The sequence below is a fragment of the Strix aluco genome, chromosome 2, assembly GCF_031877795.1.
Source record: "Strix aluco isolate bStrAlu1 chromosome 2, bStrAlu1.hap1, whole genome shotgun sequence".
Taxonomy (NCBI): domain Eukaryota; kingdom Metazoa; phylum Chordata; class Aves; order Strigiformes; family Strigidae; genus Strix; species Strix aluco.
Window position 1 is genome coordinate 23,406,032 of NC_133932.1, and position 288,358 is coordinate 23,694,389.

Sequence of the window (288,358 nt, forward strand, 5' to 3'; positions counted from 1 at the left end):
TTTTCTTATAATTAAAAAACAAAAACAAAACACAAAAAAAATACCCCCCTCAAACCCTCAACAACAGTAAAGGAGCACACATAGAAATCATAAATAAAAAAATAATCTTCATTTAAATATTACATTTCAAATTATTTCTGGCTCCAAAATCACTCCAGAAGTAAAATCTGGTGAAGTAGATTTAACTTTTTAATTTAAATAGCGAAAAGCAGTAGCAATTTTTCCCCCAAGCTTCCTGAACCAGAGGTTTCCATTCATATTTTAACATAGTAATTTGGAAAGCATTCACTTACTCTGTTTTTAATCTAGCTAGCTATGTATTACTGATCTGAAGGGGTTCACTCAATCTACACATTTATTTTATTATGAAAGTCTCAAGAACATTATAAATTTTAAAATAAGTCTAAGAGTTTGGTTTTATAAGATTTTGCAAAATCGAAGTGAAATAATTCTGTAACTTTTTAGAATTTAATGTTTCAAAATATGTTATTGGTAATAAAGCTTCAAGGCAAAAATTGCAGCTACAGCATAGCCTAGCAGAGGGATATTTCAGTCATTTCTGCTTATTATGTCAGCAGACAGGTGAATCACACCCAAAGATCTCTGTAAAGGCTACTCATACAGTGGATCTGGGCCTTAATTCTGCGAGGACCTTGCCAAACTATACATGCTGTGTTTTTTACATTCCTACAGGACATCCCATATGTATTGCTTTTTTCTAATTTCCCCAGGAGCAGCTGCACCATCCCACTATGGTTCTTAACTAGGAAAACAGCATCCAGCACGTGTCTGTCCTGGCAGAGAGCTACAGCCTGCTCACTGACTCCTCCTGGGCAGATTTTAGGACAAGGACAGAGCGTTGCTATGTATGTTGAATGATTTGCTCTAAGATGGAACTGATACTCCTAGGGGCTGGAACATAAGTGTAAGCTCAGTGACCAGGTGATGTGACAGAAAAAAAAAATAAAATGCTGCAGGTCTGCCTTATTGTCTGCACGCTGTCAGACGTTGTGAGAATTTTGGATTAAATTTGCTGCCTGAATTTTTGCTAGTAGCTGGAGGGTACAGTATCAGGCAGTTTTACAACTGTGGCTGCTGCACTGAAACATTAAAAAGATTTTTTTTCCTTGTACTTTTGACCTGTGAGACAGGAAACTCCCTGTTCTGAGAATTAAAGCAGCGAGTTTAGTTTAGGTTTCAGTTGCAAGAAATGGAGAATTCTTGATAAGACATTTGCTGAGTTAAGTATTTGTTTAAGATTGAAAACAACTCGTGAGTAACATAGGCAGCTAAATTGCACCATCTGGAGCAAGAGGCAGATGTAAGCATCTTTATTTAAAAATCAGTTTATAAATAATAATAAAAGATGTGTGGAATTTATTTGCTCCTTTTCTGCAGGTAGCAACATTCATGGGAAATAGCTTTGTTAGTTTGTGATTATATCTAGCACATGAAGCTTTGTGTAGACATCTGGAATAGATATTTCTTAATCATTTTATATAATAAATCCAGAACAACTGCTAATGATTAATAGGAAACATTGCTTAAGGACTTCAGACTACCCGACAGCCTGAACAAAGCACAGGCAGATGCTTTAGACAGGCTGTAAGGAAGACACAGAATTATAAGCAAGGCAGGGAAGTGACCTTTTAGTGTGGCAGGGACTGAAAGTGTCATTATACACCTCAACAGCACATGTTGCACAACTTAGACTGATCCACTGAATACATCTAGACAATCTTGTTTTCCCTCTGGTATTCCGGGCCTTTCAACTTTTAAGTTGGGCATTCAGAAACTGAGGCACATAAATTTATCAGTCATCTTCTAAATTTTATAGAGAAAGTGGTATTTTTCATAAGAATACAGCAGTTTTGTTTTCACAATACTGATTTGTTGTCAGTAATTAATGAAATGGTAATCGTTTTTGTTACTGAAAATTGCTGGACTTGATTCACAAAATGACTGTTATTCATTCAATATTTACAGATGGAAGAAAAGAAGCATATGAAAAACAATTTATACATGATCCTCAAAAATTTTTTCAGCTTCATCTAAGTTCATTCAAAGTGAATATATAAATATAAAGATACAATAAGGTAGTAATCTATGTATATCCAGGCAGAAACAGGCTAAGATTTCGAGCCTCTTAGGATAAAAACTAATGAAAGAAAAAGACTGCTTAATTAAAGCTTAACATTAAGTTGTGTACTTTTAAAAAGGTCCATCTAATTCAGAGCAATTTATTTCCAGATGGAAGGCATGCATAAGAAAGATTATACTCACAATAAAAAGAAAAAAACTTTAGCGAGACCAAGACAACCATTAGTAAAGCAACCATTAACACATTTGTAGAGCTTTGATAGATCTATGAACAGAGTGTTTCAAAGAAGCTGCCCACCGAAGTAGCATAGAAAAGTTTAGGTTTTGAATATATGGCTATTTTCTCATGTCAAGAACTCTGATTTAGTTCCAAAGATATTTTATGGTCTGTACAATTAAAATGTGTGCATAAATATAAATGTGCATTGTACTGCTTATCTAAAGAAGTCTACTAGCTTAATTCTTGTGACATGAGCTAACATACCAAGAAAGGACAAAGTTACTTGTTCTTCAGTACATCTTTGTCTCTAGTGTTAGTTGCTAGTCAGCATCAGGAAGTGGGATTTATCACAGAGTCTAAAAATTAGGCCCTGGTAATTTTGCTTGGAGAAATTTAATTTAGATTTAATTAGAGATGGACTGGAGGCAAGATACAGGTCTTCCATAACCTGTTGTTAATACTGAAGGGGTAAAAGTTACCTTTGTTTTATTGGACCTCCCAGTTGATTGTGACCCATAAAAATCTGCCTTTTGGGTTAGCTGGCTGTGGCCACAATGGGCTCTCAAACCAGTGCCTGGGGCAGAACTAGTGCCCCTATCAGCAGGGTGACAGGCGTTTGCGTATGCCTGAGAAATAGGGGCTGGCATTCTATCAGTGCCAACACTGCTTATAAGAACCCTGTGCTTGGGTTTGTTTCTCACAGGCGGGGATGAAACTGTGGGCAAATAGCATCTTGCTGGCTCACAGCCCTTGCGCAGCTCTTCTCTTTTTTGGACCAGGTGCTCCTGGCCAGGCAGCCTCCCGAGCCCCATCACAAGAGTTTATAACTCCTCCTTGTAGTGGTGCCCCCACATCAGGGCACCACCCGGCCATGGCTGCCCTCTGCATCGGCCCCAGCACACCTGAGGTCTGTGTCCTGCAACACACTACTTAGGAGTGGATCCCCACATGCTTGCGCAAGGGTTTTTAGTTATCGGTGATACCTCTACCTTGGACACAGGGTTGTATGTATACAGAGCTCCTTTCAGGACTAGCGTCTCCATCTAACTTTAGGAATTAAAGTTTTAGCACCAGTACTGAGTTGCTAGAACTGTCCCTCTGGTCCTGTTTCTAAACTTGGTTTGTTACTTAATACAGCTGCATTTCACGTTGGTTCATGGTAACTACCTTTGCATGTCTGAGGACAGAACCTGACTAACCTCTTTTTCTACTATTAATCAGCCCTAACTCTTTTATCTTTGTTTTATAATAGTTATTTTTCATTAAATTATCATTCTTTAAAAAGTATTTGTGTTCTTCCTATTGTCAGGAAAAAAGCTAAAATACCATCATGAATCAAAACCAATCAAAATCTGCAGAAAACAAAAGCTAATCAGCAGGTTTAAGGAGAAGGCTTAATATTCTCAAAATATTTTCAGAATACTTTAACTTTTAAATTAGTATTTTTGAAAACATAAAGTGTCCAGTGCAGCATATCAATAATTTGAAACTTTCAGTTAAAAAGCAGAAGTTAGAAGTTGATCTTTCCCCTGTGCATTGACATGGCATTGTCTGGTGATCTGAGAATCCTGTAATGGCACTGAGCACCTCAGGAATGACTGAAGAGCACCTCCAAGCCCAGTACTTTTTTCCTGCCAGACGACGATGCTAGAAGTTTTAAAAGGATTGCTCTTGCAGTATAGGGTCTTTCAGCAGTGTCGTGCGGAAGTTGAATACCTGTAGGCTGCTGGTCGACAGTTGCTTTCTCATTTGTGATTATACCTCTTTCATTACATTTAAGAGCTTTGCTACAGATGAGTAGCATATGGTATTGGCTACAGAGATGAGACTTTAATGAGATATAGAACACACCAACAAAATGCATGTTAAATTGCAATGACATGCTTGTGTTGGTAGCATGTGATGTTGTGAAATTAAATTCCTGACAAAACAATACAAACAAATGCACTTCAGCAAGCATGCAGTCACCAGACTTGTTCGCAAGTTGGTCCAGGAGACAGGGCAAGTGGGGGGCCACTGGGAGGGAGGAGGGGTTGGGTTCTTTCCTCGTTCTGCTACTGATTTGCTGTGTAATTTCGTAAATGTCATTTCACCTTTTTTCTCTCATTTTGCACATGGACATAATGAGGCATGGTATTACTTACTTGAAGATGTAGAGATAAAGTGGTAAGTGTGACTGCTGACACAGAAGGGTCTTCCAAAAATTGTTGCATCTATCTTACACATACACGATTTCAAAGAGATAGCTAAACAATAAAAATTACAATCAACAATAGACCAAGTGATACTTGCTGTAACCTGGAGCCATGCACACTATTTAATTAGCGCCACTGAAAATTTTCCATCAGGGAATACAAGAGCCAGTCTTCTATTCAGCTCAAGGAGCAACTATTGAGCCTGCAGAAGGAAACAGACAGCAGTAGCTCTGAGTACTTCTGACACTTCGGTTTTCATGCCTGGCCTCCCAAATCACCCATTTTTTGCAAGGAAGAGTAAAAGTAATAACGCTAATAATATTGTTGCAAGTAGTTCAGAAGGTTTGGAAGGGCTTGGTAACATCATTACTCTGTCTTGGGAGAGATTGAAGAAATTAAATGTTAGGTTCCTAGCCAAGGAATACAGATCCAACAGATATAACCTTGGTTGCACCATTTGGAGGATAAAATAAAGCTATAAGTATTCCATTAAGACTGCTCCACTTGGGTCCTTCTACTACTCTCTAAGCTTCCTCTTGCCTTTCCCCAGATGTGGAGAAATACATGTCAGAAAAGTATGTAAACATCTCCTTTTCCTACCATGCTTAGGGAGAAACAGCCAGCTAATTAAAAATAGCAGCTTCCATCCACTCAGCCTTCCCAAGGCATCCCGAGCCTTGTGGTGGAAATGTATTTTTAAGAAAAAAAATACATTTTGTCTCTTTATGAAGAGTTTATTCATGTCTGTTTCACCTTAACAAAGTTTGGAAAGCTAAAAGTAAAGAAAGCTTGCAGTGCAAGTTATCGAGAAATTGCATTTTTCAGGTACAAGAATTTTCTAGGAAGTACCACTAGATTTGAACTAGAAATAGTCTCAAACCAAAAGATTCAATCATTTGCAAACTTTAATGAAATCCAGATCTCTCTGTGAACTTAATGGGTCGTCTTTTATATCTGTTGTAGAATTTAAACTAAAATCTAATTCTGGATGCAATTTTACCTATTTAGAACATGTTTGAAACAGAGCCAGTTCTAGTATTCTTGGGGAAAACCCCCCTGAAGAATAGTAGTTGCCTCATCCGTAAAATAGCTCTAAGATACATGAACTGCAGGTGAGTACAGACACTCTTAGGATAGCTTTAAAGTAGGTAACTCTGGAAATTTAGCTTCAGGAGCTCAACATTAGCTAGCCCTGGTTACCAAACCAGATGCCAAGGTGAGTTTTGCACCATGCTGATCTTCATGACACCTTTATCAGTCAGACAGCAGTGGCCACACGAGGGAATTAAAAGCCATCTTCAATATGCAACATGCTGGCCATGTGCACATATTTGTGGACTATGCTGTATCTTTTACTACTGATGTACTCTGTTCGCTGCTTTTTGAAAGATGGAAATCTCTGTCTTAATGCTACTAACAGAAAGTATTTTCTTGTCCTTTGCAGAGCAAAAGGACAATAATAACATCTTCTTTCAGCAGTCACGGAGCAGAAGGAAAAATCAGTTTAATTTGTGGTGAGGATTTTCAGGATATGCTTTGGTTTATTTCATTATGTTTACCGAGCAATATGAGCGTACTTTCCATGCCAAGGCTCCACCACGGTTGCATTGCCGTGGAAAGGCCAGGTAAGAAGTAGGGTAGGTAGTCTGAGCCCCAGGAGCTGTTGAATTGAGATTACCCTCAACCCAGCTCACGTTATCTCCTAGTGAAGAGGTAAGGCCCAGAGAACACCTTTTATTCCCTACGTGTAAGTCATTTTAAGAACTTCAGACTTCCAGCGCCTATGGTATGTGCATTTCTGGCAGAGAGCTTTAGGATCAATAAAAATTTGTGGACACTTTTTCTTATGGTTTCTATGCCAGCTAGTTTCTACAAAATAATATTGTCCAATCTTAAGGAAAAAATAAAAAAGTGTCTTTGAAATCATTCAGACAGAGACCAAGGGTCTGAGACACTGTCTGTGTGGATCTGACAGTGTGGAAAGATGATTGGAGAGGGAGCTGAAATATCTAGCTCAGCATTTTCATTTGTACTTGCTCCCTCATTCATGCTTCTCTCCCTGCCAGCGCATCCTTGTTTATCTCTTACCTTGAGTCAAATGTATTGTGCTATTCTGAGAGATATTTTCCAAAGGAGCTGCAGCATCTCCTTGGGATGATGGCTCCTGGTAAAAAGATTCTTTGTTCACTTGGTTACGCACAAAGCATCATCTGTTTCCTCCTAATAGGTTTTTCTTCTAGGTAAATGTCTTTTAACAACTGGAATTAGAAACAAATTATATTCAGCTATTCAGACCTTGCAAAAAAGGAGCTAAGACTGTCAGCCTTATGCCTTTGTATTTTTCCATTTGAAAAGTGGGCTAAAGTACAAATGCTGTACCGTGCCCACTGCTCTCAAGAGTACATGAATAGTATTTATATACGTACATATTTTTTAAAATATATCCTGTAATTGGTATAATACATATATCATGTTTGCAGATGTTCCAGTGATAGCAAGTTAGAAAAGTATATGATAACAGGTTTTTTCAGTCCATTTAGCCATTGTATTGCATGAAGGGAAAGATTATATACCTAGCTGATTTTTTTCAACAGTGAACGGTAGCTCTTCAATTATATTCTCACTACCTTTATCAGGGCTATTATCATCAGTAAAAATTCTCACATGTTTTTGCAGGATGGGGATTGTGCATCTATACTACGGAAACACAATAATCAATGAGTGTGGTACCTGGACAGCTATGTGCTTAGAAATTAATTTTGTTTTTTTATTATAGAGAAAGACGAAGAACGAAACTTTGGGAAAGAGAGTTTCCCTTATTAAATATTTACCATTTCAGCTCCAGAGTCAGGAAAGGTAAGCTCTGAGTCATTACTTTTTATTTTTAGTATCCAATCTATTTGGAAATGAATGGAATGCAATAACCTTCAAATCCCTTTAGAAGTTGTGAGTTACATGAAATCATTTATTTGAAAAGCACCATGAGATAATGGAGGGCTTGGCTGGGAAATATAAGGTACCTTCTTCCTGCAAATACCCATTTTCTGACTCTGCTTTTTCCATATTTAAAATTGGAACTCTGGAGATAAGAATATGAATTGATTTTTTGAAATTGTTTTGTGTTATGTTAATTTAAAATGATCAGCTAATGCAGCACTAATGATCACAGAGAATTGTTCTTTTGAAACAAAGATAACATATCATTGATCTGATGCTGCAATCACAAGCTTCAAAATACATCAGAGATTTTCAAGGCCACAAGGGAGTGTTTTGATCAGCTAGACTGACTTCTTGCACATGAGAAGCAAAGAGAATTTCACCCATAGTTCCTGCACAAACTGTGTTTCTGGACAAACACAAATACTTTTGTTTGTAAGGGCTTCTGAAAGTGAAACTAGGGCTTTATGCACCAGACTCTATGTTCACTAGGTAATTTTAAATTCTTCTGAAAGCACAGCTGAATATTTCATTTCATTATATGCTCTGACTTGAGATATTTATTAAAATCATGAGTGGATTCTGGAAGTGAATGAAAGAGAGGAGTTACCAGTGAACATCTGAGTAAGAAAAGTGAATCAAAAAGCACGATAAAATGCTGAAGTATCATTGACCTACTACCATTTTAAGAAGCTAGGTCTTAGACATAAGTGCAAAGAAAGGAAAAATGACTAACGTCTTAATCCAGTGAAACACTAAAGCATGCCTGTGACTCTCATGATGTGAGAAGTTTCATCAAAGGCAATGAGACTGTTAAAAGTTTCAGAAGACAGGCATAGGCATGCCTCAAGTTCTTTAATAGATTGGAATCCAAGTGTCTAGTCAAAATCATTAATTCCTTTTAGCAAGGAGGTAGTAGAGAGTTTATGAGAAGCTCAGTAAAATAAATTACTATGCAGAAAGAACTGTAAGAAAACTTATTTTCAACTGTCACGTGCATGGTATTTCCTAAGGATCAACCACAAAGTTCCCACTGTGCAGTGTAATGCACCTCAGAAAACCCTAGATGCTACTTGCTCCACAGAACATGTGAGCTAAAGAGAAGAAAACACGTCATTTTATGCAACGCTGTCTTCCATTATTATATTGTCTTTCTTATTAATTCCTCTTGTTTTATTCTTGATTCAGTTATGTTGGTTATGTTTTTTTCCCGATGCAGAAGCCTTTGGTTTGCTTTTCTTAGCACCTAAAACTACCACTGAAGACAACAGGGCATACCCCAAATATTGGAGCAGCCCTGCAGGTGAGATATACCACAATATCATTTTAAAGACTGAAGTGCTTTTTTTTGAAGAAGCCAGAGTACATAATTGAACAGAGCTGCTGTCATTAAAACGCAATTAAGGTTGTGAAGCCTTTGAGCATCTTAAATTGTGGCGTGATACAATATTTATCAGGCTTCAGAACACATAATCACATCTATGACCATCCAGCCATGTTTTGCTTTTTCACTAGGCAAGATTAACCCTCTATCACAGTTTAATGCAGCTAAACTTACCACTTCTGTATATGACACCTTAGTAATTCTGAGGTGGAAGAGTAAGGAATAGAGTTACACAGAAGACCAAGCCAATGAAGCGCCAAGAAAACACAGAAGCTTAAGCATTCGTTTAGAAAGATGCTTTGTTTTTTTACTGTTAATGAATAATGGAGCTAATATAAAATTCTGACAGGCGTAAACCTATTGAATAATTCTGATACTGCAATCTACAGGTGACTCGCAAGCAATGAATTGAATTATGTTAGTTTTATGCAAGAAATAATCTTTTAAAAGCCAGAAAAAAAGGCACATGTATAATTCATAGGGCTAATATTTGAGGTATTTTTCAGGTAAGCTCACACATTTCCTGTGAGTGTCTACATGTGCATGGGTTAAAAAAAAAAAGTACAAATGACCTTCAGTTAAAAACTTGGCAACTATTTCAAATTCTACTTCTAAATTTAACTTTGTCATGTATGCTTATTAAGAATATAATTCATCGCCTGGGAGTCTGGTCTGAAATACCAGTATCTATCATAAATGCTGGACAATTTTTCAATGTATCTGCTTTCAGACACTGGCACAGTATCAGCTTCAATGACTAGGTCAAATTCAGGTGTTGGCAGATGACACCATGGGCTTTAATGACAGATTTGTGAACCTGCTGACCAACTATACTACTGTGGTTCAAAAGATTTATGAATATTTTGATTTTCTGTCACATTTAGAAATCGAGTCAGATCTTGTGAACTGTACCTAAATCAGAACAAAACATTGTCACCCTGTCCCGTGGATGGCCTTAATTAGCTGTTAAAAGTGCTGTCCTGAGTTTCTCCATTTTGTTTGTTTTTCCAGGTAGGGAAGACTTGTTCTGGAGGGGAAACAGATAGAGCCACCATCATATTTTTCCTTAGAAATAACTGCCTGTAAACAGAGCAGGTTGTTAACATTAGAAACTCAGTATTGTTTAACAGATTTTTGTGTGCTATGATGTTACTTGTTATACTTTCACTTGTCATACATAGCATACGCATGCAGTAAGGTCTGTGTTGCTCATCAATCAGTTAAGAGATCAACACAGACACAATCTGTCTGTCTAAACCAGACAATGGAGATCAAATGCAAATTCCTTCCAAATTTAAAAGCAGGAGCTTTAAAAGGGAGCAATTTACCCAGTAGCTCAACAGATGGGGGACCAGAGATGCTACTGCATTTTAGAGCTGAAGACTCAACTTCCAATGTTATCAGTGCAACTACCACAATTTCCAAACAGTAGCTACAGCAGCAATAGAAAAGAAAATTGCACCTGTTGTACACAACCTAAAAATTGAAAATTTGCTCAGACAGGCAAAAAAGTATCTTAAAATGGTGGAAGACCTTCCTAATTTCTTGCTAATCTTGTCACTATTGCTTTCTCAGACCATTGCTCATCTTCACGTTGCTCCTCAGTGAGCAGCACAAGCCCTTCTTTCTTCCCTCGCCCTCTGCCTCCACAAGCTCAGACACCAATGTAGGAGTTTCACAGGTTCTCCAGGCAGGGATTTCCAGCCCGTAGGCTGAAATCAGGAGGTAGATAGAAAAGCTTCCCATGTTAGAGACATACTGAGAACCATTTTGAGCCATCCTCAAGGAGCAGCTTAACAGGTGGACAAAGCATAAGGGCACAGGGGGATGTGAAGCGGGTAAATGTTATCTAGACTACACATCTGAGAAGCGACTGCTTGTTTGTGAGGGGGGCAATGGACTTCATAATACAGATCACTTTTTTCTGTGACTGCAATGCAGAAGTTTCTCTGTGCTAATCTTGGCACTGACATTGAAATTGATGCGTGGCCTTTAGGCAAGTCACTTAATCAATGTGTTTATAAAATGAGGGTAATAACATTTATTTGCCTGCCTGAAAGGGATGTGGTGAGGACAGACTAGTTAATGCTGTAAAATGCTATTTACTACTAATTGCAAATATTATTATACTGCAGCCTTAAAACCCTCCTTGACTGGTAATTGAAATAGAACCAAACAGTAAGCCTGAAATGTAAAGGTGATAGAGGTCTTAGCTAAAGTGGAGGTGGTTAATCCCCTTCCTTTTCATGGAGGTAATTATGCTTTCACTGAGGCAATAAGTATAAAAAAAAGTCTCAAGCATATACCTGCTCTTACTCAGAAACAGAATGAGGAGAAATATTGTGGGATTTACATTTGATTCATTGTGTAATGTGCCACTGATAACAGGTCAAGTGAGGAGCTGGGTGCAGCACAAACATGTGGTCAAGCCTCTATTCTGGGATGCAGGTGCACTCAGGTGTCCTAAGTGCAGGAAGAGCACCACAGATAAGACAGAATTAGATGCATCATTACCATTTTCAACCCAATTAACATCCTTGCTCCTCAGGATTAAATAAGGTCTGTAACTTGCCTTTAGGTATGGCAGGTTAAAAAAAAAAAAAAGTCCTGCAGGTGAGAAGGATGAATATAATACTGTAGAGCAGCATGAAGTAGATTAGGAAATGAACTACGGTAAACTGGCTTATCTGTGAGCGGTGCCTTGAGACCTCTTCTGAGGCCTCAGACTGCCACCACTTCTCCCACAGATGTTTCTGTGAGCAGGGAGGAACATAAGCTGGCTCCCTGGGGTGGCTAAAGGATCAGGTCCTCCACAAAAATTCCTTTTTGTCATCTGTAATGCTACCAAGAAACATCCCATTAAAACCAATCATGTTTAGTTAACGTAGTAAAAATAAACAGCCTTAGGTTTCTCTAACAACTGTAGTAAAGGGTTGTAATTTGATCCTTCCTTACTCTGAGTGAAAGTTAACCAGCAAGAAAGTGTCTCTGACTTTATTAGAACTTGGGGGGATATCTGCTTCATGAATATTACATGTAACTCAATTTAACTGCTTGATATTTTCATGATGAATTTGCTTGAAATTAATCAAAGAGTCAAGGAACCGGGAAAACAGACTGTGATTAGTGATATTTCCAAGAACGTATCAAGAGTTATGAAAAGAGAAATAGTGGAATTGTTAACTGAGGAATGACCTGCTTTGCCTATCTCCAGGTTACAGCCCTGCTTTCACATTTTTAAGTTGTACAATCAAAACGCAGGGCAGACCCAGCCCGGGAAGGAGATAGGCGGCTAGCATCTCCAGAGCAGCACTGAAAAACACGACAGGTGCCAAGCAGGAGACCTGTGACGCCGGCAATACTGCTTGGCATATGGTGGCAAGTCGACTTCATGCATTGGAGTGGATAAGCTTTACAGCAAGATAGAGATGGAGAAACATTTTGCCATTTTCTGTAAAACAGTTCTAGGAGAAGTTGCAAGTCACTGTATGCTAGTCTACTAACCCCAGAGAAGTGTCATGCAGAAGCAACTTGTTGTTTGGCTTACCGTGTTAATAAGGCTAGAAATAAAGAGATGCCTCTTTGGGGCATGGACAAAAAGTGGTAGCTGTAGGACATTCAAATTAGAAAGAATCAAATGTACTGAAATCCAGTCAGTTAAGGGATGCACTTCTGAGAAGCAGATTTAAATGAAGAAATAAAGAATATGGTATGCTGTAGGCTTATCAGGTTTAAAGGAGAGCATCTCAGGGGGGTTCTGCTACGGTAATATGCGGGCAGAGCCCTGTCACTCAGAAAGACTGTGCACTGAAGAGATTAGGTAGAGGCAAGATCCAGCAACTGTTCTTGTCTCACGGGAGACAGTACTACTGGATATAAAGGCACTTCTATCTGCCAGTCAGTGAATGCTTAAAAATATTTCAGGGAATATTTGGTCAAATTGGTAAAAGAACGTGCTCAGTAATTTACTGTTCCTTTTGGGTTTTGATAATCACAGCCTTATAGAAACAACAAATTTTAAATGATCATCAGAGCAAAGTCACTCAAACCAGCATTTGAGTGTGTCAAAACATCTAGCACCAGCAATGTGCTAAGTATCCACAGCTAACAGGAATATAATGTAAATCCAGTCAAAACAAGCCAAAGGAACACAAATTTCCAGTTATGAATGCTAGTCCCAGATTATCTGTGGATTACCTACAGACCAAAAATAATTTACAGACAAGATTTCAAATTCATAGAAAAGATTTTAAACAACTGGAAAAAGTTTCTAAAAGAATTAATGCTTTGTATTTCCCTTCAATACCAGAGTGTGTCACAGTTAAGTGTTTAAATAATTATGTCATGTTTTTGGTAAGATTTTTGTTGAAAAATTGGCCAAGTTCCAATAAGATGCTGTGAATTTTTATTAAAAGCATGAAAATAACGCATTATTTTTTTTTTTTTTTTAACTTTTCTTCACCTCTGCAGCAGCAGTGGTGGCCATTTTCTTTGAATAATAGACTCCTTAGCTAATTAACTTTTCCCTAATTATGCTGAAATAATTTATTCAGCATTTTTTTCCCCTAGCACCATGTCCTTTGAAGGTATACTGAAATCTTTCTTCTATACTTTGTCACTTTGTGATGATGATGATGATGATGATGATGACCTGGAGGTGCCCATTCTATTGTAAAAACTCTACAGATGGATTACGCTTCTTACTGGGAACAGTGGATCCTTAACTGGATTTTAGACAAGTACTGTCACTATCCAGTGCTCAGCAGCTTCTTGTTTGCCTTGCAACTCTGGCAGTTATGCCCAAGTCACACATTTGGCAGTTCATAAACTCTAGACTTCCATCTACATACACTTTAGAGAAAACGAGTATCTTATTTCAGCACCTGAAAGGAAAGTCAAGTAAGGCTGCATATATTACTCATTTCTTAGGGATATATTTTACTTGCAGTGCACAGTACTCTGGGAGGTGGGTCAAAAAAATTCTTTTAGATTAAATAGAAGAAAGCATTGTAGCATACATCTTAAACTGTGGTTACACAGTGATTCTCTCTGTGCTGGGGCAGAGAATATGGGAAAGGTGCTCCTGTGGAAACAAAGAGACACAGATCAGGCGATGAACATACAGATCGGGTGATGTACATATTCTCTAGCCCTTTGTCCTTACCAAGAGTTTTCCATGTGTATTGTAGGAAGAAAGGAGTGGTTTGCCTACGCCTTCAGGCCGCAGATGTCTCTGCCACTGCTCACAGCAAGTTCTAAGGTTTAAGCGCATTGGTAAGTTTTCTTACTAACGTGTTTTCTGCCATCGGTGACATTGCTGCAAAGCCAGTAATTCAGCAGAGGGTCATATGAGGTCCAGAACAACAGTGGATCAGATCATCTGAGCTTACTGACTCAAAAGTCCTGTGTTCAATTCAAATACTCTCTAAAAAGAAATAGGTGCTGTTTTGCTTAGAACAGAACCATGTATTTTTACAAAATCTCGCTCCACTTTCTGTGGTTTTACTTCACTGGACCTAGTTATTCCAGGCAAGTGACAGTTTTAATCAACAAGAAACTCTGTTTTCATTGATACAGCAGCAAGGTATGTTATTCTGCCAGCAAAGACAAATTCACTGAGTGTTATGGTAATTAATATGTACATTGGAAAAGGAGACTTTCCATCCGTCTTTAATGAGCTATTCTTAGCACCAAAAGTATTTCCTAACCCGTGATAGGAGGAGGAGATTAACCTTACCCTGTCAAACTTAACAGATAGATCAAAAGTGTTACAAGAGGGGGAATTCCAAGTCATCCCAATTATACAGCACCACATGAAATAATTGTATTTGGTTACCCTTTAGAAGGGTATGTTCTTGAGGGACAACTTTTATGTACTGCTCCTCCAAACATGACTACATTCTGACTGTGCTGGTTTTGATTTTTAAATAGCTCACACAGCTATAACCTCTGCATATTATCTCTAACTATGAATGACAGTATTATATTTACATGCAGATACCGTAGTCTTGGAAGATTTTTTTTTTCTTAAGTATCCAGGTTTACAACGTAAGACAAAAGAAATTAAGGGCTTTGTTGAATCTTCTCAACATAATAGAAAGTTATCATGGAAGATTTTATACTTTTTAGTAATACAGCTAATATACAATGCAAAAGACTCTTTTGAAAAGAATGAAGAGAATAAAACTAATAAACCTCTTTCAGTTAATATGCAAACTTGCACTCAAAGCAGTATGTAAAATACATTAACCTGAAAGGCACAATGTACCCGATTCAAATTTATAAAAAGGCTTGTTTTTGTATTTATGAGTCTTGAATAGTTTATAAAATGAATGTAATTTATTACAGAAATACAACAGAACCCACCTCAGTTCCCCACTATTGTGTCAGTGTTGAAAGAGGTCTTGATGTTTACGAAAAATTGGTCCCCAACATACAGATGAAATCACGTGAACAAGCAGGACAGATATTAAAAGCTGAAATACTTCAGTTTATTCTAAATCTGAAAAACTGGGGCAAGGCATCTGACTAATGTTTTAAGTTAAATTTGCAAAACATTTCTAGATTTAAGAAAAACAGTAGACAACAGGTGATAGTTTTTCTTACTGTTGGCTTTATTTTTTTTTAATATGAATATACTTCATTCTCTAGAAAGGAAATGAGAAAAACAAGAAACAACATATGGCAGTTACTTTTCTGTTGTTGGCAGTGTTGGGTTTTTTTTACAGTTATGAATACCCATGCTTCATTTTACAAAGGAATGACTCCTTGTGCAACTCCTTACAAAACCAGGGAAGTATTTTGATGACACTTGTATCTCGTATTCCACAGTCCTGTCCCTTTACCAACATGCAATGAGATCATGGAGAAACCATAAAGCCTATCTCATCTGTCAGCATGGGGTTCAATTTTCTTCTGTGTAACTTTAAATTCCTTAAGGATATCAATGCCACATGACTTACTGCAAAAAAGAAAAGAGGGAAAAAATTCACATTAAAACAAAAAAGAACTAGACAAGTGATAGGGATAAGAAAAATATGCAAGCAAATAAACCAAGGAAAAAACCTAAAAAAATAGTATTAATTTGGGAGATTGCAAATTTAATAGAGGCAGTATTTATAAAAACAGAGCTTGCATGAAAATTCCTAAAACATAAAAAGAATTATACTGGAGAAATCAGCTGATAAGTTTTATTTCAAGCAATGTAATATAACTCAAACACAGGGCTCTTCAGAAGTCTTCATGTATATCTTATTTAGAGCTGCAAGTAACCCAGCAATTTGGACATAAACAGGAAAAATCATAAGTGTTAATAACTTGTAGTAGTGCTAGAGTGGTTTCAACCTACCAGAGTATAAGTTTTTGGCAAGCACAGAGACAAGATTAAAACCAAGTCCATTAATTTAAAAATAGAAAGAATGTGTGTGGTATTTTATAGTGCTAAGAAAAGGAAAAGAAATAAACAGTTGGTCTTCCCTTTTCCTCGCTTTCAGGATGTCTAATATATGTCCTCATTAGTCAGCCCTTTTAAATGTTAAGTATATCGGATAACTTGAACCAGATTGATATTCACTGTGAACGTCTTTTAATGGTATAATTGGAATAACAATTTGATTGTACAGGAGGTTATGTTCCTTGAGCACTCAAGGTTTCCTGGATGACAGGAAAGTAGTCACAGTTCACAGAAATTAGATGTATGTACAAAAACCAAAGCAGTGATGAGTATATTTTGAAATGACAATTAATTAAAAAATAGAGGAAATAGAACACAGAACTGAGAAGGATAAGTTTTTGGCATTAAGTAATACATATGATGCGAATACAAAGAAAATTTTGGTGGATACTGCTAAATTATGTTTTCCAGTCAGACACACAAGGAATTTAAAGTAAGAGAATCTAAAACATCCTATGTAAATTCACATAGGTAATACTTGCCCTCAAGTTCCGCAGAGGAAGATTTTGTGTTCAGAGGATGATGGTCCTGATTTAGAGAATGACTCAGCTCCCAGGATGGAAACCTTTGTGAGTTTTTCTTGTGCATGTGTTGAAAGAGATGACAACATAGGAGTTACTGAGGAGACAGCTGAAGGAGTGCATAGGTCAAGAAGCAACAGACAATTCATGAACCATAAGAGCAATTCAGTATTTGTGTGCAGCTGAAACAACAGAAGGAAGAAACAGAACAAATAATTCTAACAATTTGGACAACGATCTTATGAATGAAGAAATGTCTTCATTTGCCTAAATTAATGCTTTAACCGCAAACGGTAAAAGAACCAGATGATGACCAACAGAAAAATGTCAGGAGAGGACTTAGTGTGGTTTGTGAGTAATGGGGGTAAGACATGAAAGACTTTTGAAATTATTCCTTCTTTATAGTGTACTAATATGGCTGGTATTTGACTACTACTGACCTGACTGACCAAAGACAGTGAACTATATCACTGATAAAAAAAAAGTTAAATTTATAGAAGGTTGATATTAAGACAAAAATATATATCTATAACAATAATTTTGCCTAGAACACTGTGTTATGTCACAGTGATGACACAAAGTAAATGGCAGATGGGTTCCAGACACTCAGTAAACCTACTGGTCCATGTATTGTCATTTATCCTACCGCAGTTATTCGTATTTCAGATTATTTGAGGAAAAAGAGCTGGATTAAAACAGCACATAAAAATGTTTGTAATTTTTCACCAGGACAGTGCATTTTGAATACTTAAGTATTTCTACAGCATATTTATCTAAGACCAGTCGGTTAATGTAACAGAGTAGTGCACAATCAGCTGATTTGCTCGTGGCCCCAACAGTCATGGATATAAGGCTTTTCATAACCTGTGTCAGAATTTTAACATAAATTTGGCAAATTCTGCAAAATAAGAACAAACTGGAAGAGATACTGGACTCAAGTTTTTTATGTTCTATATTGACAAACTACTAAATTGCAGGCAGACTGTAAAATGGGCCTTTATACTGCAACATTATAAATGTTCGTGTTGTCTTCCATTTATAGATACTTTACTCAAGTAGCTAAATGACAAATTTGAACTTAACAATGCAACAACCTCCAGTTTTATACAGCTCTGCTGACTGTGTATTTCAGCAAAACTACTGTGAATTTGAAAAATCAACTACTGCTCTCTAACCTATCTCTTGGATTCTCCACTAAGGAATTACAGTTTTATATTGCTGCAACTACTGATTTTAATAGAGTTAACATTTATAATAGTGGAATAAACTTGCAGATGATGGCAGATATCTGCTGAAGCCCTGGAATAAAGATATTGTGGAATACTCAAACTAGTTGGGATTCAATGAGAGGGAAGCAGATGGTATAAGGAAGAGGTTTAAAAGTAAAACCAAACATACCCAAGACTGAGGAATTAGAACCCCCTAACACAAACATCATTGTTCTTCTTGTGAAGACCACAGGGGCTGATGACTTGTTGTAAAGCAAGCCCCCTCTCTCATCTGCATCAGCAAGACTTAAACAGCCAACCTCAGGACGTAGAGGCACACTGGAAAAGTGACCATAACATCAGAAAAGTGAGGCTTTTCTATATTAATCAGATAATTTGGACTGTTAAAATATTTTCTGGACTAACAGTAAATTCTTAGCGCTATGTATATGGTGTAGTACACAAGATTTTGAATGCTAACAAATCAGTGGAGAATGTGAGCAAATCCTCTGTGAGACCTTCCAGTATGTTGGTGAGCAACCAACCCTCCACAAAAACTTTTGTAGGCGGACGCCTACTGTCATCACAGAAGACCAGGAATGCATCGGGTGTGTATTCCTGTGTCCTGGCACATATCTCATTTACAGTAAAACAAATGAATTTTGGGCAGCCCAGGTGATTCAGGATCACTAACGATCCAAGGAAAGCAGAGAAACAGTAGTTACATCGGTCTATGATCTGGCTGTGACTCACTCCAGGCAAACCCTGCCTGGGTAAGTGGCAGTCTCTGTGATGGAAGATAACAGTTTGCTGAAAATCTGAGAAAAAGAGGAGAAAATAGATGGCAGCCAGAGCAAGCTGATGATAGGTGGAGACTGGAGGGAAGCCCTAAGTTTGCTGATACTTGTTTTAAAAGCCTCTGATCATAGTCCTAGATGATCAGAGATCTCTGTCTCTTCTCCCTTCTCTTGACTCAGCTGAGTACAGACTGTTTCTATTATGGCTTACCTGTAAAGGACAAAATCAGGTGGACTGACAGGGGAATCAAGGAAGGAGAAAACCAAATCCAACCCCTTACTAGACATACCCACTCTGCTCCTGGGAACATCTATCCTCCTCCCCTTTTTAGAGGAAATGGCTGAGATGCGGGAATGGCATATTCAGCAGGGACTAAGTCTTTGAGGTACAGATTCTTGCAAATCAGTCAGTTCCTGCACTAGCAACTGCCTACTATGAGTGCATGCATAACACTGTATGAGCTTTAAAAGGAAGATCAGAATTTGAAAGATTGTATCATCTGGATGATCACAAACCAAAAAAAAGGCAGAGATGTATTAGAAGCAGAAAAAGTTGTCAGACTCTGTTCAAAGTTTTGCACACAGTCGAGATGGACAAGCCTTGAAGTAGGATCAGAGTGCATTTAAAGAGCTGTAGTGGATGTCCTGCACACAAAAATGCATTTAGTTTTATATAAATACTGGCACAGTATGGAAAGAGCTAGCAACCCATATGAGGGAAGAAGTGATCTAGGGGACACTAAATAATAGTAAACAAGAAAGCAAAGAAAAAGTCCACCAGAGTGTATGAGTTTCAAGGTGTAAAAACTGTTATTTTTGTCAGCCATTAGTCTCAGATATTCTTCTTTGGTAAAAGTGGTAAAAGGGGGACAACAAAGTAAAAAGCAGCAGAAAAGTAGTCCATGCACGTATGCAGTGGTAGGAAATAGTGTAGTAAGAAAACAGGCCTAGCACAAACACGCACATGGAAACAACGTGAGAAAACCAGGGAAGAGTATTTCCAACAAATCCCCTACCTGAACTGAAACTGAACAAATCCCCTTCACTAACTGAAGATTTGCATAAGGGAAAAGGCAATTAATTGCTTACGCCTCACCTGTACAGACACCAAAGTGCAACCTGATCACTGGTGATGGCCTTCTGGTAGGCCGTCCTGGTAGAACTATGGGACAAACGGAAAATGAAGAGCCTGGTTTTTGCCTGAGAAGGTGATATAATGCAAAAGGATTGAATACCTGGGCGGCTATTCTCATTAAGCAGGCAGAGGAAGAGAATGAAGTTCTAACAAAGAAGCTGAATATTCAAGCAGGAGAAACCAGAACTGCCTGAGAAGTGTGACTGCTGGTGCATGATGCCCTGCTGCAGGAGCTGATGCACAAACGTAAGAAATATCTGCACCGAGTGGCTGGTTAAACTAAAATCAGATCAGGCAGTGATATCAACCATTTCTTGAGTAGGATTAGGCAACTGAATCCAACATTCAGGGAGACTTCTGAGATAAACAAAAGGCTCAAAGAGATATCAAAAAGGAAGGGTGTTTGAAACTTAGGAACACTGACTGAGAGCCATCAGCCCTTAACTATTCTAATGGAATTGGGATCACATTAACTTGGAAAACCAAAAGTTACCTGTATAATACATGATTGTAATTACTATCTTAAGGTGAAAAATTAAATATAATTGTAAAGATTACAATTTGATTTAAAACATAAATGTTCAGCTGTTTGTTACAAAGAAGAGATGGACCAAAGCAAAATAAAAACAGATGGAGGATTACTAAGGTTATCTAATAACACAACATGAATTTTCTACTATGTAGTAATGAAGTAGTTGTTTCATTACTATGTGCTTCAACATAAAGTATTCAGGAGACAGGAATGCAGATAATTAACCTGGATATCCTCAGAAACTCATACTGAGGGAGGTGCTTTATCCTGGATAACTGAGATTACTACTACTACTATTTGGTTATTTTATCTTCTACAGATAACACAGTATAAGCAATCCCTTCCAAATGTATGCACACTGTAAGCTGAATATCGCTTAGTTCTCTTTACTGTGTATTTTCATTATGATACATGCATATAGGAAAAGTGAGAGCCATACTACTTTTAACTCAAATGTCATGGCAGATTAAAAAGAAGAGCAAAATATGAACCTAGGTAATAAGAGACAAAGGATCCAACCTAAAAGATTCATCCCCAAGCAAGAGAAAACCTGTTTCTCTGTGTGAAGACAGATGTAATTCTTACTAATCTATGAATATCTGTTTCTAACAAAAATAAGTGTGTGTGTGTGTGTTTGTCTTGGATGAAGCTTTCTATATTTATAAAACATACCATTTTGAGTGCTGTAAGAAGAAAAGGTGTGTATCACTGAGGTACAAAAATACTTCCAATGGAAAACTGTATTGTATAAAATACAATCACTTACAGCAATGGATTGCATACCTGTAAATATAGCTCTGTGTCATCGGGATTGTGAAGACTGCACCTTCATTTAATGTACTGGGATATTTTAAGACATGTAGAAAATGGTGGAGATCAGGGGTCCTGAAGCTGATACGGTATCAAAACATTACTCATGTTTATAATACATAACCTTGCATGATTATTCAACCAGAGATAATCAGGTAACTCTGGAGATCTATTGCTACAGCATTTCTGAGATGAGAGATGTGCATTTATGAAGATGGATTATTGAACATGATAGATGTTCTTCATAGGCTCTTTAGACAGATTCCAGAAAAAAAACAGCTCAAGACGTGCATTACATATGTAAGGATATTAGTTTTCAGTGTTCTGACAATTACTTACATCAGAATTTGACCAAGATGTGATTATGAAATTGCTCCAGTCATTGTGCCATTATCTATGTAGGATTCAGTTATGGTCATATACATCCAGAAATCACTGCGAACTATCTCATAGTGTGTCATATGCCCAACAATAGGCACACGTGCAATGTAGAGATACAAATTACTTCATTACCTTAAAAGTAAGACTATGGTCTCTGACATCTACAGAAACCTGAACTTAGCTTGACACCCTACAGTTGTAATTTTAGTTGTTATACTAGCTTTGGTGAGTGTACAATGGTTATACATTATTATACCCTCAGACCCTTAAGTGCTATCATCACGCAAGACTATAAGGAAAAAAATGATTGTTTTCAAGAGCCATCACTCAGTCCTGTTAAGAAACCCTGAGTCATAGGAGAGTTTGCAATATCTCTGCTGGGCTCGTGTATTGATTAGCCTGTGTTCAGCAGACCATCTATCAAAACCGGGAATTTTAGCCAGGTACATGTGGTTTTTTGCCATTGCTTGCCTAGTGCCTGAGTGACTATTGCTAAACTCATGTGAGCTTGTGTCTGTGAGTGCTGCTGGGGGAAAGGATTTGACCACCCCCGGCAGTCGCTGCGTGACCAACAGCGTCCTTAATGTCAACTGCATCTGCGAGAGGCTGTTGTGCAGTTGTCAGACTTCAGCTGGGAACCTCAAAATTGAGGAGACACTCACCCCTCCCATGAACGTCAGGCTGTGTGTGGCAAAGACCTCAGGAGGCCAATGCCCTGTATAGCACATATGTCCCCATCTGACTGAGGAAGGCTTAAACTGTCAACCTTAGGACCTAGAGGCATACTGGGAAGCGGGGCATAAAATTACAGGAAAATGCACAGTTGATAGAAAGTTTTCTGTATAACAAGTTAAACTGGACTATTAATGAGGGTGGGTTTTTTTCCCATATTAACCAGATAATTTAGACAATTATACTGTTAAAATATTACTGGACTAACAGTAAGTTCTTAGTTCCATATATGGTGTTCTGTTCTGCTCATAGCAAGATTTTGAGTGTAGCACTAAGGAACTTGTCCCTGTCCCATCTTTCTGTTCATTCAAAACACTACTGGTTGCAGCTGAGAGCCAATGTGGTCAAATGCCACCAACTGCCATTAAAAACTAAATGACAACTAATACTGACAAGATCTAAGAGCCTGTCTGCAAAAACCATTTTAGACTTTCTACACTTCACACAATTTCCACTGGATTCATCAGTTTTTATTGTGGTGAACTCAGTACACACTTAAATTCATGAATGCAACTTAGGTGCTATTCTGCTTTCTGAAAACTAAAATAGTTCTTCACATACTAATGAATTTATACTGACAGAGCTGTCAGAGCATTAGCAATATGCATCTCCTCCTTTCTTCTCACCTCACTTGACCTCCCCCAGGATTAGATGTGTTACCCTCTGAACAACTATCTGGCAACCTCACTTTCTTTTCTGAGTAAAAGGCCAGACAGCCTGAATGCCCATAGTGTTTCAGGGAGGAATGTAAGATTATGCAACCATCCTTCAAGAGACCTCCTAGGTAAGATTATTTCTCAGGGATTTTAGGAAAGACCTAGCAATGAACAGCAAGAAAGCAAAACTGCTGCTGAAGCTGTGTGGTTTCATTCTTAATTCTAAGTGTATTGGATATAAACCATACAATATTTGGTTAGCATTAATAAATTGCTTGTTTAGTAGCAATATATTGTTACAGAAGCTCGCTGTAATAATAGCAGGAATGTTCCTCTGGAACAACTATCCTGGAGAGCTCAAGCTACTTATTTCCTAAGTGTTAAGAGATTGGTAAGACAGAGGTGACAGTTATCAAGTATTGTGAGTATGGAATTAAGGAGAGAGTCCCAAATATTTTATGTTCCTCCCCCAACACATAAACACATATGCAAATACCAGGAAATGTAAGTGTTGACAGTTGTAGAAGGTTGTTACTGTTGGCAGTAATTACTCTGGAGAAATACATATAAAAAGCATAAATACAACAGAGTATATACAAGGTTCAAAAATGTTATGATATTCCTAAAGTTCTTCTGTATTTTGTATCTGTGATGTGTTTCACAAATTCTTACTTGAAACCAAAGACTTTCTGCTAAATTAAATCCTTTTTTTTGGTGAGACTTATAGGCATTTTCACAACAAATATTGTTCTACATCTGCTGATATTTTTTAATTGGTATCACACTTTGAAGTGTCTTGACACAACAATAAAAGATATTTACATTTTTTGATACTCTGTTTTACAAAATAAGAACACCAAATCATAACAATACTGCAATATTGTGAAAGCAAGAAGCAGCCATTATCTAGGACTTTCAGGTTGTTGGAACGTGTTTTCATTTTGCTCTGCATGGTAAGTGCAAATGGCATTCCCCTCAACTGCGCTTACTGGAATGTGACAACCCTGAAACTGGCTTTTTAGTATTTCAGACTGTACATTAGTTTTGATCGTTAAAGACGTGTTTGTATTTAAAGCTCTTGATACCATGACAGGGCAGATGTAAGACCTTAAAAGACAGTCTCGATGAATACTCTACATTTCTTAAAAAACCCAAATGCAAAACCAAAAATGAAACCCCCAAACCTAGAAACTGATTAATGGATATACTAACAGATTCTTGGAATGTTTGCTGCAATTTTCAAGGGTATGTGCTTTGTTCTTCATATGTAATCAAACAGCTGAATCCTTGCTAGAAGTGCAGTTTTAATTATGAAACTGTGACATGCTGTTGAGGTCTAGCTTTGGCAGCAACTGTGCAACCCTGACCATTTCTCTTTTATGCGTTTCACCTTGGAGAATCAGAAGATAGGGATAAGTAGCTTGTTTAATCTCCATTCCCAATCTTTGACCTGTCTGAGAAGGCTACCAAGATAAATGATGATTTTTTTTTTAAGGGGGGGCACTTGTATTGGGTCTGGATGGCAACTGTGCAATTAATTTCTTATGGATTCTTGAATAAATGATAGGGGTAAGTATGGCTCGCCAATGTGGCAAAGTAAGCAAGTTTTCTTTTGAATTTTGAACTCCATTTTGTGTTATGTACTGAATGTGCAGAAACCAGTCCAAAGGTGAGAAGCTGCAATGTGTACCGTAACACACTCAGATGTCTGATACTCTATAAAGGACACAAGGAATCCTTCAAGAATCAATTCTTCTGGAATAATGAAACACCAGTCTTTCTGAACAGCTGCCTCTGTTGATGGGAACACCTTTTCTTGATAGTGCCCATTGTGGGATCTACTATAGGCACAGGGGAGAGCTCATGTGTTCCTGTGTTTCCCAGTCCTTGGCCATGGACAACTTCTCATCTTTAAGATGTCAAATGGTGCAATGGCAATAAAAAATGCATACATCTCCTCACACGCAAGCAAGCAAAGTAAGCCAACCATACCTAGATGTAAAAAGGCTTTAAGGAAAAGGAACTGGGAAAACCTCTGCCCAGACTGAAATGATGACAAATCTTGGTTACAGCTTTTAAGTACTGAATTTAAACATACAAAGGACACGCCTTGTGACTTGTCACTTTGAGAGATCAGTAATTCTTAAATGTTCTCAACAGCAGAATTAAAAAATATCTTGCTGTCTTTGGTACCTCCCATCTCTTCTAGGTCAGAATAAACTAGGAGTCTGTAGACTGCCCATGGCTAAAATGGAGCACAGCTGATGGAACAGGCTAATGAGGGCATTTGGGACCATGCTAGAGCATCCAGATATGAATGTTTGCAATGCCCCATTTATTTCTATACTGGAATAAAAACCAGGCACACATCATCCTTGGCCATCATCCTCTTTCTCTCCCTGCAGGCTAGAAGGTAACTGCAGCAAACCCTCATCGTGTTCTTGCTCTGGGCAATCTGAGAACCAGCATGGCAGGAACCACACTGTAACTCTTGTATGAGTTTATCTATCTATCTATCTATCTATCTATCTATCTATCTATCTATCTATCTATCTGTCTCACAGCTGTGAGATTGGGCAGTCTAGAAATCAGCAGTAGTGCACAACAACTGTAGTGCAGAATCCTGTACCCCAAAGATGACTCTGACAGGTCTAGAAGCATCTTACAGAGCCAGGCCCAGACCAGGGACCAGGTCTGCTCTGAGACACTTGGTTTAGAAACACCTTGAGCTCAGGAACTGGGTCTGCAAGAGCCAGTCAAGACCAGAGACCACACAGATCTGTTCTGGCTGATACGAACAGATGTATTGATGAGAATCTAAACCACTGCCTTAATGAAAAAATACTTTTTCCTAACCCAGTTCCTACAGTTTAGCATCTCTTTCATCTTTTGCAGAATAAGGGGAAAATATTAGGGAATCAAAATGGAGGTAATGCATGACAAGAGTAGCCATTTTTCTCTTGCTTCAATGCTTTCCAGATCTTGAATGTTCTTTAATCCAAAACTGATTTCTATTTGAACTTTGCATATTACAAAAAAATCTAAATTTATAATAATTGTAACTATACAGTTACTGCTCAGCATTGCTATGCACCATTTTAAAGTATACCTAACTTAAGCATAAGCATCCTTTGAAAGACGAGTTTAGCGTGGATTGATGTATTCCAGCCTCAGTGGTTAACCAGGTACCAGACAGATGCCTTAGAGAGCACTCCTATATGATCCACTGCTGTCCCCTCAAAAGAGCAGTTATTACAAACAGTCCTCTTCCTATTTCCACTGGCAGCAGCAGCTGCCAGCTTTGTATCAATCTCTGACAATTGCACAAAGATGCATTCAGCTGTTGGGACAATATTCATTGTTTGAACTGCCATTTTTGCCTCCAGGTAGAGGACTAAATGGGAGTCTGCCGAGAGCCAACCTCAGCCTCTGAATCTCAGCTAGATATAATAGATGATCACAGTAATATACGCCTTAGTATCTTTGAGTTACTTGTGACAAAGCAGGCAGATAAAATCATGCCCAAGTTGTAAACTGGAACATGAGTAGATACAAATGCTATGGTTATCAATCTCCCAGTTCACAGAGTATTAAATATAGCATTTGGGCTTTGTCTATTATAGGGACAGGGGCTATTTGCAGAATTTAACTTCCTGAAGTTCAAGGTTACTTGGATGTGAGGCTGCACACTGTATCATTTCTACGTAAAATCTTCAAATGAAGGTTAAGAAGGAGTCCCTGTCTTTAGGGAGCCAAAAGTCACAGCTGTATTTCTACTGTTTACAGAAATTGCTAATGCTGATTTATAAATCTCTCTCTTGTGTTTATGCCAAAGAGCTAATAATGGTGCTGTGAACTTGCTTGAGTTTCCTGACAATGAAGAAAATCAAAGAGACTGTGCTAAGAGTGAAGCTCCTGTTTCCTATGCTTGTGAATTCAAAGGCTGCAGGAATTGCTCTCCTACCTCCACTTCAAGAGCAGGTGACCCCTCCAGCACCAAACACCTGGAAGCCCCAAAGCAGCAGCACAGGAAACACCTAACACCTAACTATTGTAAAAAAATAATCTCATCATTCTGGATAATCAGTTGAAATTTCTCTCTTTTTAGATTGCCAAACTAGTTAACTGTGAGAATAAGAGCGACACATTCGCAAAAGAAAATGATGCAGATGCTTCTTGAAAGAAGCAAGAAGATGGTAAGAGTTGTTAAACTTTGGTTTGGCACAGGCACTGAAATCGTTCCACGCAGAAAGTTTTAAGAAGCACAGGAAATTTTAAAAACAGTTTCTCTGTCTCCAGTGAGACTGAAGAAATGGTGGACACTGGAAAAAAAAAATAAATCCTGATCTAGGAGAGCTGGATATGATAGGTTATTCTGCTACAGCATAGATGCTGCTTCTTTCAAAAAACAAACAAAAACTGCTTGGTCCTTCTGCTGGGGCAACTTCTACAGTGAACAGTACTTCCTCCTCATTCTTAGGACAGAGAATACTTGCTGCACTCTATAAGGAAAAAAGGACAAAAGTACTTGGATATATGTAGTTAGAAACTGCTGCAAGGGAGGAAATATAGTGTAGTTAAGCATACACTGCTGATGAAACAAATCATTACGGAAACTTTCACTGTAGCCAATTTTGTGTAAAGTAATAAATGAATTGCCAGTGTTCATTACGTGCTGTGCTGTTAGTTATCTGGCAGACAGGAAGGGGAAGCAGCACCAAAATTCAGAAGAAGCCAGGATAGGGGAGATGAGTTACAAACTGAGGATTACAATTTAGGAGATGGTTGTGGAAAGGAGATAAGGTATCTAGGAGCTGAAGGGTTTACAAACCGTGGCCGAAAAGCATTCAAAAGAGGCCTCTAAATAAACGTTCTCACTACGTGTCTAAACAAAGCAAAATTGCTGGACCTTAAATAAAAGTGCTAAATGCTGGCCTAGAGGCATGGTCAGGCTAGTGATTAGTTGCCTTGGATATTTGGTGGCCTATCCAAAAACGAGACATGCTGATATTAGGTCAAAAACTTCCACAGCAATCTACCTGTGCTATTCAGCATTTAGAGCTGCATTAGGATCAGCTGAATTAATCTTACTTTGTTTAGGATTCTCTATGTGTCCAGTACAGCGACATTTTGCTGTACAGACGCGGTGTTTATGAGAACTCATGGATGCCCCCGGAGTCTTGTTTTGCTGAGCTTGTCTGTGAGCACGCCAGCACCCTATCAAACAGTCGAGAAATTTATTCCAGCACTCACGATGCCACCAAATCTGTTTGGGGAGGGGGGGTGGCTGTTGGTGTTGGTGTGGGGGTTTTTTTGTGTGTGGGAACGCAGAGTTCACCCGGCAGCAGACACGCTGAAAAAGACATCAAAGAGGCACTAAGAAAACAAAGTGAGGACCGCCGCGACCACAGACCCCCCCCCTCCTGCCGGCTCGGCCCTGCCCTGCCCTGCCGGGGAGGTCGGCTCCCACAGCCCTTTGTTATTTCCCTTCCCGACGGGGCGCAGCTCGCCCCCCCGCCCAGCCCCTCGGCAGCGGCATTTCGGGTGGCCGCCCGGAGCTCCGGCCGCGCTCCCTCGCCTCAGGGGGGGTGGTGGCTCCGGCAGCGCCGCGGCCCAGGCCCGGTCCGCGCCCGCCCCGACACCCCGCACCGTTTTGAGGAGATCGGCTCTTTTTACACTCCCCCCGCCCCCCCTCCCGCTATCACCCCCCTGCGGGCAGAGAGACGGGGCTGCGAAGCCGGACCCCGGGCTCGCCCGCGCCAAAGGGAGGCAGGGACAGGAGCCCCCCCCAACGCACCCTCCCCTGAGGCGCCCGCGGCCCCCACATCGCCGCACCGGGCACCGAGGGGGTGGGGATGAGGGGGGTGAGCGCGGCGCGGGCCGGGCGGCTGGCACGGCGGGCGGGGAGGGGCGGCGGAGGCGGCCGCCTCCCGGCCCCGGCGGGCTGCCCCGGCCGGTGGGCGGCGCCGGGCGGTGAGAGGCAGGGGGCGCCTCGCCCGCCCGCCCCGGCCCCCCTCCCCGGGTGTATATAGCGGCGGCGCGGCGCGGCGCGGCTCCCGCGGCGGGCAAGATGGCGGCCGCCGCCAGCACGCAGCCCCCGCGGCCGCCGAAGCTGGCGCAGCTGCTGGAGCGGGACCCCTACCTGGCCCCCTTCGAGACGGACTTCCAGCGCAGGTACCGCCCCGGCCCGCCTGCCGGCGGCCTAGGCCTCCGCCGCGGGGAGGGCAGCGTCGCGGCGCGTCGCCTCGGCAGGGCGAGGGGCGGCGGGCGAGCAGGCGACGACCGCCCGCCTGCCTCTGGGGGCGCCGGGGCGGGCGGGGGGAGCGGCGGGGCGGGCGGTGTCCCCTCCCCCTCCCTCCTCTCCCCTCCCCGTCGCGGCGGGGGCTGTCCCTCAGCCAGCGCCGGGGCGGCTCTGCTTCCCGCCCCGGCGGCGGCGGCGGGGGGGGGACGGGCCCGGAGCTGGGAGTTTCGCGCCGGCCCTGCCGACGGAGGCGCTTCCACTGCGGGCGGAGCCGCCGCCGGGGGCCCGGCAGGGCCTCCCGAGCCGAACGTGGCGCGCCGCTGCAGGGAGGCCTCGGCCGCGGGCCTCTCCCCGGCCTTGTGGGAGGCCGTCCCGTCCCCCGCAGGCTCTCCGCCGCCCCGGGCGTCTTCCTCGTCCCCCTTGGGCCCGCCTGAAAGCGGCATCGCTTCGTCACGGCGGGGGCGGGGGGGGGGGGGCTGGCTCACGGGCGAGCGCAGGCAGGTGTGTCGCGGGGGGATGCGCCGTGGGCAGCTTGTGAGGGCGGTTAGCCGAGCCGTTGTCCCTAATAAAAATGTTTTCTAGCCCAGCTGTGGTAACCTGTAAATAAACTGTTCTGAATCTCCTTTTTCTGGAGAATTTTACTTTAGGTGCGGTTTTGGAGATGCCCCTGAATCCCCAGCTCAGCGGTTCCTCAGACCTCCAATCGATAAAGTAGCAGAGTGTGCTACTTTAGGTTGGTTTCAGGGTGCCAGTCCGAGCATCCTTTTTTTTTTTTTTTTTTGCCTCTCGCCGGGAACTGCGACACCAGCCTCTGACTGGGACGGGCAGCAGGCCTGGGTGAGAGCCTGCCAGCAGCAGCAGCAGCTCGGGCAGAGGTGACCTGCGTCCTGCAGAGCTGGTCTACCGGCCTTGAAAGAATGCTAAAACCTCACTGGCAGTTTGAAAACACGAACTCTGGGAGTTTTATGGTGCAGCTCTGTGTGTTGCATTTCATTAGTGGTCCTCTGATAATCGAAATTGTAGTACAGACCAGTGCTCTATGTCCCAGAAGTCTGGAAAAATCTATGTATGTGGGAGGGAAGTAAGAGGGAATTTGCTTTTTTTTTTTTAAAGTATTTGGCTTTTTTCCTATACTGTATTACACATGGTGCTTTTGGCTCACCATTGCCAGGTGTTCTGTTGGGTTCTGGCAGAGAACAGGGGTAAGGCTAGATCTTGTAAAATGAGATTCAGGAGTGAGTGAGCTATTAGGCTGATTTACAGAGCAGTTTTTCAAACGGTAATCTTAATGATAGAATAGCTGAGTTTTTTAAACCATGATTCCTGGAATGCTTCTGGTAATGTAGGCAGTGCTGTAAAACACATAATTCTTCTGGTGGAATGCTGGGGTATAGGAAGTAGTAAGTGGGTAGATCTGTCTCTTAATAAAACCATTCACTGAACCACTTGGGCTTCCCAATGTGCCTGCCATCAAAATGGACACATTGTGGATGACGGTGTCTGTATTTCTGAGGATGGTATGGCTGTGCTGAACACGGTGAGTTCTCAGAACTTGCGTACTTCCCAGGTTCATCCATCTGAAGCACAGAAATTCAGATGGTCCTGCCTGTATCTTACCCTTTCCTGGCTTCTGAACCTCAAACTGGTCACTTACTATATAATTATTGTGGAAACATATATACTCTTAATTAGTTTAAAAAAATAAATGAAAACTTCGGTGACAACCTGTGATAAACCCAGTGTCTTATTCCAAGCCCAAACAAGCCCATGCTGTCTTTCATCCTGTGGATGGTAGAGTGCCAGGGAGGAACAGGGTAAGCACAGGGAGATGCCTGTTGGTGTCTCCATGCAATGCCAATCCCAGCTTCCACGAATTGTGATTCAGTCTGTATTTAATGGCTCCAGGTGTGTTTTTACCTAGAGCTCTTGCATCAGGAGTATCCAGGAGAAAAGGGTTTTGCAGCCTAATGGCTGCTTGTGTGAAGAAACAGTTCTTGGGCGTGTTTTGAGCCTCCAGTATGTGGGCTTCCGCTTACTCTTCTCCAATTCTTGTACTGGAAGAGGTGGTGAATGGCCCTGCACAACTCTGTTCACTGTGTCCATGAAATCCTGAGCAGTGCAGAGCTATAGGATCCTTGTTCCAGGCTGAAGGGTCCTGATGTGTTTTAACTGGTTGTTGTGTGAAGGTGGTCCACATGTCTGATCCTTTACTGTGTTGTGTGTCTTTCCTGGCCCCTTTTGGGAGGACGATTAGAACTGAAAACAGTCTTTGAGTTGAATACTGTGTGAATTCATACAGTTACATAATGATAGGGTGCTTCCATAACTAATCCTTCAAGTAAAGGTGTAAAGCAAAATAAACCTGAAGAAGCAGAAATGTGCTTAAATGTATTTACCTTTGAAGCTCCAAGCATACATACAAAGTTGCTCATATTAATATTCTACTGGCAGTAAGTTCTTATGCCTCTAGAAGGGTAGCAATTATTTTAGATAGTGACTTAAGTGTTGGTTAAGTAACTCAATGGATCTGATGTGTCCCACACATAGCGGGAAAGGCTGTGGTGAAGCAACCAAGAATAAGTGCTGCTGTTCAGCTGTCAAATGCTTGCCATAGCCTCATCACAGGTAGGGCAGGGGGACTAATTTTTAATATGTATTTGGTATTAGCAATTCCTTTACACTTGTAGAGTAGGAAAACTGGATAGAAATGATACCACTCAACTTCTGAACAAGTAACAATCTGTTCATTATTCCTTCTGATACTACTGGCTGGCTTTGTCTACCTATACTCCTGATAGTCTCAGCCAGCAGTGTTTTTTGACGCTTGAAGAGTTTAAACAGCGAAGGTACAGGTAGTCTCTTGGTTCAGAAGGTTGAGTTCTGATGAAGGGGACAGGAGACAGTTGTTGTGCCTGGCACCCCGTAGCACCAAAAGTAATTTACTGGCTTTGGAGTAGGAAGCTTTGGGAAAGAATAGAAGTTAAACAGACTTGAGAAAATACAATATGTGTGGGTACTTTTACTGTAGTAGTCTAAATTTATTCTTAAAGCTTGCAATGATGTTGACTTTACTTAATATTAAACAAAATAATTAAGGACTGATGGGAATTTTGTAGCTTATAGCTATTGTACTGTGTATCGCTTAGAGAAATAAAAATTGGGGATTTTGAGAGAGGATTAAGGATGCTTGAGAAACAAAGCTTTTCAAACATTTGTCTGTGGAGATCTTTATACTATGCCTTGTGCAAAAATATATAAAAATAGTCCTCCCTTTGTCTTGCGTGGTAACAGTATGTTCTTCTACAGAGGGGAGAGGAAGTAAAAGATTTGGGGTCTATTCTTGGCAGTGACATCAGCAAGTTGTTGACTCACCCTTTGGGATTGAGTCTGTCTGCTGTTTTATCCGTAACACCATATTAGCATACCCATATTATTGCTAGTGGAAAATTTTATAACTGTTTATGCATGACTGTTGTAGGATGCACAGTTAACTTGATTATGATGGTTTATTCTCACACTCAAAGCAGGGCCATTTTTGCTGTTGGATTGTGTTTCACAGGACCTTGTTGGGTTGTGCTGAATCTCTGAAGAGGTACTTCCACAGCCCCTTTTGGCAGCCTTTCCCAGTGTTTTGGCTACCCTTGTTGTGAAAATTTCTTTCTTAATACTATAACTGTGCTTGCTGCAACTTCGTCCGTTGCCTTTGGTTGTCTTTTCCTGCGTACCTTGGAGGAGAACCTGTCTCATTCTTTGCTCTAGGCACATCCCCCGCCCCCACCTTTCCCTTTAGGTAGCTTAAGACTAAGTGGACATCAGCAAGCCATGCCTCCCCAAGTTAGCTTTTTGATGTGTAGTGTGAAGAAACCCAGCTCTCTTCAGCTCTACCTGTGTGCCATAAGTAGCAGAAGACAGACCAGGACCAAGAAGCTAGCTTTCTACAGAGGCTTTAACTTGTCCTTGCTCACCTGTGCCTTGAGCAGGTGCAGGTCTGTCTTGCTGGAGTTCACATCCACTGCTCCTACCCTGTGCTTTGCCCCTTCACCCACAGGAGGGTGACCATGGCACCATGCCCAATCCTGAGATCTTTGCACATTCTTTTATTTTTCCCTTTTTTTGGGAGGGAAATGTTGAACGATAGGCAGGATTTACTTATATCAGCCTGGATTCTACAGTGTAATATTATACTGATTGACTTTGAGGCTTGCTGGATTCACGATAAAATGAATCATGATGTTGCCTCAAGTTCTGAAAATTTTCCTTTTGGTTTCAAGGACTATCTCCTTTAACCTATCAAAGTATAACTTCCTGCTTTAGACAGCTGACTTTTTTCCTTTATTTAATAAAGCCTTGAAAAACCTTGAATGAGTGCTTTGATGGGAACAAAGTGCTTCTTGGTAAGTGCTGCCTAAAGTGTGATGCTAGAACCTAGTTGAGTCCTAAGCATTATGGACTACCATAGTTAAGTGAGTGACTAGCAGGAGGAAATGGACTTCTGGTCACATTCCCTCCTCAGTTCTTTGTCATGATGGACATGTTACAAATAGTGTTTGTGTTGAAAAATAGAAATCTTTAATATTTACTTTCTCTGAATGTCTGAATTTGAGCCTGAGTTGGGGAGAGAGTATTTTCTTTGGAAAGGGGGGAAATACTTTTAGTATATATAGTGAACCATTCAGCCTTGACCACCACACACACTGTTCAGAGCTTGAAACAAGAATCTGCTTAAAAAAACAAAAAAACCCCACAAAGTGATAGTGTTTGCATAGGATATCACTGTGCTACATTGTTTGACCATCTGTGATATATTTTCCCACAAGTATTTTGTTAACTCCCAAGTGTTATTTAGGCTAAAGACTTTGTATAATTTAGTATGTATTTTTAGTCTTTTACCTCTTAGAACATAATTGGTTCAATTAAAACCATTAATGCCTGTGGTGTAATTGCATTTTATGGAGTTACAAACTGGTGTTAGAAAGTGCTGCCTGTTAGAATTTTCTGCTATAGCAACGTGCATGGCTTAGTATATTTTACCAGCCCCTGCAACTACCTCTGTAATCTACTGACTATGTAGTCCTCAGTGAAAGCTTTTTTTTGAATCGTTCAATTTATAGAGTAAAAAAGTGAAAATGTTCCACTGCACAGCTTCAGTCTTTATCTTGATGAAAGCATCAAACAGTACACTGATTTGTTCAGCTAGACAAAATACAGGCTATAGTGCTTGGTCATACGTATGGGTTGAGAGAGAGGGAAAGTCCCATTTCTTCTGAAATGTTGGTGAGTTTTTGGTTGAGAAGACTGAAACACCTGCTCAGTGTCTTTTGTAGCTGCATCAATTAACAAGATGTCTGTTAACAGGTTCATAGATTTCTAGTAATGTTCTTAGACCTCTGCACTCTTACCAAAGGGAAATGCTTGCCATTCTCCTGTTTGTATCTACCTAATATCAGATTACTGCTGCTTTATGATGGTTCTGTCATTTTTTTCTATTTTAAGAGGTGCACAGTGGTGGGTACTTGACTGAGGTATTGAAAAGATGTGGAACTGGGTACAATAGAATTGAGTAGGAAGGTAGCTGTTGGAGTCTAGCAAGTTTGGGAATGTAAATTGAAGAGTAATCCAAATGGAATTCTAGTTTTAGGTGATGGTGATGAGTGGGAAAGGCTGGAGTGAGATCTGTGTTGGGAGCCATGATGCTAATTTAGGAAAGCTGGATTTGCCATTTCTGTTTTGTCTTGTATAGGCTGCTGTATTGGGTGCAAACAAAAAACCATGTCATACATTTCTGTCTTTTTTTTTTGGTGGCAACCTGTAAGTTCAGTTGACTTCTGCTGAACTACTCAGATTCCAGACCCCTATAGAAACCAATGCCTGTCAATTTAATGGAATATATGCTTCTGCATTATGGTAGTCTTCAGAATGTTCTTGTGGGTAAGAATTACTAACCCTGATAAGCACAGCTGACTGGATCGCTAATGACCTGAAGTCTGTGAGGAAATAGCTACATAGGCCAATGTACATCTAATATGCATATCTGATGGTAGTCCTCATCAAAGGACTCAGTTGGCAATTGTCTTAATAGCTGCTAGTTTTACAAAAAGACATGAAAGGATTAGGAGCTAGGTATTGTATTTTGTTAGCAAGGCAGTTGCCTCTATATGTGAATTAAAGCTAAGTACTCTCTGAAAAGCTGAGTGGAAGGCTTCTAAGCTCTGTTACGTAGTGTTCGCGTGTCTGAGGACACTGGATGGGTTCTGAGAATTTGCTGAGAATTTTAAAACAATAGATTATGTGACCAGGAATCTAATTACTGTCTCATTGTAATAGTGAAGAAAAGCTCTGTATTGCTGAATACTTTAAATTCAAGTATTTATGCATGTTTCTCTACTACTTCCAAGCTGTAAAGCAGGCATTCTTATTATAGAAGACTTTCTTAAATTGACATCCTATCTTATGAAGATGCTTTTCTCTGCCTGTTCAATTTCAGTATTTATGTATACACACTTATCTTTGTCTCCCTATTACCTTCTATTTACTCCCACTATGCCTTCTAATCCTAGCTGCTCCTTCATCTTCTGTCTTTCACAAAAGAAGTTCCTTTTCACTTGTGCAGTGTCAGGATCTAAAACCTCTCACTCCTGCTTCAGTTTACTTTGTACTTCTGAAACACTGCTTCATACAGTTACTCATTACCTTAAAAAGAAAACAGTGTCTTAAGGCAATGTGTCAAGTGCAACAAGATCAGGGTTTTGTGTTTAAAATGTTTAAAACATGAGTTTTCCTCTGGAAAAAGAAAATACTCTGCCAGAATGTTTTCAGCTGTAATACAGCTGCCTCTTCCCCAAGTATCTGACAATTTATTTGACATTCTTATAGCACCTCATGTAAGCAAGTTTAAGGCCAGTTATTAGTGATGATGCCTGGCCATGCTGTGAAGAATAGGTCTCCAAGCTGCTTAGAACAACAACAAAGTCTGCTTTGCCATGTTGCTATCGGAAGCACCTTACCAATTAATGTTATCTGGACATTACTTGTGTTTAAAATCTAGTGTAGGCCCTTGATCTAATGCTTAGAATAGATGTCTGAAGACCTGTCTAATGGTCCAGGTCAGCTAGTTCACTTACATGAACATCTTGAAACTGTTCCTTAATCTGAATATTTCTAATGCTAAACTTATTTTAACCTGCTGTCTTGGTATGCATAAAAAAAAGCCTTACTGACAGTTTCTTTAAACATGCAGCTTCAATTCTGTTGACTACTTGAAGGTAGTGGTAGCTATGATGCTTTCTATTTGATACCCTCCTCCTTTCTTTGGCGCTGTTGCTCAGATACAGTATATTTATAGTTCCTGCCTGTCTGTGCTGTGTTGCTGGACTTCATGGTAGCATGTCTGCTGTTGTGTTTAGTGTTAGAGAATAATTTCAGTGGGGCATGAAGTTCCAGTAAGGGTGCACCTACTTTCCCCAAAGTAGGAGTACTGCTGAGTTCAAAAAATGTAGCCTAGATCTGCAAAAGGAATTGTATGATACTCAGTAACACAGAATTAACTTCTAAGTGTATAGTTCATGGAATAGAAAATGTGAGTTTCGGACCTTGTTACGTCAACTAGTCTTGCATTCATTGAGCAATTGGGCTCCCATTTGTGTGTTCTAGAGTCCTTAAAGGGAGGTTGGGATCTGGGTCTTCCCACTTCTGGGTGACACTGGTGTGAGGCACCAAAGTAAAGGTTATGTGCTTTGTGGTAGGAGTAGAAAAGTGGAGAAACTCTGCTAAAGTAATACTTTAGAAGAGTGGGGACTTCGTATATCAGTATTTCTTTAATTCCTCCCACTCAAAACCAAAACAAACCCCCATCTTTCTGGTCAAGGAAAGGCTTATAGGAATGTGTATAAGTTAACATATGCAAACAGGCTTTGTTGGTTGTGGAGGGTGGTTAAATGCCATTGCAAAGATGTGCAGCTGGAAGAGACTTGTTTTTCTATTTCTGGGTAGTGTTTAGGGTTTGATCTTCATTGGCACTCATCTTTGAGGAGGGAGCTGATGGAGAAGGCTCTTTAGGAGACATTGTATTGGGACAACTGGAAAATAAACTTTTAGTGCTGATCACAAACGTATGTAGGTAGTTTAATGCATTCAGTGTGGGGATTTTTTTTTGACAAAACAATGCATTAGATGGTGGTTAAACTCTGTGCCAACTGTGTGTGTGGGGCCAGACTTCTGTTTTGAGGGCACTCTCTTTTTCCTACTATGTCACTGGTAGGCAGGCTACATGCATGTGCAGGATATGTGCCTCCAGGCAATCCCCGTGGTCACACGTGAATGTGGTGTTGTCATCAGATCTTATTGGATGTATAAGCATTTGTTGGAGGAAAGGCAGGAGGGCCAGGGGGGATTGTCTAAAAGACTCCTGTCGAAATCATGCTGAGTTACTGTATGTTTTAAATGGAAACATGCTGCTCTGCCACAACTGTTTGGAAATTGCCTGTCTAGAATGAATTCATTGCATAAACATAGGAGTCAGCAGCTCATTTTAGCAGCTTTAGGGGGTACCCTGATTGTACTGTACCTGCTATCCCAGAAAAAAAATAGAAGTTTTAATAAATTCTGTTGTATGTGCCAGGCTTAAGTAGATACCATGGGTATTTTAGGCTAAAATGCCCTTGGACATCCCTGTTTATGCAAGTCTTGCTGTTAACGCTGTTTGATACCTGTTGTGGTAGATACTGACAGTATAAATGTTCCTGGTTTGACAGGGTTTGGTAAGCCATAAGTTAATGCTTTCCATTTTAAGATAAAAGCAGCTCATTTTGAAAATATAAATCTTTGATAGCCTTCAGCAAGACTTAATCAGTCCTGCATAAACAGTTCGTCCTGCATAAACAGTTCTTCCTGCCAAATGCCACTCCTAGGAAATTATTAAAGTTTTTAGTAGAAATATGAAGTGTTGTATACTGCTTTGGTGTACCAGCTTTTTTGAGAAAATTTGGGCAGCATGCCGGTTGTAAATACTTGCACAATAGCTTTGTATTGTTAGTCAAACAGTAGCAATGACTCCACATAGAAGCATTTGTGAAATAGTAGATGTGATGGTTTGGGACAGGAGCTGGTGCAGGAGCTCTCCAGAGGTTAGAGCTAAAATCCACCTTTTTTGAGGAGAAATTAGAGAGAACTACTGGAAGTATCACAATCTGTATACTTTGTATGTAAAGCTAAGAACACAAGGCAAATAAATGCTTTGTCAGTTCTGAAATCCTTTGGAGATTGTAGTTTGATTGGACTTGTCATCTGATGTTACTTCCTCACTCTCCCACCCTTCTGCAGTTGCCATCAGCCTTCAAAATCCTTAACATCCCTAGGAGAGATATAGGAGAAATGGGGGAAAATCCCTCCTTTGTAAGAGAGGAGGGAACAGTTGAAAAAAGACATGCTTTACAACTTCAGGGTCTGTTTAGACTACAGGTTTTTTTGAGAATGTTAAAGTAGTGGAGAACAAGGTAAAACTTCTGCATGCTGAATGAGCCAGGTGACTCAAATCTGCTGTCTCAACAAACAAATCCTCTCTCTCCATTGACATAAACTCCCAAGCTTTAAATTTAAATTTGGTGTGCTCATGGATTATCATATATTTTAAGTTCAATACATGGATATAGTTTGTACTAAGATATTTCAGTTTTGGGGAGTAGACAGTATGTGTCCAGTACTGCCAATGGCATGGGCTTTGTGAACATGTATGTGAGGTTTACCCGTGAAGCACAGTCTCTTGGAAAAGGTTCTTCATTTCCCTTTCTTTCAAGAGGGATCAGATGTGTTCTGTAAATTTTTCAGTCTCGCTTAGAGGAAGTGATTTAGAAAAATATACCTTAAAAAATAACCAGTGTAGCAATAACTTGAAATTTTTCATCTTGTAAGTAGTATGGTGGCCGTACTATCTTCTGCCTTTGGTCTAGTCTTCAGGAGGCTAAATAGTTGTATCTACTTCCCTCATTTTTTTCAGTTAGGAGGATGCTACCCTCTTTGCCCCTGGGCTTCCTTCTTTGTTTAGCTCTTTGCTGCTTTCTTGCCACTGGGTAGCAGTTGTTTTGAACAGCAGCACATACTTGTGGGATACTGAACTAATTTCAGCATGTAGCACCAGTAGAAAAATAATCTTTTCATTGTCTAACTCCAAAGGGATGGGAGAGAGACTGCAGCAAAGCATAGCATTTAGGTCAGCTACTTCGGTCAGTATCCATTGTGTAAGCACTTTTTCCCCTTTCTTAAGGAAAGCAAATTAAAATAAGCATTACTGTCTGTTTTGTCAGGCAGTAAGGGAGAAAGCCTAAAGTGATAAAGGGTTTTAAAAAAAGGAGCATCTAAGGTAGCAGTTTAGTACTGGTGACAGTATCAGAAAGGTTTGTGTTTTTTCCTTTCCTCCTTGCCCCCCCAATAAAAAAAGGGGCAGGGGGGAGGGGATCCCTGAAACTCTTCAAAGAAGAGCCTGTGCCTGGGCTGTGTGGAGATGCCCCTTGATCTGCTGGTAGCTGTTTCTTAATCTGTGCAAAATTCAAGGTAGTTGGTTATTTTAGCTTTCAGTGGTGTGAGGATTTTGGTTTGTGTGAAAGCTGGCTTTTCCTTTGTTTGCTGTACAGCTTCCTTTACAGCTTTTTGGGGAAATACATGAAAATATCTTTAATTGCACTTGATGTACAAGTGTATACACACAGAGAGAGCTTTTTTGGAGTAGTTTCTAACTAGCATGTGTATGTATCTAGCCTCCATTGGGGTTCATTGATGAGTTTAACTGGTTTATGGAATTCATTGACTTAATCTATGGCATATTTGGTATGAGTTTTCTAGTAAGAGTAAGTTCTTTAATGCTTAATTTTATAAATACCTGAAAGGCTTTTTCAAAATACTGCTGTTTTAGTTTAATCCTGTTTACAACAATTGTAAGGTATTAAACAAACAAACAAATCAGGCTCCTAACAGTCTTTTTTAGATAGCAGCAAACAGATTTTTAGTAGTAATGCTATTGCAGTGTAATTTGAACATGATTATAGTGATTAGTTCTTTCAGACAGAAAATTATAAATAATATTTTTTAGCATTTAGATTTATTTGCTGAACTTGTTTGGATTTTCTTCATATCATCAAAAAATTCTGGACAGAAAAATCTTTTTCTAATTGTTTCTTACTTGTTATCCCAGAATAAATAAATGTACGAGTTCATGAATCTGACTACTTGCTACTTCACTTGAACACTGTAAATTAATGTAAATAAAAATGCTTCAAAACTGAGGACCCCCTCCCCTGCCCTCACAGTTTGATGCCACAATTTTGATGGTAGGTATATGTAGAACTTTCCTCAAAAGTTGAAAGTGCTAATTCTATTAGCTTGTGTGACACAGTTTGGGATTTTGGCAATGTTTTTTGAGAAAGGGGCCATATTGTCATATTGTCAGTATGTCTGATCATATTGTCAGTATGTGAGAGTGTAATGTATGAAATGTGTATTTTTTTCACGTTGCTAAGACAGACTATGGATAAAAAGCTCAAGTTTGCAGAAGGAGGGCAAGACTGGGGGAAGTTAGAGATGTTAACTACCAGTCTTAATCTGTAGAGTGATAATGCCAGGTACTGACATTACGTGGGAAATTTTAGCTATGTCACTTTCATATAAATTCCACCCCTCTATCCCTAGAATTTGCCATGAAATGAATGCTGATTCAGTATGAGCTGTCTTTTCTCTGATTTTAAGATTTTTTAAATGTTCTTTTTTCAGAGGCAGGCCTGAGCATATTTTAAGGCTGAAGATGCCACATAATCTAATTTCAAATTCACTTGTCCTCCTCACAGACAGCACTTGTGCTGGTTCCCATGCAGTCACTGGCTACTCAAGCCCTAAGTACAAGGCCCAACAGCAAATAAGGCCTGTTCAATGTCACCACTTCCTCAAATACAGTGTCTTCTGCAAGGCTCCCAGTACAGTGTGTTTCAACAGGCTTCATCCATGTATTCTTTAAACTGCTTAACTTTTTTTCAGTCAGATAATAAAAATGCAAATTCCTTAATGCTGTTCTTAATGGCAGCAGAAGACTGAATCTGATTGTTCAAAAATAATTTTTTTCTTCTGAGGAAAGGAATCTGCCAGTCTTTCCATGAACTGATAACAGGATGAGAAAGTAGTGTTCATAGTACAGAAGTTAACCTGGTCCTTGATACCTTTAACTGGTAGAAGTTGTCTCTAGGTTCCACAGTTGGTAAAATTAAGAACACAGTCAATTTGTGTATAGAGATACATATTTCGGCTACAAAATGTGAATTCTGGGAATGACGTGAAAACCTTTACTGAAAGATTAGGTACCTAAATAGACCTAATAATTATTCTCACTTTAAAATTTAGCAAATTTGGACCTAAATAGCGCTTGGATGTCAACTGTTTTAGCACAGCCAGTAAACCAGGAATGTTGTTACTGCACAGTAACAATGACTGGATTAAAGTATCTTTGCCTTCTGAATAGGATCTCTTTTGGACCATGAAGTTATGGACTGAGTATTATAAGATAACGAGTGATGTCTTTGAGTGTGACTATTAGCCATTGTGTATTTTGACCAAGCTATTTGGTTTTTTGCTTAACAGTAAATAGTAGAAACAATTTCATAAACAAAACCCACACTTTCTTTAATACCAGAAGCAAAATCTTCATCTGAGCTGTGGGCCTTTGAATTGCAGAACAAGTAAGGCATCACCTTCCATAATACCATGAATATTGTATTGTCATCAAAGTAGACATCAGACTGAGCTTTCAGTAACAGTCATGGCTGACTTCGAGTGTTGACAAAGTTGACTTTCCAGCTCAAAATGGAGGTAGCTGTAAATGGCAATTATGTCCATTAAGTGTCATGGTAGAACACTTTGACCATAATGACTTCTGACAGAAACATCTCCCAGGCCCTACAGAGGTTGGAAATGTCAAGCCTGTCAAGATACGATTCTTTTCCAGATATCCCGCTGAACAGCTTGTTTGTCTTTACATGTCAGGGATCAGTGTAGTTTGCTGCAAATCCAGTACCTGTCAGTTAATGATCAATTATAACAGTGTTTTCTCAAAAATGCTTAGTCAGTTCTGGAGTGTAGGTTGGATAGTCATTGCATTACTTGGCAGGGAAACCAAAAAAGGGAGGTGTTGAAGTAGGTCTGGTACAAAGACATTGCCAGTATAGCATACAGGGTTGGAGAAGATAAAGTCTGTACATGTGAGAGCATGCTTTTGGTAATACAAATTCTTGCTGGTGCCCACTCCAACACAGACAAAACTTGTAATGATGAATTGCTTGATCTAATGGCATCTGCACTAAGGACTCTTGCACCAAACAGAATGTTGTTCACCAGTAACGTTTGCTAATACATTAACAAGCACTTCTAATATAAACCAGGTTTTGGAACAGTAGTCTTCACATTTTGAAAGGTCAGAGTAGGGTTCTAGATGCACTTGCCTAAGTCCTTCAAATGTTGCTGTGACTGAAGTACAAATTTTGACACCAGACTTGTGCAATTTACGGACTTCACTAAGAGGAAACAGATTGGAGATGGGGTATTTAGCTGTACCTGGTTACTGTGAGTCATCAGTTTCAAAGGCTGCTCTTGGCATTGTTGTCTCCTGTCAGCAGTGTATGTTGTTGGCTGTTTAAGTAACTGTGAAAATGCAACTGAGACTTGTTTGCAGATGGGTTTTCTTTAAGTGCTTAATGAGGTTTGTCCAGTAAAAGCAGCAGCATTTAGCCTGTGCTGAGGAAAGCAACGGGACAGTAGTAAACTGCAGTGACTTTTGTATCTTTTTGACATTTTTCAAACTTAAGTTTCATCAGTCCAGTCCTCCTTCAAAATAACAGATGTGCTGAGAAAGTCAAGATTCTTTGTTGTATTGTTCCCTTATTCTGTTTCCTAACTTCTTCTTGCTCATCTTTCCCAGGATTTTTGAGTTGTCTGCCAGGAACTGTAAGAAATCCAGGGATTTGTTAGAGGGGAGAAGGCTTTCTGACTCTGGAACCTTATCTGGCATTCATTCTATCAGTATTACTTCATGATAGGTGTCAGACAACATGGTGCTGACCATTATGTCTCTTACAGTATTTAATACAAACAGAATATGTATGTGTTGAATTGAACAGGTAATGTTTTAGCCTTTGGTCTTCCACAAATTAGGTGCCATAGTGATGATGACTAGTTGAGAAGAAGCAGAATAAAGACCAGAAATTGCTTGTGCTGTGTTTGGGTGTTTGTGGGACTCTTTTGTAGCATTTCTCCTGGTATGTCCAGTGACTGCTGGTAGTTGGAGCAGAATGGTAAGACAGAACTGTGTCAGAGAAACAATGGCATAAATCCTTAAAATTAGTAAAGCAGCTTGTTTACCACCTTGTTGGAGCACTTGAAAGCTGACACTTGTTTCCTTCTGGGACAGTCATTTTGGTATGATGGCTCAAACCCTAGCTTTGATATTTCTGATCATGCAAAAACATAAGTAATGATCAGGAGAAAAATAAGGATAAGCTATTTTTTTTGTTGAGTGACCAACAGTTCTTGTGGCAAAGAAGCTGTAACAGAAAAGTAAATAATAGTAATTAGTAATACATTTGTGACTGGTTTTGATGTCATACTTTGTAATTGTGTATCTCAGTAGAATTTTTCAGATGTCTAAGTGTTTTTATTTATTTTAACCAGGAAGGGTTTATTGTGCAGATATGGGGTGTTGTGTGTTTTTTGACATCTGTCTAGTGTCTTAGCTTTCTGAATCTGTTTTGCTGAAGTTTTTGATTCTCATATGTCAACGCAAAGAAAAGTACTCAATCCCCTGCAGCTTGTAAATGACTCCTCTGGCCTTCTAAAGCTTTGTACAGAATAGGCTGACCAAGACTGAGATTTCATAAACAGCTCTATTGGAGAAGATAGGAGGGAAGTGGAGAAACAGTTCAAAGTCAAGAGTGCTCTGGGTATCACTGTGCTTTATCAAGGGGGTATTCCTGCTGTGATTTGCATTCCCCTACAGAAGAGGTATTGTAGGAACCTCAAAATTCAGTGGGGTATGAGCTTTCACCTGGTAATATACAAATCTAATAGTCTGTAAGATGTAAACAGGCATCTAGAAAACAGTAGAGATGGCACTAGTGTTGTACATGTGTTTGTCAATAAATGCATCGTATGTTAGGTTAGAATCTTTGGCTTAGTATTTTCCTTCCTCCTGCTGTTTCTATTGATACTCTTTCATCAACTGATCTGCTTGTAAACTATGAAAGAAACTGAAGAGATTGCAGTGAAAAGAAAATTATGGTCTTGACAGATGAACTCAGGAAGAGTCCCTTTGTGATATGGAATAAAGTGGGAAGTGTAACCAGGGAATGTGTAGTTGCTTCTGATCATGCAGTATAAGACACTATAGATGTTGGGTGGGGAACTTAAAATGAAGCTGTAAATAAGTGTCTAACTCAACTGCTTACAGTTTGCCAGCCTGTGCAAGGTGTGCTTTTTTTCTTCCCCTCCCCAAGCACATTTAAAGAATTTTCTAGTTGGTGAGAAAATGCTACTGTGTTCTAGTACTTCTTGATTTGTGTGCTTTGTGCTACATAAGCACAATGGTTTTCATTGACCTTATTGTTTCTTCCTCTATTCTTCAGGTATCAAAATTCTGAAAATTGAATTTAGGGGTTTTCAAAGATAGGTCTTGCCTAATACTGATACTTGTATGACCTTGTCTGAATCACAGAGAGATTTATTAAACAATCTTAAAGTTGTATATCTATCCCTGGCAAACAAGCTGGTCTGTTGCAGTGTAGGATGTCAGATTAAGTCCAGTGTTTCAAAACTTTTCTTGACTTGGAAGCTTGGATAGATGGTGACCCATTGAGGGTAAAATTTCAGGATATTGTTGCATATACTACCGTAAGATTCTAATGTACTGTGCTTCCTCTACCTTTCGTAATGGAGCCAAAGCAAATTTTGGCAGAAGCCAGTGGGATTTCATACATGCACACACATGTATACACACAGTGCCTATTGTAATATAAATTTGAATTCCTTCTTGTCAAATAACTTTATTTTGCACCTTTTTAAGAACTTCATTACCTCAACAAAAAGAAAATGAAAAAGGGTGGGTGGGATGAGAGCCAAGGCAAACTTGGGAGCAGAGGGAAAGGGAAACACGGAATGAAGATTTGCAGACCACCTCTAGAGGCTGTGACAAAAGCTTGGGTTACATCTCTCTTCTGAAAGTGTCAGACTTTGCTGTTATGTTCTCTTTTCAAGCTATGAAGAGGAAGTCTGTGGTTTGGGGGTTGTTTGTGGGTAGGTTTTTTTTAGTAATAGTTGAGGTGGTTATAAGATGCCTGGAACAAACAGATTGTAATTGCAGCCTGTAGCATTACTTTTCAGGATGGTTATTGCAGTGACGTGATAATTGCAGATCTCTCAATCTCTAACGTTTGTGGTAGAGTATTGCTTCTGCTGGCTCATTCCTTTGTGCTCTGCTGTGATAGCTGATGAGAGAGCTGGTCAAATGCAGGGAGCTTAAATAATTGCATCATTGTATCATGTGTGTATGTAAGATGGCTATCAACCTTCAGGTAGAATAATGGTGTATTTCAGTGTGACTCTTCACAGATTCTTATTGGTTTGATATCCTGACTCGGTATCACTAAGAAATTTTTATTAGTAGGTGAAATCACTTAACTGCTTTTTGTTAAATTTCTGGAAATACAGGTAACTGTCAGATCTTAAAAGAATAGTTTCTGCACTATTCATGATGCAGTTTGTATTGGATACAATCATGTCAGTACTCCAATGAATGCCATATATTATGGGAAATGTTTATAACCTTACCAAAACCCACCCAAACAAAAAAGATGGTATGAAATATTTCTGACGATACAAACCTCCGTGATTATTGCAAAGGAATCTTGAATCAACTAAATTTTACAAAAGGGTAAAATATACAGACTTTTTGTGTTTTTTCAGATCTTGACAGATATTCTGCATTGCATCTTCTATTTGCTCTTTACATTAGTTACCTCATTCATGCTTGCTCCTGCCACAGGAACCATTTTTCATCTTCCTTGTAAACATTTGTTGTGTACTTTTTACACAGGGAGTAATCCATAGTATGTATTGTGGGTGTACAAGCCAGCACTTCACAGTCTTTGGGGAGCTTGGGGTTTTGAGGCTGATAATAAATCTTCTTTTTGCAAAGTGCAGCACTTGGTTAGCTTACAAGGTACTGGGAGGAATTTCCCTCCAGATCATTAATTGCAATGAAAGAAAAAGATTTTAGAAAGATGAAAATTATAATCGAAGATCTATGTACTTGGTAGTAACCTAGAACTGATCTTCTTTTGCATGGTTCCTGTAATATTCATGGTGTATCTGGGTTGTATCTTAAAGTAAAACTTTCAGAACAAAAGTATTTCTGGAGCAGAATGTATCATACCAATTGCTGATTGTATCATTGTTATATCTCTTCAATATGTCAGTGTTATTAAAATACATTAATCAGCATGCTGTATACTACTGAAAGAGTCTTCATAAGTGCTGTCAGGAGTGAGAGAGTAGAGGGTATTATCAGTTTGTATGGAGCTGTTGGGATGGGAACATAAGCTCCCAAATAATGGCTATTACAAATGCAAGCAAAAATTACAATATTGTATTACAAGTGTGGCAACATTTGCTCTTCAGTCTTCAAAGTTGTTAATGAAATGAGATGGATTTGGCTATTCAGTTGTGTCCAAGGTATGCTATTCAAGGATTTGATGGGAGGGGCCACTGTTTGTGTGAGAGTGTTTTTGTGACTTTTTGGGGGAATGCATTTTTGTGTGGTTTTCTCTGAGTTGTTCTGTGAAATGTCCAGGTGGTGAGGTTTTTCTGGACTCTTGCAGTCAGCAAACTTTGAAGTTCACTGGATAATCTTCAGAATAACTGTCCTGGGTGTGAGTGGAACTAACTTCTGGTTTTATTTTTGTTTCTGGGAGGATGGACAGAAAATGAAATTAATAATTAGCTCAAGTAAGCTGGGATAGCTTCTGTTACTTACCCCCCCACCCCCCCCCCCAAAAAAAAAAAAAACCAAAACAACCCAAAACAAACACAACCCACTTTGACAAATAGTAGCTACTCAAAATTTATTCTTAAAGCAAATGTGGAGGGTAGCTGATGCTGAAATGTGAAATTTGGTCTACAAAGACCAGCAATGGGACAAGATTTAAAGGGTAGACCTTCCATTCTGTTTGTTTTAGTAAAAAATTGCCGTTATGTCATGTTCACTGCCACTCATGTTAAATGTTTTAGCAGAGGCAGATGCCTATTATTTTGAAACTGCTTACCTGTTTAGTCTGATAACTTAATATGTAAATAATTAGTTAATTAAAGAACAGGTTTTCCCTTCATGCTGCCTTAAACCTTTAACAGAAGGGATTTCATTTTTTTATGGCCTTTTTTTTGTAACTTGGCTATGTGTGAACTATTTGAAATGTTAGATGCATTAAATTATATCATGGACACTTGTGCTTGTTTTAAGAACTATATGGAGAAAAGTAGCCTTGTGGTTTGGGGAGTTCAAAGCCTGGATTTGCTCCAAACTGAGGTGAAGATGGGGAGGGGGAAGGTTGTGGGCAAAGAGCAGGTCAGGTCCTGGCTGTGGGCCCCTGCTTGGCACTTGTCCTGGAGCTGGGAAGTGCCAGGAGCCTGTGCTGCAGAGGAGCTGAACGGGGGGGGCTGCTGGGGAAGTCAGCTCTGCTGACTAGGTCCTGTATGCTGTTCAAGGGCCTTAACAAAATGGTATTATATCATGTATGGAAGTTGAAATACATGTTAGCTGTGCTGGGGTACAAATGTGAGTCCCCCAAGTGTTAAGTGCGGTGCAGCTCCAGCAACTCAACGGTATGAAAGAGGGATGAATTACTGGTTTGAGCTCTTTAATATTGTCCAAATCAGTTTTTGTTCCTATTCATTACATATACTCCTGTGCCTTCAAAATTTTGTTGTTATTGTAGATTTTTCTCAGTAAGCAGTCTGAAAGTTAATTAAGAATAATTGGTAATTATAAGTTTCTCTCAAGAAGTCATCTGGCAAGTTGAAAATTTGTTTTATTCTGCTGTATGTACTATGCATGTAAAGGAAAAAAATATATGTTCAGTTTAGACCTGAGACTTGCTTATTGTTCTCCTCTTTGCATTTACATGATACAGCATCTATAACTCATGTGCTGGTAACCTTGAATGAGCTTCTCTTGCTCCAGTGACTCCATGTGGGACATGAAACTTAACTGCACCAGCTGTGTGACATTTTTGGTTTGGGAAAGAGGCTGTGGTTCTGGCCTGTGTTTACGTGTCTGACCTGTGCTAAAGGACTGGTGGTGAGAAGGGCCTTTCTACGAGAGTCTCTTATCTGTCTGGTCTGTTGCTGAAGGCTTTTTGTCATAACTGAATGCAAGTGTATTGTGTAACAATACATTGGGATGGCACACCAGGGCTTTCTGAACAAAAGTGTCTGTAAACTTTGTCAAACTGTGCACCCACTGGTGGCCTGTGGCTTAACTTTTAAAAGAAATATAATAGTTCATTTAGCATGCTTATTCTTAGTCACTAAATGCTCAGCTCAGAAAAATGTGAGAATAATTAAGAATTTTTCTTAGAGTAAATGAATGATGGACTATAAGAATTCAGGCTTCCTTCAAGGGATCTTAAAATGATGGAGATACATACTTAGTCCTCTGCTGTGTAAGAGACTCTGTAATGTGTGGGCATTAAACTAATTCTGTCTATCACAGTGCAGTGAGTCAAACTCTCTGGTTCCCTCCCTGGTGATGTAGAGGTATGCTGATTTGTCTTAAGGAAGGCCTGCAAAGGAAGAAAGACATGTTAAACAGAACTGCCCCAAATAATGGGTACATCTTCAAAACCTACAGAGAACATTGTGCCTGTCTTCAAAGTTTAGGATTAAGTTCTTTTATATCCTGGAGAACAGTGTCCTTTGTAAAGGACTTCCCCCTGCCTCCTCTGATTTATTCAGGATTTTTAAGTTCAGCCTTGGAGAATTAGAGCTGACTGAAATGTAGGGTAAGGTCCTAGGTTTTGTAAAACTCATATATTAACACAATTTTACCACAAGAATCCCCCTGCTGGTATAAATGAGAGGCTGTCAGTAGCAGTTACAGGAAGGTTGTCAGTCAGTAGCAGGAAGGGTACATAAGGTAAGATACCGTACATCATGCAGTGGCTTCACGTGCCTGCTGATTTTGGTGAGATGGAAAACAAGGGGTCCCTTCCCTGTAGGGGTAAAACAATGTTGAATAGCAGTTCTATGCTTCAGTTCAGGAAGCAGTCATGGTAGCATTACCTTTCCTGAAGGTTGGCTCCCTCTGTTGCAGAATACTCAGGATATGGATTGTCTGTTGTTCTAATTAGTTATCCAGGAAGAAAGACTCAAATTGCACCAGTAGTATTTGATTTAAAAGGATAAGTAAGAAGAAAAAAATCAGTAGTTTTGGATAATACCCAGTATGAATACAATCTTGCATCCATAATCCCCCTCCCAAAGTGCTTTATACTTTGATGAAAACTCTGGAATTTCTTGTCAATATTAAATTAGTTTGCAATTCCAGAATGCTTTGTAATAATACATTTTTTATATATATATAAACTTTGTGTATGTGTATACACTATATAGTGTGTACTATGCAATTATATAACTTGTATATAAGGAATTAAAATAGAAATAACTAGGTATATCAATTCCTTGTGAATATGTTACTATAATTGTAGTAGCATTTTACAAGTAATATTGATATAAAAGTTCACCTTACACATGGCAGTAACTACTATAACTGATTTTAAATTATATGGCAAAAACTTATATACTAATAAGGTATTTGAGGAAAAATTGCCTAACAGAAAAATAGCAAAACTTGATTCAAGGTGGCAGCTGGGCCGTTTTGTCCATATTTTTGTCTTTTAGCACTGAAATTCCTTTGTGTGCATAGATACACATACAAAGAAAATTAATGCAAGCTTAGAGGAGGCGTGTGTGATTGCCAGTTACCTGAGATATACTAGAATGGTTTGGCATTTGCAGCACTTGTGGTATTTCTGGCATTATCTGCATTGTTGTTTTTATATAACTTGCCATGTTCTTCTGTATTTCTTAAGCAGAACTGGCTAGCTTCAGTAGGTGTAAGGTACTAAATATTCACCAAACAGTTGTGGTTGGAGGGACCCCTGAATTCTACCTGTGTACCAGCCTCCTGCCCAGAACCAGGTCAGTGCTGAATTGGGACTGGATTGTTCAGGATTTTGTTCTCTTGGCTCTCAAACCTACAATGATAGAGATTCTGCACCCTCTCTGGGGCCCTCGTCCTAAGGGCAGTTTTTTTTTTCTTCTATCTAGTTGGCACCCCCTCTGTCAATTCTTTCATATGTTTTACATTAAAATCTTTCATTTTGTACCAATTCGGATGACAACTGAAAAAGGCTTCTAACTGACAGCGTGCAAACTATGTGTCAGGAGGGAAAGATGGCACCTATAGATGCTAATGTATGTGTAGCTTTGTAGAAACTGAAAGCGACTTCAGGCTTTCCAGGAGAAGAATAAAAGACTTAAGTATGAAATCTTTGAGTTCTATACAGTTTGCAGATTAGATTTATTTCTGGAATAATAAGTCTGGTGTAATGAATACATTCTGATGAAAAAATACACACATTAGTTCTTTGCATACCAAACAATATTTTTTTCTTCCATGATGCCTCAGAAGTCTTTACCAGCTTTATGCTTGATGCATAGCTCATAAATGAAGAGGTTAATTTCCTGACAAACTGTGAATACCTAAAGTTGTTGGTTCATGGTTTTCCTCCTTTCTTATTCCCTTGTGCTGGTGCATATCAAGTTGACCTCAAATAAGGAGGCTGTGCTGACTGAAGCTGTGGGACTAACCTGTTGTGCTGCTTGGCTTCAGTTTGTGGGCTTTACTTTGGCAGCTCTCCAGACTGAGAATTGGAACTAGTAGTGTTTTTCTAGGCTTAGTTCCAGTAAAAAGACATATTACTTTTATGTTCTGTTGTATGCATTTCAGGTGAAAGAGGGGAGAATGAAGGGATGTTGTATGTCTATACACCTAATGTAAACACCCAGATTTGTAGATAATCATATACATATTTATATTTTTTCAGTCAACAGCATAGTGCACTGCTTTTTCTATTTTGTACTTTAAAGATAGGTACTTGAAAATACAACTTTTCGAGCAGGTCAGCCAGTGTAAATTGTCTAAATTCCTCTATAAAGAGGAAAAAACTTACTAAATAGTCATAGGAATGTCATAGTGAAGGTGGAAAATTACTAAAATGGGAAATCCTATCCAACATGTAGTCCTTTACTATATTGCTCAACCTTTTTGCTGTTTAAGTTTATCCATCTGAAGTAAGTGAATGCTTAGTTATATTAATTTTCTATACAAAAGGTTCTGTGTAAATAAAGCTTATGTCAGAATTTGATATTAAAGACTTCTCTAACTTCAGTAGTTTTGGAAGGTGCGTATAGTCTTAAGAAGACAAGATGAGTCTGAAATTGTGAAAACGGGTTTTCTTCACCCAGTAGATAGCTTGTTCATCTTGTATTTCTTAACTCTTAGTATTACACAAATGTTAATATTCCATGATCTCTGAAACATTCCTGGTAGTACTTTAAGAGTAAGACAACAGTTGCACTTGGGTGTGCAGCGTATCAGGATGACTAACAGTCGCAATACCAGGCTTTCTACGTTTGTGGGGTTTCGCTTCCTCCTTCTCCCCCACCCCCTGAATTGCAAGTGGCTTTCTGTATCCCGTGTTACCTCATCACTTCAGATATTTAAAAATCTCATGTAAACTGCACTGTCTTGCTAAGTCTTGAGTCATATATGGTAGGTGACTTATGAGTCTTGCATAGTAATGCAGTATTAGTTAATACTCTCCCCTCTCTTGTTTACCACTTCCTTTAGTTATATCAATTCAAAACTTGAGTCATAAGCTTTCTAATGTGACGGACAAGTTGCATTATAGATGAGAGACTAACATGTGCTTGGAGGCTGCAAAGTAATGGCGACTTCTATGATTATCAGGGTGTCCCTGCTAACATCGACTGCAGCTACAGTCTCATCAGAAGGCAGAGGTGTCTTGGAAGCTATGTCATATGTACATACGAGCTTACATCATGTGAAAGTGGGTATGTGGTTGGTATGAATCCAACAATTGCTGAGTAATCCTCTTTCTGCAGTTAGGTGTTCAACAAATTTTTGGCATGCAGCAATTAATATAGTTTTAGTCAGATTAAAGATTGTGTCAGAGATATGGTAGCTTAATGTTTCAGAAGAATAGCTGTACTATGTAAAATCTGAACTCTTTCTAAAGAAGTCTGAATATTTGGTATAATAACTTGGAGAATTTGATGTTTATCTTTTTTAGATCATGGTACAAATTAATATTTCTTATCTTTGTACTTACTGAAGTCTGGATAAAAAATAGCTTTTAGACTGCACCTTGAAAATGCTTGGCCATGAATGAAATAAGCTGTTGTAGCTGTTGTATTCCCAGCAGCAGCACTCAACAATACGTGCTTTTTGGCTTGCTCATCTTCTGTGAGAACAACTTGATTTGCCTGGGACTAGTTACAGACTTTTCTTAAGTACACAATTTACAATTTTACTTCTAGCATGTTGATACTAAATTATAAGCATTTTGCATTGTGGACTGTATAAATGTTTAAGAGCTCTTAACTTCCCTTGTTGGTCCTGTCTGCAGTGAAAGTAGTTAATAATTAAATTTAGCCAAGCTTGTGCTGTGAAACCAATGTGGTGCTTCTGCTAAGATGCCTGGAACTGGTGTGATAATGTAGAAGGTAAAGTAGCTCAGTGGTGTTCCTCCTCCCACCCTGTGTTTCTTCCCATCCTGTTTAATACTTGTTTTTCTATCCTTTATATGTAAAAATCTCACACATCCTTTTCTTTTCTAGAGTACTGTGAAGTTTTCTTTGTCACAGTAAAATACAGAGAGGTAATCTAAAAGTGGGTGACAAATACTTAAAAGGCCAGAAAGAAACCTACATTGGGAGTACATTTGTGTGCATGAGAAAAGGAGAACACCACCTTTTTTAGGTGGTGTATGAATATATGTGCATCCTAAAACTGAGGCTAAAGTAATAGGAATTAGAGTTACTTAATTAGGTGGAATACTGTAGGTTTGTGGTCACACTAGAGAAGAGTAAAATTGTTACAGGGAGCAAGGTTTGGTGCAGTAGTAGAGAAGCTGGGTGTTGCTGTGGGTATCTTTCCTCTAGCCATCTTTTTGACAGCCTCTGAAGATGGCTATCCATTTAAATGTTTAAAGTTTGACAAGGAAACAGCCCTGTAGTAAGGGGGATTCTTGTTTGTTTGATGGTTATCAGGGGATGAGAAGATTTTTATTTAACTTTCTAATGTAGCTTTCAAATAGTGAACTGCTTGAATATACAAGCCATTGATCTGATCTGTTAAGACTTTGTTTTTAATTTCTGGAACATATTTTAAAAGGAGATGAAGTAAGACTTATGGAAATTAAGAATGAAGTCATAACTAGAGCAGCTGTACAGTTTTGTGTTAGGAAATTCAAATAACAATTCTTACTAAATAATGTGCCCACTGAAGTGGATTGGGTGGCTAAGGTAGTGAGGAATATCTGGTGTTTTATTTGAAATAAATCAGAAGTGTCTTCTGACTTAACAGCTTTTTCATGTTTGGTAGACAACTGAAACTTTTGATTCTTAACTTCTTGGGTGCTTATTAAGAAAAAGTCTGTCTTAGCATTGTGTTGAGCTTTACTTATGCCAGTTAATGTTACTTGCAGCATTACTAAGAATGTGGAACCCAAACTGATGCAGCAGGCTTGAAATCCAAATTTGAAATGAAACAGATGGTTGCTTATGTTTACTGCTGTGGCAAGCTAATAAAAAAAATCCCACAAACAAAAAAACCACCCAACAAACCAAAACAACAACCTACAACATTCAAAATAGCTTTATTTAAGGAACTAAAATGAAATTAAGTAGCTACTGAAGTCCAGACTACCTTGTCACTATGTGCAGAGAGCTTTTACCACTCACAGGAGATGTGTGGGCTGGTTCTCACCACACAAATAATTGCTTTAGAAATGGTACTGACTGACACTTCCAGGTTACTGAAGATCTTCAGGAGGTAATAACACTTGCCCACCAAGAGGCGTATTATATTTTTTGTAAGAAATTCTGTGGTATCTTTTCGCCCCAAAGCCTCTTGTGTAGCCTCTTCGTGTTTTGATTCCAACTTTGTACTAGTGCTGTGGGAATCACTGACTTTTGCCCCAACTAGACCTTGATAGCTATTAATATGAAGATAGTCTGTTGGAAGTAGTTGGCAGTGGAATCAAGTGGGAATTGTTATGCTGTTATTTACAGCTTCATTAAAAATAATTCTGGCAAATAAAGCATTTGAGTGAGTTGTTTCCAGATTAAGGTGTTTTTAAGCATATATTAATATGATGAGTAGAAGTAGTTTTGGAAGGTTCTGCTAATAAATACATGCTTCTAAGAGGACAAATGAGCTGCTTTTAATATGAGGGAAAAATCTACCCTACAGTTTCCAGTTAAATAGTACTGAATAACAAGAAGAATTTGTGTACTTAAAGTAAAAATGCATTAGACCGGATGAATTTTTGACTGTATTGTGTCCCTATTGCAAACAAATTAATAATGATACTGTTCCTGTAGCTTACCTGAGAATGTGATTAATGTTGAGTATTACATATTCTAGTGTGTTTTAGCAATATGAAAACCTGAATGTTTAACATGAACACAATTTCAAATTAAAGTAATAAATCAGAGTTACTGAAGTAAGGCCTGCAGTATGCCACACTCCTCGATGGGTATTGAGAGAACAGTATTTTGTCCCACATACTTCTGGCAGCAAAAGCCTCTTTATCAGCTACTGTCTTTCCAGTCACGCTTGTGTTCACGTCTTTGCTACATGCTCTGCTGATTACCTTGGAAAAGGGCAATGCTGTAACTGTTCAACTGACCTTTCAGTTTATTTTCTCTTGTGTAATATGAAACATGAGCTAACACAGTCTTAGTCTACTGATTTTGAGAAAGAAATCTGTCTCTACATTTCTGCAGCTTTCTGCTCAAATATGATGGAGTTTCTCTGTAGTTATGTTAATGCGAAAAGAACTCCAACTTGCTTCGGATATCATCACAACAGAGAAGCAAATTACTGCAGCTAAACCAGGGGTTTTGGTGTACAATTCATGCATAATTAAGACTACTTAGCAGAGAGATAGTGAGACAATGACTATTAAATGAAGAAATCTATATCTAAAGTGTTTATCTGATGAATGTTCCGATATGTAAAACAAGATAAATGAAGTATGCTACTGGTAAATTTCTTTCCTTATATACAAAGAAAAAACATACAGAACTCCTGTTATTTTATAATTGCTGTTTTATTTAGACTGTTTCCTCATGACAGGGAAACTATCTTGAGTGCTTTAGCAGGGACAGAATATATATAGCTGTGCTGTTCCAGGAAGTTGTAATACTACTTACTATCACAAGGTTTTTGGGGGTTGCTCTGTTTTGGTTTTTTTGGGGTGTCTTAGTTTTTTAAAAAAGGTAACTATATACCTTTTTATCTCAGAGGGTAAAAGATAAAATGGTTGTCTTGTAGCAAGTGTTAATACTTATGTATACACTTTGCTCTTGCTTGAATTGATGCTTCTAAGTAGTTTGCTAGCCTTCTGATAGAAAGAAATTGTGTCTTGCTGCTTCTAAACACTGGTAATTTGTTACACTTATCCTGTGAGGTGCATCCATGTGTTTCTAATAAACTGAAGGGGGTTATAGATGGTATGTTTATATGAGGCTGTGGATAAGACAGCCTCTAAATACTGTGGGAAAGGACATTCTTAAAAGTGGGATTGGTTTAAATAAGTCAGTGGAGCAATTATTACTAAATGATCGCATTGTTTGCATTTGATACATCTTGTAATCACTCCTGCATTTGGTTCTGAATTGAGCACTGTGTATGTTGGTTATGAAGCTGATGGAAGAAACATTACAGCTGTCAAATGCTGGTGAAACCCCTAAGTTATCCTAATATAGGGAAGAGGCTTCTAGTCCCTTGTATTTTGCAGAAAGCACAGTGACGGAACTCAAGTCAGCAAATAATCTTCTTGCTGAAATACTACTGAAAGGTGTTTATCTTTATTAGACTTCATAGCTTATAGGTCTTCACATCTCTGTTAGAAATAGCAACTAGTGGTAGGATGTTAAGAACATCTCTAGTTTCCCTTTGTTTTCTGCCAGTTTTGTGTTTTGTCATGCTCCTATGTACTAGGCTGTAGTTGTTGTTAGGGCTTGACTTGTATGTCACTGCACTTTATTTTGGAATAAGTTGGTGCTGAATCAGTCACTTGTCCTGTATGAATAACTTTCAACCGAGCAAGTGATTAGTCATTAATTATCCCCAAGCAAATATTTTTTAATTTTTAAGATACTGCATTTAGTTTGAGCCACAAAGCTGTGTTACCTCTCCATACTGAAATCATGGAACATCCAGAGAGAGTTGGGAGTTCACATCTGTTTGCTCACCATGGCAATTGCCCAGAAATTTTAAGTAACTACTAAAGTAAGGTGGTGTGGGTGCTATTGCATTTCTTTTTTTAAACTGCTTCTGCTTCCATTTCCAGTGGAGCTTCCAATATTAAAGATTTATTCTAGTTGGAGAGAAGTCATAAGGACACTCAAATTAATGCACTTACTTGAAGGATCTTTGGATGTAGCAATTGAATAGCCACTATGTTCTTGGGATTCAGCAATAGCAGGCACTACTGAATCCCTTGCCCTCCCTCTGTTCATTTGGGTAAATTTTAAAGAAATCTCCTGGGGAGACCAGAAAAGCACAGAGCAGAGCTGTCCTGTCTGTTGGAAAGGAAGAAATGAAAAACTGCATGTTGGCATTCATTATCTGCAGAGTAGGGAAAGGGAAAAGTTGCGGTTGAAATTTTGCTTTTCTTGCTCACTCTTACAAGTACTCTGGGTGGTCTTTTTAGTAACTATTAATAAAGCATTTTTTTGGTAGGAATTGTAACAGAAATGGTTTAACTGTGTAAGCTCCTTGTTGAAATAACTGTATCCCCAAATTATCGTGATAAGTTAACTTTACTACACCTGAAAGGAACTTAATATCATTGGACAACCTGCAGAATCCTTAGTTTTCAGCTGAAAATGTGTGTTAAATTCTCTCTGACTTGGGAGGGGGAAAGTACTTGTGTAATGAATAATTTTAATAGAGCAACTAGAACCTCTGGCAAATTCACATTTAGCCACACACAGAACTCTTAAGATCATGATTTCAGAAACATGTAACACCTTTACTTTTAACCTGTAGAAAAGCAGATTTGGATTTTTGTTAGTTTTTTGTCCCTTTTGATTGTCCACAGGGGTCATAAGGTAGAGTGGATCTATACCAAAACAGGGAATGTTTTGATGGTCTGTCCACATCAGTAGGTGAATGAGTTTGACACTGCCTGACTTTTTTTCCCCCACCACTGGCCCCAGTCTTCCTGCACTGTCACAGTGAGCTTCGTTCAACAAGTCTGAACACAGCATGCAATCTCAATATTGTTCCAGGGGTGTGATGGTTTGCATTCTTGTTTACAAGACGTCTGAATGCTTTAATCAAAAACCCAAAAGTAAAAATGCCCAGAGAAGTCTGCAGAGCCCTGTTCTTTACCCCTTAATACTATGACTGGAAAGCTGCAGGAGAATTTCAGTGTAATTTTGGAGCAGAGGATGATGGTATGTTAGCCCTCAGAGGGGGATGTTACGATGTTAGGAAGATCTATGATTTCAGCAAACAGGGATGTTAGGAAGATCCTATGATTTAAGCAAAGCACTGTAGCAGTTTTCCGGTCATAGTAATAAGTGGGGGGGGACACAAGGCAATTTTGAAAATGGAGTTCCAAAATCTCAGTAACTTTATGCATAGTGTTGTTCATGATACGTCAGTGATGGTACCGGACAGGATTTGATGGCCTCTTTGCTCTCCTATTCCCTGTTTTACTGTAATGCTGATACAGCTTCTTCTGTGGCAGGGAAGAGTGGAAGGTTGAAAATAAGAGGCAGCATTTCCCTAAGAGGCTTCAGAATTAAGCTGATAGATGGGATAAGTGGTATCTCAAAATCTAACCCAGTTTTCTTAAAGCTTATTGTTTAAATGATGAGGAGGGGGGAAGACAGACTATTTTTCCCTTTCTGCTTTTGATATTTTAGTCTTTCCAACACCTACATTGGGAAAAACGTAAAGAAATGTAATAGACTTAAGTAGCTAATAGTTTTATTTTCTTTTATTTTGGAGTGTAGCTTTTATTTTTAACATTGACATTACTGTAAATGTTTGTATTTACTGGAAAATGGGAGGATTTCTCTACAGAGTACCTTACTGGGCATTTTCTTTTATATCCTTTTCCCTTTGGTATCTGCAGAATTGGGCTTTCCATATGGCCACCAGATACCATTATCAAAGGCTCCCCCAGTTGCTTTAATGTTTTGAATAAATTAGCATTAATACTGGGCCAATATTGTAGTAGTAAATTATGACAAAAAAGCTGGTGTGGACATCTAAAAGATGAATAGCTACTAAAATCAATATCATAAGCAGAAGAGGGACTAAAAGGATTAATTTCAGTGTTAACACCACAGGTCTTAAAATAAGCTGATTGACTGTTCTATACACGGCAATAACTACAATTTTATAAAAAGGTACGAGAATGGGCATAAAAATGTCTTGACGTTGCAGCCACCTTGTAGTTCAGCACCAGACCAATTGAGTGTATTTTGTATGCTGCTAAGGCCTTTTGGTTATCCTAGTTTCTATTTAGATTACTGTTATGCCTTAGAAACCAAATCTTACTGGTTAAATCTAAAAGTTTAAAATATTAGCATACCTTTTTGTCATTTTACAAGGTGGTCAGGAAGGAGTTACTACCTCTGGTTGCTTGGAAGAATAAAGACCTGAAGACTTTATGTGAAGCCCTAATTCACTAGTCTGATTTACCATCAGACTTCTTCCATAGTACGCCAAAAGTCTTATTTCAGTAAGGCAGTCGACTTTGAGGAGGAAGGAGAGGCTTAACTTTTTTTATTCTTATGCTCCATATTGAAGCTACTGATTTTAACACATGCCTGAGACTATTAATAGGATCAATAGCTGAATTAAGTCAATAGTGATAGGAACTGCAGCATCAGGAGGGTTTTGTATAAGAACTGTATAGCTTTGCATTGAACTGAAAGATTTCAGGCCATCTTTTTATATAACTGTATACTTCCACAGTGTAAGTTTTAGATCTCTAGGTATCTGGATGTTTTAGTGATAGAAGTGTGAGGAATAAGTGTTCACCTGAAATGTAAACCCTTGAAGTGGCTACTGACTTAATATTGTCTTTACTCCTATACTATGAAGGGTATTTTATTGGCAAGATACTTGATTTCTGGATAGCCATTATACTAATTCATGTTTGATGTTTCAATCCTGCTTCTATGGAAAGTCAGCCAATTCCTACACTTCTATTGTAAGGCTTTAAACAAAGCTGCATATAAAGCATGGGATTTAAAGCAATGCTGTGTTACAAATTATGAATGTAACAATAGGAAAAGACTGTTGTGACCCTGTTTCAAATGATGTTTACGATTGCCAGTATTTCACAGAGAAATAGTGTAAGAGGAGTGGGAAAACGCTGGTGTAAAAGTACTATTCTGTTACCAAATGTCTTGTTTCAAGCTGGGCATATGTGTGCTTGCAGAAACTTCAGACTGTGAAGTTTTGTTTCCACTAAGTCTGAAGAAAACACCTAATCTTATTATTTTAGTTTTAAAACCTATTGGTCTGTTAACAGAGGCAAGATGAATGGATATGGGACTTGAATTGAAAAGCTTGCTTCTTTATAAGATCTCCAGGAGCAAGGAATACACCAAAAGCAGCCTCCTTCTGCCCTCCGCACTTGTCAGGTGTGTTTTGTCATACTTGGCTGTAGTAAGGGACAGTTTTTTCCAGTTACTTCAGACATTCTGTACCTTGTGTGGATCCCATTGTTCCTCTATTTACTTTTTTGTCCCAAAGGCAATGGTTGTACTTTTCAAGGCATACCTGGGTACAGTTTTTACCTTGTAGTCCTCTTCAGTGTGAACTTTGATGCAGGGAAGTAGAAAACTCTTAAAAGACTTTGCAGTCATTCATTAAGCTGTGAAGACTTGAAAGGTATGAAGGCACAGGTCACCCTTTTGTCTTGACTTGTAGCTCTGGATGCTGTTGTTGATTCTGTTCACAAATCCAGAATTTTAAGAGACTGTCTGATTTTTGAAGTGTGTCCAGTCTGACTGTGTCATATTAGTATATATGCATAACTGAACATGACATAACTTTCAGTGTTGAAAGGAGATCATGAAATGCAGTCTTACCAATCTAATGTCTATCTCTCCTAATACTTGTATGATATTAGTGAACAATACAAATCTTTGGATGTGGTTGAGCAAAAAACTTTCCTGTCATTTTCTTTGATCCTGGGGTTTCAGTTTGGAGGATAAAATTGTTTAACAAGCTTCAGTAATGTAGAAATGAAAGCCAAAATTTCTGTGAAAGCAAAACCTTAAGTTTCCTAAATCTGGATTGTGAACATGCACTTCACTCAATCCTTTCCTTTAAAGCAGCAATAGGATACAGATCTAGGCTTCTGCTGTTTTACAAGACCTTCTATGATGGGTAACCTTGTTCTGTGTCCAGATGTGTTTCAGCTCCTGAGATGAGTTTTTAGAATAGTTCACAGCACAAGTAGTTGATCCATTTCAGAAGCTGGTGGGTTTTTTGTGAACTTTTGAGCAAGCTGCAGTTCTGTACTTGATAATTTCAGGAGGTGGTTAAAAAAATTAAAACTGAATGCTTCCTAGATTATAATTAAAAAAAAAAATATGGAGAGCACTAGTTGTTTCAAAAATCATGTTTTCTGCGATGATGATGCAACAGTAATACCTGAATTAACTTGCTCTGTCACAAGCTGTGTGCTTGTGTACAAATTGAGGGAGCATTGTTACTCAGTGTACATGATGCTGTATTACTTGTTCAAAATCTGTCCTATATAAAAATCTATCATTGTAATAATGTTCTATGACCCCAATCCACAACTTTTCTAATCTGCTCCCTTCCTTCACCCCCGCCTATTCTCCAAAATAAATGATTTTTGTTGAGCATGTAATCTTGCTCACCACTATTGCAAAGTGAGCAAAAAAAGTGTAGTCTTTTGTTACAGTAATACTCATGACCATTTCACATATTAAGTGTCGTGGTCTCTTTTTTTTGCTCTAAACTTTGAATATACTGAAAGACAAAAATTGAAACAGTGGATGTACTCTTAGTGCTTCTGTAACAAGAATCCAGAGTTTACAACGTGTATTACTCTCAGCCGTTTTTCCCAAGGGCATAAATCACATAATTGCTTTCTGAAAGTCCATTTTCATCCCTTCCACCCCATAAACCCGCTCTCAAATCCTGAATTTGTTTGCTGCTTATTTCTTCAGAATGAGATCAGTGGGCTTGATTCCGCTTTGCCAGGGAGGACTCAGGAAGCACAGTAGGCTATGGGCATACATGTGTGCCTCCAGGTTATACGAAGTTTATCATAGCCTTTTTCTTTTCTGCTCAGAGATTTCACTCCTTCTGTGACCCGCTCTTCTTCTCTGTTAATAAATGTATCACTTCTTTTCTCTCCAGCTTTCAAAGATTTGTATGACTGACTTTTGCTTAAAGATGAAGCTAACCACTTCTTCCACTTCTTGAATGTGGGAAATACCATATCCGGCCAAAGGTGCTCTTAAATCTGTGAAAATGTATTTGTACCAAGTATGGGGAGAAAAAGATTAATTTTAAGTAGATAACCAATTCCAGACTGCCTTTTCTATTTTAAGTGTCTCAAACTCATTGCTTCAGTTAAGATCTTTTCTGGAGTCATAACAGCTACCTATAGCATACACAGAAGGGTTTCTGCTTCAGCTGCAGAGGAACTAGTTAAAAATAATACATGTGACAGGCAGCAATTTTGAAACAGCTGAGAAATAGGAATTTGCAGATAGCACTGTCTTGTATAATATAACTGATGCATTTTAAAGAAAGGCTTAAAATTATAAAGCTATATGAATCAAAATACTTTTTTTCCCACAAGGAGGACCCTTCAGTAATGGAGTAATTTTGTCTTTACCAAATGTCATATATTGAACTTCTGAGGCTGTTTGTGACTTGCTCTGTGTTTCTGCATTTAAACTTTATATATATAAATCCTTCTGTGATTGCAGTGGGTTAAAACTTAAGTCTGTTAACTGGGTTTGTGTATATATGAAATATACCTGGAAATTTGACAAAATATTCTCCCTCAAGCACTATAAATGAAATTAATTATCAGGGTGGTAGTAGTTAGTAATGCACTTCTGAGGATTATACCCATGAGCAAATTTTAAGAATGATGCAGGTGGATGGGCAAAAAGTTAAGTGTATTTGCTATAGTGTATCCTGAGGCATTTTCAAATCTTGCTGTCTTTAAAGGTGAGCATCAGTCTTGATAATAAAAACTTTCTGGGACATTAACTGTGAAAGTAGTCATAGTACTCTAAATTAATGTAGGTAATGTTATTTTACCTTAACCAGTAAATAGACATTTTAATCCCTACTTTGAACTGATTAAGGACCAATTCTAAAATAAAACTTTAAAACAAATCACAGAGCAGTGTCTTTGAGTCCTGATGCTGCAAACAGGCTACCTCTTTTTTTTTTCTTTAAAACCAACAAGGTATCATCCTGTTGTGCTGTTTTGCTGCTTTATTGTTTCTGTTTCCTTTTTCAAATTACAGTAAGTGTAATGAGGCAAGCAAGTCGTTCTTGCTGGGATTCTTAGTCTTTGAAATGCATAAAAACTACTCCTTTCCATTTATGGAGAGCACAAACACATTTCTAATTTACATTGGGGATGTCTTTCTTAAACAAAAAAACCCTGTACAGGTAGCATTAATTAAATGCTCAACTGAAGCTTTTAGCTGTACTTCTTCACATAACAGGTCACATTTTAGTAGTCAAAGTTGACCCTCTTGTTTATATGGTACACCTGTTTTTTGAATGGATGGGAACTTCCTTGAGAAAACATAGCAAAACATCAAAAACCTCCAAGCTGTTACTAGCAAATTTTGACACTAGAAATTTAGGCCATATCAAGTCATACTGGTATAAGTAGGGTATGGGCCAAATAATTACTTCCATGAAGTGGTAATTTCAGTGGTAAAAATTGTTGAAGTGCCAGGGAACTGCAGAGTCTTGCTGATGGTCTCTGTAAAAAGGTTGCCTCAGGAGATGCTGTCTGCAAGTGCCAGACTGGTTTCTCCGTACTGATATGCTGTACTGCAAACTTTTCAGTGTCCTGAGATAAGTCTATTAAAACTGACTGTGAGAGATGTGGCAGGCCTATACAACTCTCCCTAGGAGGCCTGTGTCCAGTATTAATAAGATGGAGGAAAAAGTGCTAGGCTGTTCAGAGTGTGACGTTCTCCTGTTGTGTAGTAATACTATGATTTCTTGACTGCCAATCAGGAGTTAGTCTTAAAGTGCAAACTGTTCCCATAAAGTAGAAAAAATACAGACAAACATGAAGATTGCAACTTTGCACTGTGTAATAACCATGAAAAAAGTGTATGGTTTGTATTTGATTTTTTTTTTCTATTTCTGTAGAGGACAGTGAATCTGCTATTGCAGTCTTAAGACATAGTATGACAGCATGTCTCGATGATTTGGGGTTTTTTTGTTCTTACACTTGCTAATGTAAGAAAGGCACTTAGTAAACTTTCTAAAAAATATATATCTTTTCTTTGAAAGGTATTCTCTGTTTTATAACCACTTGAAGAACATTGAGGAAAATGAAGGAGGCCTTGATAAATTTTCAAAAAGTTACAAAACCTTCGGAGTTAACCAATTTGTGGATGGTGGAATATATTGCAAAGAGTGGGCACCAGGAGCAGAAGCAGTGTTTCTCGCAGGTGACTTCAGTAAGTATTTTTAGGATTATTTCTTCTCTCCTGCACTGTGTTTTAGATCAATATCCTCTTCACTTAAGGACAATTTTGTAGCAATGATGAAGTTCTAGGAGAAAAAATGTATGTTATGACTTACACTAATAATATTTTTCTCTACATTGCAGTAGCCTAAGAATATACATGTTTCTATTGTACTGTCATTATTATGCATGTCTTTTTCTTCTAATACAAGACAATGACTTGTGTAAGGGATCTAGCCTGATTACACTGCAAATTTAGGCTGTATCTAAACTACCTGAGGTTATTCCTAAAGCTCTACAGTTAGGCTTCTATAAAACTGTATACAGAGAAGGAGAAATAACAGTGGCATAACTTGTTTTATCATCTTTTACTGATCTAACAGTGTTGTCCAAGGACCAAGGCCCTTCAGAATTCCCACTCATCATGAGAGTGTAGACATAAGTCCTGCTAGAAAATAGTAACCTAAAATCAAACTAACTTACTTACGAAAGAGTAGGTGGTGTTCTGTTTTGAGGGGAGGAGAAGGAAGGATGTTAGCAGAACAGGAAGGTGGCAGGATTACATGGAGGAGAATTGCATTGCTTATTCTGAGAACTAGGAGGATGAATCACTCTTTCTGAACTTGAGACAAAAATATAAATTTCCTCCTTATTCAGAAGGCTAGCTACACTCAAACTATGTTCTGCAAGTTCTTAAATGGAAGTGACATGCATTTTTCCTTCTTAAATCCTGCAATCCTAATTCTGCTCTCTTCTTTGGGGTTTTGTGGGGTTTTGTTCCATTTTTCCCTTTCACCAATTCCCTTCCTCAAGGTTAAGTATTAGTCCATCAAGGTACTAGGAATTTGATTGCTGGCTCTTACTGAACTGGGACTTTATGAAATTTTTGTTCTTTTGACTGCATTTCAGAAGTATGCAGTGTCATTTATCCAACTTCTGTTATGTAGAAATACTGATCTGGTGAATGTTCAGTGTGTGTATTTATATTACAAAAAAGTATATGAATTCACAATTTGAGGCAGTTGACTACTTCTGCTTAAACAAAGTTAAATGCTGGGTTTTCTTTCTTCCTTAACCTGTTTAAGAAAACTATTTGGGGAGGTCGTGAACTTGAAATTATACGTGCTTACATAACTTTAGAATGGTAAGACTGACTACATATGCCATTAGTTGTAGTACTGTGGTTAAGCTTCTGTAAAAACAGAAGTGTGCAGTAATAAAGAAATAAATGGACTACCCTTGCAGTGATTTTCAGATCCATTGTTTTTCAGTGCTTCATAGCAATCTGTTTACTACTGTTCTCCATAGTCTCAAGTTCAATACACTTACAAATGGAATAAACAAAAGTGTTTAAATATTCACGCTATACTTCAGTTTGCAGTCATAAAATGCTTCTATTTTAATTGTCAGAAATTCTTATTTTCTTTAAGAACTCAGTGGGAGGGTCTGTCCACTATTCACTGTGATAATTTGAGTCTACAGGCAATGATTATTTTTTTAAAAAATCCTTCATTTTTAATGCAGAAGACAAACAGAAAAGTTGGTGCAGCACTGTTTTCAGCCATGATCCTGTCTGACATGATTAGCCTAGTGAATGCTAGAGTAGCATTCCTTGGAATACTCATTGCCTTTTTATTGCAATAGACATTGATAAAATAGGTTAGTGTAGTACTTGAATTTTAATATGGAAATCAGATATGTCCTCTGACTCAAAACTGAATAATGAATCACTGGTATAGTTCACCTACTGCTAGATAATAGTGATTTCAGCTATCAATACTGACTGCAAGACAGCTACATGAAGATATTTTAATAGCTCAACTTCATATATCTATATGAACACACAGAAAATTCTCCTCCTTATGCCTCCTCTACTTGCTGCAACCCCTCCCATTGCTCAAGGATTTTATGTGATGTTACGGGTATAACAGTATTTGAGTTAAACTGTCAACACAGTTGAAGACTAGAATACACTTGTTTTAAATATGTATTTTAATAGGTTGCCATTTTAAAAACAGACTTTTAATAAAATTATCTAATATTTTGAAAAGAGGGTATAATTTGTAAATTGGCTTACAGGTAGGGGAAGAAGTACACATAAACCAGACTACAGTAGCTAAAGACTGGGATGGTTTTCTAAACTCTAATTAATTTAAAATATTTCATGTAATACATCATATGAAGCAGAAATTTAGGACTAATGTCTTAGAGTACTTGTATCTAGATGCTTATGAAATACGGCAATAAGAAGACAAAAAAGGGTAGAAAGAAATTCACTTTCACGTGGAAAAACTGTGTTTGTCCTATATATCATGTTCATCAGTCATAGTAAAGTATTCATTCCCAGAGGGGAAGATAATGTACTTGGAGAGCCTAGAGGAATGGAAGATTGTCGTTCAATTCAGGTGAGCTTTAATAATATTCTGATGAGAAATTGGGTTGCAAAACCCTGAGACTTAGATTCAGGTTGCTACAGATATGTTTAATTAAAACTGAATCCCTTTAACCTTTCTTTAAGTTTTCAAGCAGGTTAAAGTCTCAAACTAAACTTCTGATCGTATTGTATTTAAATTGAATATCAGGATTGCTTTTAATAAGATTTTTCTATAAAACTTTTTATGAAGAGAATTGTAATTGAACCATGTGGGGTGAAGTTGGAAGTCTTATGCAAAGAAACAAACATGGAACTTAAATGACAGCAGCTCTTTAAGTTTAAACTGATGGTAAAGTCATGCTTTGTTTTTTAGTTATCTCCTAAGGAGATGGACAGCAGTGTTTTCTCAGTGTTTTTAGTTAATACTATGGTATTGTCTGTAAATATCTTAAATGTTTGATGGAAAGACAGAAAAAATGACACAAAATATTAGACCCTGCTATTTAATGTAAGTTTTTGAGGATCAAAAACTAATAGAAATTATAATGGCAAGAGCAGTCTGTGTTACAGAGAACTCAAACACCTTTCAGAATTTATAATTAAGCTGATAGTTGATGATAACTTTATTATGAACTATGCTGAAGATAAATATGAATAGTTTATTTCTGTAATGATACACATGTGAAGCCTGTCCTACAAATGTAGCTTTTTGTGAATTACTTTTATGCTTTATAGCACACAACAAATGCTTTGATATTAAGGTACTCTGGCTCAAAGTATGGTATTTTTGTGCCTCATTCTGAGACACGTAATGAATGGGATAGCTCCTATTTATAGAATAAATCTTAATATCGCTGTGCATTCTGGAAGAAAACTAGAAACGAGTAATAGCACACATCTGTATTTGGAGAGTGAATAACATGAATTCAAGAAATCCGAATACATTCAAAGTTCTTCTTTGTCTCTTCTTTAAAACTCCATAATTGGAGAGAAAAAGGTATTATTTCTGTTGGTGTTCTGATACAATGCTTTACTCTATCTGAAAAGTATTAAATGAACATCCAAAAACGTTAAGATTTGTCAATTAGTATTTAGCATCTCAGCATATCAAGTGTATGAGGCAATTAGCTGAATTTCTGATACTAGAGGCAGTATAGCTACCTTAAAAACTCAGTGATAACACACTGAATATTTTGTTTGCGTGCTGTGTTGCTGAGGAACTTGGTGACTACTGGCAATTCATTGCTGCTTTACAATTGACTGTTACAAAGTAAGTCTGAACTGCAAGTTTTGAGGGTAACCTACAGAATTTGTTTGGAATTTAGAACACTGAAAATTGTATTTGGCCATGCAGAGACTCAGTACATTATCTGCAAACAATATTTTAATTTTGAAAAGAAGTTACTGTCTTTCAGAAGCTTCAAAGAGGAAATACATGCTAATTTGGAAGTAAGTATTTGATATAATACACTGTCATATTTGTGTTGTGAACTTTAGTTCCCTTTTTTCTTTTCTCTGCCTTCCCTTCCCTCCCTCCCAGCTAACACCAGATCTAAAATGTTGATCACTCTGGAAAGTCAGTTTGGTTTGGTTTCTGTTTCCTTTTTCTTGCACTAGTGGGGGAGTTTTCTGCTGGGGCTGAAGGTACAGGGAGGGTGTGCTGGTTGGTTTTGGGGGGAGGTTTGTTTATTATTTAAACCCTGACAGGCTTCCTTCAGAGTGAAGAAAGGGGAACTTAAGCTACCAGCCCTCATAATTTGGATATCTGACAGCTGACTGGAAACTTTTCATATCTTACAATTACTTTTTTCCGCCCCCAAACTTGACTCAAACTTTTACTGAAACGGTGTCTAGAAACTACTATGTTATGATGCTGAACTTCTTACTACCTTCTTCAAAGCTTTTTATAGAAAAATACCTAGATTTCACGAGTGAAGTCAAGTAGTGCTATACTTCTGTGGCTGCAGACAACTGAAGGCAATATACTGAAGTATAAGCTGCTGTTAATATCCAGGGAGACATCTTATCTGAGAAGTAATGACATTTGTTTTCATGTCAGTATTTGAGCTGTTTAATCACTTCTTAAGCAGATTATGTTAATAACCCTGCTATTGAGCTGTTGGAAATCAGGCAATGTAGAAGGAGCAAGACCTAATTGGCCACTGTGTAGAATAGTATCTTAGTAGTGTAGAATAGTGTCCTTAGAGAACATCTCAATTTCTGATCTGATTTCATATCCCAAGCAAATAGTATAAAGGTATCTTGTGGGATAGTGGGATTTTGATGCCCGTTTCTCTGAACTGCTATTTGTCTTACATCTTTTCCTCAAGGAAGCTGTGTGAATGATTGCTGGACACGCTATTCTCTTTGAGTATCCTTCAGTTGATCAGAAATATGTGGAATGTTGAAATACAATTGCTCTAAGAGATGAGTTATTGCACTTGAGAATTCAACCTCAATTTATGAAGTTTTTTCACTTTTGAAAAAAAAATAATTACAACATTGGACTAATGTATCAGCTCTTACATTGGAACAAGTGAATGATTTGGTCAATATACAAGAAGTACTCCTTTCCCCTATGAGAAGCAAGAGGAGTGTTAATTTCTGATCAAAACTCCCAAGTTAAGCTGTGAGTCTCAGAGCTGTATGGCTGTCAGTGTGAAAACAAAACTAGATAACTGAATAAGTCACTTAACTTATGATTTAGCTGGCAGTATTGCATTTAAATTGAGTTTTAATGACAAATGGTAGAATCCAAGCCATTATAGTTTTGAATTCAGGCTTAGATTAAAGCTCAGTTCATGATTCTTTGGCATGCAAAGGGTGCAGTTCTGAAGTTCCCTTGTGTTTCATGTTGCTGAGGTAGGATGTAATGTTTAAATAATTGGCTGGTTTTGGAAGATCTAATCTCAAACATGAGAGAAACTAAAAGTAGCAGACCATTCAAGGTGTCTCACATGTTGGAATAAGACATATCTGGGGCCTAAACTTTTGTATAGAAGTTCTTGGCTTGATGGCTTAGGGGTTTTCCATGATGGTGTCCTTTTCCTAAAACCTATTCAAGCTCATTATTTGAATTTCTGGTAATCTTATCAGCCTTTTTCTGTTTGTAGCTGTTGTCAGAGCCTTTGAAGTACTTGTTCTCAAACTAAGATATTTCTTTTGTCTTTATATTTTCAGCTTCTGAACAGTCTGCTATTCAGGTTTTGGTTTGTTGGGGTTTGGTTTCCCCCGTCCCTGCACCCTCACCAAGGCATATTTGGCTATGTTTTTCTGAAAAATTTGAAAACTAAGCAGCATAAATGAGAGAAGCCAGAGCCACTTCCTCTTTGAAGAAAGCCTTTGATTTTCAGGGTGTTTTAACTTTTTATGCTTCTTGCCTTAATACAAAGCAATATTTTCTGTTATAACCTTCCTAAAGGAGTTTCTCTCCAGGGATAGGTAATAAACAATGGTTTTAAGTTAGGACCATCTGGGACAGACGGGTATTGCTTTGCATTTGTTCTTAAGTCATGAGCCATGGACACTCAATAATGAAGGACTGTGACTGAGAAGAGGAAGGATTAACAAGAGCATCTGGTATTGCTCACAGGTGGAGGGGAAAGTGTAAGCAACTTGGGCAGAATTGTTAAAGCTGCCTGTGGAGAGCAGAGATGCTTAAATGGGTAGGTGCAACCATTCCCCCTCTAAAGGAGGGAAGAGAGTTGGTTTTAACAGAGGTCATGAGAACTTTTTTAGAATAGTGTAATAATTCAGTGGTTTTGGTGCATGTAGTAAGCTCCACAGAGTTTCCTCAAGTGAGTTTTATAGAGACTGGGCCTAAGATTTTTGCTGTAACTTTTTATTTTGCTCAGTATTAAGTCATCACCTGGCATATTTGGTTCAGTTCATGCATTGTAATCAAGAGATACAGGTCAGCTGGAAAGAGTTTCATGAAAAGCAATGAAGATGATCAGACATCTGTGGGGGGGAAGAAGGTTGAAAGAGTTGGTATTAATTACCATAAGGAGGTCTTGACTATCATAAATCTGAACAGGTTGCTTAAAGCAGTCTTCTTGAAGCTTCTTAAGATGTTTGTTATTTTTTCATCTTCTGTTTTCCCATTTTTGCATGAATTGTTTATTTCAGACAGTATAGCTGTTTGCACTTTAAAAGAAAATTTAACTCTTTGGGGCTTGAGAAAAAGTTCTAGTGATGTATCCTACATCATCTTACTATTCCCTAAAATAAAATAAATATATGTATTATAGTGTATAAACACCATATATAGTGTTCATAGTTTTGACATTCTTTTAAGGAGGACTGCTTTAGTGCTAAGGTATTGTTTGTTTGATGTTGTTCTTGGTAGACGTTAGTAATGTTTGTTACTGTTTTTTTGATTGAAACTTCAGGGTAAAACCAAGGGGGAAGATCCATCTAAATCTTACTGATATACAAGCTCTTCTGCTATTAATCAAACCATAGTTTAGTAAATACTTTCATTCTACTTATGTGTATTTTCTGTCTACACTATCCAAACACCTTAATCATGATAAAAACAATCATTTAAATAGAGTACTGAGATAATTGTATTTCTGTTTTTGAGCATGGGAAATATTTTATGATAATAATCTCTTCATTGGTTTTGACATTGCTGTCTACTGTAAAATGAACAGGTACTAGAATACTTGTCTTGCATAGCTATTTTTGTCACACTGTCTAGCCTGTTTGATTTGTGCCTTTCAGTTTTGTTCCTTAAAGATTGACAGTTCTCAGGTTTAAACAGCTGTGTAAGAGCAACTTGCAACTTAAACAGCCTAGTCTTTCTCCAAAACTGAAGATATTCATATATTGTTAGAGAAAATGTATCTTTTTGATGCACAGCAGATATTTTTGATTACCAGTGTTTGGGAAAATTCTTATGTTGATGAATATAACTTCACTTCTCTACCTCCCCTGTTAGGATTTCCATGGTGCCAAAAGTGATGATCCTGCTCCAGTGACATGTCCAGTTTTTTACTGAATTGCTTTTAGCCCTGACTAGCATGTTAAGTAGCAATATTGTACTAACTTAAACTAGTCATGGAGCTACAGTTTAGGGGGTGAACAGTTTGTTAGCTGTTGTAGAGTACCTTCTTAAGTTCATGCACTGTATCTCTTCTAAATAGAAGGTCACTGCTGCTTATTCTTTCATTGAGGTGTGAGGGTCTTCTTACAACAGAACACGGCATGCAAATAGATTAGCATGAAGGAAGATTAACATGTGTTGCTTTAATGTCTTGCAATTCAATTTTCTGTGTTGGCTGGTTTCTTGTTAGCTTAGGAGTCTCTGCCTTGAACTATGAGATAGACACGTTTCAAGGCTGAAAAAAAAGAAATTTTCAAACTTGGCGTGCCACTTCCTTCTAGCCTAGAAATGATTACATTGCCTAAGTCTGTCAGTTCAGAAGCTTTATATTCAGTCTCGTTCATGAGAGCTAACCTTGAGCATGCATACAAACACTCAAGACCTTCTTGGTAGACATCTGTTCAGTTGGGCATGTCATAATGACTAACTAGAGACTTGAATATCTCCGAGTGCTCAATGAATCCAAAGAGGATGAAGAATCTTGAGTTATGGAAATTAAGCTTGGTTCAGTGAACTTCTTTAATGAAAAAGGATCTTCTTCAAGACTTAAATAAAACTGTAGCATTTCAGACCAAATTTCCTGGCTGTGGTGTCATTGTCTGGTATTGTGTAGTTTCCTACCCATTGCTACCAAGTTTGTCTGCAGTTTCCCCTTTACTTTTCCTGGTTTATACACTTTGCAAGTGTTATTAATAGTACATCAGCTTGTCAAATTAGAGGCAGTGAGCAGCATGTTGTGTCCAAACCTGGTCTGAGCATTCAATTTATGGAGGTTGGTTTTGGTTACATTTTGTCCGCTTCCTTTCTCCATAATCAACAGCTGATGAGTTATTTCCCGTGGTGTTGTAACATAGTTCTACTAGCTTGTTTAGGAGGTGAGGTTTTTGGTTTTAAAGCTACATTAAGCGTTACTTTTCTTTACTATTCATATCACCAGGATTTTGTGGTGTTAAAATCAGTACTGTCTTTTTGGGGGGGAGAGGGTTTGATCAAATAAGGTGAAGTAGAAATAAACTAATCATTGTCAAATTAGAGTTGGAGTATGGTTTCCTAGTGAAAATCTTACACGTTTAATTGAACCTGTTTTGAATGTGTATGACAGTGTCAGATATAAAACTATTTGTCTGCTGTCACTGAAGTTTATTCTGAAAAAGACAGAACACACTGTTATACCTGTGAATTGCAGTTGGACACATTTTAAGATGAATACACTTAGTATTATCTCTTATATTGCAGATGGCTGGAATCCATTTTCTCATCCATATAAGAAGATGGAATATGGGAAGTGGGAGTTGTTCATTCCACCTGGACAAGATGGTTATCCTCCTGTGCCTCATGGATCAAAGCTGAAGGTGTTGGTTCTAGACTTACTCTGTCCAATTCCTATGACCCTTCTTACTCAATTGTCCTTTTTGTTTTCTTTTAAATGACTTGATCTTCTTTTAATTGTCTAAGAAGCAGAATCAGTTTATCTGCTTGTGCTATGTGACCTCAGTGAGTGAAACATTAACATCTAACTCTCTGGTGCTTAGGAACAGGCATATGTGGCTGAAATGTGGGCATAATATATTGTATCATGTTCCAGGATGAAAACAGTATTTACGTATTGCTAATTTGAAAAATAAGAATTATGTACAGATAAAGTCTTTCTGTATTTGATATACCTAACTGAGATTAAGATCCTATTCAATCTCAATACCTTGGTAACTTCTGTGATCCTTTTAACCATGGCTTTTCAGGTGATCATTTTGTGTTGCTTTAATGATACATGTAACTTTTTAAAACTTCTGCCTATCCTTTAGGAATTAAGGGTATTGAGCAGTAGGCGTAAATAAGTTAAACTAAATACAGACGCAGGGACATCTTAGTTGTATTTTATCAGTCGTATTATTTGAGTATCCATGAGCATAAAGCCCTATCTTCCAGAATTTAATGGAGCTTTTCTTTCAGCTGTCAACTGCCACAATTGTTTCACTTAGTGCAGGTACATAATGACAACTATCTATCAGAAGAGTTGATTATTTTTAGATGAATACTGATTTCAGTCAGAGATGTACTTCTGAGAATTTGAATTGTTACAGTCGGAGCTTGAGTTTCAGACATAGTGGATGCTAACAGGGGGACAGTAGGGAGTAGTTAAGGAAAGAAATGTACTGACATCATCTATAGACTAGGAAAATTAAGAATGTGGGAATATTTGTGTAATAGTACTATATTTCCAGGTCTCCCATCAACAAAACTAACACATGAAGAAATCCTTATTTTTCTGCTGAAAATCAGCTTAGGTAAACAAGAAATCTGCTGAAATAAAGATAAGCATAAAAATGCTCTGGAAATGCTTACTTGATGTGTGTGTTTCTCTCCATGCTTTTTGTTATGGCCTAAGAAATCATCCCAGTAATAAATACAGATAAATGGAAATTTAGGAGTAATCATTCAAGGATGAGAAAGCTGGTTTTATTTTATGGTGCAGGGAAGAAAACAGTTGTCTGCAACTCAGAAATACAGTGATTATGCAGTAGTATATGAGATTGCGGAATGGTTACTTCATATTTTCCATGGTTTTGAGACCTAATTAGGTTAGATTTTTTAATTGTTGCCAAATTTACCTTTTATGCTGTATCTACAAAACTATTGAGCTCACCTACTGTAGAATATTCTATGCTCAGTGTAGAGATAAGAGGTATGAATGATGAGGAATGTTGATAATTGACATAATAGCAGAAAATATGTATTCTTAAATATGTTTGGAAAAACGTAAGATTTTCTTTGTTTATATAATCACTGGTCATATCTCCTATTTCTGAAGTACAGGCCTTTATAGTGCTTTCTCTCTTTCCATTCACCATTTTCTCTGAAATGTGAACTCGATAAAGCAAAGACTGTTGTGCATAATTTGTTTAGTATGCAGAATTTTTGACTACTGATTACTCTTGGTACTGATGTACTATTAAGATGATTTGCTGTAGTTCTGTAGTTGCTCTGAGTCTTGTGAAAAGCCATGAGACTCCTGCTGGTGAGCGGAATGTGAGATTCTTTTTCTCTTTTTTTATTTTGTTTTCTTTACCCTGCCACTTTGTGCTTCTGCATGGTGAGTTTTAAACAAAGATGTATATACAGTTGTCCTGACACTCAAAATATGTGATTGCCAAACAGGCTTGTGAAGCTGGACTGTTCTGTCTGCCTGTGAGATAAATTTGCTTTTGATTATGTATATTCTTGTCTTTAAAAAAAAGTGCAAAGTGTTAGAAACTTGATTCACAAGTGTACTTAATCATAACTGATGACTTCATCCATATGGAACTGCTTCCAGCCTCATCTGTAACTTTGCTAATAATCTTTGGTTTTGTTCTGTGGTGCTTACACAACTGAATCTAACGCATCACAATGTGTATTTTCAATGTACTTAGCTGATATAACTAACGTAGAAAAAAGTCTCCAGTTAAGGTAGTTCTAAAATGGTATATCTGTCACAAAAACTGTAATGAGGTTGGAATATTCCTCATGGTAGGCATGTACATTGGCCTCATGCTATGGCTGATCTTTTTATCCTCTCTCATTCCACTAATGGGTTCAGAAAACTGCTGTTCTTTAAGTTTTCTTCAAACTATATGGTTGTGTTAGATGATGATTGTTCATAAATGTATTTTTGGGAACACAAGGATTTGTGTGGTAGAGCATAGTTTTGCAGTTCTTTGTTCGTGTAGAAGCTGAGAATACTGGATTATCTGTAGATGGAAATTACTATGCAGATTGAAGAGCTAATGTTTAAATACACAGGCACTGTTGTCTGCACTAGACTAGGCAACAAAAACTATTTCTTTAGCAGTGAACGTATTACTTCCCTCTTTTGCTTTACTAAAGAAGCATATGGGAATTACAGGTTTTAAAGTTTCTTTTATCAATGTTGTTATTAAATATTTAAGTTAAAATAGTCCAGATACTCGTGCAGTGATTTGATTAATCTGCTAGGGGAAAAAAGTCTCCTTTGGAAGATCCTTGTCTTTAGCTTCTGTCTACACTATTTTCATCTTTAGTTCTACACAGGCAAACGCCAAGTTCTGAAATGGTGACAAGGTCATTCCTTTTAAATAAGTAATTTCTAAGCCAGAATGGGAAATGGATGGAGTGTAGCTGGTGACACTAATTTAGATAAGGTCACAATATTTTTGTAGGAAAATAAATGAGGAGCAGAGGTCAAACATTTGCCTGTTTTCAATAGTAGACGGTCTACTGTAGCTCTTCAAGCAGTCTTCTCATAAGTAAATATAAACATTGGAGAAGGTGAGTAATTAAACCTGCTATAGATCTTCTGATACATTTCTGTATGGAGGGATGGTGCTTATAAATTGACATGACTCCCTTGTGGATTATGACATCCATCTACAAAATAAGGTTACCTGCTAGAAAAGGGTACTTTTTTTCTCCCATGGATCAGTGGGGAGCTTAGTGTGTTAAGTGAACAAATAGAGTTAATGCTGTGGGTTTTTTTAAAGAAGTTTGACAGATGTCATAAAGTGAGCACAGATTAAAAAACAAAAACAAACTATGTGCTTTAATAAATTAAGCCTCTTTACATCTGTTTGTTCAGATTAATGGGGATAATTTGAAAGATGGTCTGGGACAACCAGTTTCTTTAAACATTAGCATGTTTGTCATTTTAACAATGATGGCAGTTGAGGGGGGCAAGTGTGTTTATCTTCTTTCTTGGTTGAAAATGACTGAATTCTTCCTTCATTGCCAGAGTATTTATAATTACCTTTTCACAGTATACAACAAGCTTTAAGAAAATTAGCATGGATAGGCTTTCTTAACAAGTCTTGTCATGTGTTGTCATATGCATGCAGGAGTTTAATCAGTGTTTCACTTGGTTCTTTTGCTGTTTATTTATGAATGAGTTTTACAACTGCTTAAAAATACCTGTAAACTAAGTTTTCACTGTAGTCTCTAAGATGCTAATTTTGCCATAGTGTCAGTGGAGTTTAGAGGTGGGAACAGTATCAGTAAAAATTGAGAACTTAATTTCTCTGCAGTAGAGAACTTGTTTAATATTGTTTATAGGAATGGCAAGGAACAACACAAAGTGCAAAACAACTGGAAAATAGAAGCCAGTAAGAATTAAAACTAGATGAAAATAATTCCCAAATTTGTGGCTAATTATCAAGTTCTAAAATATTTTCATGCAGCTAAATAAGAAAAGACTGTAAGATCAGTACTTCCAAATTACTGGCAGTTATGATTGAGTACCTGCTGCCCTGGAACATTGAATAGGAGATCTGTGTAGCAGAACCACTAAGTTTTCTTCCATGAGCTGGAGCGGTTGTACTAAAATAGTAGTTGTTCAACCTCTTGTAATGACAGTAGATCAGTGACTTCTAAAATGATTTGACAGAACAAGAACTTTATATATATAATAAATTTATCTGACACTTCATCTGACAATATCACTTGTATGTTCATGAAATCTAGTTTAATGTAAGTGATTCTGGCTTACTACTTTTGTCACGAAGGTAAGAGTCAGGATGGCTGACATGCCTCCGTAATGCCACTTTTACCAAGAGCAAGGTAAAGATTAGGAAGTTGTGTGTAAAATATCAGTGATTAAGTTTGTTGGTTTCTTATTACATTTTTGAAGCCATATGAGTTAACTACAAATGGGTAGTTTTCTCTGATGTAATTGATGTAGATTGATGTAATTGAGTGTGGATAGATAAAAGTTAAAAAAACAAACAAACAAAAAACCCACACACAAAAAAAACCAAAACCACTCAAAACCCACCCTGTTTCACAGTTAACTTTGGGTTTTAACATCATTTCTGGGCACCATAGCAGCCTTCATAATTTCTCTGTGCATGCTGACAGAACTAATCATATATAGCTCAGGGAACAAATAACAAGTTTTACCTGGAAAGGTCACCTCAGAAAATGGTAGAAACTTTTTAAAAACTGCATTCCATCATTTGCTAAATCTATATCCTATCCTTCACATATGTGTATCTACATATGTGTGTGTATGTATGTGTGTGTATATATATATCACAGAATCATTCAGATTGGAAAAGACCCTTGGGATCATAAAGTCCAACCATCAGCCCTACTCTACAAAGTTCTCCCCTACACCATATCCCCCAACATCTCATCTAAATGACCCTTAAACACATCCAGGGATGGTGACTCCACCACCTCCCTGGGCAGCCTATTCCACTGTCTGGCCACTCTTTCTGTGAAAATTTTTTTCCTAATGTCCGGTCTGAACCTCCCCTGTTGGAGTTTAAAGCCGTTCCCTCTTGTTCTGTCACTAATCACCTGTGAGAAGAGACCAACACCAACCTCTCTACAGTGTCCTTTCAGGTAGTTGTAGAGAGTGATGAGGTCTCCCCTCAGCCTTCTCTTCCTCAAACTGAACAGTCCCAGCTCCTTCAATTACTCCTCATAGGATTTGTTCTCCAGGCCCTTCACCAGCTTTGTTGCCCTCCTCTGCACTCGCTCCAGCACCTCGATATCCCTCTCGTATTGAGGTGCCAAAAACTGGACACAGTATTCCAGGTGTGGCCTCACCAGTGCAGAGTACAGGGGGACTATCACCTCCCTACTTCTGCTGGTCACACTATTTCTAATACAAGCCAGGATACCGTTGGCTTTCTTGGCCACCTGGGCACACTGCTGGCTCATGTTCAGCTGTTTGTCAATTAGAACCCCCAGATCCTTTTCTTCCAGACAGCTCTCCAGCCACACCTCCCCAAGCCTGTAGCGATGCATGGGGTTGTTGTGGCCCAAGTGCAGGACCTGGCACTTGGCCTTGTTGAAGCTCATCCTGTTGACGTTGGCCCACCAATCCAACCTATCCAAGTCCCTCTGTAGTGCCTCCCTATCTTCATGCAGATCAACACTCCTGCTTAACTTGGTGTCATCTTCAAACTTATTGATGATACACTCTATGTCCTTATCAAGATCATCATATATTTAGACGGTAAACTGTATAGTTTTTTGAGGGAGTGTCTTGTAATGAGGTGATTAGATTTGATATCTTGTGCACTTGTTAAGACAATGTTCTTCTATTGGTATTCCAGACTCTTGCATGTTCGAGTGGTTTTGGTGATTGCTGAACAGTAGGTACTAGGTGCCAAGTTCAATACAAAATTGGTGCTGACATGAAGAACAGTCACAATTTTTTTTAAAAAGCTCATACAAAATATTTTAAAAGTTCACTACTAATTTTCCACTCCAAGTATATAACCCTTTTTAATATTAAAGGGTGCAATAAAAGGAACTACTTGAGTCAGAACACTACAGATTAGTCATGGTTAGATGTACTTAAAAGTACATTTGTACCCATGATGTGCTGGGAGGAGGAAAGGTAGTTGTAAAGAATATTATTAAAACTTCATCCTTACAGTTTTTACCACTGTATCCTATACTTTGTCATAGATATTCATGCTCTGTTTAACTTGTAAGCCTTGAAAAGGAATCAAATATGGTGAGCAGGTAGGTTAATCAGTGTCAGGGAGCCACTGTTAGTAAAATTCATCAAGTGTAATTACTGTCACTGATGAAGTAGATGGTGTTGCAGCTGACCCTACTGGTCAGGAAGTCCAGCAGCATAGTATCAGACTGGCTTTGAGTTCAGGTCTCATGCGCTTCAAGCACTCTGCAGTCAAAACGTGAAGGAGTTTGTAATGAGAATGTGAAAACCCAGGAAACTTTTTAATAACGGGATAGTAGGCTGGTGGTTAGGATGTTAGGTACAGAAGTGTTAAAGATGTGGTGGGTTTTCTGTAACATAAAGACATAAATAGATTATGTGCAGTCAAACAGCTTTTACAAAGGGAGCCCTGATACCCTTAGCAGAGGTATGAAACTTGACTTCAGTGGGAAACTTCCTGAAGAAGTGTTCACTGTTTTCTTACATGTACAAATATAAATGCCTCTAATATTGTTTTCACCTTAGTTGGGGGGCTGGGGAATATCCTTGCTCATAGTTGGTTAAGTTCCATTTCACTTAAATTTCATGTCTTACATGGTGTGTAGGATGGAAAAAAAATTAAAATCATCAGGTCTGCAAAGTTGCAACAGTGAATGAAACAAGAGTTCTGCAGCATTGTAGTATATAACCTATGTGCCAGAAGGAGCACACATGACATTCCTGGCATTTTGAACTTTAGAGACCAGGACTTAAGTCATCTGGCACGTACATTTCTGGATGTCAGTGGTGCTGAATGGGATGTAAAGTGTTAGTTAAATCTGTGGCAATACCCTTTATGTTTCATTGCTTGATTGTGAGTCATGACCCTTCAGCATGTTACTGTAGACTTCTCTGGGTTACAGATTAAGCTTACTAGCAGGAAGAGTTGTTATCTCGTTGGGAGGTAAATGGTCTTTTGACTTTGCCTGTTCAGATTTGGTAAAAAACATGCAACTACTCGTGGACTCACAGGAGAGGTTGTAACAGCGATGAACCATTGTAATGAGGTGGACTGTTGCTTTTTGGAGTCTTTTTTTGCAGACTGAGCGCGTTTCAGAATATCCTTGTATAGATGATTTTGACAGGTTTAGTTCTCCTGTGACTTCAGGATTGCACAATTCTTTGATAGGAGGTTTTGCTATTTAAAAATACTTTCCTTTTAGTTTAACCATACAGAAGACTAATTGTTTCAATTGTCTAGGTGTGTGTTAAGGCAAAATGTTGGGGTTTTGGTGGAAAAAGGAGAGAGATTTTAAAGAAGGGGCCTTGAAATGGAATTTGAAGTCTGAGAGTCCATATCAATTATATATAAACATGGCTGTGGTTTTTGAGGGAATTGCTTTTGTTTTGAAGATAGGGCCACTAATTAGGTAAAGCTTCTGACACTTAAGTATGATTTACTGGTACATACTTCCTGATTTTCAGCTGGTTTGTCTATAATGCTGAGGGAAGATTATAGGTCAAGGAGAAAGTGGAAGATAAACTTTGGTATTCTAATGGACTTTTATTCCACACCTTGGATGCCCAAGTTTTGTCAGATGGAATCTGTACTGGCAATGCAGCCAACACCAGAGGGGTTTGAGGAGCTCTCTGAGGCATTATAATAAAGTATTCAAGGTATGCTACTTTAGAATATCAGAAAGCAAGTAAGTTAATGCACCTAACAATGTGTGGAGAGGGTCAGGTGAGCTCATTCATGACAGATGACCTCAGAACAGAGGGAACACATCACGATTCTCTGCACATTTTTATTATCCACCAAGGAGAGTGTTACCTAAGGTGTTAAGGACTTGAGTTGTTGGACAGGGAGACAACAGCAAGAGGTGGGAGAGGACAGTGGAAGGACCAATTGGGGCTGTAGGCTACCCCAGTTATAAGATACTGTGGGAGTATGTGACAGGAAGCAGAGGTGTTAAGCATGCCCTGCCTCATCTCCAAAAGCTGTCAGTTTGAAGCAGCTGTGAATGGGAGCATTGAAAAGTAAGCATGTTATGCCCCAACCACAAGGTGTATTATGCAGCAGTTTTCCTTTATACAGATACTTCATAGTTGAGGAAAAGAAATACTTAATGCTTGGGTGCCCCTATTACATACTTCAGCAGCTTCTTTTCTACTTGACATGGCTTGAAACAACTCTAATAAGTTACACTTATTGTGTGTAATGTGCTTTATTATTATGGTTGCTTTTCAAACTGTGCTTTCCTACCCCAAGCCTCTCAGTTACATAATACATACATATACGAATGCTTTCATATTATGCATACAATTTTTATAGTCTTTGAGCTACGTCACTGTTACAGTAACTTGATTCGGGTTAAGTCAGTGGGGGGGAAAGTGTTTCTTGAACTGTATTTTAGAGATTCCCGTTTCCCTCTGAATTTTATTAATTTGACTTTGAAAAACATTTCCAAAATCAGGATTCTAGACTGAAGGAAATGTCTACTGTCCTGCAGCATAGATGCATGTGGTGTTTTTCCTTTTTAAAAATAAGCTGGTTGTCCCTCAGTACCTAATAATGCCACCTTTGTGTAGTTAAGTTATGAAGCTTATTCTTTCTTCCTGTAGAAATCCATTTACTTCTAGGATAGTTCATGATGATTAAGTGAAGTATTGTCTCTACACTTGTGCCTGTCGAAATCTATTGGGAATGCTTCCACATGATATTGCTTTCATTTTTAACAACTCTCCTATGGTTTCCTGGATTTCAACAGTTTGATTTTTCCTATGGTATTTTTGACTCTGCAGAGGTATTTTTAAAATGCTAGACTATTGTCTCCATCTTTTGATTTTTTTTATATTCAAACAGATAATGCAGTATTTTCTGTATTTTTTTTGTTTTTATTTACTAATTTCTCTTGGTTTTCTAAGAGAAGCATGTAAATGGAAAAGAGCAAAAGCTCTCCTTTTTAATCTGATCTAGTAAACCAGTTAAACATGTTCTTGGGTTCTTCGATGCAATTGAAATGCTTAATTCACAAATGGAGCTGTATCTCCCTCTTTTGGAAACTCAAGGCATGACTTCATGACTTGTCTTTGAAGATGGGCTTTTGTTTCTTTCATATCTTGGTTATTTTTTTTTAATAATTTATTTTCTTTATCTGGGGGAGAAGAGAAGGGGAAAGAAGGGGGAATTGTGAACAAATATTAAATATCCCTAATAAGTTTAGAGCCTAATAGCTGATGTGATGATATATTTACAGAAAAATAATTTGCATGGTAAATAGACCCCTCTCCCATTGGCTTCTGTATCACACAGATTCCTCTGTGGAACTTTGTTAAATGTATAAAACACCTGAGAAGTATTACTGTGTGTCCGATAGCAAAAGAATATTTTTTTAATACTTGATTTAAACTCTTGTCCCTTTAGCAGTTTTCTTTGCCAAAAGATTGCTTGGAAGAAAAAAAACAAGGCAGACAGCTCTCTCTCGACTGACTTAATTTTGACAGTAATCTTAAATTGATGAGGGGAAAAAAAAAGTTGGAGAAAGGAAGACTTGGAGTATCATGACTAGAGTGTTCTATTACTTTTTTTTTTCCAGTTAACTGATTTGCAGTTTAGGAGGGAAAACAGCTGGGCAGAAGCAACAGACTCCATTCTTTCCAAAGCTTCTTTTCAGGATTTATACTCAATTTGCTTGTTAGGAAATAACTTCAGTGACTGAAAGCACCTTGACAGATATATGCTTGATTTCTTGGTTATTTGGAGCAATAGGAATAGACTGTGGTAAAGTTCTTCAGTGGAAGGTGAGTTCTGGAGAGATCTGTTTAGGCAGAGCTATATCAGCTATATCTCTCTGTTAGGCAGAGCTATACAGTAGCAAGAAGAGTAAGGCACTAAGGAAGGAGCTATGTTCGCTTCTTCATTCCTTGTCTTCTATTTCTGAGGCTATTAGAGGGAAATATTTTATCTGGTCTCTAAAATCTAAAATTGAATGAGACAATTCCAGAATAAAGCTCTTAATAGCGCTGTTCTATCACAAATTCTTGTCTTGTGTTTTTATCTAAATATTTAAAGCAAGCTGTGTCAGTCAAGGAATTCTGAATTCTGGTCCTGGGTTCTGCAGCAGATTGCATTACCTTACTGAAAAGTATTCTACTGTGATCCCATGTATCACACAAACATAAAGAACACGTAAAACATGTAAAACACAAACATACAGAAATGTTGCCTCTAGACTCTAGTGCTTCTCTCAAACTGGTATGAGCTGTAGAAAGAGAATGGTAATGGTTGACCTGTGGTTTCCTCTGTGTGCATGGGGAATGCAGGGGTGGTGATGTGATTTTTATTTGCTTTTGTAAGTGGGCTCAATTTACATCATCCACTGGCAAAAGATCATCAGAACTGTGTATGCTATCCTGGGTGCTAAACTCGGGATTGGATACACTTTGTGGAAGAAAAGTACATGGCTAAGGTGTGCAGGGAAAAGTATTTTCAGCTGATATTAAAACTTCACTTCTCTGTTTCTGTAGCAACTTGAGAGGGTTAAGAAAAGGATGGACGATTTAAGGTAAAAGATATGATCTTATAGCAAGATTGCATCAGTGACTTGAATGCTGGAACTGTCTTTGAAACTGAACTATATTTATGGAATAAAAATCAAAGACCAGGTTTCCTTACAGTAGCAATATGACCTAAGTATAAAGTTTTTGAGAGATTAACTTGAATTGGTTCAGATTCTTTTGTATTCTTGTAAGTTTGTAGGGCTTTCTGTCAGTTACTCTATTTTGCAAAACTAAAAATGAAAACTTTGTCTACAGTGTATATTATACTAAAATCATCTTGGAGTACAAGCAGTTGTTTTCCTTCCCCATGCACTCTTAGACTGAGAAAGGGAAAACCTTGATGTTTAGTTTCTAGTAAATTTCATATTATAGAAAAACATAGTTATTTTATTGCAGCATCTAACAAACTTCCTAGAGAGTCTTTAATACCTAATCCTGTCATGCTTTTAGGTTTTGGACTGAACTTACTTTCAAATGAGGTGCATGTTACTGAGATGAGGTCGTGTTTCCACCTGTGTTCTTGCGGCTTTTACACTTGGATAATATTGTCTCAGAAATGCATAAATATAAAGCTAATGAAATACTATAAATTGTAAAATATTGAAATAATAGCTTATTGCCCTTATAACAAGTCACTGATATTTCCATATTTATATTAAAGCTAGTCCACTCATTACAGTAGCTATTGTTGGTTTGATGGCCAATTTAATTTCATGGTTGTATTAAAAGCCACATATACCAACAATCATTCCAAGTGCTTTCAAGCTATTAAAGTAATGAAATAATAATACAGTGTTTCAGAGCGGCTTATTGGCTTGCATATATTCATCAGTTATCTAGTTATCGCCTCCTCATTTTTCTCTTCCCAACTTGAGTATAAATGATAAACCACTATATAACAAAGTTCCTGAACTGCAAAAATACCAGTCATCATTCTTAAAAAGAAAGTCAAGCAGATGCTAGTTTTACATGAAAATAAATATCTGAAAAATAAGGAATTATCAAGACAGCATGGCTTATTTCCAGTGTTTGACCCTGTATCATCATCAGTGGAAACAGAGGCAGACAACTTACAGGAACACCTTATAATTGAATACAATGCTCACACATGGAATTAAAGTCTGCTTTAGATGCAGGAACTGAAAGCTAAAGGAATGGACACTGGGCAGAGAAATTGTCTGATCTTGTGTATAACTGTCACCTGAATTATTCTCCCACGCTGTTCTGAAGATCTGTGCATGTGTACACTGGAAGATGAGGTAGCCAAATGATGTGAAGATAAAATGAAGGTAGACAGAAGCAGGAAGAAAAGGGATATTCATAAATATGTGAATTTTAAGCATAGTTTTGTGGCCTGTTATCACACAGTTTCATCTGTCATAACAATAGGACAATCACGTTAAGCTCCATTTTACACATGGACTTACATTTTATCTAAATTTGAATTTGTGACTAAACTTTTAAAGTGTTTAGACTTGCAACACTTTCAGACTTTTTATTGTTATAGATAATTTAAGAAAAAAATGTGTGGGTGCTGTTCATAAAAAGTCAACAAATTTCACTGAGTGACAGTAGCTTGAAAGTTGCCTGAATATTAAGTGCCAGGTTTTCCATTAAAACCCTTGAGACATCTAGAAGGGGTTGGCAGATGTGCTGTAGGTGATATGGAAGACCTGTGCTATTTTGGAAGGGCAGAATAGTGAAATACTCAAGACTCTCAAAAATTTTCAATGTCTCTGAAAATTGAGGCCGCTGAAACTCACTTGTCCTGCACTGGAAGCATCATTAAATTAAATGAAACCTATTTCAGCTTCTGAATTGCTCCTATGTGTTATTGCCTCTTCTGTATGGCACTAGACTGCCCTCAGAGTGATGGTTTCTCCTCAACTGTAATAAACTGCTTTTGAGAGTTTTAAACATTATCAAAACAGACCTGTAAACACCGTACTTAGTTTTATGCCACAGCTTACTCCCCATTTCATAAATCCCCTATACTCTAGTAGGGCAGACATGGAACACTGTCACTTTGATACTAATGCTCTTGTGAGATTAGAATGTACATTTGCACACCAGTTTTTACATACCTTCCAAGTCAGCCCTTGTGGGCTATATGTTTGCTCTTATTGCAGCCATATGTTTCATTTTTTTTCTGGTGATTTTTATTAGGATCTGAAAGTTCTTACTTCAAAATTAATCACTTCAGCATTGATGCCTTAAATCTTGCATTGCCAGGACATCTTTTTACTACCTTGGGTGTATTCACCTATGAAATCCACTGCACTAATTATAGTGGTCTCAGATGCTAAACTTAGTGTGCTGAACATTTCAGACAGAAATGTTGAAAATGATCCAGCATCCCTATAATGGAAAATGCAAACAAAACTCACATTTTTAACGTTTACATACAGAAGATGAGTAGCTTATGTTAAGCTCTTCACTTTTTGTTGTTTTACAGTTGTGCTTATATGAATTATATATCTATGCCATGTCCATTTTCAGAGTAAATTGACTTTATAATGTGAAATCTTGAAGGAAGTTTTTGTTTTATCTTTCTGATGCTTGCTTATTTGTGTGAGGGTTTTTATTTACATGTATTTAAACTGATATTTGGCTTTGAATATCATGTGATTCTGGCTTCCAAGGTCATCAAGGGTTTTGAGTTTTTACATATTTTGTGAATGTATTTGCCACTGGAGGAGGGGGAAAAAAAAAAAAACCAACAAAACTATTTAGGTGAGCTGCATCTAGTGTTAATGTTGGCAAATTCCATGTGGGTGAGTTTTCCAGAATCTTGTGTTAGAAATTTCCAATGGGTAAACCAGGTTGAAAACTATGGGGAAGTAAGAAGATAACTTAGTACAGAACTCTAAATATAAAGTATACAGTAGGTTAGCTGTTGTAAGAGACTTCCCCCCTCAGATTAAAAAAAAGGCATTATGTTGCCCATGGACTATACGGTTTGACAGTAAAATGCTACTGTATTATGTTTCAGACAGAGAAATGTTTAGTGTAGATGCTGGTAAGTTGTGGTTTAAGTCCAAATGGGAACTGAACAGCACACAGCTGATGGCTTCCTCCTTCCCCCTCAGGGATGGGGAGGAGAAGGTACAACAAAAGGCTTAGGGATTGAGATAAGGATAGGGAGTGATGACTCAGCATTTACGGTCACAGGCAAAAGACAGACTTGATTGGGGAAGGAAAAAAGGAACATCAATTTAATTTGAACACCACCACCACTTAATTTTACAATCAGAGTAGGACAGTGAGAAATACAAGCACATCTTAAAAACATCTTCCCCCGACCCCTTCCTTCTTCCTGGACTCAGCTTTGCTCTCGATTTCTCTACCTCTTTCCTGCCAGCGGTGCAGGGAATGGGTGTTGTGGTCAGTTCTCCTGTTGTTTCTATTGCTTCTCAGGGGGAGGACTCCCCACACTCTTCCCCTGCTCCAGCGGGGGGTCCCTCTCACAGGAGACAGTGCTCTGTGAACTTCTCTGACATGAGTCCTTCCCAGGGGCTGCAGCTCTTCACGGACTGCTCCAGTGTGGGTCACTGTTACAGGCTGCAGTCTTCCCAGCAACAGACTGTTCCAGCTCGGGCTTCCCTCAGAGTCCTGGCCTTCTTTGGGCGCAGCCACCTGCTCTGGTGTGGGGTCCTCCGTGGGCTGCAGGTGGGCGTCTGCTCCACCAGTGACCTCCATGGCTGCAGGGGCACAGCCTGCCCTTGCACCACAGCTGCAGGGGAGTCTCTGCTCTGGTGCATTCCACATCCCTGCCCCGCCCCCCTCCCCCTTATCCTTCCTTCAGCTGACCTCAGTGTTTGCAGATGTATTTCCCTCACAACTCCTCCTCCTCCTCCTCTGCTGCAGGTTCCCCTTCTTAAATATGTTATCGCAGAGGTGCTGCCACCATTGCTAACTGGCTTGGGGTTGGCACAGAGGCGGATCTGGCTTGGAGCTGGGGGAGCTTTGAAAAGCTTCTAACAGGAGCCACCTCCAGTGCTACCAAAACCCTGCCACACACAAACCCAATGCAGAAGTTATCTTCATCTGTTTTTTGGTTTTGTTTGTATTTTCATCCTTCTAAATTTGGGCAGTGTAAATGTAACTTTTTTTTTGATTTGTTGGTTTCTTTCTACTTAGTTTTGGCTATTGCTTAAGAGTTTGTTTTAAACACACAAACTGAGAAAAATGTATTATTTTTGCCTAGGAAACTTGAATTTCCTTTTTCCACTGCACTTGTCCTCTTGTTGGAGTATTTTTTGTAGTGACCAGTATTGCTTATCCCTGATAATTTTAACATAGCTCATATTAGTAAGTGTTTAAAAAGTTACTTAAATCACAAAGCTGGAGAAAGGCAAGGGTAAGCTGTAATGCAGGTATGTAACTGTAATATGAAAACATACTAATGGCAAAAGGCTGTTTTGTACATATTATGTGTACATATACATGTTCTTTATAGAAGATTGAGTTAATTAGAAAATGTAAACTCAGCTATAAAATGTTGATGGACTAAGTGGTAACTAGCTTAGGTTATGCATCATAACTTATAAAAATTAGTTTGAAATGAGTAAAAAGGCAAATTTGGAGTGAAAGTTAGTGTCTGCTAAATAGACTCATAGGTACTTTGTCAAAAGGACTGTGTGATGACTATTCAATATTCTTTATGCATATATAAACTGGAGTAGCAGGTGCAGAGCATACATGGCAGCTACTTTTTATATCTGAACACTGCAGAGAATGGACCACAAGTAATAGTTCGGGGTGAGTGGAGTGAGAGTTGGTTATCTGTCTTTCAGTTTTGTGTGCTTTGTTATTACTGCTTTTATTACAACTTTTAATTGTAGTTGTTTCAAGAAATGCCAAAGCAAATATGGGAATGAAAGATGTTGGACTGTTTCCTTCAAAGCTATTTTTGTCAGTCTTGAGCTGAATTGCTATTTGTTTTGGAATGCTGTTCAACTTCTGCAGTTTCTTTTGCTCATGCCTTAGCTAAGCATGATGGTGTGGGAGTTCTGTCTCAAACTTTATCAAATATTATCTGAAGTCTTTGTCCTTGTAATTATTTATCAACTGTCTATAATAGGAGAGAGGAATAAAAAGTTGATTGAGTACAGAGCTGGGTAATTAAAGAAAAGAAAGATTCAGTAAATGGGGTTCAGCATTTAATGTTTAAGGGTTAAGCAAGCATAGGGAATAATTGAAATAGTTGGGGATCACTTGATAGAGGTCTAAGGAAACTATGTTGATTATGCTTTTGTAAACCAGAGAACAGGATTCAACTTCACCAGCTTCAGTGTCATAATGATTCCTTTTCTGGGTTAGCTATGTTCCTCTTGACAACGTTTTCTCTGTGCACAGCTCATGATGTTTGAAAATGACAGCAACACATGGGCAAAATTGAGGTTTCTACTGTTGCAGTGAGGTTCAACGAGATACAAACATGGCTGGATATATTTGGAAAATATTCCTTGTTTTAAGAAGACCTATACTGTGAAGAAGGCAGCAATTAACTTTCCTGAATACTTGTTTAAAACAAGTGCTTCCCCCACTTTTTTAGACATTTTCTGACATTTGCATGCTTAATTCTATTGTTGGATAAATGTGTCCTTTTCTTTAGAACATGGGAGGTTTCTTCTATCTTCCCATAATAAAACTGAAAGTTAAGTTGTTCTAAAATAAAAATGGAAACAAAATACTGCTTAGATTGTGAACTTTAAAGTAGAGCAGACTCTTTTAAGTCTTGCAGGAAGTGGTAGATTAGCACCACCTGTTTATGGCTCTACATATATTGAGATACACGTATGCTTCTTGCTTCTCAGGAGTTTTATTTGTAGCTATTAGAATTCTGGCTGTTCAAGTTCCTATAAAGTCTGTCAGTTCCTTAAAAGTATTACCAATAAACTTGACCTGGTAATGTTTTGAATAAAAGCAAAATTAGTACTCAAGCAAAATGACTTCTGAAAAACTGCTAAATCAAGTGCACTGATGCCTCGGAAATGAGGAAAATATGGTCAATTTGAGTTGAGTGACTATAGAACAACAAAAGTTCTTATGTGATTTCAGAAGGATGGAATGCAGAGATGTGGTTAATGCACATGTGCAGCATAACAGTGGAAGTGTGGGTTAAAAATGAAATAACTGGTTCATTTAAATGTGTTTCTAATCAGTTTTTAAGTGGTTTTCTTTCCTTAATTGATTAAAGAGTAGGCATGACTGATTTTAGTATGTCTAATAAATAAACTTTTTCTTTTTTTCCCCTCTAGTATAATCTTTGGATTAAAACAGTACTACATCTAATTAAATAATGTTCTGAATTCAGATTAATTACCTCATATTTCTTAAAATGTGCCCACTTCTCATAAGCCTGTTTAGTAGAAATTACACTTGAATACTAGAGAAGAAGGAATACTAACATAGTCAGTGACCTACGACATCACATAGACACACACAAGTCTATGGGACCAGATGGGATACACCCGAGGGTGCTGAAGGAGCTGGCTGGGGTGCTCGCCAAGCCGCTTTCCATCATTTACCAGCAGTCCTGGCTGACCGCAAAGGTCCTAACCGGTTGGAAATTGGCCAATGTGACACCCATCTGTAAGAAGGGTCAGAAGGATGATCCGGGAAGTTACAGGCCTGTCAGCTTGACTTCAGTGCCTGGGAAGCTGATGGAGCAGCTCATCCTGAGTACCATCATACAACACATGCGGGACAACCAGATGATCAGGCCCAGTCAACATGGGTTTATGAAAGGCAGGTCCTGCTTGACAAACCTGATCTCCTTCTACTACAGGGCGACCTGCTTATTGGATGAGGGAAAGGCTGTGGTTGTAGTTTACCTTGACTTCAGTAAGGCCTTTGACACTGTTTCCCACAGCATTCTCCTGGCAAAACTGGCTGCTCGAGGCTTGGATGATCGCACGCTTTGCCGGGTAAAAAACTGGCTGGATGGCCGGGCCCAAAGAGTGGTGGTGAATGGAGTTAAATCCAGTTGGCGGCCAGTCACGAGTGGTGTCCCCCAGGGCTCGGTTTTAGGTATACTCCTGTTTAACATCTTTATTGATGACCTAGACGAGGGGATCGAGTGCACCCTCAGTAAGTTTGCAGATGACACCAAGTTGGGTGGGAGTGTTGATCTGCTCAAGGGTAGGGAGGCTCTGCAGAGAGATCTGGACAGGCTGGAGCGATGGGCTAAGGCCAGCTGTAGGAGTTTCAATAAAGCCAAATGCCGGGTGCTGCCCTTTGGCCACAACAACCCCCAGCAGCGCTACAGGCTTGGGGAGGAGTGGCTGGAGAGCTGCCAGTCAGAGAGGGACCTGGGGGTGTTGATTGACAGCTGGCTGAACATGAGCCAGCGGTGTGCCCAGGTGGCCAAGAAGGCCAATGGCATCCTGGCCTGTATCAGAAATAGCGTGGCCAGCAGGGACAGGGAAGGGATCTTACCCCTGTACTCGGCACTGGTGAGGCCGCACCTCGATGACTGTGTTCAGTTTTTGGGCCCCTCACTGCAAAAAGGACATTGAATTACTCGAGCGTGTCCAGAGAAGGGCAACGAAGCTGGTGAAGGGTCTGGAGCACATGTCGTACGAGGAGCGGCTGAGGGAACTGGGGTTGTTTAGTCTGGAGAAGAGGAGGCTGAGGGGAGACCTCATCACCCTCTACAACTCCCTGAAAGGAGGTTGCAGAGAGCTGGGGATGAGTCTCTTTAACCAAGTAATGAGTGATAAGACAAGAGGTAATGACCTCAAGTTGCACCAGGGAAGGTTTAGACTGGATATTAGGAAGCATTTCTTTACAGAACGGGTTGTTAGGTGTTGGAATGGGCTGCCCAGGGAGGTGGTGGAGTCTCCATTCCTGGAGGTGTTTAAGAGTCGGGTCGACATAGCGCTGAGGGATATGGTGTAGTTGGGAACTGTTAATGTTGGGTTGATGGTTGGACTGGATGATCTTCAAGGTCTTTTCCAACCTAGACAATTCTGTGATAGGTAGCTAGGTATGGTTATTGTATGCAATAGTTATTTGTGATGGGTGAATTGGGACAAATTAATAAAAGAAAGCACTCACATCATCAGTAGTTATGGTAGCAAAAGAGGAGCTAATTCTTACTACTTTAAGAATAACTTGCAAATTGTCAATGCTGTGAGCCAGGAGAATCTTCATAGTATTGATATAACTTGTAGAAATACCCTTTTGGCCAGCTTTGCTAGCATAGTTGACAGAAGAAATTTTCTATGCAACTGTACAGTGTTTTCAATAACTCTTTTTTAGCTTTTTCTGAATAGGTGGTTAGTCTCAACTGCCTCTTCTTACAAAACCTGTTTTGAGTTGTCAGAGTTACAATAATATACATGGAGAGACACCGCAATAATACTTCTTTGCTTTACCAACTTCCATTAACCTACTGTGTATATATATTTTCATTTTACTTTCTCCTGTGGTTGGGTTAAGGATACAGATAATCTATCAAAGTAATGAAAGACACTTGCCACAGGTGAAAAGGCAATTCTTTGATTGTTTTCTTCCAGACTACTTGTTAGGAATTGAGAGCAAATTTAAAACACTTTTTAAATTGGGGGGGGGGGGGGGGGAGCTGAACCCACCCCTTCTCATTTGAGGCTTCTTATGATGTTCATAGCTCTCCTTATAAAGCAAGCCCCCCAAAACCAACAATGACACAAAAAACCCCTGTCAACTTCTTAACAAAAGCAAAATGAAGAATTTCAGAACATCACTTGCTCATATATTTTTGGGTTTTAAATTTTCAAACCTTCTGTGTTAGTGTTTTAATGGCAGCCAAAATACCAAGCAAAGCCAGAGTGGTGCTGTTCCTTCTGGACTGAGGAAGGAGGGAGGTGGGCTGAGGCAAGAGGGGTGGGGCAGAGTTCTTTATGTGTCTCGGGAAGAAAGGCCTGACAACTGGCTTCATAGGATAACTGCTTTAATTAGAACAAAATAGAATAGGAGGAGGAATATTGATAGTGAACAAGTCACCTTCAAGTGCTGGCACCCTGCATTAGTGTGACATTAGTCAGTGCCCTGATAGATTTTCTTTTTTTTTTTTTTTTGCCTTGGCATGCTGTGTGGAGCAGTTTCTGTCCCTGCAGAGATACTCTCCCTTTTGGTCATTGAACCTAGAATAGAATTTCTTTACAAGAAAACAACTCTACTCCTAAAGCATGTTCTCATAAGAATTTCTTGCTGCACTCTTAGAGAGAGGCAAGGCCATGCAGGTGGTTTAGTCACTGGTGCCAAGAGGGAACTGTGTGCAGGCCACTCTGTTAGGCTGGCTGAGGTTGTCCTGCAGCTGAGGGACACTTGCAGCAGAGCATGGATCTGTTGTCCTAGCTCCAAAGTGTGCAACACTTGCCCAGTCAGAAATGCTGCCTTCCAACCTTTGAGTCTCATACCCTTTCTCAAGGGTGTAAGTTACAGATTACATTGTTACTCAATAGAGCAGAGATGACCTGTTCAAGATCAGCAACTCCTTAAAGACACTGTCTTCTGCAGGGTCCCAGTACAATGTTATCCTAGTAATTACTTCAATTTTGCTTCTGTTGTGTAAAATTACAATACTCCAAAAGAGCTCCTAGGTTTATTGTTTGGTCATTCTTAGTGAAGTGAAGTTTTATGAGCTTTTTGAAGGAGTTGAAAAGAATGGTACTTTTCATCTCTTGTTATAAAATAGAGGAAACCAAAGGAAAGTAAAATAGATGATAATACTTTATCATTAAAATGATGAAGGCATTCAGAGAAACTAAAAGGCAGCAGAGGAAATACAGCAATTTAAATTTTATTCTTTTTATTTCTTCTCGAGCTGAAAGCTGTCCTATGCTTCTTGTGTTGATCTGCAGTTTTGGCCTATATGATATTGGTCAGGGCCCAGAGCATAGAAAAGGAGGGAATTAAGATATAAAAATGGGCTTACTAGATTGTTTGCCAAGTAAACAAATCACATTTCTCATCTCGATGGCATTATACTGCATGTCTATTTAAATTTATAAGAACATGGTGGGGAAATAACAATGACAGGGAAAATTAGAGAACGTAACTAATCTGTTTGGGAAGGCTCTTTCTCCCATTACTTATATGAAGCTTACATATATATTCTCACCTTTCAGCTCCTGTGTCTGACATGCCTGGTTTGCTATCCCTTTGCAAATCATCTCTGTGAACAGGGTCATTCTTCCTTGTCTTGACTTGCATTGTATATTTGTGTGTTCTTTAAATTAAATTTCTGTATAATGTACTATTTCATTCTCTGCTATAGTTTACACGGGAGGTGTTACATGAATTATATGTGACTGCATGCATATGTTGTGGTTATTTTATAGGTGGTGATTCGTGCTCAAAATGGTGAACTCCTCTATCGTATTTCACCTTGGGCAAGATATGTAGTCCGTGATGAAGACAAAGTGAATTACGATTGGGTACACTGGAGTCCACCACAGTCATATATAGTAAGGCTTAAATATTATTTTCAAAAGGTGTATAAAACCATGTATCGTGTCATCTTTGCATCCCTGCTTGGAAGAAAAAAAGAGTTGTTACACAAAAAGAGGGTAGTGAACTAGTTGAAGTAGCTGTCCAAGAAGTGAAGGGATTTTATTAGTGACTTTGACAGAAACAAGTGGAGGGGTTTTATTCATGGCTTTGACAGAAACAAGTGACTGTAATGATGAATGTTTTTGAGCTACTTTTTCAGTCTCACATAGTATATAAAAAATAGTTACCAGTTGAAGTGGTATTTTCAACTTGGCTTCCCACATGCTAGGCAATTTTGATAACTATTCCAGGACTAGGTGGCTCTTCCTGATACAGAGGAGAGCAGGGCATTATCACAATTGGGTTTGGAAGTTAGTTAGCCCCAAATACAAAGTTCAGTACTCCAACAATAAGTCAATGCCGTATGAAGTCAGAAAAAGCTTTCAAAAGTAAGGTGTTTGCGCTCCAGTTAAGTCCTAGTTTCTTTGTATCAGGAAAATCTGTTCATTAATTTTAAAGTGTATAAGGGGAGTGGAACTCTTTACACAATATATGAAAAATATCCTAGGAGAACATTCAGAAACTTCAGACTGAGTGATGTTATTTCATGTTATTACACTTCTTGGTGCTTTTACTAAAAAATGGTATGCGGTATTCTGTATTAGAGATACTGCAACCTCTGTTTTGAGTTAAATTTTAGCACCCACCTCAAATTATGAAGCATCTGCTTGACAGAGAATTGGTAACTCACATGGAAAATCTTTTAAAAAAAAAATCACTACATAATCTACAGTAACTTTCTTATTTAGGTGTATAGTTTGTATGAATTTAGTGACCTACCCTCTATCTATAATGCTGTGTGACACCTAGATTCTCTGAGAGGAGGAATGGGGAGGTAATTGGAAATGCAGTGATCTGTCTAACCTAGAGTGAAAAGGAGGCAAGAACATTTAGGGTGCAGACAAAGCCTTACTGAGTTAAGTTGGGGAAAAAAAAAGAGTCCTTTTATGAATAGTGGAGGTGTCCAGTGAAGTAAGATACAGGGAACAAACCTCATCAAGAACTTCTTGTTCTTCATGTTGCCCCTTTAATTTCTGTTCACTGTTCATGTACATGTGTGTTTTTACTGGTTTGGTTCTAGCTTTCCAAAATTTCACTTAAATATTAAACTAACAAATAGAATATAGTCTTGTAACTTTTTAACTGGGAGAGGGAAAAAAAGAAACCTTTTTTTTGGAAAAATACGTTTTAAGTGGTAGTTTTCCAAAGTTTCTTCAGTCAAGGCTTTTGTTTTCAAAAGTAAAATCCTGATTAAGTGTGGAAGCTCTTCGTCAAGTGTAAGGAGGAGTTTTGTGATGAACTCTAATTGCTTCTGTGTTCTTTAAATATTTTCACCCATCTAGAAATACTGTGTTCTCACCTACAGACTTGAGGTTGTTTGGTTTTTTTTAAATCTGAAGTAATTGGAACATAGGTGATTCTGTGCTGTGGAACTGTGTTCTTTAGGATTAAATACTTATAAATTTTAGTTTGGAGAAGGCAGAGCAACTTCAAATACCTGCAAAAATCAGGTATGCTTAAAAAGTAAACACCCGACTTTCTATTGTGTCTTTTGTTTCCAAACAAGCTTCATAGTAGTTCAGAACAACTTTATACTATCATATCTTAGAATGGTTTGGGTTGGAAGGGACCTTAAAGATCACCTAGTTCCAACCCCCCTGCCATGGGCAGGGACACCTTCCACTAGACCAGGTTGCTCAAAGCCCCGTCCAGCCTGGCCTTGAACACTGCCAGGGAGGGGACAGCCATAGCTGCTCTGGGCAACCTGTGCCAGTGTCTCACCACCCTCACAGGAGAGAATTTTTTCCTTACACCTAATCTAAATCTGCCCTCTTTCATTTTAAAACTGTTACCCCTTGTCCTATCACTGCACTCCCTGATAAAGAATCCCTCCCTGTCTTTCCTTTCGCCCCCTTTAAGTACTGGAAGGTACTGTAAGGGAGACCTTACAGCAGCAATGGCTGCTACAAGCTTGTACACTTCAGTGTAATTTAAAAAGGTTATAAGAAAAGTGTTGAATCATGAATGTCCAGTTTCTTGTTCATGAAGAATGTTAATTTGAAATAGGCATTTGCTTTACCAGTTTAGAATGCTTAATTACTTTTGAAATGTTTGTGCTCTTAGAGGACAAAAAAAAAAAAAAACAAATTGTTTTTCATCTTGTGCAAATTACATGATTGTGACAACACTTCCAAGCTGTTGTATCCTAATGACAACTGGTTTTTTTCCTTATAGCATAAGCATCCTTCCCCCAAGAGATTAAAAAGCCTAAGAATCTATGAATCTCACGTGGGGATTGCTTCCCCAGAAGGGAAAGTAGCTTCTTATAAAAACTTCACATACAATGTACTACCTAGAATAAAGGATCTTGGTAAGTAATAACAGAGATATTTGCAGAGATAAAATTTTTATGTGCCTGTGTTCTTATTAGAAAAGATAGTTATCAAGTGTCTATAGGCTTTTGCATTTTCATATTACAGGTACTATAAAGATAGGTTCTTAGGGCAGCAAAAATTACAAACAAGTGACATCTATGGAAAAGAAACAAGGACTGAAATAGAATATGCGAATCAAAATCCATTCCACAGATTTTTAAGTAAAATGTGATTGCAAAAGCTGAGATAAATGTTGCAGGGCAACTTGCTTTTGGTGTGGTTTGCTTTCCTCTTGAAAAAAGACCTGTTTCTGTGAGATAGTCTTTAGAAAACACTGTGTTCTTAATTAGTTCTGCTAATGTACATCTCGATTCTAAGGAGAGATAAAGAAATACCTGGATAGAAAGGATTGTCTTTTCTGTTTGCTAGAATAAGTGTGCTATTTTTTTGTCCTTGAACACTTGCTATGGAGTATCAGAACATGGAAACTTTAGATGTGAGAAATCCTCTTTTAGAAAAGAACTTCTAGTATATTGGAGGGGATGTATGAAAGAAACAGCTGGCATGATTATCACAGGAAGCATAGCAAACCTGTTCACCTCAGTTTCGATTTGATATTTTTTTTCCTGTGGTGTCTTTGCACTGTTTCTATAATGGACAATATTAGAATTTGGTGGCTTTTGCTGCCCTGTGATGAAATACATTTTGTTGCACTCAACTGTAAAATAATTGTGATATCCATGGCTGATACCTCTGGATAGTGGCTGTCCGTCCTTATGTGCTGTTTGGTTTTTATTATTTTTTCTTTTTATTTATCAGAGCACCTGAAGAAGCCATATGTTTTTATAGTAGGTTTACTTGTTGAGTCAGTGTTTCACAGAATGTAGATTTTGCCTTTCAGTAAAGTTGAGCTTGTTGGTAAGGTGAGGGAGTTTGCACATCTGAAGGCCTTCAAGAAAAAGTAAATCTGGGTTCCACATTACATATCTGTGACTCTTTCCCTACTGCCAAAGAATTTAAGTCATTCCAGGAGGTTAATATGTTTAATAGAATTACAAAAGCATTCTGCTTTACCTTCAGATTTTTCTTTGGGGTGGAGAAATGTTATGAAAAGGCTGATAAACCACAAAATAAAAGCAATATCAAATTTACGTAGGGTATGCAGAAATGATAGGTACTGTTCTTGTTTACATTAAATAAACACTCTGGGAATTATTTTTTTAAATTTATTTTTAAGGTGTATTAGATTTGGTTTTGAAATGTCTTGTTAGGACAAGCATAAAGAGATCCATATGTAAGAATTCTAAGATATTAATAGTTTGTAGAAATATGTGCATGACAAATAGCAAGCAAATCAAATAAGATTAGTTTGATACTATGTTGCTGTTTATAAATAAAAACACTGTAAATAAGAGTAAGTGCAATGAGCCTGAATTATAAAACAGCAATGAATCTGACAAATTGCTGAGCTCATGCCAACTATTTTCTACTAATAACTCTTTTATAACTGCAAAATTTAAAAACAAGAACAATAAAAAAGAAAGCAGTATCTTGTCTAAATTAAAGAATGAAGATTTTGGTTAAACTAATAGAGAAGTGGTGGTGGTGGGAGTCTCAACCTTCAGGTTTAATCTACAGTCTGGTATCTTTTGCTGATAGTCCTCACTCACTGGCTCTCTGGGGCACTTACTCAGATATTAAAGATAGCTTTAGTTTAGATGTGTGGCAAGTGCTGTGACTTCACCATTAGTGTATTGTTTTCCCTTTAGATTTCCCTCCCTTAATACTGCACTGAACTAATTTAGGTGATACAAGATACGGCGTGTCTCCTGCCCACCTGTACTGCTTTGGGTCTTTGGTGAACTCAGAACAAAGCCACATTACTTCTGTGTTTTATCATTCTTGAAAGACTCTTGTAGAGGGGGAATGTAATCATTAAAGTTGGGTTTGAAGTGGTAAAAAAAGATTCCATAGGGCATAAGGTATAGTACATGTAGCCAGTGACTACCCCCAGACCCCCTGACTGCAAGTGTCAAAAGTGGAAGTTTAGGACATCCAGATTGGCATAGTTAATATTCCAAAGTTAAATTAAGATTATATTTGCATATCACTTCTTTCTAAATCTGAGAGATTCAGTACACCTAGTTATATGTAGGTCACTTGGCAAGTTGACTGTTCGTTTTTAATGGAAGATCATGTAAGATCATGTAGGTGGAATTACTTCTGGAGAGAGACTCAATCTTTAGTTGTTAATCATGGGTTAGAAGCAGCTAAAATGAAAGAAGACTGGCATAGATACGTTACAGGTGTCAAATCTTCTTTTAGCTATCCTTAAGACAGAGGCTGGTTTGTTTTTTCTTCTATTTTTATAGGATATAACTGTGTCCAGCTGATGGCTATTATGGAACATGCATACTATGCCAGTTTTGGTTATCAGGTCACAAGCTTCTTCGCAGCATCAAGGTAGGTTTAAGTACTTCAGCATCTTTTTCTCTTCTTTTACCTTACTTTCCATCTGTTGAAATCAGTATGCCTGTATGTGTGTTTGCAGGTGTTTAATGGAAAGAGAAAGTAATGGCTTAGGTATTTGCTCTAACTTCCTTTTAAATCTGAAATCAATTGGGTATAGTGATCAGCTGTTCTGTGAAACACTTCATCTAGGATACAAACAAAAATCTTGTAAGTAACTTCAGCTGTCATAGTGTATCCCAGCTAATCCAGCTTCAGCAGTCTTTATGCATAGGGTTTGTGTTGTGGAATTCTTGGCAGTAACAAACACAATGTGTAAGTCATTCTTTCACGATAAACAGAACTGCATACTACTTGTTCATAATAAACTTGATTAAAATCATGGCTCTGTGGGTTCTGTGGGAACTTTTTCCATGCTTGCAACAGACTGTACTTAGATTTGAGGCCTAGGGTGAAGATAGATGGAAAATGTATTCAGGTAGTGGTTAAGAAAATTATGATAAATCTGAATGTTGTGATTTTCTTGGGGGTGTTTTTGAGTTGGTTTGGGTTTTTTTTTTTTTGCATCTTCATGAAGCTCAAGTGAAAACCAGGCTAAATTTACATAGGAAGTTTTAACTGGCTTAATTAGTTGAAAGAAATGTGTGTCAGACACAGGCGACAAAAATCTGTTTAAAAATTTAAAAAATAATTAAAAATATTTATTTAAAAATTCCAATAATATTGGAAAATAGTATAGTACCTGAAAAAAAAATTAAGCAGGACAGCAGCAAATGGTGTATTTTGGGGACTTCCATGAATGTACATTTACTTTTGCAGTCATTATGGATTACTTTATTCCAGTAATATAAACGTATTCATGTCCCTTACAAAGTAAGGAAGTGTTCAATATTAAATAGAAGCTTTAAGTTGTATCGGTTATCTTTTATACTGAATTTGATATATCAACAGATTAAAAGGGAAGAATAAAATTTTGAAACTATTTCTGCAAAACATTGCATGCATGATGTAATATTTATAATGAAAAAAATGTTTTAATTGTCAGTTTGTAATTAATAGCTACTACTTAAAGAGACTGAAAAAATAACCTGTATACAATTGGAAACTAGGTGATGAACAGCTGCTGACTTTGTAGTTTTTATGATTAATGTTCAATATCGTCAGCTTAAGTTCAGATTGTACCACTCATAACATGTTGCGTTTTCATGCTGATAGCCGTTACGGAACTCCAGATGACCTGAAAGAAATGATTGACGTTGCTCACTCAATGGGCATCACTGTTCTGCTGGATGTTGTGCACAGCCATGCATCAAAAAACTCTGAAGATGGTCTCAACAAATTTGATGGTACAGATTCTTGTTTCTTCCATTCTGGTCATAGAGGAAATCATCAGCTCTGGGACAGCAGGCTCTTTGACTATGCAAAGTAAGTATAAAGTGATACTTCAGGTGTGTTAGTGGTAATGATTACTTACTAGTTCTACTAAAAGTGTGCTATTCTACAAACTGGAAAAGTCGTTTGGGTGTTTCAACAGTTAGGATATGCTGAGTTAAATTCCTTTACTTTGCTAAATACTTGAAGTCTAAGACTAAATAGATAGTATTTAGGTTTTGTTATTCTTCTGTCATCTGTGGTTGCATATGTACATATTATATACCATGTGCATTGTATGTATTATATATTATGTAGTTACTTATTTTTATTTTAATAGATTCAAATATTTTTATATATGGATACCCACTTAAATATTTATTATATAGGAATGTTATATATAATTATATATTATAAAACTGAATTGATTTGTACTCTCATGTTACTATATTTATGTAAAATACACATTATATATAATATGTTTATATATACATAAAAGAATAAGAAAGCTGAAGAAGACTTTCAAGCCCTGGAAATTTATTGTCAAACTGTCAGACTGTTGAAATATACCAAAGGTTTTACCCCAGGACAACTAACTCTATTTCAAAGAGGTTCCAGAGGTTGGTCACCAGTTAATACAGAAAAGGGGTCATTTTCAGTAGACAGTTTTAGGGATCCGGTTTGGGCACACTTAATTAAGTGGTATAAATATAGTGTGTCTCAAACCACATGTTAATGCCAGAGGATGATTAGCATTGGATATTGTTTACTTTGTACTCTCTGAGGTATTGGTCATGGGGGGTTTTATCTTATATGCTGAATATTTCAGTGGTTGAAATGCAGAAACAAGCACTGGCAGCCAGCTTGTTTCAGTTGTCGTCTTCCATTTTTTTCCATGCTTTGTCATCCCTGAACCACCTTGATTCTTCCCTTTTCTTGTCTTTGATTCTTCCCCTAAGCATCCTGCAATAAGTTTCACACAACCCCAGAACGTCCTTAAAGCATTTCTTGATAAATTCTATACAGTGTCACTCACTTCTGATTCCATGATAAACTTGCTTTTTTGTCCCCTTGAGATGCATGATAATTGTATTGCCCTTCTTATCAATTAAGAGGTTCTAGTTTAACCCTTTCGAGGTTACGCTTGAGTGGTTCCTTTGGTGGTTCATCATTCAGTGACTGTAGAGTTCTTGTCTTTTGTTAATCTGATAGTTGTTAGGTTTTGTGTGCTACAAGTTCAATTTACTATTTTTCCTCTGTTTCTTTCCCTTACTTACATTGAATTGCCATTAACTGGATATGCTTACGTTGCAGATGTCCTTAAACCTTGGATGAGAATTATGTATGTTTACTTAGTTGCCAAAAAAATATTTCTTCTTATATTCATAGGCAATACTCTTGAGGCTGACAGTTTTATAGCTTATGGGGGTACTGTTTCCAAAGGTCACTGAGTAATGTTACATAACATAGGTCAACTGTTTAATGGGAGCTCTTGCACAGTAGCTCACCATTTCAGTCAAACCAAGTGACCAGTGTAGTGACTGACTCTGATACTTAGTGGGATGAGCTGTTCTTTATTTACTTATTTGGGAAAATTGACTGGTGAATTCAGGGGATATTTTTGAATTGTGATATTAATATTATAACAAATGCATTTTAGTATGTCTGATCATAATAATTTCCTGTTTGAGTTGCTTCCTATTAATCTTTAAATTCATATTTAAATAAATTCTATTCCAGATAATGTTAAAGCTTTAACATCAATCCAATGGTATTTCACACTTTATTATTTCATTTTATGCTTCTCTATTGTCAACAAGTGTGTGGTACCAACTTCTGTAGTGAGAAAATAAATTTAATGCAATTATGGACCTTTCTCTGTTCCAAGCAGAGATGGATTCTTCTTACTGGGGAAAAAAAAGTGGTACTAGTATTGAGTGTTTCGGAAGGACTTGTAAATGAAAGAAACAGCAAGCTGCTTTCTAGGTAGCACTTGGCAATGTTAAGCATTTATTCAGAACTGAAGCACTTCCTATGAGAGTCTGTTCAGTCAGTGATATGTGCCTGTACTCATTGGGGAGGGACACTGCTGCATAATTACTTTTCATCCTGTGTGGTTGGGATAGATGCCAGACTTCTGGAAAGGGGGAGGGGAAAGAGTTGTGAGGTGGAGAGGAGAGATTAGGAAATAGCAGACACCAGAGCAGTTGAATCTATGCCCTACTGATGAGTGAAAATAATGCTCTGGATGACTGAGAGTCCCTCATATGTCATTCCCCATCCCCTGCCCTACAGTGAAATTCAAGAACAAATTTGTGTTTTATTTTTCAGGAAACCACCTTCTTCCCCTTCAGGCATAGGAAGCTGTGAAGTAGTTTTAGTCCTTAAGGGCTTCTTTAGTCCTAATATTTGAAAAATTAAATACTCTATCTGTATTTATAGTCAGTTTTTAAGAATTAAAAGATATAACTATTATGCTTATTTTAAGTTGCTCAGAACTGATTAAAAAATGGTTTGGTTTTTTTGTCCTCTTTTGCGTGTGTACAGGTACCAAACAAAATTGGGAAAGAATCAGAACTGACAGTTTATTGTAAATGTTATTTATTTTTTTCCATTTCGGCTTTATTGACAGCCTACTAATTTCCATAACGATAAATGAGCAGCTCTAGTCTGAAATAGGGGAGTATGAAAATCTGTGAGAGATTCAAGTTGCTTGCAGATGTTAAAAGTTTGCTGAAAATAAATGACACCAAACACAATCTGTTGAATGACACACAGAAAAGCTTGCTTTGAGACAGATCTCTTCAGCTAGTACAGCCTTGTCTACTGTACAGTGCTTGTACTAAATCTCTTTCTGTAGTGGGAAGAACTGTTAAATTTACAGGTACTTAAACACCAAATACAAAGAATGCTCAGTTTACTTTAGAATTGAGAGAAACTAATTCTCTGCCATGAAAGAGATTAAGAAACTATTGCTCTATCAGTTTAGTCTGTCTCTGAAAGCCAAGACGTAAGTAAATTTGTCTCACAGCATTTGCGAGATTATTCAGTTGTCTGGGAAGGGGACTGTGAATGCTTACTATAACAGAAGGTGGCAAAAGATCTATATCCATGCCAGAAAAGGACTATATCCATGGTCTACTTTAAATACTGTATTTTTAGTAAGATTCATGTAAGTAGAGGGTAGATCCAACAAAAGCAGTAGTAAAACTGTTCAAAGGACAACCTGGATGTTACATCTCTAGCACCATAGTGCAACTTAAGGTGATAAAAGCATGTTTTGTATTGTGGACTTTGAGACAATGCTTAATGAGCAGTAGAACTGTATATATTTTTTAAAATCCATGTTTATACAATTTTGCAAACAGTGAACTTGATAAATTGTAAACAGCAGCTTAGAAATTATGCTATTCAAGGTGTCATGAGAATAAAACCTCAATTTCAGTAAAATGAGAATTTGGAGGTAAAATAACTGGATAAGTAAAATAATATTTTCTGCTTAACTTTTTTCAAGAAAAGTATTATAAATTCCACTTTAAAAAAGCAACAGAAAACGGATTCATAAATGAACTTCCACTTTCATAATTTTGGCACATTTTCCCAGTTTTTGTCAAATCTGGAAGTAGGCAGTGTTTTCCTCTAACATATTAATTTGTTGAATCTTATCCTTCATCTCCATCCCCTCCTGGTCATCCCTGTGTCTGTGTCCTCCCCCCACCCCCCAGCCTCCCCCAGCTGCCAACCCAAAAACCAGAACCACAGAACTTGAGTAAGGATTGCAGTTTATTGTTTTTAAAAAGTATTATTAAAAATTTTATATCCTTTGTCTTGGTTCCTATTAAAAATGTGGCTTTCCTATCACTGAATTAATGAAAGGGAAATACTGTAAGGTAAAAGGGATGCCATAACCTGTGGTCTACCTGGCACTGTGTAGTTAATTTTGTGGTAAATTAAGTGCCTTGTCTCTATTGTGATCCTGTTTAAGATAGCTCACTCGAAATACATGTAAACACCCTCTCATCTTAAGTAAGGATTATCCTTGTAATTAATTTAACACAAGCTAAGTATAACAATTTTTCCATCCTAAAATCATATTCAGAGATTATTCAGCTGCCACGTTCATTAGAAGTGATTCTGTAGACACCAGAGACCAGGTAGGATCACAACTAGAGTGGTTGATTGTGTTTTGATTTAAATTCATTTCTCCATATAACAAATGTGTCTAAAATACTAATCAGGCAAAACAATTTAAAAAGAATTGAGAACAAGATATTACCTAGCAAAGATAAGGTTTTTTTTTTTTTCAAGCACTACGTAATTATAGTGGTAAATGATGCTGCCTTTCTAGGCCTATTGAGATCTTTTGAGGCTCTGATTTCCTCTTCTCTCATTAGGCTGTGTTAGATTCTACACTTTCTTAATCCAATTGTAAAGGGACAATAGGTACACTGATATATTTCTGCGAACCTTTATGAATAATGGTAGAAGTAAAACTCGGTAGAAATCACGTGATGTCCTAAATTTTGTGTTTGGTTTGTCTTTTTTTTTTTAATACAGTGACCCTTTTCACCTGAGCACTTAGTCAAAATTTAATTTCTTGCTCAATCTAGGAGAATAATTTGGCACAAAAGTAGGAGGTTGAATTACATTCTGGTTTTAATTAAAGTCCTGTTTCCTTGCATGCAGCAGTATGATCAGCAGTGAATGATGTTAGTTACAAGGTTCTGGGGCCAGCAGAAATCCCTGGCTTTTGAGACTTTTTTGAGGCCCTCTTTTCAGTGCTTTTTCTAGACTGGATTTTGTGTGTTCATGCTTTGGTGGTTCTGTGAAGGCACTAAATCATAACTAGTGGGAATCCTTTGGCCTGTTCACGTACGGGGTTTGTCTTGTTTGTATTTGTTGGTGATACTCTGTTTTGGGAATTAAGGCTTGAAAGTGCTGTAGAAGAAATGAAATTTGCTTAACTCAGCCATATAATGGGAGATGTCGCTGTCTTTTCTTTTAGTCTTTTCTTTCTCCTTCAGTTTTATGAAGTCCCAAGTGATATCCATGCCAAATGTGCTTTGAAATGCTTTAGATAGGGTTCAGAGTATAAACTCTGTGTCCCAGAAGCCACGTTTTACATCAGGGCAAAGGATGACACGCTGGTCCCCTGCAGCCTAACCAGATGTTCTCTCCAGCTTGGTCTTCTGAACTGTTGGTGGAGCAGCTGATTGTAGCTTGATGTGTTAGCCTTTTTTCAGATTTTCTTAAAGTGGGTTATAAACTACTGTAGTTCAGAAACTGCTTTTAGCCCTGCTGTCAGCATGGCAGAAATAGGGCAGCTGTCAGGTGCCAAAGCGTGTGTTTTAGTTCTGGTTTAGATGGCCTGTCCTCCAGCTGCCCCTCCAGAGTGGTGTGTGTCACCTGAAGCTTCTCTTCCCTATCCTGTGTTTAGCCTCATGCGGGTATCTCAAATGCTTTCTTGCATCTAAAATGGCACAGTACACCTATGTTTGGATGCAGAGATGATGGCCTTTTCTGCCACCCAGTGTTTAAATCCTGCATAGGCTTCATGACGTATTTCATGGGAAAAAAGGTCCACTGATGTCAATAGATAGTAATTTACTTCACTTTAGGCTCTGACTCCTTAAAGGCAAGTTGATCTTTTAATATCTTCAGCAGCCTCTAGTTAAGGTCTGTATTTAATTTTTCCTTAAACAGCTGTTCTTTACCTGAAATTTTTTTCAGTCTTCCAGTTGCTAACTCCTAATCTTCAGCTGCCACTGGTGTAGTATTATTAGTAGGTGGAATGAATTGGGAAGTACATCTTTCAAAGATCAGTGTTTGGTTAGTTGGGGTACCTGTCTAGTCTCATAATTCTCTTTACCATAGATGTCCAGAGAAATTTCTTGGGTTTAAGTAGCCTACAATTCAATGTTGAGCTCTTCTAAATATCTGTGGAAATGAAAACTTGTTGCCTTACATGGGAGCATCACCATGGTTTGTAACAGTTTTCAGGAAGAAATGGAGATGCTGCTGCTTTGTGACACTTGCACGTTTAGCATTTTATATTGAAGTTGATGTTTTATGGAGTACTACGATATTAAATATTATGCTTCCTTGCCTAATGCACTTAAGGGAAGTTGGCATGTCAGCATGAGTTACAAAATGCAGATAATGTGCTATGTGTGTTCTTGTCATCCATCTCAGGGTTGCTTTATTCAGGTGTGTTTTACAGAGTGCAGAAAGGGTATACTTGACTGCAAACTATTGCTTATTAGTTAACACGCATAAAGAATAGGTAAGATTTAAAAAAATGTAAGTACGCTCATAGCTTCCAATAAGACACCTGCAGGGTCTCTGCTGGCCAGGCAGGCATCACTCACATGGGAGAAAGGAGGCTGCCACTACTGGTAACAGACCCTTGATGGTGCTGGGTTATCCTCTTCAGACTCCATATGATTTTTCTTTTACAGTTTTGCAGCTTTCCATGTTCTTCATTTTGAATCTCTGAGCTACTAACAAACCTATCTTCGTCTGTAACTTTACCTTTTTTACCTTGTATAGCTCTAATCTAAATACTTTTTCTCAATTTTCTCTCAGCTATGCAATTTCCTTAGAAATTTAAGCTGTACAGGTTTTGGGATGCAGTTGATCCCCCAGTTAGGGGAGAAAAACGAAAAGCAGAAAGGGAAAATTACTGAAGAATTAATGTACAAAAGAGTTGACTTCCCAGAGTGTAGGTGTACTCATGGAAGTGCTCTCTTCTGCAGCTTCTGAGGATTTAGTCAGGTACAGGTGACGTCTTTCCAGCTGCATATGTGCAGTACTAATAACAACCTGTGGTAGGTCATATTTGTCACAAATATGTGTTCATTGGGGAGATACCTTGGCCATAATTCCAGCTAGATTAAAGGTAATGCAGTGATAGTTGTCAGTGAGCTAGATTCTCAGTCATTTGATGGTTGTTTGGTACATTGTTGATCATAGGGTAATTACAGTAGGAACAGGGATATAAGTTGTTTCATGATGAAAAACTTTCAGCTGTGCTGATTTTAATTCATTTCCTGCCAGTCTTCCTTCACTAAAGTAGTTTAGGAAAGCTCTGTATTTAGAGATCCCCATAATATGCATTGGAATTGGATTTGACTGGCAACGATTGGTTTTTAATGACTGTTTTAAGAAAGCACTGCTTGTAATGTAATAGATTTTTTTCCCCCACCATAAATGTAATTACTTTGATTATAGATTGACTTTTATAAAACCTGCCTGCATACATCCTTAGCAGTCTGCTTCTAATAGACTGGACTTTGAGGGTGACTGTAAAGACACAAAAGTATGTTATAAAAGTTAAACCTTAAAGCTTAATATCTTCCATGTCTGAAAAATCTTTGTTTCTTTGTCTTTTCCCTTTAATAATGATTGTGCCTGTTGGCAAGTAAGCACTTGGAAGTATGGGGACATAGTGGTTAATAAATTGCCTTTCTTGAAGGGAGTGAGTACTGGAAGCATTGACAGAAGGGTTGATATATTGGAACTCACTGCAATATAATCGGAATGATTAAAATAATGGTACAAAAAAAAATTCCAGGCATAAGAATGAGTTACAGTATGTGCAGTCTAGACCTCCTGTAGAATTGCTTTAATTTTTTAATTAAACATTCATCTAGTAGCTTAATGGTTTTACCGCATTGTACTTTGATATGACAGCCTGGGAAGCTTTAAATCCACAGATGCTCTGAAACTCAGAGCTTCACATAAGAATGTGTGTAACTTCCTTTGCAGTGTCCAGTTTCCCATATTAACCTCCCAGCGTAGCAATCATAGCTTTGTGTGAAGTTTCTAAAATGTAGCTGCGCAAAAAGTGGTATAATAATAAAGCAATATATTGATACATGAAGAAAAGGCACACTGGAAAATTGCAGACAACTGTTCTAAATTTTGTCAGGTAACGTATTTTGAAATAAAGAGGTCACCACTTCTAGCCAATTAAATTCAGTCATATCTTGAATAGAATCAGTCCCTCTTACCTGAAGTTAATTATGGTATTTCAATAAAGATCTAAAGTTAGACAAGATTCAGCATGCTGCAGAGAATCACTCCTCATCAGTCTAAATGCAATAATGAACTTGCATTTAGTAATCCACACTTAAATTGACAACTTTCACAAGCATTCTTATCTGATTACTGCAGCAGGTTATATGAACAGTATCTGTTGTGAATAGAAGATTGTGCTGGGGAAAAGGGTGACGGTTGTATAAATTTGAGAAGAGGGAGAGGTTTTAAAGAAAATCTGCAAATGAAATTGGGAATGTTGACTTCCTTCTAGGAGGGCTTAATCTGAAGAAATTCTAGGCTGGAGGAAAAATAGGCATGGTATACTGCTATTGGCAGGGAAGGAAGATGGGATCGTTAAGACAGTGGATATTTTTAGATTCTAGTGTGTATATGTTGTATAACATACAGATCCAGTTGAAATACATATCTGGAAAGCTCATTGGAAAAAGAAAATGGATAACAGGGGGCAAAACAATTAACAACCATATCTACAAAGTAGAAAACAATAAACAATCAAAATGCTGGATGCATTTCTAAAAGTCAGCAGTGTATTTGACCCACAGATAAGAAATCATCTGCAAATAATCATGTTGATCTATGGTATTACTTTCAGTTTTGAAAGGGATGTCATGTTTTCTTGAAGAATGCCATTTCATGGACTAGCATAGAAACCAAGTTCCTGTCCCTAGAAGTTGATTGAAACTGAAGGTGGAGGGCAGCACATCCAATGGAGCTGGTCAGCCTGCTGCTTCAGGTGGTAGCTGTCTCTGTCCTACCAAATTGCTTCCTAGCTGTAGCCACTGGTTGAGATTCAGTTTGATGGGACTAACTTGGTGATTCTATGCTAAAATTTAGGGAGGATTTTTATGGACTCACCCAGCTTTATATGGATGTTCTATTTAGGGTTATTTAAATGCCAAAATTACTTTGACTTTGGAACTAATGTGTTATTGAGATAAATTTTACTAGAGTTCATACTTACAGAATTATTGGTGAAACTGTAATGAAGATACAGAAACTGGTTCTGTTGTGGTCATGTTACAATAGTAATGGATGGACTGGGAGTAGCTCGTGCTGATTTTTCTTCTAGGTTCTATTCTGACTGATATGGTTACAGGACAAGTCTGAAGAACTGAAATAGTGTATCATGTCAAATGTATCTTAATGAATAAGGAAAATACTGTATGAAAAGCTTTATCCTTGGGAACAGAGCAAATTGTTCTAAACCAGGTTTGGAAAAAGAGATTTTTTTTTTAAAGCATATTACACTAAATTTGTTTGGCTGTTTTTTTTTCCCGTACATTTGTTTTGGGTGGTTCCTTGTAAAAACGTAGCTCTATAGAATTCTCTATAGTTTGCCATGGGAATTGCAATCAAACATTTGTTTGTCCTGGTTGTACCTTTTTGTAACTCCTCTTTGATAAGGAGGATCTTTACCCAATGCTTTTATATATCTCTATTTCAAGGGATTGCAATCTTCTGAAAAGAGGTATAAAGTTATTTAGAAACAAAAGAAATTCATTGCCATAGATATGACCATTAGTGGTTTAGATAGCTGACACAAAAATCTTTTCTAAGTTATCCTACTATGATTAACTAAATGAGTTTAGTTGGGAGTGAGGAAAATAAGTGTACAAGTAATACTCTGTAGACCTTACTCCTCTTGATTGCTTCAATCTAATTATTGTGCAGTAAGAGTCCTGTCAAATGTAGCTATAAGGATAGATATATATGAACAAATAAACAGGAACGAAAAGCACATCCATATAATTTTTCACTGCTGTGTACTCTAGTAATTTTCTTCTGTAGGAGATGTCTTGACCTGTTAAAACAAAGAGCTGAGAATGAAAGTTCTCTGGAAAATTATTAAGTATGGGGAGTTTTGTATATATAACATATTTAGTCATTGCACTAAGGCTGCTTAAGTATATCAAAGGGCTTCCCAATGAAGGGGAGAATGCTCCTTGTCTTTATTCTTTTTTCCTTTAAGATATGTAAAGAAAGTAATGTACTGACTGTTTCCATTTTCCCAATTAAATAAACATGTTAGATCACAATTTCTTGGCTGGAGGGATTTCTGTAAATACCATAGAATTTGTCGCTTCATGATGTGTCGTGAAGCCATATTCCTTTCACCCTGTCAAAATGAGCATCCAGCACAGCTCGGACCTCAGACCTTGCATTTTTACCCACAAAGCTTCAGAGATTGGCACTTCAGTGCTTTACAGTAATCAGCTCCCCTTGCTGTTGTTTAGTAACTTTTTATTAACACTATAGTACACCTTTGATTAGGGTATGAGATTTTAGAATAGATTTTCATACAGGCTTATTGGTATACCTAAGTTTTCTAAGATAGTTTTCTAGTACAGTAAGTAAAAGAGAAAGTGGGGTATTTTGAGGAAAGAATCCATTCGTTATTAAACCACAATTGGCAGTAAAATTATCCCTGTGAGGACTATTCAGTTGAAATATTTGTTTTGGTCAGTGTTACATTTGCATACCCTGACCTTTTGCAAGCAGGTGGAGGCAGTGCTAAATTCCCCCTTGATTTCCCTCTTCTCCTCCCCTGAAGGGAAAAAAAGGGGGACAGGACATTAAAGTTTTTGTTTCATTTATCATGACACCACATTAGTCAGAATGGTAAATAGTTAGAATAATATATAATAACAATAAATAGAATTGTTCATGGAAAGCATTATTCATTGCTTCATGTACGAAGGTTGTCTAAAAGAATGATCTTTTGCAGTTCTAAAAGTTTGGCTTGTAGCTGTGACTAAACGCTTCTTAATCTGAATTATGTAATTTAGAATTGATGGGTTTCTTTTTTAATTTATTTAGTCTGAAATGGATTAAGCTTGGATATTCAGAAACAAGTACTTAAAGTTGGTGTTTAAATTAAGGAAATAAACAGCATAAGCTTTCAAATTGCTAAACATACAGTTGGTTTTATGGACAACAAGGATAGGTGAAATTCCTGGTTTTTTGTTGAAAATTAGCTCTTGACATTGAATTCCCTAAATACTTTCTGTGTTCAAAGAATTGGTGAATCTGAATAATCAGTGTCAGCCAAACACTGGAGGAAAAAAAAAATCTCAAAGGATTTCCACTGCTTTTTCTCCCTCTATCTTCTGGTTTGAGTGTTTAGTGTTTATTACTCCAGATTTTTAGGCTTTTTTCACTACCCTGTAATCTGAAATTCTATATTTCTCTTCTTACAAAATGGAAATAAATATTTAAACCAAAGCCTAAGTACTAGTTGGAGGCTTATGGCCATTCCGGGGTTGATGCTTAAACCCCAAAGATAATTTACGAAGTGAATGCTTTTTGGAGAAGAAAAAAGAAGTCAACTACAAAACACTAAAATTTACATTATCAATGTTTTCAGGCTTCCTTTGCCACCACCTTCTTGGATAAGGGCATTGGAAAAGATGAAAATCTACTTTGACTATGTTATAAGAAATTCCAAGGTAATTATTTTGTCATTGGGTTAAGTGGGGAGGAAACTGAAAGTCTATCAGGAAATGGATAAATGGAAACAACATTAAGTTGGTTATTCTTTCTAATGCCTATCCAACACTGGTTAAAGAAGCTAGCAACTTACAGAAAGTAGTATGAAATAACATTCTTATAAACTAATTAATCATGTACTGGAAAGAATGAATGTTCTGCAGGTTGTGTCTACACTTGCTCTTAGCACAGCACCATCATCATCCAAATTTGGAAGAACAAAAGATTTGATTAGAAAGAATGTCTTCAAGTGCAAGGCATGAACAACTTGTCTGCCTGCAATGCTGAATGGTCAATATATGCAAGGGCAAACTTGTTTTAAAATATTTCAGAGAATCTTAACTTTAATTTTCTTTGTATCTTATCCTGGCCTACACAACAAAATTTGTTTTTCACAAGGTTATGAAGTTTCCACTTCAGACTTATATTTTAATCAAAAGTTGCTATTGTTCTGCTACCTCTTAAGCCAGGATCACTAATAGTTGCACTGAAATATGGTCTGAAATGTAAGATACCTACAGTAGGAACAGTTGCTTTTAACTTAAAATCATGGAATTTCATGGAAAAAGCATACTGTTTAAAATAAGTACATATTTCCAGTGTATTAATTACTGGTAGATTAATATACCCAAATAGAGATCAGTAACAGGCTGTATGGATCCCTCAGGGGTCCATACCAGGACCAGTACCATTTACTATCTTTATTAATGACACAGACAGTGGGATTGAGTGCATGCGCAACAGGTTAGCAGATGCCACCAAGCTGAGTAGTGCAGTTTATATGCTGGAGGGAAGGGATGCCATCCAGAGGGACCTTGACAGGCTGGGGAGTGGAACATGTGAACCTCATGAAGTTCAACAAGACCAACTGCAAGGTCCTGCACATGGGTTGGGGCAATCCCCAGTATCAATTAACACAGTCTGGGGCGTGAATTGATTGAGAGCAGCCCTGAGGAGGACTTGGGGACACTGGTGGATGAAAAATGTGACATGAACTGGCAATGTGCATTCACAGCCCAGAAAGCCAACTGTGTTCTGGGCTGCATCAAAAGCAGCATGGCCAGCAGGTTGAGGGAGGTGTTTCTGCCCCTCTGCTCCACCCTCATGAGACCCCACCTGCAGTGCTGTGTTCAGCTCTGGGGCCCCCAACATAAAAACATGGACCTGCTCAAGCAGGTCCAGAGGAGGTCACAAAGATGATCAGGGGGCTGGAGCACCTCCCTTATGAGGAAAGGCTGAGAGAGTTGGGGTTGTTCAGCCTGGAGAAGAGAAGGCTCTGGGGAGACCTCAGAGTGGCCTTCTAGTACTTAAAGGCAGCCTACAGGAAAGATGGGGATGGACTCTTTATCAGGGAGTATAGGAATATGATGAGGGGTAATGGTTTTAAAATGAAAGAGGGCAGATTTAGATTAGGTGTAAGGAAAAAATTCTCTCCTGTGAGGGTGGTGAGACACTGGCACAGGTTGCCCAGAGAAGCTGTGGCTGTCCCCTCCCTGGCAGTGTTCAAGGCCAGGTTGGACGGGGCTTTGAGCAACCTGGTCTAGTGGAAGGTGTCCCTGCCCATGGCAGGGGGGTTGGAACTAGGTGATCTTTAAGGTCCCTTCCAACCTAACCGTTCTGTCATCCTGTGTTTAACATACATGTTCTAGTCCACCAATCGGACATTTTTCAGTGATGTAAGTTGATTTTAAAACTATCAAAAGATACTGTTGCCTTGTTTTGTGAGTTTCCACTTCTGTGTTGATTTGAAAATGTAAATACAGTACTCAAAGCTTTTTGGGGTGTGGAGGAGTGTTGTATTTTTAAACAGCTTTCTAAATAAGCTGTAGACAGTAGTATATGCTTTTTGTAATTTATATTTAATATAAGGACACTGATTATTCTGAGTATTTTCAAGATACTGAGATTTCCATTATCACAATTTATTTTCAATGGACTAGCGGGAGTACAACTGAATACATTTTGGCACAATATCTTCCCCACATGTCTCTGGTGGAACTTACAAATTTGACTATAGAAAGATAATTCGTATGTTAAAACATATGTTCAGATTGCAAAAGATTTCAAAATATGTGCTTAATTTTTTAAAAGTAAAATCACAGATAAAACAGATTATAGCTGTGAATCAATACAAAAATTACATTGTAGTTATTTTTGCTAAACAGTTCAAATAATTTGCTACATATATATTAAAGTTACTGCAACAATCTATTAGAAATGTGCTTGTATTAATCTTCATGAAGTATAAATTATATAGCTGAAATGATAGTATCTAGTAAGTGAGATAAAAGCTAAGTGTCTTTGAATATAAACCTGGTTTTCTGCTATCTTGCATGAAAAAGTATTTGAAGCACACAGAAAGCAGTAGATTTGCAAGTTCTCAACTCTACTGGCGCTGCCTAAGATGAACCAATGCCTCTCTTTAATTGCATTCCTGAAGAATGTAACTTTGAAGAGTGCAGCAAATTGAGAAGTACTGCACTATTGCTTGAGAAGGGATTCCTATTTAATATGAGCTCTATACTTCAGATCTTCAGTGTTGTTTTGTGCAAATGCAGCAGCTTTGCATTTTGTGCTTGCCGAAAGGTAGTACGGACTGATACATGCATAAATCGGTTTTGCCAGATGGCTGCTTACCTCTGCAGTCATTTCCTGAATCTCTTACTAGGGATGATAGAAGTCAATCTTCAGGCTCTTTGAGCCTTCCCCTGGAAATCTCCTTTTCCTGTGAAGTGAACAATTCATTGTACAAACTTTACTGCCCTTCATGCTGAAGTCTGCCACATAACTGAGCCATCTTGTCCCGTGGTACTGAAAAGAACATTTTGGACTGTATCCAGAGCAATTGTTTATGCTCAGGATAAAATCTGGAAGTGTGAGAGGAAGTAATCTAAGCTTTGTATTAGCTAATATTAGTATAAAGAGTGAACTTCCCTTACCCCCTGCTTCCCCAGGGGAGGAATTCAGTAAATTACCATTCAGGACATGGAGTCAGTATCTCAGAAGCTTCCTGTAATGTCTGTACTGGATGATGACTGATAATTAACGCTTCTACCTGTCTTAAAATTTTCTTCTCCTTTTACAGATTTGTCATTGCTACCAATTGTCTACTTGGGAGGAAGGAAAGGATAGACTTCTGGTCAATAAAATACAGACAGGCAACTGAGAATTCAGGGGTCCAGTATGCCAGTCTCTGAGAGACTAAAGTAAAAGGACATTAAGATAATATCTTCTAAGTAGAAGTCCTAGGATGATAAAATGCAAGAGTTGCCCCCTTTTCAGGCTTCTGTATGTGATACTAACTATTCCTTATGAGGTTGGTTTTCCTATGTTAACACAAAAAGTAGATAACACAGTTCATTGCTTGAGGATTAATGTTTTGATTTTGGATTTTCAAGGTAATTACCAGCTTAAAAAAAGTGATCTGTAATAGCATATGGACACTGGGTGGTAGATTGATAAGGTTTTGTTAGTGTGTTCCTGGTATATGTGAACTTGCGTTTTTGTTACCTCTGTAGCAACTATTGTTCACTGTCATCTGTACACACAAATGGCTTTGCAATCATCAGTGCACTTAACTTTTTGGAAAAACAGGTATTTGATGACATATTTATGTTAATGCTGGAATTTTCTCAAGGGCAGAGGTCTGGTCTTCTTGCTTCACTTTAATGTTTTTACTTGAGAGTTTTCAAAATGTTCTCTTTTATGAAGAACTTTATTTCTTTGCCTCTTAAATTCCTGTTGCTATTCATTAGCATTAGAAAAAACAAAACTTCCACCTGAAATGAAATGAAAACAGTCTGCATTTTCATCTGTAAGGTGCAGGTGTAATACTAATGCTTTAAATATTTTGTGTGTGTGTGTGCATTTGGTTTTAGGCTGGCATTCTTACTCTTTGTGTTTACCACCAGCAAATAGAAAGGCCAGTGCTTTTTTCCATTGCAGCTTTGGTTTCTGTATGCTTGAGGGAGGGAGTGTGCTCAGAATCCTACCTTGACTTGGCTGGAAGTCACAGCAGCATTTTTCAGTTGTGGCTAAACTGTATGGTTGCAGGAGATAATCATGTTTCTGCTTGGTTCTTCAGACAGGAGGCTTGAGCAGGTGGTCAGGTAGGAAGCACCGAGGGAAAGGCAGTGAACCAGATACTTCCTTGGTGTCCCTTTGAAGTCACTTGTATGAGTCTCAATTTGGGAACCGGTATTTTACACTAATAAATGAAATTAGGTTTATAGAAAACACTGTTTCAGGCTTTTAATAAGATGGCTTTGAAAAAGTAGAGCTTAAAAATGTTAACACTTTGCCAGGTATTTAATATTTTGTCACTGCTGATGGAATGAATTCATTGAGTATAATTTTGGTTTCATATGTAGGGAATATAGAAAGTTGAGGAGAAGTGTTTTCTCTTCTTATACACGTGTATAATAGCATACTATTGCAGGGGAGAAAAAAAAACAACAAAGTAGTTAAATATCTTGACATTTGATCTTCATCAGTCCCCTTCCTAACTCTGGTGCTGTTTTCTGGGGAAAGTTCAGGATAATGGTCTGTTTCAGAGCATGAGTCACCTGATATGTAATAGTTTGTTGGCTATTTCTGCACTACATTTAGACTTAATTTGAAAGTGAACACAGTGTTGAACAGTAAACTCCTGTGAAACGTTTGTGATCTCAGTTCAGTTATGGAAGTCATGAACTGAGTTAAATCCTGACGGTACATCTTAAAAATGTTGTTGATTTAGTTGCATGTTGCAGAACAACAAATTTTGTTAGTTAATTTGTTGGGTTGATTATGTGACTGAACAAATTTAATATCTTTTAAGAAGTTTATTTTGGGAGAAAATAATTTTAAATGTTCTCAAGGATTTTTATTTTATTAGTGTATAATTTAGTTGAGTAGAACATGAGTAGTACAAGTGCTAATGTTATCCAAATCGTAGCTGAAATCCATGTAGGCTTTATCAGCACTTTAAATGGTTTTGTAATTTTATTTCTGAGACATTCTCTATTTTAAAATGTGTGTGTCCTGGAGGCTCTGTTAAAACTGCAGGTAATTGCCTTCAGTACTTTTTTCTTCTATTTACTTAAGGAAGCCCTCTGAGCAAAAAGCATCAAGAATATTAAATTTCATTACAATAAGTGCTTATCTGCTTTGCCTCCAAGGCTGTTCTTATATTCACATTTTGCAGGACATAACCTTTACTGAGTAATACTTGAGTTATTGCTTCCATTTTTATGGCAAATAACCGAATGCTTTATTTGATATTATTTAGTTCACTCTTATCGGGTTTAGATAGGACTAGCCTGAAAAATTTAAGTCTAGGACTCTGTGCTGCTGACTAGATATAATAAATCTATATATAGTCCGTAGTTCATTTGAGGAGAAAATTTGTCTCTTTGTGCAAATGGCACTTCAGTAGAGTCATGTGAATATATTCATAAACATGTTTAATTCATTGGCAAAATACAATAGAGATAGTTAATGCAGAATAAACCTGCTAAATTAAAATGATGGATCTTGCCAAAACATTGATCAAATGTCTAAGCACTTGAAAATTGGGAAATTCAGAGGAGAAAATGACTTCCTGACCCATGCATCAGAATCTTGCTTTTTGCTGGGTTGAGCCCAGATCCTGATACTTGCCAAAGAAAACTTGCCTTTTTCTGTACAAAGCTTCTTAAAGAGTTTTGGGATAGCTGTAACTTATTCTTGGTGCGTGCATGTGTCTGTGTGCATGGTAGGTATTTCTTCTCTGGTCTGACATTAGATGGGCAGACAATCAGCATTCAGTGCTTGGAGTGGAGTTTGCACTGTGTGTGACTGGGGCTGCTCTTACTCATTCACTAGTGCTTGAGAGGAACCAGCTGCCAAAGACACACGGTGCTCTGTCCCTAGGTTTAGTTACAGTGACTTTCAGAAGTCCTGCAAGAAGGAGAAATAGTTACCCCCTATCACTTTTTTTTTTCCCCTAAACAAAATGTTAGACTATCCATCAGTTTACCTAGCATGTGTTCAGTCACCCTGATGGTATAGCACTCTAGAATTCAGATTTTAACTAAAATGGACAATTCTCTGCATCTTCAAAGCTGCTGTTCTTTTACTCTTAAAAGAAAAAAAGAAAACCTGTAGTTAAACAAAATGTTTTTAACTATAATTGAACCAGGAAAACTATTTTGGTTATTTTTATTTCTTAGTATTTAGTATTTTAGTATTTTATATTTATTCACTTTTCATTTCTTGAAATATCAAGTTACAGCTTGATTACTGAATGTCACAAAATACATGATATAATAACCAGTGTTCTGCTATTACAGTTTTAATAGAAAAAGTGTAAATATGTATATATATTTGTCAGTGGCTTCTGCAGAATGGGAGTTTTGCCCATGAAAAAGACAGTATAGAAATAATCATGCAATCCTGTATGCAATTAATTTACCAGTATTAACTTTTATGTTGCATGATAGAAACTGGTATGAATTAGTTTGCGAGAGGACTTGAGATCTTCACTGAACAAATGCTTCCAAATTTGAAAGTAATCCTTCTTTCACTTCAACTTCTCGTGGCTTTTTTGTAATACTACTTAAATAATTAAGGACTGTTTTCCTGAAGGCTGGCCTTGAAATTTTGAAATACTCTTGAGCTTTTCCATTTTAATTTAGGGAATGGGATATTAACACTTTAAGCAAAGGTGTCTTCTGCAGCAAGTATTGATAAAAGTATTCATTATTTTTAACTGTTACAGGAAACTTCTATACTTTCAGTATAGTCTTTTATACTGAATACAAGTACTTGATATAGTCTTGTAACAATGTAGTATCATTGGCTTTCTAATTATGGTGGCATGCATAAATGCTCAATTTCTGTGGCTAAGAATAAAACCTTCTTCCTGGATTTAGATGTGCCCGGGTTACATGTTTGCTATTCATTTAATCTTACAAATGCAAGATTTCAGTGTTTCTCCAACACAGATTTCTAAATAATGGAGAGTCTCAACTGCTTATTTCTTACTGCTCATGGCAGTGAGGCACTAGTCATCTACTGGGGTTTTATTTTTAGCATTTTTACCTCTTATACAGTCCAACTTAATGGAATAATGTCCTGTAAACATATAGAAAGCAATTTTTTCCTATCAGCCCTTTTCAAAGATCTCTATCCTTCTGTAAAAATGCTCAAAACAGCTGAGAGCAAGTGGCTGTGGTGAAAGGTCTTTCATTCCTACAGCTATCCATCCTTCATCTTAATTTGATATGATTCTTGCTATGAGTGAAAGGCATCTAGTTGCTGTGAGAAGTACATGCCTGAAAACTGTTATGTTTAAGGTGACTAATACCATCCTGCAATATGAAAAGATAGAATCTTGACTTCCTTAAAAACATGACTAACTCATATCTGGTAAAGTTCGAGTCTACTGTCTCCTGTCTATTTTCCTGTTTCTTAGAAAGCTGTGAGATTGTTTACCTTAATCTCAAGCCATTTGGAAACTTCACTCTTCTGTGAATCAACTGTGTAATGGCAACTGCTCTAGTCTGGAAATCTGCTTAAGCACTTCATCAGAAGTTCAGTTCCTACTGGGAAAACTAATATCAGTGACCATTACTTCGCATTAAGCACCTTTTGGTTGAAAACAAAAGCAAAGCAAAAGCCCTGACCTTTGTGTGCTGTGCAGAGGGATCTGTAGTTCCCAGTGGAAATTGCTGTCTGTCTTAGTGATGCCAATCACTACAAGTCTGAAGGTTTCATAGACATTGATCTGAACAAGTGCTGGGTTTTGCTGCCACCACTGGTCTTCTCACATCTGTTAGACTTAATGTTGGGATTGATACTCAAATACCTGACCAGAAACAGACTGAGAGGGACTGTTAACAGGTCAGATCCACTTTGTGTGACCTTTTGTCACCTCACTGTGACAAGATAAATTAGGAATAAAATGTTTTCCTGTCAGTCTTTTCTTTAAGTCCATGAGGGCTGGTTAGCCTTTTCATTGTCTCTTCAGGTAGCAAAACATTCCCAAGGGCCACAGTATTGGCTATGAATACAGGAAACTTTAGTAGTTTTTCACAATCACAAGGTCATTCATACTTGAGACCCCATCGTAATTACTGATCTAGTGTTTCAGACTTTCATAATAAGGGCTGCATCCCCTCTGGCCTCAGGGTACACTCTGCACTTCAGACCAGTTTAGAACACTTGCTGTGTTCTGGTGCAGGCCTCTGCTCTTCTTTGAGGTTCAGTAGGAGGGTGATTTTCTAGGACAGACACCAATGGGTTAATGTTTGGCAAATCAGGTAATCTAGTGCTGCTTCAGAGGGATGCTGTCCCTGTACCTCCTGAGGCTATGGTTTGGTATGCTTTCAATTGCCTGCCTTTTAGTACTCAGCTTTGCTTGTTTCTCTGATTTCAGACATGTAGTGTTCTTCTTTATTAGTGTACTTCCTTATAGTTCAGATTCTTCCATGTGTCCTAAATATAGGTCTACTGATGTCACAGTACTCTACTTATGCAGGAACCGAAGCAGACAAATAATTTAAAATTTTTATTGCATAGCAATTATAGCTTGTCAAAACCTTTCATCTGCTTTCAGTGACCCATGTCCATTCTTGTTTGTTCCATGGTTGGATCCCAAGAACTTGCAATGTCAATCCTGAGTGAGGACTTTTCGTTAGCTATAAGGAGAGTTGGCCATGAAATTTTTAGACTAAGCTATCTAATTGGGGATTGAAACTTTTAAAAATGTTTTCGGTGTCATACTGGACCTTAAGGAAAGATAAAATTTGGGTACCTGTAATGCACTGTTACTTGTGTTATTTGATGCTTTTCTTATTTGACATGTCCTTTAAAAGCTAAAGCTGCTTTGCAGGCCAAAGATCAAAGTTTACAAGTCTTGTTTGGCACTGTCAACATATTTTCTGTAACTCCGAGTACAAATTCTACTTTCAGTGTTAAAAATTCTGTACAGGTAGCAAAGCAAACATAATCTGATCAAGTGAAACGAAGGTCATGGTATGGATCCATTTCTCTTTAAAACAAAGCCTCACAATGCAGAGAACAAGAGGTAAAGTGATAAGCAATTGATTGTAAGCAGTAAGTGGGGAAGCAGACAGTGGGGTAGTAATTAAATTATTTGATAAATTTGAGAATAAAGCTCAGGGAGATAAATCTAAAGCTAATATTTATTTTAAAGTCAGAGGCTTCAGGGTAAAAAAAGTGGTTCTCTTTATTATTGATATGGCTGAAAGAGATACGGATAAATCTTCTTTAATGATCCGAGCTCCCTGTTAAGGAAGTATTGAGCTAGTAGCAGTGGGAGAGAATTGGGAACTATTCCCATTAACTTGCTCAAGAAAGTGCAGTTATAATCTATGCAGTATGGGTAAAATCTTCCCAAGCTTTGTGTGCGTAAAGATCTACTGCTGTTGAAAGTGTTCATTTCAAGACTCATCCATGTACAGGATTGTGATGGACAAGAAGTAGAGACCTTGCAACTTGCGCATTTAACCTGTAAGTCCTCTCGTGACCCCCAGATCACCTTCACAGTGCAGTGGCTTAAACTGCTCGACCAAAGGGATCATGACCACACCGATTGTCTTTTTGGGTTGGTTGCTTATGGTGGGGATGTTAAAAAAATCAATTTTGTCATATTAATTTATTTTAATAATATCCAAAATACTGTGACACTGTGAAGAATAGTTCAGGAATACTGCAAGAATGTTGCAGCCATTCTGAAAACTTTTACCAGCTAAATTGTCCTTCAACTGGAAGTTGGAGTGTAGAGAGGACTCTGTCCTCAGGACTTTTGTCAGTTGTCTTCTGTTTATTTTAAAATACTGTTAAAAATTCAGTGTATATTAAACTGAAAGCATTAGTATCCTGTAGCTTGTCACCTATTGATATTTGTGCCACTACTTAATACTTAGTGTTTCTTGTTTTTGGAATAAGCTTTTCCCTTAAAAGTTATTTTGTGTCCAAATATTAACTTTGAAATGTGAGTAAGCTTAAAATTGCTGGAATAGACTGGCTTGTGTCTTTTCTGGCTGTACAGGACACAGTCCTGCAATGCACTCTCAGAAATCCTAAGTCTAGAAAAAATACCACTCTACATCAGTGCTTCTGTGGTTGTTGCTGTGGGTAAAAAAGTTAATTCACTGCTGCTCTGCCTCTTCTTGGGATTCGTACAGGGAAAGTGAGATGTTGCTGCTGACCCCTGCTGCTCACAGGTTATTGTGTGCCCCAGGAGGATAGCTCTCTTGTGTTTGTTGTCTGCACAGTTCATTTTGGAGGCATAATGTGGCTTGGATCACCAAGCAAAAGCTCTTTTGATCTGTTAATGGCTGTTGTCAGGTTCTGTTGAATAATAGAGATGTGTATGTTCCCATAGAATGGTGGTCGGTATAATTAGGAGTGCAGATATCAAAAGAAGTCTGGCAGTGTAAATCAGGATTGTGCTTTGGCTAAAAAGGGGGCACCTGCTGCACTGCTTCTGTTTCTCAATCCCTTATGGCTAGAGATGGCTTGGAGTCTTGGCAACGATATTACCTAAATGACAGCAAGGAATTACTTTCCTATGTAAATGAAGGAGGTTGAAATGCAGAGATGTTGTTGTTGTTGTTTTCCAAATAGGATAAGAGTTGTTACCCTTTTGTATCACTCTGATCTAAGTGCCTCTAAATAACAGGCAAACTGGTGTATGCTGATTAGCGGCGGCGGGGCGGGGGGGAAGAACATCTCTGTACCAAATCTGGATGTACTATTTTATGAAAACTTGATCAGGTTCACTGAAAGTTGGCATTATCAGACTGAGTGCCAGTTTCTCTGTTATTATGTTTAGCAATCCATTGGTGGAATTTAAGCCAGTCAACTGCTGAAACAATTGGGGAAAAGTAATATTTTAGCAATTCAGTGATCCTATGTGTTAATTAAACACTAAGAATTGAAAACAGGTAAATCATCATAAAAGTCTAGATTCTTATTAGGTCAGCAGTTCCATACATTTTCTATAATACATAATAATAAATGTGGTCCCTGAATGCCAACATCAATATGGTTCAAGAATTGCAGCTTCAAACTGTTTGGTACAGCCAGTATTAATTTTTTGTCCATAGTGACAAAGTTAACTGGTTTAAATGTGTTTATAGCTTGCATCTAAATATTTCATGTTCATCATGGATTGGTATTTAGAATTATTCTGGTGAATCATTAAAAAGTAAATAATGAGTGTGACTTGTAAGCAATTTCACAGGTTTTCTGCTGACCTAGTATAGCAAAGTTGTTGGATTTCTCATCACCTTGTGAAACCAGGTCATCTAGCTAGATATGATCACTTCACTACTTCAACTGAGAAATCTGTTTTTAATGTGTGAGCTGTTGGCCCCAAGGGGGAGAAAAAACCAGCAAGACTTCTCTGCAAAGACCTTCTGTGTTTTGAATGATGTCTGAGTGAATTCTGAATTATTTAAATTTCTTACAGTGTAAATCATTCTGTTCCTTAATGATAATACAGCATATATTTTTCTCTCTTAGATCATGCATGCAATGAAAGAACTTTCTCAATTTTATGGTATGCAAAAATGTGAGAGACTGTTAGGATATAATTTAAGGTATAGCTTTTGCCCAAAAGAAATTACATTCTTAATGAATGCTATCCTGTTTCCATATCTGTCTGTAAAATTACAAGAATGTACTTCTTTTAGAAATATTCCTGAATTACGGCTTCTTTGGTGGATGTATTTCAATTATGCTATGATTTTGGCTTCTGGCATTCCGCAAAGTTATTTGTTACTTCTGTCAACTTCTATTTCTAATGCTGCTGCTCCCATAAACAAATTGACTTGGATGAAATCATGAACCTCTGTATGGTTTGTGTGATTTGCATGTTTCAAAAAACCTGTTATTCTGGCTCGTGTTTGAGCTGTGTAGTTCTCTCTAAAAGTCAATATGTTTGCTAGTATTTGACATCCTTCCTAGAAATTATCCTAAGACTAAATTTTTCCAAGTTTAGAGTAGAATCAGAGTTAATGTATGTTTATTTATTTATTTACAATCTTCTCTCCCATGTGCAATCAGATGGTTGGAAAACATCTGCTGCTCCTACTCAGGTTTTTGATCTCATCAATTTGCTAACTAATCTTTTGGTTCAACAAATTCATCTTGTTTGTTCTTATCTGTAGTCATTTTTTCATGTAAAAGTCATTACAATTTATTTTCATAGTGGTTCTCCATCTCTTTCCAAAGATCAATCTTCAGTGTCAACAATGGTGGAAAAAATTACATTTGTTACCTGTTTTGGGACCTTCTGTGTATGTTTTCTCAAATGTACAAATCCTCTTCACCATTTTAAGAAATTTAAGGTTATAAATTCAAGCAGTCTGTAATGAGGAGAAATAACTTTTGTCTGGCTGGTGCTTGTAGCAATTAATCTACTCTTTGTACATGCATTATCTTAATTCTGTGTGAGAGAATATTTTTATTGTAATACAGCTACTGCTTTGACTTTGCTCACAGTGTTTAGCTTGCAGCAAAAAGCTTTCTGCAAATTTGATGATGGGTCAGAAAAAGATACAGCAAGCATTTGCACAAAGTTGTATTTTTATGTGATAGCTTGCCAGTTCAGTTTTGATACCTTTCTATTCCTTTGACTATCAGAGAATCCTCTCTTGTTCATTCATTGTGCTTAATCTCACCTGGAAAATAACAAATGTATACAACGTTCTGTAGACAAGCTCCTGAGTTCTTCCTAGTATAGTGTTACTTGTGAATTGGATGATTTGGGTTGAGGCAAGGGAACCACGGGGATGGAACAAAAAATCTTGTTATGTAATGCATACCCAGAAGAGGTATTGAACTGGGGCAATACACTGATTCGCATTTCCTAAATCTAGACGTTCTGATTTGGTAATATTTCTGTCTTTACGTGCACAGGCGTGTGCAGTACATGCAAAGAAAAGGAGAAATATGATCTTACTGAAGTAAATAAGAATTGTCTGTTTGTGGTCAGGATTTTACCAGCTTTATAGTGTGTCCACAGCCTCCCCATCTTTTCATATAATACCACTAGCTCCAGATTCAAAACACCCTTCATGCGTGGAAGTTTTTTGGAGGAAGGAAGGTGGGCACATTTGTTTTTTCAAAATGGAATTTATTCCTTGTGTCATAATTGCCTCATGAGTCTACTGCCTCTGACATCAGTTAAAGTGAAATGTAGAAAGGGTCTCCTTCACTGCCTTATGCCACGTGCATAAGGAAGTTACAACAGTGACTCTGGCTGTCCTTTGTGCTAGGTGTACCCTTTCCGTCTCTCCCACCAGAGGGTGGTGGGTGAGACCCTGCATGCTGCTGTGTAGCTTGCACTCTTCTCTGAACAGAAACTCAGGAGTAGGTGGGGTTGTAGTTGTGCTATCTTGGTAAATTGATTAGAGAGAAATCATAACACTGACAAGTGTTGAAGACATGGGCAAAAAAAGTTTTGCTGCTTCATGTGGTTGGCTGATTGAGACAGGTGAGCTCTTTAGAGCTATAGGTTTCAGGAGATGCACCTGAGGCAGCCTGTGCTGAGGGTGGCAGAGAGGGTAGTGGCATGAAGGGTGAATGGTAGAAACAAGATGTGGGGGGGTCTTTGAAGCTATTGAGACCAGTGTCCTGGGAGAGGAGGTGATGAATAGTAGGAAAAATGTTCCTGAAACTCTTTTATTCTTCAATACAAATTTTGTTCACAAATACCTCCACATCCTTTCTCACTTTGGAACCGCTTTTCTATTTTTGATTTCATGTCCGTGCTTTGTTTGTGTGTGTGTGTGTGTTATACACCATTCACGTTGTTCTGAATTTCAAAAAATCTCAACCTCCATAAGTTGCTTTACTCTTTAAATGTGTAAATTTGCAACACATTAAGTGATTTGGTAATCTACTGGTGATATGTGATTTGTAAATAATGGGGGGGGGGGGGGGGGGGCAGGGGACAACAGCTTTTCTTATGCCTAGAAATTACTGTAAATCCATAAAATTTTGGGGACAAAATCTTACCTATTATAATTTTCTTTTCATTTCTATAAGACCTTTTCCCACAGAGTATAAACATCTTTAGAGAGGCAAAGGAGAAGTACAGTTGCAAGTATGGGTATTAAAATGTAATATATGTGTTCAAACACTAACCTATTTAGATGTCTATATAGATAGTTGACAATTTTTCCTAAACCCCTATCTGCAATCTTAAAATCATGTGCAGTAAAAGACAAAGACTTAAGGAAGACAGACTTGTTAGAAAAAGGCTAATGAAAAATGGGGAAAAAGTTATTAAAAAGGTAAAATGTCCTGTACAAGTACTGTATATGCAAGTGGGGAATGTGGTGTAACGAACTCTAGTTGATCCCAAGGTTTCCAAAGCTCATAAAATATACTCATGTTATTTCAGCTGGGAAGTTTTGAGATTCCTTCTGTCAAATTTGAGAATGTGGATCGAAGACTATCGCTTTGATGGCTTCCGATTTGATGGTGTCACGTCTATGTTGTATCACCATCATGGGATTGGTAAGTAATTTAATCAGCTCTAATCTGTGCAGTCCTCTTGCAGCTCTGTTGCTGTGGAAATAGTGCTATAAAAGTTCACTAAGTGCTCTAATAATTCCAGGTTTGCTATTATCTTGTTGTGCTACTGTATGCATAGATCTGAAATTATGAATAAATTTTGTGCTTATAAAATTACATATTGCAAAATCTGTGGTTTTTTTAAAAAAAAAGTAACTGTGGCTTTTAAAACATCCTGTCTTACTAGGCACTGGGTTCAGTGGAGATTACAATGAATATTTTGGCCTACATGTGGATGAAGATGCTTTGTGTTATCTAATGCTGGCCAACCACATGATTAAGTTCTTGCATCCAGAATGCATAACCATAGCAGAGGTAAGACCAGAATTTGCCATCCTCAATGGCATTAATATTGATTAGTTTGCTTTGGGATGTGAATTTCCTGTTAATTATCAAGTCACACTTCGGATGCTCAAGGAATGACAGGAGCTAAGAAATACTAATTAGCGGATAGACTTTGCCTTGTGGGGGAAAACAACTGGAATATGCACTTGGGGAATTTTCTCTGCATTAATGGATCATTAATTAATGTTTAGATTTTTTTTTCTTTTTCCCTTCATCTCCTTGAACTTGTAATGAGATTTGGTTTTATTAGTTTATTGCTTTTGCATGATTGCCATTTGTCACTAGTGATTCATGGTACTAAAGATTAACAGCCCTAGTGTGGTTTTGCATATTTTGAATTATAATGGCATAATCAACAATTCCTCTTCAAAATAAATGTGATAAATTTATGAATCTTGAATGTGTATGCTAATTTAAATTCAGTATTAAGTTTCTCCATGTTTCTGAGGGAGCAAATAGACTATATTACTTGAGTTGATGGAGATCAATTAAACTTTTTTGACTGAAAAACATTATTGTTGGCACATGGAATTTTTAATAGTACTACACACCCGAGCATTAAAGTTCTATGAATAGATACGTTTTCACTGACGTTTCCTTTTTATCTAAAAAAGAAAAATCATGTAAACCTTGAGGATTTTTCTGTTATATTTAAATAATTCTTTTCATTTAAAAGAAAAAGTTGCATTTTTCTGGTATCGTTAGGGACTATACAGCTTTCTAATAAAACTTGGTATTGCTTAAGAGTTCCCTGTTTATCTTTAAAAAGCAAAATACTGCTTAACTTAGTTTCTTCTTGTAAAGTTTTATATTACAACCCCTGCTAAAAACTTAATGACAAGCTATCAAAACCAGCATCTGGTGAGTAATTACTAATAAACTTGAGATTAGTTTCATTGAGCTGTAGGCTTATTTGAAGAGAAAATTGTTTATTTTCTAGGTAGTCTAAGATTATAAGCATTCTTACCAATGAAATTCTGAGTTCAGTCATCTTGTATTACCTGGCCTAAGAGTTCTTTTTTTTAATAAGATGTGTCTTCAGTTTCTCTTGCTTGAGTTGTAAACTGCTTCTGTTTCAATACATCATTTTTCTGTCTGGGGAGGTCACTACACCAAAGATGGAATTGATCAATGTGCTGCATGGTTAAAGGAGAATTTCGGAAAGAGAAACTATTGACATAATTGAAAATTGCAAAAGGCAATGAAGAATGTCTGCTTGCCTGTAATGATGATGGAATGAGTGCCACATGAAAAAAATGGTTTTTATGTAGCCATAACTAATTATACTATATTCCTTAATTACTTAACTGATAATTTTTACAGCTTTTTAATATTTGTATAGTCACTGTCTTAGTAATTTCTGAGGTTTTAGGTATTACTGGCTATAACTTCTTTTTCATTATGGCCTTCTAAATAAAGCCTGTGCTTAAAGTTTTGTATAATGAGAAGAAAAAATGTTAAGTGAAATTACATGATGCCTGACATATAAAAACAAGCAGGCAAAAAACCCCTACTGCTGTGGTTTCTTTTTTTACATGCAACTCATTTCAAACTAAAGTCTGAACAAATGCTTAGTCATTGACTGTTTATATTTGGTGGAAAATACACTGAACAAACTAACAGTGAATTTTTTTTTAGTGTTCAGGTAATAGATAAAAATAATATTAAATTTGGACTTTAACTTCCCAAAAATCTGGCTTTCAAAATTGTGACTAAAGTAGATAGGAGCTACTTAAATCTGAGACTCTGATCTTGTCCAGGTAGGCATCATAGCATCACAGGGAAAAGGCTTTTGTTTCAGATCATCTTGTCCTCCATAACGGGGAGAGCATTAGTCTGTGTTTATCCTTTCTGACTGATTTAGGAGAGCTATTGACCTTCCTCTTATAACATCTAAAAGTTTGGAAAAAATTTCCACTTCATTATTTGGTATTTACAGCAAGTGGAATGTGGATGCAGTTTTCTGTGTGATCCAATGACTGCTGATGTGATCTGTGCTGATCTGTGTGATCTAATGACTGGCTGTTCATACAGCCCAGGATGCTGGTGGCCACCTCTGCTGCCAGGGCAGGCTGCTGACTCAGGCTGAGCTTGCTGCCAGCCCAGAGCCCCAGGGCCTTCCCAGCAGAGCTGCTCCCCAGCCTGTGTGGAGGCAGGGGTTAGTCCATCCCAGGGGCAGGACTTGGCAATTGCTCTTGCTGAACTTCCTGAGCTTGCTTGTTGATCGATTCCTCCAGCCAGTCAGGGTCCCTCTGGATGACAGCCCTGCCTTCCACCCCCAGCTTGCCATCCATGAGCTTCACAATGATGTGGTCGGTCTCCTTACTTATGTCAGAATGGGGGGTGGGGTGTATGTATGCATGTATGTGTATGTATGTAGACCTTCAAGTGCAACTATATTTTCCAACAGTCTAATGCAGCAATTGAATTGAAACCTGGATTGAATCCAGAAAACTGGAATGAGCTTCCTAATGAAGTCCAGGTTCTAGTCAGAATTTAATTCCATAAATTCTCTTGTGTTAGATGCAAAAGGTATATGTTAATCCATAACCATTGTGGTGGAATGGCTTCTCACTGACAAGAGTTAGTAAAATTGAGTACTGATAGATACTTTGCAATTACTGGAGACTTGCATTCTCTGTATAGATAAGCTAACTTTAGAAAAAGAACGCTATGTGACATAATTGCCTAATAAAATGGTCAAATATTTTAAGAACTCTGAATTACGAATTTGAGGATGATCAGCCTCCAATACAAAACTGGAAAATTGTGCAGTAAGAGCATGTAACTTTACTAGGCCTAGCTGGATCAATAGTTTTGGTTTTGTGCATTTAGGAAAAGAGTAGAGATTGTATTTTTCTTCCTTACTATACTTTATATCTGGCCTTTTATTTTTAGGCCACCCTTTATGCAAAATATCAAGAAACAAAATGAAGATTTAATTTGTCTCTTGACTACTTTCTACTTTTTATTGATTGCTTGGAGCTCAAGAGAGCTAATTATTTCAGATTCTGCATCTACTGAGGTCTCTTCCCTCTCAAATATCTACTCTATTAAAATATTTCATAGTAGAGTATTTGATGAGAAAAGTCATAATACTTTTCCCTCTAACTTTTGCATTCAAACAGCAAATCTGGGTGTAGTAATCACACTGATTTTCTTTTTTTTTTTCTCCTTTACCCAGGACAATCTCTGAAGCTCTTTGTAGTTTACAGATTGTTTGTATGGAAGTATTACTGTGTGGTAGAAAATCAGAACTAGTAATTGCAATGCTATGCAAATTATGTTGCGTTTTTTCATTTAAGGATGTTTCTGGAATGCCAGCTCTTTGTCGTCCTGTTGCAGAGGGAGGAGGAGGGTTTGATTATCGACTTGCTATGGCTATTCCAGATAAGTGGATACAGGTGAGAACTTTTTTAAAAATACATTCTGTTTTTCAAAGTGGTTGTTTCTCTATGTACAGTAACACTTCTGAATCTTACGACAAATTTTACTCTCTCTTAATGTTCTACTAAAACAAATTCTGACAGGATTGAGCACAGGTATTAGTGACTAAAATGAGAGCTGTCAGATAACATGTAGCTTTCAGATGATGAGTAAGTTAAGGGGCTATTCTTTTCATTCTAGCTGATGCTTGTTTTCTTCATACAATGCAAATAGACTTTTTTTTAAATAACCTGTATCTCGCAACAGCTGTAGAATGTGTAGTTTATATTGAATGTGAACAGGTAGATAGTAAGTTAACCATATGCATATAAAGATAAAAAAACCCACCACCCTGAAAATAAGCAACGAGCACTCCTGAAATTTGGCATAGTGATTAGCATTGAACATAGACAGAGCTGAAAGCTTAACCAAAGTAAATTTAAGTGAATTATACAAACGCCAGCAGTGGGGTTACAAAAAGAATAATAAAAATCTGTAAATGCTCTTCAAGAACAATAATATACTAATATATGATGACTACAATAAGGATTTAAACCACCTTTTCCTTAATATGGAGAATCACAAGAAAAGGAATAAAACACTAAACGATCTCAAAAGGCTTTACTGCTGTTTTAGAGAATGTTTTTCAGTTAGATAGAAGATTGCATCCAAATCCCTCAGGCTATCATAATGATCTGAAACCAATAAATGTTTTATATGAGCATTAATGCTTCAGTAAATATAGTGAGTAGCTTAAAATAAAAAGCAAATTAACTTCAGCATCTTTCACTTCTGTAACTAGGAAGTGAGGGGCCAATTGAAAAACAGGTTTCAGACCTCTCTTCATTCAGAAGACAAACTTGCCAGCTTTTCCAACAGGGACAGCATCATTAAACTTTGGAGAAACTTAGATCTGGGAATACAGCAAGAGTTCATATTTTTGTAGGAACAAGAAACACCTTGTTGTGATGAGGGTTTTTTTTTCTGTTAGACCTTCAACTTCCTTACCACACTTTAGGACAGTGGTAGGTAGGCAAAATGCAAAGAAAAAAATGAGAAAAAATTGCAAAGAAAAAAAAAAAACAGACTATAGAATTTTGAGTGTAGAAAATGGATAATCTAATTTAGCAATCTCTGGTGTGGTCTGCTTATTTTAATTTGAATCTTTCAGGAAGGAAATGTACCTATCCTGCAGTAAGTTCATTCTTTACCTGGACAAAAAAATCTTCCAGCTTAAGTGTGTACTTACCGTGAGACAACAGGTAGATGCTTGGCATGCTGATGGGGTGGTGGCTGTAAATTCAGCTATGATAGTCTAGACTGTTTCCCAGCAGATTCCAGTTATTTATGAATATTTTGATTGTACAAGAACATAGGGTGATGCAGGCCGGAAACTTTTAGCTGAGGAAACTGCAAATAAGCAACCACAGCAGAAGACCTTGAGTTTGAGAAAGAGGTGATGCACATAGTTTGTTACAACATCTCTTGAGGCAAAAATAAAGCTGAAACTATCGGAAGGGAAAAGTTTAGAAACAGAGTCTATCAGCTGTTATCTCTCATTTCTCTCCAGCTTTTAAGTATGTACCTGTTAATAGCAAGTTTTGTAGGCAACTTCCTAAAATGAGTTTTAAACCTGAAGGATCTCCAGGGTTCCATGAACTAATTCTGAGGGATCTGTAGAGGTAAGATAAGCCGTTTGTCATAACAGTGGCTGTACTAGTTTGGAAGTTCATATTAAAGATAAATGTAGTACATAATATGATGCTGCATACAGACCTGAATGTGTTCAGAGCCAGAATTTGTGGAGTGGAAAAAAAAAAGGCTGTTTGGGAGTACATGGCCAGTTACAATCACAGCATTAAATTTTACAGCATCATACCAGCCATCTCAGTGCTACTGCCTTTTTATCACTTTCATTTTTATGTCTATATATTTACTTATATGTATTTAAGGTATAGTGATCAATGGAGGCCTATAAAGTACTATAGGAAAAAGAACAGACTAACTGAAATTGAGCTAGATTTATAAGAGGGAGAAAATAGTGTCATATGAGGCAGAAGATTCCTATTGATGTGGTTTTAATTTAAATTGCTAAAAATCAAGCGCTAGCATGGCAAAAAAATAAAGCTTGTTTTGTATTACAAAGCTTTGGCACTGAAACTGGTTTGGAACTGACCAGGAATTCACTGATCAGGGGAACATGCAAGTCCCTGCACTAAGCACCTTCTCACGTTATTGTCTATTTCACGGCAATAGCATAGCACTAACTTGCAGTGATCCATTCTCTACCATGCAGCCCAGTGGTTAAACTACAGTTGAAAGCTTGCCATATGCCAGGGTTGCTAGAAATACAGGACTTCTTTCAGTATCATGTGTAGGTAGGTGTGTGCCCACATACTTCTTCCCAGTTTTCGGTGCAATGCTTTCTTGCAGCTCTGATAGATCAGATTGCCTGCTATATCAGAGAATTTACATGATAGATGGCAAGTCTCGTCGTCTATGCTTATACGTGGAAGTACAGGAGAAACAAAGTGTTCTAGTTATAATATTTATGTAGTGGAATTCAAAAGAAAAAATCTCTTTGGATTATCAGAGAAAGCATATCACTTCAAAACTTGGGAATAGGAGAACCAAAATAATATAGTTCACAATCTATTGGAAATTTCTGTGCCAAGGTAGTAATGTGCTTTCAGTTAAAGCAGCGATAACTTCAATGATCTTTCCTTTATTTCTGTAGATAATTAAGGAGCTGAAAGATGAAGACTGGAATATGGGCAATATTGTGCATACATTAACAAACAGACGGTATGAAGAAAAATACATTGCATATGCAGAAAGTCATGACCAGGTATTTTATCTGTTTATTTGTATATAAGCAAGTAAAAGATGAGGTTTAGAGGTTTGGTGGGGTTTGTTTTTAAAAATGAGGCAAGAGTTGAGAAGGATAGGCAACAGTTTCTGGCATAGGTAGATCTGAACTACTCATGTTTTTTGGTTTTCTTGTGTTTGTTTTGATCCTTCTTTTTAATAGAGGAATCCTGCTTGGAGTGGGTGAGTGTTGTTATTTTTCAGTTTTATTTTGTTTTTAAGAAATGAGTCCTAGCTTCTTGTTTTGCCTTCCTGTCATAGGACATAGGAAGGTATATAATCCATACCTTTGAAAATCTGGCTTCCATAAAGTAGGCTGAAGCACAATTTATGATAAGCGTAAACAACATCACAATTTAGCATATTTGTTCATTGAATCAGTTTTATGACTGTTGTATTACCTTCAAGAAAATGTTTCCTCTCCCAAAGGATTGCAAACGTCCTCTTTTGAGATCTAAATGAAATATTCTTTAACAATTTTGTTCAAAACACAGCAATTGTAATGGTTCTGTATACAGAAAAATGTAGTAGTGAAGAGTTTGGATAACACTCATCTCCCACAGTCTTTGTATTGGTTGTTTCTGAAGAATCAGAAGACACATTGGTTGAGAGTTTAAAAGGTTTAAATAACCTACCTTCAACTTCTTCCTCTACATAAGTTTGATATTCTATTTCCTATACCTTCTATAGTAAAAGTCAACAGAGGTGTCCAAAACAAGGCCTATGTTTTGTTTTAAAAAGAGAATTCTGAGTTTATCAGCTTCATTTTGTGTACCTATTTACATTCTTATCCCAGAGACTGTTACACAGTGTTCACTTAAGGCATGAGAGAAGAGTCCCAATCCTGGTAAAGAACTACAGGTATTACTTGGAAATGCATATTATTCTGTGGTTATTTGCTTTTATAAAAGCTGATTCTTCATCCTAAAGCATGACACAACAATGCTATTGCTGTTCTTTTATTTCATGCTGGATTTTATCAATTTAGTTATCTTCCATATCACCATGTATTTTTGTTTTACAATCTCATAATTGGGAGGAAGATCTATTTACTTTTAATTTGAAAAGACAATTTCAGATGTACACCAGGATGATATCTGAAAAATAAGATAGAGAAACAAAATGGGAGTATAATTAAATTCAGTCTGAAGACACTTGAAGTGATGCACATGAGGGGCTGAAACAATTCTACTTCCTTATATGTCATAATGGACTATGAGCTGACTATTACCAGACAGAGTACAGGGCCTCATGGTTATAGGAATTGCATGAAAATAGCAACTCAATGCTAATAGCTGTCAAAAAAGCAGATATAGTACTGGAATTAGTAGAATGGAATGGAGAACAAAGAGCAAAATCAGTATGCAACTGTAGGCTTTCGTGATTTGTGTGCATCTTGAGTGTTGAAGGCAGATTTGGTCCTGTATCTCAAAGGATATGCAGCATAACTGAAAAAAATGCTGTGAGAGAGTTGGTAAGAATAATAGCAGGTGTGGATTGGTTTTCATAAGAAGAAACCTAAATACACTAAGACTCTTCAGGGTAGAAAAGCGATAGTTGAAGCAGGAAGGGTAAGTTTAACATATCATGGCTGGCATAGAAAACATGAATAGGGAACACTTACCTTCTTTTCTAATGGATAGAATAGGGGACAGTAACAAGTGCCACATTCTGAGTCCAGAAAAGAGTTGTTCCTTGCAGTTATTAATTGCAGTCTTTGGTCTTGCCATAGTTGCATAGGATTTTTTTTTTAAAAGATTGTTTTCTTACTTGAGGGAATCATCTATATATGCTGTTACGTTGTTATTTGGAAAACTAAAGGATGATGGTGCTTTTCAGCTAGACTTCTTTACAACTCATGTGTCTCTCTGAAATGTAGGGAGTTTTCATAGAGTTTAAAATAAGTATTGGGCTAATTGAACAAAAATTAGCTGTTTACCTACAAAAGTTCCAAAACATTTTCAACTACCTGCATGCTAATATATTATAATAATCCTTGTTACATATGGCATTTGTGTGGCTCTTCTCAAGTAGCAGTAAGCACTAGCAAGTTAGTAATTGTCACTCTTTTTAGACGGAATTACTAGTTTATTTTTCTCTCTCATGTGAAATCACAGAAAACCAATCACATTCTTGATTGCATATAAATGCACAGTTGTGTCTGGCATCCAATCGAAACTCAGCTCAGGGATGTCCCTGCCTCAGTTTACATACTTTCTCTTTTTGACAGCAGATTATATATATCACACCCACATGATTACACATCACGCAATACAAAGTTGCAGTAGTCAGAAGCTAGGGTCACTGTGACCTGATGATCAGCAGCAGTGTCAGGGTGTTTTGTTTGTGAACAGGGACTATATCATGCACACTGAGCCATGTTCTTAACTCCTTGCCAATCTTCCAAGTTCTTCCCTTATGATATAGAGCACCTGCTTTAAAAAAAAAGTTAGAAACATTTCCAGTACACCCAAGGGTTTTCTACACTTTTTTGAATTGTTATAGGCACTTGTTGGTGATAAGACATTGGCGTTTCGACTGATGGATGCAGAGATGTATACAAACATGAGTGTGCTCTCACCTCTTACTCCAGTTATTGATCGTGGAATACAGCTTCATAAAATGATTCGTCTCATTACTCATGCACTTGGAGGAGAGAGCTATCTGAACTTCATGGGTAAGTAATCTTCGGAACAAATCTTTCCTTTTCTCATCTACAGAATGCTTGTCAGGGAAATAAAACGATCTGACATCATCTTACATCCACAGTATTTATCACAATGCTGAAGTCTGAAGCATAAATGCTTTTATAAAGATTTAGTATGAAAGGTAATATGCATTGTTTTTCTGTCTGTAAGATGTATTATAAGACAAGAAAATAAAATCAATGTGGTTCCTAACTGTAACAGAAATAACTTAAAAATGTGTGAGGCTCTAGTTCAGGTTACTCTGATTTACAACTTGGACTAGGATTTTAATTATTGTTCTGCAAGTTTGTCAGGTGGTGAGCTTTCTCTTACACAGTTGGGTTGTCTTTTGTCTCTATTCTTTTACTCTCCTAAACTTTTTAGGGTAACTGAATTTACTAAAGATAGCTCTGTGCTTAATTATTAATTGTCAGGAAGTAATCTGGAATCAGTTGAATTATGTTTCCTTGCTTCTTAGTGAAGAGCAGGGGCTTAACAAGGTAAGCAAGGACAAATCATAGAGATAGGAGGCACATCCTACTATCAAAGCAGGGACATAGGAAGACTTAGCAATACTTCCTTTTTGTTCATAAACCGTAAAATACAACTGTTGCATTGCTTCTTAAGCACTGTTGCTACAAGAACATTCAGTAGTTAATCTTACTTAATCAGCAAGTTACAGTTCCATGTAGTCGTCTTGAAAGTTGTGGTGTTCTGAGTTTTATACAAAATGCTGAAGCTATTTATGCTTGATGCCGTTTACCATATTCATGTTCTTTAATTTCTTTGCAAAATAATCCTTACTTTATAGTAAAAATCAGTTCTGTAATGTGGTGTGACAAGTTCTGTATAGCTGTTGTGATAGTCTCATGGGGAAAAAAGGCTGAAAGCATGCTGTAAATGACCATCTCAGTTTTCTGACAATGAAACACTTGAAAATTATAGAAATTTTAGTTTAACATTGCCTTCAACTTTTACTGTTAAATGCTTTGTATTATCAACTTGAAGGGGATTGTTGGATATATTTATTGCCTTTCTTCCATTTAAAAATATATATTTTTCCAGTGAAAAAACTGAAGAGCGTTAATAAGGCAATGGTGGCATTTGATTTAAGCATGTCTGTACTGATACATGTTCTCTTCCTTGGCATTAGAAGAACATTTAAAAAATACCATGTTTGTGGGTTTTCTTAAAAATTAATGCAACTTTGGTACAGAACAAATCAATTCAGTATATGCTATACTAGTAAAACTATTGTTTCCAATAAAATGCAGACATTTTTCCCAAGAGTGAGGAAGAGTTAATGAAATATTTATGAACTGTGTAGTCAGGCACCAAAATGTGCAAAGTACAATGTGTGTGCTTCCGTTCACGCTAGTGATGCTACAATAGTTAAGGGAGCAGGTGTTTAAAAAATATGCCAGCTAAACTGCAGCTGGCTCTGCCTCAGATTGACTTGGTAAAGTTAGAAAAATGGTCAGTAATTCAATGTGGCAAGTTAAATCCAGTGTGTCAATGCAGGTGGATTGAGCAATTAATATTGTGTATCCTTGAGTACTGCAAATGTTTAAGTAACTATGTTATACTTTGTTATATGTAAAAGGTGAAAAGATTATAAGAAATGTTGAAGGAGAACACATATAAATACAGAATGCTTTCAGTCCAGTGTACTTAAAATGCATGTTGCAGCATGCTATCTAGTTAGGCAAATACAGTGACAAATGAGTTATTTAACTTTCAGTTTTGAGCAAATACTGAGGGTGAGAAAGAGAAAGCCTCCCCTCCTGTGGGGGGGAGAAGTGGAAATCTCCTTTCACAACACTTGGAGAAGGCACTCCAGGTGCCTCTGTGCTTTCCGAGGTCCTTTAAGTGTCACTTGTACCTTGTTTTTCTGAAAAAGACACCAAAGCAACATGCTGCTTTCTCAGTGCTTTGCTCACCTTAGGAGAAACCCAACCGCTTCTAAAAAATGATGTATCAGGAGTGGAAATCTGTATTCTCAAATCTATCCTGGAATTTCCCTTTAAAGACCTGGAATAATGTTTAATTACACTTGTGTCGGAGTATCATTTGTACTTCATATGTGCAAGCAGATTCTTGTTGAGAAAAGTCGTACCTCATTGAACACCAAACAATGGTGATTTTCTTCCATCTTTCTCATTTTTCATACTGGATGGTTTGTTGTCCTTCTTACAGGTATTGATAAGGAAACACTGCAAAAATCCAGGAAGCTGTTCTTTTTCATGTTTTTGGATATTTAGTTTTCACTGAACACTTATTTTCCTTCTCAATTGCTTATATCCCAGTATAGGCAATCAATGATATATGCAAACTTAAATGTGAATAGGAAAATTTTGTCATTCCAGTAACAAAACCATTAGGAACATTCTTTCCTCTGGTCTGTATTTAATTTTTTTGTGCAGCTTTGCAAGTAATGTCTGGGGCTTGGTGTGCCTGTCTGGCATGAAGACTTAACCTAGAAAGTGAAAACCAGCATATGCTTGGCTGAAAGTAAGCATGATAATGATAAACGTCTTGCTGTAGTGAATGAACACTCTGGAAGGCCAGTTTGTTTAATAGTAATAGTGAGAAAGTAGCAATTGTTTTGAAGCTTGTGCTGTGTCTAAATCCTCTGCTTTCAAAGCAGGTAGGGAGCAACAATCCTAGTGTAGCTGTAGGTTGTTCAACCCAACTCCTGTTTCAGACCGAGATTTAATACTGAGACTGGCCAGAATACAGTACTGGTTAGAAGATTTCGTAATGACTTTAGGAAGTCATGAAAATTACAAGTTCTTCTGCACAGTGCTTTAGTAGGGGCACAAGTCATGCTTCTTTAAGGGTTTCCTCTGCCACAGCTGAACTTCCATGAAAATGTTGACATAGATAATACACATTTGACTGTCTGAACATAAATGACACTTACAGAAAGCCCCAAACATTCACAATGTGTGCCTATATTAAATAGTGGAAGTTTTCCAATAATAATTTTATTATTGGAAATAATAGGAAAAAACCTTCTATTTGTACTGAAGTATTTTTGTTTGTAACTGTAGTGACATTGAAGCACAATATGCGTCTAATATTAAGTTAAAACCAGGAAAGTATGTGGAAAAATATTTGGAGACAGATCTTTGTCCCCTCTAATATGAAGATTTCAAAACAAATCCAAAATAAAAACCCTGTATCAGACTAAAACCTTTATTGTCAATTTAACCCCCTAAAAAATAACAAAAAGGCTTAAGATTTGAGATGACTGCCTCAATTGCTAAATAAGGACTAATAGAAGTTGTTATAAGACTTCTAGAATACTACAGGAACCTTCTTATCTCACCTTGAAAATAAAGCAACCACTGTTACCCACTGGACAACGTTTCACTTCAGCTTAGATTCACGTATTTCCTGAAAATAACAGTTGAATTTACCACTACAAAACTGTTTTGTCTGTACATCCATTCATTTTCCTTTGTCTTCGTTTTCCATCCTGTCCCTGAAGAAAAGCTGTGGACAACCGTAATTGTTCTGTTCCTTTAAATATTTATTTTTCTTTTCTCTTGCTCATTGCCTGTGCCCTGCACTTAGGGAAACCCTGTGGGACATGGGAAAGCATTGTGCCAGTTCTTCAGTGAACGTGTTTCCATGTTCTCTTCTTAACTTGAAAGGTGCATCCATTTGTCTATCTAGATTTAGACGAACAAAGGTAGCTGCTTTCTTGCCTAGAATAGACATTAAGATCCATCCCCAGGGCCCTTAAATAGCATTTTAGGTCCTTGGGATCCTTCATAGCACAAATACCTACTGTTTTATGGCATTGTAGGGTCTTGCTTTTCAGCTTGCTAACAATCATTTTCTTGCTTCCTCATTCATTTTAAATTGGTTTAAACTCAAAACTATTGATTTTAAATGGAGATTAGTTCCTACATGAACCTGTAGCACTATTTTTCATGACTTTTCTATAGTAAAACAGCTCTTAATTAGGACTCCAGAGACCAAGTCTCTCCCTACAAAACAACTTTTTTTATATATAGAAGCTAGGAAGTGATTTGCTGTAACTGGAACATTTTTTGCAATCATGAGCATTGACTGATGGTATTACTGTTTGGGTTGACATTTACCTCTGATTCACTAATATCAAATCTATCTGTAAAGCTTCCTTGTTAGTTCATTTACACAGTGGTTTATCTACTTTATGCTTAAGGGGTTTTTTTTGATGCACTAAAACAGTTTCTCCTCTAATGGTTTGGTACGATGAGACATTCTTCTCTGGCCTTAAAAATATACTATGCATCATCTATTCCTTTGAGTATTTTAGAGAGAAACTTAGATTTTAAATTTTTTTTTTAACTAAAGGATTTTATAACATAAGACTTTTGAATGTATGTTGACAAACAAGAATGGTGCAAAAACTGTATCATAACCACCAATATCAGGGTGGGAAATGTGCATACAATTTAAGAATATTAAAGATTTGAAATAATGATACAACATAACTTACAATATAAATGGGACTATTACTTTAAAAAGAATCCAAAATATTTTTATTGCTACATGTTCTAGATAAAAAGAAAGTGTATCAGGAACAAGGATATTTAGATTAAACCTATGGGAGTTTTGTTTTCTTAGACATTTTGCAAGTAAATCACTTTGAATTTTTACACTTTTTCTGTATGCTTTGTTATGCTTATTACTCCTGTGCACTGGTTACAGTGTGGCTTTTTAGACCATGACCTAAAAAATGGCCTTGCAAGAGCAAATGCTCTTTAAACTAGCTTACTTCATTCAACTCCTTTTGATAAACAACCTTGAAGTGCTCAATTGGTAAAGACTGAGGATTAGGATACATAGTTTGAAGTCATCCTTCTTAATATGCTTACCTAGTATACTTGACAAATGTGCTTTCTGTGCTGCCAGTTCTACCAAATGCTTTAATTTCACAGAATCACAGAATCATCTAGGTTGGAAAGGACCTTGAAGATCATCTAGTCCAACCGTTAACGTAGCATTGGCAGTTTCCAACTACACCAGATACCCCAGCGCCATGTCAACCCTACTCTTAAACACCTCCAGGGATGGGGACTCCACCACCTCCCTGGGCAGCCCAGTCCAATGCCTAACAACCCGTTCTGTACAGAAATGCTTCCTAATATCCAGTCTAAACCTTCCCTGGCGCAACTTGAGGCCATTACCTCTTGTCTTATCACTTATTACTTGGTTAAAGAGACTCATCCCCAGCTCTCTGCAACCTCCTTTCAGGTAGCTGTAGAGGGCGATGAGGTCTCCCCTCAGCCTCCTCTTCTCCAGACTAAACAACCCCAGTTCCCTCAGCCGCTCCTCGTACGACATGTGCTCCAGACCCTTCACCAGCTTCGTTGTCCTTCTCTGGACACGTTCGAGTAATTCAATGTCCTTTTTGTAGTGAGGGGCCCAAAACTGAACACAGTCATCGAGGTGCGGCCTCACCAGTGCCGAGTACAGGGGTAAGATCACTACCCTGTCCCTGCTGGCCATGCTATTTCTGATACAAGCCAGGATACCATTGGCCTTCTTGGCCACCTGGGCACACTGCTGGCTCATGTTCAGCCAGCTGTCAATCAACACCCCCAGGTCCCTCTCTGACTGGCAGCTCTCCAGCCACTCCTCCCCAAGCCTGTAGCGCTGCTGGGGGTTGTTGTGGCCCAAGTGCAGCACCCGGCATTTGGCCTTATTGAAACTCATACAGTTGGCCTCAGCCCATGGCTCCAGCCTGTCCAGGTCTCTCTGCAGAGCCTCCCTACCCTCGAGCAGATCAACACTCCCACCCAACTTGGTGTCGTCTGCAAACTTACTGAGGGTGCACTCGATCCCCTCATCTAGGTCATCAATAAAGATGTTAAACAGGAGTATACCTAAAACCGAGCCCTGGGGGACACCACTCGTGACTGGCCGCCAACTGGATTTAACTCCATTCACCACAACTCTTTGGGCCCGGCCATCCAGCCAGTTTTTTACCCGGCAAAGCGTGCGATCATCCAAGCCTCGAGCAGCCAGTTTTGCCAGGAGAATGCTGTGGGAAACGGTATCAAAGGCCTTACTGAAGTCAAGGTAAACTACAACCACAGCCTTTCCCTCATCTAATAAGCAGGTCGCCCTGTCGTAGAAGGAGATCAGGTTTGTCAAGCAGGACCTGCCTTTCATAAACCCATGCTGACTGGGCCTGATCATCTGGTTGTCCCGCATGTGTTGTAAGATGGTACTCAGGATGAGCTGCTCCATCAGCTTCCCAGGCACCGAAGTCAAGCTGACAGGCCTGTAATTTCCCGGATCATCCTTCTGACCCTTCTTATAGATGGGTGTCACACTGGCCAGTTTCCAATCTGTTGGCACCTCCCCGGTCAGCCAGGACTGCTGGTAAATGATGGAAAGCGGCTTGGCGAGCACCCCAGCCAGCTCCTTCAGCACCCTCGGGTGTATCCCATCTGGTCCCACAGACTTGTGTGTGTCTATAGATGTAGTAGATCACTGACTGTCTCCTGGATTGCGGGGGGGGTTGTTCTCCCAGTCTCTGTCCTCTGGCTGAGGAGGCTGGATTCCCTCAATACAACTAGTCTTGTTATTAAAGACTGAGGCAAAGAAGGCATTAAGGACCTCAGCCTTTTCCTCATCACTTATTACCATGTTTCCTCCCGCATCCAGCAGGGGATGGAGACTCTCCCTGGTCTTTCTTTTGCTGTTGACATACTTAAAGAAACATTTCTTGTTATCCTTGATTGCTGAAGCCAGGGTAATTTCCAGCTGGGCTTTGGACCTCCTGATTTCTGCCCTGCATAGCCTCACAGCCTCTTTGTAATCACTGTGAGTGGCTAGCCCCTTCTTCCAAAGGCTGTGAACTTTCCTTTTCTCCCTGAGTTGCAACCAAAGCTCCCTGTTCAGCCAGGGTGGTCTTCTCTGTCGCTGGCTTCTCTTACAGCACCTGGGGACTGCCTGCTCCTGAGCCATTAACACTTCCTTCTTAAAGAGTGCCCAGCCTTCCTGGACCCCTATACCCTTCAGGGTCGTCTCCCAAGGGATCCTTTCAAGCAGGTGCCTAAACAAGACAAAGTCAGCCCTTTTGAAGTCCAGGATGTCAGTTCTGCTTCCCCCTCTCCTGGCCTCTCTAAGAATAGAGAACTCTTATTTCATGATTGCTGTGTCCTAGTTGTCCTCCAACCGCCACATCATCCACCAGTCCTTCTCTGTTCACAAAGAGGAGATCCAGCAGGGCACCTTCTCTGGTCGGTTCTCTCACCAGTTGCATCAGGAAGTTGTCTCCCACGCATTCCAGGAATCTCCGGGAATGGTCCCGTTCTGCTGTGTTGTATTTCCAGCAGATGTCTGGGAAGTTAAAGTCTCCCACAAGAACAAGGGCAAGCGATCGTGAAATTTCTCCTAAATGCCTATAGAATATTTCGTCCACCTCTCTGTCCTGGGTGGGTGGCCTATAGTAGACTCCTACTACAACATCTGCCCTGTTGGCCTTCCCCCTGATTCTAACACAAAGACACTCCACCCTGTCTTCGCTACACTTGTATTCAAGACAATCATAACAGTCCCTAACATACAGCGCCACCCCACCACCTCTCCTTCCTTGTCTGTCCCTTCTAAAGAGCTTGTAGCCCTCAACAGGCGCACTCCAGTCATGGGAGACATCCCACCATGTTTCTGTAATAGCCACAACATCATAGTTTTCCTGTTTCATCATGGCTTCAAGCTCCTCCTGTTTGTTACCCACGCTGTGTGCACTGGTATACATGCACTTCAGATGGGCTGATGTTTTGCCCCCTTCCCCCTTCAAATCTAGTTTAAAGCTCTGTCAGTGAGCCCAGCTAACTCCTGCCCCAAGATCCTCTTCCCCCTCTGGGACAGGTGCATTCCATCTAATGCCAAAAGGTCTGGTGCCCTGTATACCAACCCGTGATTGAAAAATCCAAAGCCCTGACGGTAACACCAGTCTTGGAGCCACAAGTTCATCTGTTGAGTTCTCCTGGATTCTTCTTCATCCATCCCCCCAACTGAAGGGATGGAGAACACAATTTGTGCCCCCTACCCCTTAATCACTTTCCCCAAGGACCTGAAATCTCTCTTCATTGCTTTAGGACTTCTCCTGGTAATGTTGTCACTACCTACCTGAAAAACCAGGAGAGGGTAGTAGTCCTTGGGTCTCACTAGAGCGGGGAGTTTTGTCTTGAGGTCCTTGATGCGGGCCCCAGGGAGGCAGCAGACTTCCCTATGAAACGGGTCTGGTCTGCATATGGCGCCTTTGGTACCCCTCAGAATGGAGTCACCCACTACAATGACCCTTCTGGGGTTCTTTTTAGAACTGGTTTTAATACCTGGTCCAGAATGACCCGGCCTTGGTGGACCTTGGTCTTCCTCCTTGTTTGTCTCATTTTCTTCCTCCTTCTCTTCCTCACTCAAAAGTTCCAGGGCCCCAAATCTATTGTGAAGGGACACCATGGAGGGTGTGGGAGGTCGGGAGAGGATTTTACTGCCTCCCCGAGCAGGGACCTGTTTCCAGCCTCCCCCATCTCTTAGGTCCTCTCCTTCTGCCTAGTAGCAAGAGGTTGAGGGATTACCTTCCTCCTTTGGAGCCTCCATTTGCTCCTGTTGCTTTAGGGGTGCTAGGGTGTAACTCCACCAATCAAGTTCCCTTTCACGTCAATCTGACAGAAACAATTACCTTCTTTTTGAGGTAGAAAACAAGAAGGGTGTAATGTGAAATCTTACCTACAGTTTGGCATAGACTTCTTGTCCTATAGTGATAGACCACCTACAGCTTTGTTCCGTAGTACCCTGCGTGCCCCCACTCACAACTTGGGGCAGGCAGTGGCAGGGGGGAAGAATCCAAATACATAGATAAGACTTCATTAATTGCTTTGAGAGTCTCTTCTGGAAGGTCTAGAGGTGCAAACTGTTAATATTTGTTGTTCATTAGAGTTGATTGAAAAAAAAATCATTTCTACTCTTGCTCAAAACACATTAGAGTGACTGGGAGAAAAGCAATTAAAGAGAGACTGTCTCATAATTTAAAACTAAACCACACACACAAACTGATTTTCCTTCTGTCCCACCTTTTCTTCACAAATTAAGTATGTCCAATTACTAGAAATCTGGTGTGGGAGTTGATCATACTTCCTCCTTGAGAGAGGGTAGGGAAGAAAGGTCCACACATGCATGTATGTCATCTAAATACAGAAATAAAGTGGTTGTTAGCAGCAGTCTGTATGTGTGATGGTGCGTCAGTGTCCACCTTGTGGCTTCTCAAGACCCTTGAAACAGAAGCTGTCATAGTCAGCAGCATCCTCAGAATTCTCAAGAATCAACAGTTGCTGCAACAGTGTTCACGGATTGAAATCTGGGTAGGATTTTCTGGAGTAGGAGAGAGAATCCTCTAAATTGAGGTAGCTGTTGTGTGCGGTGCTCCTTTTTCTTTTAGAGTAATGCTGATGTTTCCTTAGTTGGTTCTTAAGTCTGCAGGGTATCAGATATTCCAGTATTATTAGTGGAGTGGATTTGTAATAAATCAAGCCATTCTGACATTTTCAGTTACAGGGTGGTTTTTTTAGTGGATAGGTAGTTTTCTAGTTGTTTTTCTCGGTTACTGATACAAAGAGATTTGATTTTTAAGCCTGAGTTTTAAGTTATTTTGGGGACTAAAGATTTTTTTTTTGTTATGCTTAGGACCATCATTTAACCATTGTGATATTGTTATTGAGACTTCTGCTAATATCTCAAGCTTTGTTCTTAAGAGTCCATCTTGCATCTTGTATGATTCCTACAGCTCAGTTCAGACTCATAGCATCTTTTCTGTCACCATGTGTGAGTGCATACAGCCTGGTCTACTGATATAATAGTTCCTGTGATGTCAGGACTTGCTAAAGAATAAAAAGTCAAGTTGTAAAATAAATATATTTAAGTTAAATTAGAAACGAGTTCCATTTCTGTTTGTATGACAGCCTTCATTGTTGCTTTACTGTTGTTTTAAAGAGCAATCACACTAATAGGCCTCTATATATATTACAACTCTACACCATATATTATAACTTAACCTTTCAGCACAAGTTTTTGGAGGCATTTCTCTCTTCAAGCATTCAAAATTATAATTTATTACAGAAATTATGACAAACGCATTGTTTTGAAAAGCTTTCTGCACATCTTCTGGATTTTGAACTCTGCAGGGCATGGCTATTATTCTGTCCTTTCATAATTGTGGTGGGTTTTTTCCTCCATAGCTACAAAGTTCAGAAACTCTTTTCAGTAAACTATAATTATATACAGATGGCATTGATTAGTTTTACTTAACTGTCTTTTATGGAAAAAAAAGGATAAATCTAAACTGCAATATTCTGACTAAATTATACTTTGTTTTCAGTTTCTTCACCTTGAATTCAAATAAACTTTAAAATCAATAGGTTTACCTCACTTTCAGACTACTTTTTAAATTCAGAGTGTAGTAAAAGCACTGTAGTAAAAGCTCTGTCTTAAACATATCTCAAATTTATTGGGAGTTGTGCGTATAATTTTACATAAGAAACTGTTTTGATTAGTCATCAGATGTGGTCCAAAATAAAGATGGAATATTCTTGCCTATCAATATGGAATTGTGATAGTTTTTGTAAACTTGATAATATATTGAAAATTAGTTTTTATATATACACATATGTATATAGAAAGGCTTCATTGCTCAATGATTCATTAAGTGTGTAAGCAATTAAGTGTAGTCATGTTACACTTTATATTTTGTGGTTACACTGTATCTAAACAAAATGCTTTGAATGTTTTCTGTTTATATCGTTTTTATGGGCTTTAAAATGTTACATATTGTAGTTATTCTAAAAATCTTGAAAAGCTTGGTTCATCCTGTGAACTCTTTGTTAACCATTAGGGCTTTAGAAGAGCCTTGACGATGTAAGGCGTTTAAAAATGTCTTCGTGTGATGACTTTGTTCATAACACCTTTTTAAGAGGGGAAAAAAGTTATCTAGCTGGTTCCCTCTTCTGAGTGCAAATCCGTCTTGGGGATATGTATATGTTTTTCTTATGGTCACATGGATATTTGGTCCATCACTGCATGTATTCAGACTGATAGATTGGCTATATTTACTACAGCTAACCTATAGACCTCTGCTTCTAATGCTCTGGGTTCTGGGTTGGAAGACACAGTGCAACACTGAAAGGAAGAATAAAAAGTATTTTTAGATTCCTATATAAATATTAAATTGATCTATAGATAAGGCTGGAATCCAACATCCAGGTCTCAATTTGGATTACAAAAATATAGTAAGAATTTGCCCTTTAGAGAATGAGTAGGTTTGGTTTTTTTCTCTGTTGTACCTTCTTCAATAAATTCATGTAATAACATGTAGTTTTCATATAGAAGTGCTTCTTTAGCTTCTACCTTGTCACTAAACATAAGAGTAATGTTTATTTCCTAGTTTGTTTATCAACATCGCTAGTGTCATGCTTAGTGCAGGAGGCCACTCATTTGTTGGATGCCAGATGTCTACAGAAATGGTCTACCTGATAAAAACTAAATCTGTGCAAGGCCATCACTTGAAGAACTTTGTGTGTGTAAGAGCAGGGAAGAAGGTTAAACATGCCCCATTCAAACAATGGTAAATATGTTGTTTATGTTAAAGCTTTTGTCTTTTCTCTCCCTATTGCTCACTGTACTTCATACACAGAATCACAGAATCAACTAGGTTGGAAAGGTCCTTGAAGATCATCTAGTCCAACCATTAACCTAGCACTGCCAGTTCCCATCTACACCATATCTCTCAGCACTATGTCGACCCTACTCTTAAACACCTCCAGGGATGGGGACTCCACCACCTCCCTGGGCAATCCATTCCATACAATTTTGATGCTGCCAATTTATCAGTACTCATTTTAAGTTACTTATTTCTGAGACCCCCAATGCTGGAAAGAAGCTACAGCAGCCTCTCACCATACCCACCTGTGTTTTACTTCTACTTTTTGAAGTCCATCTGTATTTGATAATCTGGAGAAGGCTCAACAGTTGCATGGCTGAGAGAACAATGGACTTATTTTGTCCAAAACTGTCTACCAAGGAGTAAAAAATTCTTTCTGATTATACTTTGTAGGCTGGGTTTTAGAGAGAGAGAGGTAACACAAAATGAGTCTTCCTTTCCATCCCAATCACATAATTTAGCAACGCAAAGCTGTAGTGAGCTGGTGTAAGAACATGCATAAGAATCTGTTAATCAGCAACCCTACCTTTGGTGACACGTTGTTCTTTCTCAGGCTGGTTTTGGGGAATGCAGAGCCAAATAAAATTAAACCCCACATGTTACTCAGTAAGGAATTGTTGTTTTGAGACATGACTGAGCAGGTGACATTTTGTATTAGTAAAGTCTGAATAATAGATCCTTAGGCATACATTACAATTTGGATTTTAATATGTGCAGTTGTGGTAATCTGAAATGAGTTCATCTCAGTAGTGTCATTAATTCCCCAAATCAATGTAGTTTAAACTGAGATAACACTTTCTGTGAGGACATTGGAAAAAAAAAAAAGATGTCTTTATGAGTTCAAGAACTTCGTATTTTCACAAGCCCTATTTATTAGCTTAAAATCTGCTCTTTATCTTTATTTTCTGAGGCCATCAATCAGATGCTCACTCAAAAATTTACTAGAACATGAATTTAAACAACACTGTAGTTGAATTTGCATTGATCTTCAAGGGGCAAGGTATTTTCTATGCAAATTTTCATAAGAAGTGGTAAATTCTGCAGAATAAAGCATATTAAAACATCCTTTATAAATGTTGACCTGTCTTTCTTCAATGTCTTTTGAGATCTTCAGTTTGAAATTTCAAACTGTGCAGGCTTCAGATGTCAGTAGAATTTATCACTGCAAGCATAGAGTACGTGCTTTGATGTGGAGCACATTTCTGTTGTAATTTATTATAACCTTGTTGAGGTTTACAAAAAGAAAATATGAAAGCACTCTAACCTATTTGGTGTGCTTCCATATGTCAAGAGTCTTAATGGAAAAATGCTTTTATATAGTAGCAGTCAGAGGTAGCTATGTATTGGTTTTGGAGGGAGCAAATGCATGGCAAGGTAGAAAACAGACCAGGAGAATGTAGGGGTGGAGGAGGCATACAGTCAGGTTGGTGTTGCAGTGGAGCTGCAGGCTCCATTAACCCAAGACAGTCGCTTTATCTTTCCCACTGAAAAAATGCATTCCTGTATGTAATTAAGGGTAAATTATTTCTGTGAACTCATGGAAATCGATAAAAATACAATGAAAATGAGGGATTTTAGTTTTACTTCAGAGTTAAGTGTTATGAGGTTAATCTTGTGTATGAATATAGAGCTGATTTTAGTAAACTCTCAGGAAAGGAGAGGAGGAATTTATGGTGGAATAAATTAGAAAGGGAGTTTAGGAAGAGGGTAAAATCAGTTTTGGCTGAACAGAAAATTAATTTTGTTAGATTATTTTTTGGAGGCAAATAGAACATGTACCTTTTGAGTTGGAATGTCTTGTTGAACATAAAACACTACTTTCTAAATGCATTACGTAGAAGTGCAGGGCTGGAGGAGAAACAGGACAAGTGATGCAACATCACAAGGAGAGAACAGAGGATTACTCACAAAGCCAAGAGTGCTAGCACAGTCTTCATGGCCAGAAGTCCAGAACTTTTACTCAATTGGGATAGTTATTCAGATCTTTTTGTGAAATTCAGAGCAGGTCCTGCAAGCAAGATATTTCGATTGAATAATCTCTTAACTAGCGTTTTTTAGAGATGATATTTAGAAGTGACCTATTAATCCACTCCAGACTTGAGTCAGACCATAGGCTATGAAACAGGTCCCTTAAGCTCATCAGTGTTTTTCATCAGGCTAACTACTAATACAAAATAAAATAGTACAGGAAATCCTGGATCATCTTGATGGTTGCATTATAGGTCAACTCTTAGTGCAGCCTAAGCTCACAACCTTTGTCTTCATAATGAAGAAATATATGGTCTTATTTCAAAATATGAATGCAAAAAAAAAAATCTAAAGGAAAATGTTAATCTGTTTTAACATACAGTGTTGGATCAGCAGGATGCTTTCCACCATTTACCTTGTACTCCTTAAATTTGTGAACAGTACAAACACTGGGATTGTGATGTGCACTTAAAACAGCTTTTTTATTTTTCCCTTACTGTAGAGTTCTGCGTAGGTGTCTTTTGAGCATGTGTTCCCCTTAAGACTGGGGGAAAATTTGTGTATGGCCTTTTAAAAACAAACAAACAAACTTGGTTCAGACTGAGCTTTGGTTCTTTTTGTTTATTTTTGTGATTGGTTATTTATTTTAGCTCATAGAGGCTGCCACCATCTTAGAAAGTGAGGAATTGTACATAATACTGCTTGAAGGGAAAGTGCATAAGTCTGAACTAGATGGACTTCTGTAACTCAGATTTTTTTTTTCTTTCATCTAAGCCAGCATAGTGAGAGTGCTACCTATTTATAGGTACCAAAATACTGTGTAAATGTCTACTGTATTTTCAGTAAGTCTTCATTTGTGATACTGTGCTTTTTTCCTCCTTGTGTTCTATTTAGCTGTACTTAGGCAGCTTTTACGCAGACCTTTATGAATATGTGAACAGTTCATTCTTTAATACCCTCTATTTTTTCAATATATTTTAAAATCTCATCCAGCTTTTCATCTCATTCCTAACAATTTTTTTTTTTTTCTTTTTTGTGGGGGAAAACCAACCTAACAAGTACTATTGAAAATATTCTGTATGGCAATAGTATATTTGAAATATTAGGTTACCTTCTTTCTAAATTTGTTTCTTAACACAATGGGGGCCTTACATGCACTCTCTTATCTTAATACATGTCATACCTGCAAGCATCTTGGTGCTAAAGCACTGATTTACACTGATCAGAAAAATAGAGATGATCTAGAACATAGTAATGGAGGTCCTGTTTGGGGTACTTCTTACTCCTGCCTGCAGGTGCTTTTCAAAGGAGAAGTTGGAAGTTTAGTCTGACCAGTTGCTGCAACTGAAGTGTTTGGTTTTGTTTTACGTTCCATTTTATTTCGGCTCTTGTCATGAAGGTTCCTATCCCCTGCACCACCCCCCCACCCCGCCCCCCCCAGTTTAGTCCTAAATTTTGAAGTTATGGTATAAGCTGTGCTATGTCTCTTCATGTCAAATTTAATGTGACTATATAAAGCCCATAAATTGATAAGTATGCCAAAATACTGACATGTTCATTTCAGTAGATGTAAAGAGAACTTGCATGATTTGTGCAGACTTCGGCAATATGTGAAATTTGTTGTTCTGGTTGGAGAGGGGGAGGGGAAAACATAAGAAAAATCAATAATGCTATACTCATGTTATGGTGCTGGCTGTGACTAGTCTTAGAAATATAGTAAGCCATTTATTGATATCCTGCCTTCCTACTAATAGGAAGAGGGTGTGTTGATTAAAAATCATGAAGCGGTGAGTCTCTTAATTTAAAGTAGTCTTCATTTTCTGGAGTTTAACCTAGACCTAGTTGAAGTTTTCAAAAAAATGTGAAATTTTCTTTTCATGTTTACTAGTTGCATTTATATTTGTAAGCCAGAAAGACTGTATTTTTAATTTTTCATTTCCTACGTGGAAGGCTATTGTTTGGTTTATACACTGCACATAAGAATACAGGACTAAATCCATTGCTTGTCTCTGAAAACTTATCTAGAGGAAGAGGCCAGTAGAAATAAATAAAATTTATCTTAATAAAGGAGCTGTCTACATGTTATATTTTCTCAGTAATTTTTTGATTCGTGGTGTTTTCTGTTTTATGAATATGTTGAAAATAGGAAGAGAGACCAGTCACTCCTGAACAAGTGACAGAAAACAGTATGATGTCTGATTGAAGGGCTTATGTTCCACTCCTCAGTGCTTAACTGTAAATATGGAAATACTCATGCCAGAAGTATTTCTAGAAGGAATATATATTGAGAAAAGCCTGTAGAAAGCAGTAGTTGGTATGTTGGGTTTAGAAGCTGTAGCGTATCTTTCCTCCTGTAAGAAGATTTTTTTTTTTTTTTTTTTTTTTACAGCTCACATCATCCCTTTATAAACTGGGAGATGAATCCAAGGTACCAACGGGCTAGAGTCAGGGGCATAAGAAGTTTTTACTAGTCTCATGTTATAGCCCTGTCTCTCTATTCCTCCCTCCCACTGTTACTGTGCAGTATCTGGTTTTCAAAGGATATGTTGTTTTCTGACAATAAAATGTTCCCATTAAGATCTAAGTAAGAAAACAAGTAGTGAAATAAGCTACCAACATAGTGTGGCTGTGTAAAAGAATGAAATGGAAAAAAAGAGAATGAGTAATGACATTGGCAAATAATTTTTTGCGTGTAAAGATGTAATTTTACTTGTTTCAGAGGATTGTTTTTCTTTTTTTAAAGAAGATCTATGCAAAGCATTTATCACTTCAAGTTTATTTTTTTAAATAAAGAACTAAAGGAATGAAAAAACATTACTGAGAAATATTTCATATGTCCAAAATATCATTGTGCATGTAATCTCTAACGGTTTCTAGTCTCTGTTTTGTGTTTTGCTTTTGTCACTTTGAATTTCCATACAGCATTGCTGGAGGGGGAGAGGAGAAATCATCTTATTGTTTGTACATATTTGGCTTTCCTCAAACAGTTGTAACACAACTCTTTTTTGACACTGAAGCAGGCTTTTTTTTCTGAAATAAAAGTTCACTTTTTTCCTTTGAAAAAACTTTGTTTTAAAGGTGCAAAAAGCATTATATGCCTCCTGATATGGTTGAAATACATTTTCAGCTTGGGCCCCAAGAAAGCTGTATCGTTTCTTTGTATACAGTACTATGACAGCATGAAGTACAGTACTTTGAATGCATATATATTTCAGTGAAATGGAATGCTATTTTTGGAAATAATGTTTTAAAATAAAATAATACATGTATGCAAAATAAATTCTACCAGTTACATGAAACTGGGGTAGGGAAAGGAGCAGTATGTGTTAAAATATTCTTTTAGTAAAAAATTGCTCAAGGAAGAAAGTTGGAGGTGGCTACTTAGATGAGATTGCTTATACTATTTTATACAGCTAGTTCAGAAGTATTTGTTTCAAAACCTGAAAAACAAATTAGAATTTTATCATGTTTGAAGCAGCTGTAATGTAATCTAGAAATAATTTCTGCTCCAATTCTCATTCATCATTTTAAATTTATTTTGTATCTATTAACTTGGTGTCACAAGGAAAACCTAAAATGATTAGTTATGTCTTAAAAAGCTCCCAGCTTTGTTACGCCTTCAGCTGATTCAGGTCTTAGGGCTAATTTAAATGTGTTTCAAGTATAAGATGAATACTGCAATGTTTGCGTATATGTATATAGCAAATTGTTGGATTTCAAAACCAGAAGGGATAGCTGTAATCTGTTTCTTGGAAACAATGTCATAGGTGTACAGTGCTAGACCACTCATTTACAACTATTTACTTGTTTCCTAACTTCCTTTGTATAAAGTTGTTTGAAAAAAACCCATGAGAGTTAAGATAGATAACCAATCTTGCTTCATGATACCTTCCTTTCTTATGGGAATGACTCTAGACAAAGGTTAGCATTCTGATCAATGAAGACACTTATTCAGTTGTCCCTTCCCCAATTGCCACAAGGATGCATCGTCCAAAATGCAACATTTCTCCCACCTGCACCACCAGGCACTTCATCGGTTCCCAGTAAAACCCCCCAGATGGAGTTGGTTAGGTTTCTTTTTAATACTGCAAAATTCTATTTGATCTTGTCCCAGATTTGGGAAGTAAACTGGAGTTGTTCTTCTGATGTCTCTTCAAGGTGTTCCTTTAAGCCATGCCCTATTCAGAAGTACAAGGGGAGGAGAATGTGAAAGATCAACTAAACATGCAGAAAGGGCATTTTCTGCTACAACTGATTTTTCAAAGAATGTGGTAACATTCAGTTACAGTCTAGTTTGTTTCCCTATCATGTTTTAAATCTCAACAAACATCTTGTTTTAAGCCTGTTCTCTCAATATAGTAAGATTTGGTTTTTTTGTCTCCCTACATGCAAACAAAAAATATGATGCTGGACAATTGTTCTCTAATCTTTGGAGGCTATTTTATAAATCACTTTCTACTTCTAGCAAAGATGCCATCACAGTACCAATGCTCTAAACCCTCTTTTTATCTGAGGAGCAATGTTTTGCTTCAACTTCCAAAACAACTGCCTGATGGGCTCTATCTAAACCTACTGAATGGGTTTTCTTCCTTCCTCTATTTTCTCTTTTTTGTTTGTTTGTTTGGTTTTTTTTCACTTCACCGATTTCTTAGTTGTGTTGACTCTGGTTTAATGTACAGGTGAGTAGAGACTGTCTTTAAATTACACTCATAAATCCAGCCCATCCATTCATCAGGATACTTGTAATGGTCTGGCTTAGCCTTCATATCAGTTGCAAGTCTGCACATGCACACCCACGCTGGCAGCACCGTCCTCAGTTACTCAAGCAGGGACCTGCTTCATAAAGTTGCTAAGATTACACTGTGCGAAAACATTCGGTTTGGGGTTTTTATTTCATAGTCTAAAAGCATGACATCAGAAGTTCTCAGTGTCTGATGTAATTAACTCTAGTATTAGAAGGTAATGGTCTTCAGAGACTGGTTCTCAATTACAGGTTTCTTTATGCTATTCTGGTATTGGTATTGTAAACAGTCATAAAAGTATTTTAATAATATGCAAGCATTGTGTTCCTATTTTAACTTTTCTTGTTTTGTTTTTTTGTACTCTGAGATGTGAATAAAGATAAGATTTAAGATGCTTTAAAATCAAATTTTGTAACACTTCCATCCATATAAAACATTCGTATGCATAATGTCCATGTGAAGCAATTGCAAGTCTATGCTAAATTTTAAGGCTGATGTAGTGAGCGTTCCAGTACTAAGTATTTTTGTGGAAACAGCACATCCCAATGATTTTAAATGAATTCTGATTTTTAACATCATGTAGGTGCAGGCCCCTTCCATCTGACAGACTCATTATATCTTGCAAGATGTTCAGAATAACTCTTTGAAAACTGTGTGAGACTTGGCTCCCTATTCCAGTGAGAGGGAGAGAGAACACCAGGGTAATTAATGCCTCGAGCATCTCAGAATTACATCATCAGAGGTTCTTGCTCATTAATACATACCTTTTGTGCAGTAGATCTATTACAGACAGGCAAGGCATTTCAATTTGCACCATACCTTTTCCATCCCATGACTGAACAGTCAACTTCTTAGTCTGTTCAATGTACTGACTGCTAGTCATAAGTAGTTCAGTCGATCATTAAGCAAATGTGACTCTTCTTAAAACCTGCCTCTTTTCTAGCCTGGCATGATTTCTAACTGATCTTTCTGAAAAAACAAACTTGCAAGCTTCAATACCAATTTCCACACAGAAAAGAAAAAAAAAAAAAAAGACAAATCCTAACAATAATAATATAAATAATCATATCTTAGTCATCCTGACTACCATTGACTGTAATGAGCAGAGATCTTGCAACAGATTATGCTGTCACCATATAATTATTATGCTAGCACTTTGGAAATACACTAAAACCAATACACATAACTTAGAAATATTGCTTTCAAGTGTCTGGTTAGAGTCTTAAAGTAGTCACCTTCTTTCATTTCTTAGGTAAGAGTACCTTAAAAAAAAATACCAACCAAAACAAAAAATAACCTTAAAGATAACAATGAACAAGTCCAAAGGGGGGAAAGACTCTCAAACAATGAATACACAAAGTGAATTGATTGATGGGGGATGTTCTTCTGATATACACACTAATTATGTTTATACCAACATAAGTATTTATGAACAACCAAGAATTCTGCTTTTGAAACATACTTTGCAAAGCAGCAGTTTTGTGCTCTGGAATATCAGTATATTTCAAAACTAGTTTTCTTTCCAAATTAAGAAGATAAGTCAAATTTTTGTGAGATGAAAAATCAAGAAAATATTTCCACTTGATGGAATTTAAACTGTTTATAGTACTGTTTTAATCTATTTATTTACTAGTAAGCAGAAGGAAAATGAATCAGAATGCAAATGTACTGTTTAATTTGGCATAGTGCAAATGAGGATTTGAAACTCTCGAGGCTTCCCCTTTCCTCCTCAGGTTGCTCAAAACGCTCACACTTCCACAAGGCTGTTTTGGCAGGCTCGTATTTTCCTAGTTCGAATAGTTTTGACTTTGGTTAGTGTTGTTCTTTGACCACTTAAATCTGTTGTCTAATTAATGAGAATCCCTGTCTGAACTACTGTTACATTTTTTTTTCAAACAGCAACATGTTTTAACTTGAGTTATTAGATAAAAATTCCTTCTAAAATCCCAGCAAATCATACTGTGTTGGTTTGAGTGGAAACGCCAAAAAAGTAATGCATAATAGTGTGATGTGTTCTGATTTGGGGTTGGCAGTTTTGCTTTGTTTTAAATAGAGCTATAAAACATTGAACCAACACTTGTGTTAGCAACTAGACATAGATGTAATTACTCCTTCCCTAGTTATGTAGACTTACTCCTGTTCGGTGCTTGAAGTGGGACTATGGGCTACAAATGAGAGCAACATCACTCTTGTCAGTGGCATGTTGCAGTTTTGTGGATCAACAGCAGTGCTTGGAAGATTCGCAGAGGAGGACTGCCAATTGCTGCAGGCAGTTCAAGGAGGCTAGGCTGGACTTGAGTGGAGTGATGTATCTCTCTATAAGGCAGCATGGGGCAGCTGATAAGCAGTATCTTAAAACTGTAGGAGCTAGTGGCTGCAAGCTCCAGCTTCAACTGGATTTTTGCCTCTCGCTGGCAGGGTAGTCCAATCTTGGCCAGCCCTAAACTGAGCAAGGGCCTCTACCACTTCTGACACAGCATCTTTTTTATAAACGTGGTTTTCCAGTTTCTGCTGGGTCTGATTCGCCTTTTACTTTCCCCTTTTTTCAAACTCTGCTGTTTTGTTAAATAACTTCAGTCACACAAACTAGGTGTCAACTGGTAAAATCAAGCATACATATCTGGGATATATTTTGAGCATTTTTACCTCTGGCAGCTCATGCAGCATATTGCTGTCTGAAAATGGTTTAGTATGAGCATTTGAAAGTGGCAGTATGAGATATTCGGTTTTACTTGTTGCCCACACTCGGAGTCCTTTGTCTACACATACAATTCTTTTCATGAATCTTGTCTCATGTATCACATGTTCTTTAATAACTGTACAGGAGAGCAGATTGGTTAACTGATACATCCTATCTCAGGATTGATTAAAACTACTATCAAAGCGTATGACTCTCAAAATGTGGATTCTGTATTTATATCTTCCCCAGCGTGTTTGAATTTTACAGACAGGTAATATTTCACTCATTCCACAGCAGTAGCCATGAAGCAAAGGGAATAGTTGGTTAATCTTTTTCAGTGTTAGTAGTTGACATTTACTTTTATCTGCTGTGCATTAAAAAAAACCACACACACAAACATACAAAAAAACCTGACCAACAACAAACAAACCTGATCTAACCTTAAATCCTCAGTGCATGGTTATTTAGCATCAGCTTCGTACATTCTTCTGCTGCAAGGTAGAAGTACAATAAAAATTTAAATGTCTTCCTGCTAAGTAGCGGAATTGAAGTAGTTGTAGAAAAAAAATACACTGTGCTGAACAGTAGGAATACTGGATTTTGCCAGGGCTATGCTTTTTTTATCAGCTCACTGAGGCAACTCTTATTCTTGAAACAAATTATTTTGAGACGATTCAGTAAAAGAAACCTGACTTTAAAATACTTGCAACTGTTCTCCTTTTGGAAGGCTTTCTGTGTATTCTAAGCCACTGCTAATACACAATTCTGGGTCATAACATTTGCCTTTCTTTTTAACAATGGGTTTGGATTTACTAGCCAAGCACTACATGCATTATGTTGGTGTGGTGTTGCCAAACCCCGTAATAATTAAAACACTTGAGCACTTTGAAAATATGTCTGTATCTTACTGAACGTATTTTCTAAATAGTATGTAACTGGAAGATATGATTATGTTCAAAAACTACTTTGATGTATGTTGCCATAATGTTTAATTGATGTGTTAGGAATCTGCAAGGATTTTAATGTAAAAAATTTTTTATCAAACATGATATACAGTTTATTTTAGAATAATTTTACTGGTTTTTTTTCACACTGTAGTGTGGTGAAAGTCTCTGCTAACATTAAGATTTTCTGCATGAGAGTGTTTATAAGTTTTTATATCAAATTTAGTACTCCTTTCTATAAAGTTCTGGTTTGAGATTAGGATATTGACTTTTACTTTCTGTGCTGGTCTCTGCATATTTTTTTTAAAAGTTTTTTTTGTCCAAGGACTCAAAGAAGGCCTTTGAGCTTTACAAGTCATCTCAGAAACTAAACTATGTCCAGACCTAATCATACAGGGGTTGCATTCACTCACAGCAGATCAGTTAATTATACATTAATCAGAACTGAGCTGGACTCTAAAACCTGGGCTATTTAAGCACAGGAAGTTAATGTGCCAGTAAGCATGCCATGATGAGATGTGCTGGCATCTATCACAAATACATCAGACTTCTCTCTTGCACTTCAGGAGCTCTGCACAACATTCTCATTTGTTCTGTATCTCAAAGTGTAGTGCTAGGACGTGTCTCGTGATACGTGTCTGAAGGACCTGCTCACACACAGGCCATGCTCACAAACAGATTTCTCTGTCTCCAGGGTAACTTTATAAGTGAAGCAGGTCTTTGTAGGAGTAGGTATCAATGAAGTGCAATCAGAGAATGCAAAATAAGCTCCTCAGGTAAGGGCTGTTGCAACATTGCTACCTCGTGTTTGAAGTACAAGCCATGTTTTCAGCCTGGCTAACCTTATATAAATCTAGAAAACGTACATTGGAAAACAACATTGTTACTCTACTGGCATGAACTACTATCTCCTATGTATTTTAACTAAGAGGTTGAGGGATGAGTAGGCAGGTAGCATGTCCAAAATGTTGGTGAGTGCACTGGTGAGTACTGAAAAATGCATGGATAGCGTGGTCACCGTTGCAGTGGAGTCTTCTACAGGGAGAATTTTACAAACTGGAAACGTTCTAGAACAGGAGTAGCTCACATGCAATACACCTAGTTCTGTAGCTGTTTTTCTGCTTGATTTTACCATTTTTCTCTTTGTTCCAACTAATTATTAAGCAAATACCTATGCATATCTAAAGTATAGCTTGAGTTAGACTCTAGTTACAGGTAAGATTTCAGCTGTCAAGTAGAATTGGGATTAGAAACAAATAGACCGTTTGATTGCATTTTTATATAAATTCATTATTTATTTTTATATATTATGTTTATGTGTATGTCATCTCACCACTGTGAAATATTACAGTAACAAGTTGCTTTCAAACAGTGGCAAGTCCTGCAAACAGATGACTGCTTGTACCTTCAAAATTCACAAATAGCTTATGCAACATTCAGAATTCAAATAACTCCATTTCCTTAATTACATTGAAACATATCTGGTATGTGAACATAGAAATAGTTTTGATTGTTTTTTTTACATCAGAGGAGTCTAACATTGACAGCCACAGCCTTGAGACTGAGCACATCAGAGGTAAGCCTCTGGACTCTTTAAGAACTGTGCCACAGTGCCCAGGTACTACTTGCTTCAGCTGCTGTATGGGCCGTTTGGTGTTTTCCATCTCTTTGAGGAAAAGGTAACATAGCTAGCAGTACGATGCTGTGCCTTTTGAAAGACTTCTGCGATAACCACATAATTCTGTTTTTGAAAATACCTTAGTAAGTGACCAGGTCCGCTAAAAACGATGGCAAATGAGAGATGTTTAAAATTGTGAAGGTCTTGAGAAGATAGTTTTTTAAAACAAATGTTTTTAGGAAGTTTATAAATACATTCTCAGCATGGCAGGGTTGAACCAGCCTCAGGTGGAGGGCAGGTGACAGCTGGCAGAAGGGAGCTTTAATATAGGCTCAGAGCAATGATACGTGATTCTAGGAGGAATCTCAGGAATGTACAACTTCTTTGAGGACAATAGGTAAGAAGAGGTTCAGAGCTGTAACCAGAAGTATTCTCTGATGGCTGATGTGTACCGTTTCAATAAAGCAAGACTTCATATTATTTTTTTTCATCTTTGGCGTAAGGATGACAAGCCTGATTTGTGGACAGTCGAATGAATTTCTAATCAGTGCCTTATCTGCTTTTTTGTTTCCTTGTTGCACCAATTCTCCATATAAAGTACGTGTTATGTAGATACAAATATTTGTAGTGCATGTAATAATGTATATAAAAGAAAGGAGAGAGTTTTCCAGAATAGATGATGTGCTGGTTTCAGGTGGATTCTATGTGCATTTGAGTAGTGTCTGAAGACAAGAGAGCTGATGTTCCCTGTACATCATTTTTACCTTTCTAAGGGTTGCATGACTAGGCCGTCTGCAGTCAGGCTAGTAGACATAAGGTGGATGCCTGTGCATATGCAAAAAAAATTAAACTTACAATGAAATTTCCCTCAATGAAATCTCTGTCTTTCCTCTACCCCAGATAAGACCATTTAACTTAAACATTGTCATTCTGATGCTCTGCTTTCTCTCTCACTACTGTCTGCTTCTCCATTCTCATGTTCTTTTCCCTCAAATGACTTCTCAGCAATCTGCATGGCATCTCACAATCCACCACCTTCTGTTTTGTCTGTTGTCTTTTACTCTAGACTGTACTGTCTGCTTTTTTCCTTTCTTTTTTACAGTTTGCATTGTGCTCCTTCTTTCACAAAACGCCTGTTTTGTTTTGCCCTATCCCCACCTTACCAAATGGTAAGTTGCCAGTTCTATGGAACAAGTCTCATTTATTTTCATTTCTGTTAATTTGCTTGAAATAGTTGCATAGAACTGTGTGAAGACATAGTGCTGTGTTCATATTTGTTAATGAAAGTATAAGGCTTTATTTTCTTTGGAAGCATTATAACATTTTAAAATTTGAAGGTCTCTCTGTTGGTATCTTTGAATGTCACTGCATTAATATTTCTTTATTCAAAAGTCCCAACACAACATCGGTCACTTGGAGTGTCTAAAAAGTTTTCTGTTTCAAATAAATGAGAAATTTAACAACTCCTTTTAGATTCAGCTAGTATGGAGAAGTTTGCAAAAATATCTGACACTACAGTCTTGCACAAAGTTGTGTTCCCGAACATCTTTGCTTGCCAGTTTCGACATCTATTGTAGCCCTCTCTGTAGTGTAATTAAATTTCTGGTGAGTGCCCAGACTCTAAAGGCAAGCCGGTAATGTTTTGGTTTGTTTTGTTTTTTTTAATTTATGAGCTGCTTTCTGAATTGTTCCACACTTTAATTTCAAATTTTCTTATTTTGTGCTGTAAAAAAAAAAGCATAAATATTTAATTTTAACTAGATTATTTCCAATATCAAGAATAGAATATTGCTGAACTTTCTTTTTTTATTTATATCATATGAAAAGCTTTAACTTTTCTGTGTATCAAATACTATTCAAGTGGTCTCTTTCTTTGGTTTGCATTTTTTCTCTTTTAGTAACATAAACCTTTATATACTCTTTCAAAATCAGAGGATGAATTTCTGGACTTGCTGACACCAGTAAGAAAACTGCTATTGAATATATTATGTCAGAAGGTTTGCCTTCTTTGTGTAACCTCTTTCTGTTCCAGTCTGGTCCTCGATTCACTTTTTAAGCCCACTAACCTGTCAGTTGTGGTACCAGTCAATACCCAGCAGTACACCACACTGAAACATTTAGCTAGAACTTCTTTGACTGCATCTTATGTTCAGGAAGATCTCATCATAGGTTTTCTATGTTGTTTTGTTTTTTTTTTTTTTAACCTTTGTAAGGTGTTGTGGAATATTGCTGTTCCTAAATATTTTAGTGAGCTCTTGGAAGTGGTTAACTAAATAATATATACTGTGCATTATAGTCGTTCTCCCCAAAAAAGCATAGATAAGCCAGACACAGCCCTTGGAAATATGCAAGGGAACTTATGGTGTCAACTGTATCATTTTAACAACATAGGAATCCAATAGAGATGAAGTAAAACATATTTCACAGAAGTTTGGGATGGCAGTTTATTTGTCTGGTTTCTCTTTTACTTTACAACAGTATTTTCCTCTCCAATTGAAATTTTTAAAAATTACTTTTTCCAGTTTAAAGTGAAGATGTAGGAATGTACTATAACTGGTTGGGAGGAATGTTTTTTAATAGGATTTCTGTTTCTCCCTTATTTACTGAGTAGGATGTGTTAGGAATAGATTACAATAAATATGATTTGAAGAGAGTATTTTAGAAATACTTATCACTAAACTTTGAAAATGCTGTGATTGGCAAAATATTTGATAGTATAAAAAAAGCTATTTAAATAATGCAAGTTGCAATAGATGTAAAAAAATTTGAGATCTAATAGAAAGGAGAAACTTCATGACATCTACTCACAGGTGGAGATTAACTGTATTTATCTGGGCTTGACAACCTGTGCAACAGCATGATGTGATTTCAAATGGCTGGTGTAATAAAATAGGAAAACCGAGAGTACTGGACCTTCTAACAGTAGTATAAAATTAGTACAGTACCTTGCAAGAGCACAGCCTCGGTAAGCATTTGTCAGCTTCTATAATAAATAGTAGGTTATGAAGCCTCCTTGAATTTGAACAAAGTTTCTGATACCAGAGTATTTGCTTTCCTGGATGATTTGTTTGTATTAACCTGTGCCTGTTTGCCTTAATGACTGCGGGAATAATAAAAGTGATCTGTTTGCTTTGGCAAAAGACATTTATTATAAGTGACGTATGCTATAAAGGTGTCTCTTTTGGAGAAGAAAAAGTCAGTAACCAGTAAATACTCTTTTTATAAAAGTATAAAAAGTAATAAAATAGAGCGATGAATATAGCTGCTAAAGTTAACATTTTCCCGCTGAGCAATGTTGTACAACTTTCCATTGCCAAATGCTTTGTCATGAATAATGTGTTTATATACACATGGTTTTCATGGGTTTGTAAATTTTCTTTTTATGCTGTTCTTTCTGATTTGAAAATCTACATTTTCATTTCTTGAGAAGAATAGAAACCAATTTTCAGAGTTCTTGAAATACTTTGAGTTTTAATCAAACCAATTGTAGACAGATAAGTGAGGGTCATCTGCAGAATCTCCAAGATCGTGACAAGTCTCCTACACCCCAGCTGTGTCCCAAACTCTTTGAATACATAAGTGGTTTCTCTGTGACAGTTTTGGTTTTTGAATTTAAAAGTCCCAAAAGAAGAGATGGAGAGTATATTGTCCCAATTAAGTTTTCTTCCAGGACTGATGTTCCCCAACACACAAATTTTATTTTATGAAACATTCTTTGACTGAAAGTTTCGCAACTACCAGTAGTTAGCAAAAAGCAAAAAGATGTGGTTCATATATCTAAGGATAACATTATGAAAATTTATTTGAGGTTATCTTGAAGGGGTTTTTTTAATTGACTTTTTTTTTATTTTAATCAGAGACTCAACAATCAATCATAGAATGTGGAACAAATTGCAGTTAGTGTTGCAGTTTGAGCCATACGATGTTGGTGAAGACCACCATCATCATTTTCTTTAGGATTTCTCAGAGTGAAGGGGAAAGCTTAAAGCCTCAGTAGGAGAATGTTCGCTACTTAAAAGCTTGGATATTCAAATGATAGGTAGGACATTTGAAAGTGCTACCTACCTGTGATGACTGTGTGAAAGTGTAGTACAGGCTTCCATGTTAGTTTTATGCGTAAAGTATAGTCTGTTAAGAGGAGGGGGGAAAAAAGAAAAAAGTAATCATTGTCATGTCCTGAAAATTAACGGAGGCTGGTGGAGTGTGTTAAGAGGAAGCATTCTTTATGTCTCCTGTATTCTTTGGTCCTTTTCTAGGCACCTGCTTCTGGCCACTGTTAGAAACAGGCAACTAAAGGAACATTTAATTCTGATTCAGTAGGGTTTACTGATATATTAAAAAATAGGACTGGAATGTCATAGCTGAATAGTGTTAAACTATACATCCAAACAATTTGCAATGATAACAGTTTGAGAAATACTGAAGAAGAAAAGAGAGGCTGTAAAAGCAGAACAAGTCATAATGGAAGCCTTCATTTAGTGCTATATAAATTAAATCAATGTTATTCTGGTGGAAGAACAAGAAACTATATTTTTAGATAAACTGAAAGATTTCTTCTTGGAGCGACAAGTCAGACATCCTAGGGAATTCCTCAAAATTTCATTCTGTAGCTGGCCTGGTTCTTCTAGTCAGCTACTGTGGATAGAGTGCTGTATCCCTGGTGTGATTAGGGTAACCATTTTAAGGACTCAATACTTTCCTGTATCTTTGAAACATTAGAGGCATGCTTGTATTTTTTCATAACTGTATCACACCAGAGGAGATGCATTCTTTGCTCCTTTAATACAGGCAAAGTTAGGCGTCCCCTCCCTTCTTCCCTGGGAGATATGGAAGGCCCGAGTTTCAAAAGCAGTACAGTATTTATCCTAATTTTCGTCTTACCATAGATTGGAAGGAAACAATGTTTGGTATTTTCAGAAAATGGGAGAAAAATACTTTTTTTCACAGAACTGGCTTTGCTAATACCTCTCTTTTTACCATTACCTCATGCGTGAGATTTCCTCTAGTCTGTCTCTTATGCAGGAATTACAATATAATTTTTTTCTGGATTGATTTTGTTAGTCATTTCTGGACCAATATGTCATTGTGTTTCAGGAGGAGTCCATTTGGAATTTCACATTGTTGTATTGTTGCATGGATGACAAGATCAAATGAATGCTTGTAATGAAGCTCATTCTCTTGTAATTTGAAGGCAGTATAGAGTTTCTTATTTGTTTTTGGTAGTATGAATGTTAAGAAGAAGATTTGGTACAAACATGAGTAAGTACAAAGTATCAGAATTGCTTAATATGCAAGAGCTTCACAGCTAGCGAAAATGAGGATTAATTGAAATGTTTATTTTTTGAAATCACAATAAATATCATATGCTCTCTAGATCTGATTTGCGCTGATTCTATTTATAATCTGCAGATTGTTGCATTGTCATCATTGTTCACAAAGGTAGTGAAGTTAAATTCGAATCAGTTACAACTCCTAGGCAAGTTGATAGGCTTGTGCAAGTTGGCGTAACCCCACTTTGGTAGAAATACATTAAGATGGAACTGGTGAAATTTTGTCCCAATGTGCCCAGTCTCCAGCTCATCAACTTTAAATAGGATCTTTTTATAGAATTTTAGATCGTTTAAAAACTTATTCAGCCTTATACACCTAATTAAATTCTCACCTTTGATGTATCAAATAAACTACTTGCTTTAACTGCTTTTAAAGTATTTAATGTCATACTTAATTCAAAATACAAACAAACCAAAGTAACAGGCATCTCTTGGCACTGCCTGCTGCATCTTTTAAATATGCCTTCAGTTCTGCTTAGCCTGATTATTTGAGAGAGTATTGCTAGTAAAGATGTCTAAAGAAGAGAGATCAAGAAAACTTTAATGACCTGTGGGGCACAGCTTCAAAGCAGGCATTAGCAGCATAACTACTTTGTGGTGTAAATGCATTTCTAGCCTAATAAACAAGTGTGATGTAAATTTCCATTATTGCAATAGGAAGTTAATTTATTTGTTGGAATTGTGATCTTGAAATCTTGTGCATAGTAAGTTGTCCAATATGTGCAATATGTAGCAAATAGCAAACTTGAATTAATGCCTAGATAAAATTAGTATGCATTGCACTTCAATGATTTGTCTTTGTTTTGTTTCTCTAATCAAAATTTCAGTTAATTTCAGCTTTGGTTTCTGTCTCCCCCATGTTAGTTCCATTGTCTTGATTTGCATCATTTGTAGCAGCTGGCTTCTTGTCAATCTGTAGTTTGGACCTTTACATCAAACAGCAAATTAATTACAGGAAAAGAAATCCCGATAGTACTTCTACGCTTACGTGCTTTCACAATTGTTAAGAAGTGAATGTTGCTGATTCTTGTTAGAAATGAGAAGTGGAACATGGGGAAAGGGGACAGTACATGCTTCACAGGTACCATGAGTTAACTCCAGAAGTAAGTGTTGGTCAGTTACCTGTACCTTCCCTTTCCTAAAGCCTCCTCTCATTTGTTATAAAGTTAAACTAGGAAAATATGGCAATTAAAAACAAAAGGTTGTATGAGATATGTATTTTTTGTTAAAGGATGCATAGCCTTAATGTGTCTCAAGTGCAGAAGCACTCTTGGGAATTTATTGAAAGGCCTGCTTGCATTCTAAATGTCAGTTCTTTTTCCCTATACCACATCTTAAAAACACAGTCCAAAAAGCCTACTTGAATTCGTTCTGTCATAATTTATGAACTTCTATTTTTCTTTTTATTTTAAAAAAATCAAGACCCTTTTAAAATCAAGCAACACATACAAAAGGCCCATGAGTATATTGTCCAGAAGGTGCCAATAGAAACAGATGTTTAAAGTGTGAGCAGTCAGTATTTAGGCCCTCAACATGCTTTTCTGACATCAGCAAGTAATTTAGTCTTTTGCCAAGTTGCTGCACTGTGTTAAATTCCTTTTTTCCTTAATAGCCATTAGTAATGGTTGGGAAATTAACATTGCTTATGTATTTTGCTGCAGTTCTTCTGTTCTTTAAAAAAAATAATAACAACAAAACCCAGCATTCAAACAATACTAGTTACTGTGCTGGGGAAACAGGCAAAGTGAGTGAAGGTGGAGAAGTCAGTATATGGCATAAACATGAAGGGGATATGCTCTACTTACAGTGAAATACTCTATTGAAACCATGGGCTAGTTTAGTCTAATTTATTCGCTATCTTCTATTGCTTATTTCCCCAATTTTTATGTTTTTCTTGAACAAATAGGTACGATTTTCTTGGCTATCTTTTCAAGATACATATCATCTCTGACTTTGTGATGTTTTTTGCTATCTTTAACTGAGCTATCTCACGTAGTCTATCTTTTCAATAGCGTGCGGATCACGAAAGAAGGTAATACCTTGCCCAGCTCTTAAGAGAATATTGAATTTGGTTAGATACAGCGTCTGTTTTTGTAGCAATATCTTTCCTCATTTTCCATACTGTATTGTTAGCACAGTTTAAGAGCTCAGTCTAGCATTATTCCAAGGTCATTTTCAAAGTCCTGCTGTGATTCTGATTCTTTTATATTTGTCTCCGGTTTTGAGCTGAATATGAAATTTAGTGGTTTAGCTTTTGAATGGGAAATTTAATTTACAACTTGTCAGTTCGTTTACAAAACAGATACCACTGTGAAGGATTCTCCTAAATATATATGCAGCCTTTCTCTTTTGTTCTCTGTTCATTTCTTTGTTCCCGTGAAGCACAGAAATACACAAAAATCACTTCAAAAATCTAAATTCACAGCTGTCACTGCTAACCATATCCTCTGGGCCTTCCAGGCAGCACAGGCTGTGTGAGACAGCAGATGGCAGCTGCACGCACAGGGTATCCATCCAGGAAACGATGCTTGCCTTCTCTCAGCATCCTTGCCCTTCCTCTGCCCACAGAACTCCAGTTTATTGACAGAACTTGAGTAACTGCTTGTAGAATTGTTAGGATCTTCTTTTTTTTTTTTTTTTTTTTAAATAGAAACCCTCTTAAATTTGTTCATATTACTTTCCATACATGTTTCCAGATAGACCACTTGTTGTCTCAGTTTTATGGTGAGTAGGTGTTATGTGTAATCTCAGAAATGTCTGTGATGAATGAACTCTCAAGGCTTTGAAATGTGCGTTTAACTTTCAAGGTACTTAACACATTTTAATCCTTTGTAAAATGAGTAGTCCAAAATGACTGAGAGTCTGCTAAGCAGCAGATTATAGTATGAGTTAGAACCAGTAAGTCCATTTGGATTTGACTCAAAATGTAATAACACCAGCATATAAAACAAGAAAACCTTGGATACGTGACTCATTCAAAATAAAGTCCCAAAAGAGGTGTTGCTGTGCATCTTTAGCTTTGACAGCTGAGATTTGTTTTGGAGATTCTACATAAGAGAAGCTAAGATTTCTCTTGATTAAATTACAACTTTTTTCTTTTTTTTAATGGAATGTGATCTAAGTCTGAATAAACCTATTCCTTGTCTTAAAGTGAAGACTATCCAGTTATGTGGGCTAGGTAATCAGGATGAGACTGTCAAACTTGTGAAGCATTGCTGCTACAGAAAACCAAATTGAAATACAATGGCATTTACACACGCACAAAGGGACCGTTCAGGTGGGCGCACAGAGGAACCCAGTCCTCAAACATGCTTTATCCCAGTCTGAAATATGTCTCTGGTGCTCGTGACAGAGTGTTATGTTTGGAAAAGGAGCTCCCCTTGCAAGGCTGCTGAATTGATGCATACTGTTACATCCCCAAGTTGTCATACCCCTCAAGTCATTTGTTTTCAGTAGCAAATACTGAATGCATCATCATTAAGCATTGTGCTTTATTCTCCATAATCCAGCCTGCTACTTAAACTAGGATGTCTTCTGAATTTTTCTAGGAGGTGAGGAACCAAGATTCAAGTCATCCTTTTTTAATAGTTTATTTTATACAACAGTATTTATAGTGAGGATAAAAAGTCAAAGAAAGTGGTCAGTGTGCATCCAACTGGTCTTCTGGTTGTTTGAAGTTTAATGGATAAAACAGAAGATTTCTGCTCTGTGGTTATGTGAATGGTAGCACTGATTTCTCTTAAGTGCTCTAAAACAATGGATTTCTACTATCAAAGTGGTATTTTTAGGTTTCATAGTGACTCTAAAATTTGTATCCTGGTTGACTGAATTTCAGTTGCCCTTATTAAAGGATGGGAATGATAAATTTCTAAACATGGTATGATAGCATAGAGATTATAATTCATTCACCACTTTATACTTGAGTCCATGGGATATTTTGCTCAGGTAGTTTTATTGGCCAAGCAAGCCTGTTAACATGCATGAAAGTTCTGAGACATTTTAATAATAAAATGACTAATTTATATATGGGAATTATTCTGTGTAATTTAAAACTTGTAGAAAGGAAGTATACTTTAATGAATTTTACTTCAGTGGTTGTAGTGTATTTTTAGTGCATGATTTCACAGATTCTTAATATTTTTAAATGCAGGTAATGAATTTGGACACCCAGAATGGCTTGACTTCCCCAGAAGAGGGAATAATGAGAGCTACCACTATGCCAGAAGACAGTTTAATCTTACTGAGGATCATCTTCTTCGCTATAGATTCCTAAATGCATTTGATAGAGATATGAATAAATGGGAGGAAAAATTTGGCTGGCTTGCATCTCCCCCGGTAAGCTGTACATACTAAATGATAAGTTTTTAGTCACCAGTTGGGTACATGTTCAGAATAACAACAATACCAAATTTGCATGCAGAAATTTTAAACAGCACTTTATTATGCACTGCGTAATGCCTCACCATATATTTCAAGTTGTCAAACATGTCACTGAAATATCTTCCATAGATAATAGAAATCTGAAGCAGTCTGCTTTTAGCTTCATAGCAAGCTCTTTTCCTATTATTTTTGGTATTTTTATTTAGTAACTGCAGATTGGGTAAAGCAGACTATAAAATTGTCTGTAATCCAATCCAAGGATTGCTTTGGGAAGGTGTAAATTGTTCTGACAATTTACTTTATATAAGTAATTACTCTGTTACTGAGAAAACACTTTCAATAGAGTATAGTGTAAGTTATAGTCTCCTGGTCTTCAACCTGTCACTTTTTTATTTGCCTTTTTTACCCAACTATGGCACTGCACTTTTTATCAAATCAACTAAATTATTATAATTTCTCAGTGTTTAATTATTTCATACTAGTCATAATCCACTTTGAAGAATTTTTTTAACGGATGTCTAGTTATTTATTAATGGCTTTAGCAAATAGAACAAAGGTGGTATGTGCAGCAGTTTAATATAGTTTATCAAACCTATTTCTCACACAGATTTTAAAAAACAAATGAAAAACATATACAGTGCTTAATTTTCTAAATTACTAACAGTAGATATGATGCAGATCCCCATAACAAGTGGAATGAAGATTAGATTTGATTTGATAAAAGGAATCCATCTTTTGCTAAAGGAAATTGTGATAAAAAGAGGATGTTATCAATCTCTGAGCAAGAATTTTTTGAGTGATCTATACCTAACATGCTTCTACCTCTTTAATTTTTACATTGCCTTATAAAAAGTAAGCTACCGTTTAGTAATCAAAAAAAATGTTATGACATTACATATGTAAACAATGTCAGTTGTCCTTATGTATGTTGCTTGGATCTTTGACTGTTTTACTTGAAATGAGGTAGAGCAGCAGTAGGATTTTTTCTTGTTAATTCAGTTAGAAATTAAATATTTTATAGTATTGAATTTTTATCTTTTTTCTTTCCTAGGCCTATGTGAGTGAAAAGCATGAATCCAATAAGGTCATAGCATTTGAGAGAGCAGGTCTCATTTTCATTTTCAACTTCCATCCGTATCAAAGTTACGTGGACTACAGAGTGGGTATTGAAACTCCAGGAAAATATCCTTTTCTTTACTGTTTTGCTTGTACAGGAAAGCTTTAGAAGTTGAAAACTGTTTCTATTTTCTAATATGAATGCAAACTGTAGTTAAAAGGTAAGAAACCACTTATTTGTCATCAGTATAAGCTTGCTTTAATTCTTAGTGCACAGCAAAAAAATAATTTAGAAATTTGCTTTCTTCATAAGAGATCGTTTAGTAGGTGTCCTGGTTTCATCCAGGTTTCATCCCGTGCCTTGGGCTGAGAGGGAGCACAGCTGGAGGCCGGGCCCGGATGGGTCATTGGAGTATTCCATATCATGTGACGTCATGCTCAGTATGTAACGGAGGCGGGTGCTCTCTCATTTCCGCTTCCAGTCACCGTGGCGGGATCTTTGGTGTGGACGGGATCACTGCTGGGGGTGGGCTGCGTACCGCTTGCCAGGTGATAAGCAACCACATTGTGTATTACCCATTTGGACTTACTATTGTTACTGTTGTTTTGTTACTATCGCTAAACTGTTGTTTTTTAATTCAACCTAAGAATTCTCCCTTTTTTTTGCCCCTCCCCTATTTTACCGGGGCGGGGGGGGAAGTGAGCAACTGTCTGTGTGGTGATTGGCTACTGACCAAGTTCAAACCACGAGAGTAGGAACCAAAAGTAAAAATCACAATTTAAAGACTACATGTTAAAGTTTCCTTGTGATACCTTAGTTTTTGGAATTATGTTGAGGCATGAAAAAGCAAGTAACTCCTCCTTCTTAAATAAACTACAGACACTAAGTAACCACAGTAAGATGATGCTGTGCACACAGTCACACAGGAAAACGCATTAGCTTAAACCTTCATCAGGAAGGTTGTACAATTTCTGTTTTATAACTGGGTGGACTGAGAATGTGCTCTTAGCTCAGCTGAGCAGTAAATGATTACTGTTGAGTAATTGGCTGGTTTTGCATTAGTGTCCAAATTTTAGGCATTGAGGCAGATTCAGAAAATTAATGCTAACTTGCTGAAGGAATTTAATTTGCCCAAATTCATGTTGTTTCAAGTCCTTTGACAAGCACAGTCTAGTGAATCTTGCTGTCAGTTTAAACCACTGCAGTTCCAATTTTGGCCTACTCTCTTTTTATTTATCAATAATTTCAGGAAGCTACTGCCATAATTTCAGTTGGTTTAGTTCAGTGTGTAACTCCTGCGCACTGCTGAATTGACCTATAGGGTCTCAGGAACTTAGCAGGATTCTGATTTAGAAACATCAAGTCAAACCCACCTTCAGTGCTGCTTTCTGCTACCTCTGTGCTGCTACTGGAACTCCTGGCAAAGGTAGAAGAAGGTAGTAAATTGGAGTAGTAAAATCTTAATCTGGTGTTGTGAGATATACCAGTACTTGACTGTGTTCACCCAAAATGCAAATTCTGCTGCATTTCATCTGTCTTGTATGAAATTCTTCGACTTCTGGAGATGGAAGAGGTGTAAGTTCAGTGTTAAGGACTACAACACATAACAGAATTAGCATGACTTTTTTTCTCTGATACTTATGCTGATACATTTAAATCCAATCTGCACTTTGTTGTTCAATTTTTGCCTTTCTTTTTCAAAGATGCTAGAGGTTCATTGATCAGAAATGCTTAAGAAATACTTTTTTAAGATCTCACTCTTAACTTTTGTATCACTTATTTTCTTTCTTTTCCATACCGCATCTTCATCAGGCCTGTATTTAATTACAATTATAGATGAGGCTGTTATCCTAACTTCATTTTCTGGTTTGTGCTAAATTAATCAAATATCTAGGCATTGTTCTTCTGGGTGTGTAAATGCCCTGCACACATTGTTACAAAAATTCTACTCCTTCGCACTTACAGCTGAGATTAAGCTGTGCTCAGGCTCCTGAAACTGTTCGGGCTTTCTTTATGGAAATATTTTTATGGCCATTTCGTTGACTAAATATTTAATATAAGCAGCCTTTTGGTTTTTATCAGTGTTCTAAACTTTTCAGTCGTTTCAGACACATTTCATGTATCTGTTTTACACCACTAGACTCTTCTTTCTCCTTATAAATTAGACATTTACTGTTTGTATTGAATCCTGAACACGTTGCTCCTGTTTCAGCTGAGGCTGCTCTGTATTAGCTGTTCTGAAACAAATTGTGAAATCTGCTTTTCACTGGTTTTAATTTGCAAACCAAGGCCCAGTTGGGTTTCAGTAAGTTGATCTGTTGCTAATTCACTCTGGGCATCGAAACAGCTTTCTACTGTATCTTGGCCAGAAACAGTCATTGCTAATTGATTTTTTTTCTTTTTTTTTTTTTTTTAATGTAAGCAAAAATGTTTGCTATTCACTTAGTAATAGATGATCAGGGACTTCTTGCATCCTTTATTTTGGTTCACTGAAAAACATACTGAAACTTAACAACAGCTCAAGTGTGTTCAAAACAAGTATGATATAAGCAAGGCATACAATATATTGTATTTTTTAATGTTAGTGTCAGTACACAGTCTTGTGCAGTAGAATTTTATTTACATCATACATTATAGATAGTTTAAATTTAAAAAGTCTTTGTTAAAGCATAAAGATCCAAATTAGCTTTTCATTCACTAACCTGAAGTTTTTATTGCTAATGGAACTGACAGTTACCAACAGCGTATTTGCTTTTGTTAAGGTGCTTTGTCTGACTAACCCCTCCCGCCCCAAGCAAACAGCAGATGTTGTGGTTCTCTGTCTTCAGTGTGTGACACGCTGCCTTTGGTGGGAGTGGAGGGCTCCAAATACTGCTGCTGCTTTTCTCTGTGAAACATAGTGCACCTTCACCTCTGCAGAGAGCCTTGTTCATTTGATTAAGGAAGTGTCTGTCCCCTTTTACGGTTTGCAACTCTGAGCAGAAGTAGTTATCTTAGTTTAGTGTTCTCACTTGGGAATCACAAATGTAGAATCTTCCATAAATCACATTTTCAACAACCTTCCCCTATTCATTTTATTCTGTACAGGGCAGTTCAATGCATGTACTAGGGGAAATTCCTGAAAACTCTCTGGGAGGGAACTGTTGCCAACTGGCTCTCAGCCTGATTTAACCTTGGATTTTTAAGTCTGAAGGTAGGAACCATCTCTTCCTTCCAGTGTCTCGGGTTCTGAAGATGCAAGCTGTTCTGAATAACACAAGTACTTAGGCAGACATATCAGAAGAGATTGTGCAAGTTCTTGTTCACAGAGCTGGCCTGAAACCATCTTCAAGTTTGAAAAGCTACAGTGTTTTGCATGGTTGCCTCTCAAGGTGAACACAGCAGTGCTTCCCATGCCAGGAGAATAAAAACCTCCTGTTAGTTGAAAAACAAAAAATCTTATAAAGACACTTTGCTAGAATTGGGCATGTTTGTTTGAACAAATAATTTAGTTGCCCCAAATTTGTAGCTTTAGCTTATAAAAGCAGATTGAATCTATCTTCATCAGACTTTACTGAAACAAAATTTAGGAAGTTGAAGTGGTTTCTGTTGATTGTTGAAATAAAAAAGCATAATATTTCTTCTTAAACTGTTGTGCATCAAGAGGAGAAAATAACAGTGAAAAGGAAAAAGCAAGTTTAACTTAGGTCAAAACCTTTTGCTTTGGCTCATAAACCTCTTTTTGCTTTTTTCTTTGGCCTTTGAAATAAAACTCTCATTTTTGTTAATTAAGATCTCTTTTTATCTGGGAAGCTTATTTATAATCTATATTTAAAAGGTCACTGTGTACTCATCCAAGGTCATCACATGGGATGAAGCATTGGGACTTCTTTTCTAATGGAAGTGCATCAAATAAGAAAACATATGCTGATGCTACACCATAAAAATCTCACTTCTGTTTAGTACCTGTTGCTAGCAAAGTCCTTGGACAATAAGTTGGCCATAAACATCTTGAACATACCTAAAGTTTTCATTTCTATTACATTTAGGAGAACACTAAGTACTGTATCTACCAGTTGCGTTCTTAGTATCTTTTCATTGATAATGAATACAGAAGCTCTCCATTATCCCATTCCTCTTTGTAAAAGTTTGCTTCTAACCCAAGGAAAACCCTAGAGTTGTGGAACCTACCATCAAGTGTCTCTTAGAACTGCTGAAATCTTGGTTGGTATGCAATGCATTTACGTGCTCGTCATCATAATCGCTTATTTTCTGGAAACTTCATCTTAAACTAGACATACCTAGTACTTCACAGATTCACAGAATTGTCTAGGTTGGAAAAGACCTGGAAGATCGTGCAGTCCAACCATTAACCTAACATTAACAGTTCCCAACTACACCATATCCCTAAGCACTATGTCGACTCTACTTTTAAACACCTCCAGGGATGGGGACTCCACCACCTCCCTGGGCAGCCCATTCCAACACCTAACAACCTGTTCTGTAAAGAAATACTTCCTAATATCTAGTCTAAACCTTCCCTGGCACAACTTGAGGCCATTCCCTCTTGTCTTATCACTCATTACTTGGTTAAACAGACTCATCCCCAGCTCTCTGCAACCTCCTTTCAGGTAGCTGTAGAGGGCAATGAGGTCTCCCCTCAGCCTCCTCTTCTCCAGACTAAACAACCCCAGTTCCCTCAGCCGCTCCTCGTACGACATGTGCTCCAGACCCTTCACCAGCTTCGTTGCCCTTCTCTGGACACGCTCGAGTAATTCAATGTCCTTTTTGTAGTGAGGGGCCCAAAACTGAACACAGTCATCGAGGTGTGGCCTCACCAGTGCCGAGTACAGGGGTAAGATCCCTTCCCTGTCCCTGCTGGCCACGCTGTTTCTGATGCAAGCCAGGATGCCATTGGCCTTCTTGGCCACCTGGGCACACTGTTGGCTCATGTTCAGCTGGCTGTCAATCAACACCCCCAGGTCCCTCTCTGACTGGCAGCTCTCCAGCCACTCCTCCCCAAGCCTGTAGCGCTGCTGGGGGTTGTTGTGGCCCAAGTGCAGCACCTGGCATTTGGCCTTATTGAAACTCCTACAGTTGGCCTTAGCCCATTGCTCCAGCCTGTCCAGGTCTCTCTGCAGAGCCTCCCTACCCTCGAGCAGATCAGCACTCCCACCCAACTTGGTGTCATCTGCAAACTTACTGAGGGTGCACTCGATCCCCTTGTCTAGATCATCAATAAAGATGTTAAACAGGAGTATACCCAAAACCGAGCCCTGGGGGACACCACTCGTGACCGGCCGCCAACCGGATTTAACTCCATTCACCACAACTCTCTGGGCCTGGCCATCCAGCCAGTTTTTTACCCAGCAAAGCGTGCAATCATCCAAGCCTCGAGCAGCCAGTTTTGCCAGGAGAATGCTGTGGGAAAGCGTGTCAGAGGCCTTACTGAAGTCAAGGTAAACAACATCCACAGCCTTTCCCTCATCCAATAAGCAGGTCGCCCTGTCGTAGAAGGAGATCAGGTTTGTCAAGCAGGACCTGCCTTTCATAAACCCATGCTGACTAGGCCTGATCCCCTGGTTGTCCATTATATGACTTTTAATGGCACTCGAGATGACCTGCTCCATCACCGTCCCTGGCACTGAGGTCAGACTGACAGGTCTATAGTTTCCTGGATCCTCCTTTCTGCCTCTTTTGTAGATGGGTGTCAGGTTTGCTACCCTCCAGTCCAATGGGACCTCCCCAGTTAGCCATGACTTCAGGTAAATCATGGAAAGCGGCTTGGCGAACACATCTGCCAACTCTTTCAGCACCCTTGGGTGTAACCCATCCGGTCCCACAGACTTGTGTGCATCCAAGTGGTGTAGCAGGTCTCTGACCACCTTCTCTTCAACTGTGCTGACCTCAACCTGCTTCTCCTCCCCATCTCCCAGCTCATGAGGCTGGGTGTCCAGTTCCACTGCTAAAGACTGAGGCAAAGTAGGCATTGAGCACCTCAGCCTTTTCCTCATCCTTAGTTACCATGTTTCCCTCTGCATCCAGTAAAGGCGGGAGATTTTCCCTAGTCCTCCTTTTGCTGTTAACGAATTTATAGAAATATTTTTCGTTATCCTTAACAGCTGTAGCCAAGTTGAACTCTAGCTGTGCTTTGGCTCTCCTAATGTTCTCCCTGCATAACTTCACTACATCTTTATAGTCTTCAAGAGAGACCTGGCCCCTCTTCCAAAGGCAATAGATTCTCCTTTTGTTCTTGAGATCCAGCCAAAGGTCCCTGTTTACCCAGGCCAGTCTCCTTCCCCGCCTGCTTGTTTTTTGGCACACGGGAACAGCCTGCTCCTGTGCCTTTAAGACTTCTCTCTTGAAGTATGTCCAGCCTTCCTGGGCTCCCATATCCTTCAAGGCAGCCTCCCAAGGGATTTTGTTAATCAGTCCTTTGAACAGGTCAAAGTTTGCCCTCCGGAAGTCTAAGATGGCAGTTTTACTAACCCCTCTCTTTGTTTCTCCAAGGATTGAAAACTCAATCATCTCATGATCACTGCACCCTAGACGGCCGCCAACCTTTACTTCCCCCACAAGCTCTTCCCTGTTCACAAGAAGCAGGTCCAGGAGGGCACCTTCCCTGGTCGGCAGTTACATTAGCATTAGTGCAGAGAAGATGCAGATCGTCACTGAAACACTTAACTGAAACCGAGTTTAAAAGCAGAGTAATGTTACAGCAGTTCCTTAGGCATCCTCCGTTTACTGAGTAGTGGTAATGAACTGTATGCATGGTCTTAAGTGACAGCACGTTTGAGGTATTGCAGCATGTGGTGAAAGAGAGTAACTAAAATTGCCTCACTTCTCACAGGTGAGGAGTCCATGTGTAGTATTTGTGATTCTGTTTGTAGCAGCACACCCTAAAAATTCTCTATTCCATTCGTATCTTCTCTGGTTGCAAGATCAAAACACAGAAGTTAGTATGTGGGCGACAGAGATGTTCAGATTTGGATCTACTTTTTTCTGTAGCGTTGGTAACTGTGTAAGCTACTAGCAGTAAACAGGCACTAACTTAATACTATTTCTTGTATTCTTTCTAAGACTGGTAAAAGTGAGACAGTGCTAAAGAGGATAGCATGATTTTCGAAGCATAAAGGAAATTGAGGCTTGTTCTGGTACTTCCATTCAAGAATGATTTGGCTTTATTTTTAGAACAGAAAGTTAAGGGTATCAAGTATTTTATCAACCACATAAGTCCATAAGAAGTCCACTTTATACTTCACCTAACCAGTAGAGATGCAAATTATGTGCATTCATTTCTCTTAGATGCGCTAAGTCTTTCTTGGCTCAGATTTCTAAGCTATTAATCAAGAATAGCTGACTTGAACAGTACGTTGCATTAGGCAAACAAAAAAATCACAAGGTTTTCTTATTGCAGCTCAGTCTTCTAGAGTAGTCAAACATTTATAGTATAGAAACAATTAAGAACTGTTTATAGTATCAGTTTTTAAATGAAACATATCCCAAAATTAATAACTGCTGTTGCCCTCCTATTCTTCTTGCTTTCAGTGTTTTTTCTTCTTCCCTGCCAACATCCATCAGGCTGAGTTTTAGTATCTCTTTTCTTTAAATACGTTGGGGTGTTTTAATGTTGACTAGCTTGCTTTCTAACTTTTGTCTTGCAATTAGAGCCATGAATTTTACGATCCCTTTGGAACTTAAACATGAAGCAGAGTACTTAAAAACAAGAGTTTGTTGTTACTCTGGGTTCTTTTTAAGAAATTGGTGGATTTTAATTGATACTCTGAGGCAGTTACTGAATACGCCTGAAGAGCAAATTGTTATAATACATTGATTAAATTCCTTTTAATAAGAAGTTTATCTGAATGATATTGGGACTTTGAGAAATGTGATGAGCCTTTCACTACCTATGTTTAAGTTTTAGTGGATTAAATTAGTCAAATTAGTGCATGTAGCACTTGTCATTAAATTGTGGATGGCTTTGACGTATCAGTATATTGTAGTAATATGTATCACTAAGTTCTTGTCATATATAGCTTCTCAGGTATGTTAAAAGTTACAGAGCCTCCTGCCTCTCTGGCCTACATTTTCATAGGCAGCCCTCTGTTCTGATCTCATTGAAAATGTCATTCTTCTTTCAGCTGTTCTTTATTTGTGGGCTGTTGGAGTAGCAAACCTTATTGTACTTTTATAAGAGAAATGGTAGTCAATATGCATTACAGTCTTCCTCGTCCCACTTGGTTTCAAAAGTGTTCTTCTGAACAGTCAGCCAGTCAATAGCTATATGAAGAGTCACAGCCAGCTTGGAGTCAGTTTTTCATTCTGTTTTATACTACAGTCTTCTCTTGACTTATTTTCCTTGACATTGCATTGCTCCGTTCTGCATCTTGTTCTCCTAAGATGATGTACCCTAGTGTGAGGTATTCAAGGACTGAGACCTTAATTTTATATGCGAGCATGGAAGTCCATAAATGTTGTTGAGCAATACAAATCACTACTAGCTTGTCTCTGTTTGTATCTTGACATTTCATGTTGTTACATACTGCTGAAGTGCAAGCAGGAAAAAAAATGTCGTGGGGAAAAATGGTTACTTTGTTAGAAATACTTGTATTTTTACATAGCATAACATATCAAAGCATTGCAATGCGAGGGTGAATGAGTACCGGAGTTGTACAACTATTGCTGGCATGTATTTAGGGTGCACAGACATTTGAAGTTAGAGTTGTCCATAAGCACACAGCTAGATGAGACCTGAGGTATCACAAATATTTGCATCAAAATGCTGCAAAAATATTCTTTTTTAAAAAAGCACTAATTCAGCTTCTCTGACATTTGCAACCTGCACGTAGAGCTTCTAATGAGCAAATAAGGTCACTTGAATGAGTCACTGGTGTGCGATTGCTGAAGGCAAAGACGCTGCTTTGCAGGCTGCTTTGAAGTGCAGTTATGTAACTGTCCCCGCCTGTTGGGGAGGAGGTGGGGGGAGGTATCCAGCACATGGAGACAAAGGGCTTAATTTAGGATCAACCAAATGCCAAATTCTATGAATGTAGTTGATATGCTAAGGTTAATAGGTGTGAATAAGAAATATAGCATACTAATCTGGGAATGCATCTTCGATCTGCATAGGAAAAGAGACAGGTTTCCAGCAGTATGAGTCTGTGTAACTATTAGAGCAGCATATGCTGTTGCCCAATTTCTGTTTCATTACGTGAAGGAAAAAGGAAAACATTTCTATGCTCATGCTGGAATTTTACTTCATAAATTATGCTCTTTCAGAAGCCTTTTCATGAGAAACAGGCAACTTGAGCTAACAAATTATTTCTGCCTAATTTGCTTCGGTTTTGAGATAGATGAATAATCAACATCTAGGTCAGCTGTCTCTAGTTTTCTGATTGAAGATAAAATTTTGAATGTTAACAGGGACACCATTCATAAGTTTACATTTTTATTTTTTTTTTTAATATTGATGAGACCTTTCTGTGGGGTAGTGGTTGATTCCAAGGCCTGTCTGCAGTAAAAATTCAACACGGAAACCTTCTTTCCTCTATTCAAAAGGAACATGACTGAAAGGAAGAAGGATCAGGAAAGAGCCTTAAAGATTTCAGAAATAACTCCTTTCCCTTCCATAACATCCCATGCTGATTTTTGTTAAACAATTTTTCTGAAATGCTGGAAGTCTCATTAAAATTAAGCTGTATGTATATATCCCTCTCTTTTTGTTTTTTAACAAGGCTTGTTATCTTGGCATAAAAGTAAATCAGCATTTTACGTTCATGATTACCAACCGATATGGATTTGCATATCTCTAAATTTACATTTGGTTTAAGCAAAAAGCATCTGTATTTGGTTGAAGCAAAAACGTACAGTACCCAACTTCCTCCTCAGTACTGTGCTATGAGCTGAGTGCTAAATGGCTTCAACTGTTTTCTAAATATCTTGAGCTGAAGTTCATTAGGCCAAGGTGTTTAAGAAAATTCATCCAGATATGCTTTTTCTCAATTGTAGGTCAACATTGCAGTCTTCTCCAAAATTAGGAGTGTGTGGAGAGCAGCAACCAGAGGTACCCTTCATCTTGAAATTAATTATGCTAGTTTTTTCAGTGAAATTCAAGAAAAATTAAAAACAAAAGGGCCTAACCGCTTCAGGCTCTTTACGGTCCTCCTTGCAGCTGTGCTTTCCTTCATCTTCCTTGTTCTTATGGTGCATTTAATGACTGAGGCTTCTTTCTAGCATATGAAGTGAATGAAAAGTTCATTAATTAGCCATATTGATCTGTGGCTATATTTCTTGTTCTGTGTGCATATTAATAATTCATAAATTATGCTTGTGCCCACAGTTTGTTTTTTACAAAATTGATTTCTTTGAGAAATTGCTGGTCTTTGATATCCTTTCCCTTTCTTTCGATCCATCTTGAGAATAACAATTGTCAGTCATACAGCTGTTGGTGTGCCTGGCTTTTCTTTTTCTTGTTTTGTTTCTTGTCTTCACTTGTTGCCAGGATCTATTCTTTTATTTTACAGGTTGTATTTTGTTAATAAAAATTGCTGCCAGGACAGCTTACCTGTTCTTGCTTTCTGTAGGGTGAATATATTTCTTTGGCCCTGGCTCATTACTGTTGCCTTTGACTTCTCAAACCAGCTAATGTCTTTGTACATGAAAGTTGTACGACATCTTCATTACCATCCTGGTGACTTCTCCGTCTGGACACTTTTGAAAAACAGGCAATGAATAGCATTATCTAGCAAGTATCTTTTGCTGTTGCAAAAATGTAGATTATGGTGTGGGTAAATCCAATCTAAAATCTGAATTGGATCCAGTGAGGATGGGGATTATTGCAATCTTGGTACTTCTTTCCTAGCTACAGGTCTAATAGCAAAGATCTTGCCTTTCCTAAGAGAAAGTTGTCCACAGTGCTGATGTCAAGCAAGTGTTGGAACAGGTTGTCCAGAGAGGTTGTGCAGGCTCCATCCTTGGATGTTCTCAAGAGCTTACTGGATAAAGCCCTGAGCAATCTGGTCTGACCCTGCAGCTGACTTCAGAGCTTCCTTCCAGCCTGAGTCATTGTTGCTCCCATCCCTATGATCCCGTCCTATGACTTGTGATCCTTGACTTTTATCCTTCAGACTTGCTTATGATACTGCCCTACCCTTCTGTGGGTAAACTCCTGTGGTAAGTGAAGGTCACCTTTCTTGCCTAGGTGAGCATTCTGTCTTATTAACTTGCAATTTTTTAGCAGCGGCTTTCTTAAATAGCAGTTTTTCACAGCTTTTTGTGTTATTTCTATCAGAAAAGTTCTTAAAGATGAGTAAATGTTAAACAAAACCCAAACCAACAGCACCCCCCACCTCCCCAAAAAAAACACCTCCACACCCACAAAAAACTGGCTCTGAACCATGAACCAAAGCATGGTAAGGATTGATGAGGAGAATTACTCCAAAAATGCACTCCCAAGGCCATCTTAAACATTAAGGTAGACACAGCTTCTGATTCCCCTAGTCTCTCACACTGAACACGAGAATCCAGTGAATGCATGGAGCAGAGGTAAGTTCAGTATGTGCTTTCTTTCTGGCTGGCAGCTGTACCACTAAAGGTAAGCATCAGTTCCATGACCCTGACTCTCCACTCCCAGTTCCATGTTTATGTCTAAGCATACAAGAGGTAAGTCACTTATGGTCAACAAAATGGCACTTTTAAAGCATTGTACTTGACTTTTTCATACCTTGTATCTCTAATTCTGTGTGGAGACAGTTTCAGTTTTGAAGAAAGATGGTGAAATAACTCATTCTATGAGAATGGAATTAATTTGATTTTGTTTTTTTCTTAGAATAACCCTGGGTTGCATCTTCAGGGTGAACAGAGCCCTACCTAGGAAATATACTAAGTTCTCAAAGAGAAACCAGGGAGGATTTCTCTTCTGTCTCCTGAGATAGGTCCACCTAGAGAAAATTAGCAGATATCTTATATATCTTAATCTGAGGTTGTACCCCAAAAAAAGGAAAAATGTGCCAAAATAAAGAAAAAATGTAATTTCAGATAATATGTATTCTGCTGGTGTACTTAAGGACACTTGTACTTCTGATGGTGAGTGATAACTATGAAAGCTTCAATTAAAATGTGAAACCTACATCTGTGAACTTGATATTTTGCTTCGTGTAGTTCCAATTTTGAATTGCTGAATTACTGAAAAAAACAGAAGCTACTTTTGTGTTTGATTTTTCTAAATATTAGTAGTACAAGGAAATCTTGGTGTGTTAATGATAGGTTTCTAATCCACACTTCATAAGGGTTAGTCCTTAGTAATTTGTAGTCTTGTACACTGCTGACTTAGAGTGACTTTTTTTAAGGAGCAACGTTGGAAAGACTTGTATATTCGGCTCTTAAATGCTGGTGCGAGTTATTCTACATTGCTTTGCCAGTTTATTCAACCTGACCTCTTGAGAATCCATTTATTACAATATTGGAGATCATTTGATGTAGACTGCTTGTCTGCTAGTTGCTAAAACAAAACTAAGGAGAAATGCTGGTACAATATTTGAAAGCTGGCCTTTGATTTTCATCCAAGATGAGCAAAAATATTTTCCAAGAGTTTGAGGGCTGGATTTGTCAAAATGCATCCAACACATAAAAGACTTTATTTAGAAGTTTTTTATCTTATGCCATCACTGTACATGTAGCTAATAAACTAACCATGCTAAGAAGCCATTTAACACACTCAGATGGAGTCAGCCTTGGTTTGGCCACTACAGTGGCCAATACTTTAACATTAAAATTACAGTGACTGGTTGCTCCAGCATTTTATTTGCAAGTTCTACTGTCACCACTACTTCTTAATGTTTTTGCAAGAGGTAAAATCTGAAAATGTGCTGCTTTCACCATTGTATATATATTTTTAACTTCTAGAAGGTATATAGAACATCTAGGCAGACATGTTGATTTATAAACTTCTTAGTCCAAATTTAAATTTGGAATTTTTTTCTGCATTTGGGGGTTTATTTCTTAAGTCTTCATTGAAAGGTGCTTGAACTGTTTTAATTCAGTGTCTTGTTTCAATAATAAATTATCAGCACTTTCATACTATAAGGCACTGTTAATGATTGAAGGGGAAAAAAAAAAATTCTTTTAGTCTACTATTTTAAAACTTGTGTTTGAAAGAAGAAAGCCTTCCTGTAATGTCTGTTTCTGAATTAGAGTGCCTGGTTAAAATTGATATAGAAACACTTTAACTTTTTCCCTAAGAGATTTTATTTCATTTCTCCATTGTTAAAAAGCTCTCTTTTTCTATAATGCATAGTATAAGATCTCATGTGGAGAGTACAAACTGGCTGTTGTTACAGGAATACTGGAGCCTCTTTTTCTTCAAAAATCCATAACAATGAATTTTGGGCTGGAGTGGAGAGAGATTTTTTTTTTTTTTTTTTTTCTGTATTCTTACATGGTGTGTCAGGTGCCCTAGTTAAATATCTCTTGCTTTTTGTACAGCTTTTACTAACGTATTTTGAACAATAAACGTATGAAACTATCTGAGATACAGGCTTCTTAAGAAGAGATAGTCTTGTATGCTGTGTGCAACTATGACAGCATATATACTGTAGCTACTTCTGTAAAGGATTTCCCTTAGGAAATACTGAAAAAGGCTTTATGGGAAAGTTGTTTGGTTTATACAAACAAACAAAACACTCACAAAGCTTTCTTTGCACACCCTAAACAAAGCATCCAAGGTTGCCTTTAGCCATTACTTTTAATCCATGTAGATGTAATGAGAACAAGAAAATTTAATCTTGTCATGTGGTTATAATTTCCAGCTGGATTAGGCATGGGACCATGCCAGTGTTACTGTCATGCCACTATAATGGGTTCAGGACAGCCAACTGATCCCAATGCTGTTTAAAGGATCAAAAGCTCTTCAAAAGCCTTCCCATGTCTTCTGTTGTCCATACACTTCTTTCTAGTTTAAATTCACTTTCTGAAAGTTTCTATATACAGACAGAAATTAAGTGTTTCAGCACAACTTTTGATCCTTTTTGGTCTGTACTTTTATCTTTGTCCCATCTATATTGCCAGAACCATATTCTTTTGCTTTTACCCAAGAAATGGTAGCAAGGGGTAAAAATGAAATCTTTATTAGGTATTCTTTTGTATATCGAGAAGTGCAGTGAGAAAATGGGAGCTGATATACATACGAGTTAAAAATAAAATAAATATTGACATACACACCCATGCTGTAGTTGCATGCCTGGAAAGCACCAGAGAACCAGAAGTATGAATGCTTAAACATTCCATCGTACAATAAAATCAAAACTATAGCAGTTCCTAATCCTAATTTTAAAACAGATTATGAAAGGGTGAAGATGAACCCATCAGGATCACCTACAGTCTTTTTGTATATGTTTGGTTACCCTTCCTACATGTTCAGTCTTGCTCAGTTGTGTCCAGACTTTCTGATTTGATGGGTAACCTGTCACATAGGTAATCTCTGTAGTAGGGCTGTCATATACAATACAGAGGACCCAATGTACTTCATATTATTTGAATGCGTTTGATTTGTGATAGATGTTTGTGAGTCAAACCAGACCATACAGAAAAAAGTAGTTTCTTTATAAATAGTCAGTAAGCCTTACATTGTTCTACAACTGGTCAGTTGAAATTCTCATCTGCTCTTCTGCAGAGCTTTTAATTATGCTGGGCCATCACCCCCACAAATAGCACTTGGATTCTTTTATCAATAGTAAGGGTTGAGGAACAAAATACAAATTATCCTATTTTATGATTTGCATTTACTTAGTGGTGTTTTATGTGTCATTAATCATGCATAAGAATAAATTAAAAAATTGTGTTAAAATATGTATTTCAAAACATCATAAAAGCATAGTAATTCAGTAATTAATGTGGTAGATAATGACATCCTTTCCATTTCCAGCTCTATCTGTACAAGAGTTCATTGCTTTAGCTACTCTCCTCCACTGCAGTGGTTAGGAAATTTAATCAGAGCATCAAACTGAACAGAAATCAAGCTTTTTTTTTCAGAGTACAGGTTAATATTTCCAGCACTCTGTTGCTGAAACAAAAGAGATCCCACTGCAAAAGAAAATACTTCTATTATGTGCTTAATTAAAATGCACAACTGTTGTATAACGTTTTGGTGAAAGTAATCTTCAAAAACCTAGATGCTTGTAAAATTCTGAAATGTGAAAAGTGGCTTTTCTGTGAGGTTTAAATTGGAAGGCAAATGAGCATGTTTACCGAACTACTTATTTTTCCCTGAGAAATAACTTCCTTGTGAAAATCTTAAAATTCTTTTTGATCCCATTATTCAGGATCTGGTTAACAGTATTTATGCCAAATATGCTATGTTGCAAGGAATGGAGAGTCAGTGGTGATAACTTTGTGTGGCTAGAGAGCACTGCTAGACATAATTTATAATCTGGATTAAGGAAATGGGATAAATTGGTTTAAAATTAGTTTAGCTGTAACAATTGTATTTGTTGTAAAGAGTTTTAAAGGAATCATTAGAGATGTCAAGGGCTTTCAGCAACACCGATAAATTATTAAATTTAATATACAGTGTAGATCACAGAAGCAAAGACTGAAATGCTTGAGGGACACATTCCCCTGCCATGGTAATAAAATATACAGTGAAATAGTAGCAGCCATTGCTGATGCTGGGTTTGAAAGGGAACTGGAGAGAGCAACTAGAAGTTGTAGTTTGTATTTTTGTATGTTGTACATGAAAACAAATGATTGGTAATTTGAATGTATTTATAAAATAAAGGGGGGGGGAGGTGTGTATGTAGTGCACATATAAGGCATTAAGGACTAAATCTGGCAAAGTATAATTTATCTAACTTTTTTTTTAAAAAAAAAAAGGTAACAAACACAAAGATTTTGCCAGAGAATGTGGTGATCTGCTGTTTCTCCCTTTGGGCACCTGCCCTCTAGAAGTCAAAACTAACTTGGCGGTTCTGGTCCTTTCTCTAATTTAGCTGCAAATACTTGCGGGGAAGGGACTACTTAACATTACTGATTTGGTAGCTTGACAGCTACCAAATTTGATTGACAGGTTTGCTTTTTTCTGCATGTGCATCTATTTTTCTTTGCCTTCTGTCAGCAAAACCTGTGCAATCTTCTCAACTGAAATATCTGAGAGTAAATTTGCAGTTACTTTTACTTCAGGCTACTTTTACTGTTATGTCATGCTTCAGTCTTTCTTGTTGCTAGAGATTTAAATCTGTAAGACTGGCAGTTGGGAAATTTCCTAAACTCATCTGATAGAGAGTAGTGTAAAAAGATTTAAATAAAAACAGTTCTGTTAATATGAAAATCCCTGGATTTTTGAGCAGGCCCATTTTCAAAAGGTTGAGCAAACACAGAAGCCCAAGAGCAGTTTAAGAACCACTGATTTGAAAGAGTGTTGCCTCGCTCTTCCCTAATCCTGTTAAATACAAACTCTAGCAAATTAAGATTCTGCCATGGTTTAAAATTAAGGAAGCAGACTGTGGATTATAGAGCACTATTATTTCCCTCTCTGTTTTGGTAGTGGGGATTGAAAATTGAGGCTTTCTGTTGTAACTTCAGGAGGGAAAATGATGTTTTAATTATGTCCAAACAAGAAATTCAAAGGTAGTGAAGTAATCATAAAATTAAAACATTCTATTTCTTGTTGTCCCAAATAAGAAGAAATTGGCTTTTGAATATGCGTTAGCTCTTTATTTCCCCATTTAATTCCTTACATTTTCTGATTTTCTTCTTTCAACTTTATCTTTTATATTTTGCTAAATCTGTTTGAATCCTTTTAAGTATCTGTACAGGTATTCCAAGTCATTACACTTTGTTAAATAACTCACCACATTTTAACAACTGCAGTCAGAATGCTTGTCTCTTAAAAGGATTCTGTCTCTTCTATTAAATACAAGCCTTCTTTTGTTCCTCTGTGCTATAATAATTCAAACTCTTTTCTGAAAAACTCTCAGAGGAGTTGTGGGGTTTTCTTCTGTAAAATTACATGCTTTTCTCATTAACACTTGATCACATTCTGACAGACTGTAAAGTATCGCTAAACACCGATTGATTTTGATGGTCACAATTATGTAACTTCTTAAATGCAATTCAAATCCACTCATTTAGTTTAGTGCTACAGTTTTAGTCTAGCTCATCACAAAGTGCTGTGCATATCTACTGTAATGCTATAAATTTATCATTCATGGAAGATTCCAGAAGAGACTGGAAGGTACTTTCTTTACTAGGAGTCACTGTGCTAAGATGAAATTTTCAAGACAAAAATGTCATACAGCTTCTATATGTTCTTCATATTTTTCCACTCTTAATTTTTTCTTAGATTTTTTAATTATTATTATTTTTGCTTTATATTGAGTATATTAGAATGAATTATGTTGCAGCAGTTCTAAGTTTTTTGCTTTGATTTATTTCCCATTTAACAGTAATTTGGCATAGTTCCTTAATAGTCATTTTTAAGTATGAAATTCTTCTGGATTCTGATGCTGCAGAATATGGAGGGCATCAAAGGCTGGACCACAGTACAGAGTACTTCTCTGAAGAATATCCTCACAATTATCGACCTAATTCACTTATGGTAAGTAAGATTATTTTTTTCATTCTACTTTCATCTGAATTACTTCTAAAATTCTTTGGACAAATATGGAGTCTATTCTGGGAGTATTTGGGGGAAGGTTAATTTACTTTCTAAAATTAGCCTTTGGATGAGTACAGTAGAGAAGACAATGATTTGATTATGACTTATAATGTTAACTGATTTTTCTCTTTTCATACTGCATTTAAATTTGCATGCACTCTTACAGAGTCTGGCACACAACATTCCTTGCCAACATGCATGAAGACTTTCTAATGTGCTTTTGAATTGTCATTTTTAGTACCATTTGCTTTATTTTCATGTCTGAAAACCTCCCATCTTCATGCTTGCTTTGTGATTTAAAGCTCTGTAGAAACTGAATCTTGCGTTGCTTTCTTAAAATCATTTGCTTAACTCCACAAACATGAATTAGAGCAAATCATGTGTTTGCCAACTGGCTTTCTTCTCAGTTTACAGAAAAACTTTGCAAAACGGAACAGACCTTCTCTGTTCACATTAAGAATTTCAAGACTTTACAGTCCTAAAGTGATATGAATAATGGATAAAGACTTTCCCACAAATCATTTCAGATGAAGTGGGAGGCATATCCTTGCGTACAATTTCTGTTAGCTGAGATGGTGGCTAATAAAAATTCTACCTTAATTACTCTTGAAATCATAATCACTTACCACAATTAACAATTTTAAAATGTCTTTTTTCCCATTCTTTATGTATGTACTCACTTATGTATATGTGTGTATATGTTCACAAGCACAACAGAATAAGATTCAAAAAAGGCCATGAATTAAGGCAGACTTCACTGAAAAAGTTCTGAGAATGCTTATATTGCTGATTAGATTTTCATATCTAAAACATACACATGGGTGAGGAGGTGTGTATCTCTCTGCATAGGTATATTTATACAAATAAACACCTGTAAATAAGTTATGTTTGTAAACTTAACAGACTACAAAAATGGAGTATCTGCACTGATTTGTGTGGGCCACTCCTCTTCCATCACAGAATGGAGATATCAATTTCTAGTCTCTCATCTTAACATCTCTCATGAGATCTGAGCTCCTGAGAATTATTGTCACTTTTAATCTCTCTCCCTCTTTCTCTCACACTCACCCTATTTCATTGTACTCAGGGTATTGGCATTTCTCTTGTTTTAAAATAGTTTCATTACATGAAAGAATTCTTGTGCTTTCATCATGCTTGGCATAAAGGATCTTGGGAACACTTTCTTTTTTAAAATATCTGTATGTGACAGTAGTGTGGGTAAGTATCTATGCTTATTTGCACACAAAGAAACTAAGGCTCTAAGATGTCATTCCTGAAGGTTATGTAGCAAATTAATGCTTCCAGAATTCTTGCTTCGTGTGTCCAATTCAAATACCTTGCTTTGGTGATTGGAGAGTGTCTTAATTATCTACCACTAACTTAACTTATGCAAGCCAATTAACTGTAATTTGGAATGTGTATTTCACATTTAGACTCTTAGATGGTGAGTGCAAGTCATTCAAGACAGAAAAAAATGCGACAAAATGTGAAGATGCAATTTGCTAGAAGCATGTGGAAGATAAGGCATGTGACAAGCAAAGCAGCAAATGCACTTTTGCAGCATAAACTGTGGCATGGCAATGGGTCAGAAAGAAACCCAGCAGCGTGGGTCACGTTAACTTTCTTTTATGTCCTTCAGCAATCCAATTCACAGACCACCTTCAGCCAACACCCCAGAAGATGCCTCAGGCACCACATAGAGGTAAAATGCTAGTAAAAGGACACTAAGTAAAAGTAATTGGGGAAAAAGATCTGGAAAACCTGACTAAATTCAGCAAGATAGATCTCCAAGTAAGAAAGAACAGAAGTTACAGTAGATACCTCCAGCTGCTATTTTACAATAAAACAGCAATGTTTTGTTTTAAATAGCAATTTGCACCCCAGTTCTTGAGTAATCAGTCATCCTTGGGAGTTGTTTTAGTTTTAGTTGCAGTTTCTAAAATCAAAGTAGAAGTGTCCCCCTCAAATTTCTTTTCAAAAAACGTATGATGCCACCCCGATGAACTCAAAGGTTCTTTTCCTGCTGTTTAACAGTTATCTTACTCTCTTTACATAATGCGTGACACTTACATTTCTTGTTTCAAAAATTTTAGTTGCTTCTCCACAAACTTCAAATAAATATTTTTTTAATGACAGACGCACCTCCTTAAGGTGTGCAAGTAAGCATTGTCAGCAAAACATGCCCAGAGGACTGTGACAAAATTAAATCACATGCAATAATTCTGCTACTTGAGTCAAGCTTAAATAGCGCAGAAATGTGTTACAAAAATAGAAGATTAGATGTGACATGATTCATTCTAGAAGCATCACCTAATAAAAGAAATATTCAAAGTGACAGTGCAAAATGAGAAGAAGGGTGACACGAAATTCCTGGAGCAAAGAACCCTGGATGAAGAGGAAGCTTTGTAAGCACTGCTAGGCATTTCCTGTAAAATTTTGTTGATGAACAGATGATGATTCCAGTTTGTTGTTTGTGCTGTAAAGGGTCAGATTTCAAAATCATCAGACACACCTTGAAAACTCCGTAGAAAAATGCACAAAAAATGTCCTTTGTAATATGACTGATTTAAATAATTATTATAATCTAATTTTTCCGTTTCATTGCTTGCTCTGTTCTGGATTGTTAATAAATATATGAAATGTACATAACTTTCCACTTAATCAAACTTGCTAATAACAAACTGTTAACCACTTTGTCATTGTAAAAATAGACTCTTTTTACCACAGATTTATTTCTGTTAAGGTCTCCACTGTGGTATTCTCCCAATAGTCTTTTTTGAGGTATGTTTTGTAGAACTTGTGTGCTTTTTCAATGCTTCTATAAACTTTTAGTTTTGCTTACGTTTTATCATCTCTTTGCAAGATGAAATCTAAGTGCTGCACACACATTTCAACTCTTGTCTGATCCTAGTGCCCCTCTATGTATGAAGTAATTTGTTGATACCTTGATTGTTGTATTTGGATGTGAAACTTAGATTTGGAGGGGCAGGGAGAAAAAGAACCATTTTTAATAACACTCATCACTCTAAATTTTTCTCAGTCTTTTCTAAGGCATCCAACTTGACTGAATTTTACTGTAAAGTGGAACAAGGTATCAGTGTGTGTCCTATAACTTTAATATTTTTGTATCACACCAAAAGCTAGGATTTATATGAAAACAGTGGGGTTTATACTTTAATACTTCATGCACCAACAGAACTGAGTAATAAGCAGGCTAAATGGAATATTGCAGAGTATGTTGTGTTATTGGCAAAGTAGTATGCAGTTTATTGAGAAATGTAATTGTTTAACATATTTCAGCTTTTATAGATTTATTTTTTCTGTAGTTCTTTCCAATTACTTAAAAAATAGATAGGTGTCAAAGTATTCCTTTCCCCCTTCCCCAGTACTTTTTTCTGATTCTCTATTTTTGTCATCCACTGATATTATCTTTTCACATTAAATGAAACTGAAATTATATAGTTTATTTTAAGAATATCCTTGTTGCTAGGTTGGGTTTTTAACCTTGACCTTAATGTATACTATTGAGTGTTAAAGTGCAACTTCTGCTTCCTTGAGTCTGTTGACAAAATACTCACATAGACTGAAATGATCTAAAAGCTTTTAGTGACCTTAGCTTTGAAAATATTCATTTGAATAACTTCATGATAAGGATTTATGTATTGAATTTTAAGGGACTGATGTAGTCTTTAACTGTTTTCTCCCCTGACATGCACAGATATACAGAGTATATGAAAGAATGTTTGTAGTTAGAAAATTAACTGTTTTAACTGGGGGAATCAGCAAGACTTTAATACCAGCAAGGTCTTTTATTATTTTTCCTCTTGATGATTAAGACTTAATTTTCTTGTATTTATTGGTCATTTGACTTCTTAAAACCACAAGCGAGTGTAATGATTCAAGATTTATTCTGTTGGTCATTTTCTTTCATCCTATCTTATTTTTAGTCTACTTGCTTGTGCTTGCTAGGCACTTTTGTTGTCTTTTTAAAGTACTCTTTCTTAACCTGAAAAAAAGAGTGCAGAAGATAATAGAGAAATTTTGGGATAAAGCCTGTGCAGTATATGGACTTTTTTTGCATAAACGAAGCAAGAGTGCTTGTTCATGCTGTACAGCTGTAAATTGAAGAACAATTTGGAAGGCAGAACTTCACGTTATTTTAAGCATACCTTCTTTGACATATGCAATATCTAGCAAAATGAAACCTAAATGTCTGAGGTTTTGTATAAGAAATTATAGTCAGAAAGTAAAAGCTATCGTGTATTTTATTCATTGATGGTTAATTATATTCTCAGAATAGTGTCAGTGTCTGACAATTAGTAGTGATAGAGAGACATGAGATTGTCTAAAGCCCTCATTTTAATTAAAAGTTTGGGATAATGTTGGCACAGACTCTTGTGACATTGCCTTCTGCATCTGCCAGCTGCAATATGCGGTATCAAATATTTTTCTGCAGTGCCTGATCTAGCTCTGAGTTCTAGTAATTCTCCCATCTGTTGTAAAATGACCTTGAAATGATTTTTAGGACTTGGTGTTTTCCAACCCTGAATGTGGGATGAAGAGTAGTTCATTGCAGTTCCAGCCAATTTCAATTGTGCTTGCACCTGGTACTGAATCTAGTCTGACAGATCTGAAATTAGCAGTTGTCATTTGGAGAACTTCTTGTTTGTGGGTTTTTAGATACTTTTGGAGATTGTTGTTTATTGCAGTTCTCTCCCAAAATATGTAAGGTGAGATTTCTGCTTATAGCTGCTGTTGTTCGCAAGTGCTTCCTGTATTTGGTACTCCTGTGTTCTTAGCTTTTCTAATTTCTTGTTTCTTGAAATGATCTGGATATTTACAGGGAAAAAAAGTATAAGGAATAAGCATTTTTATGGCTGAAAAGTCTTTTCCTGGCAAGTAGCAGTAGTAGTTTTTTCCCTTTTTGTGAGATAGCCTACACGAATGAACTATGATCTTGATATAACACCATGTATGTTGGTGGAAAACAGGTTGATTGTAAAAAATGGGGGTTTGTCTCTGTATTAGAATGGCTATACTATTTCAGTGCCAGAAGCCTTGATCTGTGTGAGATTTCTCTAGTTTGAAACTGTGTAACTGCCTCACAGTTCAAATGGACATGCAGTATAAAAAGGTCAGAGGTGATAGCAGAAACCAATTTTGTATGTATTTGACTTATAAACAACATTCCTATCCTCCATCACCCTCTCTGTTAGCACATCTGCCTGTGAAGTCAACCACAATTACCCACTTCATTCCTGCTGAGTACTCCACTGAGAATAAAAAGACTCTCAATGATAGTTTGATGACTAAACGCTTAAACATTAACTTTGTCAAAAACTTTTATTTACAGCTGAGTCACCCTAACTCTGTCCCAAACAGATCTGATGTTTTCCCTTCCCTATATTCCACTTCCCCATCAGAAAAGGCCTCATGAGCCTTCCTATGTGTGGTTTTAGATGTCTTCATGGTTTCCTAAAATAGTGGAGTTTGTATGACACCTTAGAGGAGCTGAGGTGGTAAGTAAGCAATTGGTGTAGAAAGCAGGGGGCCAATTCATTGAGGCAGCTAAAGTCCTGAGTAACCTGGTCTGACCTCATAGCTGACCCTGCTTTCAGCAGGGAGTTTGGGCTTCCTGAGGCCCTTTCCAACATGGATGAGCCTGGTGAAGAGGAAAGAGCTGAGAAGGGCTTTTAAGATGAACACAGAAAGCTTGAAACAGAAGAGAGATTCAGAGGACGATTTGACTGAATGATAGTCCAGACACTGGTTAGCTATGAATGTATTCTCTTCAGTATTCTGTACTTTGGGTTTTCACTTCTGTCCACGTTCATCAAGTGAGCCTTGTGAAGTGGTGAAGGAGACATGAATGGGATAAAACTTGTGATCAGAAAGAAGTAGGCTAGAAGAGCAGAGATCATTAGAACTGAAGCTGGTAATTGGAAGTATATAATTCAGCAACAGTATATGAAAGGGAGGAGGGAAGACAAGAATGAACCTCTGAGACCCTCCTCCTAGGGTACAGAAAAACATCAGAAATTGCCTATCTCTGATAATGTCTTTAACTGATGAATGCCTAGGTTTCCTATGATGGTTTTAATTGGGACAACTCTGTATACTTTTACGATACTTATCTGTCCATAGATAGATACATATCTCAGCCCATGTACTATATATATAAAAACTAGCTAGAGGTAATGAAGAGAGATTCTTCTAATGAAGAGTGATTATCTAAGAAAGTGATTCTAGAAGTATACAAATAGGAAAAGCAGCTTAAGAAAAAATGCAAGTTCTTTGACAGAGGTAGGAGTCAAACCTGTAATGGGCATTATGGACAGTACAGGAGTATTCAGTGCCTTTTTTACCTCAGACTCCAAGGGCAAAGCCTGCTGTCAGACCCTTTTGTGTACTGGTATGCTGTTGAAAAGAAAGTAGCAGTAGCAGAGCAATAGGTTAGGGACATCTTAAAGACACTATATATAAATGAGATACACCCAGAGGTTTGGAAAGATTTCAGTGATGTTATTGCAAGGCTGCTGACTTAACCATCTGTGAAAAATCAGATGGTAAGTCTGGGGGACATTTCTGACAACTGAACAAAGGCTGTAGTAAAAGTGGAAAGGAAGGCTGAGGGATCTGTAGGCCAGTCAGCCTCTCGCCTCAGTCCCTTGAGAAGTCAAGGACCACCTCCTCTCGGAATCCATATCCAGACAAGTGGGGTATATGAGATGAGTTAATCAGACAAAACACGTGTGATCAACCTGATTGCTTTCTGTGGTGAAATTACTCTAGCTGTGTGCATGAGGTTGCTACAATTAATGCAGTAAGACTTTCAGCTTTGTCTCCTACAGCGTTCTTACATAGGAGCTGAGGACATGCAGGCTGGATAAGAAGGTTGTTAGGTGCGTTAAAAACTGGCTGGGCTGCTGCGGTTTTAGTAATCAGAGGCTCAGTGTCCAGCTGTCAACTGATATCAAGGAGAGTGTCCTACAATTTGCTGCTGGGGCTGATACTGTTTGGAGTCTTCAGCAGTGACTGGAATGATGAGACATGTTACCCTCAGCAAATGCGTAGATGACACTGAATTAGAGTGAATCATTGATAAATTGAATGTTAGAGGTCCAATCCAGACGCATCTTGATAAATTTGAGGATTTAGACAACAGAAACTTCATAAAAATTAATAAAGAAAAATTCTGCATCAGTAAATATTAGAAACCAACTTGCTGAGTACCAGCCCGACTGAAAAGGACCAGGGTTATGCTGGATACCAAGTTGAATGGAATGGAGTTTGTCACATATATCATGTGTCAGAACAAATATCTTCATTAATGCATTTCATTGTGTTGGAATTCTCTTTTAAATTGTTTATTATAATTTGGACCTAAATAACTTAGAAAAAGGAGACAAAAAAAAAATCCATGGTACTTTACCTAGGAAATGTAAAAAGAACTGTAGTGGCCATTTTTTTCAGCATTTAAGGAAGACAGAACTGAGTAATACAATAGAAGAATGGTTGTTTCAGAGTCTGGGGATGTGAGCCTTTTATTGTTTGCTGTTGCACGCTTATTTCTATAATATTAAATCCTGTATGTATGTGTTTTGATATGAATCAAAACAATGGATTAAACTATTATATGCAAGCAGAGTTCTTTATCTAAACCAGAGAGACATCAATTAAAATATGCTTAATGTTACTAATAAATTAGCTCTTAGCTAAGGATTATCCATATTTTTATATATTTGAAACTGTCTGGGCTCAAACATACAATGAGATCCTTGCATTTAAACTTCCCCTGGCAGTGATGGATGCCTGGCTTATTTTAATCATGCCACTTGGTGGCAAATTGTAGCATATGGTTGGAGCACAGTCTACTCGGTACATCTAAGAACACTCAGGAAAAGGATAGAGAAAATAAGTTTAAATTAATGAGGATATGTTACTACAAGAGTGGTAGTTCAGGTGAGAGGTGCTGAAGGAAAAGGAATAATACTGGAGTGGAAAGATTGAGGAAATTCTGGGACTCAGGGTGTCAGAAGAGGAAGGAGCAGAAGTGAGAAATAGGCGCTGAGAAAGCTGAAAACCCTGCTGGGATCCTGGGCAGATAATCTTTCAGATTTCGCTTTCCCTCGGGAAAGGCAAGCAGTCTTTCTAGCCTCATTGGTCATATTTTTCCCCCCTTCTCCCATACACAAATGTTTTGTGTTCTGTCTGTTTAAGCAAATAATGAAGCCAGAGCATGTACATTGTAGTATTTCTGGAAAGACTATTGGGCTGGGGGAAAGGAATAATCCTGATACATTTGTAACAAGATTTATCTAATACTTGTGTAGTATTTTTCCTTTTTAAAAAATTGTACAGCAGTGTAATGAATAATTAATAATCATATTTAATAATTATTAATGTATTTAATAATATTTATTCATTGTTCATGCCCTGATTGTTTGGTTGCTTCTTGCAGTTTTATTTAAGCCTTAGAGGTGGTTACACTGACCAATGAAATAAGTTGATTAGGAAATAATGCTGTATGTGGCTCTTCTTCTATGATATAGCAAGAAGCCCACCAAGGCAAAAAACACTAAAAGTGTGTTTAATTTGCCCAGGTAAGGAAAAAAATACATGACTAAAGTAATAAGATGGCAGTTGCATCTTTTCATGGCAAACAGAAAACACATCTGTTATCAGTCTAAATACAATCATTTGCACAGGTTCTGAAATTGTGCTTAAAACCAGTTTTAAAATTCTGATTGGCAATGAAGTGGTAGGAGTGGGATACTTCCACACTGCACTCAGATTCTGAGCTGACGTAAATTGACTTTAAAGGAGCTGGGCTAATTTACTCCTCCTAGGATCTGATGTGTTATTGACTGGAATATAAGTGAGAATTGCTGTGTCCTGTATTAATGGTTTGTTCCCTTAACTGAAGTAACTTTTTACACATTCTTCCTTAGAAAAATGATTTCTATTTGTTCCTTCTCACTTCATCATACAAACCCAGAACACTGAATTTCTCAATACACAATTTTAAAATCTCTCCTTTATCTATATGTTCTGAGCTAGTTGACTTTGTTAAGTATTTCCTCTCCTGCACAGATTTGTAGAAGCTATTTATCACTGGAACCTTAGGGGAAATCATTATGTTCGCTGCCTTTCAAGAAGCATTGGACATAGCTCCGTCTGGTTCAATGAAGATCGGCTGTTCTTTTACTTTTTCTCCTTCTCCTAAAGCTTTTTGTTTTATTGTTTTATTCTGTTTTTAAAACTATGAACGTCTTTCGTGCCATCAGACTCTAGTTAGCAGATAATGCAGTTGAAATTGCAGAATATTAGACATTCCACAAGGATGAGGGATAGTCTGAAAGAGGATGTTGCCAGAATGAAGCCGATAATCTTCAATCTTGTGTTACCTTTTATAATTGTATTTTTATTGACTTGTTCAGCAAACACATTCATACACTTGACAATTGATGGAGTACCATATATCAAGGTAATTGGTAGGTAGTACATATCGGTCCTGTTTTCAGATTGTGACTCTACTCTGCTTCAAGGAATGTCATGTAAAATATATTGCCACAAGTTCTTTTGTGATCTATGAGGAGTCTTCTGATTATATACGTTTGGGTTTTTTTCATGGTAATCAGGAAAAAAGGGTAAGAGAAATGCAGTAATTTAATGGTTAATTTTGAATCTGTCTAGTTTTGAGAGAGAATTTTATTGCTCAAGCACTGAAATTCCATAGATGCCAAGAGTGAGAAGAATACATTGCTGTGTCATATTGCTGGTATTTACCTGTATAAAATGACATCATAGACCTTGGGGCAACTTTAATTCACAGCAGAAGAGTGTTGCGAAACTCTGTCATTTATCATTGTACGGTCTATTGACCTAGATGTCCTCGGGTTTTTGAAACTGGTCATTGTAAGTCATATGAGGCCCTCTACTGGTAGCTACTTTAAAATATATCAAGGTAAGATTTTTTAAAAAAGAGAAGAGAGATTGCAATGAAGCTGTCTTTTAAACTTTTAGGTTATCTTGTGTAATTCAAGTGCTGGGGACTATGCAGTCGATAATCACTCTTTAAATGTGATTTGTATGACTCACAACATTGCTCAAATGTGACAGATTTTTAACAGTTAAAATATTTTATGTGTGTGTTTTCATATACCGTGATTTAGAAATTGTATCCTGTGAGGTTGATGTTTTTTTCAGCTATTCTTGTTCTTGTCATATTTTTACTAGGTGTACATTCCAAGCAGAGTGGCTATTGTGCTTCAGAATATGGATATCCCAAAATGAAGTTCTCTGTAACTATCACTTGAAGAAGCAAGTCATAGAAGAAGTGCTGATATGTTGTACTAGTACTAAGTATAACAAAACTTGCTCTAAGGAAGCTTTCTGAAACTGAGTATAGTAATATTAGGTGTTTAAAATGTAAGATTAATATTCACATATAATTGCAGAGCTCTTGACTTCCTAGAACCTCTTTTGAGTAAACTTTGCAAAAGAGGCAGAAAGGAAAACGTTGGTTTTGTAGTTCTAGTAGTACAAAATTACACTTAAGGTGTTGCAAAACAGCAGGTCTTCTCAATTAAATTGTTGTTTACAGAATTTTATCAGGAATAACAAGAGTGATCCTGCTCCAAAGTTTGTAATTTCTTGTAATCCTCATTTTGATAGTGAATTCAAATGTTCATTATATATTAATGGTTCTTACTAAAAGTAAGTAGTTTGCTTAAATAAAACTGAAGTTTTTGGCTAAAAGGCAGCCTTAATGGTGTGTGGGACCTAATTTGAGGCTCCTCTTCTTCAATAAAGTCCAACATGGAATTAGAAATGTTTATCCAAATGAATGAGAAGGTCCTCTGAGGGTATTGTACTTTGCCATTTTTTATTTAATTAAAATTGCACAAAAATGCTGAACAGCAAAACCAGCAGGCCGATTGACTGGTAACCTGCTGATGCTATTGTGTGTGTTGCTTATTTGCTCCCAATCAAATCACTTAGTCTGTGCATCTCACTTGCTACAGCTGAAAAAAATGACACAACTATTTTATTTAGGTGACTAAAATGTTCAGTGAAAAGAGTGTTTTGTTCTTACTGCAATGATACCACACTGGAAGATGTACTTAAAATGTAATTCTTCCCATTGCATTTATTTCACTAATGTCAGGACCTTGCAATACTGATTTCACTATTTCCAGAAGCTGCCTTTCAGCTTGGAACATGATGATGTTCTTGCACTTTTATAACTTTTGAAACATTGCTTCTCATGAAGAAGCAGTCTCAAAATACAGTGATCAAACTAAGGTGTTTTTTCGATAAAATCAAGGTAGTTAATTATTGGAGTGCTGCTAAGATTATTCAAGTGAGTTCTTTCATGAGCTACAACTTTTTTGTAAAGAGTAAGATTTTGTATATTTGAAAATGTATTGCAGAGTATTCTGGAAAATTAATACCAAATTAACGAGACATGCTTTATTTTGTTCCATTTATTTAAAAACATATTTGAATTGGTTCTGAAATGAATGTCTTTTGTACAAATCTGAATTTTCTAACTTTTAAAGTAGCCAAAGAGGAAGATGTCCGTGACCATTTCCAAGTCATAATTTTACCCAGTTTCCTATGTGAACCATTGTGTAAATTACTGAATAGTTGTGCCAACACTGAAAATCTATTCACACTTCTTGGAATGCTTACTTGTGGCTTACTTCTTAAGCAAAATAAGGGATGGAATAATGCAGCATGATGGAAAACGGTCTTTGGCAAAATTCACGCTGAAATGACTTTATGAACACCCCCAGTCTGCTATGTTCTGTGTGACAGAGAATTTTATATTGCAGTTGAGTACCATAGTACTGTTTAGGATCATGCTTCATTTTCCTCTACACCAGTTTGATCATTGTTTGGTAGTGGGCTAATAAAAGCATTCCCATTACACTAAGACTTTAAAGAAAATACACTGAACTGTTTTAGCAACTGGAACTGATTATCTTTTTTTTTTTCCAGATTGTTTTCCTTGTAGTGAAATAACGAGCAATTTCTAATACATGTTATATTTACATTGTATTGATCTAATATGTTTTATAGGGTGGTTTGTTTTTTTACTGGCACCAGTTCCAGGTTTCAAAATGTAATGCAAGGCAAGTGTCTGTGTCAAACCTTTTTTTCAAGAGAAGGAATAAATGTATGATGTGAAGTATAAACTGTGTAAAATTACATGCAAAATAAACTCTGAGGAGGATAAAACAAATGCATACATGGTTTCATTGCTTGTACTAGAAAAGGATTGTACAGTAGTCTTAACACTGGAGGGGAGAGTATTAGATTTTGTTCCATCTTGAAATCAGGAACTTGTCTTGGTCAGAAACAGTCTGAGATTGGCAGAATATTTTCCTACGCACATTTTTCTTTTATATGCGGATAGATTAATAAAAGCAGACTGTACAAGATTTGCAAGATGAACATGTAAATATAGGAAGCATAATTACAGCTTTTCTGGAGTCCACTTCTACATTCTAACAGTGGGTGTGCTCCTGTCTGTCTTGCAAGGCTGGAAAATTCTCCCTTGCAATACCCCTGGAGAGCCAATTTCTTCCTCCTGCTCTTTGTATTCTAATGGATTATGAAGAGGAATTCAGCTGCTGCCATTTCACATTCTCCCTAGCGTCACACTCAAATTGCAAGACTTCAGACAAGGTTCCTCCTTACCATTATGCATTGATGCTTGTAGCTGCCTGTAACAACGAGTGGTTGAAACCTCAGACACGTTCCGAGAGGCACATGAGCTCCAGAGCTTCATTGCTTGGGTGCACCTCAAATCAGCACTCTTCAGTCAAATATGATAGTTTAGCTCTGTCACAGAAGTCAAGTGGTCCATGGTGATGTATCCCTGGGCACAAAGCTCTCCAGAGAGATTTAGACATTGTGGAGGAACTCTCTTTAAAGATAACTTCTCCTGGTGTAAAGGACTGGTAAGGATTGATATTCCTACACTTAGAAATACATACTTCCCCATCACCTGAAAGAGTACTGGTAATTCTTGGGAGCACTGGCCTCAGAAATTGTTGCTCAACGGTCTCTCTAAGAGTCAATGAGAACTCAAGTTCATCCTCACCTGCCAGTTCAGCTAAAGATTCAGGCTGACCTTCCCTCTATCTTGCATCATGTGTGCGAAATGGTTCTTTATACTGAATAATTCAAGTTCTTCCCCAGACCAGGTTATTCTTACCATAAGAGGCAGGCATCCACTAGACTGGACTATTCTATGGGCAGTAAGTTTTGATTTCCTTGCTGTTTTCTCCTCCTTTCACAATTCAAACCTTGCTGTCCTGAGATTTATTTTGCAGATGAAGAATGGCGTGGTCATTTCAGCTTGGTGACTACTTCGGGAAAACAGATTTTAATGGAAAAACTGTTTGAACTTTCTGTTTGGTGGTTTTGTTTTGTTTTGTTTTTTCTCCTATGAAATTTGTCTTGCTCATTCAGTTTAGTAAAGGGTTTGTTAACCATGTGCTCTAAAAGACAGGAGTGTGGTGTAGCTAATCCTCTGACAAAGGGACACCAGCTCTATAAACGGTAAGATACCAGACTAGATAAGCAATTGTATGGTACTCGGGCATAATGCACAGACAGTCACACTTCTGATTTCAAATGATGTTTTAAGCATCTTGAAGTTTTAGTTTCCCCATTTTTTTCACGACTTAAGGTTCTTAACTGCCTATTAATGATATGTTGAAGTCTATGATCCATCTTTCTTCTGCTCCATAATTTTAACTTTCTGAGGAATTTAATTATTCAGTGTTTAAGGTTTTCCTCATTGACTAATGTTTCCAAACTGGTTATGTTGTCATTGTTGGAGGACTGCTACAGAGATGAAGCAGTGTTTTACATATTTTCATATATTATATCTTAGCTAGGCTGATTTTTAAGAAACTCAGACCCTGTAAGTGGCTTCTTCCTAACAAGTAAAGGGAACTTTTTTGCTGAGAATGACTGCACATGGGTGTGTTTTCACACCTCATAGTATATGGTGCAAGTGTTTTGAAGGGGTTGAGAGTGTGGGTTATTTGCTGTAATGGAGAGCTGTCTTTTATGCCAAATGTGTTTTAACTCTCTTTAGATTTCCAGATTAGAGTTGTATTCAAATTCTTGAGGAGAGAAACATCATCTTTCTGAAAGTTTCATGAGCATTTAAAAAAAAAAAAATTCATCATGTTTGCCTTTGTAGAGAGAAATATTTTTTTCTTCATGCAATGTTTCCTTTATGTAGGCTTCTTCATTTTTATTTTATCTGAAAGTAGTTTACAGTAATAGTGATAGGCTGACATATGACTGCTCTTATTAAAAAGAATTATATAAATTGTTGGGTAAAAATAACTTCAGCTGAATATGTTAAAAATATTCTGCTTATGGAAAGGTAAAGACAAAAGCTAATGATGACTCATTAGATGAGACAAATTATATTTTTCATGCCTGTGAGTACAATATGTACCCTGTAAATATAAATAACTCCTGGATATTCATGGAAAATTAAAGCCTAAAATGCATTAGGAGAAAATGTAAGAACTTGTAGTCGTTGAAGTAATAGGTCTCAGTTTAGCTGATATTTTTGCATATTTACAAAGCTATTCTGAGCTCTGAAAAAAGATCTAAGTGTTTAATTGAACTAGTTCTGAAAACTGTCTTCTAAAGTTCAAAGACAATAATTTCTCAGAATATTAGGAGAGGAGTAAAATTGAAGCACCCATGCCATTTGAATCCAAGATAATCCTCAGCATTGTTAAAAGCTAGGAGGGAACTCCTCCTAAACTTGCTTGTTTCTTCTGACTGTGCCTCACAAATCACAATTTAAAGGTATAGAACAAGGACAGTCTATGATAGGATGATGTAAATTTAATGTATTGAATATTCAGTCTTTGCTCAGGGTGTGAGGTTTATGACAAAATAGATACAGTGCATTTAAGAAGAAAGGTACGTCTGCAAACACTGAAGAAACTAAGCTGCAAATGCTGTAATGTAGTGTTTTGCCCATAGTAATTTCTTGTTCTGCTACTTTCCAGTAGTCTGCTTGAGTCTTTTGTAGCAAAGAAACTGGTCTACTGGTCTATTTTCTATTCTCCTTACTGGAGAATGGGATTGGGGAAAGCAGTTCGCTGTCCTGCTGTACTGGGTCCGGCTGGAATGGAGTTAATGTGCATAGCAGCCCTATGGTGCAGTGTTGGGGGTTTGTGCCTAAAGTGGTGTTGATAAAATACCAGGTTTTGCTGTTGCTGGAGGGTGCTTGCACAGTGTGAAGGCTTTCTGTTTCCTACTCTGCCCCCACTCACCCCTTGCCAAGAAGTGGCTGGACATCTGCCTGCTGATGGGAAGTCATGAATGAATTCCTATTTCTGCTTTGCTTGCACACGCAGCTTTTGCTTTCCCTGTTTAAGTATTACCTCGATCCACAAGTCTTTCACCTTACTTCTATTTCCCCCCCATCCTGGAGGAGAGGGGAGTGAGCAAGCAGCTTGTGCGGGTGTTTGGCTGTTTGCTGGGATCCACCCACCACCTCCACCAAAGTCCTGAGTCCACCTCAGAAGGAAATTGGCTGGCAAGATGAAAGTAGGTGAAGTTACTGAGTGTATCTTGCGATTACTTGGGCTGTAGAGCAAGATAGCTGGAGTACATTAATGATCCTGCTGTTAAAGTATCACCTATGTGAATGATCAGACAAAAGCTATGTATTCAGTTCATTTCATGCTAAAAATTCTTGGACCAGTTCTTTTGTAGTAGTAGCACGTGATTATCCCTGTAGAAGAGTGTAAAAATACTTCTCTGCTTCAAAATGTAAGTCATTTTTAATGTAAATTCCTTCATAAAAGTTTATTCACTATTAAAAGAGAAAAAGCTTCTATCAAAAGACTACTCTCTGGTACACTAAAGTTATGGAAAATTAACTGAAAGGAAAACCTAGTATTCAGAATTCATGAACCTTTAACCATTACTTTTGTACAAAGCTCTTTTCATGTGTTGACTGCTGCTTCTGTTGGTATTTTTTTAATTTGTTCGTTACAGTGGTATAAGACCAAATGCAACACTTAGAGTCTTTCTATATTCTGTAATCTGTGTAAATGCTAGTTATGAATGTTTGAGGCAATCACAGTTTTCAGTCTTCAGTAGTAAGTTAGGGTCAGCTTTGGTTTGGGGGTTTCTAGTGTAGGGATAAGAGGGGAGGCTTAAAGATGTTTGGTGGTTTTGTTAAATGCCACTTAAATTGCTGCCTTTGCAATGCCACTAATCACTTTAAATCTTCAACTGTGGCATGTTTTTGTCAGACAACAGCAAACCCTGTTTGTCAGCAAAAAACCCCACGTCTTCAGACTAGCATGAGAAAGCCAATTATGTAAACACATCATGTCCAAAAACCAAAACGTATTTTTCTATCCAGGATTGTTTATCTGAAGGAACTAGTGTTGATCACTTCATGAAATGGAACAGAAGGGCTGTATGGCATAGAGAACAGTTTTTAACGCAGTAAACTATTTTCTCAAGGCAAAAAATATTCCAAGATTTCAAATACAAGATTTTTTCATGAAAAATACTGGATTATGACAAGTGAGCATTTTCACAAAAAGATGTTTGTCAAAAACCCTCCCAGAACAGTTCTATAAAAATAAGAATGCTAAGCAAAATCAATGGATTACAAGCAAAGCATGGACACTAACAACTCTAACATTAATTAACATTAGTGTAAGCAGCTGTGTGGAGGGGACTTTCATTAAATTCACTGCATAAGTGAACCCTGTTCTGAAAATAAGAAACATTTTTTAATGAGCATGTAAAGCGGTGGGGCTATAGGGTTAGCTTTCCGTAGGCCTCCTTTGGCTTCTAAAATTCAAATTGTGTAACTTCCCCCTGGTGCCTGTTGGGGAGGGTTGGCAGGCAGTGATTTGGCCAGACTGCTGGCCTCAGCGTCTTCCTTCCCAGATGGGTTAAGCTGCCCCAGTTGGTGGTCCTTGCACAAACGCTGATGATGCCAAGTGATGAACTGGACTGGAAAACTGATTTGGTGGGAATATAACTCTCTTTAATGGCATAAGGCTGCTGAAATATGTTACCCTAGCTGGAAAATGGGTTCTTTACAATCGATATACATCTCAGTCTTCCTGCAACTTGTCAGTGGAGGTGACTATGCTGCATTCAATATGTATGGGTTTTTTCTACTGCTGTGTAACAGCCTGCAATTACACAGAACTAACTTCTTCTAGTTTTCAGTAATCTCCTGGATCTACCAGCCCCTGTTCCTCCAACTTACCAGACAAGTTTAATACAATACATCATATTCAGGAATTAACACAGTGGCAACACGTCCTTCATGGCAATGACTTGTTGGGGTTTTTTTAAAATCCCCAAGGAATCATTCACTAATGTGATTAAGTATTTTAAAATAAGTTGAACATGGTTTGCCTAAGTGGGGATAGCTGGTAGGAAGTGATAATGAAAAAATCAGATATATTTCATGCAATTTTAGCTTTTTCCTTTTTTAAACATCTTTTCCTGTGGATATAGTAAGGACAAGGTATCACGGCTGGTTAATGCATCCCTAGAAATGCTATCACCAAGCTCACACACACATATTAAAGGGAGCATAACACCATATTGACATATATCTAGAAATTAACTAAGGACAGCTATTATCAACACAAAAATAAAAAAAATAAACCTCTAATTATCCAGTTCTCTGTTGGGTTTAAATACTGATGGAGTGAAGGGGGGTGATTCCTAATCTTCTATCACTGCATAAAGAGAGTTACTCTTTTTCAGAAATCTTCATGTTAGTTCTGGTACAAAGCACGAAAGGGGCGAATATCCTAGAGTTATGCATCTGCTGCTGCTATAGAAACTCTTGTCAGGAAATTCTTGCCTTGCAGTCCGTACTTATTGTAGTGGTTGATTGTAATAGTCCCATTTAAATTTGAGTGGTGATACACACCTTGTTATGTAAAACACTGTGCAAGGTTGTTTAAACATGAAAGATAATTGCTGATGTTTCACTGGCGGTAGCTCATAGGTAGACATTCCTATGACTAATTAAATACACTGACCTTTAGTATTAACAGCCTTGATGGGTTTCAAGCCATGATATGCTTTGATGCTAGGCGTAGCTTTCAACCTGTCTTGTCTGCTTTTGCTTTTTTCTGAACAGAGCTCGTGAATCTTCCTGTTTATTTTGAACAATGTAAGCAGGTGTCTGGTGTGCTTGTGCTCCCTACAGAGTCTTGCCACCTTGTGCGATTGTGCCATGCTTAGTCCTGCATGCCTCTAGCTCTTTTCTATCTATTGCATCAAATCATATGGACCTTCTGAGCAGTGCTTGTGTTCTTATCCCTTCTGGGATATTATCTGGCTCCCACCGCTGAGCAAGGTGGGTATATTGGCAAGTGTTTTGGCCCATCAAAAGTCTGTTAAGGCAAAATCTCTTGGGTGCTTGGAGGCAGAGGGGACTGCAGCACAAGTAAACGTGTTGGCCCATGTTTTACTTTATGCTGAAAGGTCACGAGAGGCCCAGCTTCTAACTTCCCCAGATTTTACATATTCTGTCACCCTAGTTTGGTTGCTTCTTTTCGGGGCTGTCCCTGACCTGAAAGGATTGGTAGTCATGTTTCATCACTGCTTTCACAGCAATTGCTATAACAGTGCTGATGTAAGCTGCAATCAGAGATGTGCAAATGAACCATCTTCAGCTGCTTAAATTTATTCCTCCGTGTCATCTGCTGAGCAATGCTTGCGTGTTGCTGGTAGAAAATTTTCCCCATGAGGAAAAACTGTAAGTCTGAGCAGGTCCTTGCATATATTTCGAAGCGTGTTTCCTTTGTGTCCCATACATCTCAAGTCTGAAAAGCTGATACTTGGCAGATGACTTGCCCAGGATTTGAAAGAATCACTCCACAGCTCACCAGGTACAGCTTTTTGCACTGGTGGAAGCAAAACAAAGTTATGAAGATATGAAGGGCTTGTGATGACTCATCACCTGCTGAGGTTGCTTTGGTGCCCAGTGGAAGAGTCTGTCTTCATGTGAACCCTGCTGCAACCTGCAGGATTGGTACAATCAAATCCACCCTCTTCCCAGCTCTTTCAGGGGAGTCGGTCATATCCATACTGGTACGCAGGTACTGCATATGCTCCAGGGATTACAAGTACAGTGTCAGGAACTCAGGTGGCAGAATGACCAAGGTAAACAAGGATATGAAACCTCAAGCACGCAACACATACACACAAAATTTACTGTTTCTTAACTCTCTCCCAGTTCTTACTGGAATCAATCAGGTGCTTATCCTGTCTTTCACTGCTGCTGGCAGAAGATGCAAGCAGCCAGCAGCAGGTGTCTATGTGATAAACCTCCTTATGGAGAAGCCAGGTTTGCTTGGGGATTGACTGAATGTGATAGAGGAATCCATGTGGAGCAGGGAGGGAATAAGTATCCAGATATATTTGGTAGGTATCTGCAGTGAAGCTGCTTCTTGCAGTCTTCTGTTGATATATCTTCTTGGTCACAGAAATTTGAGTAATAGGGCTTTATTTTTTAAGCACACATTCTGCAGGATTTTGTACCCACTTCTATTTCTTTTCTGCATCTCTATGTCGCATCATGAGCAACAGCAACCTACTGCTGCACAATTTTTCCGCAAATTATACTGCTTAATTAACCAAGTGATGTGTAATACTACTAGATGACATTTTTCTAGAAGTGTTACCTAAAAGGCCTGAACTTCTTAGAAGTGATAACAAAAAAGTGCTACTAGAGTTCAGAAAGACAAATGTGCTGCAAATGGTTTGGTATCTCTGCAAGTCTGCATCTACAGCAATGATTCAGATCAGAGTACTACTATGTAGTTTTGAAGCGAGTCCCCTGATGGTTTCCACTTACCGTGTGCTAACTCAGTTCCCAGAGTGGTTTTGGGACAAAAAAGTAGATTCTTTAGAGGTAGAACTAAACATCAGTCTCTTCTTCAAAAGCACTCAGAATGTCCTTTGGTGTGTAATTTGTTTAGACTTCAGTATTTCCATGCATGGCCTCTATCCACTGCAAGGACTTCCCATGTGCATCTAATAAACCTTCCCATCAGGAAGCTTCAAATTACACATGGAGGGAAGACTTTTCAGCATAGGAGATGAGACTGCATCTAAGCCACAGTATACTGCCCAAACCACATGTAGTAGTGCGAGGAGCTCAGCAGCAGCCACTTTGATCTGTTCCTAAAATATTTGCTAATGTAGATGTAGCATAATAGGCCAGTACTATTATTTCTAAATTTGCAAGACTTTACTCTTGTCAATCCATATTCCTTGACTTAAGCCCTGTTCTTCATGTAACACTGCAAACCAAATTAAAGATACAGAAATGTTTCTGAAAATGTTTACACAGAACTGATGTTGTGAATCTACAATTATTTTTACAGTTATCTTAATGTAGCTGTTATGGCATAATAACAGCCTTTAGTCATTGTTCTTCTGCCTGCTAAGGCAAGTAATGTGCTTGTCTAATGTAACAAAAACTGCAGTCAGTAGCAAAATCTGTAATATCTAATTTGCTAAACCTTATTTTGCACTTTTTCATCGGAAATGCAGATTTAGAAATTGAAGTAGTATTATGTGTAACATTTCAGTGCACAAAATCATTACCAACAGGATATTTGGATGGCAGATGTAGTTTGGTTTGTGAGGTTTTTTTAGCTGAGACTAATTTGTCTTCATATGCCAGAAGATTTTTTAAAAGTTAACATGTTTTATGTTATTTGTTTTTTTTTTTTGTGAGTGTTTTTTGGCTTTTTTTTTATATTTAGCAGCACATAATGAAACAGTTAACTCCCCCCCACCCCCTAAAAACTCTTTCATTTCCAGTCTGCTGCACCTGAGGGTTGCCATTCCCATTGGTATGGCCATAAGCTCAAAATCAGAAACTGGTTCTCAGTCCTCATTGAGTTTGGTGCTTCGTTGTGCCACAAACATTATGTTCACATAAGGGATCATGGGAGATGTGACAAAAGCATAGAAAAAGTAAAAGTGATGTTGGCCCACTTTACAGATAGGGATCTGTCACATGTAGGATATATTCCAGGATATACATTACAGTACTTTGCTGATACAAGGATTTACTGCTTCCAGATCTTGCAATGTGTTTCTCTTACTAAATTCTTCCTTATTTAATTGCAGTCAGGAAGAGCCCACCTGTGAATTAGGTGGGATGAATGCTGCCCTTGATGCCCTTCACATATTTTATTTAGCTTATTTTCAGCTGCATTTTGTCATTGTGCTGTCATGTTGCATGCTCTAGCAAATGGAGTAATTGGGGAGGGTGTCGTGTCATGAGTTAAAGGTACATCAAAGGTATAAAATGGTGTCCATAAAAGGACTTTGCTGTGCTTTTCACCATGTCAGCCCTCTGCAGCTTTGCAGCAGCTCCCCAGTTGGAGCTTCAGAGCCAGTTTATTCTTGCCCAGCTAGCCATGCACAGCCACTCTTGGATTCAGAGGTGGGCAAAAGTGTATTGCTGGAGTAGGTAAATGAGACCTCCAGGTGCTCCCCATACCCGGTCACCGGCAGCATACATTGTGCAGACATCAGGTGGCTGCAGGGTGAGGATTATCCCAGAAGTCGCATGGGGAACTGTTGCAGAGTCACAGGAAAAATTAACATCCTCCCTCATCCTTGCTGGCAACTGACGGGTGAGAAGAAGAAATGTGGTTATGTTTTCTTGTGTTGCAATATTCTGCCAGTTTTAAGTGCTTGGGAGGGAAATAGCGTCCCGGCACAAGGAGGTCACCAAGGCTGTGCTAGGCGCTGTCACCCCGCTGTTCCAGCTGAAGGCAGGGCAGGTGGGTCATGGCAGAAGAGAGTGCAGGTATTTCCAAGGCACTGCAAGCTTTCTGCTTTCTCTTCCCTGGCCTTGCATTGGCACAACTTGAACTGGTGCAGGGGCAACAGGCTGGTCTTTTACATGGCCAGCGCATCTTCAGTAACTCCAGGGAAGTTGTGGTGGTGTGATGTATACCAGCTATTCCTATTCAAAGCATGTTTTTGCTGTATGTACTGGGATATATAGCTAGTGTGTTCTCCAGCACTGCATATGAGACCTTGCTTGATTTCCCAGAGAATAACTTTTTTTTCTATGTAAATACACTAAATGTGCCTACTGTATGTATCTATGCACTGTATTGAAACCAAATATAAGTTTATGTCCAAATATTAGTCAACATAAGCAAAAATTAATTTCATTTAAATATAAATTAAATCATCAAGGTTATCCAAACATCTCAGTTAATCCAAAGCCTATGTAAACAGTTGTAGCCCTGTGTCAGGCACTATCATCAAGATTATGGGAGGACCTGCGGGAGGAGAAGTTAGTATCATTTTTCATTGGAAAACCTCACACGGAGGTCAGTACTGCGATGGTTACAGTGGTTCCATGAATCTGATGCTTATGAGAGGCACATCAGCTGAATAACAGCAGTTCAATAATTTATGTTTATTGTTATTGTAAGGAATCTCAGACACAAACTTCTCCAGCACAGTGTCAAGTTCTGGCCTTGCTGAGTATATATTACAACATAGTAGTTAGGGCATACCGACTTCAAATATATTTGTTGCTTATAGAGTAATCCCTGGTTATGTATTCAGCTGATACCATGGAAAGCAAAAGTTATTTATAAATACAGTTTAGCTTCCATTAAAGCTTTAAAAAATTTATCTTGAAAAATTTTTAAGAGGGCTAAGCAACCAATATTAAAGCTGCCGTTCTCATTCCAATCCTCCAGGAAAAGTCATCCTTCAGTTCTCATAAAAATCCAGCAATAACTAAAATGGTTTTCTTTGCCTAAGTATAGGTCAGTGTCTCCTCTCTGGGTTAATGATTTAATTTATTGGTTTATTCAGCACACCAATAATATACAAAGGTTTAAGGATCATATTAATGGTTTTTATTTTTTGTTACCAAAGTAAACCACAATGTTTTGTAATACTTGAAACACTTCATTTGCCCTAAAATAATAAGATTGATTTTGAAATAGCTGAAGAACAGAACTGATGGACTAGTTTTGCCAAGTGTCCAGCTGTGGTTTTTAGAGGTCCCAATGTTAATGTGATGTGAACCTAGGCGTCAAATGACTGTCCTCTTACAGAGCAGCGGTGAGGTCGGTATGAAATAACCAAATGCTTGTTGGTTGAGAAAAACATTGTGATTATCTGCCCTAGTGGTTAGTACACCCATGTAGGAGGTGAGATATCTGGGGTGTGATTTCTAGTCCCCTAAAATTGTTGGCCACATGTGCCAACAAAGTGTTTAATTCAACAGGACAGCCTGTGCACTCTGAGGTATGCCTCTCTGTGAGTCAGGGTACCTGTCAGAGAGATGAGCAGCCAAAGTTGTGCTGATCGAGACGGAAGCTGGGCTCCTTGCCCTCCCAGGGCCTCAGCCACCCATTTGGCTTCCAGGTGACACAGCTTGACTCACATGTGTAGCTAGTTTACATCTGTGATTTGCCATGACTGGAATTCAAGTGATGCTAAAGTGTCGATTTTGTCCTCTGATCTGCAGTACCTCCCCCTACTGTGTTTTCATCCCCTGCCTTCCCCTTTTTAGGGCTGTCCTGTAGCCTACCTGCACATCCATGCTGTCTGAAAGGGGCACATGGTGGATGCAATCCTGTCTGTGGTAACAGTTTGGCTGAACAGTCAAACTGTGTCATAATACTGATCAACTTTTTTTTTTTTTTCTCCCCCCTAAGCAGGGTGTTCTCCACAAAAAAATGTCTGTGTATGTGTCTAAGTGTATGTATGGCATATGTATGTGCACACAAATATGTATCTTTAATTTTTCTATTTGAGTGCAAGAAGATTGCACTCAAGAAGATATTTATTAGATTCCATCCTTTTTAGGGTCAGAACAGCGGTTTTTTCTGTGACTGAGCAGAACTAGCACAAAGAAGTTCTGGTTTACTTAGGAAATTCCTAGAAATTTCTGCAATATAAATCAATAATAAAAACTTTGTTAACGTGTAATCAATGAAGTTATTTACAAAGATTTTTTTTCCAGAACAGGATGAAAAGGTTGATTTTTCTGTTAGGGAATTCTACTAATGAGCCTTTTTTATAGGGTCTGCACTCATTAAGGAAAATATACAGACAGGCAAATACCACATGGCTGTATATTTCTTTCACATTAAGTATATTTAAATATTAAGTGAAGCTGTTGTCCTGACAACTTGCTAAAGCAGCTATTGATTCTGTGTGATCTTGAATTCTCTAGCTTTAGTTTCAAAACCATTTGTTTGTTCAGTACTTCCTTTGAATCTTTCATTGAACTAGCTTCCCTTAAGCAAGTGAATGTAGTCCATCAGGAAAGTTCTGGGCTCTCAGATTCTAGGTCAGTGGGAATTAGTATATTTCCTCCTAAAGGCTGTGTTTTTGTCTTTGTAACACAGAGATGTAATGACCATAACTCTGATACCTTTGGATCAGAATTACATGCAGTAGAAGGAAGGATTCAAGACTCAGTATACTAAATTTACAGAAGGGTTTTAATACTGTAAATTAGGACTAAAATTCTACCTCCCTCATCAAACTGCATATGGATTATGCAACAGAATTTGGGATCCTGATATATACATCAGTCAATGATTACCTAATAAGAGCTGATAATGATTGGCAAACTACTACATCCTTTTGATTCCTTTGCCTTCACCATTCTTAGTACTTTTGCTGTATCACCAGTCTGCTGTGTTGTGATTTACCTTATTATTTTCTTGCAAGCTCTCTCAACAAGCTCTGTTCACAGAAGTCACTGAAAGTATTGTGCCTGTTGTCTTGTAAAGTTTGATAACCACTGCAGCTGACTTCCCCAAGTCTTTATTTGTTGCGGTGTGCTTTGTTGTGGTATTCTTATGCCTCAGATACTTGCTTTCAGGAATGGCAGTGCCTTGGACATTCCTTCTAGCACAGTGCAGCCTTGGCCTAAAGAAACCTTTTCTTGCTTTCTCATCTGGTAAAGGCGTGAGGAGAGGAAAGGGGAGAGATGCGTAGGATTGTGCTGAAGTGAATAAGCAAAATGAAGAAGTCTACCTGTGGTATAAGCCACTGCAGAATGAGTCACATGTAACTGCATGGCAATGAGGTGCTGCTGTGCCCCACAACTTCTCTTTGCCAGTCAAGAAAACAATTTAAGCATTTTCTTAATTGAGGGATGCCAGTGAGATAAAAGCCTTAAAGTTGAGTATATGTTGTATGCTTTTCATTTTGTTTTCCTTTTTCTTTTCTGGAGAGCTCAGTATCATATAGAATTGATGTACAGATATTCAAGAAATCACTCTGCTTGACTTACATTAAATCATACTGGACCTCCTACATCTTGTCTTTTGTAAAAAAATGGAATTACTCTGTAAGGAATGCTGCAAAATCTCATTTAAGGTCAATGAAAGCAGCCACAGTATTGTCAGTGATTGCCAAATCCAACCCATGCCATTTATTTTCTGGCTCCCTTTTGCTTACAGTTTGTCAATTATAAATATGTTTTTCCCCTTAATTATTGTCAAGTGAAAACCCCTTTATGCTCTCCTGATTTATATATATTTTTAAATTAAATTTTGAGCAACCGTGGTGCTTATGATAAGAGTTAAACACATTTCAAATCTTAATAAGCCTATTTTTATATTATGCTGCTTGAACTACAATAATGCTAGGGGATGGAGTGAGGGGGAATAAAATTAATGGGTTCCTCTTGAAGTAGAAAAAAATACTCTTTTTCGATAAAAGATCTTTTGATAATTTACTCTTGACTTCGCTACTTGATTTATCTCATCTACCCACATTAATTTGTTTTTAATTTTTTTCCCTTACCTTCTGAGGTTTTCTAGCTTCAGTAACAACTCTGAGATGGTTGGATTGATGGACTATAAAATTTAACATTTTTGAACTAAAAGAAAAAAGAGCTTAAACACTTGAGCTAACAAGCAGTATAACCTTCACATAATACACTAGAAATTCAGCCTTCCACTGCCTTGATATAAGGTGATGGAAATTGATTATTTAGTTCATTTACTCCATGTCCTGTTAGACCAAGATAGTTTCATAATGAAAAACTTTTAGTGATTTGCAGAGTCTTTAGAATGGGTTAATTATTGGTACTTCCATTGTTTCCCTTGAGTTACCATTTATAGGCTGATATGTATTGTTGACAGTAAGATTTATGGCTACATCAGTCTCTATTCCCCCCGCCCCCCCCCCCCTTTTTTTTTCTTTTAATATTTTTTCCTTTTTTTACTTTTTCCTTTTTCCTTTTTTTTCTTTTCCTTTTTTCTTTTCCTAAGAACCTAACATGCTACTTACTGCAAACACAAAGAGATTAGAGTAATTAAAAGAGCAAACGAAAGAAGGGAAAAAAAATAGAATAATTAGAAACATTAAAATTTCCCTGGTACTGAGCCCCTGAACTGCACCTAGGCAAGTGCTTCAGTGCAGACCATGATACCTTCACCATGAGCTTATGCCTGGAACACAGGTGGGTATTCAAAGTACTTCAGCATGATGAATGTTGATAGAAAATGGTAGAAGTTGAAGACAAACCAGTTTAACCCAGACAGGAAGAATTTTGATCAAACTGTGGACTGCACTTAGGACTGTTAAGTGAAGCAAGAGAGAGGGATACTTTCTGAATTAGTTGTCCAAAGGTGACAAGTCAGAAATTGAAGCTGCCTGAATTAAATAGCAAAAATGTTCTATCCTATTCTTTGTCAATATTTAAAAAAATAAAAACAAAACAAAACAAAACTTGAGAACTGGGAGAAGAGTTAAATAGACTTTGGTAGATCAGTTGGAGTTATTACTGAAAAAGGAAAGATTGTAACTCCATACCCTGGTGAACTTCCCGCTACTTTTGCCACTGCCTGTCCAGTTCTTTCTTCTGTTGTTTTCATCCACCATATTCCCTTCTTGTGCATGCACATTTCTCTGTTTCCACTTGAGCCAAATTTCCTTGATTGTGCACCAAAACAAAAGGAGGCAATGCCCAAAGGGCACTAATAGGTGTTGGAATATCCGCTGCATCATCAAAGCTGCAGAGACAGACCAGGTGATAGTCTAGACTAGATGGTTGCAAGAAGCAGTTTCGGATGAGACACACAGTGTGTGCTTTTCTGGATGATAGATCACATTTTATCCTGACATACATATAAAATAAGCATTTTCCCCTTTATTAATCTGTAGTGTTTGTCTGTGTTGGCAGCAATGCGGCACAAATCAATTGAGATTCAATAGGAACTGTTTCTTTCTACTTTGCTAGGAAAGATTACTTGATGTACGAGAATATGTGACTAGAGAGTATATATTCAGTAAATCTGATAGCTTTTATTAAATTTGTCTTGTGCAAGTGTTAAATATCAAAGTCAAATTGTTGTGCTATAATTTTATTTCTTCTCTAGTGTATTTTAGTTCTTTTTCTCTGTTGTGTTCTAATTAATAAGTTATCAAACCTTTGTTAAGGACTGCCTGTACTGTTTCTTTTGTTTGCTATGAAAGAATGTATTACCTGGTCTTTGTTCTTATATAGCTGTTAAATGTTGTAAGCTATCATTAAGAGAATTGTATGTGCACTCAAAAAAAATGTAAACATGTGTACAAGCTGTAACCTTTAAAAGATCCTTATTTTCAGCAACTTACAAGTGCTTGGGCAACAGCACTTTAAGTCACATATATGACATATCAATCTTTAACATTTTTGTGGTTGAATAGCACAGACGGTGAATTTGATTCTGAACAATTAATATTTAATGTAAAGCCCAGCTTAATTTAAGTTCTTTTTTATAATCTGATGCCTTAACTCTTTAGTATTTATATACAAATATTTTTAAAGCTTTGCTACTCAAAACCAGACCAGATTTTTTTTTATTTAATAATGATCTCTAAATTTGGGTAGCTTTTATTTTATTTAAGGCAGTCTGAGAAAGCATAACTTTGTCTCCTTCCTAGGTGCTCATAGCATCCAAATGTTGACTGTTCCATTGACATACACCTGCTCTTTTCCATACTTGGCTTTTTATTCCATTCTTGGCCAAACAGCACATTTTCAGTGATTTTTGTCCTTCCTTGTTAATTAGTTACTGAGCAATCACTGATGATGTTCCAATTTTCTGAGATATTTAGTTGGTTGGAGTTATGTATGGCATTTAAAGCACCTGTCCTAGATTCTAGGCTTTTCTGGTATACCCTGTAATTAAAGTAATGAATATAAATGCCGTATCATAGCTTTTTTAGTCTCAGCTCTTACCTTTTAAGTCACTTTTCCATTTCTGCGACCCAAGGGAAGATAGGAGCTTTGCAGTTTACTCTGGAAGGTCAGTGGCCTGAGGCTGCTCTGAGGCATGAGGAGAATGAGCCCAGCACTGCAGCTGCCTGTGTGGCAAACCCTACTCACAGCTGTTCCCATGTTCAGAAGGTTCCTGTGCCTTTGACCACAGCTGGAGCTGAGGGGTTTTTTCGAATCACAACAGGTAGCTTAGGTAGGGTAACTTTCCCTGTAAACCTCCAGGCAGTGAATGTGTCTCCTGGAAAACTGGTGTTGTTTTCACAGTGAAAAAAAAAGGAAAAAAGAAGAAAAAAAAAAAATCTCCCAGTGACTGTCCTTTTGCATTTTCATCACTCAATTCAATTTATTGTGTTGCAGTTTTATTTTATGTTGAAATCAGCTTAAGCTTAGATTGAAGTACAGGTTACGTATAACACCACCAGAAGCAGTCCTCACCACATCGTCAGCACACATCTTCCATCTTGCCTAAATCATTGCTACATTGCTGAATTTTTGCTACCTATATCACGCTGTGGTATATCTATGCCTGACAGTGAGTGCTTGAAGTTGTCTATGACAGTGTAGTAGAGAGGACTGCCAGATATAGTTTGAATCCATTTGGGTGTTATTTTTCAGTGAGTTTTGCTAAACGCTAAGATTTTAAAAAACTGTTGAGAAGAAATGTAGGTGTAGGCAAATATCAGCTCCCCTGGCTCAGGTGTTCATTTTTGTCTGCTCAGCTAGAGTCTTTTGACAGCTTTCTAGACACTGCCTGTATATTGTTGGCAGGAGTACTGAAGGGACTGGTTAGATCAGTAAAACTATGTTAACTCAATCTATATTTGACTGGAATTTTTGCAGACCTTTAAAACCTTTACAATGTTATGCCATCTATTATGTCTGCTCATTTGCTAAAATCTATTCTAATTGATAAAAGGGACAGTAAACTTCTTGGGAATAGGTTCTGGCTTGCTTGCTTTACTTACTGTAAATCTCCATGGGTTAGTGATGAACAGAAGCAGATCTATTGCTCATTAAATTGATAGGGAAGGAATCAACACTTTGTTAAGCCTCAGACAATATTGGTAGATAAGTAAGTAGGAGCACATTGTAACTTTAAGGGACGAGGAGAGGTATGAAGATGTATGCGTTTTTGAATAGCTTGACTTTCTTTTTTGCTTCTCCAGTGTCTTCATTTTCCAGGTGATGCTGTCTGCTTCAGAGAGAGACTACCTAATTCCCACATATAAGCACAACTGAATAATCAAAAAGTCATATTCCTCAGCCATTGTTTGGTTTTTGTAAAAGTTAGTGTACATCCACGCTTAATAAAAGGGCGTAATGCATTTCAAACTATTTTTTTTTCTCACAAATTTAGGCAATCAAAGCAATTTCTGAAAATTTTCCAGTTGTACAGTGTGTTAGCAAGGGCTGTATTTGAGGTTAATATCAGAAGTCTAGTTGAAGGAAGACAGTGAAATGGTAAATAACAAAAGAAAAGACTCAAATATCAGATGAAAAGCATGTGTCAGAAGGGTATGAATTGGCTAGATTTACATCTTACAGTTTTGAAAAACATATTGAATTTTACAAATGTTTCTCATACATTTTTAATGAGCACAAGTAATCAGAATGATTTCCAATCACAGTGGAAGCTTATGGCAGCACCGTGCTTTACTTTCAATAGGTGTACTGGCTTTAAAAAAAAAAAAAAAAAAAAAAAAAGTCAGGTGCAAAGAAATGCCCTATAAGTTTACAAAAGAAATGACCATGGGCTGTAAAGAGACAGACTTGATCTTGCCCAGTGAAAACTATAGACTGAAAGAGTAACCTTCCTACCCCCAGTTCAGCTTTGCCATTCTTTTAGAAAGCCCAGAGAAAGAGACATCTATTTTCAGAACGGAAAACATTTGCATTGTAAGATTGCAGCAATTTTGTTAAAGCATTAGAATAATCTCTCTTTTTTTTTTTTTTAATCTTCTTATTCTCTTTTTATATTACTCATTTTGTAGTTTCATGCAGTTTTAATTTGAGGGAAAAGTTATTTAAAAAAATATGTCTTAAGGTTTGATGTGATTTTTCTTCTATATGTTTGCAGGGTTGCTTCTTCAGTTTCTAATAGGTGGTGGTGGTGTTTAGAGCTTCTTTTTTACTTAATTACCAGTGGGGAAAGCAGCATCTGAAAAGTCAGAGTAGTATTTGTTTCCTATGTGATCATCTGTTCCTGCTGTTTATGCTTCACCTGGATACCTAATCCTTTTAGCAGTGCAGATGAGTGTGAAGCTACATACAAGAGATTACTGCTCCAGGTGAGGGATAAGCAGTTGATCAAATGAATGAAGGAGAAAAAGAGATTGTTTCAATGCAAATATCTCCTCCTAATTAGGGATAGGGAGAAGAACTGAAAAGAAATATGATTAGGATTCTCTCTGTCTCTTTCAATAGCATTTTTTTTTCCCCCCCCAAGGAGAATGCCTTAAAGTTTTCGTAAGGAATTAAAGCCACTTTTAAAATACAGTTGTTCAGGAGACTGGTATACCTGTACAGTTAGTACCATGCCCTTGTGCCAGCTTTGTAGATGTTTTTCCTCTCATTTGTTTTATATATGTTTGTTTTAATCTTCCTTTGTATCAGAATTTCACGGTGTCAGGAGCTAAGGATCAGGAGGAAGTATCTGTCAAAGGTGTATGGTCACTGTTTTCCGTGGTTTTGCTTGCAGAAATAGACATCACCAGTTTATTTTGCAGTTAGCATCTCATAAATTTCTGAGTCATATTTATCCTGGTAAACACTAAGTGAGGTAACAACGCAGCAAAAATCTTCCTTGCTGCAGTGTCACCCTTCTCAGACATGAAAATATTGGAGCCCACAGTGGCAGCCAGTGCAGTCAGGCCCTTAGCGTCTTTAACATTTTATTCTTAGTGCATTCTGTGCTCTGACTTGCCCACAAAAAAGCATTCATGTCTTGTATAAAATAAAGAGCCAACTAAGATACTAATTAGCTAAATAATACTAGAGCTACTCCCTTTTCCCCCATCCTATCCATTGAGAGCAGCACACCAGAACAGAGGCAGTTTTCTACTGGTCTTTTCTGCAACCTCTGGTTGCTACTGCAATTCAAATATTTGGATTTTTTCCTCAAGCATCTAGTCATCTGTCTTCCCTTCCCATTCTCTTTGCAGAAAGCTGTGACCGCAACTGAAAATTACTGGATTTTGCTGAAGTTAATCCAATTTGCAAATAGAAACAAACTAGAAAATGCCTGCTTAATTTTATCTCAGAATGAGTTGGTGTTTGGTCTTCTACAAAGCAGTCACCTGCTATTTTATTCCTATATGTCAGTTTTTGTTTTTCCACTTCTCAGAAAACTGGAACAGAAATGGAAAAGTATGTGTCTCCACATTGATGCAAATGCCAAACAGAGGGTGACATGGCTTGTCCAGTCTCTTTCTGTTTGACTGGTACAGCTGAGAAGAAAATCCAGTTATCCTGTTCTGATTGCATGCCCTAAACCCTGTCCCATAGTGCCTTCACTGATACCAGAAGACCATATTTCTGTGCTTTTCAGTTTTCTTGAAAACAAAAAACCCAACAACAAACCACGGCTCAAAGACAGTAGGTGGGATAAGTAAACAGAGAAAGGAACGATTTATCGTGTGAGCTATGCTGTAGACTTGGTAAACCTCATAAATTGTTACCCAGTGTGTATATGCATGACTCAATTAAATGCAGGTAATTAAAAACTCTTTCACAAAACTGACAAAAAAAATTATCTACCTGTGGAGACATTCCTTCTCAACAGGAATTACCAGTTCTCAAGCATTCTTGGGATTAAAACAGAGACTTGCTAAGCGTTTTCATATGTTTTAAGAAGGGTACTCTCTTGATTTACTTGACAGGCATGCTATTTTACAATCCTGTTTTCTTATTCAAGCTAACAATAAAATTCTGTCATGTTCCACAGAAAAAAACAGAGAACAGAAAAAAGAAATGTAAAAGATTGTTTGTCTTTATGGATGATTTAAAGTTTTGCACCTAGCTGGGCTGTTTGTAAAACTGTAAAAATGTGAACTCCACATACACTATACACTGTACAATAGTAGATAAAATAATAATTTGCAATTCAGTTAGGTGTCCCATACATGCTAATATATTCATCCTCAAAAAATTGTGTGGATGCTAACCCTTGACTCTGTATTTCAATCTGAGAGTTGCTCTATTAATAATCAAATCCATTAACAAAGGTATCTGCAGTATGTATCTAATTAATTGACTATTGCACAATACTAGTCTTCTCCAGCTTTTGAAGTCAGCCAGTATTTATAGCAAAAAAAAAGTCCTGCTAGGGACTTTTAAGTTGTAATTAATAATTATTATGTCTCATCATTTAAAAAGCTTGTCTCATCAATATGTTGCTTCAGTTTATTGCTTGGGAGTCTTGCAAAAATGGTGGAAAGTAAATTAAATTCTACATCACAGAGATATTGGAGGTGAACAGATATGTCCTGTACAATTAACAACAAAGAAGTCAAGTGTTTCTTTAAAAATAAGAGCTATGCTTCTATTGAGATATGTGAAAAACTTAAAATACAGAGTTTTAAATCAAAATTGCGTCCATCAAATTTAATTATGAAAAATTGCAGGTTGCCAAAATAATTTGTAGGTTTTAGATAGCACTAGTACATAAGCAGGAGCAGCTCTCAAGGCGCTTTACAGGTGGGAAGGCAAAGGAGTGAAGCAAAGAAGGGACTTTTCCAAGGTCGTCATGGCTGATGGTAATGGTGCAAATAGATGACTGAAATCAGGCCCTTTTTTGAACAGAAAGGCAGCTGTGTTTTGATCTGTCTCATCCCCTGATGCTGACTTCTGGTACATTTCTGTTGCTCCCATGTTAAGCACATGTGAACCCAACTGTTTCTCATCACTTTAACTGGTGTGGTAGCACAGCTGGTCACAAGTTCTACTAGTTCAAAAAAGTACAAGATTTGAGAACACCTTTACTGAAATAACTTCAGTATAATCATAGAAGCTACACTAACTTTTTTTCCCCACCAACTGAGGCTTAGCCCCCAAAGTTGTGCATTGGATGAGAGAGATTTTTCCTGCCATTAGGTAGAAGCCCTGGGTGTGGGCTCTGCTGATGGCCCTCTTCCATGCCTAGGTGCTCCTAGTAAAGCTCCAGTAAACAGCAGCTGCAAAGCCTCACTCAGCCTGGAGATGAACAGTCCTTTCTTAATTGTTTTATATGAAAAAATTATCTCCAGTTAGACTAATCTAAGGTAACTTTATGCTCTTAGTGTTGGGAGAAAACCATCACATTTTAGAAGTTGGAAAATGCTTCACTGTGCCTGAGTAATGGTTTCTTCTGGTGAGATGGAATTTCCTCAGTGATACTGAACAGTTCGTCTGATAATTTTAGGGGTTTTTTTGTCCTTCTAAGCCTTATGTTATGTGAGTACTGATAATCCTAGATGCTAATTTTCTTCACAAGCTTCCTAATGGTAATTTCATTTGCTGTACACTTAAGCTACCAGTCCCCCAGGCAGAGACAAGAAAAGAGCCAACAGCAAAGCTCTTTAAGAGAGTTTTCAAGGTTCACCTTACACTGGTCTTTTGGAGGCTAGAGTACCCACTCATCAAAGGTGGTTTGAGCTACCAACAGAGTCATTTCCCCCCCCACCCCAATATTTTGTGCCTTAACATGTTTAATATTTTCAATATTTAATTTCTCTAACGTCATGAAAGTACTAGTGAAGCTACAGAGACCTTTAGCATGCAGCCTGAGAAACCAATGTCCGGTCCATTCACTGTTTTTTCTATTATTCTGCCCACTTTATAGACCATGACGTATGGAGTCCACCATCATCTGCAAAACAATTGATTCTAGAAACATTTAGTGGTAATCCCTCTACATATTTCTTTTCACTCTGTCCCCTGGATTTCTACATGAGCATGGATAGCTTGTGTAAAATAGCTGAGAAAGTTACTGCCCTTGGCTGTAGAGTGTAAATAACTTCCCTGTAAATCAACAACTACTTCCATTTACACTGCAGTTCTGCACTGTAAACTATGGTGGTTCAAGGTCTGCTTGGTGATCACCTAAAACATCTTTTCTGCGATGGCAGGGCAAAAATTTAATTTTGTGAACTGTCCAAAACTAAAGCATCCTGCTTGTAATTAAATTCCCTTATATTCTTTACTGAAAGAATCTACATTACTTTTATCTCCTTAGTGCCACATTCATTACAGAATTACTGTGGTTATTTGAGGAGCAACATCTGAGATTATTATGACTCCTTCTGGAATGGTGGGACATGGGCAGAATATAGCATGAGTTTTCTGTCCAGCAACATTTAATATCTGGAGAAAGCAGGCATTAATGTTACTTGCTGTTGCTGGCTGTCATGCTGTATGTGTCTGGCACCTTATAGCAATTGCTTTGGATTAGAGACAGCAGTGAGTATGCAAAGGAAAAATAGTACTTCATAGTATAGTCAGAGCACCTCACAACAGCCTTTTGAACCAGTTCATTTGTTCTAGTCACTGGCTGTGAGTAGTATGACTTAATCTGGTACATGCAGGCATGAAAAAGAAAAAAAGAAAAAAAAAAGCCTACTTATGCTTAAGGTTGTGCAGGTTTGGTCTGTGGGCCAGTTCAATGTCCAAATTATATTATGAACATTTGTTTATCCATGCGGCTATGTATTCATCTGTGTTGCTTGCTTTAGTAACCAGAAATCATGGTCACTCTCTATAAACCTAGACAGGCAACTGCACAATTGTTTTATTCTTCTGCAATGTGCTTTATTTTTGTTTTGTTTCTCCAAGTGGCCTACTGCACACTGAGTAGCTTAAGCTTCCATTATCTGTGAATAGCAGCAGTTATTTATATAAATGAAATCTTGTATTTGCTTTATTGGCAGTGTAGTGGGTAGAAAATCTAATGGCTTAGTTTGCTGGAGCATTTTGGCATTTAGTTTTAGCATCATGGGGCCTGTGTCATCCATTAGCTTTTACTAGCTAATACAATCAGTATTTATTCTGGATCTTAAATTTCTCAGTTTTACTTAGGAAATATAAGATAAAGCCACCAGGAGCATTTGAATGCTCTGATTATTTTGATTTTATTTTAGAAGAAGAAAAATCAAACAGAGCTGAATTTTGCACCTTGCAACTCATAGTTAATTAGCAAAATCCCCTCAGCTGGTTGGTTCAGCTGATGGCAAAAAAAGTTGTGATGGATTGTTAAAGGGTAAGTAGGATGATTTGTTCCTACAGAAGAGACGAAATTTATCTGTTTATTGTGCATCTAATTTTCCTTCTTAGATAAATATCAGAGGTTACCACCATAATTATCCATTTTCCCACCATGTAGATATGAACATTTTTACAGTTGACAGGAAGCTTTTGTCCATTTAAGAAATGACATATGGGGATTTAGACATGTGTTTCTATCCTGTATTACCAAAATAACTCAGCTTTAAGAGTTTTCTTATGTGTATTTTATCTTTTATCTGTGAACAACTAATAATGAAATAGAACATTTTACATGAACAATGGATGTCATTCATTTCGCAGAAAAAATTTACCACATTTTTAATTCCTCATCTGTTTGTGCTGTATTTTCCTGAAGGTGTCTGCATGAATCTGTAATCTCTCACTTGTGATCCTGTTTGCTACAGATGTGTTCAGTTATCCAATCCTTCCCTGCTACACTTACAAGAGGTAACAGGCACTAAGTGGATGTTGTCCAGACTATTAAGGGAAAAAAAAAATATATATAAAGAAATGATGGATAATGTGCTTCTTCAGGAAATTTTCCATTATAAACATATATATTTTTAAGAGCTTTCTTAGTGACATCTTTACTTTTGAAATATTCATATTGCACTGATGCAATATGACTGTAGTTAGGGCTATGTTTCATTAACCATTCTCACTTCAATTGTCCACAGCTTCCTCAGCCAGGTCCCTTTTGGTCTGCTGTGTTCCATGGTTGGCTTCAGATCAGAAATTATATTTCTGAGATTAAAGAAAATTTAGTCAACCTTGGATTTCTCCATATGTTTTGAATCAGGAGTGCTGTCAATATGCCATTTAATGGATGATGTAGTATTTGATTTTTAGATCATAAGAAAAAGTAAGACAGATGTGAATCCATTAAATTTTGTAGGTTTAAGTTATGAACACATTTGATTTTTACTTGTTTTCTTTGTTAATTAATGCAAATCTGCTGCCATTTTCATATTGTGAAATGGGTCTGCAAATGGGCTAGAGAGGTATTCCTCTTACCAGATTTTTTTAGACCTCTACCTTCAACTGAGATCAGTCATACTCTGAATAAATCTACATTTCTGTGCTGACTGTAATAAAAGTCTAGTTGACTGGCTTTCACACATCCATCTACATTATAGATGTCTGTAGGTGGTCAGATGACTCTTAATCTGACTTCAGGGAAGTGAAGCACTGAAACTTCCTTTGCCTCACTTTATCAGTGCGCATAAAAAGAAATCTTTGAATTTTAATTCACATTTAGAAGACACTTCAGGGAACACTAATGGTGTATATATACATGCATATGTATGTGTGTGTATATATGTGTATATACATATACAGTAGAAGTCTGTGTCCAGATTGTTTTCAAGCAAAAAATTTGCTCTAGGAATAAATTTTTTGGTTACTTTAAAAACGACTGCATTTGTTTCACAGTAACCATATTTAGAGTCAGCAATGCACATTCTAGTGTTCTAGTTGACTTCAGCCTCCAATATATTGATAGGCAGTTGATCCTTATCAATCCAGATTAGTTCACAAGTTTGACTAAGTGAAATGGGTCTCAATTTTCAGAGATCAGCCATGAAAGAATCAGGAAATGAAATAAGTGTACCTGATTTTACGTTTGATAGGATATTTTGCTGTTGTGTAGGCAGAGGGAGGAAGCTCCTCTCATAATAACCTAGAAGTAGCAGAGAGAATCAAGTACTTTCAACAGTATTAAGTCCCTTGGTACTAATCCTTTAAGCACCCTTCAGCAGATTGGGAAGTTGATCTAACCTTTGCTGTCAGTACCCATCAGCCAACCTTGCACTCTGGAAATGAATGAGCTGAGCAGGGCCAGTGTTGCAAACTTACTGTTTATTTGAAATTTTTGCAGTATGTGGTGTCTTATTCCAATTTCACAGTTATATTGTCAGTATTAGAGAATCTGTTTTTAAGTTTGGTGGTTTTTTAAGTCTGTATTCTGCTTTTAAAGGGAAAAAACATAAAAACATGAAAATTTTTTTCACTGTTACCAAAATATTTTTTAAGCTTATTATTTCAAACTGAATTCTCAAATTTTTGGATGACTTGGAGTTATCAGTACTAGAGGAAATCTGTATCTCCATTGTTATCCTCCCCAAAGTTTAAAGATCCCTTACTTCATGGTCCAATAAATGGTTTTGTATCCTACTTAAACTGCTCCAAAATTAGAGGACAGAAAGACTGAAATGCAGCAATGAGAGTTTTAGCAATTGTCCTTGACCTTTTCTGCACAACCAAAACAAGTGCTCTTTAACTTTTTTGTGATAGAAGAGGTTGCTGCCATTTTGCGTACCCCAGAGCGTATGTTGCAGGTTAACAGGAGTTATGTAGTTCCTTCAGCTCTGATGATACTTTGAGACATAAGCTATAAAACAAAAAAACATGTAAAATGGGGCACAAGTACAAGAGAGCAGTGCACAGCGTAACTATCTTGACACTGAAAGGCCTGTGAATACATACCTATGGTTTTTTAGTGGACTATTCAATGTAGCTAGATTGGGGTTTTTTTATGAGTGTAGCCAAGACTGCTGTCTTTATGAAAAAGCATTTAGTTGTCTAGGCTTGATTTAGTTTCCATTGCATAATAAATGAGGCTGGAGGAAGAGGAGGGGGAAGTACTGAGAGGGTTCCCCAGGCCTTGTACATACCCCTTGCGTTATGACGTGAAGGTCAGTTTTAATTTATCCTCTGCCCGAGGAATGCAGACCCTTGCCTGTCCTTTCCTATTAAAGTATCCTAATTGTAAAGCTGGACGCTAGGTAGGCCAGTCTTTAAAAAAGAGTGAAGGATTGTCTCTGCAGTCCCGTGATAAGGGCATTCCCCAGGCAAAGGGAGGACTGAAGATTGATCCGTGCCTCCCAAATCAAGTGCAAAACCCAGTGCAGTCGTAATTACTGGACTGCGATGACACATTTATCATTACTCTTCCCTATCCACTGTCTCTGCTTAGTGTTTCACAAGACAAGAAGCAAGCTGAGAATGCCAACCCTGTCACTGCAACCCTGGTCTAGGGAGGGATGAAGGCATGGAGGTGCTTAATTATTTTGTCCATAAATGAAATGCACTGCTCCTAGGTTGTTAGAAAAACAGTCGCGCAAGTTCCAATTCTATTTCTAGCTGGTTTTAAGAGGAAAAGTGTAAGTTGCCTGCATGTGCTAAAAAGGTTCCCAAGTCCTGCAGGACTATGGATCCTGACTTACTCCTGTAAAAATAACTAACTCAGATTGCATAGAGACACCTGAGAAAGATGAGATTTTAGGCACTTATCTCTTCCATATTTCCTTCTAGCTAGTTTAGATGATCTTTGAATTATACAGAAACCGAGTGCTTAAAATAGAGCGTCTGTAAATTTTGTGGAGGGATGTGGGTGTCAAAAAGCCAACCATCACTATGTTTTAGTCCTGTCTAGATTTGGACTGCAGTGACAATGCTGGCATTCTCAGCTTGCTTTTTGTCTTGTGAATTATTTTAGTAGAGCCAGTGGATAAGAATGAGTAATTATGGAGGTGTCATAGCAGCACCATAATTAGGATTGCATTGAGCTTTGCAGTCAAATTTTATGCTTAATGCTCCCCTGCTGTCCCCCATCAGTGCACCACATTTGAAGTACAGCTACAATTAAACCATCATAAAACAGAGTACACAACTAGACAAAATGATTAAAAGGAACCTGAATCCATGTGTTTTTAGAGAAAAATGACTTTCTTCTGACATTGGTTGTTCTTGCTATATGTTGTAGATTTCCAAGCACTTCAATTTGATAATTTCCCCCTCTGCCCCTCTATTAATATTATAGTATGTGTCACCTTGGGCCCTGTTATTTGTCCAATTGCAACATAGCCTCATCCAATACGACACAAAAGAACTATAAATAATCTTGGCTCTCTTTATGCTTGAATAGTTCAACATGCCTGAGATGCCGAGCACAGTTTGTGAACACAGCTATATAATAATCCATGAGATATAAAGCCAGTTCTCTTTTTGAAATATACATTGGTTTTTGTTTTCTTTAGCTTGGATATTCACATCAGTGCTGTTTTCCAGGAAGCAGGCAGAACATGAATGAAAAAGTCTCACTGTGCTGTTGAAGCCCAGAACACCTGCAAAAATCTGCCGGAGTTTGCCATAACCCCAGGGTATTTTTGGCTTGTTCTTCTTTTATATAGCATTTGTTCAGTTCCTTTTTCCTATGGTATTCTGAATAATGCACGCAGTAGCATCCACCTGCTGGAATATAGACAAGAAGGCATATATGACTTAATTTGGGGGGTTAAAAAACTAAACAAAACACATAATTATTGAATCAAATATAACTAACTAATGATTCAGTTGTTTGGGTTGGGTTTTCAAATCCGCTCATCTGACATCTATATTCCTAAACAAAGCACGTAGGGTTGCAGACATGCCCCAGAGCAATTATTATTAGGTAGCTTTGTGTGGGTCAGGATCTATAATTCAGTTAAATATTTAGGAGCTGCCTGAGAGGGAGGTGGAAAGACTTTCTGTGTTGTCTTTTTCCAAGCATTTAGGACTTTGCGGGAAGAGAAGGAAGGGAGGAGTGTGGCAGCTGAGAGCAGGGAGTACAAGATGTGGCTGTGGAGGCACCTTAAGTCGAGTGGAGGTGAGAAAGCAAGTTGTGTAATGATGATCTGAGAACAGTCAGCACATGGTTGCATTCAGCCCTCAGTCTGCCTGCACTGATGAGGACTTGGAAGCAGTGCAGGCTTGAGGGAACCAGCCCAAACCTTGCACTGTTCAGGAGGAAATCTGAGTGGGCATAAGGTGATGACTCCGTGTCCTAGAGAGCCTGTACTAGCACTGATTTTCTGTGACTCAGGAAGCCCCAGATAGCCATAATCTTGGATAAAAGGGAGATGAACCATGCAGTAATCACATTGTTTGGGTCCAGTTCTCATGTGCTGAATTGGCACGGAAAAGTCTCAGTTCATATGTGTATAGTTGGAGATATTCTATGATTATCACCTGGTTTGATGGCAGTGACAGTCGGCATATCTTTGACTTACCCTTTTCCAGACAGATTGCCTTACTGCTTAGGATCTAATTCTGCAAAGTGTATAGCACTGAAAGACATGTTCTAGCCAAATGCCAGTTACTGGGCTGCAGGTAGCAGTAATAGAGAGCCTGTGTTATACAGGAATTTGTATTTGCTCATCTAATGATACTGACATTTGGGGGTCTGCTACAAATTAATGCAGCATTCTGATATAATGCTGAGCAGGGATCCTAGTAGCAAGTTTCCATTTTGTTTACAACATGTTCTGCTTGTAAAACCATTCAGAGATCCCTATTGGATAAACTATTCAAACTTAGTGAATTTCTTATTTACAAAGACCTTACTGACTTCAGAAAGAAGATAGGTTACTATAATTTTTTCAGGCATGTGTCCTGTTACAGAAAATATTTTATTGCTTGAAAATACTGTTGGTTTTATTTTCCCTGGAGCCTGCAATGCTGTTCAGACAGAGAAGTATATTTTATTCTAGAAACTTTTGTAATAAATGAAATGTTATTTATTCTATTTTCACTACACTTTGCACTACAAAAGCATGAATATCTTTTAATAACTCATTAAACTGACAGTCATTACAGTAGATTAATTCAAAAACATTGGTGAAAACACTGTAAACTGGACTGAGGCCAAAATGTGTGTAATCATAAAAGTTTACTAAAGTATGCCATCTAGAGGTCTTTGACAGAGCAGAAATAACACTTCATAGTCTTCAGAGAAACATCACAATAGTACCTCTGTAAGTATTTTGTCTTAACTGTATGTAATCTTAGTTAAAACTCAACCTTCTGCATGAAGCTATGGGCAGGTGTGCATGTTTTGACTGGTGACAAGGAATAAGCTGAGGTTAGCTTCATCATTTCTCTGATCTGAAAAAACAATTTAAAATGGACTTGCAGTTTATAGGTTAGAATTTTTATCTGGTGTGTATATAGGAAGACTTCCAGTTTTCATTCAATTCATCTTTTTGATGTAGAACATAAAAAGACTTCTCAAATGGTGCTGCATAATAAATATTTGCATCATCTTTACAGTAAAGAAAAATAAATGAATGAAAGCCATAGGTAAATGTCCTCTTGTGCGTATAGACAATTGAAACTATCTAAAACACGAGGAATTGAGTGCACAATAATGATTTCGTTCCTAGGGCCTGCCTGTATTTTAACAGGTAGTGAAACAAAGCTTTATAATTTTGATAGCAAAGAAACTTCTGCTTGAAAAGAAATAAAAAACCAACTGAGCATCAGTAATAGTGTTCATGAGGTTCATTCTGTAGAAAGGAATTCTGTAACAATCCTACAAGATAACAGAAACATCTTCTCAGATCCTCTTATTTTTTTTTTTCCCTCCACCAAAAAGATCTACAGTCCTCAGTTTGCTTTTTCAACAATTAAACATGGAGGGGTTCTTGTCAGGACGGCAATGGGCATTTCATTTATGTGGCAGAATAGTCATATCCCTTTAAAACCTGGGAGAATGGGTTTAGAATGCATTTTGCATGATTGAATACAGCAGGAGTGCAAAGTAAACATTAAATTTGAATTGAGTAATGCTTGTGACCCAGGATGCTTTTAGTACGAAGATGGATCCTGAACCTTCGGGTATGATGAGGAAAAATAATATTATAGTACATTTCCTACTCTGTCTTCCATAAATATCTGCTGGGATACCTTTTAGATTGCGGTTTTCTCATCTCAATTTCCTAGGCAAGACTTGCCTTTATACGCTGTAGCTCCTGTTTGTGCATTTCTGAAGGCAAGAGGAGAGAGAATGGGAAGTGGAAGCAGATGGACTCTGATCTTTTTTTGAATGGGCTGAGGATTAAAAATGGCACGAAAGTGTGTGTGTCTGAATTTCCTTAGTACATTTAAAAGGCAGGAAGGTACAAGTTTGGTCCATTTACATCTTTATTTTCAGAGTGGAAGTGAGAAGTCCCAGCAGTAACTTCCTCATCTGAATACAGAGAGTTTGTGCAGGGACATGTGCAGATTCATCTCAGGCAACTCTGAGCTTTGATTCAAGTTCTAGATGTGACTAATTGTGAGCTGTTTTTACCTTTCCCTGAATTAAAAACTGGAGGAAAGATTGCTAGTGAAAGGTTTTTCTTCATTTCCTCTTTTCCTTCTCACTTTGACTTCACTATAAATGGTATAGTTGAGTATGCCTTTTATTAAGAAAGGACTAAATATTACATTCTGATAATAAATGTATAGTAGAGTCTGTGTTGGAAATCCTAGCTGAGATAAAGGAAGATCTCTCAGTGTGGTTTTGCAGGGGAAAAAAAAAAAAAAGGAGAGAGAAATTTTAAAAGATGAGCTTTAGCATTTTCTGGAGAATCGAAAATAGGCAGCAGGGAGGAAATTGTGATGGTTGTTTAAGTCTAAGATTTCCCTCAGGAGAAAAACTAGTCTGAGAGACACTAAGGAATAAAGCAGAGAGATGCTCGGGTCTCCAGCAATCTCTGTGGCTTTCTGAGAGTGGAAGTTGGATTTGGTCCTTCCTAACCGAGGAAAGAAGCCAGTCTGCCTTATTTGTGTTGTAATGAAGCATAAGATTAGATGAGATTACATATGTGTACAGGCTTTCTTTTTTATGGACGATTCTCTAATATCTTGCTTCATTTATTACTTCAGCAGACCACTATTACAAAAGCTGCTGGTCACAGGTTCCTGAAAGCAGCTGGCACAGGGAGAGGGAGAGGCAGAGAGTGGTGTTTAGCGTCTGGTAGAATTACACTTCTGGATGTGCACTGGAAGGAGCAGAGCTGCAATCAGCTCCGCAACCTAGATAGCAATATTAACAAGTAATTAAAACTTGATTCCCTCCTCCGTCTTCCCATGCACTGTTCCTCACCTACCTTTAAAAATAACCTAAAAACTGGTTATGAATATTAACCTTTCTGTTGCTACAGAGAAACGCAACATGCGGTGGTGGATTAATAATTAAAATCGGGAAACTAAGAGCACAAGCACTCGAGGGAGTCAGCAGCAATAATGTTATTGAAACAGCCAATTTAAGAGTCAGAATTTCTGAAATAATTTAAATGTTAACTTTTAAGATGACCTATAAAAGATCAAACAACATATAAATCATCAGCAACTACACCAACTTTTTGCGTAATTGGAAGTCTATAATCAGCCTGTTTGTGTCTCTGTTTGGAGAAACAGCAAAGCCTCATAAGCTCAGAAAGCTTCTTAAAGGTGGAGTACACAAGTAAATGAGATTTGAGCACTTCAAGTAATATATACATTGCAGTCAAAGGAGAAGAGGTGAGTAAAAAAAGATAAGTGATTAGATGCTGAGCTTTGTGCAGCCACAATTAGGCTTTTACCTATAATCAGGCCTGCCCTAGTATAAAGGTAGACTGAGTGTCTCCGTTATATTATAGGCACTGGTATACTTGAATGAAAGCCATTTAGGTTGCGTAAGTACTTCTGAGGATTGCTAGCCTTGTTCTAAAGCTGTGGTTTGTTTATTTTTTAACCCAGACATTTTTTTTTTTCCATTTTTTGTTTTACCCTCATTTTCCTTCTGTCTCTTAACTGTTGAGCAGAGCATCTTAGTCTGATCCCTACTGGCATTCCCCTGTAATGAATTTTTTCCCAAGCCTCTTCCTGCCTTTGGCCTTGGATCAGGCACCTGAGGCCCTTTAGACCTTGGGAAAATCTCCTGTATTAGGCCATGCAAAAAGCTGTTTAATCTTACTGCATGCTTCTGGCTTGTGCAAAGTAAACATGGAAGTCTGAACCAGGTTTTTCCTCTCTTCTAGCTCTGAAGCTGTATCCATTAGATTTCCTGGTGATGGCTCATAGAGCTGTTGTAGTTTTCTTTCTTTTTTCTCTCTTTTTTTTTTTGTTTGTTTTGTTTTAATCCTGATATAGAGGTCATTATCAAAATTATATTTTTTTCTCTCTTCAGTTTTCCAGCTGCTGCCTCTTTGAATACCTATTTGTACTGAAGGGCCACTAGATGTGCTTCAGAGGAAGCCTGCCGAAATTTCCAAACCCTGCTGCTTCTCAGTGAGGGCACAGCACCCCCTCAGCTATTGATTTCAATAATAAAGAATTGATATCATTAATAATTACTAACAATTGGAAGGGCATTAAGTCTCGGGGATCTAAAACTAAAAAGATGAGGAGTAAAAAGCTTTTGTGTTAAACAAGGAATTTTTGTATCTTCTCCTGCAGTATCTACTCCTGGGTACCCACAGAAACAGGATACCAGGGGAGCTGGTGTTTCACCATGAAGCTCTGAAGTGTTTATGAATGTTAAAAAAATGCCTTCACTAGAAGTACAGAAAATTGCTTATTCATCAGTTGAAAGCTGTCTCCTTCTCCTTTTCCCCTGTCCAAATGGTCTTGCTGTTGTCATACTGACTAAAAGTAACTATCCATTTTCTTACCTGAGATAAGTCCCTATTATTAGAGAAATGAGGGGCAGCAGTGTGCAGTGTTTTGTCTGGAGCTTTTCTAATTGGGACTCTGTCTGTGTGCTAGAGGTCCTTTTGATTTTCAGCACTCCAGGAAGCAAGCTTGATTTAAATCATAACCTTGGAATTAAAATGTGTATGCATGTGGGGAAATGTTTTTTAAGTAGTTTGGGTTTTATAAGAATTTCTAATGGAAAATAAAACCTTGAAAGTTTGTATTTCTTTTTCCCTCTTCATCATTTGTGTAGTTAGTCTGCTGGTAAAAGTATTAAGGCTCCAAACTCTAGTCTTTCAAATGTAAAGCATGTTGTCTTTTCCCACTGCTATGTCATGCTTGTTAATTCTATATGTTGCAGTAGCATCCAGAAGCCAGTATCATGATCAAAACCTTGTAATGCATTTTGCTGCACCAGAAAATAGGAAGACACAATTTTTCCACTCTCCAAAGTCCCTATCCTTTGCTGTTTTTTGGAGGTAACTTAATACGTGTTTTACAATATTAACTATTCAGCTATGTTTATATATCACCTCTCATCCATCTCCCCCTCGACCAACCATCATTAACTGTTTGAACTTCTGTGGTTATGAGAGCAAAGATCAGGTTTGAGGAAATGCTTAAGTGAATAAAACAGTACAGTGTGAGATAGAGATAGGAATATGACTTTTTGAAACTTAATTGATGTTAATTTATAGAGAGCCTTCAATTCTCTCCACTATCTGCACCCTGGTGCTAGATGCCTCTGCCCTGCTTTCATATCTCTGTTCTCCCTTCTTTTCCTGCACTGTATAGTTCCTGCTCACCCTGTTAGTCTGCTATACCCTCATTTGTATACTGTGTATTTTCCTTCCGTTTCCAGCTCTAGGTATGTCTCTTTCCCTTGAGCACTTTCATTTCCCTCTCCATTGCTCCCCCCACTTGCCTGAGATTTTCAATCATCATTTCATAGCAGTGGTCTCTGAACCTCCCTATGCTCACAACACTGTACCTGCCACGGAAAGAAAAACACATTACTTGATTCATTTTAGAAATGAATTTACAATATGTCAAGATAAAAAGGCCTGGGGATATAAACAAGCTCAGAAATATTTTGAGATCAGGTAGACATAATTAGAACACAGACTGTTGATTAGATTGTTTCATTTTGCAACAATGCGAGTTTAATCATGTTGGAAATTGGTTACGGGATTTCTCGTGGAGATTAGATATTTCTATCGCGTTTTAGTCTCCTTTAATTACACAAATAAATACTGGTTGTTTACTTTTTTGGCTTGCTTTTTTTTCTGTCAGTGTGCAGATGGTAACTAGGCCTGTTGCTCAGCAGCCACGTTAAAGTGCAACCAGCCTTCTTACAGCACCGACTGGGAGAGGAATCAAGAGGTCAGTGCCCTTTTCTTTCACAAGAGGATTACTCTGTTACCCGCTTCCCACTTCCTCCCTCTCCCTGATCAAGGCTCTGTTCCCTTCTTTTTGAAATTCCAGACACCACAGCAGAAGTTACTGCATCCAGTTCAGGCTATACAGAAGTGCCCTTCTTGAACAAAGACACAAAAATAAAGAGAGCATCTTGATGCCTGAATTGCTGAAGGTAAGTACAGGGCTCTGTTGCAGGTAAGATGCACCAAGGCAGCTCAGAGCTGAGCCCGACTGTCACATATATCCTTCCAGAGCAGCATGGTGGTGTATAGAGATGCCCCAGGTGCTGTATTGCCATGCCAATGTGATGACAGCACCTGAGTTTAAATGGCTTTTCCTGCACCGTGCAGTGCTGCAGTGGCAGAGCCGGGCCCCACCTCTTCTGCACCTGGTGATGCTCACATCCATTCTCCTGTGCAGATGCACCCACACAGGTGCACCATGCCTCTTCATTTTTATATATATACATATAAGTAGTGTTAGGCTGGCAAAAATATGTGAATAATTTTCATGTGGGAAACAGCAGAAACGTCTCAGCATTTTTCCTTCCCTTGACCTATGAGGCTGCAGCCTCACTGAAGGAAAAGACCTCTTTTTTGGCAGTGTGCATTGGCTCCCCACGGGTTTCTGCATCGCTCCTGCCTTCTGTGGCACCACTGATCCCCTGGGGAGGAGTAGCAGAGCTGTCAGTCCGCTGCGCTTGCTGCCACCAAGCAGCACACATGGCAACAGGAGATGGCCGGTTTATGAAGGCAACCTAGACTGCCATTTCCATGTGTCAGGTTTTATACTATGGACATACCAAGGTCAAACTAAGTTGAGATGTAAATGTTTCTCCTAGGCTTCTGCATGCAGTGTGAGACCTTTTTGTTCTTCAGTATGACAGAGAAAGTTTATGGGATTCCAGGAGACAGAATGCACCAAGCTGAGCCCGATAATCTTATGGGAAAACAAATTCATTGTTTTCCAATGAGCCTCCCACCCTTTGAGCCTCTTGGATCAGCTTCCCACACTGACCTAGTCAGATGATTCACATATTGCCTGAACTACCACCTTGTACAGTTTATATGGCATCTAATCCACCCATAGGCTCAGCAGATACCAATTCAATGGCTTTAATAATATATTATATAATATATAATAACTATCCTCTCATAATTATTTCCTGATTGCAGATAACTTTTTTCCTTTTTTTTTCTTCTTCTCCCCAACTCCATCCTGATGTGTCAAATATATCTTTGGTGATGCAGGTCTGCAAGCAATCTGCTTCAAAAATTGCAGGTACACATTATTTTGTGGGCAGGTGGCACAATTTCCAACATTAATGTTTCTATAACATCAAGAAATAGATAACCTAGTGCACAGTTCTGTATTATTGAGGTTTAGGAACTCTGCATTTATCTGAAAGACTTGATTCTATAAAGTAAACTTTTAAAAATGTTTTCAATAGAACTTTTTTCCTGCAACAGAAGTCTGTTATGTTAAACTTCGGGTGTAATAAGCAATCTCTCTGTATGCCATTCAACATTCCACATAAAGGTGTAGGACGTGTTAAAAGCCAGTAGCTCTGTGTATATATCTATACGGACAACAGTATTGTCATCTTGAGCTTTTTTTGCAAGAAAGGGAGAGTAGTATGACAGTGCTAAAGGTTTTTGTGTCTCTTTCCCCTGTGGATTGATTTTGAAAACTTAATTCTAATGTGTACACTGCTAGATTCAGCTTCTGAGAATAAGAGAATCTATTCTTAAAAATAGGTCAATACAGTGCGGAAACAAAGGGAAAATATTGAGAAGAAAATGGAAAAATAAGTTCTGTGATATCGAGAAGATAATGTTGATGAGAAGTCCAAAGAAAGAGATGGTAGTAGAAAGATAAGGAGAGTATTCAAATATGCAAATTTGAAACATATCTAGACCTATAGAGCAAATTAGAGGAGGTTTTAATAATGAGTTATTTCAAGACATGAATGGAGAACATTGTCCTCATAAGGACAGCTCGCTCTCCCTTTTTCTATTAGAACTGAATGTTTAGTCCTACTTCCTCACTTTTTTTTTAATTAATTGAAGGATTTCTGTGGCACTACTGAGTTCTTTTCAACCAAACCACTGTTCCCTTGGTCGCCTATAGCTTCAGAAACATCATCAAAACTTTCTGTAGCTTACAAGACTGTCTCTTAAAGTAGAATCACCTCTAAAAGTGGTCTTAAATTCCTGGAGGAAATGCTTCATACGGTCAAATGGGCTTTGTGAACCAAAGAAAATGATGTGAGGTTCAGTCTTCAGCTTAACAAAGTTTTTCCCACTCCTAGTTCATCTGGGATTTGAAGAAACCGGTCAGGCAAAGCAGTTCAAATCTGATGCCGGGAAAACTGTAAAAATGTAACATAAAAAGGAGAAGCATTTCTCTATGCCACAGTGAATACCAACACATATTTGATAACACTGACTTAATGTAAGTGTGATAAACCAGTTTTTAGCATAACATTCTATTTATCTCTTTGCATAATACCTAGTGGTTCTTTGGCAGTGTAATCCATAAAGGCAAAATAATACATAAAAGATGCGGTACACAGAAGAGATGAATACAGGGCGTAGATTTCCTTTTGATGTCCATGTTATGCCATGAGAGGAAGCACATTCAGATACTAAGGGAAGACCCTTCTGTCCATCCACAAAGGTCAGGATGTCTCATGACTAAATTCTTGTTGCTCTGAGTGATACTTTGCCTAGGTCAAAATCAGCAGAATACAGAATTTCAGGCTCTCTGGAATGAATGTGTTTTTATCAACCCATCCATGATTGGGTTAAAAGCACTGAGAGAGATGTGTGTTCTCTTGCAGAGTAAATTGTTCTTTTCTCCAGGTCTCAGTTACCTGAAACCCATTTCTTAATGAATTGAGACTGGGTCATGGAGGTGACAGTGAGTGAGTAGGTACTGCCGCTTCTTCAGCTTCTCCTTCCAGCAGTCTCTGGTCACAGTCCCACGATGTTGTCCAGGAACAAAAGTTCAATGTGTAAGTGATCATGGAGGATGGTTTGTAGCATGACAGCAGTTCCCTTAGAAGCAAAGAAGGCCAAAGTGTTAGAAGAGGTTATTTACATAGCCCATTTGGATGAAGGGCACTGCCTAGTGATTGCCTACCAGTCCTCTGTTCTGAGAGGTGGTTGCATTTTCTGAGCAGGAGTCAGGAAGCTAACGAAGCTCCTAAGTATCCTTCGACGTTATTAAACAGTAATAACAATGTTCTGTGGTTCCACATAGTTTTCATTCCAGGAGTGTCAAAATGACTATCACTAATGAAAGCATACAATGTATCCCTGAGATAGAAAATCAGTGTCCTTATTTTAGTGATGCAGATGATGAAGCATGAAGTAATGTAACTGTCAGGAGGACAAACGTAGTAGGACTGTGGCAATGGCAGAAACATTAACAGGATTTTTCTGCTGTAATCAAAAGATGGCATTTTCAGCAGACCAAGAACTAGACTCTAGGCTGAGGGTGGATCTGGGAGGAAAGATGTACAATGATTACACTGATTCCTTCTCCCTTGCCATAGGCTTAATGTTATTTAATGATTGTTTCACAGTGGTGCCCCAGGGCTCTACTCCACTAGGGTCCTTGCATACAATTAAAAAAAAAAAAGATAATCCTTATCCAAAAGCATAGGTTATAGACTATACTTCATCTGTTATAATTTTAAAATAACCAAGATTTCCTGGGGGCGGTGGGGTGGGGTGTGTGTGTGTGTGTGGGTGCAGAATCAAGGAAAACTGAACTGGATGTCTATATTTCAGCCAGAACACTTCATTTGGGAATTGTTTCCAATGCTCTCACAGAGAAAGGAGATACCATATACTATGTGTACTATTTACTAATAAGTGACATACAGAAATACAAGAAAGTAGGCCAATGATTTTGTCATTATCATCATCAGTCCATTCCAATCTTGTCTGTAATGCAAACTGTAAAGAAAAGAGAAGGTGAGATTGATGGGGGGTTTTTATATTTTTTTTAACACTTTTTTTTTTTTTTTTTTTTTTTTACATCTGAGGTAAATGTGCTGAACAGTAAATCCCAACCTGACAGATTTCATCAGGTCTCTGTATAACAAGCACTCTCTTTCAATCTTAAAATGTCACCACTGCGTAAACCTTTTCAATGTTCCCTCCTGTTCTCTAAAACCTTTATAAACCCATTATGATTTTAAAAAGATTTTATTTCTTACAGCTACTGCATAGAGAAGGTAAAACCAATTTCTTCGTTTCCAGGATGTTTTAACGTGAGGTAATTTCCAGAGTACTTGAATTGAAACTTTTATGAAGAATATACGCTCATTTGTCCCCTAACAAGAAAAAACCTGAAAGTATACATTGCTTAAGTTGCTAGAGATTAAAAAATGCCCATAAATGCGGTTGTGTTACTTTAAATATTTGAAGTATACTAAAGAAAGTAAATAACGCTACAATTTTCACTGCAGCAGCCGACAGCTGGCTGGCTTTAAATCTTAGTGGAAACAACATTTCTGGATGCTCAGATCCTCCACTGTTCCATTTCAGCTAAAGGCAGGATTACTTGAGCTGTATTATATCCTCCATCTCATTTTCAGCTCTATTGCACCAATTATGCAGCCTGGAGGCTTATAGAGGCTTATATTGAGTTTCAGATAGATATAAGAAAGTAGTCTATATTCTCTGTGATAAAAATAGTCATTAATTACTGAGACTTGTAAACCGCTTAGCATCCTTCTTAATGTGGTACATCAGGCACTTTACTGCATTCTATAGCTAATCACCAAAAAAGAGAGGAGACAAATACTTCTTGAAGAATATGATCTTTCTTAGTTGGAATTGAATGCTAGAGTTAGAGGGATGTACAGAAAAGGCTTAGCAGCTTCAGTATGAATTTGCTTTTCAAGGGCTTCATTGTTTGTGCCTATAAAATCGATTAAATGTTGATGTTAAAGGCAACCCCTTGTGCAGGGTTCACCAATATAATCAAATGCCTTCCCTAATCTGCACAGTGGTGTGATTGAATAGAAACAAAGTAGCCTTATCTAATTGGAAAAGGTGTTTTCAGGTAGGAGGGTGCCAGAGTGAACTAACAAAAGCCATTTCAGACTTCTCAAAAGGACAACAACAACAACAAAGACTTGTTACATTTTATACAGATGTGAATAATGCACCAACCAGTCCAAATATGAAATGGCTAATCATCATTCATCTGTTTGTGGACTTTCATACAATGGAAGACAACTGATCAATAATAATTTAAAAAACCCATTCAAATCTGTTTTTAAATCCCCAAACTTCATATTCTAAGTCAAGCAGAACAGACCAAGTGAGTACTAAGTGAATAACTTCAGCTTTCATTGCTTAGGGTTTTTAAGAGCAAGATATTCAGTCTATTAAAAGAAAGCTCATTTAACCTGTGTGCTTTGTAAACATTTACTTACCCCTTAATTTTTCTTCATTTTGAAAAGTGTTCATTTGCAGTTTTTTCTTGACTCTCCTGAGATGGATGATTTAATTACAGAAGCAACTGGGTTTAGGTCTTTTATGGCTTCCATTACCATAGTACATAAGTGCCTTTCTGTGCATAATTCATCCACATAGACACTTGCTTATCTAGTTGGGAAACAATATTCCTTCAACTCACTCTGGAAACACATACACAAGGAAACTGAAGATTTATCTACAATGTGGCATTAAGAAGTCCTGTGCTTCTGAGTTATGTGCCTCAGCCACACACCAAGTCTACCTATGGATGAGACTTGGCATGAGTCTCCCTATGCCCCATGCATTTTTGTGATACGAAGCCAGGCAAGGTCATGGATCCACCTTAACTAATTCTATTGTAAAAACTTGCACTGGTGGCCAGCCAGAGGATCAGAGGATCTCCTGCCAGGTTGGTGGCTGGAGGGTGGAGGGCACTGGGACTGTGGACTGCACCACAGCATGATGCTGCCTCACAGTTTAGGGTAGGTACGAGCACGTCTGCGTTGCATTCAGCTCATGCTTGTGTTTTTAGATGATGGTCTATGACAGTTTCATTCAACTTATAGGAAAAAAAAGAGTATGTGATTTACCCAAGGGAAAGTCCTCTGTTTTTAGACTGAAAAGGAGAAGCAGAGTAGTTAATCCCAATCTAGCACCATCTTCTCTATGGATAAATGGTGCTGATGGAAATAATGGCATATAAATTAATATTGGCCCAATAAAAGATAGCATCAATCCTAAAAACTTCATCTGGTTTGCATCCTTAAATCATTATAGCTGCAAAAGCACTATCAAAAGGTAAGTTTTTACAATAGAATTAGTTAAGGTGGATCCACTGGCAATCCATTGGAGTGACTAAAAGTAGAACCAGAGTCCAAACCAAACTGACAGTTAAGAGCAATATCTTTAGAGATATTAACTGAATCACAGGAGAGGCTTCATCTGTTCCAGGGCCACAACAGACTGCAGCCATGAAGAATTATTAGCAGATCAGCATTCATTGCTCACTGCAAAGCCCTTCAGGAGCAAAACAAAAACAGAATCCAAAACTTATCTGAGAGATAAACTCTGGACAACTGAATTTAGGGATAATTCCTTTGATTACCTTGGTGGAAGTGTTATGACTGAACTACCAATTTGGAAAAAAAAAAAAAAAAGACTGTACTAATGTTCATGTATTACAACACCCCCTAAGAGCTCAATTGTGAAACTGTGAACTTAGTTATATTTAGGATGTGGACACATGCCTCACAGCTTCCAAATAGTGTTCCATCGTTGACAAAAGATAGCCTTTTTTTTTTCACAACCAACTAATTTTAGAAAAAGTTTAAAATATGTCATCTCAGCCTGCTTTTCTAATATTTTGTCTCACTTTCCTCCTCTTTAACAAAAATAACAAGACCAAACAGGGTCTTCTTCATTTATTTGTGTATTCATCCATGTCCCTTTAGGTTTTTACCTCTAATATGATAGAGGGATCTTGGTGATGGAGTATCCAACCACTGAATGTGGTTCTTGAGCTTCTGTGAGCAGGTAGAGGTAGATTAATTCAGCCTGGCAGTCTTGATAAGTGCCATAAATACCAGGGACCTGAAAAGAGGTAAGGTTTTTGAAATTATTTACCATTAATTATTTTTAGTGAAGACTACGCTTAGTACTTTAAAAATGAAAAGAATGTCTTATGCTGAGAAAGATATCTATCTGCATAAATAACAATTTTTTATTTTCTCCCAGTATTTTTCTCATCTTCTAAATTTTATCCAGTGTTTTTCCTGACCTTCATATCTTTTGCAAGCAAACAATCACTATTTGTGGCATTTTCTATCAGATTTGTTGGCTGTTACATATTGGCTCTAAAATTGCAGGTCTCATCCAGTTTTAATTTTTTTTTCCTTGTCATCGATAGTATTACAGATTATGTCATGACTGTGCACTGAAAGTATTTGCAATGCTGTGAAAAGGAGAAATAGGCTTGTTAAAAAATCGCATCCTTATTTAATTCATTCGTAATATTCCTTTATTTAATTTTAATAGGAAATGGGACAACCTGCAATGCAGATTTTATAGCTTTTATACACTAATTTACTCTTGATATTTTTTTCCCAATTTACTGCAACAAGATAATTGTACTGACTGTGCTATGGTGAGTGAAAAAAAGATTAGGGTATGTAGCATTCCAGTGTTTTTGACAGCCTGATGTATTGCAACTTGAAACGTACAAGTCCTTTCAATGTTATTCTCTCTTGCTCATTAAAACTAAGAACAAGGTTTAGGAACCTGACACTACTTTTCTTGACTGTTTTTAAGGAAGAGGAGAAATAAGCTGTTTGCACTGGGGACACAGATCCCATTCACATGTTCATACTTGTGACCTAAGAGCTAATTTCCTCTTTCAGTTTCATTCTCACTTTCAATCTGAGACTGAAGGAAAATGAGGATAGGGATGGTCAATGACACCTCCAATATCTGTGAAATCATATGACTTAGTATTCTCTGCTGACTACCAAGTAAGGGCAGTATGATTATTTCTGTGAGATGCTAGCCTAGGAGGAGGAATTACATGACTTTGGTGGAGACAAGAAGACCAAGTCCAGTAATTTTTGTCCAATATAACCTTTGAGTGCACTCCACAGTGCAACCTGGGCCCTCTGTCAGCAGCTCAGTTGTTACATGGATCTTGTCCAGTTTGCAAGATTTCTTTTTTGTAGAAACAGGAGCACTAGGGAGAGAAAGGTGTTGATGTACATCTGGATTCTTCCCTCAGAGGAGGGTTAGGATGTTGTGGAGTGCAACCTTCTATCTGGGGCCACAGAATTCTCTTGAGAGTTAGCCATCAGGATGCAATGAAACATCATCTTTGTTGAAGTTTCTGCTAATGGGCTAAGTCTTGCACAAATGCTCAAAAAATAGGTAACTTGCTTCATAGCAACTTCTTTCCTCTGTTGATGGAAGTATATCTTGGGTTCTAGTAGAATTTAGATCATGTTCTGACTTTTTCCCCATAATTCACTACGGATAACAGAGCAGGAAACTTCAGACCAGAGAGAGGAATGGGTCACACAGCATACAAGTCAGTCCTGGAAAGAAAAGAATATTCCTAGTGTTTAAACGCTATATGTACTTTTAGTTCCCAAATGGGAAAAATAAGTGATGATAATTCTGACATGCACCTTAGGATCTCTAGGTTGACACTTGCCTTGTGTCACCCATATACCTCCACTGGCATAAAGAACTGATGTGGAGCATGGTAGTTCAGCAGAACAGAGTAAAAGGCGAACTATCATTCCAGCAGATAAATGTCTCAATAAGTCAATCTGACTTTTGTACTTTGAGTTTAATATCTACTGTATACCTGTCAAACCAACCTTTTAGATTTAATAGGACAGTATTTTGACTTTGTGAAAGTTGCAGTTCACTGGGCATTATTCCAAAAAGCATCCATTTCCAGCACTGAAATGACTTTTGGGATCAAACCATGCTTTGCATCTCTGGTTTTCACTAAGATTACACTGTATCCATTACCCTATCAAAACTAAAGACAAAGTAGAAGTGGCTTTTCTCTCTCATTTAATCATTAATGTTAAGAGTTACGGTTATAAGGGCAGCGCTCAGTGGCAAATTTTCACATTATGGAGTATTGTGAGAACTGACTGAGCCTAACATGGGAGATTTTAAATAAAGTGTCCCGTGAAAAAAATAAGAAGCCAAAGTTGTCTATCCACTGTGCCAGCTTAATATCTAGAAGCAAAATTAATGTGTCTTTAAAAGGTTATGGCTTCTAATGAGAGTGCAGTATTTAGCATCTAGTAAGGGATTATAAAGCTCAGCAAACTAAATGGTAAAATTTCTTCTTTGTTGTGAAGTAGACAGTGTTGCTGTAGTCTACCTGGAATCTTTGTGTTTTCCCCTAAAAGCTGTGAATAGTTAGGCTTTAAGTTTGACTCAAAGCTGGGCAAATAATAGGAAAAATAAATCACAAATATTTAGAATGACTTGGAAAGTGAAACAGCTGGCCATGTTTTTCTGCCTTTTAGGTTCACTGTTCACAAATATTTGTACTCATGTGAGTGAAATTTTATTTACACAAAAGTTTATGAGAAATAGATTTTTAGGTTGCAAGCTGAAATCTCTATCATAGTATACCAAATCCATCTCAGGTAAAAGTAAAATTAATAGATTTTTGGCTTTCCAATTAAATTTTTCAGAAGGCACTTTTCTTTGTCTTCCCCTGCTTCCTCTCACTTCCCTATGTAGAACTCAGAGTAGGAATGAACCATGGTATTAGGAAAACTTTCTTCATTGGAAGGGTTACCAAGCACTGGAACAGGCTGCCCAAGGAAGTTTTTGAGTCGCCATCCCTGGAGGTATTTAAAAGACATGTAGAGATGGTGTTGAATCTTGTCCTTGAATATCTAAACAAGATCTGGGAGGACCCATTTAAAGAAATTCCCTCCCTCTTTCTGCACATCCTCCTGCGTTTGCTGTTTTCTGTCACTTGTGCGCAGGTGATATCTGCCAATGAATAAGGAAGATCAAGAGAAAAAGTCTTTCTTTGAAGCAGGCAAATCTTCACTGAAATACACTCTTCCAGAGGTTTATCAAGGGAATATTATTCTTGTAATGCCTGTGGGTACTTCCCTTTAGTTTCTCAGGGAGGACTGGGCACACAATCAGCTAGTTTGACACAGTGGTCCTGGTGAAGAGTGGTGAATAGTAGGACACTGAAGACCAAACTATTCCTGCATGCTCATTATATGCAAGCAGAGAGCTGCTGCACCATGCTGACAAAGGATTCTGTGAGGAGGGTGATTCCGGCTTCAGACTGCAGTCTGGGTCAAGCAACTCCCTCAGCCACAGCAATGAGCAGGCCTGCATAAGCATAGACTCCTCTTGGACAGAGAGTTAGATAGCTCCAGTCGGCTCACCAGGTACCCCCATTAAAAGTTACCTTGCAGTGCTGAGAGTCATGATGGGGCAGGAATGTGTGGCTGGGCCAGGAATTGCCAAATGCATCACTGTGCCATACTGAGAGGTACGTGTGGGTGGCCAGGCACCTCATCACACAGCCCCAGACCAGCTGAAGCAGAAACCTATGAAATAGGCTGGACTCCATGTGACACAGCCCCATAACCTTGCAATGAGAGAAAGTCTAAGCATTAAAGATTGAAGCTAACGTTCTCAGAATAATCAAAAACATCTGTCCAGAGATATTTAAAGGGGCCCAAAAAGACATAGTTTTGGGATATCTTAAAAAGAAAACCCCAAACCCCTCAAATTTTTTAATCCATTAACCTGGCTTCCCTTAACTGCTTTTGCTTCAGTCTCTTTTAAGTGAATGTACTTAAATATAATGAAGTGTATCATCAAGAAAGGGAAGAGAGGAAATATATCCCAAGGTGACCTACTACAAACAGCAATATTAATTTTCTAACAACAATTTTCAAGCATGTCATAGGCCAAATGTTGCTGACATAAGATCTCCAAATAACTGCAGGCTGCAGTCAGATTCATTAAAAAAAAAGTATGTTTGTGAACAATTCATTTACTTAATTGTTTGCTCTTACATAGCCTATATGCGGGACAAATGGCAGTGGCAAACGTATAGTTCACGTGCTATTTGAGGTAATGGCTTCCTTCAGTAGTAATGAGAACATCTTGACATAGTGAACATGAGAAGACAGTGTGGCCAAATTAACAGTCAGAATGCGTTTCATAAATGTAGTAGTATGGAACCTATTACAAATTGATATTTGGCTAAATTATTTCCTTGACTAATAATCAGAGAGATAATTCTAAGAGCAATCAGATCACGTCAAAGTCCTTCAGTATTTTCAGGTGAATGTAATTTCTTCATTCTCTTATTTCATCTGGTCATCGAGCAAGCGTTGCATTCTCCTGAAAGGAAGCAAAATTGTAAGAACAGATGCGATAGATTTTGGTATACATACAGCCCTTTAACTCATGCATCTTTTTTTAAAAAATAATTAAATGTCAGTGTAATTCTTAAATATTTATATTTTATTCAGATTAAGTATTACTGTTTGAAACTAATTATTCAATATGCACATCTGGAAAACAAAAGAGGGGCTAGTAAAATTTATTGCAAATCTAATATTTCTCTAGCCAGCACAGCCTCAAGCTAAAAAAGCAGTTAACACGTTAGAATCAGACAGCTCTTCCGCTTCCTCAAGAGTCTGCAGCTCTGCATTATAAAGTACTGAACTGCATTTTCAAATGCTTTGCCAAAAAGAGCAATCTGTGTTTTACTATTTAAAAAGCAAGGGAATAATCCTATTCATCTTTCATCTGAAATTTCCTGAGAAATTTTGGGTAGTTCCTTGGATGAGGACTTCCCCATCTTCATTCTACAAATGCACCTAGCTGTTGAGTTCAGTGGTGCATGGGCTTCCAGACACTTCAGTGTTTCTGCACAAACCCTTAAAAAGCTTTCCTTTATGCTGTTTTCCCATGTTTGTAATTGGCCTTGCTAGACAGCATGTAAGGTGTTTCCATTCTTTATTTTGAACCCAGCTTTCTTCCCTCTGTGGTGTTGCTAACTCCAGCAGAATGCACTAGCAGACAGTGAGTGCTGAGAGGGGTCAAATGTCTCAGAGGTTAAGATGCAAAATCTTCACCCATATAATGAAAATTGCTCTGTTGACAGGGATTACACCTTTGAGCATTGACCTTATGTCATCCAAGTCGGTTTAAGATGCAGTTGTATAAAAGACTGCTTTAAACATAACTCCATATTACCTGTGGAAGTTTATTTTGATTGCTGAACAATGATGATGAGGAGAAGCTTCATGAAAGTATCGTGTGTTGCCAATACTTTTATGCATAATAAGTGCTAGTTCAACTTCTGGGTTGTTTCATTTTCTGTTCTTTTCTGAAGCAGCTTCTCAGCTTGCTGGAAAGCTGTGTTTGTCTTCTTGGACAGGAAATAGTTATGATTACAACTTTTCCAGGACTAATGGCGGGGGGGGGGGGGGTAGAGTGGGGTGTGTAAAACAATGAGGTAGTATGGTGTACAGAGGGGAAAAATATTGTGATTTTTACTAGCAATTAACAAGAGAAAAGACTAAAATTTTTGCTCGGTAACATGACTGGTCTGTTTTTTTTATTGGAGCCCTGGGAGTTAAGTATGTGGCTCCTAATGAAAGCCTATTGGGTTTAGGCACCCTTAAGTCTTAGCCTTCATTGTATCTCTTGGAATTAGAAAGTGGATGTGTGTAGCAGATGTTCCCAGCCTGCTTTGCCTCATTGTAATTCCTACAATACTTGGTTCCTTATCTTTAACCCATTTCTGAAATCGATGGTGTCAAGCCTCTCTGGCTTCACATAATCTAATATGTTTTAAAAAATGATTTTTCTTGCCATCTTATTCTTTCTGCCTCGCTTCTGCATCTTCCATCGACTTTAATTAAGCTTTCCTTGGGCTTGTGACCTTGGTGAGCTTTTAAAAATAAAGTGAACTGACTTGCAAGGTGATTTTTTCCCAATCTTTTTGTAGCCCTGCTGGAAATTCACTTTGTATGGCGTTTCAAAATATAGGCTGTTCATTTGGGATCATCATATGTGCACGGAGTGGCAACAAGGAGAAATCTCAGCCTTCTAATTACTACATTGTAGTAAATAGTTAATTTCTCTATAATTTACACTTTGACTTTTCTACCCCTTTAGGATCTAACTATACACTGTTGTTTTTTAAAAGAAAGAGAAAAGATTTATTCTTTCAGGCAGGCAGTATTGAAAGAAAACCTTTAAAAAAATAGACTGTGGCGTAAAAGATGTGTAGAAATGCCTAACAGAGATTTTCAGCATGCTTGTTATCTTCCTTACCATTTTTTTTCCCAATAAAATCTCAGAATAGATGGGTAGAAGTAGATGACTCTTCCTAATTCCATTTATAATTACATTTGGCTGGCTTCCGTCAAAGGTCTGAATAGTAGCTCTTGTCCTGATTTTCACTGCTATGGAATCTACATATAAATCAGTGCACACTGTCATACTCTGGAAGGCTGAATATGAAATACCCCCAAAGCTGACATTATAGGTACTAGATCTACAGAAAGTCTTACATACAGTATGACTAAATGCAGCTAAAACTTGAAAGGATTTTTTTGTTTGTTAGCTTGGTCTATTCTTTCTTACTTGGAATCATTCTTTTTGTTAGCTTCTGTGCCTTGTGGATGGTAAGGAGTGTACAACACCACACAGAGCTTTATGAAGCTTTATAATTACTTGCCTTTGCAGAGGCTTCTCTTCCTGTGTTCATCAGGGAGCTGGAGGAGTTAGCAGAGTGTGTGACCTGCCCAATCCTGGCCCTTTAGTAAAAATCGCATCATGCTGGAGCACCCACTCAGGTCAAAGTAATGAAGGCAGTATTAGACGTGGCTGCACACACAGAGCACACTCACAGTAGAAAAAAAAAAAAAAAAAAGTTTTTATAGGCATTACATAATGTAGCAAATAACACAATAGAAATCTCCATAAAGGCAGCCATTTCAGTATTGAGGTAAACATTATGGTGAAGACTACAGTGTGCCTTGACCTATTGACCTATAGTAGTACAAGTCCTCATTTGTTTTTGCTAGGAATATACTTTGGATTAGTCATTACTTGTCAAGACAGTAAGCTCCCTTTTGAAAAAAAAGCAATCTTTTCAAATAGGTTATGGTCAGTGTTAGCAAAGACTAAACCTGGAATTAACCGTGACTATCTGACATGCTGCTGAATTTAGCAGTCCTCCTTGATATGGCGCATTTAAAGCTCTCCTAATTCCTAGTATTCCTCAAGCCATATTCTAGCATGATGTAGTTTTCCACTGCAGACAATACCTTTAAATGAGGTTGTGAGCAACGTCAGATTTGTTTTCTTTAGATGCCTTTGTATATAACCCAGCAAACTGCATCAGATCCCTGCAGCAGTATTAAATATTCTGGTTTTAGAACCAGAAACAATATATCAGTTCAGCAAAGTGTGATACCTTCTGAACACAGCTGCAATGCTTCTGAAATCTAAGAGCTCTGCACAGGTGTATAATGTGCTTGGAATGAGCTTGGGTGACTCTAATGTACTGCTGCAGTGTTCTTTATGGACATAGCCTCACTGAGTAAGAGGGGATGACTCACCACCGTGCAGGTAGGCACGTGACTCCATATCATACTAGATCAAGGCATAACCCTGATTTTAAAGAGCATTGATTTAGTCATTTCGATCAATTTTAATGTAAGGTATTAATATTGTCATAAAATTAGTAACAGCAACTCCTTGCCATCTATGAAAAGTGAATGTTTCAAACAGCTATGACATTAAAGTCATACCAGCTTTCTTTCTTTTCTCTTTTTAATCCTCTAGAGTCAGGTTATTGTCGCTATTGTATTTAAGAAAAAAGTTAGGAAAAGAATGCTGAGAGCAGACAGGTTGCAAATTATTTTTCATGTGCATTTTTCTCCACGAAGTACTTTCTTGGTATTTTAAAAAGTTTTTCTGCTATACTTTTGCAGCCTCCATTAAGCCTTGAGGCTTTTAAATATACTTGTATTGAAGATATGAGATGATGAAGGAATAGGAGAGCCACTCCTCACAAGAGCCTGGACCTTTGGACAATACTTCCTTTAGATCTGGAGAGGCACTATGAGCTGTTCCAGCTGTGTGGAGGCATGAAGTGCATCCTTTTGCCTGATGTTTTACGTAAGCAGATACTATTGCTGTCACAGAGTCTGTTGCATTCTGTAGAGACATTCTGCTCTTAAGAAACAAATAACTTTTTTTCATAAGGCTTGAATTAATTCATAGACACATTTTGCAGATTGGGGGTGTCTGGGGGCGGTGGAATTCCTTGTCTGTGCTAAGGGACACAGAGATGCAAATATTTTCCTAGATTTACCAAAGATGAAGGCAAGCCCTTAGATGTCTGACCATAGATCGATGTTTGATTTTAAGGAACTCTGGTAGATAAGGGTTAAGCTTTTTTGTCATAATCTGGAATATGTACATATCAGCAAGAAACTCTCAGGCAACATTATTTTGGTATCTGAATCTCAGCATCTCTTAAGCAACTTAAAGATAAAGTACTACTTTTTTACAGTCCTCTTTTGAATCCATATTTAGTCAACAACATTTAGAATTCAGTTTAAAAGAATTCATTGCTCCCTGTCTGGTTGGTACTAGCTAGCAGGTATGCAGGATAGATTTATCAGCCTGATTTTCAAGCTGTATTTTCAGGGATGTTTTCAAAATTTCCTTTTCTCTTATAGGTAGATGCAGACCAGTGAATAAGATCTATGATTTCAGTGCTTTAAATGCATTCTACATTATAGTGAGTGGCTGCTCAAGGTATACTATAGCAGAAGGCCAGATCCAGTCTAGGCTTGTCTAATAAGTTTTAAAATGATAAAAACATCGGCTATACATATTGATAAATAGATCCTGGGTTAGGGGTAGATTCCCTGAATATGGTGCTGCTTTATCAGTCAGCATTCTGAAAGTGGCAAAACTGGCAATCCGGTGTTCTGCCCTCTTTGATTACAGAGCAGGGCAGCACGAGAGAAAAGGGCCAATGTCATCTCCTGTGTTGGCTATCTTACAGCAGGTACCCTGCTGATACTTGTTATATAGTATGCTTACTCTCCAGATTTGCACAGACTAAAGTATCTGTTAAACCAGATCTTTGTCATTTTAGCTATTTCAGGCTGATGTAAATTAGAATTGCATTACAAAATTCCTAAGCAAAATTACTTAAATGGAGATGAGGATGTCAGGTGACATTCCTCTAGATTTTTAGACCTCTACCGTGGAAATGATCTGTATTCTCAGGTATAAAGAATAATAATGACATGCTTAAATCAGGGTGATATGTGAATCTTTTTGCCTTATATCTTATCATAAAATAACTTGACTTTTCAATATAAGTAACTTTTCATGTTAATAGTTGGTGAATTTCCTTTCAGTTTCAAATATGAACTGAACCATTTTTTCTTGTCATCTGTTTATTCCTTAGATCAAAAATTTATCTTGCTTTCACTTTTTTTTCAAATGAGTTCTTAAACATTTGTCTGACTGAAACACGATTATGATTCCATGCACACATAGTGTATTTGAAATAGTCCAACAAAAGACGCTGAAGCTTCCCATCTGGAGGATAGTTGCTCATAGGAGAACACATAGATAGGAATTAAACTTAAAGTGACTGACAACTAACATTCTCTGGGTCAATGTCAATTTAAAGTGGATTTCTGTTCACATTTTATTGTTAATTCCACTTTACTCCGTGGGTTGAGCTCATGAACTCTATATGGTTGATGCTTCTGAAGGCTTTGAGAAATCCATCAGTGTTGCTCTGGATTCATCATCTCTCCTGACATATTTGATAAATAGGATGCATTTCATAGTTAGTTCTTATCTTTGCTATACTGACCATATACAGAAGCCCTGTGATTCTGAAGCAACTCATGGCAGAGCATGCATTCAAGAAGATACATGCATATGAAGAACACCTGAAAATTTGCTTTTATACCCATCTGATCAGTATGAGTAACTGGGGAAAAAGATTCTGTATCTAGACACACAAAGATGCATATCTGTTATGCTACAATATTTTTTAAGGCAAAGTACATAGCCACTTGAAAGACCGTAATTCATTCTTTAGAGCTGCCTGTTTCCTCCTCTGACTCTTGAGTTGTCATGATCAACTTGTCTCAGCTATGTTGCTTTAAAGAAAGTTGTCTCTGTGACAGACAAATATGTGTGTTGCATGATATGTATACATGCCTTAAATCTTTGTTGTATAACACATCCTTCAGGCACTACTGCATCTATTTGCAGAATATCTGGACTTTTTGAATTTTAATAAATCACCACTGACCAAAATATCTAAGAATTCCCCTACTGCTGGAACATCTTCCATTATGTGTTCCTAAACCTTTCCTCGGTAAAAGATTAAATGTGTTGAGAACAACCAAGATGAGAGACAAAGCAAAGAGAGATGGTCTCAAGGAAGACAAAACTGAACAGTTACTGTACGGTGAGCTGAAGTGCTGCTAAACATGAAGGGCTGGAGCAACCAAATCCAACTCCTGCAGCTTGTTCTGTCAGGTGTGGTTATTTTATTTGTATTTGGATGGTGACAGAACGCCTCAACGATGATGAGTAGCTATGGTAGGTGTTGGATATGAAGATTCAGGCCATTTCTGAACAACCTATGAGCTAAACAAAGCAGTTCAGTTATCCCATTTTATAATAATCATTAGGAAGCAAGTGCCCGAATAGATTTATGGTTCTGTTTCAGCATCCCTATAAAGGTCAGATGGGTGTCTGGGTGCCATGAAGAACTGAGCCCACTGGCCCCTGACAATGGCCTAGTGACTGATTTGTTGACTGGAGTGCAGGCATCACTTCATCCACTCTCATTTCTAGAAGAGTGTGAAAAGCGAAGAGCAACTTTCATACTTGCTAACATTTTAAGCAGTACATGTATATTCTCGGTACATGAAGGAATAGAGTACAGGAATCATTTCAGCACTGCTTATGACTAGGGGATGCCAAGCAGGTAACTTTCTGTCCAGTAATGCTTCATGTTTTGATCATTTGGCACACTATATAGAGAGATATATTAAACTTTCACTACAGTTGGTGCCACCGTCACCCACTTTGAGTAGGTAGGATTGTAACTTGTCAGTTTGCTGACAAACTGTCTGTTATGACTAAGAATCTGCTATTGTCTATTATAGTAATCTAAATTTAAATTCAAACATTTAAAAGATACAAGTGAAAGAAAAATGGTTCAATAAGACAAAAAGAATAGTGAGGAAAAATTCAAGTCATTGGAATATCATTAAAATTCAAGTCCAATCAGCCCTGCCAATGGGCAGAGGAGTTCTAGGAGGAATAGTAATACACAGAAGCAGATTTGTCTTGGAGTCTTAAAATATTACCAGTGAGAACAATTTAAAGGTCTAAAAAAATTATTTGAACCTTCTTAGATTTCTTCCTGACCATTCTTTACATGTTCACAGATACCTTCTATTTTAGTAGAAGTATGGATTCTATGACTCTCTCACATGGAAAAACTGTTTGTATAAAAAATTAATATGAATAAACTAAAAACAGAGAACATGGGAAGGAGAGCTCAGAGTGATTCAAAGCAACATGTATGTAGCCTTCATACTAGAAACTTTCATGTTTTGTTTGTTTCTTTAAATTTTGTTTGTTTTCCAGCTCTGTTGATGATGAAAGTTTCTTCTTTATGTTAATATAAATCAGGAACTGTAAAGTGCAAAATTTTATGTTTTTATTTTTCTGAAGTGACTTTTTCTACTTTTATCTCTTGTTGTTGGAAAAAAACCTACCTCAGATACAAGGCGTAATTAAGGGTAAAGATTGTCTCTTCAGAGGATCTTGGGGCAAATTTATCTTGTCAATGTTAGGGGAAGTTAAGCAGCTATGGTAAAAAAAATTTCTTATGACAAAAATTTCCCCTTTCTAGTAATTTATTGAATTGAATATCTCTGCTGCCGTCTTCTCTTTTAAGTACAACCACAATTATATTGCAATCAGTGAGTGGGTGTACTTGGTACCCTGTCCCTGGTTGAGCTTGCTTGCTCTTTTGCTTTCCAACTCTTACTGTAGTGGTAGTTCAGATAAGCTAAATATATATTCCTACATTTTAGTATGCTCAATGAGGAATATAAATATATCTCTCTCATAAGACCTACTGTGGATAAGCAAGAATTTGGACTTGGTGCTTACTTCAAGGGAGTTGTATCCAGCCCTGTACAAAGGATGTAGCCCATGTCTTCCGAGCTTAAGATGAGTTGCCTTAGTAAAGAATTCATTGCTTAGGGTTTTTTTTTTTTTTTTCTGTTAATGGGAACAGGTGTATTCAGTCATGAAATATTCTCATTTCAGAGGCCTGAAAGGAAACTCCATCTGCCAAAATGCAGTTGAAATGCCAGACAGGCAATCTTTTCATATAAGAGGGGATTGAGGTGCACTGATAGCATCCGAACAGGCAATGTATACTACTTAACAGTTTTGAAAGCTGACCATTCGAGATCTGTCCTTCAAGGATACCTTCTTGCTCCTGCTCCAATTATAGTTGCTTGAGAGAGAGGGGTGGCAGGAAAGACAAAACAAATGGTCCGTAACAGGTTTCTGGTTGATAGCATGGATTCCGGGGAGCTTGTTATAGTGAACAGATATTACTTTCCAATACTTCTGCAATAAAATTTTGCTGTCAGCAAGAATCTATATTTTTACTGAAAAATAAACCAAAATTCTTTAGCCAGATGTATTACAATAAACCTTGGAGTGTAACTGAGGAAGCACACATGGCTAGTAAAGAAATAAATCTGTAAGTTAAATGTATTTATTGCCAGTTGATATAATGCAGGTTTTATGTACTGCTTCAACTTAAAATTAATGTCTAACCAAAAAAGAAAGCACTTGAAAAGGGACAATATAAAAAAATAAAATGAAGCAGAAAAAGGGGAGAGAAATTATTAAAATCTGTGCTAAAAAGTTGAGATCTTCTTTGCTAGAGGCATGTTTAGCATTGGAGAACAACCAGAATATACGAACGAGATTAAAGCTTTGCAGTAATAATGTAGTTGTGCAGTTAATGTGCATTTCCAGAGTTGTAGAAAACTAAAAAATATGATTCCTTCTTAATTGATACAGCTACTAGGTTTTCTACTAGATATGAATCCCAGACATAAAATTAACCTAAGCTGTCACAGGTTTTAAGGTTTGGGGATTTTCTACATACCTATAATGAGTTACTATATAAACCATCTATCACAGTGCCAAGCAGCACAGAATTTTCTCTTTTTTCATTTCTTTTATAATAATATAAATGTAAGTACCTCCTATTTAAGTGCAAGAGCTTCTTGCCTTTCTAAAACTGACAACTTTCTGAGTCATCAGAGAGCATCAAGGCAGATGGTTCCAAACTAAGTCTCTCGCTTCACCCATGTGTTGAAGATTTTTTGAATGCTGTCTCCTCTATCTTTCCTGAAGTGCTCTAAATTTGCATGAAAATGGTTAGTAGAATAGAAAGCTTTGAGGTTTATTGATAGAGCATAATAGTGGTGTGGGTTCCTGTAACCGTGCAATGGGTTAATAAAGGACAAGTCAGTGAGTTACAGAAACTCTGTGCCTTGTTTATTCATCTTAAGGATAATGTGAATACTTATTGATTCAGAAAAGATATTGTGAGGCTTCATTAAATAAATATTGCCTTTTACAGGAGTACAGCTAAAGCTTATAAACAAATGTATTAGCTAAAAGCTAGATGTTGATTTTAAGTCAATAGTGACAGACTGTTTTATTAAGGGATTCTTGTTATCATTTAGTAAAATGCTGAGGTAGGTTCCTAAGTGTTGAGTATAAGATACTTACAGAACTGTAAATTACTGCTACTTATTACCCATTGTGCTTTCTGCATGTAGGTTCTGGCAGTTCATCAAAAGTAGAAGAAAAATTCCAATTAGAGTCCTCTTGGATTTTGTACATATAGTATATGAAACAAAAGACATTCTTGTACCTTAATGATCTTGTATGGGAGCAATCTTGAAAGAAATGGTTGGGTCTTTGGTTTGGTTTTGCTTTTCAAAGATGGAGAATCTGCAGCTGGCTTAATGCCTGGTTGTTAGTTACAGTGGCAAGTTAAAGGTAAATCTGTCAGCTGAGAGCAGATAACCATACTGCATTGATCTAGTTGAGGAACTAGCTTCAGCAGCACTGTGCCATGGATGCTGCCACAAATGAAGTGAAAGATGCTAGCAGCTGTGGTGTTCCCGTTAATTGTCCTGATAATGATACTGGAAATTATGATCCTCATATGGAAGTACTTAGCCTGCATTCAAAGGGTCTGCACCTGCTTTTATTGAGTTCAGAGGCAGCTCTGAAAGGGGTTAAAGTTAGCTGCTAACAGTATATTTGCAGTATAGCAGAAGTGAGCACACTTTTATCCACCCCCCTCCTCCCTTTCTTTTATCAGCAATTAATTTCAGCAATTACTCTTCTTCCTTTATGGTTTATTTAAGGCCACCAGTGTTGCAATAGTAGTATCAATTTAATTGGAGGCTTACTGCACAGCTCCCACAAACCCTACTGATTACTGACATGGGTGGTACTACTGGAGCATGAATGATATAGGAGATACAAGGGAGGGAGAGGTTTAAGGCTAGAGCTGCCGAAAGGAGTGTTTGTGAAGCCATCTTAAGATGCCAGGCCCCGGCAAGCAGAACTGACTCACAAGTAGGCTACAAATATGCAGCCTCTGTATAACTTGAGCATCATTTTCAGTGAGTTAGTATTCCTGTGACAGAGGCAGTCATGCATCTGTTCAGCCCACACTCAGAGATGATCAGCTGGGATCTGGAAGCTTCACGAGTGCATGAATTCAGGACTGACCCTGCCATAAGCTGGATGAGAAATACTGCATTTCAATTTGGATTCAACTCCACACCACTGTGGCTTCCAGACTAGAGCTGGCTTGTTTCTTGTTGATTTGGAGGACAAGCCACTAGAATTAGTACCCATGGGAAAATGAGTTCTGCTGACTGATCTCCCTGGTAAGAATAACGTGGGGATAACATTATGCAGTGTGTAAAGATACAAAGCACTGAAAAAAACCAATGGTGTCTTCAATGAAAAGCAGCAAAAAAAATATTTCTTTCGTCATTTGTCATATAGTGTGCTGTAACTGAAAGTATATTTACTTTTTGTTGTTGCAAGAAGTAAAAAGTGGTATTTTTATTCAATTTTTAATTAACTTTTTATTCAAAAAAGACTGCAACAGGCAAGTGGTAAAAAAATCTTGCTCATAATAGTTGGAGAGCCACTTTAAAGTTTTCATTCTGGATAGTATGCAGTGTGGAGAAAAAACTAGGCATACTAGTATTTTCGCAGTCTTCAAAAGGTTTTTAAGGTCAGAATAGATTATTCTGATCAGAACTTGACTTCCTGTCTGCAGCATGTGCCACAAAACTTGTCAAACGAGTTTTGTTTTCTTCTTGCTGCCTTTAGCTCACCTTGACTAGCTCACTGTGAATATTCAAGATCTGACAGGCTTCAAGGAAAATATGCTGAAATTTAGAAAACATACCCATCAAATCAAATGGGTAGATGGTCTGAGTCTAATATAATATTTTCAGGGGAATCAATCACCACAGTATTCTTTTCTCACATCATCCTGAGCGATTAAACACTTACAAAGAATGGCTTACCTTCTCACAGACCTTACTAGCCTAATTACTGCAGTGGATGAATTCACCTCTCTGAAGACTTTTTTTGCATAGCTTAGGTTTTTCACTTGAGGCCCATACTGGGCTTTAAAGACATCCATCATGGGCCTTATGATACACAAAATGCACAAAATTATTATTTTCACATCAGAAGGGAGGATATGTAGCAAAGATTAGGCAGTCACCATCACCAGCTTCCATTTTTTAATGACTTCCCCAGTCTTCTGAAAAATACAAACAAACAAAAAACTCCCACCACACCTCAAAAGCAGGCAATACTCATTTTACAGACAGCATAGAAACAGTATATTGACTAGGTGAAGGATTGCAATTGAGATTCTCTTACTCCACTAGTTTCTAAAGCCACCTCTACTACCACTAGTTCTTTTAAAATGTTGGTTATATTTTAGAGCTTCCTGTCCCAAAAGTTTTGGGGTAATGTCTGAAGAAATGTTGTATTAAGTCAGGTTAGGTAGAAGGAGTCTCTTCTCACTTATTTATCATTCTGCTTGGTCTTTAATGTTCTCAGTGTGGGGAAAAAAATATTATTTGACAAGCCTTTTTTACTTATACAGATCTACTTCAGGGATTCGTTTGTAATGGAACATGACATGAGAGCAAAATGGAACAAGCACCCTCAGCTGAAAGCTGTGGCATAGATACAAGTAGCTGAGTTACCTCTTGGCCAAGCCCAATTATGCTCACACCTGAGGAAAAAAATGACAAGATTATCAGACTAGCTTTGACAGCATTAGCATGGATTGAAGGCTTTTATGTCTACTTAGGGCCTACAGCAGAGATGACCCAGTTAAGAGTTGTGCCCAAGTTGAATGATACTAGCGCTTCACACATCTGCGTGAGGAAAACAAGCAGATCCCCTTAACTAATCATGTTAGCACTGCTGACAGCCTTCACCATACTTCAAGGATTTTCCAGTTTGTTGCTATGCCAGTGGGGTTGCATGTGGGGGGTGGTGATAGCATGTGCATCAGGCTCTCCTTTGACTTGTCGAGAGCATGGTGGATTACTCTCACAACTTCATGTTTCAACTGCACTTGCAGAGAACTTCTCCAACACCAATAGCTGCTATTTTTAAGCAGCCACAAGAAACTGATTTATCTGTCAGTGCAGGAGAATGCGCCTTGCAAAGCAGTAAGCTACATATCTAGGTCACACACTGTATGGTGTGAGGCAACTGTGAGCAGTTCAGTCAGAACTAAACAGCTATCAAATGTTGGGGGGGGGGGGGGGAGAAAAAAAGAATCCTCAAACAGCAGGGAAGGAGTCTTCTTTGGGATAAAAATCATCATATGCTAAGCTTCTTTTTTTGCCACAAGCTAGACAGCCATACTTTAAAGACTGTCTAGAGAAATAAAGTAGATCTGTCTTTTTATTCCATAATTTTTAATGAAAATGGAAAAGCAACCCCTTTTTCATTGGCTGAAGCTTTGTTCTGGACATCAACAGGAACAGGTACCCATAAGGCCCCTTCTTAAACTATCCTAGCTTATATGTATTATTATAGTAATTTTAAAAGCATTGCGGGGAGGGGAGCATTTTAACTATAAAAGCAGCCTATCCTAACATTCTTTAGAGTAAGAGAGGGACAGAAAAGCAGTCTTTAGCTCTCCTGAGGTATTCTGAGACAAGTAAGGTTGTTGGCTCTGCCATTGGTCTTGAACAGCTTCACTGGAAAATAAATTCACTAACCATTGGCTGTACCAGCTCATGAAGAGGGAGAGTCCTGTCACTCTGCTTCCATGGGGCTCCCAATTCAAAAGCAGCTGCCATGAAAACTGCAGCTCAGGTAGCTGGGGAGGCTTCAGGCTCTTCTGTAGAGTGGAAAGAGCCTGAGCTGTAATGAGAGCAGTGGTGGGGGAAGATTGTCAAGCTGAAGAAAGCAGAAGCAATTTCAGCACAGGAACCTAGTGAGAAATTAGAAGACAATCAGTTTTGCTGCTTGAAACCAAGGTCTTAGGCTTGAACCTGCCCCTCAGAGAAGATGGCAGGGTTTAATTTCTACTCCTTTGAAAACGTAATCATTTACTGGGGAGAAAATTAATTTGATGTAACTTTCATGGGGTTCCCATCCTAAGAAAGACATGGACCTGCTCGAGCAGGTCCAGAGGAGGGTCATGAAGATGATCAGGGGGCTGGAGCACCTACCCTATGAGGACAGGCTGGGAGAGTTGGAGTTGTTCAGCCTGGAGAAGAGAAGGCTCAGGGGAGACTTAATAGCGGCCTTGCAGTGCTTAAAGGGGGCTACAGGAAAGATGGGGAGGGACTCTTTGTCAGGGAGTGTAGTGATAGGATGAGGGGTAACGATTTTAATGTGTAAGAGGGTGGATTTAGATTAGATAAGGAAGAAATTCTTTACTCTGAGGGTGGTGAGACACTGGCACAGGTTGCCCAGAGCAGCTGTGACTGCCCCCTCCCTGGCAGTGTTCAAGGCCAGGTTGGACGGGGCTTTGAGCAACCTGGTCTAGTGGAAGGTGTCCCTGCCCATGGCAGGGGGGTTGGAACTAGGTGAGCTTTAAGGTCCCTTCCAACCTAAACCATTCTGTGATTCTATGAAATCCAGGCAGATCAAAAACAGGCCTGGATAAGGATCAATTAATACTGCTGAATCCTTTAAAAACACCTTCAGATAACACACTGCTGACACTCCTAAAATAAATTTCAAGTTGGTGGCTTCTTAAATGACAGAATAAATACCATCCTGTATCTCTGGTTTGCTGAGAACTTGCCAATAACAGTTTTGTTGATGTGGATTAAGCAGAGTTAGATGGTGAAGTAGTGCTGGTAGAGCTTTGGTGGCAAGTACATGTGCAATACAAAGCAGAAGCAGAGGGAACTCACTACTTTATCTTTCAGGATCTTGCAATAGTGTGGCAGTGCTGGCAGTATTGTCATTGTCAGAGCACAACTATCTATGTAAAGACAGAAGTACAAGACAGGGAACACTAAGCTCCAGAAGCTGATGAAGTCCTGCATTGTGCCATCCTTGACTGGCATAGCCAGGTCTAGTGGACCCCGGACATCACACACTTGGGAGGAATATGTGGCTAATGACAGCAACTCTCCAATGGGTAGGTTCTGTTCTGTCTACACAGAACAGAACATGGCACGAGGAAAGGGTTTAACAACTGCTGTCTTAAGAAAAATTAAAAATGTCCACGGATTGTTGCATTATATTGTCATCCTATTTTTCTTCCTAATTTTCTCTAGTGCAGCAGATTATTGTAAACTTTTAGCTTGTATGGTACCCTAATACAAAATCTTTGAAGATAAAAGAAATATTAATTGGATCATGGCTGCTTTGGATCTTTGTTTCCTTTAGTGTTTTTGAGTTAAACTATCCAATTGGCTTTGATAGAAGGGAGTTGGAAAAGGTGGGAGTTTCATTTATTGTTTCATATGAGCTCATCAGACTGGATTAATGCTAGTTGGTCTGTGTAAAAAAAAAAAAAAAACAACCAAAAAAAACCCCCACCACCAAAAAAAACCCCACAAAACCAAAAAACCCTAAACAAACCTTCAAAACCATGAGAAGCCCTGCATGATTATCTTCAGGAACACATTTTAATTCTTTTCTCTTATGACAGTGAAATGGCAGTGAACTAAATTTAGCAGCTGCAAACTAAAAACTGTATTTCCTATATTCAAGGCAGGTACAAGATAGCAATGTCTGTCTTTTGAATGCTTTGTTAGATAATTGCTCTTTACTTCCCTTCTCCTTCCTTTCCACCCCCTGCCTCCTCTGCCCCCTGGTCAATCTAGCCACCTTCTGGCTGAGAAGAGCACCAACATGTGGCATTGTTGGTTCTTCAGAGGCTCATTAGCTACTGCTCTCTTCCCCCAAATAGACTCACATTCTGTACTTTATTATACCCTCATAATGAAGTGTTCCGCTGAACTGAAGCTCCCTTTTTTGCAAGGCCTAGCTTTCTGAATATAGTCCAAGGCTCATTAACACTATTTAATTCTGCGGGGGGTTGTAATCTAGTCAAGGGCAAACAGATTAAGTCAAATTGACATCTACCTCACATTATGAAATTGTGTATCTGTTGAGGTGCCTATTACATTCTTATGTTTTCCAAGATCATATATATCTATATATATAAAAAAAATTTAAAGGATAAAACCTTATTTTGCCACTCCAAATTCACCATTGTAGTACCAGTTGTGCAATCATTTAAACAGGTAGCAAGATATGCTCACTGGATGGAGAAAACAGTATCTGATTTGCATGTTTTTGAATAGCAGCCAGTGTTATAGGGTTTGGGTAGTTCTATTTCTGTTTAGTGTGCCAGAAGAATTAAGGCTGTAATATAAGGATTATTCTAATCCATTTGTCTGACATGAAATACTGTATGCCGCTTGTTTGTATTTTGGTAATTTGATATTGCTGAATGTGGGAAAAGGGAGATCATGGCATATATATAATTTGTAAATAAAACTTTTTTTTTTTTTTGAGGAGACCTAGGACCAGTGCTATGATGATTATAAAAAGAGATAAATTAACATACTAACAAATGCATGTACAAGTCTTGAAGTTGCAAACCCTTGCTTTGGATTCTTAGGCTTTAGTCAGCATGTAGCACTTCAACTCATATACTCTGATCGTAATCCAGCCAGATGCCCTCATGATGTTCAAGAAAGGAAGCAATTATGCCCCAATTTTCTGAGGGTGCAACCCCTGACACATTGTGGGTCTCCAAAATAACTCAGGCCTCCTTTAAGGGATTCAAGCATCTCATTTTCATAACCTCTTACATTTGCCTCAGTAAAACTCTATGCTGGAGTCAGCATGTGGAACAGCTTGCATGGAAAGCTTCACTTCTTTCCAGTGCTTTTATGCAGAAATGTAAAAATTTCCATCTGGCAGTATGCACTGATACCTACTGGCCAGTTCCGTTGCTGAGAATTTAAAAGGTACAGCTAAGGTTAACCAGTACATTTCAACTAATACATTCTGATTTTGAAGATTATACAATGTAAACTATTGTTTCATTAATGCACTTTTTACATTCAGATTATATGTGAGGTAGAAATCGAGTCTTTGCTGAACTTGGACTTCACAGCTCCTTTTTATAAAGGTTGATAAATTTGAAGGGAATTATATCAATCTGGAGACAACCCTTAAATCTGCTGTGGGGGCATAGTATAAAACGTTCCCTTTGATCATGGCCATGATTTTTATTTTAAAAATAATAACAACATGATGTCTACTCTGTAAAAGTGTAACAACTTTAAACAGATACATGAAAACTTTGGTACTATTCCAGCAAAATTAGTTATTGAACTTGTATGTAGGAAAGGATCACAAGGTAGAGGACCCACTTGAGTCCAGTGTTTCTATGACAGGATTAATATGAGCTACTGTAGCTTTAGCTCAATGTTCTCTGATGTAATTACATGACTTAGGAAACCTTGTGAAGTGATGTTGAACTTGTAATTTTCATTCACTTTCATCCTTTCTGTTGGTGATGTCTAGTGCATACAGACTTCAAGTTGAAAGAGTGCCTATATATTGAGTGGCCATAGACTGTTTTATTATAAATAGTACTGTACACATTTATAGATTACGGGTAGACAAGGTTACAGCACCAGAATAATAGTCAGAATAGTAGTCCTTCAAATAGCACCAGGGGAAAAATCAACTATATGTATCCATGTCTACTTTCAAAATGCATGTAAGATTTTCTTTTCAGCAAAATTAAGGGTTCAAAATTTTTTCACTCAAATTAATTTTGTCCTGGAATCCTACAAAATAAAGGAGGGATGGGCCAAAGCTTTGGATATCACATTGTAAAAATGTGTATTTCTTATTTTCTTGTTTAATCACTATGTAAAATATGCTTTATATATCAAGCATGGAAAATGAGCACAACAACAAAGAAGCTTCTGTCATTAGCAAAAAAGATAACTAGATATTGACTCCAGGAAAGCATCTCACTTTCAGGTTAAAGCCATACCATGAAGAAAGGTGGTTGGCCATGCAATTAAAGCTCTCATGTGGAGTTCTCCAGTGCAGGCATTTTCCTTAATAGGTTTAGCCAAAATGTTTATTCCTGTAATTGTTCCCAGATGTAGGGCACCTGATAATTATTGCGTTCCAGTAAAGGAATGCTTCACAGAGAGAGTGAGTTATGTGGGTTTTCTAAAAATTGTGAAGGTGTTTGGGCTAAAAGATTCTAAATATATGTAAAAAGCATCGTGTTGTTCACCACCTCTCCAAAGAAAGATTTCACAGTGCTTTTGTCCTTTCAACAAAACAAAATTTTCCTAACCACAGTTTCCATATATTGACACATGACTATGTACCACATATTGATTCTGTTCTGACAATCACTGTACTTTTTAAAAGCAATCTATCTGGTTATGTGAGAGAATACAGTAATGCTATCCATGCATTTTCAGAATTCATTAAAAAAGTCAAAGGAACAATACGGATTTGCAGAACAGCACAAGGGGCACAAGATAAAATATGTTTACGTTCTGGCTGGAGCTGATCAGAAGCATGTCTTGAAGTCTCTGCTTCAAATCACATTGGCAGGTGTGGCTGTGGGGTTTGCAGAAAGCCTTAGTGACTGATCTTCACAGAGGTGGGGTAACTGGCTACTTGTGACTCAGTCACACCAGTAGGGACTTCACCTCTCTGGAAATCAGATTATTGCAGCACATGAGATCTTTCCTATCAGTGGAAGGAGAAGTTGTTTCCTTCCAGTGAATTCTTGTGAACTTACAATATTCCCTGCCAACTGATGGTTTTCTCTGCAGCCCAAAGGCAGAGCACAAGGAAGGCTCTGGAGCTGGTCTTGAGAGGTCCTTCTGTGCCCCTAACTATGGCCCGGTTTAACATTGCTCAGGACCCGTGTAACTACCAGTCTTTCCAGAAAGCTACCAAGGATGAAGGATCTGGCAGTGAGGGTGAAGGCTCTGAAAAAGGACTAGCCTTGACCTTGGTTTGGGTGGAGGGAAGCCAGGCTTGATGCCCTGGCACTCCTGAATCCTCCTGAAAACCAGACAGGTCTGTGCAGCCATTTGCATCCCAAACTAATAGGCTTTTGTCTCAGAGACCTCATTACTGTGAAAAGGATTAGCTAAAGGTCTTTCTCTTGGAGAATGTAGTCTGAGGCTGGGATAGTCATTTAGAGAAATAATTTCTGAATAACTGTTAATATACCTAACTCTTATGTCTTAAAATTTTATGCCTTACAAGTCTACAGTGTTCCTAATGTGGAAATCTATTTTAAGTGGGTAATCAGATTTATTTTCAAGGGTAATTTTGCCACAATTCTAGAAAGTTGGTATTTGAGAATGAAGGCAGAGATTTTTCTCAAAGCAGTACTGAGTAATTACAGTCTTCCTGGTGCTCGTATATTGGTCTAACTTCATTTTATTACCTGATGCATCTTTCCTTCTTCCAATTAACTTCAAATAATTGCCATGCTGAACCTTAGAGTAGAGTTTCAGTTATAGGAATGACATTACACAGCCTGTCCTCTAGGATTGCAAAGCATATTTCTTTTAGGGTGCCAGGAAAACAAATGGAGTAACAACTTCTGTAGGCTGTTGAAGAGTAGGAATACCTCCAGGTATCTATTGACTTCAGATTACTGTTTCACATCTAGACAGAATTTTAAGTCAAAGGGTTTCTTTTCTGATATGAGCACAAACTTACTCATTTTAAAAGGCTGACTGTTTGTGGAATCTTTACTCATGTTCAGATTTGAGGCTGACAAAAATAAAAATATGTAGTTTGGAAAATTACATAATTGGACACTTCAGTTTTGGGCAATGTTTTTATGTCAAAGGAATTTCCTTTTTGGGTAAGTATTACTAAAGGCTTGAGATAATTTTGGGCACCTAAAGTGGAAAAAATAAAGAACCGATGAGATCAGGGTCATAATCTATTTTTACACTTTATTGTTGTATTACTGTGAATTAGTTTGCTACTCTGCAGCTCTGCCAGTGACTGGGGAACATCTTCATCGGTACTTGGACCTGAGTAGCTATTTTGCCTTCATGTCTATATAGTAATTGCTAGTGTAGTGGGGTGGACCTACTGCATATGTGCTTCCCCTATCAGCCGTACTTACTAGAGTTGTTCTTAATCTATCATAATGAAGGGGAGGACAAGGAACAGAAGGTGACGAATAGAAGTAGTAGTGACTGTAGTAGTACATTGTTTGCTGTGATTTGAAGGATGTTTTGATGCCTTAATTGCACAGACTATTTTCCACTCTAACAGAGGGAAAAAAACCCTCTCTGAAGCTGAAGTCCTACAGAAACTTAGATGCATTCTGAACTTGGATTTGAACTTTAATTTTCTCTCCAATCTACATATGCTAGGGCACATTCATATATTTACACTAAGTTTATTAATTCTATAATCTATTTTCTGTGATGTATAATCATCGAAGAGTGGGGATGAAAATGTGCTCATAAAAATTACCTTTTGCCATAACTTTCATCCCATGTCCTATCATAAAACAACAACATCCTTATTTGTAACAGGAGATATAGACCGAGTTACTCCCTGCACTGAATGGTATTTTAACTGTGCAACTACTTTACCAGTGAACAAAGTTAATTACAATGTGCTTCGTGGCAGCATTCCTGCAAGTATCTCTCAGTAAATCAAAGATGTGCCAGGGATGTTACTCAAATTCCTTTGCAAATATTTACAGGAGTATATCAAGCCCACTGAGTTATAGCTACTAAATTGCTGGGAACGTACTCATGAAAACAAATCCTGTGTGTATAAGAAAGAAGGCACAATCATTCTTTAAACTCTATGATAAATCTTACCACTCTGAAAAGGTTGAAAGTCATTTGCATTTGGCAGAGGTAATGAAATGCATCTTAATAGACTTAAATATTCAGCTTTGTTAATAAAAACCATCAGAACATAGCCATTCTATGGGTGTAGTCAGGTGGGTTCTGTGAAATTAAGGTTTGGTTCTTCAGTTGGATCTTGTTCATTGCCAAAACTTACTTTGTGCCAGCAAATCATGCAATAGAATTGCAGACAAATATAGCATCAGAGTTATTATCTTATGGAAATAAACAAGAGTCATTTGTTTAGTCAGCAAATGTATGCTTAATAAAGAATACAGATTACTACAACATTTTCAGAATCGCTGTTAACTTGATTGGTAAAATGGTCTCTTTAAAGAATTTCATTGAACTTGGGAACAATAAAATATAATAGAATTGGTATCCCCAGAGGTTTGCATGATACTGTATAATTCTGACAAATTAGCCTTACCACAACAACTCTACCCAAAGGTAGAGTTCTATGCAGCCTCTCTTTTGAGACTTAGTTAACATTTGAAAATGTGTAATTTTCTTCACTTCTTTTAAAACTTGTTTAAAACTTGTTTTAAAAGAAGAAGCTAATTTCATGTGCAGCTTTGCAGACTCAGAATGCAATTCATTCCTATTAGAAAATGAAGCTATGCCATAATAAAGTCTGAACGCTATTTCAGAATTAATGCTCACTGTTCTTTTGTTTCGGGGAATGTGTGTGTCCCAGGTGAAAACTTCTTTCCTTCTGAACAAAGATTGTTAATGTTTTCTACCCCTTCTCCCTTTTGTCAAAAAAATAATTTTCATTTGTTTGAGATGCTTATTCTGTCTCAATACCAGTGCAAAGTAAAAATAAATGCCCTTCATATCTTAAAGAACATCTTGTTTATATCACCTATCTATATTTCCATTACTGTACATGAACACAGCGAGGGTTAGACACTGTACACCCAGGAAAGGGGAATGAATCTATTAAAAATTAATTTGATTCTTACTATAGGAGTCGCTGTATGGAAAGTCAGCTTTGTCCATCTTTTACAAGTTATTGATACATACTAATGTTTAAATTGTTGAGGTGCTTCTATTTTAGACTTTGACTATAGAACTTTTGTTTAGTTAGGGCTCAACTCTTCACAAATTTTGTAATATTTGCTTGCATTTTTTCCTAATTAGCAGGTAAACAGGCATAAAATAACAAATAACCAGAAATAAAAGCAAGGAATAGACACTCGTGTAAGTCAGCACCTGCTTGCAACTTTCTCTTCTGAGTTATTTGAACTCCAGAGAAACAGGCTGAGAAGGAGTCCCCCCTCTCCCTAACAACCAACCAAAAAATCTACTCAGGTGATCCACTTGCACAGCACTACACTGTCTTTCAGAAGAGTCAGAGCGATTCTCATGTGAGGCCCAAGAAACGGTAAGTTACACTTGTTATTTGTGTCTGTGTGCATTCTAGGAAATTCTATAATATATTATAGAGGAGATTAAACCCAATATCTATCACTCTTCTACAAGACCCTGTTTAAAATGTCCAGAACCTCGAGAGGAGCAAGAGAGCTGTCAGTGCTCCCTTGAAAGTGAGACCTTGTTTTATGTAGTCTCTTCTACTTGTCGCAAGCACCTCTGTCACCTTTGGTGTGAAGTAACCTCCTCCACTGCAAAACTTCCTTATTCTGCCCTGCACCCAGGTGACCAGGCCCACGGCCATGGCTAGCACAAGTGAAAAGCTCCTGCCGTTTCAATCCCAAGGAAGCCTCCTTTGCAAATCCCCGCACTGCACAGCAAATACCAGCCAGCTCCTTAAGAGGCCAAAAGGTCTTTTGTGAAGGTTTCAGAATTGTTTCATCCACCTGAGTGCTCCTTTCTGAAGCAAAAGGTTTTGATGCTCTGAACACCAGCATTTATCTCTAGTCCCCAAAGAGCAACATCTTTTTGAACTGAAGAATCAATGATGTTACCTAGGTGGATTATTTGAAGACAGTTTTGTTGTTGCTGTGTAACCTTAGTTCAGTGACAGGCACTGATGGGGTGATTCTTCTGATTCATTTGCTGCCTCTTTTGTTTGTTTTATCATGTTTCACTAACCTGTCCTTTGCTTCTGACAATAACTTATATGTTCTTGCTTTCACTTACATCATCTTGTATGATTACAGAGGCATTTGATAATGTTTCTCTATGATTTTCAAATGCAAACAATACAATAGAATATATGACAGGGTACTTTAGCTTAGAGCCAAACAGAACTGAAATAAGAAAAAAAGTTGGGCTGTGGTTTGTAGTCTTTTGACAACACAAGGACTTTAAATGCCATATGATATTGTTTTAAGTATAAAGCATGCCTAAAAGTCTCTTCTATTACTTTAACATTTAAGATGATGGCAGCTGGCTATGAAGGTGGCAGACAAAACAGTATAAATCATGTAAGCTTGAAAGCAGAATAATTGCAGTGGAAATCAGCAGCCTTGGAATGTATAGCAGTCAGGTATTTTATCTGAAGAAATAACATGGCAAATTAACAGCAGAATTATCCTGCGACATTTGCACTCTGAGATAACAGCAGAAACAAGTAGTGTGCTTTGAAATTCACCACCTATACCAGGAATATTTTTAAAAGTGGAATCACCTTTTCTCCCTCTTACTAAATACTAAACACTACTACTCAAGGAAGGAGATGCATTTGAAATTTAAAGAAATTCAAGGGGTCACCCTACAGCCACGGTTCCAGAGGAATTCTGGTTTGAATAACAAAAAAAAAAAAGTTTCCTCTTTCTCTAGGATCACACATAAATGACTTTCAGCTGGTCTCAGAGCCGCAGGAAAGGCGAATCTCCGAGTGCAATGCATTCAGGACACAGCTTCAGTTTGAATTCTGAATTGGATTCTTGTGGTGTGAGGAATGTTCTGAATATTTACACATGTTTTTTCTTAGAACAGCATTGTCCTGAAATGTACTATGTTTCTGGATTGACATAATTGCACTGTAGGAGCCATTTGAGTCTCTCAGGTAAATGCAAAACTGATACAAGAGTCTTAAAATGTGTATTGTGTGAATTCCATTTACTTATCTGACTAACCTTCATTTTCTGAACTATTATAATCTGTTGTGTATATCTGTTGTGAATGTTAAAAGCTCATTCAAAAGCTCATCTGTAAGCTAATAGATTGTGACAGCTTCTTTATTTTTGAGCAGTCCTGGGGTAGTATGTGCATGAATTTGTACAGACCTTGGAATCCATGGATTATTCATCGATCATGAATATGTGCAAGCTGAAAATCCCCTTGAGAGTTTTATTGGAGATGTTACTGCATTGTCAGCCTCACTTTGAGACAAAATAACATCTCAATCATTTTTATTTTTTTCCTTGAATAGTCAGCACATAGCATTTGTAGAAAGGTCTGTAAAGGTAGCTTCATGACCATAGTGTTAGAAAAGTAATTTCTCTCTCTCTCCCATTTTGGGAGTTGTATGTTTTCCTAGGAAAGTTCTCCCATGGAACTGGATGGGAAGGGGATGTCCTTCCTGGGCAGCTAGGAGAGTCATGGTACCTGGTTAGAAAGGGGAGAAAGAGCCATATTGAATGCAGTGATTTTCTCCATTGGGACCAGGAGAGAAGTCACCACAGGGACGCTCAAGTATTTTCATAGGGTGGAGTTGATTGCACAGAGCTTTCATTTTGAGCAATCAGTTGTTCATTTAGATTCGTTTCTTGTTTCACTATATTTTCGGATGAAAAAAATTATTTGTTGACTTGTTGGCAAGCCCAACACAAATTAAAAGAAAAACAAACCTACCAAATTTCTAATAGCTTTATTTCATTCTTTTATTTCCTTTTTAAAATTTACACAATTGTAAGTTTTTTGCAATTGATTTCAGAGGTGAGCTGGGGGTAGTAAAGATGCAATATCCTTAGAAAACTCTTCAGGGACAGGAATCTTTTACTTCCAAGTTCTGACTGCTGCTACCACACTGGGACATGAAAGGAATATACCTCTCATCTCTTGCTGTAATTTGGATGTGAATTTGATCTTCCTAAGGAAGGAAGATCAAATATCTTCTGTCCAAGCACAAATAAAGAAAGGGAAGTGGAGAGAATAACAGTTTGACTTTGTCAGAGGTAACACGTAACCTGCTGCTGAGCATATGTTACAGACCTACCTATGTCAATATACAGAGAGCGTGTCTGTTATAGTCCCATCTAGAGACCTCAATTCTTCATTTCAGACAGTGGCAACTGAAATTCTCAGCTTTAGAGATATAGCTGTAGTTTGACAGCCTTGACCTCAAGTCTGTATGCAAGGGATTAAATGTGCTTATTCAAGTTGTAGACCGTGCAAAGGAGGACTTAGGTGGTGCTCAAGTGCACCCCCTCTTTGAGTCTTTGTTAGGGTGGAAATAACAGGAAATGGGGGAAGAAGGTATCAACAGGGTCTTACTAAAGAGTCTAACTGCTATTTGATACAACATGCACGGCTGGCTGCAGCGGACCCAGGCTGCCTCTTCTTGTTCTCCACACTTGGTTAGATACGAGTCTACTCTTCCTGGGTGGGATAGATAGCTATCATCCATTTGGCTCTGATAGTTTTACAGTGCTAGCAATCACAATAAATTACCAGCACTAACATGAAGAATAACCTGATGAGGACAGTTATTTTATAGCGAAGCTAAACACCACATGAACAAGGAATTGAAGAGTGTATATTAGAGATTTTATTTGACAGGCTAATGCACCATAAAGTTTTGTTGGGCTTTGAGAGAGACAGATTCAGAGATGCTGTTGGAGAAGAGAACCAGTCTCTGCTGGAGTCCTCACAGGACCACAACAAGACAAAATTACAGGAAGAGCATGCAGGGTTTTTTCACTGAAGTACTCTTTTTTTTTTTCTCCTTTCCTTTGGAAAATCTTATAATAATACAAATTGTAGGTTTTTATCTCCATTTGTTAGGATTTTTTTTCTGATTTTGATAAAAAACTGTATTCTAGACCTAAATCTTGTGCACTAAGTCATTTATTTCTATTTTAAAAGACAAAAACACCCCCCAAAACCCAAAACCCAAACCCAACAAACTTTAAAAGTCCAGTGATTATGGGTTAGAAGAAAGATATTTTCTCTGTCCTAGTCTAGCTATGAAGTAACTGATCTGGAGGAATATAGAGTCACTCTCCGCCCTTGTGAAGCTCACCGTCATACAGCTGCTGTTATAGTTGTCCACTGGACTTGGTTAGCACCATAACTCTAGCAGGTTTTATTATCTTCCCTCAGACAGATATGAACATTCTATATTTGTTCTTTATACATTGTTTGTGCCTGGACATCAATGAGAAAGTTCAAAGAATGCAGTAGTCTAATTTCCTCATGTTTTGAAACAAAATCCTTTTGTACTGCCTGAAACATCTTCAAATGATTTCTCCAGTCCTCTTTACATTCTAAAAGCCATAATATGCCATTGATTATTTTTTTCTTTTTTAATTTTTCTTTTAAAGGTAGAGCTTCCTACTCAAATCAATGGGGAGTTTGCTTAAAAATCAATAGGGTGTTTCTGCTCATAAACTTAAGAAAATGGTGGCTCCCTAATCGAATCAGAAAAGGTGATTAAGATGCCACAAACAAACCACTAATCCACAGACAAAGGAACAGCTGCTAAATTAAGAGCAGCCATCTTTACCAGAGCATAACTCCCTTTAACTTCAGTGGGAGCTTTGCCTGAAAAAGGGCAGTAGAATCAAGCAAGAAATGTGAAGCAATGTCATCAGATTTATTAATCAAACATTTTTTTTGCTGAGGTAAGGTCACTTACCAAGAGCAGACTGGTCTTTAAGTAAGCTACACAGGCAACATCACTGATTTCTTGGTTCAAAGCACTTCTGGTCCTTGGGGACTGGGAAAGCAAGAAATGAATGTGGATGTTCAGAGCATCAAAATGCCTGTTCCCAAGTGAACAGGCTAAACTGATGAAACAATTTCAAGTCTCTCTCAAAAGACCTTCTGGACCTTCAAAAAGCTGACTGGACTTTGACATGCATAGCAGGGATTTACAGAATTGCTCCCATGGGAAGGAAACAGGTGGAAGTACAGATTGCTTCTGGCTATTCCAAACCTTCTTCTAGTCCTACAGAGTTGCATTTGGATTCTTTTTAATAGGCTGAAAATGAATAAGCATCTTTAACATTTCTTATCAACCTTATTTTTTGTCCTTTTGCAATCTACAGCTCTGATCCTTGACATCTGTGTGAGAGTCTCCCCATTGTTTTCAATAGACCTTTGTATCCATGCAGGGGACAGAAGCTAAGAGGACCCTGGGTAGGAATTTTTGTTCACCAGTCCCATGCTAGGATATCTTTTTCACAGTCCAAATTTTGCATATGGTATATTTTTTGGCAAGTAATAAAGCCAATAGAGCTCTCAAAAATAATTTTCTCAGCAGTATGGCAGAGATGGCCATATTTAAATAAAAGTGTAGAAACTGAAGACTATGTTTCCCCTTTAAAATGTAGCAATAAATTTATCTGCAGTATTAAAGACACTTCTGAGAAAAATATTCTCAAGAGAAAATGTAGGCAGAAACTGTATGTGTACAGTTCCTCTTAAAGAGGTGGCACTTCTGTTATCTCCTATATCTAGCTGTATCCTAGTTCTATGCTTAAGGTTCGAAAGGTGCTCACAGAATGAACTTGGTTTTTATTACTCCTCTTGGCCATTTTTACTTCATCATTAAAAGTGAGTTTAAAGAGCTAGCACAGTTTTCAAAGGCTGGAAGAACAACTGGAATCTAGATTAGTAGTTCAGCCTGTGAGTCAAGAATGATTTATTTTCTAAAATCTGATTATTTTGCCAATGAATACTGAGCAAGGCTTTTGTTCAAGTTCCATACGTGGTCACTGCTGCAAACAAATAAGTTTAATTTGCTTTTTAAGCTTGTTATGAGCAGTGCAGTGGAGAACAAGGGCTGAAAAGAACCTCCTGCATCTGTGGGTTTGTTAAGAATTGTTTTCTCCAGAGAACTCTCAGTCTGTCGGATTAAAAATGTAAAGAGACCTTTTACTCTAACAGTCTCACAGTTATCCCCTTAGTAAAGTTTGCTTTTGTGATAATTACAAATTTACCATCTACAGTTGTTTACTAAATGAACAGCTATTCTCTGCTGCTTCTAGCCTTGACAGTTTTCCTCTGATAATTTGCTGTTACAATGAAATATTTAGAAATATGTGTTTGCCTTCTGGTTTTTGTTTTTCTTGTTTTGATAGCAAATTACTTTGGTTGTGGTTCTGGTGATTATGGACCACAGGACTAGTTTAGCAATTATGCCTGAAGTAACGTAGCATCAGCACTACTGTTTGGACTGAGAAGGAAACCGCAGGCTCATTCATTTTCCCTGTTAATAGAAAACGAACTGTTCTCTGTTAAGGAGGGAGTTCCCAGCTTCCAGGATGCCCTGAAGAGGTAAGACATCAGGGTAACATCCTCTCCAACACTAACAGGCTTTTTTGATGGAAATATTTTATGTGTGAAGGTGTGCATGATCTCACCCTACAAAAATTTTGCCTTTTTTCAGCTTTGTAGCAAATAATGAACTTCTGCTTGCATGTAAAACTATTATTACTATATCAAACCATAATGCTTGTTAATACTGATAATTTTGGATCCAAAACCATCCCAGTCCAAACTATTTCCTATGGCAGTGTCATCATTGCTCTTTGAACAAAGAAGCAGGTAAAACTTTGAATAGGTCTATTGAACAAGGCACCTCTATATAAAATATAAATAAATATTTTTTGCATTTTAGTTCAATGAAGTTTTTTAATATTAAAGCAGGTTTGGTTAGTTTTTTGCAGTTCAGCTGATTCCAAATCATACTTTGGTATGACTGCTTTACATTGAAGAATGTGAATCATAGCAAACTTGATACATACCCACTTTCACTTATAAATCAGGATGAATAACATTTAAAATCTTTGAATATGAATTAAAACCCAGCTCTAAGCCTCTGATTTTTATGAATACTTGTGAATGTCGCAAGAATTTCTGCTCTGCCTCTTTCACTTAATCAGGTCTGCTCAGTTCTGAAAGAAGCTACTCAGAAAGAGCTGACAGAGGACAGAATTAAAGGAAAAACACAATACTCTTGGCTGATTAAAAATAAAGCTGGGATTTGAAATTCTTAAAATACATGTTTTCTTACCTGCACTTCAAAGGCAGCCTTCTGTTGATGAATGGAGTTATGAACCTTCAGCCTCCTAACTTTCTAGAAACCTGGGCCATCAGCAATGTGCAGTATTGAGTTAAATCTTCTAAAATGCTTTCTGGATTGTGCCTGTGATTTGGAACTTTGCTATTTCTGCAAATGTAATTCACAATCTTGGGCACAAAATTCAGATTGTACTAGTAAATCTGTATGTTGAATAAATCTGAGTTTGACACTAAAAAATAAAATCAGGAAAAGAGCTCAGTATAGACTGAGGTCTTTTTTAAAAGTTCAACTGTAAGAAAGCCCCATCTGGCTTAAGATTATAGAAAAACCAAATTTGTTAGTGGTAACATATTGAATTGCTAATGCTCTTGTGATCCATGTTATAGCCTTTGTTAGAAAGTACATTCATAATCCAACAGTAATGGTAGTTGGATGAGATATCTCTCTTTATCACAGCCCCTCATACTCACTTTCTCCCCGTCTTCCCCAAGGTCTTAGTATAAATTTACTAGGAAGGGTGAATCAGCCTTGCTGAACACTGTAACATGGGTTTCAAGGCCAGGTACAGTTGTGCTGTGCTATCTTGGAGGGGTAGGGGATCACATCAGGGGTGAACAAAACCACACTGTGGCATCTTAAATAAAGCCTGTAGACACAACTGCATGGTTGATAGTATAAAACACAAACGATTTTCCATTGCCACAAGGTTATTGGGCAATTCTACCATTTTCCATGTTAAGTCTCAATATGGACTACTGTGTCCATTCCCTCCACCCTCAAAAAAAAGTCACAAATTCTCTTGCTGAAGGTGGAAGGTCTGTGCTTGAATCTAGGCACATGTTAATAGGGAGTCAGGAATCTTAGCAAGCCAGTACACACACTTTTTCTTCTTTTTCTTTTTCTCTTTTTCTTTTTCTCTTTTTCTCTTTTTTCTTTTTCTTTTTCTTTTTCTTTTTCTTTTTCTTTTTCTTTTTCTTTCTCTTTCTCTTTCTCTTTCTCTTTCTCTTTCTCTTTCTCTTTCTCTTTCTCTTTCTCTTTCTCTTTCTCTTTCTCTTTCTCTTTCTCTTTCTCTTTCTCTTTCTCTTTCTCTTTCTCTTTCTCTTTCTCTTTCTCTTTCTCTTTTTTCTTGTTTTGTAATACAGAAGTAGCTGGCTGGATTAAAGTGTTAACACTCTAACAGTTTAAGCCCCCAAATTGTCACACACTCGGGGCTGAAACAAGGAATATTGTGTTTCCTATGGCTACTCTACATATTACCACCACTGCATCAAGCAAGAACAGAACAGTGGCAAGTCTACATTAAAATCACATGAACAGTGTGCCAAACGAGAAAGCTGGGGAATTTGGAGACAAGGCAGTCCCTAATCCCCTTTCTGGCTGTAAGATTCTCAGCTGTCAGAAATCAGGAATCCAGGCACAGCGCTGCTTAAACGCCACTGTTAGAGGCTGACAGTAGAATATCTGTAGGCATAGGCAGTGTGGAGCAATTTACTTGCTTTTTAAAAAAGCATTTGAACATTTTTGCCCTTGCTCAGATTGTGATGAACTTCATCTATGAAAATAAAAATTCTGAACTATTTTACACAAGCAACTGATATCTTTATACTGATAAATACTGCAGTACTGTAACTTAGTGCAGATAACCTCCACCCTAAAAGACCATACAATCTAAACAGGCAAAATTAATAAAGGTAAGAAATGCATTGTCATTCTTCTCTTTTTAGAGATGAAGAAGCCAAAGTACTGAAAGGTTAAGTGGCTTGTCTCTGGCCACACGGGGAGCCCATGGCAGGGCTGCGAATTAAATGCCTCCTCTTGTAAGAACTGCGCTGTCTCCTTAGGAAATATGAATAGGAGAAAGGAGGAAAACTAGCACAAATTTACTGTATGGTACTTGAATAACATGGCAGGTAGCACTGAAACTGAAATAATGGACTGATAGCTAGAGTGGACAAAGGTGTATTATAACACTGAAGAATGTAAGAAACTTGGTCATTTCTTCTCCCCCTCTAAAGCCTTTTCCTCATGGCAACAAAATGTATGCATTTGCTCCGTCAGTCCCTCCACCCTTCCACTTGCACAGATCTTTACACAAAGACAGCAATTCTGAGGATAGCAGGTTCCTACGCCTGTTGTCAAAACTCGCCTCCTGAGCAGGGGAGACAACCTGTAATTTAAGTCCAGTAATGCTGTGCTGAGAGCTTCATGGCTACCTGTTCTGCCTGCCTGGCCAAACAGCATGCACAGCTGGCACTGAGGAAACCAAGTTCTGCCTCTGGCCCTGTCTGTGTCTCCAATATGAGGGAAGGATCTGTATGCCAGGCTGCTCAGGCCAGGGCGCGTCCACAGGCACAGGACGGTGTGGCAGAACTGCAGGAGGTCCCTGCAGTGGTGCATGGGAAACTGCACAGGTTGTCTGGGTCTGAAAGCCTCTCAATGGTGATGGACTGTGGTCCATAGGTGAAGAAGAACAATCTAAAATCATTTTTATCTGTTCCTTATGGGGTTCATTATGATTTTCTTATTTGCTCTAGTTAATTTTTTTTTCCTTCCCCTATTGCCCTGGGCAGTTCAAGTAGTGCTCCTAATTGTTTTCACTTTACACAAGTATAAACTCACAGCTTGACATTGAGGCTTGTACTTGGTAGAGTTTGCTTCTATTGTTTCAGACTTTTCAAGCAAGAGAAGTTGGCCTAATTTCAACTGCCAAAGCTACCTGAGCTGCACAAAAAATAAGTACATGGCTAGTAATTACCTCAACCTTGATAACAGGTAGTTTGATTAGCAACTGTGAAACAACCATATCAAACCGAGAATTTTCCACAGCATCTAATTGAGCTTAAGGCTGTTTAAACTTGAGCAACTCTTCTAGTCTCCTGTAAAAACTCTCAGCTACAGCTTTTCATTTTATAGTTGCAAATAATATAGGAAACAATATTTTTGAAGTTTATAGACTAGCCAGATTCTTATGCAAGCAAACAGTGTTTCCCCTCTGATGCTTCAAAGATGTAGCCTTGAACTTCTTGATTATTTATAAGGTTTTTTTTTCTTTCCTTTCTATTTCTGTAGGTCTGACATTGTGCAATGTGTATGGGCTTCTACTATAAGGTTCTTACAAGTCGTTTGCACAGAACACATTATATATAATGCAAACAGTTCTTTGTCTCTCCAGATAACTTACTGAAATAGCTAGAAGGATGTCAACTTTCCAACAATCATTTTCTTGCCAAGATTTTTTTGTTTTTTTCTTTCAGCTAGAGGTTCTTCCCTAGAAATGACAAAGGGCAAGCACTTCATCTCCTGATGGTGATTTATAGACATGTTTTAAAGATGTCTATATGAGCATGTATTTTAAAGATAAAAGAGCACATTTTAAAGATGTATCTTTCAGGAAGTGTGTGTTGATATGAAAGTAAAACAGAACACCCATCTTTAATTAGTAAAGAAAGTTGAAGTCAGATATGTTGTCTTTTATTAATCACATCATTCCGTGTATATGTAAAAAGCATTTTTCAGTATCTTTGTATAGAGAAATGTGCTATTTTCTTTCTATATAGTTGTGAAAATGCTTGTTTGCCTGTACATTTGTTATCAGGCTCTTGTACATGTTAAGAGAAAGAAACAAGAGGAAGGAAAGAGCCCAAAAGAAGCTAGTATTTCTTCAGAAAAGCGGATGGACTGGGACAGCTTGAAAAACAAGCTTTTCCTTGGAAAAAAAAAAAAATGATAAGCAATGAGGAGTTGGATAATTCAGTGCTTTATCTTTTTGCATGCTTAAATAAACTATGAAAATAATTCAATAGAAAATCAGATATGAAATTGCTCTTCCACTTCTAGTGGTGTGAAAAGAAGGAAAAAAAGGATATGGCAGCTCCCTTTCAAGAAGCAATCTACATGTAAAAAGAAGCATTATTCAAATTGTTTGATGAACAAGCATCAATTTACGCCTGGATCTAGTGTGTGCAATCCAAGATTTTGCTCCTGTCCTATGTGTGAACATGAGCTCTGGATGCATTTCTCTGCTCTGACACACACTGGCTGCCTGTACTTTCTTGTACCACTTGTTATGCAGAGAAGCACAATCACTTGGAGATGAGGACATGTTATTACCTACTCTTTGCTCCTTAAATGCCCTGGATTTCTTTGCTTGTTTGCAACTCCCCACACTAAAACTGTAGATATCTGTGATCAAGGGGCTGAAGGACAGTAGGACTGCACTGGTGCTTCCAGCGCTAGAACTGGAAATAGCTGCTTCTCGCTGTGCTTCATTTCACCTACCACTTCCTTCAATGAAACAAAAAGCCTACTCTTTTTCTTGGCATAGAACATCAGTTTCTCCTCTGGAAGGGAAGACATCAGAAGCTGGAAACAATTTCTGTGAAAGTTGTGTCCTTTACATCTCTGTAACATTTAATTATTGGGATCTTCCATTTTTGAAATTTTGTCTGAATGGCACAAAACCTTCCTTTCTGTTTAAACAGCTTCCTAGTAGTGTTTCTCAAGTGCCCACCGTGACTTATTTGTTTGTTTGATCCTGGGCCACAGGTATGTTTTGAAAACTAGTTTGGGGGAAATACTTCCCGTGCTTTATATAAGTGACGTTGGGTGGCATAGCCTGTGTGTTCAAATTGGATGACGTCTTCAGTCACGTGCTATTACTCCAGTACCATCTGTCTGCTCTTTTCAGTGATGTCTAAAGCTAGAATCCCTGTACCTTTGTAGCAGCACACTTGGTCTGATGAAGCTGTCTTTATATGTGCATGCCTGCAAGTCAGATCAAATGTTTGCACCTAGTGGAAAATTTTGCTGCTAGACAATTGACACTAATGAAATATACGGAACATATTTCTGCATGCCACACACTGCCTGTGACTCAGCCAAAGAATCAGCTCTCTGTTTTTAAGTACGTGCCTAACAAGGGGCAGCGGGATGTTCGTGGTTAAAAGAGTACACTGCTCTTTCCTCCGGTTTTGTTTCTGGCTGGCAGCTTCTGAAAAACATTTGAAAAGTTTAAAGAATGGCATACTGTTATGCACTGCAGAAGGGGAAGTTTATTGGCATGAACTTTGTGGTGACCTGTGATCAAAAGGCTGGATTTACCATTGTTTAATGTGCTTATGAGCATGTATGCCTGAACAAGGAAGGTTGGCTTTTATGAGTTTTGCTTTTAGAGGTGCTGGCATGATATGCTGAGTAGAGAGAGGCTGCAGTAGAGAGAGAATATTTTTTTCTCTTCTGTTTTCCCCTGCTGCATACAGATCTCCTACTGGTTAGAGTTTGCATCTGAGATGTGCATGTTCAGATTTCTCCTCTGAACTGGGCAAGAAAAAAGGTTTAGATCCTGGATCTAAATGCTGCAGTGAGCTCTGGTCACAGGTTATCTTGGACATGAGATGTTTCTCTATGACATTCTTGTTCAATGTTTTCCATTAGAAACTCTTAGAAGCTAACGACCGAAAGCAAAGGCAAGAAAGTCCTCCTCCGCATCCCATGCAGCTCTGTTCTGTAATTGTTCTTGGAAATGCTAGCAAAAAGGATGACCTGACAGTTCATGATAGACAAGGCAAGAAATATTAGTGCAAGGGCTCTTGAGACAACTGTCCCATTTAATTTCTGTACATTCCTTTTCTTTGCAGTAATGGTGTCTGATACTGAAACACCCCTAGTTTTTCTGTCAATATTTGAGGAAATGTTTTTCCTGCCTTAACTAAACTTCTACTTTTAACTTCACCAAAATTCTGCATCCTAATAATGATTGCATTTAAATCAAACTCATTTCATAAAAAGAGAGTAAAATCATTTTCACTTTCTGTATCAGTTAGGTAGTTCATCTAAGTGAAACTAGATAAAGTAGAGTGGGCATTTGTGGGGATTTTTCTTGGGCTTCCTGTTTGAAATCCTAACATAAAGAGAAAGGAAGCAATTTTACCCTCCCTCCAGTAATGTATGGGACCCTATGTGAAATAATGCATGTAACTTTATTTTAGCTACAGCTACTTTCTTCTTGTTGCTTTTGACAGTTGATCAGATCAAAGCCTCCACCTACAGAAACAGTTCTTTCAGCTGGCTCCAGTACTTCAAGCTGATCTATATGGATTGCTCTTTTCAGTTGTGGGGAGCTTCACTGACCTTCTGTGCATCTCATAGACTTCAGTGAAGATACAAGAGGATAATTTTGGCCTGTTCTTTTCCCATTGTCGACTTTTGTGTGTAGACTTCATGTGCTCACTTTGATAAAACATCCCAAATATTTACAGCTCAGGATACATAAAATCTAAGACTTCATTCTGATATATTAAAAATATGAATATATATTTTAAATTATGATTTTATTGTTACATTTTACCAATTTTGAATTTTTTACAGTCAAATTGGTGAATTGAACATAACTTTGATAGTTTGCTAATTGCTAGCATGACTTACGCCTTTCCCAAGAAGTTTTGTTTTGCTCACAAGAATAACGTTACTGAGATCCTGTGCAGGGTTCAGTTCATCTGTCACTGAGACTGACTGTACAACATTCCTCACTTTACAGTTTGGGCCTCTAAAAATGGATTGGGGAACTTTTATACACATCAGTCTTACCTGTTTGGATAACCTTATTTCATTCAAAGGGAATTGTACTATGTGCAACTTTATTTCTTATGTAACGACTATGAGCACACTGACTCAGATATTTGACTTTTGTCTCACCTCAGATTGTTCTCATAATTATTTGAAGGGATAATATGTAGGTTTCTCCCAGGTATGGAATTTTTCTATTTGATTTAAACTTACCTCTTTGATCTCTCTTCCTCAGCGACCTCATCTTTTTATGAACAAACAATATTGCTAGAGACTCAGGAAATAATACTTTAATGTCCTTGTGAAACACTCTCTTATGACAACAGAAATTATATAAGAAAGACATCAGGTTGCCAGTATCTGATAAGAAGGAACTACATATATGAAAATAAGTCCTAGTCCTATCTCCTTGTTACCCAACAGGACATGGCACTTGGCCTGCTTCCTGAGGGACAGAAGAGGCAGCAAAAGCTAAAGTAGTTAGATCAAGGTTTGGGGATTTGCTTTCTAAGAATATTGTATAAATTTGAGATGAGAGATAAATATAATGCTTCTATCTTCAAGCTGACTTTAACTGTGATTTTAATGCAGGTTAAAATGGGTGGAAATTATGAAATGAAGCAGCAAATGGATTTGGGAAACTGTAAATATGTCCTAGGATCATGTCATATCTCTATGCAGAAAAGTGGAAGGTCGTTTTCAATTCAGATTCTCTTCTAAAACTTGGTATCTCTTTCTGTAAGTATTTGGTAATTTGGGGGCTAAATCTGCTAATATTTTCAGGGAAACTGACAGTGAAATTATTCAAATAATAAAGTACTGTCTGCAGGTAACACTCCTCTTGCAATGTCAAATCGTTTTCTCACATTTTTTTTTCTAACAACGTTTCTAATTTGGTGGTCAGATGGTGGTCCACAGGTAGTGTCTCAAAACTTTTCTCCTTCCCTTTCAATTAATCTGTCTCTGCAAAGATTCTTGCAAATTTATTCCATGGAAAGACTGAAAAAAGTAAATTTCCCAATTTATCTTTCCTTCCCCTGAAGGATTCTCTCCTCCCTGCTGTAGATATTGATGTTTCTGGTTTGTTCTCAGCTGGTTCTTGGTTGTTTGGCTGGGATTTTTTGAAACCATCTTGATTCCTTCATCAGTATTTCGTCCTCACTCTCCTCTGGTTCATTTCTTCCCACCCTAAAGAAATGCTGGTGTCCCATTTGCTTCTGTGTGGAGTGTATCAACTGTGTTCCAGATTTTCTAAAATTTAGCTTTAATCCCTGGTAATCTACTTTTCCCAATGATTTCCAAGCCTTTTATTTTTGTTTCCTAGCCAAAGCTGTATTTCCTGAGGTGCTAACTGCCTCTGATGCTGTCATCCATACTTGTCCTGGGATTTGTACTTTTGCTGGCTTTCTTGCCTCTGTTCTCAATAGATTGTCTTCTGACTCTTTCTTTCAATGTATAAACAGAGTTATTCTCATCTTTCCTCTTGACACTATAATGATTTGCAATAATTACAAGCAAGATCTTTTAGACCCAAAAACTTAAGCAAGGTTAAGCTTAGTAGGCTCACAGGATGGATCTGAGAGATGTAAGTGGATTAGTTTTCTGTAAGAATCATAAGTATTTGTAATACATATTTAGAGGATAATAACGTTATTTTAAAATAGTAATGTGTGGAAAAATAGCGAACTACAGTAAAATACTTCCCTGATTATAATAAAGGGTACAACTGACAAGAGAACATTAGAGCCATATACATGGTAAATTACATTCACATTGATTTAAATTGGGTTTAGAATTAGTCTGTAACCACAGAGTACTCCCACTGTGCGATGTGTTGTATAGCTAAATGGAAGAGGAATATTTTAGGATGACTAAGCAGAACATTGGAAAAATTAAAATAGTGCATTAAAAAGAAAAGGCAATAGTTTACTTTTCAGAGAAGATTCCCAGATTGTCTCCAATCTGCAGATTGTTTTTGCTAAGCTATGGTTATTGCTTGTGCCAAATGAGTACAGGTGATGGACTTACTGACAGCGTTTTGTATCTCTCCTGCTCCAGCAGCCCCACTTAAGGCTGGCATAAGAAGACCTTGGTGCTCCCCACACTGAGAAGACTGTTTCATTGCCGTCCTTTGGAGCAGGTGAAGGATTAGCCAGAGGAACAAAGTAATTGAAGTGATGGGGCTTTGAGCAGTCAGGGTTAAACTAACCAACAAGAGACCTAATCCTGCTTCCCCCTTCCTGCTTGCTTCGGATGCTCTTATGCCTCTTGTCTTCTTCCTCCTATTTAACTCTAGGTAAGCTTTCTGCAAACATTAATTAGTTCCCTTTTTCTCTCATCTAATTAGTAACACATTTTCCTCAAGTTCACATCTCTCCCTGCCCTTGGCACCTGCATTCAAGCAGTAGCCATCAAGCAAGCTCAGTATGGCTAGAAGAGCTCCTATCTGCTGCCCTCACCCATACCCATCAGTCAGGCCCATGGGCTGCTCGCTTTTACTAGAGGGGCTTCAGGACAACGTCTCAGCCTTACAGATTCTCCTTCTTTACACTTCTGAAAAGATTTCCATACAGAATATTTCATATCTAGCTCATTCAGCCTCTCCTCTGTCTTAACTACAGCAACATCACTCACTCTGGCCTTTGCAAATAGTGTTCTGCTGCACTTGTAGCTGTGGAGGATAGTGCTGAAAAGATCACTTTCTTTCATTATCCCTCTCTCGCATCTTTCCTTTTCTATGCTGCATCAGAAATAACTGCTTTTGCCTTCCAGGTCCTTTAGAGTCCAACCCTATTGTAGCTATTACCACTCATTCACTGTCAAGATGTTGACTCTTGCCTTTGATCAACCTATTACAGCAGCCTCCACTGCCTACTTGTTCAATTTTTTAAACAGCCACTTGTGTATGTACTCCTGAGCTGCCTGTCATGGTTGGAGAAGCTTCTCCATTCCACAAGTTAAACTAAACAGACACTTTCCTTCCTTCTGTTCCTAAACTGAAAGTTCAAAGCCCTAAATGTTGTTGTGCCTTGCCTACTGTCCCCAGCATAAGTAGCTAGATCCCTGAAACACTGTAACTTATGGTGGTAGGCACCAAGCATAGGAAGCCCTGAGGGGTGGCACGCTGCCCCTGGGGCACCCAGCATCAGCAGCATTCCCTCTTGCATTCCCTGATGCAGCAAGTAGACTGGTGCTGTAGGAAATTAAGAAGACCACAGCCAGAAGTTAGTTGTCTTCTGATGATGCCTTGCAACCAGCAGTTTAAAGCAGGTATTGCAGCTCAATGTGTAAAGGAATCTCTTCAACAGGCCTTTGTGAAGTGATGTAAACCTGAGCTATGCTTTCCTGTCTTTCCCTAAAAAAAAAAAAAAAAGGAGAGAAACAGATCTGTTGTCTCTTGTTTTCTCTTTTTCCTCCCATAATACCATTTCTAATTGACAGGTGCTGAAAAGAAAACAAGAACATGGCCTAACTTTGTTACACATGATAGACAGGACAGAGGCAGCTCCTCACCATCTATTTTAAATAAACACAACAGAAAAAAGAGAGAGTGTCTTGCTAAAGCAGTGAACAGGATGATGATTACTGAATTCAAGGCATTTTAGGAAAGTTTAGGCAGGAAGGAGTAAGTTTAGTAAAAAGCACAATGAAATGAAGAAGAAGAGTAGTTTGAAGGGGAGGCAGAGGAAAAGTCAACACAGTATGAAAGAGTCTCACTGTGATTAAAATTCCGTCTGTAAAACTGACTACTGCCTCTAGCCAGTTGTGCTTGCCAGCATTCTCCAAAACCTGGGTAAAGTGGGATGTGACCAAACAGCCTCAGAAGGCGCAAAGCACACGGTTCCCATCAGTTGCACATTCATGTACTGGATGGGAGAGCTGCTCCCCCTGGGGCAGGTAGCTACCTACCTCTTCAGGCTGTATCTGGCCTTCCTTACTGTGCTTTTAGAGCAGTCACAGGGAACTCTTAGATCCTTAACCTTGTTCTCCAGCAAGGCAAAACACCCCTCTGTTAGGTTTGGGGGAAAAAAAGGAGAAGAAAAAAAATAAAAGCAAAAATTATTAACATATTTCATTCTTATTAAAGAGTTACTTTATTTGAATTTTAGTAATTGTGTAATAAACTAATATAATAAAGCCATATAATTTTGCTAACTGAAAATATTCAACAGAAGGCATTTTTTTCCTTAAAATATTTATATTCAATATAGAAAAAATTCCCATAGATAAAGCCTCTTGGCAGAAGTGTTCAAACCAGCAGTCAGTCTGAGCTTGCAGTATCTATCTGTTGTGATGGAAGTTAAAATATGAAATGCTTATTAAAGTGAAAATCAATTACCGAATGAAAATAAAAATATATCCATATCATTCTGTTTGTTAAGTACAAAGAGGCTATGGCTTTAACCAGTAATGGACTTGCTTCAGAACTGTAGTGTGAACAACTGTAGTTAAGGTTGAATTTTTTTCTTTTGTAAAGCTGCAAAAGAAAATTATATTTCCAAAATGGTGTAAGAAAGCTTCATCAGTTGAAAGGGAGCAATGTTCTTCATTAAAACTAGTGTAAAACATTTGGAAAGCTGGGAAGCTGGTGGAGGAGTATACATTGCTAATTAGGAATTAGGTGTGGAAAAGTTAGAGAGCATAGCAACGTGGGGTGAAGAGGAGAAAATTTTTTCAGTGGGGTAGAAACATGGAAGGCTAACAGTGGTGCACAGCTGATACTAGAGAAGGATGGTAAAGCTGTCAACCATGGTGCAGAAAAGGCAGAAGATCCAAATAAATATTTCTGTTCTGATTTGGAAAGAACCAGCATGATATATTAATATCTGACAGTGATAAGGACTAGTTTCTACTCAATAAATTGAGAGTTGCTGTTAAACAGCAACTGTCAGAGCTAAATAGTTTTTTGAATTTACAGGGCCAGATAACTTTGCACCCAAGTGTATTAAAAGAGGTTACTGAGAAACTCTCTAAACCATTAATGCTGCTTTTAAAGAAACCATAGAACAATGAAGAAGTTCCAGAGTACTAAAACAAATTCAATGCACCAATAATTTATGGGAGTAAATGTATTGCCATAAGTCAACTGGCAACCTGATACTAATCTCAGTCCAACTCAGAAAGGCTGACCTGGAACTCAGTCAGTAAAGATAAATACATGTACCCTGTTATGCCATGTTATAAACTGTTTAACTGGAGGGCATGTAAATGTAAAGGAGAAATCATCATCATTTGCTGGTTCGTTCTGTCTGGGTTTTCTCTTGGCCCAGCGCTCTTCAGTATTTCTATTAATATCGCAACCATCACCCCTGGGCAATTCTTCCCATGTCCTGGCTGTGGGATGCCAGGGAGGGGATCCCAAGTGCACGCTTAGAGAGTAGCCAGAGCTGAGAAGTGCTCTGTTGGATGGGTTTCAGTAGAATGTGCAAAGCTTGAGGAATTACTGAAACTCACAGTTTACGAAGGTCTTCCATTAAACTCAGTCAGAGAATAGAAATGATTTGAAGTGCACCCATTTCACATGGTCAGAAAATAGATCCCCCTCTCATACGCACTTCCCACAAATATGCTCTTCTGAGCTTTACCTGCTGTGGAATTTTTCACAGTGTTGCCCTCTGATATTAACTTTTGTCCTCGATCCCCACTGGCTTTACCCAACAACATCCTACTAACTACCTTCTCCAAGCAATTCTTAAATAGGCTTTTAGCTTTTTCTGATATGGCACAAATTTATCCCAAGTTTATGATATTGTGTGTGTGTGTATATATATATATATATATATATGGGATCAGACATATCTGAAAGGATTAAAAAAACAAAAGTACAAATGTGTTTTCTTTACAGCTCTTGTTTGCACTGGCTTTTCAAAACTATCACTTCACTCTAAAGGGGTGCGATGAAGCTTATGTCACTTGGATGCAGATCCTGAGTCAAGATTGCGCTTGCCGTCAGGATTTACAGTCCTAATATGCTTCAGAGCTGCTTGTGCTTCACCTCATGGTACTCAATAATGCATGGGATTCTGTAATACATGTGTTTTCCACAAGTGATAAAATGCAGACTGAGTGTTGGCAGGAAGGACACGGGTGTACCTGCAGCTGACAAAGAGGCTTTGTCCCAGTCCAGGGTTTGGACACCGGAATGCCTGAGCCTCTTTGCTAATGCTCTGATGTGGTTTTTGACTCTCTGCTTTGGTTTCCTTGAGCGTAGTGCCCAATTAGGCCATAAGGATATCAACTTTTAATTAGCTAATATTTTGTAAAATGCCTCTACTACAAATTAGGAGATTTTTGTGATGTGCCTACTCAGTACTCTGCATTTTATTCATGACTTGTTATTAATAACTATAGGAATTTTTAGGTTTTTTTCTGAGTTGGAGTCTGGACACCACAACCTAAGCAGATGAACTGATGCTTAGCCCCAGAAATGAAAGGCAGAGAAAGGCAAGTCTTGCAATCTATATGGAAAGCCAACAAAAAGGCATTTTTAGTCTTGACATTGTCAGTGCATCATTTGTAAAAAAAAAATAGAAGTATTTTTATGTCTGTAAAGCCTACAGCAAGTGTCAGTAGTGGATCAAATATTAAAAATAATTTTTAATAAGTGTGAATCAAAGAGGGATTAGAAAAGCTCAGGGGATTTGGAGATGAGACTTCAGTTCAGGGAATTCCACAGCTCAGGGGCATAACAGGTGAATGCTCTGCTACTCATGGATGAGAGACCTGGCAAGGGGGCTGATGAATTTGAGATTTATTATTAGAAAGTAAGGACTGAGGGTATGTATAAATGGAGACCGATTTTGATAGGTATGAAAGGGATGTTTCAGATGGGTAATGAAAAACTCAGAACAAAATTTTAAAGTCAAAGCATTGACTGATAGGAAGCAGGTATAAATCTGCCATAACTGAAGTAATGCGATTGAATTTATTGCCATAAGTAAACGGATGGGATGTGGCATACTGAACAATGGGGTCATTTGTGAATATTATTCTGTACAGTGTACGCCTATTACTGTAATGTAAAAGCTATAAAGATGGGGTTTAGAACAGGGCAAGCCACACAGACAGTAGCAGTAATACCTGCCTTATACCTGCAAAGTGGAAACATGTCACTTAAGAAACTGCCTTTGAGAAAAGCTTTTAAGAAGTTAACTGTAAATGAACTAAGAAACCAAAGAGAGATGCAAAGCTGGAAGTTTTGGAGGATTCATTAGATGTACACAACTGCCACCAGATGGGAAAACAGAATATGACAAACAGTATGTAAATGAAAGACAGATGAAAAGGGGGAGGGTGAATTTGGGGATTTGATTTCAGAAAGCAGTGTCTTGTGTATCCATCACAAGGAATGCCCTCTAGCTCCTTCGTGTGTGTGAATGTGTGTGCCTCTTTT

General features: G+C 37.8%; 1 protein-coding gene and 1 long non-coding RNA gene across 4 annotated transcripts; one reads left to right on the top strand and one right to left on the bottom strand.

Moving 5' to 3' along the window:
- Positions 1 to 15,429: 15,429 nt before the first annotated feature.
- On the bottom strand, positions 15,430 to 29,370 carry LOC141918668 (uncharacterized). The gene is made up of 5 exons (XR_012621759.1): positions 29,204 to 29,370; positions 28,153 to 28,414; positions 18,209 to 18,357; positions 16,772 to 16,992; positions 15,430 to 15,797 (listed from the first exon to the last, which is right to left on the bottom strand). It is a non-coding gene; the product is annotated as an uncharacterized LOC141918668 (long non-coding RNA).
- Positions 29,041 to 200,407, top strand: GBE1 (1,4-alpha-glucan branching enzyme 1). 3 transcript variants are annotated; one of them, XM_074813398.1, is made up of 17 exons: positions 29,041 to 29,235; positions 64,260 to 64,429; positions 73,155 to 73,270; positions 94,215 to 94,340; positions 96,661 to 96,796; positions 99,173 to 99,263; positions 100,485 to 100,694; positions 126,589 to 126,704; positions 126,949 to 127,076; positions 130,412 to 130,510; positions 133,270 to 133,380; positions 135,906 to 136,077; positions 169,242 to 169,426; positions 170,523 to 170,651; positions 187,978 to 188,097; positions 189,797 to 189,859; positions 198,397 to 200,407. In XM_074813398.1, the coding sequence occupies exons 1-17, from the start codon at positions 29,132 to 29,134 to the stop codon at positions 198,451 to 198,453; spliced, it is 2,133 nt and encodes a 710-aa protein (XP_074669499.1). In that variant the 5' UTR covers positions 29,041 to 29,131; the 3' UTR covers positions 198,454 to 200,407. The 3 variants fall into 3 exon arrangements, with proteins under 3 accessions (XP_074669499.1, XP_074669509.1, XP_074669515.1); XM_074813408.1 differs by lacking the exon at positions 189,797 to 189,859; XM_074813414.1 differs by lacking the exons at positions 189,797 to 189,859; positions 198,397 to 200,407 and adding an exon at positions 189,591 to 189,761.
- Positions 200,408 to 288,358: the final 87,951 nt, after the last annotated feature.

What these genes read in the sequence shown, in the direction of transcription:
- GBE1 (XM_074813398.1), top strand. Translation starts at nt 29,132, where the DNA reads ATGGCGGCCGCCGCCAGCACGCAGCCCCCGCGGCCGCCGAAGCTGGCG. An exon ending in AGCTTCTTCGCAGCATCAAG is followed by an intron (nt 99,264 to 100,484) that starts GTAGGTTTAAGT and finishes TCATGCTGATAG; the next exon opens with CCGTTACGGAACTCCAGATG. An exon ending in TGGGTATTGAAACTCCAGGA is followed by an intron (nt 170,652 to 187,977) that starts AAATATCCTTTT and finishes ATAGTCATTTTT; the next exon opens with AAGTATGAAATTCTTCTGGA.